The 288,358-nt window shown below is 39.0% G+C and overlaps 3 protein-coding genes, 1 long non-coding RNA gene and 1 pseudogene across 7 annotated transcripts; 2 read left to right on the top strand and 3 right to left on the bottom strand.

The window, feature by feature from the left end:
• Positions 1 to 63,652: 63,652 nt before the first annotated feature.
• RAD54B (RAD54 homolog B) lies at positions 63,653 to 177,031 on the bottom strand. 4 transcript variants are annotated; one of them, XM_003938759.3, is made up of 15 exons: positions 176,917 to 177,031; positions 170,012 to 170,162; positions 156,122 to 156,293; positions 110,149 to 110,343; positions 99,492 to 99,773; positions 95,831 to 95,993; positions 92,027 to 92,252; positions 91,210 to 91,417; positions 85,268 to 85,407; positions 83,480 to 83,770; positions 77,686 to 77,861; positions 71,105 to 71,366; positions 69,545 to 69,611; positions 69,159 to 69,356; positions 63,653 to 64,090 (listed from the first exon to the last, which is right to left on the bottom strand). In XM_003938759.3, the coding sequence occupies exons 2-15, from the start codon at positions 170,144 to 170,146 to the stop codon at positions 63,873 to 63,875; spliced, it is 2,733 nt and encodes a 910-aa protein (XP_003938808.1). In that variant the 5' UTR covers positions 170,147 to 170,162; positions 176,917 to 177,031; the 3' UTR covers positions 63,653 to 63,872. The 4 variants fall into 4 exon arrangements, with proteins under 4 accessions (XP_003938808.1, XP_074242953.1, XP_074242954.1 ...); XM_074386852.1 differs by lacking the exon at positions 99,492 to 99,773 and having other exon boundaries at positions 63,822 to 64,090; positions 176,917 to 177,007; XM_074386853.1 differs by lacking the exons at positions 99,492 to 99,773; positions 110,149 to 110,343 and having other exon boundaries at positions 63,822 to 64,090; positions 176,917 to 177,007.
• FSBP (fibrinogen silencer binding protein) lies at positions 122,162 to 137,555 on the bottom strand. Its single transcript, XM_003938760.3, has 2 exons — positions 133,497 to 137,555; positions 122,162 to 129,753 (listed from the first exon to the last, which is right to left on the bottom strand). Exons 1-2 carry the CDS (start codon positions 133,868 to 133,870, stop codon positions 129,228 to 129,230), a joined length of 900 nt encoding a protein of 299 aa, XP_003938809.1. The 5' UTR covers positions 133,871 to 137,555; the 3' UTR covers positions 122,162 to 129,227.
• A 95-nt stretch (positions 177,032 to 177,126) lies between the features above and the next one.
• LOC141581448 (uncharacterized) lies at positions 177,127 to 190,252 on the top strand. The gene is made up of 3 exons (XR_012514067.1): positions 177,127 to 177,266; positions 181,055 to 181,117; positions 187,798 to 190,252. It is a non-coding gene; the product is annotated as an uncharacterized LOC141581448 (long non-coding RNA).
• Positions 190,253 to 190,264: 12 nt separating this feature from the next.
• VIRMA (vir like m6A methyltransferase associated) lies at positions 190,265 to 264,887 on the bottom strand. Its single transcript, XM_039464637.2, has 24 exons — positions 264,690 to 264,887; positions 253,848 to 253,963; positions 245,998 to 246,084; positions 244,518 to 244,566; positions 240,857 to 241,025; positions 236,098 to 236,220; positions 233,869 to 234,141; positions 230,339 to 231,479; positions 222,291 to 222,782; positions 220,799 to 220,953; positions 218,604 to 218,686; positions 214,799 to 214,892; positions 213,980 to 214,524; positions 213,219 to 213,454; positions 212,490 to 212,742; positions 209,981 to 210,198; positions 201,822 to 201,954; positions 198,003 to 198,155; positions 197,423 to 197,583; positions 196,517 to 196,613; positions 194,329 to 194,495; positions 193,563 to 193,894; positions 191,660 to 191,803; positions 190,265 to 190,605 (listed from the first exon to the last, which is right to left on the bottom strand). The coding sequence occupies exons 1-24, from the start codon at positions 264,750 to 264,752 to the stop codon at positions 190,451 to 190,453; spliced, it is 5,439 nt and encodes a 1,812-aa protein (XP_039320571.2). The 5' UTR covers positions 264,753 to 264,887; the 3' UTR covers positions 190,265 to 190,450.
• Positions 264,888 to 269,490: 4,603 nt separating this feature from the next.
• On the top strand, positions 269,491 to 270,108 carry LOC120362265 (transcription elongation factor A protein-like 8; annotated as a pseudogene).
• The last annotated feature ends 18,250 nt before the right edge of the window (positions 270,109 to 288,358 follow it).

Here is a 288,358-nt window from a genome sequence, read left to right as displayed (position 1 = left end):
ACAACACTATATAAGTTATCTACTATTATCATCATTACATTGAGGTGAGACCACAACTTACATTTCATGATTCTACAATGGTTTAGTATTCAGTAAACTCAGTAAAACTTTAGTGAATTGAGTCAGCTGTAACTACTGTAGAGAAAAATAGGGGGTAGGGGCAGACCTAAGTAAAAACAGTCAAAATGTTTAAAAAGAAACAATTAAGGAAATAATTCCAGCTAATATGAAACAGCTACTAAGACTTGCAAAATACCTAAGAGTTTGCCAACAACTAGTCCTTTATGAAAAGTTTTTTGTTCCGTAGGAAGACTGTATTTAATTACTTTGATTTTGGTCCCAGGTCTTAGCAACATTCTTCTGGCATTCCATGAGGCTCTAGGGCAAGCAAGTTAAAACATAGCCCTCTAGGATTTTTGTTCTTCCCCCAAAGGAAATCGAGCAGTGGCCTCTCACTATTATTCAGAGGTTTTTAAAGAGGAGATTGTTAAAGGTATTATTCTTGGCTTTGTAAACAGCCTCCAAACAGTGGAAGCAGAGTCTGGCTTGTGTCCGGAGCCAGTTAAGTGAGGAATCAGCCCTAAGACTGGGAGAATTCCTGGGGTGGACTGGTCAAACTTTGCCTTCCAGAATGTCCAAGCTTTAACTCCTGGGAGAGATGATTGTCTCTGTAAACCCAGATGTTGACCAATCCAGACAAAAACACATGGGGCTTGAATTCAGGGGATGTAAATTTTAATCCTAATTCAAACACCCAAACTTTCTGAACATTTTCAATGAATCACTGTTCATTCATTCATTCATTCAATAATTGCTGCTCACCAAACATGCTAAGTACTAGAATACAGAGATGAATAAACATAGTTATCTGTAGATCCTATGAACATGTATGTATAAATATAGATGGAGAGGAAGGCAGTATCTGATCCCCGGCCACACAGGGAAGGTTATATGCCTGTCTTTCTCTCTGCAGACCCAAGGTGTTAATCTACCCCATTCTCTGCCCCTTGCTTCCAGCTGTGAGTTTTAACATATAATATATAGACGACAGCTTTCTCTAATATGTGAGAATTAAGTGGTACAAAAGATGTTGTTATAGTCCATTCAGGCTGCTATAGCAAAATACCACAAATCAGGTGGTGAACAACAGAAATATTCCTCACAGTTCTGGAGGCTGGGAATTCCAAGATCAAGGCACTGGCAAATTCAATGTTTAGTAAGAGATCACTTCCTGATTCACAGATGGCATCTTCTTGCTGTGTTCTCACATGGTGGAAGGTGGAAGGGGGCCTCTTTCAGAAGGACAGCAATTTCATTCATGAGGATTCTGCCTTCATAATCTCATCAATTCCCAAAGGCTCAGCTCCTAATATCATTACATTGGAGATTATATTTTAATGTATGAAGAGGGGGAAGGAGTGCAAAAACATTGAAACCATAGCAGATGTTTTAGGCTTTGCAATTCAAATGATTAAATGAAAATCAGAGAGAAAAGAAGAGGCTCTCTTTTCAGACCCCTATCAAACTTTCCAGCCAGGCATGGGGGCTCACACCTACAATCCTAGCATTTTGGGAGGCCATGGCAGGCCGATCACCTGAGATCAAGAGTTCGAGATCAGCCCGGCCAACATGGTAAAACCCCATGTCTACTAAAAATACAAAACTTAGCTGGGCATGGTGGCGCACACATGTAATCCCAGCTGGCTGCTTGGGAGGCTGAGGCAAGAGAATCGCTAGAACCCAGGAGGCAGAGGCTGCAGTGCCACTGTACTCCAGCCTGGGTGACAGAGTAAGACTCCATCTCAGGAAAAAAAAGAACATAACAAAGTCAATTTTACAATAATGAAGACACCATTCTACCTGTAAAATGGGTGAAGATTGATCAATGTGTGTAGGTATAGGGTAATGGGCACCTTAAGGGCTGCTTGTAAAAGTGTAATTTGGGTCAGTATTTTTGCAGGGCCATTTGAAAATAAATATCCTAAGCTTCAAAAGTTGTTTATATCCTCTGGCCTAATATACCTGCTTACAGGCATTTATCTCAAAGAAATTAAAACATGCAGAAAGATTTTATAATGTATAAGAATATTCATTAGAATGCTATTTCAAATGCTATAAAATTGAAAATAAACTAAATGCCCAACAATAGGGAATGATTAAATAAATTACAGTTTATTAATACAATGAAACAGGATGCAGCCTCCCGGAGATGCAAGGCTGGTTCAAAATACACAAGTCTATAAATGTAATCCACCACATAACCAAAACCAAAGACAAAAACCACATGATTATCTCAATAGATGCAGAGAAGGCCTTCAACAAAATTCAATAACCCTTTATGCTGAAAACTCTCAATAAACTAGGTATTGAAGGAACATATCTCAAAATAATAAAAGCTATTTACAACAAACCTACAGCCAGTATCAGAAAGCATTCCCTTTGAAATCTGGCACTAGACAAGGAAGCCCTCTCTCACTACTCCTATTCAATATAGTATTAGAAGTTCTAGCCAGAGCAATTAGGCAAGAAAAAGAAATAAAAGGTATTCAGTTAGGAAAGGAGGAAGTCAAATTGTCTCTATTTGCAGACGACATGATTGCATACTTAGAAGACCCTATCATCTCAGCCCAAAATCTCCTTAAACTGGTAAGCAACTTTAGCAAAGTCTCAGGATACAAAATCAACATGCAGAAATCACAAGCATTTCTATAGAACTATGAAAAGTCTGAGATTTTTCCCTACTTACAAATGAACAACTTAGATTTTGCCATACTTACAAACTAACATCCACTTCATGGATGCTGGCCAGAGACACAAGACTCCTGAGTCAGAAACAAAGGACTTTATTACTCATGACAGGCACAGCAAGCAGCATAAGTGTCACCATATTTGGCATTGGCTCCCCAAGCTTCAATTCCAGGCAATGTGAAGAGGGTCAGTTGACTCTTGCTCATGTAGTGGGGTTGCATTACAGAAGAGGACCCCAATGCTTAGGGAATATGAATCTTATACAGTGAGCAGTGAGCGTGCCTGTCCCTAGTTCTAGAAGGAAATGCTATTGCTATCTTCCAAGACTGTTCACAACACAAGCATCTTTGAAGAAATAGTACTTAAGAAATAGCAACCAGTGCCCACTCACAAGACATGAGAAACGCAGAGGCCTGTGGACTCTCAACTGCTTCCAGAAGATAAAAGTAAAAACTGGAGTTGAACTCACTTCTGTTCAAATTCCAGATCCTCTCTCTCTAACTGTATGATTTTGGACATGTTCTGAATTTCTCTGAACACGTTTTCTCATCTGTAATATAGGTATAGTATCATCCACCATAAAGTTAGTGTAGACTGAAATATTCATATAGTGGTAGCAGAGTACTTATGCCTTGCAAATTCTCACTACATGGCTGCTATCATTACTAGTAGTAGTATTCAGCTGTCCAAATTCTACAAGTCTTTAAAGCCCTAAATAGTTTACCCCCTTTGTGGAAACAGTTGCTTCCCTCCCTGTGCCACCTACCAACCACAGAAAGCTTGGCCTCTTTGCTAAAGTCTCCTGCCTCTCCTCTGACAGTTCAGTGAGTCCCAGCTGGGGATGGCTCTTGCTCTGTTGTTTTGTCTTGCCATTTCACCATAAATGTTTGTCATGTCTTCCTACCTGGAATATTCCCCTCTGGAGGGAAGGATTCTGTCTTCTACCTCTCAGTATCCCCACAGCATGCAGCATAAGACCTAGTACTCACCCCAATAAACACTAACGGGAGATTACCCAGCCCAAGACAAGCGAGAATAGTCATTCCTAGGCAACTAGGCCCCTCTTTGCTGCACAAAAGAAGTGTATCTATAAAGAGTAGGATGGAGGTCATTCCTGGCAGCATGAAGGGTGAAATCTGCCTGCAGCCTGGGAGCTGCCAGTCCAGCTCCCTTGCCCCCACACCCTAACTACCCACCCTGCAGCTGGATCCTCCACATGACTCATCACCAGCGCTTACACAAGGGGCCTGCAGGAACCCCAGGAAGAGTTGTTCCCTTGGCAAAGGGAGAGAAATCTTGGCCATGAGGAGAAACTTATTTGAAAAGAACCCATTGATTCAAAGTCAAAAAAAAAAAAATGTTATCCTCTGGAAAGCCAACTTCCAGCCAACCTCTGGAATGAAAAGAAAATCCCCTCTGATTAAATGCCATGCCTTGGGGTGGCAAAACACATGCACCTCTAACCCTGCTATAAACTGCAAGCCAAAGGCATCTTCTGTGAGTATTTTAGTATTTGGTAACCAACTGACAGCTGATTAAATCCAGAGGTGCACTGCAGCCTTCTCTGTCAGCAAAGAGCAAACAAGCCTTGCCAGCCATGCCCACCCCATCCCCACTCCCAGGGCTGGCCTCAGAGCCACCACACTCAGGCTACCACAGGATCTGGAACTCTGCGTCACAGGGTGCTCATCCTGTTGCTTTAAAGCAATCACCCCACACAGTCATGGGCATTTCTGAGAAGAGCTGGCTCAATGCACAATCCTGACAAATCTGCACTTTACGCTTGCCTGGAAAACTCTTTTTTCTTAAGCCATATTACTGAAACCCAGGGATAGCAAATGTATTGATGGGGGAGCTGCAGGGGCCTGAGGTTCTACACTTGAGATGCAGAGTTGGAGTCCTCATTCTACTCATTCTCTCTGAGGTTTGGCATAAGGGAAAGCCAGGTACACTCACAGGCAGAGGGAGTGCTGCAGGGAAGTGGGGAGTGTGCACCTCTCCCCCAGGTCCCCAAACAGGAAAGGCCTTGTACGACTCTCTTGGTTCTTTTGTGAAACAAGAGTGCTCCCACAGGTTGTCCTGTTTGTGCACATTTGTAAACAAATTCAGGAGAAACCACGCCATGGCTGTGGCCGTTTCAACTTGGAGGCTGAGGAAGCTGAGGAAGAGTGAGAGGCTACCGGGCTAGGGGCACAGGGCTCACATCATCCATCTGCTCATGGTTGGGAGGACCCTGGAGTCCAGTTCTAGCTCTGCCTCTAATGAGCCGAGTGACTGGGTCAGGTTGCCTACCTCATTTAGCTTTGAATATCCTCCTCACATAAAATCGGGGAATTGAATCTTGTTAATATCATCTCACAGGATCGTTGTGAGGATCAAGTGTGTGATGAGTGCTCAGTACAGGACTTTGGGTATGGGAAGGGCTCAGTAAAAGAGTGATTTTTAATCTCCCTCAGATGACCTCATCACAAGATGGCTCTCAGCCTTCAAGGCATGAGTCCTCTTCCCCAGAGGCTACAGGAGAGGAATCATCTCTGCTCCTCACGTAGGCAGACAGCAGGGTGCAGGGAGCAGGGGCAAGGGATGGTTGTTTACTGGTCACCACACCCCAGTCAAGAACAGGCAATGCCCATCACTCTCTCCATCTGATAAGTACTATGGCCCCATGACCACAGCTACCACCACCACCTCCATCCAAGGAACTTGGCACCTAAAATCTGGGTGTTCACAGCTTTCTGCTGGAGTATCTCCACTTTCAAAAATCTTTTCAGTGAATGCTGTGATGTATTTTAACCAACATTAATGGTGCACCTGCTCTGAGTTTCTATGCCACTGTCATGGGTGCTGCAGGCTACACTCTTCCCCAAGCATCTATTTCACTGGGCTGTATTAATTTAATATTTAGGCTGGTACAGAAGTAATTGCAGTTTTTGCCATTAAAAGTAATTGTGGTTTTCCCAGCACAAGACAAGGATAACTTCTCTCACCACTCCAATTCAACATAGTATTGCAAGTTCTGGCCAGGGCAATCAGGCAAGAGAAAGAAATAAAGAGTATTCAAATAGGAAGAAAGGAAGTCAAATGATCTCTGTTTGCAGATGACATGATTGTATACTTAGAAAATCCCATCATTTCAGCCCAAAAACTCCTTAAGCTGATAAACGATTATAGCAAAGTCTCAAGATACAAAATCAATGTGCAAAAATCACAAGCATTCCTATACACCAACAATAGACAAGGAAAGAGCCTTAAGTGAACTCCCATCCACAATTGCTACAAAGAGAATAAAATACCTAGGAATATAACTTACAAGGGACATGAAGGACCTCTTCAAGGAGAACTGTAAACCACTGCTCAAGGAAATAAGACAGGACACAAACAAATGGAAAAAATTCCATGCTCATGGATAGAATCAATATCATTAAAATGGCCATACTGCCCAAAGTAATTTATAGATTCAATGCTATTTCCATCAAGCTACCATTGACTTTTTTTTGCAGAATTAGAAAAACCTTTAAATTTTATATGGAACCAAAAAAGAGCCCACATAGCGAAGACAAACCTAAGCAAAAAGACAAAGCTGGAGGCATCACACTACCTGACTTGAAACTATACTACAAGGCTACAGTAATCAAAACAGCATGGTACTGGTACCAAAACAGATATGTAGACCAATAGAACAGAACAGAGACCTCAGAAATAACACCACACATCTACAACCATCTGATCTTTGACAAACCTGACAAAAACAAGCAATGGGGAAAGGATTCCCTGTTTAATAAATGGTGCTGAGAAAACTGGCTAGTCATGTGCAGAAAATAAACACTAGGCCCATTCCTTATACCTTGTACAAAAATTAACTCAGGATGGATTAAAGACTTAAATATAAAACCCAAAACCATAGAAACCTTAAAAGAAAACCTAGGCAATACCATTCAGGACATAGGCATCGGCAAAGACTTCATGACTAAAACACCAAAAGCAATTGCAAGGAAAGCCAAAATTCCAAATGGAATTTAATCTAACTAAAGAGCTTCAGCACAGCAAAAAATAAAAGTAAAAATAAAAAAAGCTATCATCAGAGTGAACAGGCAACCTACAGAATGGGAGAAAATTTTTGTAAGCTACATGTCTGACAAAGGTCTAATATCCAGAATCTATAAGAAACTTAAACAAATTTACAAGGAAAAAAAAACAAAAACAAACAACTCCATCAAAAAGTGGATGAAGGATATGAACACACACTTCTCAAAAGAAGACATTTATGCAGCCAGCAAACATATGAGAAAAGCTCATCACCACTGGTTATTAGAGAAATGCAAATCAAAACCACAGTGAGATACCATCTCATATCAATTAGAATGGTGACTATTAAAAAGTCAGGAAACAACAGATGCTGGCAAGGCTGTGGAGAAATAGAAACACTTTTACACTGTTAGTGGGAATGTAAGGTAGTTCAACCATTGTGGAAGATAGTGTGGCAATTCCTCAAGGATATAGAACCTGAAACACCATTTGACCCAGCAATCCCATTACTTGAGTACATACTCAAAGGATTGTAAATCATTCTACTATAAAGACACATGGATGCATATGTTTAATGCAGCACTATTTGCAATAGCAAAGTCTTGGAACCAACCCAAATGCCCATCAGTGATAGACTGGATAAAGGAAAGGTGGCACATATACACCATGGAATACTATGCAGCCATCAAAAAGAATGAGTTCATGTCCTTTGCAGGGACATGGATAAAGCTGGAAACCATCATTCTCAGCAAGCTAGCACAGGAACAGAAAATCAAACACCGCATGTTCTTACTCATAAGTGGGAGCTGAACAATGAGAACACATGAACACAAGGAGGGGAACATCACACATTGGGGCCTGTCATGGGGTGGGGGACAAGGGGAGGGATAGCATTAGGACAAATACCTAATGCATAAGGGACTTAAAATCTAGATGACAGGTTGATGGGTGCAGCAAACCACCATGGCACATGTGTACCTAATTAAAAGTAATGGCAAAAACTTCAATTACTTTTGCACCAACCTATATTTTTCAGTGAAAAGAAATATGGGCTTGCAGTGGAAGAGACATGGAAGGATGGAGTTGGAATGTTGATGTGAAAGAAGTCTGGACCAAGGCCACCCGAATGACAGCAAGGCAGACGAGGCTCATTGCTTGCACGAGTGATGCTCCTACCCCAGAGCAGCAGCTGAAGTGACCAGACACTATCACAGCCTCCTGGAGAGCAAGCACTGGCCTGGGACCTAATGCTGGCCAGAGGGCCCCAAGGGGAAGTCTGCTGGGGGAAGCAGAAGTCGAGAAGCTTCTGGATAGGGCATTTCCTTCCAAATAAAAAGAAATTGATGGGAGAAAAATGCCCTCTTCTTCATCCAGGTAAGCCCTCGGCACCTGATTCCTATGGCAGCAGCAGTCATCTTCTGACTCTAAAGAAACAGCCCTAAGAATAAGCCAATGTGTCAAACATCCCTGAGAAGGGCAGAAAAGATCAGATCATGGTTAAGATCATCCACCTCGAAATTAACCAAGCTTGAAACCACCAACTCCGAATATCTTTCTATGAGATATTAAACTTCCTTATTATGTAAGCCATTTTAAATTAGGCTTTCCAATACTTGCAGCTGAAGACAACATCTGCAACTGATAGACTCAGCATGGAAGTGACACCTTTAAACCCATTCTGTGTATCTCAGTCAAGGTTCAGGAGTCTTTCCTGGGTCTAGGCGACAGAAAAGCAGAAAAGCAACACATAAGGGCTGCTTTAATTTTGGTGGTCACTCATTGACTGAGCTCTTACTATGTGCCAGACTCCATGTTTCACTTTATTTAATTCTCCTAACAATCCTATAGGGCTTATTGGTAGTGTTGTTATCCTCAGTAATTTACAGATGGGAAAACAAGCACAGCAAGGTTAAATAATTTGCCCAAGATTATGGCAAGAGGCAGGCTTTGTATCCCAACAAGATAACACCAGAGCACACCCATCAGTGACTTCTCTATACCACCTCTCAACTCCTCAGATAATTGTAAGAGCCCTGGCAAAGCAGCTCCCAAGATACAGGAGTAGGTAAGAAGAGTCCACTTAAACATTTCCCTGGGGTTTATCCTTTAAGAGCCTCCAGTGCCCTTCGCGCTGCTGTAATGGTTAATGTCAATGCTCCACAAACATAGACAAATTCCCTGGTTTTCCCTGCCCTTGTGTCAAAATAAAAGTCATGAAACTCACCCGGTGTTCCCCAACATGAAGGGATTCCCCTGAAATGATTTGCAAAATGTTGTATGGCTTAAAGACATTTTTCTTGCGAGAAAGTCAACAATTTTCAAAGAGATCTGTTATTGAAAAAACATTAGAAATCAGCCTCCTAGAGAAACACATCATATGCAGGCATCCCCCAAGAAACTTTTTAGCACTGAAGGAAACTTAGAGGCCACCAAGACCACAGCCTTTGTTGTACTGGGAAGGAAAATGAGGTGAAGAGGCAAACTAACTTGAAGTCTCTCAGCTTGTTAGGAGCAAGGCTGAAGCTGGAAGAGCTCAGAGCACTAAGTGACCTCCCAAGATGGCCTGTCACATTGTCTGAGATTCCACCAAATGAATTTCCCTTTCTGAATTCATAAACCCTGACCCCACCTATAAATGATTGATTAGATATTCCTGCCCTATGCTCCAAGGCACACTGTCCTTCCTCTTTTATGCTGTCTTGTTCCTGCCTATGTGATTGTCCTGCCCTTTGATCAGAACCTCTTGTAAGCTTTATCAGAATAGAAAACAGGTATTAACTTTCTGCCATTGTATCCCAGAATCTAGTATATGGTGGGCTCTTAGTAAATATTTACTGTTTGAGAAAATGAATGAACCAATGAATGCATGAATAATAAACACCTCCTTAAGAACAGCCAGAATATGGCTACATGAGGCTTGGTATAACCAGCTGCTTTCCTTCTCAATGCTAGCTGAGATATGGCTCACAGAGGAAAGAGGGAAAGAGGACTGTTGTTAGTTTGGTGAGGAGGTGAGGGAACAAATCCACAACAGCATTTTAAGGCAGTCAGGTGAAGGGAAGGAGCCCAGCAAGTGCATAAAATTCTGGAGCACCTGGCTTAGATAAGGAGAAGCGAGTAAAAGAAGTGAAGGAGCACCTATGTATTAGGGTTCTCTAGAGGGACAGAACTAATAGGATAGATATATATGTAAAGGGGAGTTTTTTTAACTTAAGTATTAACTTTTGAGTATTAACTCACATGATCACAAGGTCCCACAATAGGCTGCCTGCAAGCTTAGGAGCAAGGAGAGCCAGTCCAAGTCCCAAGCTAAAGAACTTGGAGTCTGATATTCAAGGACAGGAAGCATCCAGCATTGGAGAAAGATGTAAGCTGGGAAGCTAAGCCAGTTTAGTCTTTTCATGTTTTTCTGCCTGCTTTATTCTAGCCATGCTGGCAGCTGATTAGATGGTGCCCACCCAGATTGAGGGTGGGGTCTGTCTTTCCCAGCCCACTGACTCAAATGTTAATCGCCTTTGGCAACACCCTCACAGACACACCCAGGATCAGTACTTTGCATCCTTCAATTCAATCAACTTGACAACTTAGTATTTATTAACCATCACAACCTGAGCTCATCATAAACTCTGTCTGGTCCACAATTCCCAGTTCTGCCAACCCAGGGTCTACCTCCTCATGGACCAGCAGGTGTTTTCCAACTAGGAACATTGCTGCCGTGGCCTGCGCTCTTCTCCTTCACCAGACACAACCGCTGAGCCATTAATTTTCTTTCAGCATGTAAGGCGCATGCCAAGAACTTTCTGTAGCTCATGAGTCATGATCTCTGAGCACAGAACATCTCCCCAGGGAAACAAGGGCTGTGAGGAGCCCCAAACCTCAAGGGAAGTTCTGCCAGAGGATGCACTGATTAGGCAGTAACACTCAGGAAAGGCCCTGCCCAAGATGCTGGGATGATGTTCAGGGTGCCATGGAAACCTCATGGGTGGCCAGGCCTGAAAGAACTCAGAGCAGGCAGAAAACAGGCACTGACCTGGGATCAGGCAGTCTGACGTTTGTTCCTGCAAGCCCAGGCTTGACGGAATTACTGAGGAAACTGAATAAGAAAATGTATGTGAGATAGTTCTGCAAGCTATAAAGCATTGTTACTACTAAACAAAAATTAGACCTCAGACCGCTGAGCTGTAACATTCCCTGCCTCTCCTTTCTGTTCCCTTTGAGCTCCATTTTCTAGGAAAGATTAAGGAGGAGGGAGCACTCAGAATGTCTTGATTGTGGAACTGAACTCAGCTGAATCTGCTGCAAGTGGACAGTCTCTTCACTAACCAGAAGCTTTAAAGACCATTACAAGGAGACCTGCAAACCAGCACCCAAGAGACCTGCAAGCCAAATGCAGGAACCATGGCCTGTTAATTTTGCACACACTATGGAGCATGTCTAGCTTTTGTCATCTTACTTGAATCAACCAACAAATATTTATTCAGCACCTTCAGTATCGCAGGGCCATGTTAGACATGTCACTTCCAGAAGGTATTCAGAATCTTTTTGTCTCTTAAAGCCATAACATATCACCCATGTACCTCTAGCACATTTAATATTCTAATATTCTCATCACGTCTCTGACCCAGACCATGGGTGGGAGAGAGACAGTTTGGGAATTTGCTTCCATTTCAAATGTGACTGTTTTCCAGCTTTTGCTATGTCACATTTTTCTCTTGGCTGTCTATAGAACCTGTTCTCTACTTTTCCCCTTCGTTTCTCCTACAACCTCACACACAAGCATAGCTAAAATGCTGACAATTGCAAGGCACTTCACCCCTGGGGGGCCTGGTTTCTTCACCTGAAAAATGAAGAGTGTTGAAGTGAAGCTCCAAGGACCCTTCCTCTGTCCTTCTGAGATCCTGAGGTTCCAAGTAGCCAGATCTTCATTTTAAAATAAGGAAAGGAAGCTCAAGGCAGGGAGAAGCAGCCAGGTCATGGACAAAGCAGAGATCAGAGAGACTCAAACTGTTGATGTGCCACAGTGCACTGTACCACACCCAACATGGAATGGCCCGAATTAATAATTAAGAATAATTAATAATAGTTGTTTTATTATTATATAATTTTAATTGTATAATTATATACTTGAATATCTTTATAATAAATTAATAACAAGAGATGCTATGAACAGATGCTTATCTGTGTCCAGAACAAGAGGAAAACTATTAGATTGGGGTGAGGTGAAAACTATGTCATTTTAAACAGGCCAAGTTTCCTTAAGTAATTATTTTTTACTAGGTGTTTGCCAAAAAGGTTAAGTCTAGCCTGATATTTGAGGGTAGCAGCCCTGGGACGGCAGCAAGCCAAGGAAGACCAGGCAAGAAAAGGGATGGATTCTATCCTCCCTTAGACTGGACTTCAGCCAGTCAGCATTCATGCCTGGCCCCTGGAAGCCCCTTCACAAGGCAGCTGTGGCAACCTGAAACGCAGCCTATCTCCAGCGCATGTGAACAGGACAGACAATGTCGAAAATTGGTCATGGACTTCTCTACCCCCATAAATTCTTGGAGTGCCACCCTGAGAAACGGACAAAGATACAAATGGAGAAGGGAAAGAATGCTGAGAAAGACTAAGGTGATTTTCATTAAGAGGGTCAGGAACTTCCAGACCAAAGAAAATCACAGCTCCCTCAAGGAGGTAGCACAGGACAAGCCAGCCAGCAGAAGCTAGAGTTTGAGGAAAACGGGCTAAGGAAGAGCGAAGACGGGAAGTATGGCCTGGAGGAGGAGATGGCTGCTAGACTTGGTACAATTTGGGGAAGAGGTGGCATGTACGATGGACTGTTGGTAATTGACTTAAATAAATGCACATGCCCTCATTTCCCTCCAATTTGATAGTCCTGGTGAGAAAAGAGGGGGATGTGTATTCTGAGAGAATTTCCTTCAGTTCTTATACATGCCTTCTCTGTTCCCGCTTAAGAACCATTGATACAAGCCCTTGTTCCTCGAAGAGTGGTCCATGGGCCAGGAGCATTAGCTGTCCCCTGGGAACTTACTGGAAATCCAGACTCTGCGGTCCCAGTGCAGAACTGTGCTTTGTGGGTTGGAGATGTTGAGCACATTAAAGTTTTGGAAGCACTGCTCTAGAACCTTCTGCAAACAGTGACAGACCCATTTTCCCAAGGTCTTTGCTCTTGTCATGCCCTCGTCCTTTAAGAATCCAACATTTGACAGGAGTCCTTTCTCTGAGAACATGCTTACCTTTCTGAAACCACATAACAGGGGAAAAATACCAAACAACTTCTTTCCAAACTAAGGTAGTTGGTTGTCATAAACACTAATCAGTGTTGACGGTGTGCCCCAAAGCCTTGCCCAAATGTTTATTTGTGGCTGAAACCAAGAGTGAAACACCAGACATCCAAGCCCTTACCCCACTTTCTAGATGGACATTGAAGAATCCAAATCCAAAACCCCATTTACTGTAGCTGAGAGGCCTCCCTGCAATCTGTCCTGTTGGTAAGCTGCCCTTACTACTATTTCTTTCAGTAATCACACAGCACAAATATCAGATGGTTGGCATTGAGCCCTGGAAAATAACCTAGACATGAGCAACACTTCCATAGTCTGATGTTTCAAACTGAATAACCCAGCAGACACCTTATATATAATTGGTCTAATTCTGGCCTCGTGGACAAGCAAAAACTGTGTTTTAGAAGCTGCTCTGGGACCTGTTAATTGCCAAAGCTAATGGCTGTTTCATCTCCAGAAGATACTGGCACTGAACATTAACCTCAAATACCTACATAACAGAGACTTTTCTTTGCAATTTTTACTCTAAAACTGTAAACAATGACTAAGCTGTTTGTATTGGAAGTGCTATTCACTGGACCATTGAAATCACCCTGTCCAGAAGGTAAAGGTCAGAGCCTTGTGGATCTCGCGAATTTGGCCCAGAGATGGAGTTCATGTTACCACTGTCAGAACCAGGTACACCTGCACTGCAGGTGTACAGTCCCCTTAACCAGATATGAAGGTGGGGGACAGGGACACATTGGCACGAATTGGCAATGAATGGCGGCATTTGGCAGGTCATGGGAGTCTCCTCTGAGAAACCCAGAAAAGAAATGAAATGTTTAACATTTTGTATTCTGAGGAGAGATCATAAATTAAATGTCAGTATGATGGAGGATGAAAAGGAGCCTTACTGGAGCAGGAAGGTGCTGATTGTAATTGAAGACCTGGAGAGAAAACAAATTGCATTTGGCAGCATAAAAAAATAAACGATCCTATGTGTCAGGGTTAAAAAAAAATCTCTTCTGTTGAAGTGGGTTCTGCTTTGGAACCTAAAGTGTTCTGCCTAGATAGGAGAGAGGGGAGAGGAACGCTATGAACTTATGGAGAATGAATGTGGTATGTTTAATCCTGGTTGAAGTATAGTTTACGTTAGAAATGATGAGAGACGCTAGGCACAGTGGCTCACACCTGTAATCCCAACACTTTGGGAGAACGAGGCAGGCGGATTGCCTGAGCTCAGGAGTTCAAGACCAGCCTGGCCAAAATGGCAAAACCCGATCTCTCCTAAAAAATAGAAAAATTAGCCAGGTGTGGTGGCAGGTACCCATAGGCCCAGCTACTGAGGAGGCTGAGGCAGGAGAATTGCTTGAACCTGGGAGGTGGAGGTTGCAGTGAGCCAATATTGTGCCCCTAGGCAACAGAGTGAGATCCTGTTTCAAAAAAAGAAAAGAAATAATGAGAGTCTCTGAGCAATGTGGGACCAGACTGAGCAGTTTGGTTTTTTATCTTCTGACTATAATGATGTGAAAAGTTTAATCTTGCAGTTCAGCTTCACTCAGCTGCCTTTAGTTGGCTGCGTGGAACACTGTGTCAAAGATTCTAAGGCTGTGTTTGGGCTTTTCAGAAAAGTTTAGCAATGTCTGCCTTGGGAGCTGAATAGCATCTGCATGCTTCATGTCTGTTGACTTAGGGTTATCACAGAGAAGAGCCACTAGAAGTTCAAAACCAAACTAACTCTATTAAATGGAAATAGTGTGGAAACCTATGTGCCTACTATGAGAGATACAATTTGCTCCTAAATTTTTAAATTTCAAAATTTGTGTTGGAAAATAGATCCAATAATTGTAGATTGAATTTAACTTGTTTAATGATTCATTCAAGTATTTTTGTGTGCCTACTAGAAAGAAGCACAGCACCAGGGATAAATGACAGGCAAGACAAATTGCTTCTGAGCTCCAGGAATTCACAGTCTAGTACAGGAGACAGGCAAATAAGCTGACCACAAGAGCTGCAGAGCTCTTGAGCATACAGCTGAGGATACTGGGGTAGGGTGAAAAATGCCCCCCAATCTTAGAATCTGTGATTATCTCATATGGCAAAAAAGGAGGGGGTCTCTGTGGGTGTGATTAAAGTTAAGGATCTTGAGATAGATTATCCTGGATTATCAGGGAAGACTCTTAATACAATCACATACGTCCTTACAAAAGGGAGGCAAGGGTTTGACACAGACAGATGATAAGGGAAAGTGGCCTCTGAGGCAGAAAATGGAGCGATGCAACCACAAAACATAAACCACCGAATTCTGGCAACCACCACAAAGTGGAAGCTGGAAGAGGCAAGGAACAAATTCTCCCTTAGAGTCTCTGGAGGAAACACAGTCTTGCCAATATGTGATTTCACCCCAGCAATACTGAATTCAGATTTCCAGCCTCTGGCAGTGTTACAGAATATATTTTTGTAATTTTTAATCCATAAAATGTGTGATAATTTGTTACAACAACCATCAGAAACTAATACGGATACATGGGAAAGTGGCTCATATTCAGGGTTCTTGGGTCAAGTTTGGGAAATGATTCTGGCTGATTTAGACAAAAGGTTACGGGGAGAGGGACTTCAATATGTGGCTCAGAGGCTCTAGAAGGACTTAGAAGAGCAACCTCAGAAGGTGAGAGTGTTACCAAAGAAAGGTCTCTGAGACACACGGCACCAAAATATGTTAACAGTGGTAGTTACCTGTATGGGTCTGCAGCAACCACAATTTTTGCCTCCTCAGAAGAAAGAATTTGAGGGGCATAAAGCAGGAGAGACCAAGGCAAGTTTTAGAGCAGGAGCGAGTTTATTAAAAACTTTAGAGCAGTAATGAAAGGAAGGAAAGTACACTTGGAAGAGGGCCAAGAGGGCAACTTGAGAGACCAAGTGCATGGCTTTACCGCTTGACTTGGGGTTTTACAGGCTGACATAACTCCAGGGTCTTCCATTACTTCTCCCCACTCCTGAGATCTTGTCAGGAAGCTGCTGATCACCAGTTTCAGGTGTGTTCTATCTATGAGGAGACTGCCTCTGCTTGGGGCCACTGTAACCAATTATTACTTAGAGGGACGATTAACAACCACCTGACCATCACCTGATGGCTGCTCGACATTCCTTGTGTGTGTTGGGGGAGCCCTCTCCTGCCCCACTCATACCTGACTAGCTACCTACTATGACAGGAGGACACCAGAAGGCTCCAAACACCAAGTGGAAAGAACAATTCTTCCATGAGGCAGCTGCCCCTGCCCCTGGAAACAGGAAATGAATTCTGGCCGTCCCTTTTGTCTTTGTGTTACTCACTTGTGATCTAAAATTCCAAAAAGTAGGATCAGATTGGATGATACCTAGATAGTTTGGGGTTGGAAGAGAAAGAATATCCCCCTCTACAGCTTCCTCAGTGGTATAAGGAGTAAAGGGTCCCACAAATAGGACTATAAGACAATTCCTCCCCAAACTTGGTAGGGGTTTAAATGTTAACAACAAGAAGCAACAATAATACAACCAAAGATAACAAATACCCACACCAGAAGACACCTAATCCTTTTGGGGTGGCTTTTGGAAAAAACTGATATGTAAGCTGGAACCTTAAAAATAAAACAGTAGAAGTCAGCTATGGGTGTTACAGGGTTGAATTATTTCACATGCCTGCACATAAATAAAGCCCCAAAATGTTAATGTCTCAGCTGACTGACCTACTCATCAGCCCCAGCTCCTATTTTCATATCTTATTATTTTACTTCTGATCACAAAGTATGAAATCATCCAAAGAGATTTGACAAGGAAAAAGAAGAATATGGGGTGAAACCAAAAGATAGCACATATGAATCCTTCTGGACCTCATTGTTCCTATGTCCTCAGGACTTAAACTTGGAATCCCCCATAATCAAAGGCATTGAGAGCAAAAGTGCCATTGTTATAATTCATGAAATGTGTATGACATTGCTTAGCAACCGCACTCTGTTTGTGTGACTAACTCCTTGCCTGAACACATATAACTTTGGTTCTCTGGTGAATATAACTGAGTCACAACTCTACTTTTATGAGATCAGAAAAGAATAAAATCTTTATTTACCTACATGGTTGCCTGCAGCTCCTAAAATGAAGCAGAGCTCTAAGACCTTCAGGTGAGATGACTCAGAAGACTAAAGGCGGATAATGAGAATGAATGGGAACAGCAAGTTTCAAGAACAGGCTGAAAATAAATTACATTATCATGATCCTCCCAATGAAGTGGAGAGATCCAGTCTGAGGGGTCTCTGTCAGCCTGGGCACCAGCATTAAGTCTGAGATGGTCAGTAAAATCAGTAGGATTTATATTAGACAGTCAATCCCTTGCCATTGTTCTTAAATTGGGCCTTTAAGTCTAGAAGTTTCCTGGGAAGGATGTAATGCTTATGCTCTATGAATGAGATTAAAAGCAAATTTACTAAACATTTAGCTAAAGCACACCCAATTATTTACAGATAGCCTATGCTATTATGGATATAAATGAGTCTATAAGCAAGTGATTCCCCTCTTTAGGCCACTGGAATCCACCATTGCTTCATAACTTCCCCCCACAGGCCACTCCTCAGAGTTGTGGTCTGTCTTTTCCTTGCCCTAACATTTCCTTTTCCTACCTTCAGGGGAAGCACAATCAAGGAAAGGAGTCAAACAACCTGCCACTTGGCAGCTGTGTACATTAGCAACTCTGTGTCCCAGATTCCTTATTTGTAATTTGCACAAAATAATGGTACTTCAGAGAGTTGTTCTTGAAATTAGTCACTATGAGATACCATCACTGCCTGGCATATAAGAAACACTCAGTCAATAGTAACCTCTTTTCATTGGGTTGGAATCTCAGCTAGACCACTTACCAGCTGTTGATTTTATACAAAGTACTTTACCTATCTGAGACTCCATTTCCTTCTATGTACAAGAGTGATAATACCTATCTTGGCCTTCCAAGCCTGTCCCAGAGCCTGGCAAGTCCCTTTCCCAGAAGACTAGACCCTCAGCCTGACAGGCCTGTGGCCCAGGTGGGATGTCCAGGACAGGCTAGTCACCAAGAAGCCAGATGACCAACTGCCCTTCTCTTTGTGCTAAAAGACAGGCTGGAGGAAAGATCCATGGTGGCCAAATAGGAACAGCTCTGGAGTGCAGTTCCCAGTGAGAACGCAGAGGATGAGTGATCACTGCATTTCCCAATGAGTTTTTACTGCCCACAGACTAGGAGATTCCTGGGCGGAGAAGTGCCACGAGTTTCCAGCATGGCTGTTTCAGCCTGCGCAGCGGGTCTCAGCACAAAAACTCACACAAATCTGGGTGGCCGTTTCAACTGGAGCGTGGAACGCCTGGGAGACAGAGTCACTCATTGTTTTTTTTTCTATTATGTGGTCTGCTCTTCCTTCTTTCCTTCATTCCTGTCTCCCTTTTAGTGAAGGTGATCTTCTCTTGTGATATGTTTTAACTTCTGGCTTTTTGCTTTTTGTGTGTATCTGTTTATACCTTTGTGGCTTGAGGTTATCAAGAACCTTGCAAATAATATCTTACAACCCATGATTTTAAACTGATGACAACTTGCTACTGGTTGCATAAACTAACAAGCAAAGAGGAAACTACGAAAAACTGTAAACTTTAACTCTGTCCCCTGCTTATTAACTTTTTGTTATTTCTATTTATATCTTATTGTACTGCATCTTGAAAAGTCGTTGTAGTTATTATTTTTGGTCTGTTCTCATTATTTAGTCTTTCCACTCAAGGTATGAGTAGTTTACACACCACAATTACAGTCTTATAATCCTCTGTGGTTTTCTGTGTTCTTACTATTGTCAGTGAGTTTTGTACCTCCAGATGATTTCTTATTATTCATTAACATCCTTTTCTTTCAGATTGAAGAATATCTGACAGCTACAGAATACACATTCTCCTCAGCAGATGGATTACTCTCAAAGACTGACCATATGTTAGGCCACAAAACAATTCTTAAAAAATTCAAAAACAAGTGAAATTATCTTAAATTCAGGTATCTTCTCAGACCATAATAAAATAAAATTAGAAATCAATAACAAGAGAAATTTGGAAACTACACAAACACATGTAAGTTAAACAATATGCTCCTGAATGACCAGTGGTCAATGAAGAAATGCATTCTTATAGGACACATACGGTGTTGATAAAACCCCTCAGCTTTTGCTCATCTGGGAAAGTATTTCTTCTTCATGTTTGAAGAATATTTTCACTGAATGTACTATCTTAGAATAAAAGTTTTTTTTTTTCTTTCATCACTTTAGATATGTCATGCCACTCTTTCCTGGCCTTAAGGTTTCCACTGAGAAGCCTGCTGCTGCCAGACTTATTGGAGCTCCATTGTATTTTATTTGTTTTTTTACCTTGCTGCTTTTAGAATCCTTTCTTATTCTTGACCTTTGGGAGTTTGATTATGAAATGTCTTGAAGTAGTCTTATTTGGGTTAAATCTGCTTGGTGTTTTATAACATTTTTGTATTTAAATATTGATCTTTTTCTCTGGGTTTGGGAAGCTTTCTGTTATTATCTCTTTCAATAAACTTTCTACTCTAGTCTCTCTCTACTGCCTCTTTAAAGCCAATAATTCTTAGATTGCCCTTTTGAGGGTATTTTCTAAATCTGGCAGGCATGCTTCATTATTTTTTATTTTTTATTTGGTCTCCTCTGACTGTATATGTTCACTGTGTCTTCAAGCTTACTCATTCTTCTATTTGATTTATTTTGCTGTTAAGAGACTCTGATGCATTCTTCAGTATGTCAATTGCATTTCCCAACTCCAGAATTTCTGCTTGATTATTTTTGATGATTTCAATCTCTTTGTTAAATGTACCTAATTTAATTCTGAATTCCTTCTCTGCATTATCTTTTCTTTGAGTTTCCTCAAGACAGCTATTTTGAATTTTCTGTCTGAAAGGTTACATATCTCTGTCTCTCCAGGATTGGTCCCTGGTGGCTTATTTGGTGAGGTCATGTTTTCTTGAATGATCTTGATGCCTATGGATGTCCATCAGCATCTGGGTATTAAAGAGTTAGGTGTTTATTGCAGTATTTGCCATCTAGGCTTGTTTGTACCCATCCTTCTTGGGAAGATTTTCCAGGTACTTAAAGGGACTTGAATGATGTAATATAAGTTTTTGGTCATTCCAATCATATCTGCATATGCTGTGGTACCAAACTCAGTAATGCTGTGGCTCTTGCAGACACATAGAGGTTCTGCCTTAGTGTTCTTGGATAAGATCTGGTAGAATTATTTGGATTACCAGGCAGAGTCTCTCTCTCTCTCTCTCTCTCTCTCTCTCTCTCTCTCTCTCTCGAACTAGCTGGAGGGTAGGAGAGGAGTGACACAAGCACCCTCATGGCCACCACAACTAGTAATGCACTGGGTCAGACCTGAAAGCAGTACAGCACTGAGTCTTGCCCAGGCCCACAGTAACCACTGCCTGGCTACTACCTATATTTGCTCAAGGCCCTAGGGCTCTATAATCAGCAGGTGGCAAAGCTAGGTAGGCTCTTGTCCTTCCCTCCAGGGAAGGTCCAGAGATGCTACCCAGGAGCCTGGGCCTGGAATCAGGCACTCCAGGAGCCTACTTGGTGCTCTACCCCACTGTACCCAAGCTAGTACCCAAGCAGCAAAAGTCCCCTTCACTCTTCCCTCTCCTTTTCTCAAACAGAGGAAGTCTCTTCCCATAGCCACCACAGCTGGGAATGTGCTGGCTCATAACTGAAACAAAGCATGTCTCTGAATCTCATCCAAGGTCCATGGTGAGTGCTGCCTAGCTACCACGCCAATTATTCAGGGCCCAAGGGCTCTTTAGTCTGCAGGTGATGAGTCTTTCCAGGACTGTGTCCTTCCCTTTGAGGCAATGCATTCACTTTTGGCCCAGGGTGTATCTAGAAATGCCATCTGGGCATTAGGGCCTGGAGTGGGGGCCTCAGGACTCTACTGCTGTCCTCTCCTATTGTGGCTAAGCTGGTATCCAAATTGTAATACAAAGTCCTCTTTACTCTGCCCTTTCCTTTCCTCACTGGCTGGGGTTGGTAGGGGTGAGGGAAAACACAAGCACTCTCTCGGTGTTCCAGCTGGTATCTCACTCAGTCGTGTGTCCCCTATATTTACCAACTTTAAGCCCAGCACAGCACCAGGGCTTGCCCAGGAACTGCAGCCCTTTTTTTTTTTTTTTTTTTAAATGCAACACCTTTTTTATTTTTCACAGTTACTGAAATCAGTCAAATATTAAATAATTTAATACAGAAGTATTATTTATGCACATAAACTATACTTGTAACAGCATGACCTTTTACTTGAAAAATAAAGGATGAAATATTATATTTACTTATTTACATATTGCTCATAACACGGATAGGCTTTTCCTTAATGCTTTGTTTTCTAAAAGTTTTATTGTTTTTAAACAAACAAAAATAGAGTTGAAAAGACTGAACCAAAACAGTGCTACCTAAAACTCACACCTTGTTATCAGACATCACTGTCCTTATAACAATTCAACTAATAAGATTTAAGATTGAACTTTTTCCTAAAATATCAGAACATTTTTTTAAAGTCTCAATGTACCTATTTAAATAAATCATGCTTCCATAATAAGAGAGTACCCTTTAAAAATGAAAAACAATAAAGAGCACAAATTTTTATCTACTTATAACACTGAATAATTAATGTAAACTTTCTGAATATTTCTTTTCCTTTAGACATTTTTCCTCATAAGTGACTTAAGCGTAGAGCGCCTTACAAGTTTATTTAGAACCCCAGAGCACTTTAGGCCACAGTGGTGAGGCTTGCCAGAACTACGATTCCAACTGCTGGGATGGGTGATTCCCCTCTGGCTAGGGCTGATCTTAATGCTCTTTCCATGGGTGCTGGCTGAGTTCTGCCCAATGCTGTTTTCTGCTGTGAGCGGGCGGCACTGAGTTCCAATGAAAAGACCTGCAATCATTGTCCTCTCTCCCTCCCCTGAGCACACAGAATCTCTCTCCATGCCACACAGACACTGCTGTGAAATGAGGAATGGGTGGCATCTCCAACTCAAGACTGTCTTTCTTACCACCTTTAGTGCTTCTTTCAGTGATATGAAGTTAAAACCAGAACTGTAATTCCTCACCTGATTTTTGGTTCTTATGAAAGTACCTTTTTGTGTGGATAGTTGTTCAATTTGGTGTTCCTGTGGAGAGGATCATTGATGAAGGCTTCTATTTGCCCATCTTGCTCTGCTTCCTCCTTGAGAATCTTATGTAGTGGTTTGATGAGATAGACGGTAAGTTCAGAAAGAACAATATTGACAACAAAGATTACATTTTGAAAATTACATATTGTTTCCTTTCCTGTGATTAGGATTATGAAAATATGAAAAACCCCTTTCTTTAAAATAATTATGGCTAGACACAATGGCTCACACCTATAATCCCAGTGCTTTGGGAGGCCAAGGTGGGAGGATCACTAGAACCCAGGAGTTTGAGACCAGCCTGGGTAACATAACAACATAATCTACAAAAAATAATAATAATAAAAATAGCCAGGTATGGTGGCATATGCCTGTAGTCCCAACTACTTAGGAAGCTGACGGAGGGGAGCTGGTTAAGCCAAGGAGTTTGAGGCTGCAGTGAGGTATGAACATGCCACTGCACCCCAGTCTGTGTGACAGATCAAGACCCTGTCTCTAAAAAAAACATAAAACAAAATCCAACAAAATAAAATAAGTAGCTATTTAAGTCATTATGTGAAGTTGTTGGAATTTAGAATGAGGGACAGGAGGCCAGGTACCAGGTGAGGCACCCATCAAGCCCATTGGGCTCACTATACTCTTGTTTGAAACTGGAAGTTATATGTGAGATTTCTCTCAGAGTTTGAGCTTTACTCATTTGTGTTCTGAGCTTTCTGAGTTTATTTGAGACATAATTAGACTGGATTGGGTCTAGGATCTAACTGGATTTCATAATTAACTGGATTTAGTTAGAGGCCTTGAGTAGGTACCTTTTTGTTAATGAGTTTGTTTCCATCCAAGAAGTCTGGGCCTCCACCTTCTGGGGCTCCACCCTTCTGGGATTCCAGCTAATTTTATGTATGAGAATTATGGGCCAGCCAGGCGCGGTGGCTCACACTTGTAATCCCAGCACTTTGGGAGGCCAAGGTGGGTGGATCAGAAGGTCAGGAGATCGAGACAATCCTGGCTAACACAGTGAAACCCTCTCTCTACTAAAAACACAAAAAAATAGCCAAACATGGTGGCACGTGCCTGTAGTCTCAGCTACTCAGGAGACTGAGGCAGGAGAATCACTTGAACCCAGGTGGCAGAGGTTGCAGTGAGCTGAGATCATACCACTGCACTCCAGCCTGGGTGACAGAGTGACACTCCATCTTAAAGATGGACAAAACATCTTAAAGAAAAACAAAATTATGGGCCTAGAACAGGTGCATTTTCAGAAAATGGATTATCCTAACTAGAGACAGCTTAGAATTAAGATGGTCACATGGGAAGATTTAATTTAGATAGAATTGTAAAGACAGGACTCAAGGACCCCACAAAAATAATGGAATGCATGTTTCAATTAGTATGCAGAGGCCTCTAAAATAGTAAATAAATTAAAAATTTCCTCCATAAAGGATTCCTTACAGAAGGCAAATGTAAAGCATATACAACAAACTGATAACATGACAAAAAAGGACTATATCTTGACTGATTTAACCCTGACTATTCCTTCTCTTTATCTGTTTCTACCTAAATACTCTTTATTTTATTTCATTTTTTGAGGCAGTCTCACTCTGTCACCCAGGCAGGAGTGAAGTGGTATGATCTCAGCTCATTGCAACCTCTACCTCCTGGGTCCAGGTGATTCTCCTCCCCCACTCAGCCTCCCAAGTAGCTGGGATTACAGGCATATGCCACCATGCTGAGCTAATTTTTGTATTTTTTGTAGAGATGGGGTTTCACCATGTTGGCCAGGCTAGTCTCATGCCTTTAACCTCAGCTGCTTCACCCACCTCGACCTCCCAATGTGCTGGGATTACAGGTATGAGCCATCATGCCCAACCTCTACCTACTCTGAGTCTTCTAACCTTTTTGCTAAATTTCCCTTTCACTCTGAAGATGATTTTTTAAAAAGAGAAGTTAGATTCCTTACAAAGTGAGTCCCTCTGATCAGCCAGGCTTGCCTGCTGTAACCACCTTTATACCATAGACTAAAACTGAGCTTAGAGACGTTGTAAAGGAATCCCATAACACAAGTGAAAATTCTCAAAAATTATGGAGGAATTTAGAATCCTCATAGGAGCATGCAATGCAGGAATCCCTGACCTTCACCAATTTATTCACATGATATTGGGGCTTGGTGAAGCTCACAAATGGATGGCAGAAGCAGAATGGGACAAACCTTGGAAAGATACTAAAGATTCCTCCAAAACCTCCCAATGAGATGAACCAAAAGGAGCTAGAAACATTTCTGAAAACATTTTAAGTTAAATTCTTAAGACTTTTCCACAAAAATTGATTGGTCCATTATACAATCTTACAGACACACACACAAAAAAGGAAGAAGCAGCTTCAGATTACAAAGCCCTTTTAGGAATACTATTTGTAAAATATTCTAGGCTTGAATTACAGTAAGAAGTATTTCTGGCAGGAACTGAAAATGCATTAACTGTTTTATTTAAAAAAAAAAAAAAAGGAAGAAGCAGCTTCAGATTACAAAGCCCTTTTAGTAATACTATTTGTAAAATATTCTAGGCTTGAATTACAATAGGGAGTATTTCCAGCAGGAACTGAAAATGCATTAACTATTTTATTAAAAACAACAACAACAACAACAACAACAACTTCATTTCAAACTTAGTAGCCTAATTTTAAAAATATACACCAGGATGGGAAGTTACAGATATGATTGAATTGGTGGCCTTAACTGAGCATTAGAGAAGATTCTATAGCAAGAAAAAAATCCCAGAAGGCTAACAAGCTTATGTTTCTCCAATTACAACAATTACAAGAACATAGACCAAAGGCACTGTCTTGTTTTTATTTTACGTCACAACCAAGAGGTCCTAAAACAAGAAATTCTTTACTCCAGGTGCTTGCCTTCATTGAAAACAACCAGGACACTGGAAAAGAGATTTCTGCTTTTATGTAAGTCCACCATAAACCTCCTCCCTTTAGGAGAGATTGGTTTCTCACTAGAAGGAGTTCAAGAGATTTTAGTTTTTGTCATATTAGTCAACATTAAGGAGACTCCAGTAGATACTAAAATAAATCATTCCTTCTAATACCCTTAAATAGACATGAAGAAACAAAACTTGGGCAAAAAAATGGGAAACCTTGTACAATCCTGGTAGATACCAGAGCTACCTTATCTATCTGCCATAAGCCCCACTTTACTAAGTAAAAAAGGTCATTTCCTGCAAATCAAAACCACAATGAGATACCATGTCAAGCCAGTCAGAATGACAATTATTAGAAAGTCAGGAAAAAATAGGTGCTGGTGAGGCTTTGGAGAAAGAGGAACACTTTTACACTGTTTGTGGAAATGTAAATTAGTTCAACCATTATGGAAGACAGTGTGGCGATTCCTCAAGAATCTAGAACCAGAAATACCATTTGACCCAGCAATCCCATTACTGGGTATATAACCCAAGGAACAGAAATCTACTATAAAAACACATGCACACATATGTTTCTTACAGCACTATTTACAATAGCAAAGAATGGAACCAACCCAAACACCCATCAATGATAGACTGGATAAAGAAAATGTGATCCATATACACAATGGAATACTATGCAGCCATAAAAAGGAGTGAGATTATGTCCTTTGCAGGGACATGGATGAAGCTAGAAGCCATTATCCTCAGCAAACTAACACAGGAACAACCAACCAAACACCTCATGTTTTCACGCTGAAGTGGGAGTTGAATAATGAGAATACATGGACACAGAGAGGGAAACAACACACACCAGAGCCTTTTGGAGGGTGGATAAGGGGAGGGAACTTAGAGAGTGGGTCAATAGATGCAGCAAACCACCATGTCACACGTATATCTATGTAACAAACCTGCATGTTCTGCCTATGTATCACTTTTTTTTTAAAGAAGAAATAAAGGAGAAAAAGGTCATTTCTGTGGTGGGGGTTTCAAATCAAGTTCAAAAGGTTCCCATAACTGAACCTATGCAATTGATGTTGGAGCCATTTTCAGAAAAACATACCTTTCAACCATGTGGTAGTGCTCCAGTAAACTTGCTAGGATGATACTTACTTTCAAAGCTAAAAGGGCATATAATTCTCTCTAGAGGGAGAAATAATCTTAAGAGTTTCCTGATTCCTGAACCAGAACTGTTATGCTGTCTGCAGGCCAAAACTGATAAGATTGTAACTCAGGCCTGTAATAACCCTGCACTTTCTAAAATACCTGAATGTTTATGAGTCTCTTCTTCAAGTGATATAGGAAGGATTAAAAGTGTGGAAGCTATACAAGTCCAAATGGATCAATCTAAACCTTTGCCTAAATTACCCCAATATCCACTAAAACCCCGAGCAATTCAAGAGCTCTCACTAATTGTAAATTTAAGTAAATAAGGACTTATAATTCCAGTCCTTGTAACACTCCAGTCCTACCAGTTAAAAAACCAAATGAATAATGGTGGAGATTTGTTCAAGATTTACGGGCAATTAAAATTGTAATACCAAGGTTTCCTATAATTCCAAACTCTAATACTTCATTATCTAACATGTCCACTGATTCAGAATGGTTCTCTGCTCAGTCTTCTTTAGCATTCCAGTTTGCAAAGAGTCAATACATTTTTTGCTTTTACTTGGAAAAATCAGCAGTACACCTGAACTGTAATGCTACAGGGCTTAATGAAGCCCCTTCCTATTTTTCCCAGGCATTACATCAAGACTTAATAACCCTCTAGCTTCCTCAGAATTCTACTCTTATTTGACATGTAGATGATCTGCTGTCATACTCTCCCACCAAAAAGTGTTTTGAAAGTGTCTCAATTTACCTTTTATAGCAACTCGCACAAAAAGGTTACAGCCTTCAATGGAAAAATTTCTGTTTTCAAGAGAAAGAGTCTACCATTTGGGACATGACTTGAGTATGTAAGGGATTTCCCTCTTGCCTGAGAGAATAAAAATTATTCCGTTTTCTTTGGCCTGCAACCAAAAGACAATTAAGAGGTTTTCTTGGACTTGCAGGATACTGAAGATCCTGGTCCTGAATGTTTTCTTAATGGCCTCGCATTTGTATGAGCTCACTAGAAAAGCAGGATCAGCAGATTGTCTGTTTTATGTCAGTCCACCATAAACCTCCTCCCTTTAGGCGAGGTTGGTTTCTCACTAGAGGGAGTCCAAGAGATTTTAGTTCTTGTGATATTAGTCAACATTAAGAAGACTCCAGTAGATTCTACAGTAAATCACTCCTCTTAATACCCTTAAATAGACATGAAGAAACAAAACTGGGGGAAAAAATGGGGAACCTTGTACAATCCTGGTGGATACCAGAGCTACCTTATCTATCTGCCGTAAGCTCCACTTTACTAAGTAAAAAAAGGTCATTTCTTGCAAATCAAAACCACAATGAGATACCATCTCATGCCTTGGGAAGACAGTCATAAGCAAGTTTTCAACCAAATAAAATTGACCTTACAACAGCTTCCGGCTTTAGAACTTCCAAATTACAATAAGCCTTTTACCTTGTTCATTCATGAATGTAATAATCAAGCATTAGGAGTTCTTACCCAAGAACATGGAAGAAAGTACAAGCCCTTTGCATATTATAGCTTGCACTTAGACCCAGTAGTAAGGCATATCCTAATCGTTTAAAAGCAGTAACAGCAGCAAACAACTTGGTAGAAGTTTCCTCTGAGCTAGTTTTAGGAAATGCAGTTAACTTCTAAGTCCCACATGCTGCGGAAAATCTATTAAATTCCAACAAAACTCAGCATTTTTCAGCAAATAAGCTAACATCTTAGTGAATTATTCTTCTGACTCCTAATCTTCATCTAAAATACTGCAACCTATTTAACCCTGCTACTATACCACCTCTGCCTGATGATGGTGAAGACCAAAATTGCATAAGTGTAATATCATAGAGTGGCCCCTCATGTTGATTTACAAAATACTCCATTGGTTAATCCTGAGTTAAACTTTTTGTTGATGGGTTCTATGCCAAAATCTTATAAGGGAAAACATATCAGGAAGGATATGTCATTACAACTCAAAATGAGCTAATGGAGAAGGGAACTCTTCCTCAATTAAGTCAGCTCAACCCACAGGGCTTTTTGCTCTCACTTAGGCTTGTCATACAGCTAAAGACAAGTTAATAAATATTTATACTATAAGCTTTTGGTGTAGTCCACAATTTTTTCATGTTAGAAAAACAATGATGGCTTTTCATTTCTAGTGGGACCCCCATCCAAAATATACTCCAAGTAGATGAACTTTCTGCTATTCTGTTACCATCACAGATTGCCCATTATTAAGATTGAAGCCCATATCTGTAAAACTAAACCTGAATACAAAGAGAAAGCCCTAGCAGATTTTTGTGCTAAATCAGCTAGTGCTGAAACTGTTAGGATATGAAATTTGAACAAACGTCATGAGGTTGAGCCAAGTCAACTGCCTTGTGATGGCCTATTTAATAAACAGTGCATTTTGGGAAAAACAAAATTGGTATCTAAAAGTACGTAAATTGAATCTTAAGTGTAAATCCGCAGAGGGCCTGGATGGCCACCTGGTTCTTCCTGAGTCTTTAAAGCCTTCATTGTTAAAAGCTCTCTACTCCACAGATCATTATGGAACAGAAAAATGATACAAATTATAAAAAGAATATTGGTGAGGTGACCGTTCCAAAATTGCTAAAATGGTTTATAACTAATGTTTGGTTTGTCAAACTCATAATTCTGGGAAAATAAAAACTTCAGACAGTGTATTTCCATTGCCTGGTGGACCATCTGAATACATACAGATGGACTTCTTTCAATTGCCACCCTCAATGGCGTATCAGTATTTTCTTGTAACCGTTCATATATTTTCTGGTTGGGTTTAAGCTTTCCCATGTAGGAAAGTTATTGCTGTGACAGCAGCTAAGAGATTATTAGAAAATATGTTTCCTTTATGGAGCATTGCTGGAGAACTCTCTAGTGATAGAACTCATTTTACTGGGAAAGTTATAAAGCAGTTAAATAAGGTGTTATGGGCACAATGACATTATCAGCCTCAACCATCTGAAAAGATTGAAAGAACAAATGGCATCTTAAACCTGAAACTGGCAAAGTTAACTGATTAAACTGGGCTGCCTTAGTCCAAGGCAATGAGACCCACTCTCACTGGAAAACGTAAGTTGACCCCTGGAAGACCTATGATCCTAATAGAACTTAATGCATCTCCTGCTATGACTAAATACAGCAAGGCTCTAATGCATTATGCCTGAGTGTATTTTCACCAGGTAAAGAAAGCTTTCTGTGATCACTGACTAAGGCCAATCAACTTTTCATGGTCTAGAAACCAGAGACTGGATCATCTGGAAACCACATCAAAGGAAGACTGCCTTTGAATCCCATTGGAAGGGATTATATCAAGTTATTCTCACTACTTACTTGAAGAAAGACTTCAAGGCCTCAAACTTTGGAACCACATCTCACAACTTAAAAAGGTACCTTCAGACTTTTAGATTTGTGTGTCTGTTGGAAAATTTAAGGTAAAGCTGCTCAGAAACATTTCCCAGAAGCAAATCGTATCTTCTATGTGTATAGCTTTCCCATCGTATCGTCTATGTATATAGACTATGGATCAAGATTTCTCTGTGATTAGAAAAGCTTTATCCTTTTTTCTTTTCTTTCTCATTTCCCGCTGTCCTAATCCTTTCCTTTTCCTTACAGGAAAATCCAAGGATCCATAATCAGTGAATGGCTTTAGCTATAGCTTATGCCATAGTACAAAATAAAGAGCAATCATTGGATTTGTGGGCTAATGTCAAAAACAAAAACAAAACAACAACAAAAAACAGGAAACAATTCCATTAGTGCCAGTGTCTCCCCATCTTCCCAATGAGAGTAATGCTAAAATTCCACAGGAAGTGTGGAAACCTATGTTTGATGTTCTAAACAGCACTGTTACGTGCTTTCCTACACCTCCCTAGAACCAACACTCTAACCTTTCCAATTAACCTGATGGTTACCAAATGCAGCAAACCTATCCAAGTGGTGCGTGCAAAAGATGTATTGTGCTTCCAGACATCAGGCACTCAAGACCTTGGAATCACCTATGTGGGTACGAGTAATTGTTTGTATAATGTCACTGGATTAAATTCAATAGGGTCTTTTTTCATTAAATGTGATTATACTCCCTTACAGTACGTTATAAAGGAGCCAACAAAAAGTAAATTTCTCACTGGACCTTGTTCAGAAGCTATCAAATTTAACTGACCCCTGCTCAAACACAATTAGGTGACCCTCTTTCCAAGCCCCCCAAAACCTATATTGGATCTTCAGAAAATCGGCTTATTCTGTTCTGTCTCCTTGTTTGTTTGGATCTTGCTAGTAGGCATGGTTCACTATTGCCTTTCAAATTCGTTCCCCTGGAAGTCTCCATAATAGCTCCTATAATCAGAGGCTTAAATGGTCAATAACCAAAATTATCGTCAACCTTCAAACAGACAAAATTAAGCTAGTTTTCATTGAAGAAAGATTCCAGTGGGGTTTCTGGGGGCTCACTCTTGGTGGTAGTGAATCACTAATTGTATGGAATTTGAAGCTAATCTATAAATTGAGGAAAATCTTCAATTCTGTAGTCAATCAGATCTGCCAGGATTTCAGACAAGTAGAAGCCATTCTCTAAAAGGTGAATAACAATATACACGTTCAATAAAAACTACTTAATAAAACATCATAAAGCTTTAAAACTCTTTTTTTTCCCCTCAATTTGAGGCCTATGTTTGGTATTGAATAAAAATGTATGTGTACCCATCTCTCTGATTTTGTTAGTACAGAAAGCTTAATTTAAAAGGTGGCTGATATTGCTGTTTCCTTAGACACTGCCACCAAATGCATTAAGAAAATTTTTCAAGAGAAAGGAACATAGGATGTGTTTACAAGAGCAACTAACATTTGGTTTGAAGGCATTCTAAATGGTGGATAATAAGCTTGGCTTTCCCAAGGTTTTCTAATCTTCTAATTTTTTCTAGTGAGTCTCCAAGTTCTTATGACTTGTGTTACCATGCTAACAACAAAAATCAATCCCTCTTTAAATCAGGCCATTTTACAGCAAACTGTGATCCTTAATCACCATTACATAGACCCCAAACAAGAACTATAATCAGTTAGACTCAAATACTGTAGAGCTGCCTGTATTGCCTGAACTTTGACGTGTTTGATTTGGTTTGATTCATTTCATAAGGACTCTTGTTAAGAAGCACACTTTGGTCTTTTGGTTTATCTTCATGATAGCCATCATATTAGTTCTGCTGGCATGCTATATCCTCTCAAGTCTTAAAAATTTTGTATGCAGCCATTCATTGAGTGTGGAATGGTCTCACTTTGATCCGTTCAGCAAGAACATAATTATTCAACTGCTGTGACATTACGAGTTACTAATTTTAGACTGTGAACAAATAAGACTTGAATTCCACACTGAGAACAAACAAGTCCACCTATGATAGTGACAGAGTGTGGCATCAGTGCCTAAAGTTTGGGCCAATCTCTCAAAATGGAGATGTTGACCAAAAGGAGAAAATTGTTAAATCAAACTAAACTTGGCCTGAGAAAGCCTCCGTACTTGCATGCTTGAGTCCTTACGTAACAAACTGCAACCTAACTTTGTATGTAAATAAAATGCAAACCTAATTTAGGAATATGCTTCTGTAACAAATAGCTGTGTCTCAGCCAATCACAGCAGCTTTTGGACGTTAGTTAATCACAGGTGGCCATCTTCTGTTCATGTTGTGTTTTTTTGTTTTTTGTTGTTCTGTATTTTGAGACTGTTCTGTGTTATTATCCCATGGATCTACATCTGTTGATTTTTCCCCAATAAAATTATAAAACCTTTGAGGGTTTATAATCATAACATTAATAATTATAATATAATAGCTACCACTTATTAAGTACTTACTGTGTGTCAGGTGTTATGCATAACATTTGAAATACTATTTAATTTCAGTTAATGCTCACATAATATGATGATTGAGGAAATATTTCCACTTTACAAATGAGAAAACTGAGGTACAAAGAGTTTAAATAGCTTGCCCAGGGTCATATAGATAAGACACGGCTTGAAACATACCCCTTCCCAAGGGCCTGGCACGATGTTCAGCACATATCAGGGAGCTATGCCCCATATGCTGTCCACCTGCTTCACTCTCTCTCATGCCATACAATTAATTTTCTTCCTAATGTCTAATATTACCTACAATTATCTTACTTGTATGTTTATTGTCTGTTTCTCACAAACTCCATGGGATCAGGAACCTTGTCCACCTTTGTTCCTCGTCATGTCCTCAATATTTAGAACAGTGCCTAAGTCTAATTCACAGTATCAGTGAATATCTACTGAATAAATGAAATAAATGTTGCCTAAAGGAATACATTAAAATGCTTTTGGTTTGAGATAAATCAAAACTTAGGGAATTCATAACAGAAAAAGCTTTAATAACAGACTTTATTTAATTGTTTGTTTGTTTGTTTTGAGGCAGAGTCTTACTCTGTCCCCCAGGCTGTAATGAAGTGGCAGGATGATAGCTCAGTGCAGCCTTGATCTCCTGGACACAAGTTATCCTCTCACCTCAGCCTGCAGCATAGCCAGGACTACATGGGCATGCCATCAGGCCCAGATAATTTTATTTTTTAACTTTTGTAGAGATGGGTTCTCACTATGTTTCCCAGGCTGGTCTAAAACTCTCGGCTTCAAGTGATCTTACTGCCTCAGCCTCTTAAAGTGCTAGGATTACAGGTGTGAGCCACCATGCCCACCCAGAGTTGATAGTATTAGAAACAATGAGCTCATGTAATCTTTTCATCATTATTGTTATTTTTATTTTCTGAGACAGAGTTTTACTCATTGCCCAGGCTAGAGTGCAATGGTGCAATCACAGCTCACAGCAACCTCCACCTACGAGGTTCAAGTGATTCTCCTGCCTCAGTCTCCCAAATAGCTGGATTACAGGTGTGTGCCAGCTAATTTTTTGTATTTAGTAGAGATGGGGTTTCAACTGTTGGTCAGGCTGGTCTTGAACTCCTGACCTCAGGTGATCTACCCACCTCGGCCTCCCAGTGTAATGTTCTTAAAAGCAAATTTATATTTTGTACAAACCATGCATTATATTTAGCTTGCTTTCTTATAAAAATGTTCCACATTTCAAACCCCCAGTACAATGAATGAATAGTTCTTCAGTAAGAGTTAACTTTTGCTTATAGCAACCATAATAAGGTTGCAATCTAAAAACAAATTTTCAAAAATTATCTTTATTAGCATGGTAATCAAAAAGTTACACCCCACATGCTTTGGGAATCAACAGTCATCTAAGAAAACAGTAACTTCTTTTTTCCAGTAGTAGTTTCTTTGTATATTTATAGAAATGTAAATTTTGTCCCTTCGTGGATTATTCATCTTAAGAACCCATTGGGAAATCAAAAAGGAGAAATGTTTGTTTCTAGGCCCAGAAACTGAAGCATAATATACAAAACTTGATAGTTGTCAGACATTGCACCAAATATCATGGGGAAAGACTCAACTAGTCAGTAAATTATATTGTAATAAGAGGTTATTTATAAGGAAAAAAGTAAAATTAGAATTCTATTAAACAGCATAAATAGAAATAAATTTCAGATTAAACAATCAAAAGAGAAAACCAAAACATTAAGTCCTTTAGACTAAAAGATAGAAAAATACATTTATGACTTTAGGGTAGGAAAGAAAGTTTTAACCAAAACATAAATGAAAACCATAAGGAAAGGCCACATTTTAAAACTCTGTACCAAAAGACACTATTAACAAAATGAAAATACTAGTCTTCTGAAAGAAGATACTTGCCATAAAACTAATAAAAGATTAGTATTCAGAAAATATTTTAAAATATACAAAAAACATAAGATGAGGAAAAGTCCAATGTTTAAAGTGAATAATTCTTATAGGAAAAAGTCTGAACGGTAAATAAAAAATGGCAATATATTCAGTTGCGCTTATAGTTAAGAGAATAAAAAAAAAATTAAGATAACATTTCACACTTATACAGATTGGCAAAAACCACTTTGGAGAGTAATCTTCCCATAAATATGGGCATACCTTATGGCCAGGCAATTCCACTTCTAGAGAAAGTTTTGCCCATGTGTACAGAGACCTGCACAAGAATAAATTTGGGAGCATTGTTTGTAAGAGCAAAAAAATGGAAAACAACCTAAATGTCCATCAACAGAAGAAAAAAAATGAATAAATTGTGATTTATACATTTTAATAATGTTCAATAAATGTTCATACTATTAAATAATATTTATACAATTGAATGAAAAATTAGAGATACAAGTGTCAGCATGGATAATTTTAAAAATATATATGTAGTGTAGGAATAGGTTGAATAGGGAATTATAACACTTACATAAAGCTTTACAGCCTGCAAAACAATATTATAAAAACTTAATGGACAAAAATATGTAATGTAATAGGATAAAAGCATGCATGGGGATGCTAAGTACCAAATTTGGAACATGAATGATTTCTGGGTGGAGAAATGAAATCAGAGTGGGGTTCACCATATTTGTTAGTTTTTATTTCTTAATGGAAGAAGATATGAAACAAACACAAGATATTATGATTTCGTAAAGTTGTATGATATGTACACAGGTAATATAGAGGAGGCAAAATTTAACCACTACTTGCAGGGTTTTCCTGCTGGGCCTGAGAATTAAGTTAACATAAGACAGATCAACAGAAGAAAGCATTCAAATTTTTTATTTCATTTAAATTTAATTTAGTTTTGAGACATGGTCTTGCTCTGTTGCCCAGGCTGGAGTGCAATGGCACGATCATAGCTTATTGCAGCCTCAGCCTCCCAACTTAGTGTGCCATCCCCCACCCCTAGGCCACCCAGTAGCTGTGACTACAGGCATGTGTCACCATGCCAAGCTCAAATTTATTTAATATAATTTTTACATGGCACAGGAGCCTTCATGAGGAATAAAGACCCATAGAAACAGTTAGAGTTGAATGAACACTTATATACTGAACTGGACAAAAAGCAGTAAATTATGAAACTGAGACAATGCAAAGGGGCTTGGGCAGGGTAGTTAATTGGGTAGAGAAGCCCATCCTTGATGATAAGAATATTTTCCGTCTTATGTTGAGAGAACATCTTTCACATGGGAACTGTATCTGTTCCTTTTAAGAAACAGAAGGAAAAGCTGGGTGTGATGGCTCATGCCTGTAATCTCAACAGTTTGGGAACCCAAGGCAGGAAGATCTCTTGAGGTCAGGTGTTTGAGACCAGCATGATCCATATAGCACAACCCCATCTCTACAAAAAAATAAAACTAAAAAAATTCCAGCTACGTGGGAGTCTGAGGTGGGAGGGTCACTTGGAATTTGAGGCTGCAGCGAGCTATGATTGCACTACTGCACTCCAGCCTTGGTGACAGAGCAGATCCCTTCTCTAAAGAAAAGTTGAATGGGGAAGGTCAGAGTGATCTCCTTATATCTGCTGCTTTTCATGTGCCTTTAACTCAAAATGGTCAATGTACCAGAGCAACATATTTTGGGGTGGCATGTTCTTAATTCCTTCAGTAGTTACTATGACATTGCACTATATACTTTTGCATGTTTAATGTATTTCATAATTTCAAAAAGAGAAAAACTTGAATAAACAGATACTGAATACCTGTCTGGCAACGAAGTAGTGTTGGGGAAATAGACAATGACCCAAATGATCAAGTCATGAGTGAATAAGGATGTATGAATGAATACTTAACTAGGAAGAGTGGAGGGCAGCAACAAAGAGAGCTATCTGGCACCATCATCTAATGGCATGTGCTTCACAGGGTGTGGATGGAAAAAGGAGCAGGCAACCTGGTATCAACATTACATTTAAACACCATTCTTTTCACTAACAGGAGAAGTCTCTGAAGTCCAGGAACTATCAAAAGTCTTTACATAGGCATAAGTTAATCAACTTTGCTAGCTTGGGGCCCAAATAGAAAGATCTGTGTTGATGTCGGTCTCTGCTAGTGGCCATGGGGCATGGCAGTGCTACTAAAATTGTGGTTGATGTTGCAGCAGCCTGAGATTTCCGACCTGAGTCAGTGGTGAAGGAGCACATTGTGGCAATGCTGCGAGGAGAAAACTGGATTCCGTTCTTCTGGATTTGTTCCAAGGGAGACACGGAAATCCTCTCAGAGGGAATGAACCTGAGCCAATCTGATTATCAGAACACTTAGCCTTTTCAGTAGAGGCAAGGGAAGCTCTGAGTCCCAGAAGGAGCGTTCATTTCCAGCACAGCAACCCCCAAAAATACAAAGTTGGTATTGGCTAGCAACATCTTGCCAGGACTTGTTTATATTTCTCGGCTTCTGCAGATTTTCTCCACATTATAAAGTGTGTTCCAAATATCAGCTAAAAAATTACATTTTTTATTTAATGGAGGTAGAAGATACCAACCTGACCGATACAGAAAACCCTAGAACACTTGACTTCTAAGAAGTAACTAAAAAATAGAAAAGAAAAGAAAGAAATCCTAAGACACAAGGTAACCTCATCGGCACTAGGAAGGAAAGTAGACGTTTTAAGCTTTTTTGTAGTATTTTATGAGTCTGTACAGCTAGCAGACCTACTAATAGCCAAAGAAACAATTATAGGGTAATTATAGGGTAAGACAATTACTCTGAGAATTATAGCATCTCAGGGTAAAAAGAAACCTCACTGTACAGAAAACAACACTCATCAAAGATATAATGACAGTCAGAATCAGTGATACTGTTTTACTCAAGATTTGGGAAAGATGTAGGCACAATATTAAGTCTAAAGATTATGTCAGATCAAAGGATCAAATAGAACATTATAACTATGATTTGGGAGAAAGGTTGATGTGGGTCATTTTTAGAAAATCTGTAATTAAATAGCTGCAAATAAAGATTCCTTGATATAATTCAGAACACCTGGTAGGGCTGAGCTGGTAAAAGATGTTCAAAGATTTACTGAAGCAGAAAGAAGATCAGGGACAACAGTGCAGGACAGAGAGGGACAGGAGTAAGAAACTGTCCTAGCCAGGAAGAGACAACCAGGCTTACTAGTAAAAATCAAAATTCAGTATGGAAAACAAAATCTAAAAAAATATACAAACACATAATGCCTTTTTGGAGTGATAAGATCGTCTTTTCAAACGTACTCTTAATATATTTTTATTACCATTAAAATGTACTAAAATAGAGAATAAGTTAGCCAAAAAAAACAATGTCAATGATCCTGTTAGCTTCACAGCTGAAATTAAAATCCATGTAAAAGCGCAAAAGACCAAGAACAAGTGAGTACAAATTATTATAAGTCAAACAAATAAGGCCATCCACTCATATACCAAGGCTTACTATAAATTTATGCTAATAAAAACAGTGTGGTATTTCATCAGAGTTAGACTAACAAACCCGTATTTTAAGAATACAAAATGCGAAACTTATCTGTCCAACTGTGAAAAACTGAAATATGACAGAGGTAGCACTGCATTCCAGTCTGGGTGAAGGGGTAAATTTATTCAATAAATATAATTAGGGCAATTCATTATTCAAGCAGGAAAAAAATCCAGATTCCCATTTTATGTCACTTGGAAAAATTAATTCCAGGTAAATTAAAGTACTAAGTATGAAATACAAAACTTAAAAGTTTTTGAAGAAACTGTAGAATAATCTCTTTGTGACTGCAGGGCAAGAAAAAATTTATTCAATAAATGAACAAATATATAAAGAAAAAATCCCATACTCTAAAAATATATACCCAATGACTGCATTAAAATTTAAGATTGTTTTACATAAAAAATAGACTTCTGGAAGAATATAAAATATCTGTATTAGTAACCAAATACAATGTATTAAATTAATATTAACATTTAATATTAAAATTAACATAAAAACTTTTAATTTATATATCAGAGAAAGAAAATAACAACAAGGAAATGGATGACATAAATGAACAGACAATTCACAGAAAAGGAAATCCAAATGACAAATAACACAGGAAAATATACTTATCCTGATCGGTAATCAGGAAAATTTAAAAATAAGGTTTCCTTTCACACCCCTCAGACTGCAAAGTCTATCAGTGGTAAGTGTCAGAAGCATGTGGAGCAGTGACAGTTCTCATACCTTTCTGGGATACACCTACTTCACAGAGCAATTTGGCAACATTTGATAAAAATGAAGATGCACAGTCAATTCACTTCTGATATGTACTAATATTTTCAGTGCTGCATTGTATTTAATAGCACAAGAATAAGAAACAATCTAAATGTCCACCAACAAGAGAACGAATAAATGAATCATGGTTTATTAAGCCCATGTTAAAATGAAAGAGCTACATGTATCAGCATGGGTAGATCCCAAAAATATAACATTGAGTGAAAAGAGGTGGAAAGAAACACAAGGAAAGGAAAGACATTGGTCAGTGCTTACAAAGTTACAGTTAGACAGGAGAAATACGTTCTGGTATGCTATTGTATGGCAAGAGGACTATAGTTAATAATAACGTACATTTCAAAATAGCTACAAGAGAGGATTTTAAATGTTCTTAACACAAAGAAGAGGTAAACATTTGAGGTAATGGATGTGTGTACTACCCTGATTTGATCCTTCCCTAATGTATCAAGATATCACATTATACCTTATAAGTATATACAATTATTATTTGTCTAATAAAAATTTCTTTAAAAGACAATTAGCAAACATAGATATGTATTACTTATTTTTATATACACATTTCCCATAAAATTTAAAAATAAAAGCAAATAGTTCTAGATGGTGATTATATTACATAAATGTGAAATGAATGTTTATAAAGCTGTTAAGCATTAAATCTCTGACAGGAATTGACTCAAAGCAGAAAAAAAGGGTAATAGGCTTGGAGATAAATACAGAGCAGACTTCAACTCTATCTGTATCATTTTCTTTTTCTTAAAACATCTATAGCAAATATGGCAAAATGTTAACATTTGAAAGCTATGAGTAGTGGATATAATTTATTCAACAAATACTCACTAGAATGTGCTGGGCACTGTTCCAGGCTGGGGATACAGCAATGACTAGGACATCAAAGTCTCCAACCACACAAAGCTCACATTGTATTGGGAAGACGAACCACATAAAAATAAAAACAAAACTTCTATGACAGCCAGTAAGTGCTGTGAAGAAAAATAAAGCAAAAAAAGTTACTGAAAGGGGAGGAGTCTTGGAAAATGGCAGAGTAGGGAGCACCAGAAATTTGTCTCCGCACCTAGACAACAGTTATACTGGCAGAATGTGTCTAGCTTAACCATAGCTGAGAGCTGTGAACATGCTTCTGGAGCAGCTTACACACAGCTTGCTGGAGCTACAATGGGTAAAAAAAGCCTTGTTCCCCAAATACTGGAAATCTGTGTTCAGATTACTGACAGCTACTTCTGATCATAGATGTGCAGACAAAGGGGCAGGTGACCATTGCTATTTCACCTCTCTTCATTGTTGCAAGCCCTTCCCCCTCCAGCTGAGGTGACTTTCAATGAATTTAAAAGGCCAGTACCATTTTTTTCTTCTTCCTTCACTTTGCTTTTCTGTCCTTTTTTTTTTTTGGATCCAGACTTGACTATGACATTCAAAAACAACTGCATGAGAAAAGTGAGAAAATTATAACACATATCCAAGGAAAGGTACAAGCTCAGAAAAGACCTGAGAAAACCTTAAGTTTAATATTCAGGATGATCCTTGGTAGAGACAACCTACCACAATGAAAAAATAAATAAACAGTAACAGAAACAGCAAACCCTGGAAAAAGGAGTTTTCAGAGTAGTGAGTACCAGCTCTGCTAGGAGACCCTCACCCAGGCAGCACTGAAGTTAATGAGAGGCAGACAACCACATAGAACAGCAAAGTGGATCCGGGGGGCCAGCAGCCCATCGAGCTGAAAGCCTCAGGGGCTGACATCATAACAGGCTGAAGGCCCCAAGCCGATTCTCATCCATGTATTTAGTCTCTGTTAAACAAGTGATTCTTATTAATAAACGGGTGTTCCATATTTACTCATAACTCAAAAATATTCCAAGTAGGCAGCTGTTACCTGCCCACCACTAAATACAAACTAAAAGGTATTCTCCACAAGGGAGCCATGGAGGCAGGGCAAACTTAATGTTTCTCAACACCAGAGAATCTGATTTCCAGAGTTACTGCATTATTAGATTCAAATGTCCAGTTGTATTATCTAAAATAATAGTTGGAATTTCAATACTCTACTTTTAATATTGAATAAAACAACCAGGCAGAAGTAAGGAAACAGAGGACTTAGACAACACAAAAAACAACCAATCTATTGAATATATGTATAATATTATATATAAATACACACTGTACTAGTCCATTCTCACATTGCTTTAAAGAACTACCTGAGACTGGCTAGTTTATGAAGAAAAGAGTTTTAATTGGTTCATGGTTTCATAGGCTGTACAGCAGGCGTCCCCAAACTTTTTACACAGGGGGCCAGTTCTCTGTCCCTCAGATTATTGGAGCACCGCCACATACTGTGCTCCTCTCAGTGACCACCAATGAAAGAGGTGCCCCTTCCTGAAGTGCGGTGGGGGTCGGATAAATGGCCTCAGGGGGCCGCATGCAGTCCATGGGCCATAGTTTGGGGACGCCTGCTGTACAGGAAGCATGGTTGGGGAGTCCTAGAAAATTTATAATCATGGTGGAAGGCAAAGGGCAAGCAGACATGTCTTACATGGCTGAAGTAGGAGGAAGAGTGAAGGGGAAGGTGTTACATACTTTTAAAAACAACCAGATCTCCTAAGAACTCATTTACTCTCATGAGAACAGTAAAGGGGATGTCAACACCATGATCCAATCACATCCCACCAGGCCCCGCCTCCAACATTGGTGATTACAATTCAACATGAGATTTGGGCAGGGAAATAAATCCAAACCAATAGATCTAACAGACATATGCAAAATACTCTATGTAACAACAGCATATGCATCAAGTGTGCACAGAACACTTTTCAGAATAGACCATATGTTAGGCCACAAATTAACTCTCACATTTAAAAAGACAGATATCATACAAAGTATCTACTCTGACTACAACGAGAAGAAGTTAGAAATCATTAACAAAAGTAGAACTGAAAAATTCATAAATTTGTGGAAATTAAACAACATACTCTTAAACAACCAATAGGTCAAAGAAGAAATAACAAGGGAAATCAGAAAATATTTACATTAGAAAGAAAAGAAAAACACATCATACTAAAATTTATGGAATGCAGTGACAGCAGTGCTAAGGGAGAAATTTATAGCTATAAACACTTACATTAAAAAACAAGAAACATCTCAAATCAACAACCTAACTTTACAAATTAAAGAACTAGAGGCAGGGCATGGTGGCTCACACCTGTAATTCCAGCATTTTAGGAGGCCAAGGTGGGTGAATCCCGAGGTCAGGAGTTCGAGACCAAAATTGTAGAAATATAGAACGTATCAAGACTAAATCATGAATAAATGAAAAATCTGAATAGATATAAAACTAGTAAGGAGAAAATCAATGATCAACAATCTCCAAAGTACAGCCCTGGACCTGATGGCCTTAGGGGTGTAGTCTGTCAAACATTTAAAAACTAAAACAAATTATTCTCAAATATTTAATTTTTAAAAATTTAAAATTTTTTTAATTAAAAAAAATGTTCTTTAACTTTTAAAGAAAGATTTGAGAAGGATCTTTAATTTTAGTCTCAAAATTAAAAAGAAAGGAACACGTCCTAATTCATTCTAAGGGTCAGCATTACTCTGATGCCAAAAACCAGACAAAGACACTGTAAGAAAAGAAAACTACAGACCAATATTTCTTATTAACACTGATATAAGAATATTCAACAAAATATTAGCAAACCAAATTCAGCAGCATCATAAAAGTATTATCCAACAGCACTAAGTGGAATTTATTCCTGGAATACAAGAAAGAATTATTCAACATACAAATACTGGTCAATGTAATACAACACATCAACAGAATGAAGGAAAAACAACACATGATTATCTCAGTTCATGCAGAAAAAGCATTTGACAAAATTCAGTACCCTTTCATGATTAAAAAAAAAAACACTTAAGAAATTAGGAATAGATGGAAACTATGTCAACATAATAAAAATCATATATGAAAAACCCACAGTAAATATCACATTCAATGATGAAAGACTAACATCTTTTACTCTAAGAAAACAAAGAGTCCAGGCAGATCACAAGGTCAGGAGATGGAGACCAGCCTGGACAACTGTAACACCCTGTCTCTACTAAAAATACAAAAATTACCTGGGAATGGTGGCAGGTGCCTGTAATTTCAGCTACTCAGGAGGCTGAGGCAGAAGAATTGCTTGAACCTGGGAGACGGAGGTTGTGCAGTGAGCCAAGATCACGCCACTGCACTCCAGGCTGGGTGACAAAGTGAGACTCCATCTCAAAAAAAAAAAAAAGAAAGAAAGAAAGAAAACAAAGAAAGGATGCCTGCTTTCACCACATTTATTCAACATAGTAACACAGTAACGGAGTGCTAGCCAGCCAATTAAGTGAAGAGAGATCAAAATTGGGAAAAAAAGAAGTAAAATGATCTCTGTTCCCAGATGATACGATCTTATCTGTAGAAAATCTTAAAGATTCCACACAAAAACACTGCTAGAACTAATAAATGAATTTAACAAAGTAGCAGGAAACAAAATCAACAGACAAAAATCAGTTGCATTTCTGCACACTAACAATGAAATTACAAAAACAATTCTATTTAAAACTGCATCAAAAAGAAAATACGAATTAACCAAGGAGGTAAAAAACTTATGTGACAAAAAATACAAAATATTGCTAAAATAAATTAAAGGAGACATAACAGAAACACACCTGATATTCATGTATTAGAAGACTTAATAAGATGTCACAATACTATCCAAGGTGATCTACAGATCCAGTACAATCCCTATTATCCAATGTCATTTTTGGCAGAAATAGAAAAACCCATCCAGGGACATATTTTCCTTTAGCCTCCCTAAGCTGAAGCTGTCTCAGGTCTTGGGACTCCGGCAGGGGACTGACGGGAAGAGGCAAAGGGATTGCAGCCTCTGTGGTTGGCCACACCAGGCTCCAGGGCAAAAAGGAAATGCTGGACTCGGGTGGGGGCTCGGTGGGAGCATATCTGGTGCCGCTGGCAGGAAGGACTCTACCTCTGACATGGCCAAATATCCTCCAACCCCAAGAGAAATGGCTTTTCCTCCCAGGCCAGAGCTACAGGTGGGCCAGAGACATAGACTGAGAGTCCAAGACAGGTGGACACCGGATCTGTCTGCCAGATAAAGGTTTTCTTCACCATTGCCTTTTTGGCTCAGCCTGACTTTACACTGTGTGGTCAGCTTGTGGTCCCAAGAAGCATCTGAAGCAAGCAGCAGCCCCAAAGTATTGGATCCTGAATGAATTAATGGGTGTGTCTGCTCCTTGTACATCCACTGGTCCCTACAAACTGAGAGTCTCTCCTCATTATTTTCCTAAGAAAGTGACTTAAGTATGCTCTGACAGGAGACCAAGAAAAGAAAATTGCATGCAGCAGTTCATGAAGATTAATGGCAAGGTCTGAACTGATATAACCTATCCTGCTGGTTTCATGAATGCCATCAGCATTGACAAGACCAGAGAGAATTTCCATCTAATCTGTGTCACTAAGGGTCACTTCGCTGTTCATCCTATTACACCCCAGGAGACACAGTACAAGTTGTGCAAAGTGAGAATAATCTTTGTGAGCACAAAAGGAATCCCTCATCTGGTGACATATGATGCTTTCACCATCTGCTACCCTGATTCCCTCATCAAAGCAAATGACCTCATTTAGATTGACATGGAGACTGGCAAGATTACTGATTTCATCAAGTTTGATGCTGATAATGTACGTATGGTTCCTGGAAGTGCTAATCTGAGACAAACTGGTGTGAGCACCAAGAGAGAAAAGGCATCTTGAATCTTTTGATGTGGTTCATGTGAAAGATGCCAAAGGCAACAACTTTATCACCAGGCTCACCAACATTTTTTATAACGATAAGGGTAGCCACTGCTGAAGATAGAGACAAGAGACTGGCAGCCGAATCAGTGGGTGAAATGATCTCTAAGTTACATGTTAGAAAGGTCTTTGTAGTTAATTAAATATAATACAGCATGAAAAAACAAAAGAAAGAAAACCCGGGACTTGGATGAGTCTGGAAACCATCATTCTCAGCAAACTGACACAAGAACAAAAAGCCAAATATCGCATGTTCTCACTCAAAGATGGGTGTTGAACAACGAGAACACGTGGACTCAGGGAGAGGAGCATCACACACTGGAGGCAGTTGGGGGTTGGTGGGGAGAGACAGTGGGGGGTGGGGAGGGAGGTGAGAGTGAGGACGGATAACATGGAGAGAAATGCCAGATATAGTATGCACCTAAAGTTAAATAAATAAATTTTTTTAAAAAAGAAAGAAAACCCTATCCTAAAATTCATATGGAAGCTCAAGGGTCCTGAATAGCCAAAACAATATCTAAAAAAAAAAAAAAGCTAAGAGACTCACACTTCCTGATTTCAACACTTACTACAAAGCTACAGTAATTATAACATGTGGTGATGACATAGAATAGATGTATAGATCAATGGACTAGAATTACGAGTCCAAAAATAAACTTTCATATATATAGTAAATTGATTTTTAATTGGGTACCATTCAGTGGCGGGTAAAGACCATTCAATGGGTGAAGAATAATCCCTTCAACAAATAATGCTGGGATAACTGGATATCCACAATCAAATGAAGGAAGTTGGACCCTTACCTTACATTACTTACAAAAAGTAATTCAAACTATATCAAATATCTAAGTGTAAGACCTAAGATTATAAAACTTTTAGAAGAAAACACAAAGCAAAACTTCATGACACTGGATTTCACAATGATTTCTTGGATATAACACCAGAGGCACAGGCAACAAAATAAAAAGATAGACAAATTGGACTTCAAGAAAAATTTTAAACTTCGTGCATGAAAATACAAAGAGTAAAAAGGCAACCTACAGAATGGGAGAAAATATTTGCAAACTACATATCTGACAAGGGATTAATATCCAGAATACATAAAGAACTCCTAAAGCCCAGCAACAAAAGATCCAATTTTAAAATGGCCAAGAACTTGAATAGATATTTCTCCAACAAATATATATAAATGGCCAATAAGCACATGAAAACATTCTCAGCATCACTAATCATTAGAGAAATGCACATCAAAACTACAATGAGATACTACTTCACTTCACACCCATTGAAATAGCTACTATTAAAAAAAAAAACACACAGTAAACAACAAGTGTTGGTGAAGGTGTAGAAAAACTGGAATCCTTGCACTGTTAGTAAGAATATAAAATGGTACCTCCACTGTGAAAAACAGCACAGCAGTTCCTTAAGAAATTAAAAATAGAACCATAATATGATCCAGCAATTCCACTTCTGGGTATATGCCCAAAAATATTAAAAACAGGGTCTTGAGATATCTGTAGACCCATATTCAGAGCAGTTATTCACAATAGTTACAACATGGAAGCAATCTAAGTGTCCATCAACAGATAAATGGATAAACAAAATGTGGCATATACTACAATGAAATAACATTTAGCCTTATAAAGGAAAGAAATTCTGACATAGGCTACAACAGAGATGAACCTTGACAACATTATACTAAGTGAAATAAGCCAGTCACAAAAAGACAAATACCATATAAGTCCACTTATATGAGGTACTTAGAGCAGTCAAAATTACAGAGACAGACAGTAGAGTGGTGATTTCCAGGAGCAGAGGGGCGGGAGAAATGGGGAGTTGTTATTTCATGGGTACAGTTTCAGGTTTACAAGATGAAAATAGCTATGGAAGCCAGGTGTGGTGCTGTGTGCCTGTAGTCTCCACAACTTGGGAGGCTGAAGCGGGAGGATCATTTGAGCTCAGGAGTTCGAGGATGTAGTACCCTATAATTGCACCTGCAAACAGCCACTACACTCCAGCCTAAGTAATATGAAACTCTCTTTTAAAAGTTTTAAATTTTTTAAATATATTTTAGGCTGGGTGTGGTGGCTCATGCCTATAATCCCAGCACTTTGGGAGGCTGAGGCAGGCAGATTGCTTCAGCCCAGTAGACCAGCCTGGGCAACAGGGCAAAACCATGTCTCTACAAAAAACACAATAATTAGCTGGACATAGTGGTGCATGCCTTTAATCCCAGCTACTCGGGAGGCTGAGATGGGAGGATCACTTGAGCCCAAGAGACTGTGGCTTCAGTGAGCCAAAATCATGCCATTGCACTCTGGCCTGGGTGACAAAGCAAGGCACTGTCTCAAAAAATAAATTTTAAAAAAAATTTTTTTAAGAATTATGGAAATGGATGGTGGTGATGGTTACACAGCATTATGGATGTATTTAATACCACAGAACTGTACACTTAAAATGGTTAAGATTGTAAATGTTATGTGTATTTTAACACAAAAACTGGAGGCATGTTATGTGTATTTTAATACAATAAAAAACTAACAGGTGTGGTGGCTCATGCCTGCAATCCCAGCACTCTGGGAGGGTCACTTGATCCCAGGAGTTCGAGACTGCAGTGAGCTATGATCATGCCACTGCACTCTAGCCTGAGCAACAAGAGTGAGACCTTGCCTTGAAGAAAAAATGGAGAAAAATATTTATGCAGGGGTGGACAGTATGCTATTCAAGTAGCATGGATTCAGCCCAGCACACTGGCTCACGCCTGTAATCTCAGTGCTTTGGGAGGCCGAGGTAGAAGGATTGCTTGAGATCAAAAACTGGAGACCAGTCTGGGCAACAAAGTGAGACCCCATTTCTTAAAAACAAACAAACAAAAAAACTCACTGAAAAAACAAATAGTGTGGTTAATGGTTAGGAGGGCTACCCTGAGGAGGTGATGACAGAGCACCTAGATATAAACTCATCAAGGAAGCCAGTGATGTTTAGGGATGTTTTCTTCTACATGAAAACAATGCAACATTTCCTAGAAACAAAAAAGAAGGCATGACTATCTAGAGAGACATTTTATATTCCCGGATGAATATCGTAAATTATCTCATTTTTTTCTCAAAATCAATTGAATAATATTTCTAAGATTCATCCAGAAAAATAACTGATATAGAGTAACCAATAAAATACTGAAAAAGAATGATACTACAGAGGAATTTGATCTCCTAAATAATAATAAATCTTGAAACCCATGTTAATTAAAATACTGTTCAAGAACAAAAAAATCAATAGGGAAATAATGGATTATTTAAGTGTTGTTATAATTGGGCAACCATTTTCTAAAATTTAGATTCCTAACTCATTCCTCTCACCAAAATTACAGATGATAGAATCTGCGGAAATGAAAATAAGGATCTCTGAAATTCAGTGTTTTTTTAAAAAAAAATCTAGAACATTTTAAGTTCTCAAACACTGTATGGCAAATGAACTAATAAATGAATAAGATGAGACATAGAGCTTCTTACTGAAGAAATGAAAGGAATTCTCTTTCATTTTATTATTTGTTTAATTCACTCGTTTATCCATTTAATTCACCTACATCAAGCACCCACTTGGTGCCATCAACATCTCAAGGTATAGGACTGACTGAAGTCCTAATATGTCCAGGGAAGTCGATCACATTTCTACCAATAAAGGGCTCCATCCAGGCCCAACTTTCAAGCAGATCCCCTTTTACCTAAAAGGTACTTAGCATTCTGAAAGCCTCAGTATTTGTTCCTTCCATTTGATTAGAGGAACCCAAATGTGGTCTGCTGACACAGTACTAACAAAAAGAGTGGGTCTTCTAACTCATCTTCCTCAGCAGCACAAACTCTTCTCAGTCTAGAATCAGAAACCAGGCTCAGATATCTGAAAGCCTCCAGTACTAAGCTACCCAGACAGTAACATCCAGGTCAAAGCATCACTGTTTGTCCACTTGACCTTTCTACACCTGGGCCCCCAAGACACTTTAGGAGTCAACAGCTCCACCTGGTGGCCAGAGGCTGGCCTTCATCAAAGGCTCAGGCACAGCAGCAGTTGAGAATTTATCTTTATGGGCATTTCCTCAGGCATGAATAAAGCAACTAAAACATACGTTTTCATTTTCTACTACTTACAGAATAAACATTAATGTGTTTTCAAAGCCATTTAAGTCAAAAAAATCCTTTAATAATGTTCATGGAGAACTGAAAAATTATTACTGGAGGTCTCGCAAAACATTCAGTGAAAAAACAAATAATTCTGTGCAAAAGTCTGTTTATTAAACCTATATTAATCTTACAACAGAATCAGAAGTTAATAACTAAGGTGTCACTGATTTCAACAGACTATTTCCATCAAGCTTTAAAGTTTGCCCATTTTTCATTTAATTAATAATTTAATACCCAACCCCCTCTACTGACACAATCCATAGGGAAAAAATAAATGTAAAACTCTGACAATATAAAATGCTGTGGAAAATAATCCTGTCAGTTCTATTGATAGCTAGAATGATTTGCCAGTTTTTATAGCCATCACAGCAGCAGCCTGTGATTTGAAATCTTATAAAAACAGGAAGCTGTGTGCTTAAAGACATGCCTGGAATTCCTGATGCCATGGGAGACAATTGTTGTGATCTGTTGCTGCCACCAGCAGGCCATTCTCACAACATGGTATTTTCCCCTTTGCTTTTTGTTTTGTTTCCAACTTATCTACCGATATTTCTTGATCACCACGTTCTTTAATCAGGACAAATAATTAGATAAAACAACAAATCTTTTTTGTGGGTAGCCTCAGTAACAATTACTTCTCTAAAATCTACTACATATAACCTTTTTAAAATTTATTAGCAAATAGACTTAATTTTTCTGCTTATCTTTTATCCCTTTTTTTTCCATAAGTTCCTAAATCCTTGCATTTTTGAGATCAGGTTCCTGGTAAATATATCTTAATATGAGACCAAGTCATCCTGGCATAAAAGGTAGAAGCCCACAGTCCATCACACTGATAACTGCTGTGAGATATTCCTTACATTTTCATTTAGCTTGTGCATCTAAGTCTGGTGCATACAAACAAGTTTTATGGCCACATCAACCTGGGATTAGATCCAGCTTCTTAGCATTGTGCTTTTGGGAAGCATTTAACCTTTCTGGGTGTCAGTATCCTCCCTGTAAAATGAGGATAATAATCATACCCATGTTTTAGGATTGACAAGAGAAATAAATGATACATATAAAGCTTTTAGCAAGCATCAATGAATCATTATTATTATTAAAGTGTAAAAATTAAGACTTCCATACAATTAGAAGCCAAATCAATAGAAGAGTTCTAACTTAGAACCCCCAGATCTGCTAATTCTAAGTCAAGGGCTTTGAACATCATATTGCAATGATGCTGACTTTCTACTTCTCTAATTAAGATGACAACTCTGGTTCTTTTGGGATAGGCCAAAATTGCTGCAAACATCACTTTTCAAATATGAAGTCCTTTTTAAGCCCAGAATTATACAAACCATTAGTCCACTGGACATCCCTCCTATATCTGAAAACAGCTTTCCCCCCTTTGATTGACAGAAGTGGTATTTTTATGGTAATATTTCTCATAAGAAGCAAGTACATAAGATTCCTCTCTAAGCTCTGAAATTTCCAGAGCTTTTGCAGATCTTTCAGATAAATAAAGCAGCTTTTCATTATTTGTTTTTGTTTGGCAACACCATTTAATATATTCATGGTGGAACGCTCCCCAGCACAGTTAGTGGAAACAATTTCTAGTCTAGTTCAAAGCAGTAACCGAAGCCAGATTTCTTTGATGTCTTACTGAGAAAGCTGCCATGCTTAGACAGGACAGTGTGAGTTCCCATCTAGCCTTGTTGCTGAAGTTTTGTGGATCAGGAGCTGGGGAAGACCAGAAATGCCAAAGGTCTACTTTGCTACAGAGAGAGTGAGTGAAGCGACCATGTCTCAATGGTAAGTCTCATATAGGTACTTTTAAAATATTATTCCATAATTAGATTCTTAGTATATCTCCCTTTCAACTTGAATAAGTAATCATTCTGGACTTGCTGTCTCATCAAATGTTAAATTATATATTAATTATTCCTATGTCTGCAATGCTTTCTAAACAAGGATTTCCAAAATCTTTTTTACCCTTTGGAGGTTAACTTACTACATGGAAAGTAAACACTGAAGGTTACTGAATTCCAAGATTAGATGGGGAATTTACAGTGTTTGTTTCCCAAATTAATTTTATTAAAGGGACTAGAAAGTTTTATAAAGGGTATGGATTGTTAGCAAGTGGTAGAAAAATTTGTTGATTTCAATCCCATCTCAATACACAGGCACCAGAGCCTTCTCTATTGCCCACTATGTTTTTTAAGTGTGTAATTCTGCACAGTCAATGGCAGTTCACAGTGTATGGAAAACAAATGCACAGCAATGTTCTTTGGCATTTAGTTAACCCTCTGAATCTTGTAGCTCTTTCCTATATTTTAAGGGTATAACCACTTCTAAGAATTTTATCTCTGAAAAAATATAACAATATATGTAACTGCTCTCAAGAGCCACGTTTTAGTGCCTCCACTACAGAGAAAGTGTTTGTACTTATCCAGCAGTCTTTTCCTGTCCCACATTTCCCTTTCTTTCTATAGAAAGGTTGGACACCACTTACCATTATTCAAGTCCTCAACAACTTGCTGAGCTGGTACTCGCCATGGGCTAGGCTCTAGGACACCATGGGAGAAACTGAGGCAGGAGCACACTCAGCATTTAAGGTACAGCAAGGAGGACAGTGGGAATGAAGCGTAGTTAGTGAGGGGAGGATGAGGTCAGAAAGATAATGGAACTAGATCATGTTAGGCCTGGAGGCCATTGTGAAATTTTTAACTTATATTCTGAGTGACAGAAGATTGAGGGGAAAAAATTAATAATTTTTTCCTGTGGTAATTAAAAGCAAAATTACCAAATGATCAGAAGTAGGTACCCTAGTATTAGGTGCCATGTTTCTATCACCCTAGGCATTGCCACGGGCCTTCCACAGACACACCCAGGCACCTCAGGATTGAGCCAGAGGTTTGAAGAGGCCCATAACCTGGTTTCATAAACTAGCCCAAGAACTGGGGTCTGAACAGGGTGTCTGGCCCCACGCCATTCGCCTCCCTCTTGCTTTCTTACATTTGCCCACTCCTAATTTCCCTAATCTCTGCCCCAGGAACTTCTCATCAATCATTAGACTAAGCAAGATAGTGGCTGCTCTGTGTGATAAACCAAGTCCCTTATTCCAGCTGGCATGCCCTTGACTTTGCCAGAGCTGTGGCTCCTCCTAACTGCCTCTGGACTCTGGAATAACACATGAGCTGGCTTAAGTTAGTTTAGCCACTGAGTAGAAGAGAACATAAAGGCCAGGAAAGAAAAAAAAAAAGGGCATTACTCACGGTTGCCTTAGAGCCACCCTGTTCGATGTCCCCTAAGTGAGAAACTGATTTCCAAGGCCAACACGGGGTGGGGGAGAAATCTGGCTACATTCCAACCTTATGTTTAATGAGCCCTCATGATGAAAACACAAGGCTCCTCCCTGATGGCTCCCTCCTATGGTAGAGGTCTGAATAAATAAATGAAGAAAGATTAGAGCAGCTGGTTCCAGATAATAAAACTAGCTGTGTACGCTTTGCGAGTGATTGAAATTTAAAATATGAATAGGATTCAGATAAAGGTTAACGTGACACACTATTGCCATGGTTATTGCTAACAGTAGAAAATAGTCATTACTTGTTAACATTTCTAAAGCGCTGATATAAGCCACAGGCCATCAGCATTACTGCTGCTCTCATTATGACAGATTAAATAACAATCATATAAATAATCACTCACTCTAAAACTTGATAACAAATTCTACAATGCCAAAAAAAAAATGGCCTATTATGTATACCAACCATCTTTGTGAAGCTCTCTTGCAAACTACTTTTTCAAAGCTTATTAGGTACCACACTCCCTATCATACTGTCTAGTAAATGGCTCTACATCCACTGGTGTCATTAAAATTGTGCTGATTGCCCATTGTCAGAGGGTAGTGCTCCTTCCCCACCTTTCTGGTAAAGGGAGCTCAGTTTATATAACTCCTGGCCTCCCTTTGCAGCCTTTGTTTCACCCTCACCCTTGGGAGGTAGAGTGACTTCTCTGGTAAATTTATCAAGAATATCTCCACCTTGGCATGTGGTTAGTTTGATCAATGAGATGTACATGAGAGTGTGGTAGGCAATTTTGAGAATGAGCCCTTAAGAGGAAGGCTTCTCCTTCTCTTTCCTGTTGGCTGAAATGCAAATATGATTGCTGGAGCCAGTGTATACCACAAGGTGGAAGCTGCATAATAGGGATTAGGGAGCCACAACAAGCTAGGAGCTGGGGTCCCCAGTGACTGAAATTACCACGTCAGCCCAGACTGCGGATCCAGACTTTCACCTGAGAAATAAACTTCTGCCTCACTTAAGCCCCTGTATTACAAGTTCTCTGACAATTACAGTCACATAATAGCAGCAGGGAGCCCAAGAATGCTGGGAGAACGGGCACAGTTCAGGAAAAAGCCATCAGAGGATACCCAGAGAAATAAGTCCAAATAAGAAGGTTTAGTGACTGAGATGAAGCATGAACAAAAGGTATATAAATAAGAGGAAAAAACAAGGATTTGGCGAACCATACTAACAAGTCATGAACTTACTAAGATTTGTACTAATGCACATATAATGGATCCTTGTTAATAAGCATAAATATATTAAATGAATTAATATTCATAAAGCATAAAAAAGTCCCTGGCACACAATGAGTACTACATAGCTGCTATAAATTTAACATAAAATAAATAAGAGTAAATGATGTGATAATTTTATGTCAACCTGGCTAGACTATGGTGTCCAGTTATTTGGTCAAACACTAGTCTAGAGGTTGCCATGCAGGTACTTGTGGATGTGGTTAACATTTACACTAAGTTGTCTTTAAGTAAAGCAGATTACCCTCTATAATGTGAGTAGGCCTCATTCAATCAGTTGAAAGCAATAAAAGCAAACACCGAGGTTCCCAGAAGGAATTCCTCTAAACTGCAACACGGAAATTCTGCCTGAGTTTCCAGTCTGCTGGCTTACTCTACAGATTTTCGACTTGCCAGCCCCTATAATCTCTTTAGCCAATTTCTTAAAACAAATAAATTTCTAAGTATGTATATATACTGAGAGATCTCATATTGTTTCTGTTTCTCTGAAGAACCCTGACTAATACAAATAAAAAGTTAAAATAGGCCTGGAGTAGAAGTCACTGGAACTCTTTGTTGACAACCAGCAGGTGGGATGAAGGATGGACTAGAACTTTGCCCAGTGCGCTGTCACTCCCATCTACTTTCGTGGCCCTGAGGAACAACCTCTGCAGAGCCTCAAAAGCTCCGTCACCCTCCTTCTCTTGCTACTGTTTTGGAGCAGAAGATGAAAGGGACCATGATGGTCACAGTTCATCCCGGAACTGAATAAATGCTTACAAGTATGGGGTTTCTTTTTCTTTTTCTTGTTTTTTTTTTTTTTAAAGACAGGGTTTCACCATGTTGGTCAGGCTGGTCTTGAACTCCCGACCTCAGGTGATCCGTCCGCCTTGGCCTCCAAAGTGCCTGGATTACAGGTGTGAGTCACCACGCCTGGCCTGGTATGGGGTTTCTTTTGGGGGTGATGAAAATGTTCTGGAATAAGGCAGTAGTGACGCTAAACAACATTGTGAATGTACTAAATTCTACTGAATTGTTCACTTCAATCAATGTTATGCTATATAAACTTCACCTCAATAAATTATTTTTAATGGTGATTTATGATATGTGAATTTTTCCTCATTTAAAAAAAAGGAGGGAAATAGCTCCCACCTTCTTCCTCCTGGAAATTAGTTTGCTTGTAGAAAACACAAGCTCTCAAGGCAGGGCGCAGTGACTCTTGCCTGTAATTCCAGCCAAGGCGGCCAGATTGCTTGAGGCCAGGAGTTCAAGATCAGCCCTAGAAACATAGTGAGACTCTGTCTCTACAAAAAAAAAAGAAATAAAATTAGGCACAGTGGTACATGCCTGTAGTCCCAGCTACTAAGGAGACTGAGGTGGGAAGATAGCTTGAGCCCAGATGTTCAAGGCTGCAGCAAGCTACAATAGTGCTTCTGAACTCAAGCCTGGGCAACAGAGCAAGATCCTATCTCAAAAACAACAACAACGAGAAAACAAAAAACACAAACTTCTTCTGTGCCTCCAAACCCTGAAGCTTACCTGGGAAACATTTCTTCATTGGCAGGACAGAGCTCAGTATTAACAACCCACTTGGGTAACAGATGTAAAGCCAAGCCAATCAAGTAAGCTATTAACAAAAATGAAAGGGATATTTTGATCTCCATTATATACTTTTTGTTTCCCACCTTAATAAACAATGAAAGTTAAAGGAATCCCAGAGCTGATGGCTCCCACTAATGGTGGTTTTCCACACACACTCAGTCTTGTCTCAGATGACCACATGTATCCTCAGTACAGAGTGACTGGGACATTTGGAAGCCTAGCCTGGACTCGTAAGAATTCCACTCTGCTTTTGCAATCCATGCTTTCTCATTGCCTGGTGTGTACGCTTTCTTAAAAATAAGTAAACCTAAAGCTGGATGCAGCCAACAGTGTTTTGTGACCTTGTATTTTGTCTTCTGAGTTTGAGCAATCTGAGCAGAAAGGATTCAGATCAGCTGCTTCAGTTGTAAAATACCATGTCTATTGTTCTGTGAAAGAATAAACATCTGTGTATACCAAATATTCTATCAAGATAAAAATTAACAACAAAGATGAGGGATAATATGTTGAGATAGTCTTCCACCTCCTTCCCATGCCATATTCCCACCCCCATCCTGTGAAATGACTCACCCTTTAGAGGAAGCTGGGTGTCACTGACTCAGACAAACTTTCCCAGAACCCCACAGTCATTGTTAGGTGCCCTTCCTGCTGTGATCTCAGAGAAGCCTGAGCACATTAAAATCATCTAAGTGTATATCCACCCCACTAAAACCAAAACTCTCTGATGGAAAAGGCTATGCCTCAGTCATTCCTGCATTCCTGCTCCCTAGTATCTTTTGCACAGAAAATAGTATTATTGAATAAATAAACAATTTCAGTAAAGTAAAATATGTGTCACAGTACGAATATTTCAGAAGACTTCTAAAGTTCACTGTTCATGTAACAAAATTACACTTGTACCCCCTTAAAAAATAAAAGTTCACTGTCATCATATTCCCAAGTCTAATAATTGATTTACATAAAGTCTTCTACCTTCATTCGTCAGGTTAGAACATGAAAGTTTATTTCCAGATCATAAGAGTTAGATCTCATTAAAACCACATGCTCTAATCCAAAACCCAATTCTTTGAATTAATTCACTTGAGAACGTGATATGAAACACTCACATTAGCTCATTTTTCTTCTCACATGTACATCTGTCTCAGTAGCCTGGCATGGTAAAATCACAGAGAAGGCAGGACAGCGCACTGGAAAGAGCTTCAGATTCTGAGTTAAAAGAGGGGCTGGTGTTCAAGCTTCAGCTGTCACTAAATGACCTTGAATAATTATTTCATCTCTATAAGCCTTAAATCTGTAAAACAGAGATAATAGGGTATTTGCTCTGTTCAGCTCTTAGCATTGTTGTGAAGAGCAAACCACTTAACTGTAAAGAGCTAAAGAAATGTAGGTTATCTAATGTTTTAAGCACTTGATTTTCACATATTCATTTTGGTCTGCTTCAGAAAACATTTGATCCTATCTTATCTCATTTATTTACATTAGTCCATAATGGCCATATTACATACATAATAAACAGAAGTTTGTAAGTACTAAACTTTTATTTAGCATCATTACATTTTTATGTAAGAGATGGAAGCATTAGATTGACATTCCTATAGGTTTTCTTTAAATAACTGTAGTGGTTGCAATTTTGTTCCACTCAGATGCTAAACAATGGTATACCTCTGTATTGGTCAGCATTGTCCAGAGAAACAGAACCAATAAATATATTGAAAATATATTTATATTATATATTTATAAAATATATAACAGAACCAGAAAACAAATATATTGCAGAACCAATAGGAGATATATAAGAAGAGTTATGTAGATATATATAGAGAGAGTTATTTTGGGAATTAGCTCACATAATTATGGAAGGCAAGAAGTTCCAAAGCCTGCTATCGCAGTCTGAGTCTGAAGGCCTGAGAAGGGAGTAAGGGATTGCCATAGTCTGAATCTTTGTGTCCTGTTGAAACCACATTACCATTGTGATGATATTAGGAGGTAGGGTCTTGGGGAGGTGATTAGGTCATGAAGGCAGAGTCCTCATGAATGGACTTTATAAAAGGGCCTGAGAGAGATTCCTTGCCCCTTCCACCATGTGAGGTCATAGCTACAGCTACATGGTGCTACTATGAAACAGAAAGCAGGCCCTCACCTGACACTGGCTCTGCTGGTGCCTTGCTTGTGGACTCCCCACCCTCCAGAACTGTAAGAAACAAATTTCTGTTGTTTATGAGCTACCTAGTTTTAGTATTTTGCTATAGCACCTCAAATGGACAAAGACACAGGTGACAGTATAAGTCCCAGTCCCAAGGCCCGAGAATTATGAGCTCCGGCACCAGAGGGTAAGAGAAGATGGATGTTCCAGCTAAAGCAGAGAACAAATGTACCTTCCCTGCCTTTTCTCTCAAAAGATTGGATGATACACACCAACGTTGGTAAAGCAATCTTCTTTACTCAGTAAAGAAGATTATGAGGCTAATCTCTTCCAGAAACACTCTCACAGACACATCCTGAAATAAATACTCAGGAAGGATTCTAACTCCCAATTTCAAATTCTGATTTCATCTATAATACTACATAAACTATGCATGCCTCCAGAGATGAAATTTTTAATAATAAAACAGGGAATGGGTACAGTGGCTCACATCTGTAATCCCAAGATTTTGGGAGGCAGAGGCAGGAAGACCACCTGAGCACTTGAGGCCAGGAGTTTGAAACAAATCTGGGCAACATAGCAAGATCCCATCTCTACTTAAAAAAAAGAAAAAGAAAAAGAAAGAAAAAAGAAATACATGAAAATAAATATATTGCAGGTACAAAGGAATTTTTTTTTTCTGAGATGGAGTCTCGCTCTGTCACCAGGCTGGAATGCAGTGGCATGATCTAGGCTCACTCAACTTCTGCCTCCAGGGTTCAAGTGATTCTCCTGCTTAAGCCTCCAAAGAGGCTGGGACGACAGTCACGTGCCACCACACCCAGCTCATTTTTGTATTTTTAGTAGAGACAAGATTTTACCATGTTGGCCAGGATGGTCTCGATCTCTTGACCTCATCATCTGCCTGCCTTGGCCTCCCAAAGGGCTGAGATTACAGGCATATGCCCCCATGCCCAGCCAGAATCTTTATGCTGTAGACATCTATGATGTTATATTTTTTTAAACTACTAAAAAAAAAAAGTCTTCGGTATTTTGCTGACATTTCCTCAAAAAATAAATAAAGTAATTAATTTTAGTCTGCTTTGGAATTTCGTTATCTTCCTACTAAAAAAATTTTTTTAACAAATCTAAAAAACAATTGTAAAGATTGAATTATACTGAACACTTTAGGTTTTCAAGCAAGTGTAACAAACTCTAACAATCTATTGTCTATCAACAAGGAACTTTTTTTTAAGTTTTTACATCATAAAAGCTGTATTCTGAATAGGTATTGGTTTTAAGAACAACAAAGTATCTTAAGGATAGAAGTTTGTAATGGTTTGAAGCAAAGAACACAGGCTAGCTATAGAAAAGTACCATAGGAAACTGGTCTAAATAAAAAACATTTATATTATACAAGGTAAGACAATATAATATCCCTTTCTACCAAGTCATATTGAAGCCTTCCTTGAATACCAAAATAACATATCTACAAATCCTTCTAGTATGCAATACATTAATTTAGGAACAATTTAGAAAAACAAAGCCATATGCTAATTACACATATTGTTTGCTATGAGTCACAGTCAAAATTTTAATCCTGCCAACATAATATTAGGATACAGTTGCTCAGGCAGTGTGACTGTAGGCCGTAACTGAACCACTCAAATGAAATGCCAGCCAGATTTTTTTCACTTGCTCCTCTGTCATACACCCTTTTAAATGGATGGATAGGCTGTCTAGAAGTTTAATTCTGCAGATCAGAGCTCCTCGTGTTTTAATTCACCTTTAGTAATTCAATCCTAATGAAAACGTGATTGAAATGTATTTACATTGTCGTTTAAAGCCAGAACATTATGACACAAAGCTCTGTAAAAGGTGTATTTGTGTAATTAGAAATGAATTATGCATGTAACTTAAATTATTACCCATTGCACTGACAGCTTCTGTCAGCTCATGTAGCAGATTGACAAATCATAGAAGCAAAAAGGGAAGTCTGGATCCTGTCAGAGGCAAGAAAAAACTGCTGGCTCTGCTTTCTTCAGTGCTGAGCACAGCTCCATGCTCAGCAATTGGCCGAAATAAATACTTGAAACAGATCTACGAGCAAGAAATATGATCAAGGTGGTTAAAGAAGTAAAGAGGTAAAGTACCTCATTCATTTATTAAATTACTAAACAGCTGTTCTATGCCAGGTCCCATACAAGGTCCTGAGAATATTAGGATAAGATTAAATCTCCATCCTCAAAGAATTCAGCCGAGAGAGAGAGAGAGAGAGAGCGAGCGAGTGCACTTGAGCATATGGACTGGGAGCATAGAGAAGGGGATTCTTATGAAAAGCATCTCTCACAGAAAAGCTGCATTATATATGCAAACCAGGTGTTAAGGTCCCTTAACATGCGGATAAAATGACTCTAAACCCCTACAAATCCCTGCCTTGTCAAAGTCCAAACTCTTTCTCAATTCCCAGAGGGCTGTCTTCTGTACTTCTCAGTCTCTGGGATCCCATGCCACATAATGCTCTTTATTCCATGTCACATGGGTTCTCCCATGAAGTTCAGTATCTCCTGAAATTTCTACTGCAAATCACTTTCATTCAGGATACTGGAAGATTTCAGAGTGGAGCAGAGAGATGGATGGAAGGTTACTTCCCACACTACTTGGCAAACAACTTTATAGAGAACAGCAAGTATCTACTATAAAAATAGGGCCCAGCACCCTTACCTACAGAGCTGAAGTGGTCCTTTGACAAATTTGTCTTGAATTGAGATAAGGTTATTAGCCCTTTCTACCCAGGATCCACCAGTCACCAAATGTTGGCCAACCAGGGAAGGAGCATAATCTTGGATAAGGCAGGTCCTCTCAGCTAAGGGCTAATCTTGGGTAAGAATTTGGCTATGAGTGGTCCATAGGTGATCCTTCTTGTAGCTGGGGAAACAAGCTCCTTGGTCCTGAAAGGTGCAATCTGGGCAATACACCCTTGCATCCACCACAGTTAAGACAGGCAGCAGTTGCAGAGTGGCTGGAACTGTGTGAATGTGAAAAATAAACAAATAATTTTTTTAAAAAATGACAGGCAGAATTACCTGTCCTCTATCGATTTTTTAAAGTACTTTATGCATGAAAAGAATATGATGCAAGATAGATATTGAAAGTTTTAGTTCAAGTCCAACCTGGGCAACATAGTGAGAACCTCTCTTTAAAAAAAGAAAAGTTGTATGTAAAGCCTCATGCATGGAGTCTACAATAAGGCCAAGAAACACCATTTTTATTTGTTATTAGTTGGCTACTTCCTCACTGACAAATTTGGTCCCAAACTGCCTGTTCATGAATCCTAGATATAGCTATCCAGGTATGGCACTATACATTAAAAGAATTCATCCTTGATTGTATGTAATTTAGTATTTAACACCTCAAGACAAAACAGGTATACCTCATTTTATTGTGCTTCCCAGATATTGTAATTTTTTTTTAATTGAAGGTTTCTGGCAACGCTGCATCAAGCAAATCAGTGACACTTTTCCCAAAAACATGCTCACTTCATGCCTGTATCACATTTTAGTAATTCTTGCAATATTTCAAACTTTTACATTATTATTATATCTGTCAGGTTATCTGTGATCTTTGATCTTATTATTGCCATTGTTTTGATGCACAGTAACTCATGCCCATCTAAGACAGCAATCTCAGTCAGTAAATGTGTGTTCTGACTGCTCTACCAACTGGTGGTTACCCTCTCCTTGGACCTCCCTATTCCCTGAGACATAACAATATTGAAATTACGTTAATTAATAATACTACAGTGGCCACTAAGTGGTTAAGCGAAATGAAAAGTCATATATTTCTCACCTTAAGTCAAAAGCTAGACAGGATTAAGCTTAGTGAGGAAGGCATGTTGAAAGCCAAGACAGCTCGAAGCTAGGACTCTTGCATTAGTTAGCGAAGTTCTGAATGCACAGAAAAAGCTCTTAAAGGAAATTACAAGTGCTACTCCAGTGAACACAAAAATGGTAAGTGAAGCAGCCTTACTGCTGATATGGAGAGTGCTGATGGCCTGGAAAGAACTTCAAACCAGCCACAATATTCCCAAAGCCTAATCCAGAGCAAGGCCCTAAATCTCTTCAGTTCCATAAAGGCTGAGAGAAGTGAGGAAGCTGCAGAAGAGGTTGAAGCTAGTGTAATATTTAGGGAAAGAAGATGTCTCCACATCATATAGGTGTAAGATGAACAGCAAGTGCTGATGGAGGAAGCTGCAGCAAGTTATCCAGAAGATCTAGCTAAGATCATTGATGAGGTGGCTACACTAAACAACAGATTTTCAATGTAGAAGAAACAGCCTGCTATTCAAAGACGATGCCAGCTAGGACTTCCATAACTAGAGAAGATAAGTGATGTCTGACATAAAAGCTTTAAAGGACAGACTGACTCTGTTTGGGACTAATGCAGCTGGTAACTTTAGGTTGACGTCGCCTTCCAAAATTCTCAGGGCCCTTAAGAATTATGCTAAATCTACTCTGCCTGTGCTCTAGAAATGGCACAACAAAGCCTGGGTGACAGTACATCTGTTTCAAGTCTGAGTTACTGAATAGTTCAAGCCCAAGTTGAAACCTACTGCTTAGAATGAAAGATTCCTTTAAAAATATTACTGTTCATTGACAAGACACCTAGTTATCCAATGGCTCTGCTGCAGATATACAAGGAGATCAACGTTGTTTCCATGCCTGTTAACACATATCCATTTTGCATTATGTGAGTTAAGCAGTAATTTCAACTTTCAAGTCATATTATGTAAGGATTGCATTGTGTAAAGCTAGCTATGACCATATAGACAGTGATTCCTCTGATGGATCTGAGCAAAGTCAATGGAAAATCTTCTAGAAAGGATCCACCATTTGCAATTCATGAGAGGATGTCAATAAACAATATTATGAGGAGTTTGGAAGAAGTTAATTCCAATTTTCATAATTGACTTTGAGGAGTTCAAGATTTCAGTAAAGGAAGTAACCGTAGATGTGGTGGAATCAGTAAGAGAACTAGAATTAGAAGTCGAACCTGAGGAGTTGAATGAATTGCTGCAATCTCATGACCAAATTTGAGCAGATCAGGAGCAAAGAACGTAGTTTCTTCAAATGGAATCTACTCCTGGTGAAGGTGCTGTGAACACTGTTGAAATAACCGCAAAGGATTCACAATACTCATAAACTTAGTTGATAAAGCAGCGGCAGGTCTTGAGAGGACTGCTCCAATTCTGAAAGACTTTTTACTATGGGAAAAATATTATCAAACAGCATCGCATGTTACAGAGAAAGCTTTTGTGAAAGGAAGAGTCAATTGATGTGGCAAACACAGCTGTCTTGTTTTCAGAAATTGCCACAGCCACCCCAGCAATCTGCACCAGGTTCCTGATCAGTCAGCAGTCACTGACATCATTGTAAGACCCTCTACCAGCAAAAAGATATCAGGTCGGGTGCGGTGGCTCATGCCTGTAATCCCAGCACTTTGGGAGACCGAGGCGGGTAGATCACCTGAGCTCAGGAGTTTGAGACCAGCCTAGCAAACATGGCGAAACCCATCTCCACTAAAAATACAAAAATTCCAGGCATTGGGGCGGGGCACCTGTAATCCCAGCTACTTGGGAGGCTGAGGCAGGGAGAATTGCTTGAACCCAGGAGGCAGAGGTTGTAGCGAGCCAAGACCACACCACTGCACTCCAGCCTGGGCTCTAGCAAGACCCCATCTCAAAAAAAAAAAAGAAAAGACATCAATTCACTAAAGTCTCAGATGACCATTAGCATTTTCTAGCTAATTATTTTTAAATTAAGCTAAATACATCATTTTTCAGACATAATGCTATTGCATACTTAATAGATTACAGTATAATATAAACATAACTTTCATATGCACTGGGAAACCAAAAAAAAATTTGTTTCTCGCTTTATTGTGATATTCATTTTATTGCAGTGATCTGTAGCCAAACCTGCAGTATCTCCAGGGTAGGCCTGTATTTTCAGTCTAAAAGAAATTTTCCTAAATGAAAACAAAAGCTGATTATAGAAGTCCCAATTGGAGATTAAATTAGTAACTCCTTTTTGTAGGCTTCAGTCTTCTAAAGCTTGCTTTGTACATTAAAACCTCTTTTTTTTTGAAGATGGGGTCCCAGGATGGACATTGGATCATATCCAATCATAGTTCACCATAAACTCAAACTACTAGGCTGAAGCAATCCTCCTGCCTCAGCCTCCCAAGTAGCTGGAACTACAGGCATGCACGTCCATACCTGGATAAGTTTATTTTTTAGAGGCAGGGTCTTACTATGTTGCTCAGGCTAGTCTCAAACTACTGGCCTCAAGCAATCCTCCTGCCTCTACCTACTAAGTAACTAGGATTACAAACAGGAGCCACTGCCCACAGCTACAACTCTCCTTTCAATGTCAAAAGTTACTCCAGATAACCCTTAAATGATGGTAGTTGAACCTTTATTCAGTGCATAAACAGTATTTGGTGGACATGGCTTTATAGACTGCATAAGTCTGAGCTCCCAAACTAGGAACTAGTGCTCTAAAGTGTTCCCAAATCTTTCATCTCCTGCACCAACCTACTGACTTTTCTCACTCAAACTGCCCTGCGGCAACTATTATATCCAACATCTTTAGCATTTGCAATCATAGCCTCTCATTCTCTTTCTCCTTTAAGCTACATTTTAAACTTACCAAGTTTTCAGTTGTTTCAAACATCTGTCTAATATTTCTAATCGGATTAGTGTTCCCAAAGACAGAGACTAAGAATTTTACCTTTTCATATTTCTTTGCTCCTCCTTATAAAAATTTCTCAGCAGATACTTAATAAAAGTGCACTACTCAAGGAATTATTAACAATTATATGATGATAGAAGCACATCTTTAATTTTTCATTTCAGTATTTAACAATATTTACAAAAAATTAAACCACTCAATTTTGACTACTGTATCAAAACTATGATGTATTTTGCAAAATACATTGTAATTTAAATAATTCTATTAATTTTCAAAAAGTACATTTAATTACCATATTAATTTTTAAAAGAAGAGCAAGAAAATGTTATGAAGTAATCGTTCATTATGTGGCAGTAGCTTGAGTGGTTATATTCTGAAAAATGAATGACACATTTTCTGTTATTCTTTCAAGAAAAGGATCTGTAAGATTTGAATGGTCTCCAGAAAAATGTTTCCATTGCTTCAGCTGGGACATAGAAAGAAGTTTCGGGGAGTTAGATTTCTGATGATGTGGATCAAGCTGACAGTCTCTAGAGACAATGAATTTTTCCAACGAATCACCTGCAATAAGTAAAACAATGAAAAAATTCTTAGGCAAGCCAATATCCTACTAAATACAATACATTTTTGTTTTATGACAATGAATTGATACAATTTATTACATTTGATCACCATGGTTCAAGTTAAAACAAATTCATTCTTTTTACAAATGTTTATAAATTATTTCTATGTGCTGATTTAAACACTAAAGGCAAAATGGTGAAGAAACACAGGCATGGTCTCTGACTTCAAGAACCTTACAGTCCAGTGGGAGAGATATACATTAAATAAACAATCATCCAAAAAGTGTATTACAAGTTCAAAACCCTTTCCTAAAGCCTATGATAGGGCGAAATATGTTTCCAAATTCAGAATATAATTCAAATAATCTGGGTCAGCATTCCATAATGAAACTCATTAACATTCTGTAGTAAGTCATAAACAGTCTTACAAAATGGGTTAAATAAAGACTATTGATAAACTCCTATCAGTTTAAGTAAGATTTTGCCACAAATAATTTTGTTGCAAAATTACGAAGAAAAAAAACCTTTTAAGCTTTCTAGATTTCAGAATTGAAGATAAGGGACTGCGGAGCTGAATTGCAAAGGTAAGGGTTATCAAGGAAAGATACAGGAGACTATCTTACACAGGACAAGAGAAGTTGACTTGGTCTGGAAGGTAAGTGAAGGATTCAATGAGGAACTGTTCTATTAAGATCTGAAGATGAGGAGGAAAGAACTAGATGGGGAAGAGAGATAAAGCATCCACCATAAGCACATTAAAAAGTTATGAAAAGGAAGGGATACTGGCATAGTTGAGCAATTGATGGCTGCCTATGCATTAGAGCCTATGGAGTAAAGGCAAAGAATAATGCAAGTGCAGTTGAGTAATGTAAGGTGAAGCAAGTATTCAAGGGCTGGATTATACAAAACATAATGGCAGAGGCCAGCTCGTTATTCACTAAATCCATTTCTCTTTCCTCCATGGCACTTAGTCACCTTTCCCAGCCTCCCTTATGGTTAGATATTGCCACTGAGTCTGGTCTGTGGAATGCAGCTATGTCACTTCCAGGTCTGAACTATAAACATCCTTCAAACTGAACAACTTTCTACATTATCTCTTCTCTCACTGCTGGCCAACAGATGTAGGGGAACCCAGCAGAGGACTCTATGGTCCAAAGGGATGGAGGAGCTCCAAGTAGAAGAAGCCTGGATCATGAAATTACCTTATGAAATGCTGTCCACTAAATGCCCACAATGACCTGTTACACGGTTACACACATGAGAAATATATTTCTATTGTTAGACCATTGTGCTTTTAAAATTTCTTGTGACAGTATTTAGCCTACCCTGACTAATTTACCAATTTAAAGATTTTGGTATCTATCCTAAGAACAATAGGAAGCTATTGGAGTTTTTTTTTTTTTTAACCTTTTAATTATGGGAAATTTCAAATAAATATAATAAATATATAGCATGTGTCATTTCACTTATAAATATTTTATTCTACATTTCTAAAAGATAAAGCCTTCTTTGAAATTTTATAACACCTAAAAGAAAAGCCTCAAGTCATTCCTTAATATCATCAAATTCCTATCAGTGTTCATAATCACTGAAGTTTTAAGAAAAGAGATGACAAGATTGCTTCAAAAATTAAAAGACAGATAAATTTAAAAAAAAGAAAAGAAAAGAAAAAAGAAAAAGAAAAAGAAAAAAAAAATTAAAAGACAATAGAATAATACCTGCAAAGTAGTGACCAAAAAATCTCTGGCTAACTAAGAGTTAGCCAGTATTAAGTTCTTGTTAAAAACAACAAAAAAATGAAAAGACAGTAGAAATGAATAAAAATATATCGATAACTTAAAATGCAAACAAACTAAATGTTCTCACTAAAACAAAATATCAGACTGGACAAAAAATAAAATCCAGCTTTATGCTGCTGACAAGAGATACCTAAAACATAAGAACACAGAGAGATTTAAGGTAAATGGATGGGAAAAGGTACATCAGACAAACCCTAACAATAAGAAAGCTAGTGTAATATGTTAACTTAAGAAAAATGAAAGCAAAAGACATTAGAGATAAGGCAATCACTACCTAACAATAAAACAGAGAAACCATAATGAAAAAAAAATTCACAAGAAAGATATAAAATACATGAAGCAGAAAATGATAAAATAATAATTTTGCCTAATCCACTATCATAGTTTCATATTTTAACATATTTCTTCGAATAATAGATACATCTAACAAAAAATTAGGTTGTTAATCTTTTATATGGTCAAACAATATAAAGAGATGGTTCACATAAAGGAACTACAGTTCTTAAACTTAGGAAAATGCTCAACCTCATTCGTAAGAAGAGAATAGCAAATTAAAACTATACCAATATATTATTTTCTTACTATCCAATTGGCAAAAATACAAACATTTGGTAATCCACTAAATGAGTAAGGCTATGGGAAAATAGGCATTCTAGTATATTTCTGGAGGTATATAAATTGACACAACATCCAACAAAGGGCATTTTGGCAACATCTATCAGAATTGCCAATGCACATATTCTCTGACCCAGCAATACTAAAAATTTACCTTATAGGTATACTTGAAGATATTTAAAAGAATATATGAATAAAATACATACTTACTGGAAAAAACCTAATTGTACACCTGTGGATGATACGGTTCGGCTCTGTGTCCCCACCCAAATCTCACCTTGTAGCTCCCATAATTCCCACATGTCGTGGGAGGGAACTGTTGGGAAATGATTGAATCATGGGGGCAAGTCCTTCCTGGGCTGGTCTCATGATAGCGAATGGGTCTCACAAGATCTGATGGTTTTAAAAATGGGAGCTGCCCTGCACAAGTTCTTTTTGCCTGCCACCATCCATGTAAGATGTGACTTGCTCCTCCTTGCCTTTCACCATGATTGTGAGGCCTACCAAGCTATGTGGAACTTTGAGGCCAATTAAACCTCCCTCTTTTGTAAATTGCCCAGTCTCAGGTATGTCTTCATCAGCAGTGTGAAAACAGACTAATACAGTGGGGAATAGATAAACAAATTATGATATATCTATACACTGGAAGATCATACAGTTGACAAAGAAAAAGAATGAGGAAACTGTAATGATAGGGAAAGATCTCTCAAGATATGCTGTTGAGTGAAAAAGGTAAAGAAATATACACATACTATGCTATCATTTATTGGGAGAAAAACTGGGCAAGAATAAATATCTAGAGTTGCTTACATATGCATACATAAAAATCTGGAAGGATACATAAAAAACTAATAGTGGTGGTTTCTTTTGATGTAGACGGCCAGAAATTAGGCAGATAAAGGTAGAATGGGAGGAAGAGTTTTCACCATGTACATTTTATATTTTTAAACAATTGAGTCATATATTACCAATTCAAAAGTTAAATTAGTAAATTTTGAAATCTATAAAATAAGAAAAAATTGATTACATAACAAAATCTGGCTAATATGACAGAATTCTACCCTAGGCAATTAAGAGGATATACCTAATTTCCATGCACAAAAGAAACACTTACAAAAAATGACTACATACTAAACCATACCCCAAGTCTCTATAATTAACGAAGAATCCATATTATGTAGATTTGACTACAGAGCATTAGCCAGAATTCAGTAACAAAAACTAAAATACATTTTAAAACATATTTTTAAATAACTCATGAGTCAAAGAGGACATCATAATGAAAAACAAATATTTAGAACTGAATAAAGACTGTATATCAAAATTATGGGCAGCTTAGAGGAAAATATATGGTCTTAAATATCCACTTCTTTGAAAAGAAGACTGAAAAATCATCACGCTAAGTATTAAGCTTAAATATTAGAAAAATAACATTAGAGTAAATATAAGGAAAAAGGAGAAGAGAAATTATTAAAATAGAAAATAATTTAATAGAATCAAGTGTTAATTAATTTTTTAATTACCAAAATGGCTATGAAGAGAGAGAAAATCTGAAAACATTCCTCTGAAGTTTAAATTCTACCCACTAAAAAATAAAAATATATACATAGTTTAACCACTATAAATATTATATAGTTATAATTATATATTATTGTGCATATTTATTATATGACATATAACATTTATAGAAAACATATTGTGTGTTTAATCTAAATTGTTCCATGTCAGTCTTATATAGTCTAACTTCTTCAACCTACCTTAATATACTTTATCAAGTAACTTTCAACTACTAGACATTGCTTGCTCAAGTCCTACTCCTGATCTAGTTCCTTTTTGAATAGAGTCTACTCTAGAGAGTGAATTTTCAGCTTTGCTTAAGCAGCACTAGCAGTTACATCAAGTATTGAGAAATTATGGTGACCCATGCTTCTGAGTGCCTCAGAAAATATGACCCCATTGTGAATAAATTCTGTACAACATAAACAGGATTATTCTGTCAAGTGTATGCTTTTTGTGAAAGAGAAACAGGAATTAAAACTATTTTTCTGGCTGGACGCGGTGGCTCACACTTGTAATCCCAGCAGTTGGGAGGCCAAGGTGAGCAGATCGCTTGAGCCCAGGAGTTCCAGACCAGTGTGGGCAACATGGAGAAATCTCATCTCTACAAAAAAACAAAAATTAGCCAGGTGTGGTGGTGCGCACCATTCGTCCCAGCTACTCAGAAGGCTGAAGCTGGAAGATCACTTGAACCCAGGAGACGGTGGTTGCAGTGAACCATGATTGCATCATTGCACTCCAGCCTGGGTGGGGCAGTAACAGAGCCAGACCCTGTCACCAAAAAAAAAAAAAAAAAAAAAAAAAAATTCTTTTTTCCTATCTCCAAAGCTGTTACACGAGGAATTGAAAGATTTTCCTAAATAAGTTCAATTTTTCACAAGTGATTCAGAAATAAAAAGCTAAAATTGAGAGAATAGATTCTATTGAATATTTTCTCAAATATCTCTATCTGGCAGCTGCCCTATGAGCTAAGAAAAAATGAAACTAACATATGCAACTGGTAAATATTATAAAGTTATTCTTTAAGTATTTTCAACTGCTAAAGAGAGGTAAATTAACTTCACTACATAATAACAGAATTAAAATACAACTAACCTGTATGAACTTCTCCTGTACACTCACAGTCAAGCAGGTCGTGAGTAACACAAGGTGAACTTTCATGCAATGTGAACAAATTTTTAAGTTCTTCTAGTGAAAACTGAATATGTTCAGATGTCTTAGTGAGGTCGACAACTGCCCCACAAAGACCTTGCTTACTGATCTGCCTTTGATAGATCTTTTCTTCTATTGTACCTAAAGAGAAAATATTCATTAGATTTCCTTCAGATCTTTATGTTCACTATTTTTGTTGGGTAAAATGTTTATTAACATACTAGTTAACAAAATAACAATATATTCCTGACACTGAAGCACAGACTAACAAAAAATAATTTTAATTATTCAAAGGGTATACATTTTTGGTCATACTGAAGGGTTGTTACCTGTGGTTAGGAGTCTGTAAATATGTACAGGATGTTTCTGACCATCTCTCCATACTCTGGACATTGCCTATAGAAAATAAGTGAGAATTCTGAGAGTACAGTAGAAACTGATGGCCCTTTCCACATATGCAATTTGCAGAAATATGTTTTAAAATTAGAAATTCTATATTTTACATATATAGGGTTACAGGTGCGCCAAGCATGTCCTACTGCATATCTTTTTCTTGGCAGAAAGAAAGGGTTGAGTGAACACTCAATATGGTAAAATAACTACAGGGGTATCATTCAACAGTGAGAGGATGTATCTTCATCAATGGTACAGCGAGTATGGACAGCAAGACACAAAGAACCAAGTGTAGCATGGGCATGGAGGTTCACTCTCAGTCCAAATAGCTAAAGATTTGCCCCTGAAAAGTACCTAGGATACATGTAATCAGCTAAGGCTCTAGGTGGATCCTTGCGGTTTAAAGATTTATCAATGATGCTGTGCAGTAAAGTGTTAATGTTCAAACCCTGCACATTTCAAACAAGAATCTGGTCTTCAACCTACCTCTAAGAGATCATCTTTAGGCTCCTGGAATGTCCTGCCTGATATGAGTGTCTGTTTACCAGAAGCCTTGGGCCAGACCAGAGAGTTAATGCTAACAATGTGATATGGTGGGGCCTTGGGCCATGTGGTTTGATTTCTGGAAGGCTGAAGACTGAGTAACTAAGATCAGTCATGCATACCTACAGGACTGACCCCAAAGAAAAATTCTGGACACCAAGACTTGGGTGAACTTCCCTGGTTGACAATATTCCATATGCATTGTCACTCACCAATGCTGAGAGAATTCAGTGTTGTCTATAAAACTCCACTGGGAGAGGACAACTGGAAGCTTGTGCCTGGTCTCTCTTGGACTCTGCCCTGAACCCAGCACATTGTCCTTACTGATTTGAGTATCTTTTACTATAATGCAACGTAACTGTGAGTATTGCTTCTTTTTCCAATTCTGTTGAGTCCTTCTAGTGAACCATTAAACCTGAGGGTTGTCTTGGGATCCCCTAATGCACATAACTGAGGTGCAAACCTACAGATAGAAAACTCAAGATACAAAAGGATGGATGGTATTCTAAAGAAAACCAAAGGCTTCTCAAGTATTTTCCTAAATATGTTATTTTTTATACCCTTACTGTAGCCTGCATAAACACTAATCACAGCATCCACAACACTTTATTGTCTTCACCTGATGGTCATGAACATCCTAAAGGCCTAAGTCTGCAGTAAACTAGAACCTGGAGACATACAGGTTTAGGTCTGAATCCTGGCTCTGCATCTTACAAGCTGTGGGATCTAGAACAAGCTTTCATATTTTCATCTGTAAAATGGGACTATTAATATCCACCCTTGTAGGCTTGTTAGGAATATTAAATAGATGAAAAGCACTTAGCAGAGTGCTTCATGCAAAATAAGGGCTCTTTATGCAGTGGTTATTATCTATCATCATCATTTTGTATCCTCAATAGGCACTGCATTCCCAGGCATTCAATAATATCTATTTAATGCATAAATATTCCTACCTGAATATCAGTGGCTGGATTCCAATCAATATCATAAAGAATTAAGTGAGATCCTCCAATAAGGTTAAGTCCTACACCACCAGCTTTTGAACTTAACAAAAAAATAAAAACAGAAGAGTGTTGACTATTAAAGCCATCAACAATCTGCTGCCTTTGAGAGATTGGTGTTTGTCCATCAAGTCTTGTATAAGCATATCCATGACGCTTACATACTTCTTGTAAAATGTTCAAGGTTTGTGTATAGTTGGATACCAACACCACCCTGTCAATCAAAAATAAAGATTCTTTAGATATAATTTAAAGACAGCTTTAGATTGTCACAGTTGAAAGAAAATACCACAATAATATTATCAGTGACATTTAGAGAGTATGCAACAATGACCTTGTACAATTAAAACACAGGTATTTCTACATATTCCATTTTAAAGTCAATATCTAAACTTCCGGTTTTAAGATAGTGAAGCAAAGACTTTTCTGCCTTCTTCATCTCTCTGAGGTCACTCTAAAAATATCAAGAGAATAAGCAAAATACAAAAATGAACAGAAACACTAACTCTGAAGATATCTGGAAACAGAAAGCATAGTGAAGTAGTCACCTGCTTAGGAGTATACAAAAAGTGACACCTAGGTGCCCAAAAAGGGAAATTCCAATAAGAAACAAATGAAAGTTCATTTGCATCACAGAATCTTGCTAAGGTACCTCAGAAGGAAGGAGTTTAGACTGAAGCTATTACAACACTGGTACATAGAACCCAGGCCCTGCTCCCATGTGATCAGCAGACTTTTCTTTCTCAAATAAAATATTTATTCTCTGGAGAAAATAAACCAAAGAAACTTAGACCAGGGAACTGACTGTAGAAGGCAGAAGAGCCAATGTAGTAGCATATAGCTTTAGCACCTGCTCATCAGGAGGCTGCAACAGGAAGATCGTTTAAATCCAGGAGTTTCAGTCCAGCCTGGACAATACAGCAAGACCCTGTCTTAAAAAAAATTGTTAATGAAAGTCTAGATACCAAATAAGATCTCTCTCCCCTTTGCCTGCCAACTACCAGAACAACAGCAGCCCAGCACCCCACATGCCAGCCCAAGGAAGATATTACGAAAGGATTCATCTATGGAAAGACTTAAAGGGTTCCACAGAAAAGATCCACAGATAGGGAGTCCTCAAATTAAAAAGCCACCTTGCCACCCAATTACCCAATGATGGTTACCAGTCAATGAGCCCTGCCTATGTATACAGTCTTCAATTAATGGTTTACTGCTTCACTCTTAACTGTGGACACCAAGGAACACCAGCTATTTGAAGTGAGCCTCAACATGAGAAGGAAAACTTAAAATAAACAAGAAAGAAACATGAATTAAACAGAGCAATTAAAAAAACAGAAGACAACTTTCAGAAAATAATTAATGGCCTCAAACGAGCTATTATTCAGTGGAAGAGAATGCAATTTTTCAAAAGGAACAATCAAGAATTAGAAAAATATCTTAGAAATTTAAAATGATAGACAAAGTAAAGCTTTAACAGGAAAGCTAGAAGATAGTAACAATAGAGATTGTCAGGAAATATATTAAGAAGAAAAAATGAGCTGGGTGCGATGGCTCATGCCTGTAGCCTAGCACTTTGGGAGGCCGAGGTGGGCAGAGCACCTGAAGTCAGGAGTTCAAGACCAATCTGACCAGCATGGAGAAACTCTGTCTTTACTAATTACACAAAATTAGCCAGGTGTGGTGGCACATGCCTGTAATCCGAGCTACTCCAGAGGCTGAGGCAGAAGAATCGCTTAAACCCAAGAGGCGAAGGTTGTGATGAGCTGAGATTGTGCCACTGCACTCCAGCCTGGTCAACAGGAAGAAAACTCTGTTGAAAAAAAAGAAAGAAAGAGAAGAAAGAAAGAAGAAAGAAAGAAGAAAGAAAGAAGAAAGAAGAAAGAAGAAAGAAGAAGAAGAAGAAGAAGAAGAAGAAGAAGAAATAATGATGACCAATAGGAGAGAATCAGAGAATCAATTCATGAGGTTCAACATCTCACAAGAATTCCAAAGAAAACAAGAAATTTTTGTAAGAGAGAGAAAGGATATTTACCAGACATGGAACCTTCAGATAAAAAGGACCTACTAAAAGGTTGCCAGCTCAATGAATAAAATAAGAACTCATATTAAGGCATATCAAGATTATAACTCAAAGGAGGAAGAATGAATTAAAGTGGCTCAAGTTTTGATGAAGAAAAAATAGGTTACATGCAAATGAATGGAAATTTGAAAATCATCAGACTTCTCAAAAGCAACTCTAAAAACTTGAAGACAACATATAAAGCAATGTCTTCAAAATTTTAGGGGAATACTGTTTTGATCTAGAAGTTTATAACCAGAGAAGTTGTCAGTCAAGTGGTAGGGTAGAATAAAGACAGTTTCAGATCCCCAAGAAGTCAAAAAAGATTAATCTCCCATCTTTCTTTCTTAGGAAACTACTATGAGATGTGCTCCAACAAAATGTGATATTCAGAAGACAGAAAATCTAACACAGAAGAGAAGAAAAACAAATTTATAAGTTAATATGGTTTGGCTCTGTGTTCCCACCCAAATCTCATCTCAAATTGTAATCTCCATAATCCCCACGTGTTCAAGGAGGGACCACGTTCGAGGTGACTGGATCATGGGGGTGGTTTCCCACATGCTGTTCTCATGAAGCAAAGGAGCTCTCACTATATCTGATGGTTTTATAAGGCAGTTTTTCCTGCTCTTGCTAGCTCGCTCTTTCCTACCGCCCTGTGAAAGGTCTTTGCTTCCCCTTTGTCTTCTGCGATGATTACAGTTTCGTGAGGCCTCCCAGCCAAGTGGAACTGTGAGTCGATTAAAACTTCTTTCCTTTATAAATTACCCAATGTCAGGTATTCCTTTATAGCAGTGTGAAAACAGACTAATGCATAGGCAATGGCTTTTTTTTTTTCCTTATTTTTTTCTTTTTTTCTCACTTTTTTCGGACTGTACCTAGCAATTTTCTTATTTTTTTTTTTTCACTAGGGGATGGCTTTTTAAAAGTCCCAGGGTGACCGCTATGCAGCAAGATTAGAGATCAGTTCAAACTGTAGCAGGAAGACAGAGGTCTCACAGAGGAGAGACAAAGAAAATATAGAGACACTTAGAGACCACAGTGGTACCCCATTATCTGCAGATCTGCTTTCCACTGTTTCAGTTACCTATGGTCAACCTTCGTTCAAAAATGTTACACACAGAAAAAACAAAACAAAATAAAACATTACACACAGTAAGAGATTTTCAGAGAGAGAGAGAGAATGCACATTCACATAACTTTCACTATACTATACTGTTATGATTGTCCTATTTTATTATTATTGTTGTTAATCTCTTACTGTGCCTAATTTATACAGTAAACTTTATTACTGGTATGTATGTATAAGAAAAAATAATCCATATAGGGTTTGGTACTATCTGTGGTTTCAGGCATCCACTCGGGGTCTTGGAATGTACTCCCAAGGATAAGATGGGGGGACAAACTGTAAACGGCCAAAGAGCACATTAAAAGGTGCTCAATATCACTAATCATTAGAGAAATGCAAATCAAAACTACAATGATATACCACCTCCCACCCACTAGGATGACTATTATCCAAAAAATAGAAAACAACAAAGTTGGGAAGGATATAGAGAAATTTGAACCCTTATACACTGTTGGTCGAAATGAAAATGGTGCAGTCCACTGTGAAAAACAGTGTGGCAGTACTTCAAAATATTAAAAATAGAATTACTATATGACCCAATAATTCCACTTCTGGATTTATATCCAAAAGAATTTATAGCAGGGTTTTGAAAAGTTATTTGTACACCCATGTTCACAGCAACATTACTCATAAGAGCCAAAAGGCGGAAGCAACCTAAGAGTTCATCAATAGATGACTGGATAAACAAAATGTGTATATACATACAATGGAATATTGTTTAGCCTTAAAAAAGGAAATTCTGACACATGCTACAAGATGGATAAACCTGGAAGACATGATGTTAAATGAAATCGGTCAGTATCATAAAGAAAAAAACTATGTGATTCCACTTATATGAGGTATCTAGAATAGTCAGAGACAGAGAGTAGAAGGGTAGTCCAGGTGCTAGGGGAGGGGAAAGTAAGGAGCTGGTATTTAATAGATACAGCATTTCAGTTTTGTTTATAAGATGCAAAGAGTTCTGAACATTGATTGCACCAGGATGTGAATGTACTTAACACGACAGAATTATACACACAAAAACGGTTAAGATGGTAACTCTATGTTATGTGTATTTTACCACAATTTTTTTTAAAGAAAAGGTCATCTCTTCAGATAATGTGAAGCAACAGAACAAAGACCCAGCCTGTGCCACTTATGAAAGTGTAGCTTCTCCTTCAATGAAACATGGCAGTGTTTAGGTTTCTTAGGGACCCACAAGCAGTCAAAATGACCATCACACCTATAATCCCAACACTTTGGGAGGCTGAGGTGGGCAGATGGCTTGAGCTCAGGAGTTAAGAGACCAGCTTGGGCAACATGGTGAAACCCCATCTCTACAAAAACACAAAAATTAGCAGGGCATGATGGCACATCCTGTAATCCCAGCTACTTGGGAAGCTGAAATGGGGAGATCACTTGGGCCCAGGAGGTCAAGGCTGCAGTGGGCCGAGATCGCACCACTACACTGCAGCCTGTGCCCCAGAGCGAGACCCTGTCTCAAGGAAAAGAAAAAGACCACCCCAACTTCAATCCCCAAATATTTTTATTTTTCTTAATCATTATATTTTTCTTCATTCCTTTCTTCTTTCTTGCCACAAGAGGGAAACTTTTCCCTATGACATCTTCAAAGATAAATTCTCACACCTATATTCAAACTGCATCTCTTCTCATTTCCCCTGAAACTCTTTTCACTCATTATCCTTTGTCCAATAACAACCACCTATCTTGCCCACCCTTCAGAGAAGAGAGAAAAAAAAGATCCAGTTAAAAAAAATAGTAAGAAGATAAGAGTAAGATATAAACAGAAGCTGAAGTGAAAATTTGCATGCTTGTACTCAAACTGGGTCACAATCTGCATATATACATCTCACATGCCCTTTTGAACACACCAAATATTATCTAATAAAACATGTGAGAAGCACTCCATTGGTACAGATGTTATGAGAGTACAGAGGAGGGGAATCAAACTCAATCCAAGAGAGGAGAAAGCATGTGAGCTAAGTCTTTTGTTGTTGCAGAAAAGGGGTCTCACTCTGTAACCTAGGCTGGACTCCAATGCCTGGCCTCAAGCAATCCTCCCACCTTAGCCACACAAAGCTCTGGGATTATAAGTATAAGTGACTGCACTTGGTCTGCTGAGACTTAACAAAGAGAAAAAGTTGGCCAGAAGAAAGAGAAGCGAAGGTAAGCCAGGCATAGAAACCTGCGACATGTAACAGCAGAGCAGAAGTGGGGCAAATTACAGGTTCTGCAGGTGGTTTGGTATGACTGGACCACATGGTATGTGTGAAGGAGTGATGAGAGATAAGGCTGGAAAGGAGGCATTAACCATATCACAAAGAGTCTTGCCTAATGTGCTAAAGAATTTAAAATTTCTGGAAGATAAATGGGAGTCTTCGAATGATTTTTTAAGAAAAGGAGTGAGATGCTCATATTTATATTTTAGAGATATAATTTAGGGCAATGTTGAGTATGTCAGGGGGCTGAAAGTAAGAGGAAAGTAGTTTACAAAAGACCAGCGTAACCCAAATCAGTAATTTTAAGAATCAAAATAAAAATCTTGGTACCAGAAAAAGAAGGATGGATTCTTGAAATTAAAAAACAAAATCAATAGAATTGAGTGACTGACAAAGTGAGATAAGTGAAGAGGAAAAGTGAGTCTATAGTAATTTCCAGGGTTTTTGCTTGCATTCTGGTACAAGGAATAATAGGACAAGCTCAGGCTTGCAATTACAAAATGATGGTTTTGTCACATGGTTTTGGTCATGGGAAGCTTACTACAGGACATCAAGATAGATTTAGATATCCATTCAACACTTAAAAATAAAGATGTATTAATTAGAAGAGAGAACTGGAGATATAAATTTGTTTCAATATCATATGGGTTTCGTATCCAAGAAGATATAAAATATATATAGTCATTTGATTAAAAAAAAATGTACACATACACACAGGACATGGTATGGTCCTGTGTGTGTGTGCACGCACTTAATAGTTGAAAGTACAGGGAGTAGAGCACTCAGGAAGTGTGTTACTAATGAGAAAGTTAAAGAGAAGATCCTAAGCTGTATCAATATTTAAGAAATAGTAAAAGAAGAAAGGACTCCAAAGAAAATTGAGAAACAAGCCTTATACATCAGAAAATATCACTAGGTTTTTAAAAGTATACATATGTTTAGTTTTTCTGAAAACTTACACATTGTTAATCACAAGTTTACGAAATACTGGGAGCTAATCATATTCCCAAAGAAGAAAACAACTTATTTTTAATGTTTTCTTTTTTTTAAAGGGAAGTAGAAAGTAAAGACATAGTGCAAACCAAAACTCCATGAGCACTTGCCAAGTTTGTTAAATTGATCTTACCTTTCAGTAGGTCGAAGTTCATGGATAACAGCTAAGAGCTTTGACAGCACCTGTAGTTTTCCTGACTCCTTTTCAGTAAACAGGAGAGGGTTGTAGTCGGCAGGAAACACACTTAGCAAGCCTTTGTATAGACTCTTTTCTTCATTTTTATCACAAGTTGAGCTACATTCTTTTTCCTATTCAAAAGGATGATTGTTAATGCTGGCTCATGTTTGTGTTTTTTAATTAGGAGGGGAAAATGCTAAAATTACGGAGGGAAAAAGGGAAAGATTAACAGCTGTCTGAAAAGCCCAAAAAACTGTTAGGTAAATCTTTATAGGTAATGATTTGATCATTTTTTTAAAAAGGTAACATGCATTCTACTGAGTTACTTTCAGAGCAGTTCTAATGCAGCTCATAATGCCTGCTACCTTCACTTTACAAGTGTAGTATTAATATTTCCCACATGTAACTACAGAAGGTAGAAGCAGACAAAGAAAGGAGAGAGAAATAAAGGGCAAATGATGATACAAAATCCATCCTCTCCAAAACCCTAATATTTTGCATCTTTGATACATCTTTTTCTCTGTTCCTCTCTTTCCTTCCCTCACTATAAGTTTTCTTTCCTGAACTGTGGGCTTCATACAACACCTCACAGGTTACATTCAAAAACAAGCACAATCATTTACTTAATCTTACCAGTTTATTCTGTAAAAAGGAAGAACTTCATCAATAAATTAACAGAGAAATTTATTCTTACAACAATGGTTTTTATTTCACCAATAGTTTTAGAATAAATTTATTCCAAGGTGATTATCAGCACCTCTGAAATTCCCCCTCCAAAACTGGCTAGCCTATATGTAAACATATAACTAGAGATCAGAGATATTCATGACTATACCAGTTTTTTGGTTAAATTACTAGAATTGGCAGATCTCTTCACTCTCTCCCATATTTACTAGATTTATCACTGTTTTTGAAACTTTGTTCAACCAATACCCTTTGTCTGGAATGCTTTTTCATTTTGTTCAATTACCCCAATCCTATAAATACTTGAGGACCCAGTGCAAATTCTACCTGATTTTTCATAGCCTGTTTGCACTGAGTCTTAACCCTTATGGTTACACAGTACACTTCAGCTTTGACCTTATCTAATTGAGCAGTTAATGATATGCAGTTGACCCCTGAACACATGAGTCTGAACTATGCAGGTCTACTTACATTCAGATTTTCTCCCACTTCTGCCACCACCCTTGAGACAGCAAGACCAACCCCTCCTCTGCCTCCTCTCCTCTTAGCCTACTCAATGTGAAGAGCTTTGTGAGGATCTCCTTGCACTTATTGAATAATAAATATATTTTCTCTTCTTTATGATTTTCTTAAAATTTTCTTTTTATAGCTTACTTTACTGTAAAAACACAGTATATAATATACAAAATATGAGTGAACTGACTTTATGTTACTGGTAAGGCTTCTGGTCAACAGTAGGCTATTCATAGTTTAGTTCTGGGGGAATCAAAAGTCATACATGTTATAAAGGGATTTTCAACAATGAATGCAGGGGTCAGCCCTAACCCCAGGGTTGTTCAAGACTGAATTACTTTTTTATACTTCACAAATGTTTTCCTGTGTGTTGCACTCCCTCTTAAGTAATACCAGAAACATCTTAAGGGCAGTGAATCTTATGTAAAATGTATAAAAATGCTGGGCACAAACTACTAATTTTAATTTGGCTTAATGTCAAACCATATCAATATTTAGGTATAGTCATTTGATTAAAACTAGGAACTCTAAGATATTTCTATCACTGGGACATATGAGTAGAAAGAAATAGTTGCTGGCTGCTTTGGGTTAGCTCTGCCTACACCTTGGAAAGATCATCAAAGGACCACAGGCCCAGGGTCTAGTATACAGTTTTTCATCTTCAGAAACTTGAATATGCTTAAGCTCTAAAGAAATTATTCATATTAACCAAATTAAGAGACTGAATAGGTCAGAATGAAAATTTATTGACCTATAAATGAGACCGGTCTATTTAAACCAATTGATCTATGCATATGCATTCTGTCCTATGAAAGAACATCCCCAGGGAAAGTCAAATCACTAGCAGAAGGTTGTCTGGTATAAATCAGAATACAGGGATATGGGTGATCTTTTGCTTTTAAGAGACCAGGTCCTCCCTATGTTGCCCAGATTGGTCTCAAACTCTTGGCTTCAAGCAATCCTCCCACCTTAGTCTCCCAAAGTGCTGAGATTATAGGCATGAGCCACTGCCCCTGGCCAGGATGGGCAATCTTAATGCACAAGTTCTTAACCAAGAACACATATTAGAATCACTTGAGAAGGCTTTTAAAAATTTTTCATGCCTGGTTCCTACTCTCACAAACTCTGAATTAATACATAAATGTTAAGACCTGGACTAGTATAATTTTAAGAGTTTCCCAGAGGGGAACATCACACACCGTGGCTTGGGGGCTAGGGGGATAGGGAAGGAATAGCAGGGGGTGGGGTGATTGAGGAGGGATAGCATTAGGAGAAATACCTAATGTAGATGATGGGGTGATGGCTGTAGCAAACCACCACCATGGCACATGTATACCTATGTAACAAACCTGCATGATCTGCACATGTACCCCAGAACTTAAAGTATAATAATAATTTTAAAAAGAGCTTCCCAGGGCATTATAATATGTACCACTAATTAATAATTGACAGATACTATCTTTATACTGTGACAGCCTGATGCAGCATCTTCATCATAGAGATTTACCAGTCTAACTTGCCATATCAAGCTAATCAGGATACTATTTCTTCTGACTCCATGTAACCCAATACATGAGTAAGGATACTGTTACTGGTTACATTCCATTCACATTTCTTAAAGAAAAACCCCACATCTTAATTGAACTTGGGAAACAATCTAGTTTCAGCAGAAACACAATTACAAGTCATTGCTTAAAGGTTAGTTATACATGGAGAAGGCTCATTTCAGCCCTTTTATATCAATCCTTATTTGCCATAAAGTTAGAGAAAAGGCTTTTCTGAATAAATGCCAGATTGTAAATTATGTACCCTATTTGAAGTATACTATGCCTGTTATTAGTGACTGCATGGCAACAGTGGAGAAACACTCAGAGCCCCCTGCTGCTTTCTTCAAGAAACATTCTTTTTTCTTTACAAGCATATTCTAAACTAACTGGTATACTCTGCACCATCAGAAGGTCTTCTTTTTAAGGAAGAAATTTTTGGCTTTTTTTTTTTTTTAATTTTTTATTTTTTTATTTTTATTTTTTTATTTTTTTTTTTTGAGACGGAGTTTCACTCTTGTTACCCAGGCTGGAGTGCAATGGCGCGATCTCGGCTCACCGCAACCTCCGCCTCCTGGGTTCAGGCAATTCTCCTGCCTCAGCCTCCTGAGTAGCTGGGATTACAGGCACATGCCACCATGCCCAGCTAATGTTTTGTATTTTTAGTAGAGACGGGGTTTCACCATGTTGACCAGGATGGTCTCGATCTTTTGACCTCGTGATCCACCCGCCACGGCCTCCCAAAGTGCTGGGATTACAGGCTTGAGCCACCGCGCCCGGCCAATTTTTGGCTATTTTTACTGGGCTTCATGCCCAAAGAGTTTAATTTTTATCACTGTATATAGAATCAATTTCTTTAGAAGTTGCTTAATAAATTGTTGCAACCCCACCTACTGCAGAGTTACACAACGCTGACTTCTCCTATGATAAACTAAGTAGATACAATCCATTGTAGGATAAAGTTGGAGAATTCTGGTAGAGCACTTCATTTTTAAGTATTAATCAATAACCTCAACCATAATGTAGCACCCATAGTTTTTGTTTAGAGGGTTATCTTTTGGCAAATTATGATTTTCTGCTTAAAGAAAAAAAATAAGAGTGTAAATTATTCACAGTGAGTTGAGAATAACAGGGTATTAACAGTTATTGTGGCTAGGTGCAGTGATTCATATCCATAATCCTAACACTTTGGGAGGCTGGGGTGGGCAGATCACTTGAGTTCAGGAGTTTGAGACCAGCATGGGCAACATGGCAAAACCCATCTCTACAAAAAATATAAAAATTAGCCAGGCATGATAGCATGTGCCTGTAGTCCCAGCTACTCAGGAGGCTGAGGTAGGAGCCCTGTGCCCAGGGAGGTCAAGGCTGCAGCGAGCTATGATCACACCACTATACTCCAGCCTGGGTCTCAAAAACAATCAAACAATCAATATTGTGCTACTTCTATAGCCAAACATCTTATCCAGCTCTTTCCATAATCTCTTATCAAATTATCACAATAACATTTTCAGGAAGCTACTATTGTTTCTGTTTTCTAGATAGGAAAACCAAGGCTGACAAAGGTAACTTGACTATGGTTAAACTTGTCCGTAACTACAGAACTAGTAAGTAGTAGAATGAGAACTGATTCTAACTACGGAACAAAAAACGATTACTACTTCAAGCTGCGTTGTGTTCATTAAATACCCAAACAGTCAACCTCAGCTATGTAGCCATTAAAAATCACACTTGTAGAAGCTGTCTAATTTAAGAAAACATTCACATTCAGTGGGTGGGGGGGGGGGGGAAGGAACAGATTTAAAAATAATGAGCATAGCCCAGGTGTGGTGGCTCAAGCCTGTAATCCTGGCACTTTGGGAAGCTGAGGTGGAAGGATCACTTGAGCTCAGGAGCTTGAGACCAGCCTGGACAATATAATGAGACTCCATTTCTACTTTTTTTAATAAATATTTTTTTAAAAATAAAATAATGAGCATAGCATCATTAAGTTTCTCTAGAATAAGTTTCTCTAGAATAAGAATAATATCTCTGAGCCCGTATTTCCTCACCAAAAAATGGAGATGGTAAAAATAGTACTTGATCCATAGACTTTGGTAAATAATAAATAAAATAACACTAATAAAGTACTTAGTGATTGGTACAGATTGACGATCCTTTATCCAAAATACTTGGGACCAGAAGTGGTTCAGATTTCAGATTTTTTCAGATTTTGTAATATTTGCACATATATATCTTGGGCATGGGACCCAAGTCTAAACATGAATTTCATTTATGTTTCATACATATACATAGCCTGAAGGTAATTTTACACAGTATTTTTAATAATTTTGTGCATGAAACAAAGTTTCTGTATACTTAACTTCAGAAAGCAAAGATGTCAGTTATGGAATTTCCCACCTGTGGTATCATGTTCGCACTCAGTTTTTAATTTTGGAACATTTTGAATTTCAAATGTCGATTAGGAATGCTCAACCTGTATATAATGAGTACTTAATAACTGTTAGCTAATATTATTAATACCAAAATGTGATTTTACATGATTTTAGTTTAAGATGATTTTTATTCTTTGTGATTTTCTGAATTTTCCAAATTTTATGCAACAATCATGTATCACTTTCAAAATGAGAAAAACAATAAATTATTTTTAATGGCAAATATTGTATTTGTTAGCACCAAACAAACAAACCTGACAGATGATATTAACACAAAATAGGATGGGAGGCCATGGCAAAGTATTACACAAGGTACCAAAGGAGATGGGGCACAAACTGTAGAAGGCAGTACCTCAAACCCATCTCTTCCCTACTTCAGCTCTAGGAATGTAGACATACTCTGAAGAACAAATAAAAAGCTGGATAAGCTCTATAGCAGAACCATACTAGAGTGCCTGCAGAGGTTTTTGAAAACCCACAGATGCAACCTCAAAAATTAGCCCTATCTGCCCTCCTAGATTCATATACCACAGAACCCTCATATCCCTGACACAGTTTCAGATACTATGCACTTACCTTTATAGAGTTGAACAAAAGGCAGGGATGATTGCACAGTTTTTTAAGAGCTCCTATACAAATTAGATGAGGACTATTTTCCAACAATCCTTGAAGACAGAACCTGACAACCTGAGAATTTAACAGCTTTCGATACAGTTCAATCTGGAGTGCTACTGGTCGGCAAAAGACTACATTCTCTATTTTAGGTGGGAGATATTTATTTATAATTTCTTGGGTTCTTCTAAGGATAAAGAGTCCAGTAAGGCAAGTAAGTTCAGCTGCTCTTCTCTCTCCCAACTCTTTTTCTTCCTATGGAAGAACAGAAGACTTAAATAAAAGTGTTATAGACAAAAATACACTTAAAATGAAAATTAAAGATTTCATGATAAATCATTTACTAATTGCTTACCAATAAATTTTAAAAGAAATAAAATATGAGTATAGAGATAGAAAAACCAACCATCTCTTTATATGTCTAGCATAACCATTTAATTAAGTGAAGTCAGTCTCCTAAATAACATAATGATATATCCTATAATTGGTAGAATCCTAGATTCAATGAATTTAACCATTTTCCTACTTTAAACCATAATTTAACCATTCTCCTACTTTAAAAAAGTTTGTTTCCCATTTGTGTTTCCCTCAGTTTGTTTTTTTTTCTTTTTGGACAGAATCTTGCTCTATCGCTTAGGCTAGAGTACAGTGGCACAATCTTGGCTCACTGCAACCTCCGCCTCCAGGGTTCAAGTGAACCTCCTGCCTCAGCCTCCTGAGTAGCTGGGATTACAGGCATGCACCACCACATCCGCTGATCTTTGTATTTTTAGTAGAGACGGGGTTTCACCATGTTGGCCAGGCTGATCTGGAACTCCTGACATCAAGTGATCCACCCACCTGCTGGGATTATAGGCATGAGCCACCACATATGGCCTGTTTCTAATTTTTTACCCTGGCAGCTAAGTTTTTATTGTATTTTTTTTTTTTTTGAGACAGAGTCTCACGCTGTCGCCCAGGACTGGATTGCAGTGATGTGATCTCAGCTCACTACAACCTCCACCTCCCAGGCTCAAGCAATCTTCCAACCTCAGCCTCCTGGTAGCTGGAACCACAGGTGCACCCAACCATGCCTGGCTAATTTTTTTTTTTTTTTGTAGACACAAGGTCACCCTATACCTTATAGCTAAGTTCTTAAATCTGCTATAATTTCTTTATAATAAATTCCTTAAAGAAGGATTGCCAGGCTACAAGATATACACAATTTTAATGCTTTTGATATAAATTGTCAAACTTTCCTCAACTTGTGCCAATGTACATTCCAACCAACAATTTATATTCCAAATAGCAGACTCTTGTTTATACTTGCTACCACTAGTAAATCCAAGTTGGGGAGGTGGTAGACTCAGCTACCCAGGAGGCTGAGGCAAAAGGATCATCTGAACCCCAGGAGTTCAAGACCAGCCTGGGCAACACAGAGTGACACCATCTCTAAATAAACAAACACACACCAATTTTAAAAAGTACAAAAGTTACTTTGGTTATTTCATATAACTTTTGTAAAAACTAGTAAGGATGAACAATTTTATATGTTGTCATTTATAATTCTCTGTCACGTGCCTATTCATGAATTTTAGACAAGTGGTAATGTCATATTCCAAAATAAGGAATGCAGGAAATGAAGGATTGTGGAGAAAAATAAAGAGTTCACTACATTGATTTAATTTTTCTAAATCAAAATAATATGAAGTTATGGATGATTTCCTCAGACATACAGCTTTTTAAAAATGTATTTATTAGAGTACATAATACCTCAGAAGCAGAAGGTTCTCTTGATAAAATAATGGGTTCTTCATATATTTTCCTATAAGATGACAAAGAGCCTAATATTCCTGGATTTACAAAATCAATTAATGCAAAAAATTCTTGCAGATCATTCTGAATTGGAGTACCTAAAAAGAGATAAAAATGAGGAAAAGGTCGTTTGTGTTTTACAATCACAATCACAGGTTTATAGCAGAACCATAATGGAAGTTTGGAGAAATTTTTCCCTAAAAGAAATAAATACAAGCAAATTGTCTAAAACTAAGAAAGAGCAGTCAAAGCAAGTTAAAAAAAAAAAAAATCAGTCACCACGTAACTTTTAACTCTGGTTTTAACTTCATGCTAAACCCTTACATAGTAGCATAAGCGACTTCATAGTGACTAAGTGCAGGCTCAGGGGAGTCTCACTGCTTAGGTTCAAACCCTACCTGCATAATTTACTGCCTGAGTGATCCTGAGAAAGTTATTTACACTAGTTTATTATCTGTAAAATGCAAATAATAGTGGTTCCTAGTGTTGTGAGGATCAAAGTAGTCAATCCATATAATATACTTTGGTGCCTAGAACACAATAAATGTTCTATAACTTTGGCAATTCTTACTGTTATTATAGGTGTGTGACTTTGGACAAACTGCTTAAGCCCTTTAAACTCAGGATTTTTTTTTTCATTTATAGAAGTTTGAAGATAATAACTTTCCAGAATAATTATAATGAAAAGTAGAGACAATGTATATGAAGTACCCAGTAAAATGTCTGACACTCAGTAAACATTCACTGAATGGCACCTAGTAGTAACTTTCAAAGTTGTCAGATCAAATTGAGATCTTCACTGCCCAAAGGGTTGATACAGACTGTAATGGATTCATATACCCTCTATATATTACATACAGTATGCAATAGCTTTTGGCTAATTTTCAAACATTAGCACATTTCAATAATTAAAATAGTACCAAAAGAACATACATATCAGCATAAACATGTAATTTCAGGTGGCTTTCAAATTACAGACTAGAAAATGTTGTCCAAAGATATACATATTATAATGTGAAAAGTAAATAAAAATGCATTTATTTAATTAAGATGAATGACATAAACTTTTTAATGTCAGGGAATTTAATGATCACCTCCCTAAAACTTAATGGGTCCCCGTCCCCACGGTTGGACCAGCAATTGCTAATTTTTTTAATTTAACACATCTAGTCAGTTTTAAATTTTTAGACACATCATCAAAAGGGTTGGAAAAAATACATTTATGTTGGTATGGATTCAGTTAAGCCTCTAAAAGAATATGCTCGATGATGACAAATAAAGATTGGGGAGTATCGGAAAGAAGAAAAAGAACAGTAGAAGGATCACTATTGTTGGCTTTCAGACATTCATCCAACCCCAAATGATTAATTAAGTCAATCATAGTAATTCTATCCCCTCCTTTGCCAATGACTGACATACAAACGCGTTTGTGTCTCATACTAGGTTCACTGGAAGCAGAGCCTAAGACAGTGATTTGGTTGCACGTGATTTAGAAAGGGAGAGCTCTCAGGAGAAAGGGAATAATGGAATCAGAAAATGGTAGGAGAAGAAACTATGCAAGAATGGCCTCAGCCATAATTTAGGTTGAGCTAAATTACAGGGAGCTGTAGAGCATAAACTGAACCATAACATTGGTCCTGAAATTACTGTGAGGCAAGGGAGCTCTTTACTCCTAAATCAGCCAATCATTGATTGCAAACTATAGAGGAGAATACAGCTCTCATTCAATCAAAGATAATTCTCCAGAAAAGGGCTCTGAGTTGTTTAATCAATAATACCAGCAGCTAAAAGATGGTTACAATAGCGCAGAAAAGGAGAGCTAGAAAGGGCACCAAGAGATTCCATCAATAGCATGCGACCCATCCTGGCCAATGAGACATAAGAAGTCATCACAGAGGGGCTTTGAGGGAAGTTTCCTCACTCTTAAACATAGAGAAACAAGAAGAGTAAGTCCTGTTCTCCTTTGTATATCATCACATCTATCTGTGATGTCTGGAACTGCTGCAGTCACTTGCTATCAGCCTGAAGATGAAGCTAACACCAAATATGGCAGGGCAGAGGATATAAAGAACCAGAATCCTTGATGATGATGTTAGATTGCTGTAGCCTGGATTACCTTTAGACTTCCAATTATATGGTGGAATAAACACATTTGATTCAGATTATCTGTTACTGGCATCTGAAATCCTCCCAACTGATATACAAGGGGAAGAGGCAAAAGCAAAACTGGAAAAAAGAAGAAAAGCAGAACACAATATGAGGACAGGAGAAAGGATTTAGGGCAGAAAAGAAGAAGAAAAAAAAGAGTAAGGAAGAGGGGGAAAAAGACGAGAAGGGGAATACAGCTACAAGAGAGGACCAATAGTATAGTATAGCATCATTATAAGGTTTTGTCACATTGATTTCTAGTAGTAATTTAGATCCCCATTTGCTATTTCATTGCTCTTCTCTAATTCTAAACTAGGTAAAACCTGTAGAAGAAAAAAAGAAAAAACTAAAGATTTTCAAATCAAGTTGGTGTATTTACTAAAACTATTTTCAATAGTACGGAAAAGAAACTTCTGGGAAAATGAAATAACTCTTTCTCTTCCCTATCTCCATCCTATCCCTAAAAAATAAATAAATAAATAAATAAATAAATAAATAAATAAATAAATAAAGTTTGTTTTTTTAAAAAAAAAAGAACTCTACCACCCAACACTGTCAATAACCTACACCTATAACTCCTGTAACCTCCACAGAAGCTCTGAAAGCTCTTTATACACACTTATGCTTATATTTTTCCTTTAAATCCTATAAGCCCACTTCCAGGAATCTATACGGAAAGAGTATATGCTTATAGATATTCGTCACCACATTATTTATGATAGTAATGAATTAAAAACAACCTAATGTTGAATTGTAAGAATAGTTTTTAAGATTATGCAATATTATAGGAAAATGTTTATAAGATATTTTCATGTACATATGTGTATGTGCAAAAAGATGTGTTTTGTATGTATGTGTAAAGAATTTTAAAATATGCATGTATGCTCTCTGTGTGTATGTACAAATAATAAAATATGTCAGGTGCTAACAATTAAGGAGGTGAGGTTGGAAGATGATTTCTGTTCTCCAGTTTCTAAGCATTCGATAGCAGTATATGTGTTGTTAACTTTTCAGTCTGTAATAAGAATTTTGCTTCAAATCTCAGATTTATCTTTTTTATGATATAATAAAAGGGCAGCTAAGATCTTGTAATAATCATTCAGCTCTTATTGTGGACTGAATTATGTCCCCCTAAAATTCCTATGTTGAAGCTCCAACTCCCAATGTGACTGTTTTTGGAGATAGGACCTTTAAGAAGGTAATTATGGTTAAATGGGGTCCTAAGGGTGGGGCTCTAATCCAATAAGACTGGTATCCTTATAAGAGGAGAGGGAGATATTCCACAGTTATAGTTACACAAAGAATAGAATACATGAGGACATAGGGAGAAGGCAGCTGTCTGCAAGCCAAGTTGGGAGACCTCAACAGAAACCACACCTGCTGACATCTTGATCTTGGACTTCCAGCATCTAGAACTGTGAGAAAATAAATTTTTGTTGTTTAGTCTACTCAGTCTGTGGTCTTTTGCTATGGCGGTGCTAGAAAACTAACACACCTCTATCAATCAAACTGAATCCTAACCATTTTCCAGTAAATATTAATTCCACAGCACTGGGCTAGATAATACCAGGAAACAAAATCAAAATCATTTTCATCTGATTCTCAGTTACTGAGGACCTATCAGGTATATAGCACTGTACATACTCCTATACAAACATATACTTTTTCATAGTAAGGAACAAATTATCTTGGGGATAAAATATCCTGCCCATAAAGGCAAAGACTGCGTTCAGGCAATTCTAAGTAAATAGAAACCAACTATGAGCATTTCTAAATTTAAAAGATCAGTTAGGGCTAGTTTTTACCTAAATTCATAGCTCAGGGGCTAAGTGTGATAAGGACAACAAAACAGAAAAAAGCTAAGATTGACAAAGGACACAGCGGACAATACTAAAGCCTCAAATGAAACTATCTCACCAGTTGCCATCAAGACATTCTTGTTGAAAGAAATCCTAGTTCAATTTTCTACTGCAGATTAAATTTAATTTGGAATGCCAGTTAAATTAGTATTTGTTTATCATTAAGAATATCAATATAATTATATATTTTTGCTACAGAAAATTATCTGATTTTTCAAGTGAAAAAGGGAACTTTTATTTCTTATCTTCAGTACTTTTCAGTAAATTTTATTTCTCACTCTTCTTTTTTATTTTTTTCTCCTCCCTTCTAGTGCTAACCATTTTTACTTTATATCTGCAACTAATCTTTAAATAAGCAATACAACCGCCATCTTGAGCAGTAAGAAGAAACAGTCTTTTTCTCTTCCAACTCAGTATTACTAAATTCAGCTAACTCATTTTTTCCCATTACTTCATTACTTTTCTAGCCCCAAGGATCTCAAGATCAAAGGCTAGTCAAGAAATCTGAACTGCAGCATTGGAAATCAAGTATAAAGAATCCACTCAGCTCCTCAAACAGCCCAAGGCATGAAAATCATTCAGATTATGGTTCCTATTTCCCTGACTTATTTTTTCCTTTAAAAATGGCATTTTATAAATATTCAACACCAGTTTTCCTATTCTTTGGTTTCTATATCACTATTATGGACAAACATTTGTTGGGCAAATAAATCTTGGGGGTAATAACTACGAGATGTGATCCTAGTCCTTTTGTCTTTATCTTTGTGATTAAATTTAAAAAATAAGGTCCTTTAACATTTACCAAAATCATTTTTTTTAAGTATAGATCATTTTAAAAATCACTTTTGATAACGGTTAATATAATCCTCCTATACAAATTGGAAGTCAAATGATGAAGAATTACTTAAAGGTGAGTAATCTTCCCCACCCCAACACAGTAAGAACAGAAGAGGAAGAGTTTCCTCCTCTCTGTTGTTCTGGTTTCCACCCTATAGGTATAGGAAGGCGGTACAAGTTGTTCGTCATACTTCTTCTCTTTCCTCATTTTAACTTCAGAGGATAGCTGTGACATGAATAAAGAACACATGAAGGACAAAATGATGATGACACAGTAAGAATCATATTCTGACCATTCCTTCTAAAAAGGGTTTGAGATGGTAGGGAAAATGAAGCCTTGAGTAGAAAATAGAGGAACTGTAAATATTAGTAATACAATTCTCTTCTTTATTCTGCTGCCATGATGGCAAATTGGAAGGGCCATACAGGACCAAGATGAAATATGGGAGAAAAGCTACACTGAGCAACTTAGATCTGACTCTAATTTAGCATAAAGTAAAAAGATAGAAGAAGATTCTTATATTTACCATCTATCTCACCTTTCCAGATAGTCAGATCCAGAAGCTTTGGCCAACAGTCAACCATGCATTATGTAGCATATACATATAAAAATAACTGATATTTATATTAAACACTTACCATGTGTCAGATAGTTTCCCAAGAACTTTGCATGGATTAACTCCTCTGATCCTCACAAGAACTCTACAAAGTTAGATAGTATTACCATCCCTATTTTATAGATTAAAAAACTGAGACACAGAAATGCTAAATAATTTGCTCCAAGTTGTACAGCTGTGTCAGACTCAGGAACCACGCACAAGCAATCCACTCTAATCTCCTAAATTCCTTATCATGATATAATTGTGTTTATTCCTAAAAACCCCAAAATCTGGACTACAGAAAATTATAGATCTGAAGATTCAGAATCCTACCAAGAGTCAATTAACACAGATTTATACTAATAAATCAGTTATCTGAATGTCAAGCATCATAGTACAAGTCTGTATATTCACTAGGTAAAAATTCCAAAATATCTTCCACAAACTGAATACTGACCAGTTAGAATTATTCTTTTATCACAAGAAAGGCTAATAAGGGCTGTAGTTGTCTTAATGGCACTGTTCTTCAAACGATGTCCCTCATCACAGATTAGAATATCAAATTTTATATCCTTAATTTGATCCAGGGAACGAAGTAACATTTCATAACTGATAACAAGAACAGAATAAAATACAGACTTGATGAAGTCTTCAACTTTGTGTTCCTGAGGAAAAAAGATAGTATTTCAAAAATCAGGGACAGAAACTATATGAAATCAAATTTAAGCAGCCTATTCATGATAGTCACTTGTCAAGAATTGGAACATGTTAACTCTTTGTGTCTTAGTCAACTGAGGCTGCTATAACAAAACACCATAGATCAGGTGCCTTAAACAACAGACATTTATTTCTCACAGTTCTGATGGAAAGTCTAAGATCAGGGTGCTAGTATGATTGCTTTCTGGTGAGAAACCTCTTCCTGGCTTGCAGAAAAATGCTTTCTTACTGTATCCTCACATAGTATAGAAAAGAAGCTCTGTTGTCTCTTCCTCTTGTTACAGAGGCACTAATCCCATCACATGGCTCTACCATCACGACCTCATCTAAACCTAATTACCTCCCTACCCCACCTCTTAATACCATTATATTGAAAGTTAGGGTTTTAACATATAAATCTGGGGGACACAAACATTCAGTCCACAACAACTCAAAACCAAAGCTAAGACTCCATTTTCGTGCAAAAGGGTTAGGGAGTTAACAAGTAAAAACTGAATTACTGATTTGAAAAGCTAGATTTTTTTAAATGACTAAGGCTAAACTTTTAAGTTTCTTACCTGATCAACAGTAAATATCTTAATCCTTTCACTTCCTAGCCATTTCTGAAATTCTTTCTTCCAATTATTCACCAAGCTTCCAGGTGTGACAATTAGTGTCTTCTTTATTACTGGCTTGCCTCCATAGGGTCCCTGACACTGCAGGGTCCAGATGAGTGAAATACATTGCAGTGTTTTCCCTAAACCCATTTCATCAGCAAGAATAGCTCCACATCTGCCATTCATTCTGTTAGAAATAATTTTACTTCTTTTAATCACAATAGGAAAATATTTTATGCCCCTAAAATAATCAAGAACCAAAAAGTGATATTTTGTAATGATACTGAAGACTCTTTTAGTACTTCATTCAGCTGATTTACAACACATTTTTTTGCATCTTTGATAATTATATCCATTACATATTGTCAACTAAATTACCAAAACATAAATCTGAAATTAGAAAGTTTAATCTAAATCATCTGCTACTATTATATGTACATATTTAGAGACTAGAAGTGATTTCCAATTTTATATCTGCATTTGGATAATTTAACTATAACTACGCTTCTCATCGCTGAGAGTTGAGCAATTTTTTTCAGTTTCAGATATCAAAACAGTTCAAAATGCATTGTTATATTATATTTAATCAGCAAGATCTACAGAGCTGTATTTTATGATTGTCAGTAAATGAAGTCCTCAACAAAAATAGCTCCCTGCACCATAAAAAAAAATTAAACACTAAATACTTGATCTAACACACATAATTTAGTAAAAATTGGCATACTACAGACCTACAGACCTACTCAGTTACGTAATTAAAAATTAAATGTTATTAGGACTATTATCAGTACGACCATGTATTTTTATGCCACTTTATATTTTTAAAGACTTTAGATGTGTGTTTTATATTTTTAAAGTTAACAATTCCAAGGGAATTAAGGATATTACAAAAATACATAAGTATACAGTTGACCACTGAACAAGGGTTTGAACTGTGAAAGTCCACTTGTATATGGATTTTTTTCAATAAATGTTACAAATGAGTGTGCCTGCCTCTCTTGCCGCCCTTCTATCCCCTTCAACTGTTCTGCCACTTGAGACAGCCAAACCAACCCTTCCTCTTCCTCAGCCTACTCAACATGAAGTTGATGAGGATGAAGACCCTCATGATGATCCATTTCTACTTAATAGTAAATACATTTTCTCTTCCTTATGATTTTCTTCGAGCTTTCTTTTCTCTGGCTTACTTTATTGTAAGAATACAGTATATAATACATATCATATATGAAATTATGTGTAAATTGAGCGTTTATGTTATCAGTAAGGCTTCCAGTCAACAGTAGTTTATTAAAGTTTCTGCAAAAGTTATATGCAGATTTTTGACTACACAGTGGGTCAGCAACCCTAATTCCTGAGTTGTTAAAGAGTCAACTGTGGTTTGTTAGTTAATTATATTTCTTCTTAGTAGAAATTAGGAACCAATATGCAATTTTATATATGTGTTACATTTCAAGATACAGAGAAAAAAATTACATAAATTACAGCTACCATCTAGGTGGCTGTTTTAGATCAATAACTTGGCAACAAAGGACCAAATGTCAGCCAAATGAGATACAGTGAATAGCAAAGAGAATAGGTTCATCCTTTCATGATAAAAAGAAGGGAGCAAACAGGAAGCCTTTATGGAGAAGATCTACCTTGAGCAAAATTGTAAAGGGTAAATAATTACTACACTAACTAGGCAGTTGAATATAGTTGGAGTTTGAACTGAAAAATATGAAGCTAGCAAAGTAGGCAGAAGACAAATGAGGATAGAGTTTAGACTGTATCTTGTAGATCAGCATCTCCCCAAAACCGGTATTTCATGACTACCATCACAATTTTTTGCCATATCTGTGACACTAGGTTATTTATTATTTTTCTTCAAATCAACTCATTTTAACTTAAATTTGAAAAAAAAAAAAAACTATAAGCATAATTTATCTGTAAAACCAAAAGTTTAATGTGCTATTATCTTTTTCTCGAGATGGGAGTCTTGCTCTGTTGACCAGGCTGGAGAGTGGTGGCACAATCTTGGCTCACTCCAACCTCTGCCTCCTGGGTTCAAGTGATTCTCCTGCCTCAGCCTCCTGAGTAGCTGGCATTATAGGTGCCTGACACCACACCCAACTAGTTATTGTATTTTTAGTAGAGACGTATTTCACCATGTTGGTCAGGCTGGTCTCAAACTCCTGACCTCAAGTGATCTGCCTGCCTTGGCCTCTGAAAGTGCTGGATTACAGGTATGAGCAACCGTGCCCAGCCTAGTTTTCTAATAATTAACTAAATATGCTACTATTCAAATTTTTTTAAAAGGCTTATCCATTTGCCACCTGGAAATGGTCCCATATACTGCCAGTGAAGTAGGGAATCACACTTTGGGAAACACTGCTCTAAGTTCTGAGAGTCTGAATGATTTTTAATAAGGGAATGCCATGTTCAGAACTGTTTTTCAGAAAACTCAAAAAGGTGACTTTAAGTAGAATACATTTGAGAGGCATCAGAAGCAAATATACAAGTTAGAAGCCATTGCAATAGTCTAGATAAAATATGATATTTTTATGACATTGGTTACTAGAGATGCTGCAGTAGAATGACAGAAAAGATTAGGAAACAAATGATATTTCGGTGGTTAAAATAATTAAAAGTTCAGATTCAACTAGATTCAGAATGTAAAAGAGAAGAAATCAAAGATGATTCCCAGACCAACTGAGGTAAGACCCTCAAAAGAAAAAGCAGATTTGGGAGAAAATATAAGTCTAGTTAACAGTTTCTGGAAGATAGTATTCCCTTAACTTGTCAACATTCAAGGAGTTCTTTGAGTTGGGGAGAATTTCAGTTCCAACTACCTTTAAACGACGAACTTTAAAATCAAGGGCCTTGGCATTTAAAAACAAGGCAAAAAAAAACAAAAAGGACTGAAAGAAACGCTAGCAGGGGCCTTTGATTCATTTTTTCTCCTGGTGTGTGTGTGTGTGTGTGTGTGAGTGTGTGTCCTCTAAAATATCTTTAAGAGAAGATACTACTATTCTTTAATCAGAAAACTCAATGCAAAAGGCAAGAAGAAACTTTTTTATCAGACGGACAGACAGAAGAAAATCTTTTTCCAAAATTCTCATAACCAGGCCAGGTGCAATGGCTTACACTTTGGGAGACTGAGGTAGACGGATCACTTGAGGTCAGGAGTTCAAGACCAGCTGGCCAACATGGTGAAACTCTATCTCTACTGAAAATACAAAAATTAGCCAGGCATAGTGGAGCACACCTACAGCCCCAGCTACTCAGAAAGCTGAGGCACAAGAATCACTTGAACTTGGGAGGCATAGGTTGCAGTCAGCCAAGACAGTGCCACTGCACTCCAGCCTGGGCAACATAGCAAGACTCCACCTCAAAAAAAAACAAAAAGTTCTCATAAACAGAATTAAAAACCTCTTTCGCTTGCTCTCATGACCCTTTGCCATACTAGCAGTGAGCTTTTATTATACCACATTAAGGTCAACTGCATTTATCTGTTTACTCAAATACTTTATGAGCTACTTAAAACTAAGGACCATGATCCTGATTCCTGTATGCACATCTCCTAGCAGTATGTCTGGCACATGACATCTATCAGGAACTACTTTTGGAATAAACACACACATTAAGCACTATTCACCTTTCCTACCAATTGAAATTCATAATGTACCCTCAAGACTCATTATATCACGATCTGCTTAGAAAACCATTATTGTTTTACAAGTTAAATCAAAATTCAGATTAGACTAAACAAATGATTTATTTTCCTACCTCATTCCCATCACACATTCATAAAGGAATATGATTCCTTCTTTCTGATGTGGCCGAAGATGATAAACAACGTAAGGATCAATCACTACATCCACAAGAGGTAAACCGTTCTTATTGAATACCCGCTGGTGATTCTTATCTGGTCGTGGCATAACAAGGGAATCTTAAAAAATGATAAAAGTACAAGTATAAATGTATTATAATTTCACTTTTTCAGCAACCAACATTATCTTGTTTTCATTATCCTAAGATAGAATTGTTTGCTATCATTTGTGGCCAAAAAAAATCCAAAATTTAGTGATAGTAATGTCACCCAAGGGCACAAAATTTAAAAAGAAAATCTCATGCCTTACTAATGTACAATTTCATGCAAATAATTACAAAGAGCCTTCCAAACTTCATAAACCCAAAAGTGCTTTGAAAGCACTGAAATTCACTATTGTCTAGTAAAGAATTCAATAAGCCACAACATTCAATAGCTCACTATTCAGAGCAGAGAACTATTTCCAACTGAAAGCACAGGTTGAAATTTTGCCAAGATGCATTTGCCAATGTGCACAGCTTCTCATTTGAAAAGGCTCCCCAAATTTAACATACAGGGTTTCTATCTGTTCAGTTCTATACACACTAACAACGACCATTACTCCTATTAAGTGGAACTGTGAAAAAATGATACATTTTTCATTGACTTAGCCACCATTATTTGCTTGAAGTTAATTACTATATTCATGAATGTCGAGTTTATAAACTTTTTTTTTTTTGAGACAGAGGTTCACTTTGTCGCCCAGGCTGGAGTGCAGTGGTGCAATCTTGGCTCACTGCCATCTCCGCCTCCCAGCTATTCTCGTGCCTCAGCCTCCCAACTAGCGGGGATTACAGGTTCACGCCACCACACCTGGCTAATTTTTGTATTTTTAGTAGAGGTAGGGTTTCACTATGTTGGCCAGGCTGGTCACGAACTCCTGTCCTCAAGTGATCTGCCCACCTCAGCCTCTCAAATTGCTAGGATTACAGGTGTGAGCCACCTCGCTTGGCCTCATGAACCTCTTTAAAGCAGCATAAAGTCATGATAGGATAACAATGTAATTCTTCAAAAATATGCTAACACAATTTAAAAGATTTTCTAAAATATCATCCAAAAAGGCAAAATCAAGTATCACTAGAAGGCAGGTCTCAATTGATAAATCTGAAATTAGATAATAAACCCACCAAAATTATTTGGGGGATATATTTGCATGTCTGTATCATGTTTATAAAAATTGAATTAGATTAAAAAAAAAAGAAGAAAGAAAGAAGAGAAAAATAAGTAGATGAGAAGAGGAGATAAAAAGAAATAGATTCCAGTAGATTGTGTAAATATTCATCAGTGTAGAGCTATATTGTCACAGGAATAAGAGTTCGGTCATGTTTACCATTAACAATTACCCCAAGGATAAGTTTTCTGTGGATCTTCCTAGGTTTCTGAGTAACTGAAAGGAACTTTCATCTTTGAGGTCAATTCTTGTTAGGTAGAGGACTATGAAGTAAAATTGGGAAATGTAGTCCTTGGCTTTCCTCTATATTACCATAATAAAGTAAGAGTATACTCCTTGGGGATTTCCAATCAAGAAATGGCCCCATTATTTTTCTATCTTTTAAAAAGGACAAGGAAAAAGAGAAGGTAAGAGGCGAAAAATCACATACTGCCCAAGCAAAAAGGATTGTAGGATTATAAATCACCTAATAAAAGGCCCATCTTCAAGAAAGAGAAAACTAAACAGTCAAAGTAATAGAACACTAGTTGAAACTTTAAGATGTTTCTTTATCTTTAAAGTGATGAAGATAATTGTTTAAAATTAACATCAGACATTAGGCTTTTTTTTTTTTGTTTTTGAGACAGAGTCTTACTCCGTAGCTCAGGCTGGAGTGCAGTGGCTCAGACTTGGCTCACTGCAACCTCTGCCTCCTGGGTCCCCGTACAAGCAATTCTCCTGCCTCAGCCTCCTGAGTAGCTGAGATTACATATGCCACCATGCCCAGCTAATTTTTGTATTTTTAGTAGAGACAGGGTTTCACCATGTTGGCCAGGCTGGTCTTAAACTCCTGACTTCGTGATTCACCCACCTCGGTCTCCCAAAGTGCTGGGATTACAGGCTTGAGCCACTGGGCCCGGCCTCAGGCATTCATTTTATGTCTACAAACCTTATTCTATCCTTGGCATGATAAGATAAATACATGAGCATAATTAACCATTTACTATTTACCCAAAGTGCTTTTATACACATACACACAAATATAATTCACATGTACACAGATATATATACATACACATATTTGCAACTCATAAATGCCACTAAAATGTTTCATTCACGCACTCAGCAAGTATTTACTGGAAAAGAGTATATGCTAGACACTCTAAATCTCTATGGTGGGTATTAGGATCCACATTTTACCCACAGTAGGCAAAACATTAGGAAGATCAGTGACTACCCCCAAGAGGTCCAAGAACCAGTTAGTTTAATGGCAAAACCATGATTCTAACTCAGATCTTTGAATAAGCACAGTATTCTTTTCAGTTCTTCACAGCCTTCTATTGTATAACAGTACAAGTGCAAAGAAAAAGGAGAATAAAGGGTAGAGAGATTGTTCAAAGAGCTGGTGCAACAGACAAAATATTTGGACAAAAAGAGAAAATTCAGCTGCATCAGCTTCCACTCCCTATATTTCAAGTAAGTCTTTGGGATAAGCTAATATAGAACTAGGAATTTTTAATTTTCAATTTTTAATCCCAATAATGCCATTGATTATTTATATTTAGGTAAGTTGGTTCACTTTCTTGGGCCTCAGTTTCCTCAAATGCAAAGTGAAGAGCCTAATCTAAATGATCTCAAAGCCCTCTTTACTTCAAAACTTATGTTTCCATATACTTGCAATGGGGAAAAATAAGTATTACTTTATATACTTTTATCTTGCTGTTGTTAGGAAAGAAATCACCTCTATCTCTCAACTTTCACATCTACTGTTTCATTCAGATTACTCGTCCTTCCCCTCATCAAATGAGAAGCTCTGTGATGACAGTTTTACCTTTAGGCCCAACACATAAAAGGCAATCAAGAAATATCTGCTGAATGAACAGTCAAATAAAAGAACAATCAGATACAAGCTACGTTTCTTTTTTTAATATAATTTTATAAATTGGATTCATCAGTGTGAAAATTAACTGATTGAGTGGAACTTTCAGCAGAAAAATATGGACTTTGTATGACATCTTACTATTATTTTGATACACTAATGCCTGTGATCAAGGCATACAGTCCTGAAACTAGTATAATCATAGTCCAGATTCACAAATTTATTTCTCTCCTTACTAAAAAGTCAGATTTTGTTCAAAATCATATACATGTATGTGTATGTATATACATATAATTTAGATATGTTTCCTTCAACACATGTACAGTATTTTTATTACTATAGTCTTGGGATTATTCATTTACATATGAAATAATTCCCAAACTATATTGTCATTTGATTTCAACATTATTCCTTATGTCAGATTACAGATCTCAAGAATAATGTATACTTTCACCTAAAACTTTTAAAGCAAAATTTAAACTTCAAATTCACACACACACAAAATCCTTTGACAGTAAAAACAAAATTCAAATTATTTTTAAAATCTTACTTGGCATATATGGGTCATGGCGTGGTTTGCAATTTTGGAAATCATTCTGTCTATTTTCCTTTGAACTTGGTTTACAAACACTTTTGAAAGGGTTAGAGAAACATTTCCTGGCAGCCAGAGAAGAACAAGAGGTAGCAGTACTTCCTCCTCCAAGCTGAAAACACCTGCCACTGCTGAAGTCATCTGGAGAGATGACACCCATGACTTCTATTTCTTTTCCACAAATCATCAGTGTTTGGCCCTCTTCAATCTTTTCAAGCTCTTTGAATTTATAACCAATGCCTTTAAGTTAAGAAAGAAAAAAATTAATTAACACTCTAAGTCACCTTCCCATAACTGTACAGGAAAACTGTGCTTTGAATGTAACTAGTCTTGTATAATGCAGTAGCTAAAATGAAAGCATAATTTAACATTCTGGTTAAAAAAAAAAAAACACACTAAAAATAAAAAGAAATAATACAGCTGTAAAATTAGCCACGCTTTGGAGAAAGCAAGAATTTTTTTACTACTGAAAATATAAATTATTGTACTCTATAGTTTTGTAATCTCTTGTCTGGAAAAATTGAGCCAAAAAAATAGTTTGATAGGTTATATGTATCCTCCTTTCTTGTAAATAAACTACAGAAACACCATGATACCTCTACTTTCACTTAGAAACAGCTAGAAATGTAAAGGATAACTAGCAAAAAAGCAACACCTACCGCAACTATTTCTGACTGTTTCACATGAGATAGCAAAGCTAAAATACAGCAAGAAGTCATAGATATTCCAAGTTCTAACTCTTTAACAAAACATGGGATATTTTGTAATATTAAGCTTGTTTGATAATTTGATGAACATATATTAAGTGTTGCTGTGTATAAGGTACTGATGAAATATAAATGTGAATAAGCCAGTCACAGTCTGTTTAAAATGAGTTCACTAACCACACAGATGGAATTTTAGACTTCTATACTTGTCTACTAAATGCATTAAGCTATTTATTAAGGGCAGGAGCTCTGTATACAAAAAACTTTTAAGTCTCTAAAAATAATAAAACACTGTCGGGCCGGGCGCGGTGGCCGAAGCCTGTAATCCCAGCACTTAGGGAGGCCGAGGCGGGTGGATCATGAGGTCAAGAGATCGAGACCATCCTGGCCAACATGGTGAAACCCCGTCTCTACTAAAAATACAAAAAAATTAGCTGGGCATGGTGGCGCATGCCTGTAATCCCAGCTACTCAGAAGGCTCAGGCAGGAGAATTGCCTGAACCCAGGAGGCGGAGGTTGCGGTGAGCCGAGGATGGCGCCATTGCACTCCAGCCTGGGTAACAAGAGTGAAACTCTGTCTCAAAAAAAAAAAAACAAAACAGTCACATTTCAGAAAGTATGACGACCCTTTTCAAGTAGTTGAAAATTACTGGAATGCTGGGAAGATGGCCGCCTAAGAACAGCTCAGGACTTCAGCTCCCAGTGAAAGTGCAGAGGGTGAGTGGACGCCGCATTTCCAGACGAACTCTTATTGCCCACAGACCAGGAGATACCCAGGCAGAAGGGTCCCCAGCGTCGCAGTCCCAGCCAGTGCGGCTGTTTTGGCCCCCGCGGGGCTGATTCCGCCCGCGCGGCTGCTGTGACCACGCCCTGTTGCTGCCGTTCTCCATACAAAAGCCACTGGTCTAGGAGCCCTCTTAGCTGGCGAGCAGAGCCCTGAGACGGCAGAGTTGCCCATAGCGAGTCAGGCCAGGAGATTCCTAGGCAAAAAATCCACCAGGAGCCGGCGCCGCAGTTCGAGCCGACTCCGTGAGTCTCAGCACGGGAGATCCCGGCGCCTTTTCAACAAGCGACCGGAAGGCGGGGTCGTTCAACTTAAAAGAAAAGACTCTGAGTCAGGGAGACAGGTGATCAGGCTCGGTAGGTCCCACCCCTCCACGCCCAACAACAACAAAAACAAAAACAGTAATTAGAAACCCTCTGGGTTGAGCCCTCCAAACCAAACACAGCTGAACCCGGACGGTCCGCCTCCGTGGGGGAGGGGCTTCCACCATTACTGAGACTCTCCACCGCTAGGAGGCAGGCTGCCCTTGCCGAGGCAACCCGCCGTTGCCGAGGCAACCTGCCACAACAGAGAGAATCCGCCATAACAGAGGCGGGGCCACCATTGCTGAGACAGTTCTAACTACGCCCATATAAAAAGGACTACAGGGAAGAGCTCAGGGCAGCTGGGCAGAGACCACAGCAGCTCAGCAAAGCCCCTGCGGGCAGGAAGTGGCTAGGCGTGCTGCTAGCTGGGCGGGTCAGACCTGAAAGAAAAATCAAAAAAAGGCAGTAGTGCAACTCATAAAGCTCCAAGTCCCTGGGACAGAGACAGACAACAGGTGGATAAACCCACAAAAATGGGAAGAAACCAGCGCAAAAAGGATGAAAACTCCCGAAACCAGAACACCTCTCCTCCTAAAACGGATCACAACTCCTCACCAACAAGGGAACCAGACCGGATGGAGAAGGAGGGTGATGAAATGACAGAATCAGACTTCAGAAGGTGGGTAGTAAGAAACTATAATGAGCTAAAAGAACATGTTCTAACCCAACGCAAAGAAAATAGGAACTTTGAAAAAAGATTGGACGAACTGCTGACGAGAATGGACAGCATAGAGAGGAGTATAAGTGAATTGATGGAGCTGAAAAACGCAACACGAGAACTTCGTGAAGCATGCACAAGCTTCAACAGCCGAATTGACCAAGCAGAAGAAAGGATATCAGAGGTCGAAGATCAACTCAATGAAATAAAAAGAGAAGGCAAGAACAGAGAAAAAAAGCACAAAAAGGAATGAACAAAATCTTCAAGAAATGTGGGACTATGTGAAAAGACCTAATCTACGTCTGATAGGTGTACCTAAATGTGATGAAGAGAATGAATCCAAGCTGGAAAATACTCTTCAGGATATTATCCAGGAAAACTTCCCCAACCTAGCAAGGCAGACCAATATTCAAATCCAGGAAATACAGAGAACACTACAAAGATATTCCTCAAGAAGAGCAACCCCAAGGCACATAATCGTCAGATTCACCAGGGTTGAAATGAAAGAGAAAATGCTAAGGTCAGCCAGAGAGAAGGGTCGGGTTACCCACAAAGGGAAGCCCATTAGACTCACAGCAGATCTCTCAGCAGAAACCCTACAAGCCAGAAGAGATTGGGGGCCAATATTCAACATCCTTAAAGAAAAGAACTTTCAACCCAGAATCTCCTATCCAGCCAAACTAAGCTTCATAAGTGAAGGAAAAATAAAATCCTTTGTGAACAAGCAAGCACTCAGAGATTTCATCACCACCAAACCTGCTCTACAAGAACTCCTGAAAGAGGCTCTACACATATAAAGGAACAACCAGTACCAGCCACACCAAAAACACACCAAATGGTAAAAGAGCATCAACACAATCAAGAATCTGCATCAACTGACCAACAAAACAGCCAGGTAGCATCAAAATGACAGTATCAAATTCACACATAACAATACTATCCCTAAATGTCAATGGACTAAATGCCCCAATCAAAAGACACAGACTGGCAAATTGGATAAAAAGCCAAAACCCATCAGTGTGCTGTATCCAGGAAACCCATCTTACATGCAAGGATACACAAAGGCTCAAAATAAAGAGATGGAGGAAGATCTACCAAGCAAATGGAGAGCAAAAAAAGGCAGGAGTTGCAATTCTCATCTCTGATACAATAGACTTTAAAGCAACAAAGATCAAAAGAGACAAAGAAGGACATTACATAATGGTAAAAGGATCACTGCAACAAGAAGAGCTAACGATCCTAAATATATACGCACCCAATACAGGAGCACCCAGATACATAAGGCAAGTTCTTAATGACTTACAAAGAGACTTAGACTCCCACACAATAATAGTGGGAGACTTTAACACCCCATTGTCAATATTAGACAGATCAACCAGACAGAAAATCAACAAGGATATCCAGGACCTGAATACAGACCTGGAACAAGCAAACTTAATAGACATTTACAGAACTCTCCACCCCAAATCCACAGAATATACATTCTTCTCAGCACCACATCACACCTACTCTAAAATTGACCACATAATTGGCAATAAATCACTTCAGCAAATGCAAAAGAACAGAAATCATAACAAACAGTCTCTCAGACCACAGTGCAATCGAGTTAGAACTCAGAATGCAGAAACTAACTCAGAACCGCACAGCTTCATGGAAACTGAACAACTTGCTCTTGAATGTTGACTGGATAAACAATGAAATGAAGGCAGAAATAAAGATGTTCTTCGAAACCAATGAGAACAAAGACACAACATACCAGAATCTCTGGGACACATTTAAAGCAGTCTCTAGAGGAAAATATATAGCAATGAGTGCCCACATGAGAAGAAAAGAGAGATCAAAAATTGACACCCTATCATCAAAATTGAAAGAGCTAGAGGAGCAAGATCAAAAAAACTCAAAACCTAGCAGAAGACAGGAAATAACTAAGATCAGAGCAGAACTGAAGGAAATAGAGACACAAAAAACTCTTCAAAAAATCAATAAATCCAGGAGCTGGTTTTTTGAAAAGATCAACAAAATAGACAGACCACTAGCCAGATTAATAAAAAAGAAAAGAGAGAATAACCAAATTGATGCAATAAAAAACGATAAAGGGGATATCACCACAGATTCCACAGAAATCCAAACCATCATCAGAGATTATTACAAACAACTCTATGCACATAAACTAGTAAACCTGGAAGAAATGGATAAATTCCTGGACACCTGCATCCTCCCAAGCCTAAACCTGGAAGAAGCCGAAACCCTGAATAGACCAATAACATGGTCTGAAGTCGAGGCAGCAATAAAGAGCCTACCACCCAAAAAAAGCCCAGGTCCAGATGGGTTCACAGCTGAATTCTACCAGACATACAAAGAGGAGCTGATACCATTCCTTCTGAAACTATTCCAGACAATCCAAAAAGAGGGAATCCTTCCCAAATCATTTTACGAGACAAACATCATCCTGATACCAAAACCCGGCAGAGACTCAACAAGAAAAGAAAATTTCAGGCCAATATCCATGATGAACATAGATGCAAAAATCTTCAATAAAATACTGGCAAACCGATTGCAACAGCATATCAAAAAGCTCATCCACCATGATCAAGTAGGATTCATCCCAGGGATGCAAGGCTGGTTCAACATACGCAAGTCCATAAACATAATTCACCACATAAACAGAACCAAAGACAAAAACCACATGATTATCTCAATTGATGCAGAGAAGGCTTTTGACAAAATTCAACAACGCTTTATGCTAAAAACCCTCAATAAACTAGGTATGGACGGAACGTATCTCAAAACAACAGAAGCTATTTACGACAAACCAACAGCCAATATCATACTGAATGGGCAAAAACTGGAAGCATTCCCTTTGAAATCTGGCACTAGACAAGGGTGCCCTCTCTCACCACTCCTATTCAATATAGTACTGGAAGTTCTAGCCGGAGCAATAAGGCAAGAAAAAGAAATAAAGGGTATCCAAATTGGAAAGGAGGAAATCAAATTGTCTCTATTTGCAGATGACATGATTGTATATCTGGAAGACCCCATCATCTCAGCCCAAAATCTCCTGAAACTGATAAACAACTTCAGCAAAGTCTCAGGATACAAAATCAACGTGCAAAAATCACAAGCATTCCTATACACCAGTAATAGACTTCAAGAGAGCCAAATCAAGAACGAACTGCCATTCACAATTGCTACAAAGAGAATAAAATACCTAGGAATACAACTAACAAGGAACGTAAAGGACCTCTTCAAGGAGAACTACAAGCCATTGCTCAACGAGATAAGAGAGGATATAAACAGATGGAGAAACATTCCATGTTCATGGTTAGGAAGAATCAACATCGTGAAAATGGCCATACTGCCCAAAGTAATTTACAGATTCAACGCTATTCCCATCAAGCTATCAATGACCTTCTTCACAGAACTGGAAAAAAACACATTAAACTTCATATGGAACCAAAAGAGAGCCCGCATAGCCAAGTCAATTCTAAGCAAAAAGAACAAAGCAGGAGGCATCACACTACTGGACTTCAAACTATACTACAAGGCTACAGTAATCAAAGCAGCATGGTACTGGTACCAAAACAGAGATATAGACCAATGGAACAGAACAGAGGCCTCAGAGGAAATACAACATACCCACAATCATCTGATCTTCGACAAACCTGACAAAAACAAGCAATGGGGAAAGGACTCCCTGTTTAATAAATGGTGTTGGGAAAACTGGCTAACCATGTGCAGAAAGCAGAAACAGGACTCCTTCCTGACACCTTACACCAAAATTAACTCCAGATGGATTAAAGACTTAAACATCAGACCTAATACCATAAAAACCTTAGAAGAAAATCTAGGAAAAACCATTCAGGACATAGGTGTAGGCAAGGACTTCATGACCAAAACGCCAAAAGCAATGGCAACAAAAGCCAAAATAGACAAATGGGACCTAATCAAACTCCACAGCTTCTGCACGGCAAAAGAAACAGTCAGTAGAGTGAATTGGCAACCAACAGAATGGGAAAAAATTTTTGCAGCCTACCCATCTGACAAGGGGCTGATATCCAGAATTTACAAAGAACTAAAGCAGATCTACAAGAAAAAAAACAAACAAGCCTATACAAAAATGGGCGAAGGATATGAACAGATACTTTACAAAGGAAGACATACAGGAGGCCAACAAACATATGAAAAAATGCTCATCATCACTGGTCATCAGAGAAATGCAAATCAAAACCACATTGAGATACCATCTCACACCAATTAGAATGGCGATCATTAAAAAATCGGGAAACAACAGATGCTGGAGAGGATGTGGAGAAATAGGAACACTTTTACACTGTTGGTGGGAATGTAAATTAATTCAACCACTGTGGAAGACAGTGTGGCGATTCCTCAAGGACCTAAAAATAGAAATCCCATTTGACCCAGCAATCCCATTACTGGGTATATATCCAAAGGATTATAAATCATTCTACTACAAGGACACGTGCACACGAATGTTCATTGCAGCACTGTTTACAATAGCAAAGACCTGGAACCAACCCAAATGCCCAACGATGATAGACTGGATAGGGAAAATGTGGTACATATACACCATGGAATATTACGCAGCCATCAAAAATGATGAGTTCACGTCCTTTGTAGGGACATGGATGAACCTGGAAACCACCATTCTCAGCAAACTGACACAAGAGCAGAAAATCAAACACCCTATATTCTCACTCATAGGCGGGTGTTGAACAATGAGAACACATGGACACACGGAGGGGAGCGCTACACACTGGGGTCCGTTGGAGGGAAATGGGGGAGGGGCGGGGGTTGGGGAGGTGGGAAGAGATAGCATGGGGAGAAATGACAGATACAGGTGAGGGGACAGAAGGCAGCAAACCACACTGCCATGTGTGTACCTATGCAACAATCTTGCATGTTCATCACATGTACCCCAAAACCTAAAATGCAATAAAAAAAAAAATTACTAAAATTTTCTCTACTGACACTGGCCTAAAATTTATAATCTCTACCAATCTGTATTTAATATATAGTCCTAAATTATTTATGGTGGAATACTTTTTAATTTTCATGCTCTGATAAAGGAAGAAATTACTTAGCTCAATGTCAAAGACCCATCACTCCATCTCAATTCAGTACTGGTCTTGACTTATCCAAATTAATAAAGATTATAGTTTTATCTTCACATAAAATCCAATTACTGTTGGCCAGGCGCAGTGGCTCACGCTTGCAATCCCATCACTTTGGGAGGCCGAGGCGGGCGGATCACGAGGTCAGGAGATCAGACCATCCTGGCCAACATGGTAAAATCCCATCTCTACTAAAATACAAAATATTAGCTGGGTGTGGTGGCACATGCCTGTAGTCCAAGCTACTGGGGAGGCTGATGCAGGGGAATAGCTTGAACCCACGAAGCGGAGGTTGCAGTGAGCCGATTTCGCATCACTGCACTCCAGCCTAGCGACAGAGCAAGACTCCGTCTAAAAAAAAAAAACTGCAATTACTGTTAATCTCAGTTTTACATAGAAACGGGAGACAAGAATAACCTTTTAACTCTGAGGCACCTTTAAAGTAGCTCTAATTCCAAGATCTCTCATTTCATTTAGATCCATAGATGATCTTGATCCAAAGATGACTCTTTCAAACATCTCAGTCGCTAGAAGATTTTCTTTTAACTCTTAAACTTTGTTTCTTATACTGTTTTTTGGTTTTTGTTTTTTGCTACGTATTATGCAATGAAGGCTAACTGAGCCTGATGCATTATCACAAGCTATGTTCCAACTTTCGGTTTTCTTAGCACCTCTATCTTTACATTAACAAATTTACATATTGTATATCCTACTTATTTAAAAGAAAAACTCCTTAAATTATAGGCAGTAACTTGCAAAATTAACTTCAGGTTAATACACTTATTAATATAATAATTAAGCAACCAAGTCCTATGTTTGGATATTTTCATTTTGAAAACCCTAAAATATACCTATGTTCAGTCCCTGTCCCTACCATTCAAGCAAAATAAATCAGAGCCTAAAAGAAAGATCACAGTCTGGGCATCAGCTTGTCTTTTCATCTTTTTTTTCACCAGAGGTGGGGTCTCTCCAGCCCAGGCTGGAGTGGGTGGCATGATCAAGGCTCACTGCAGCCTTGATCTCCTGGGTTCCAGCAGTCTTCCTGCCTCAGGCTCCTAAGTAGCTAGAATTATAGATGCATGCGACCACGTCCTGTTAATTTTTTTATTTTTTGTGTAGACAAGGTCTTGCTAGGTTGCCTCGAACTTTTGGCCTCAATCAGTCCTCCCCGCTCTGCTTCCAAAAGCGTTGAGATTACAAGTGTGAGCCACTACAGCCTTAAAAGCACCTCAGGTGATTCTACTGGCATGGTCAAGGTTAAAACCCACCAATTTAAGCTGAATTTTCATTTTTTGTTGCTTGCAACTGTAAGATCATTTTATTATAAACTACACATATGCAAAACCATGCATACTATACCTTAGGGGTAAAAGACATTCCAAAGTAATTGTGATAATTTTTCCTCTCTCATTGGCTTTAGAATTTCATTAAAGAGGCAATACCACTCCATGAACAAATTCTCCAAAAATCTAGCCCCAATCTACCTTAACCAACAACTATATGTGCACTATATATTTTTCTTTTTAATTCCTCTAATCACTATACACAGTTATTCCATATTTTTATAATTAGTCATTCTATTGTAGATAATTTAGTTTGCTTCAACTCTAATACTGTCACGGCCTTTCACACACTACATTCCTGAAACACTGAACTAGTTTGAATTCCCTCATGCTTTTGTGCCTTTGCATATGCTATTCTCTCTTGCACATGGTCCTTTCCTATAACTTCCAAAACTATTCATCCTTCAAATAGTACCTTAAACGGTAACTTCTATGAAGCTTACCCCTAGCCTCCTGGGCAGATTAAACGGTTCTTTTAGGCTCCCACTGCATTTGGTAAAAATTCTCATTGAAACTATATTATCGTTTCCTAGTCATAAATTACTTTGCTTTGTTTCCACTAAATTATAAATTATAATCATCTTTGAGTCTTTATTCCTGCATAGTGCCTGGCACATAATAGTTATTAAAAACTATAAACTATATTTTTAAGTAAACAAACATGTAGAACAGATTTTATAATTATAGGTCACACTTAATATTGAACTGAGAGGCAATGCAAAGACACTGTAGTTGGTGTTAGCCATTCTTAATTTGTAGGCTAACTTGTATTAGTACAAATTATGCTGGCAACATTTTGTAACAGAAATAATAGCAACCTCCAATTTCCACATTTGAATCTAGGTCAGGGCTAACCATTATCTCCTTGCTCTGTTTTTCAAAACAGTATTGAGTAGTGCTGAAATTACAGATCATTCAACTCCTAATATTGACATATTTTTCAACTTTAACCACTTAGCATTCTGCAACAACAACAAAAAAAGAGACAGAGAAAGTATACCAAGTCAAATTTAGTGTTTAATCTCAGAAAAGTACCAAAATAACTGTATATAGCTGGCTGACCATTTTTGGAGAAAATGAAACCATAGGATAGGATTTGCTTCAATGAACTAGCATAAGCTATAAGATTGTCAGGCTCACTAACCATTATGAGGTTTTTCTGTTTTTGTTTTTGTTTTTTGAGACAGAGTCTCACTCTGTTGTCAGGCACCAGGCTGGAGTGCAGTGGCACAAGCTCGGCTCACTGCAACCTCCGCCTCCCGTTTTAAGCAATGCTCCTGCCTCAGCCTCCCAGGTAGTTGGGACTACAGGTGCGTGCCACCATACCCAGCTGATTTTTACATTTTTAGTAGAGACAGGGTTTCATTATGTTGGCCAGTATGGTCTCAATCTCTTGACCTTGTGATCCGCCCACCTCAGCCTCCCAAAGTGCTGGGATTACAGACGTGAGCAACTGCACCCGGCCTCATGAGATTAGTTTATGTATCATACTTAGTTGAGGCATGAACATCCATTAAAGAATACTTTCTCTATATCTTTATAAAACCCAATTATATTTCAACTATGTAACCAGAGATACATACTAATTTTAGGCCAAATCATAAACATCAGGTAATATCACAATACCTCTTCCAATGTCTTTGCCTTCCAAATCCTTTAATGTAAATGACCTTCCTCTTACAATAAGAACAGCATCACCTTCCCACTTTTTATGTTTTTTCTTTGAAGGCTTACACCAAACAACATTGAAATATTTAACTAGGCTATCAGATTTTTCCTCTTGGTCCTTGGACACTGGTTTTTCTTTAGGAGCTGAATGAACTACAATAAAAAAATAAAATAAAAAACCACATTATTAAAAATGACTTTAATGTCTAAGTAGTAAGGTCATTCAAACAAAAAAGGCACAAGAAAATCAGATTATATTAAGAAATAGTATGAAAGAATATTTGATCATACCCATATTAGCACTGTCTAAACAAAAAAATCCAAATATTAGGTGTTAATATTACCACATGAGTACAACGACTGTTAATATCTTACTGTTCCAAAGTCAAATAAACTCCATTGAAACAGAATAACATAATAATCACTGTAAACATTTTAAAACTCTAAAAATTAAGACATTCTTTCAGTGTCCATAGCACAGAAAAATATCTAAAATCACATTTTGACAAAATTGATTTAATTAAGTGACATGACAAGCTGAGGAAAAGCAAAGATTGCAGAGTTGAAAGTAAAACCTGAAAATTTTTGTTCACTTATTTTAATTGATAAATAAAAATTATATATACGTAGGTGTACAACATTCTATTTTGATGTATGTATACACTGTGGGATGGCTAAATCAAACTAATTAACATTATCCATTACCTCACATAATTTTTGTGGTAAGAACATTTTTTTAAGTGCTACTTTCTTAGCATTTTTCATGTATACATTGACTATAGTCACCGTATTGTACAATGGATTTCTTCAACTTATTCCTCTGTAACTGAAATTTTGGATCCTTTGACCAATATCTCCTCAGTGCCCCACCCCTATCCAACTGTAGGTAACCATCATTCTACTTTAAAAGAGTTTGACTTTTTTTAATTCCACATATAAGTGAGATCACACAGTAATTGTCTTTCTGTGTCTGGCTTATTTCACTTAGCATAATGTCCTCCAGGTTACCATGTTGTCACAAGTGACAGGATTGCCTTCTTTTTTAAGGCTGAGTAGTGTTCCGCTGTGTATCTATACTAAGACGTTTTTAATCCATTCATCCATTGATGGACACTTAGGTTGACTTCGTATTTTGGTTACTGTAAAAAATACTGCAAGGAACATGGGAATGCAGATATCTCTTGAACATACCAATTTCATTTTCTTTGGCTATATACCCAGAAGTGAAAGTGCAGGTATAAAACACCAAAGCAGAAATGAGAATACATATTTATAAAATTATTTTGTCTCCTGCTTCTAACTAACTTGTACACTAGATTTTCAATGGCTGGATAAAAGGTGGTTTAGCTGACGACAGAAAAATCTCATTTTCCCCATCACTGAAGAACCCTTCACTATGTCTTTTATGTCATACACACTTGAACCATGGAAACTAGAATTTAAACAAAATGAAGTCATTTTTTTTCCTATTAAAATGTGCTATTTACTTAAATAGGAAAAAAGAAAGGAAATATCCTGATGTCAGGAATAAAACAAGAATGCCCACATCAATTCAACATCATCCTGGAAGTCTCATCTATTACAATAAGGCAATAAAAGTGTACAAAGTATAAAGCTCAGAAAGAAGTAAATAAAACAGTAGCATTAACAGATGACGTAACTATTTACGTAGAAATCCCCAGAGAATCTAAAAATAAAGAAAAATAATACATTTAGCAGAGTCACAAGATGCAAGGTTCATATCCAAAATCAACTGAATTCTTACAGACTAGCAAGAAATAATCAAAAATAAATTTTTAAATCCCATTCATAGTAGGTCAACAAAACAGACACATGAAATACTTGGGAAAATATCTAATAAAAGATAACCAAGATCTCTATACTAAAATTAAAAAGCTTTGTTAAAAAAAAATTAACAAAGCTCTTATAAATAAGCACAACTCCTAGTTCATGAATTGGAACATTCAATTTTGTTAACATAGCAATTTTTCCCAAAATGATCGATATATTCAACACAATACCAATCAAAATCCCAGGACGCTTTTAGTAAAATTACAAGTTGGTTTAAAAATTCATATGAAAATGACAATAACATAGAGTAACCAAAGCAGTTAAAAAAAAAAAAAAAGTTGGACATTTACAGTAATGCTGCAATAATCAAAATAGTTTGGTACTGCCCCTTCCTCCATAAAAGACATGTAGACATTCCAATTACTTGGAAGAGTAGCAAGAAATAGACCCACTCACACATGTATGTCAAAATGATTTTCAACAAAGGTGGGGAACCAAATTCAATAAGGAAAAGAGAGTCTTCTCAACAACATTGCTAAACCAACTGGATATCAATTTGGAAAAGATAAACATCAACCATTAAGTTACCCAATATACCAAATTCTTTTTTTTTTTTTTTGTCTTTTTAAATTTTTTTCTTTTGTCTTTTTTTTTTTTTGTACAAAATTCAATTCAAAATGGATGACAGACCTAAATGTAAAACCTAAAACAAAAAAATTCTAACAGAAAACACAGGATAAAATATTTGTAAACTCAAGATATGCAAAGCTTTCTTAGAACACGAAAGCACAAAACACAAAAATCAAAAATTATAAATCAAATTTTACCAGAATTTAAAACTTTTGCTTTTTGAAAGATGCCATTAATAAAACAAAAGGGAAGCCGACTGCAGTGGCTCACACCTGTAATCCCAGCACTTTGGGAGGCTGAGGCGGGCAGATCATGAGGTCAACAGATAGAGACCATCCTGGCCAACACGGGTGAAACCCTGTCTCTACCAAAAATACAAACATTAGCTGGGAGCGGTGGTGCAGGCCTGTAGTCCCAGCTACTTGGGAGGCTGAGGCAGGAGAGTCGCTTGAATCCAGGAGGCAGAGGTTGCAGTGAGCCGAGATCGCACCACTGCACTCCAGTCTGGCATCAGAGTGAGACTATACCTCAAAACAGAACAAAACAAAACTACAAAAGAAAATAAAAGGGAAGCCACTGGCTGGGGTAAAATATTCACAGCATATGTATACAACAAAGATCTTGTATCCGGAATAATTATTCTTTTTTTTTTCAGACAGAGTTTTGCTCTGTTGTCCAGACGCAAGTGCAGTGGTGCAATCTCAGCTCACTGAAACCTCTGCCTCCTGGGTTCAAGCGATTCACCCACCTCAACCTCCTGAGTAGCTGGAATTACAGGCGACGGACACCAGGCTCAGCTAATTTTTATATTTTTACAGAGATGAGGTTTCACCATGTTGGCCAGGCCGGACTCAAAATCCTGATCTCAAATGATCCATGCACCTTGGCCTCTGAAAGTGCTGAGATTACAGGCATGAGCCACCATGCCTGGCCTAATAATTCTTATAGTTTAAAAATAAGACAACAAACAAATCAATAGAAAATGGGCAAAAGTCTTAAACAGACAATTCAGAAAATGAAATATACAAACAGCCAATAAGCACATAAGAAGATATTTAGCATCAATAAGCATCCAGAAAATACATATTAAAAACCTGAAATATCACTTCACAACCATTATGATGGCTGGAATCATAAAGTCAGACAATAAACAAGTCTAATGAGGATATGGAGAAATCAAAGCCGTCATACCCTGCTGGTAGGAGTGTAAAATGGTGCAGTAGTTTGGTAACCAGCATGACAATTGCTCAAACAGTTAAACAAGAATTACCAAATGACACAGCAATTATACTCCTAAGTATATGCCCAAAAGAATAACAACGTATGTCACCAAAAAAAAACCTTGCCCATGAGCGTCCACAGGATTATTAATAATAGCCTAGAGGTAGGAACAACCCAAATGTGCATTCAACTGACAAATGAATAAACAAAATGTGGCATATGCATACAATGGAATATAATTCCATCATAGAAAAAGAATAAAGTGGCCAGACTCACTGGCTCATGCCTGCATTCCCAGCACTTTGGGAGGCCGAGGTGGGCAGATCATGAGGTCAAGAAACCGAGAACATCCTGGCTAACACAATGAAACCCCGTCTCTACTAAAAATACAAAAAATTAGCCAGCGTGGTAGCATATACCTGTACTCCCAGCTACCTGGGAGGCTGAGGCAGGAGAATACCTTGAACCCAAAAGGCGAAGGTTGCAGTCAGCCAAGATTGTGCCACTGCACTCTAGCCTGGGTAACAAAGAGAGACTCCATCTCAAAAAATCAAAAAACAAAAACAAAAAAAAAGGAAGAAAATGAATAAAGTACTGATATATGCAAAAACATGGATGAACCCTGAAAACATTTATGCTCAGTGAAAGAAGCCAGTCACAAAGACCATATATTTTAGGATTCCATTCATATAAAATGTCTAGAACAGGGAAATCTTACAGACACAGAAAATAGATTCGTGGCTGCTTAGGCTGGAGAGTAAGGATGGGGTGATCGGGTTAGGAAGCAGGGGGATGGTAGCTAAAAGTACAAAGTTTCTCAGGTATTGAAAATATTCTACAACTGGCTGTTCTGATGGTTGCACATTAACTGAATATATTAAAAAATAATGAATTGGACACTTTATATGACTGAATTATATGGTATGTTAACTGTATCTCCATAAAGCTGTTTAAAACACACACAGTGAAATAACATCACACACTGATTAGATTAACTTAAAAATTTTTTTTTAGGAAATGACCACTGTAAGTGCTGGTAAAGAGAGAGAGCAAGTGAAAATATCATACCCTGCTGGAAGGAATGTCAAACAGTACAACCAGTTTGGAAAACGTTTTGGCAGAAGAAAGAAAGAAAAGGAAGACATATGTCTGCAAAACAACAACAACAACAACAACAAAACTTGTATATCTCCAAGCCAGGTAAAGCAATCTCCCAAAAGCCTGAAAATCCATCATCACTACCAGAACTCAGATAAATGATATCTTCATTACTGGCATTCATGGATTTAGAAAGTCAGTCTTGGTTATCTTCAACTAGTAGGTTATACCCAGAACCACCAAGGTGTTTTTCTGAGAAAACAAGTGATTCATACCCAGCTTGAGTCAGCTCTGTCTGGCATGACCCAATGAACTTTAATCAGTCCCTGAAAAACTTCAGACTGCTGAAATTTTAGAACCCTGAGCAGGAACCAAGAAGACACAGGACTTAAGTGCAGCTCCTCCCATTTCCCAATCTTCCTTCCCTAATGAGGTTATATGGATCATTTTTCAGGTACTTTTTTGGGAGGAAAATGTGCCTCTAATGTCTCAGTAAATGTACTGGATAGTTTTTTACTCTCCTCTTTTCATACGTTATTGTGGATATATTTCTACATATTATTAGTCCCTTATTACTGGACCTTTTTTTTTAAAGCTATATTATACTCAATCTGAAAATCTCTGGTTATTTGTGGAAGACAAAGTCCAAGAAAAGAAATCACCAGTAGAATGGATTTAAAGATTTTCAGACTCTTGATTTAGACTGACAAATTTTTCTCCAGGAAAGTCTATATCAATGATATTCCCACCAACCAAGAGTGACCACTTCATTACACCTACATTAGCCAAATACACTGTTATCTATTTTAAACCATTATTTTTAATTTTCATACAGTAAAATAGACTATTTCTTTTGGTGTACAGTTCTACAAATTTTAACATATGTATGGATTCACAGAACCACCACCACCAAAATGATGATATAGAACTGTTCCATCACCCCAAAAGACTCCCTCAAGCTATTCCTTTATACTCACACCCTCGCCCTATCCAAAACCCCCAGCAATTACGGACCTGTTTTCTATGAATAGTTTTCTTTTTGAGAATGTCAAATAAATGGAATCATACAGAATACAACCTTTCCAAGAATGATTTCTCCCATTCAGCATAATGTCTTTGGGATTCATCCCAAATTGTTGCCTGTATCAACAATTGGTTCCTTATTATTATACAGGATAGTGACAGTTAGTTGAGTTTTCAGCTTAATTTTGATAGCTTTGACTATCATAAATAAAGCTTCTGTTAACTTTTTCTGTGAATTCGTCTTTATTAATTCAGTTGGTAGAAATCTAGGAACCATAGGCTATACCACATAGCCTAGGTGTCTAGGTTTAAGGAAGTACACTCCATGATGTTCACACAATGAAATGACCTAGCAATCCATTTCTCAGAACATATCCCTGTCATTAATCAACAAAATTATACTCTAAATCAATAGATCGACACACTGTAGTAAAAGGGCCAAACAAAACTTGATTTTTTTTTTTTTTAAGACAGGGTCTCACTCTTGTCACCCAGGTTGGAGTACAGTGGTATGATCTTGGTTCACCATAACCTCTGCCTCCCAGGCTCAAGTGATCCTCCCACCTCAGCATCCTGAGTAGCTGGGACTACAAACATGCACCACCAAGCTCAGCTAATTTTTTTTTTTTTTTTTTTTTTTTTTTTGGTATTTTTGGTAGAGACAGGGTTTCACCATGTTGCCCAGGCTGGTGTTGAACTCATGAACTTAAAAGACTCGTCTGCCTCAGACTCCCAAAGAGCTTTTAACAAGGTCACTTTTTTACTTCCTACTTAATAAATTCCTTTCTCCACAGTAAACCATGGGGAAAAAACCATAGCATGGAAAAATAAGGTCAAGATTATTATGTAATGTGTTATATTTCAGGGAGAAATATGTATTGCAGGAAGAAACACATACATAAAAAGAGAAGTTTTTGGCCATGTGTGGTGGTTCAGACCTGTAATCCCAGCAGTTTCGGAGGCCAAAGCAGGTGGATCACCTGAGGTCAGGAGTTCAAGACCAGCTTGGCCAACACAGTGAAACCCTCTCTACTAAAAATACAAAAATTAGGCCAGGCACGGTGGCTCACACCTGTAATCCCAGCACTTTGGGAGGCTGAGGCGGGCAGATCACAAGGTCAGGAGTTCAATATCAGCCTGATGAATATAGTTAAACCTCATCTCTACTAAAAATACAAAAGTTAGCTGGGCGTGGTGGCATGCGCCTGTAATCCCAGCTACTCAGGAGGCTGAGGCAGAAGAATTGCTTGAAACCGGGAGGCGAAAGCTGTAGTGAGCCGAGATTGCACCACAGCACTCCAGCCTCGGTGACAGAGTGACATTCCATCTCAAAAAAAAAACAAAAACAAAAATTAGCCGGGCGTGGTGGTCGGCGTCTGTAATTCCAGCTACTTGGGAGGCTGAAGCAAAAGAATCGCTTGAACCCTGGAGGCAGAGGTTGCATCGAGCTGAGACTCACACCACTCTACTCCAGCCTGGGCAATAAAGCAAGAGTCTGTCTCCAAAAAAAAAAGAGAGAGAGAGAGAGAGAGAGAGACTTTTCATACCATAAGAAGTTGTCTACCCCATTGTTTCCACTTCAAGTACCCAAATTATCCCAACCCCTCACCGCCTCTGCTGCTTCAAATTCCATCACTCCTTAACTACTCCAATCTGGCTTCCAGTACAGTCTTCCCTAAACTGCCCTGTTAAGGGACACTCGGAGCTCTTTGTCTATAAACCCACAGGTTGTGTTTTTAGCCCTAATCAAAGTTCTCAAAAGCATTAGACAATGTTGACTACTTCTCCTTGAAATACTGAACTATATTTTTGTAGCTTCTCTAACACCCTTCAAATTTCTGTCTTACTTCTTTGCTTGCTTCTTCTTAGACATCTTTGCCAGTTCATACTTCTACCTTTTATTTATTGGCATTCTTCAGAACTGACCCCTAGGCCCTGTTCTCTCACTGTGTACCACATCTTTAAGTAGCCCATCCACTTCAGTGGCTTCAATGGTACTAACAACCTTTTTTTCTGTAGCCCAGATTACACTCTTGATCTGTATATCCAATTGCCTCTCAGACATGTCCGCATGTCTCATAAACATCTCAACTCATCATGTCCACATATTTTCTCCAAAAACTGTTCGTCCTTTCGTTTCCCATGTTTCATCCTTATTCAAGCCAGAAAACTGGAAATCATCCTTCACACTCTCTACTTTGTCAGTCCCACAGACAATCAACCACAAAATCCAGACAATTCTTGCCCCCTACAAGGTTCTCAAAGCTATGTACTGTACCCTTCTCCATTGCCTCCACTTTTTCCAACTCATCTCTTATCTGGATTTCTGTATTGCTGCAGGAGCTTCCCAACAAATCTACTGAGATCTTCTTTCACCACCTCTATTCTCTAAAATCATTTTCCACATTTTTTATAGTTAGCCATTTTTAAATGTAAATCTGATAATGTATGCCTCTGGCTTAAAATCCATTAGTTTTAGTAATCTTCAAGGAAGCATGCTATTTCCAGTCATAGCTACTTTTACATGTCTTCTTCTAACGCACTTATCTAAATTAACTTCTACTCTCCATACAACTTAAATTTCCAATTGCCAAATTAGATCAACTCACCCTATTATCTCAACATTTATCTAAATAATTCATTATGTAACAAAGTATTCAATGTCTGCCTTCCCCACTAACTTATAAAGTCCTGAGAGGAAGAGTCTGTTTTGATTTGTTCATTATCATACTCACAGAACAAGATACTTTTCAAACACTGCTATTTTGATTCTAGGTACATTTTGACTTCATGTTTATAAAAATATTTAATTAAAATACAATTATCAACCCTGAACGGTGGCTCATGCCTATAACCCCAGCACTTTGGGAGGGAGGCTGAGGCAGGTGGATTACCTGAAGTCAGGAGTTTGAGACCACCCTGGCCAACATGGTGAAACCCCATCCATACTAAAAATACAAAAATTAGCCAGGCATGATTGTGCATGCCTGTAGTACCAGCTATTTTCACAGCTGAGACAGGAGAATCACTTGAATCCAGGAGGCGCAGGTTGCAGTGATCCAAGAATACACTACTGGCACTCCAGCCTGGGCGACAGAGTGAGACTTCATCTCAAAAAAAAAAATTTTATTTATATATAATTACCAGTGGTATAGCTCTTTTAGAATTTTCCAGTTTTGCCAATTCTAAATCCAGTTTTAGAATTTTCCAGAAAGGCTCTTCACACACAAAAATTATATATATATATATATATATATATATATATATATATATATATACACATACACATATATAACTACCCCTAACAATTGTTAGGGGTAGTTATTCTGGGAAATGGCAAATTAGTCAATATTTTCTATAATACAAATAGTTTGAGATACAGGACTATGTTCCATTATTCCATGTTGCCAATAATCTTGTTTCTACCTTTTGGAGTTTTCACTCTCTCCATATGGCCTACGTAATTTTAAAAATGGGACTAATTGTGAAAGAGAATATGTATAAATATACGTATACATATGTATTTATCTTAAAATTCATTTTCATTAAGAGTTGCTTTAGAATATAATTCTGTACTCATTTCCATTTATTTTTCATTGCTAAAGAAAATTTTTTAATTAAAATACAAATCAACAGTGGCTCAGTTGATTTATTTTCACTGCTAAAGACCTGTTTTCTTCAGCAATGAATTTTTATTTTCATTGCTAAAGAACTGTTACCTTCAGGATCAATCTTTTTCCAAGTAACTTTATAACAAAGATTCATTAGTCGCTTTTTTATGTACCATATTTCATTGATTAGTGAAAGCTTTTATGAACATGTTCTTTTATAACCATAATTTTTACCAAATATAGTTTTACTGAGTCAAATTTTACACAGTTAAATATTATCAGGATTGTATTAATCCACCAAGTTTTAGTAAAGAAAATTTACCAGTTTTTAGATAAATTTGTAGCTGTCATGGTTGATTATTTTTATTGTTTTATCAAGCCTGATCTTCCCAGATAAAGTTTTGAGTTTTTAGCATTAACAAAAGACAGAATGCTTCAATCAATTTTTGAATTCTAAAAAATTTTGCTGGCCAGGTGCAGTGGCTCACACCTGTAATCCCAGCACTTTGGGAAGCCAAGGCTGGCAGATCATGAGGGAGGTCAAGAGATGGAGCCATCCTGGCCAACATGGTGAAACCCCATCTCTACTAAAAATACAAACATTAGCTGGGCTTGGTGGTGCGCACCTGTTAGTCCCAGCTACTTGGGAGGTTGAGGCAGGAGAATTGCTTGAACTGGGGAGGTGGAGGTTGCAGTGAGCCAAGATTGCGCCACTGCACTCCAGCCTGGCACCTGGCGACAGAGCAAGAATCTGCCTCAAAAAAAAAAAAAAAAAAAAATTTTTTGCTGTGTGCAATTTTAGCCAATTTTAATTAGTTCTCTTTTTGTATTATTTCTACCAGTAGCAGTCACTGTGCATTGAATTAAAAACTGACAAAATCTTTCTGCACTGTTAAAATTTCTTTCTCTGTTTTATATTAGGTTATCCAAGAGGAACCCTAAAGAGTGGGTAAAAAGAATGTCTTCAACAAAAGGCTGGGAAAAACATCCTGGAGTAAAATACTCTATTTTATTTCCAGGGTCTAAGAGAATGGCTGTTAGACTCTTAAACCCTAAAATCCAAGACTCTCCCTGCCACCACCCTACCAGCTCCCAGAAAAAAACACTGAACAGGATCATTAAATTCTGATAATTCAGAAATTATTTATAATTAACTCTGAAATACCACAGGATTCTCAGACTTCGATATACCCTTTTCTTTTGCAGAACAGCAGAAAGGCATGAACTATGGAGACAGACTGGCTGGGTTTGATTCTTAAGTCAGCCTCTTCCTAGCTCTGTAACCCTGGATAAGTTACTTAACTCCTTTGTGTGTTTATAAATCTATAAAATGAATATACTACTAATACTTACTTCACAGACCTACTGTGAGCAAGGATTAGTGAATATACATAAAACACTTATAATAGTATTTGCCAGATAGTAAGTGCTTCCTTAATGTTTACTACCATCAACATTTGCCCTTGTCCCTTTCCCATTACTCCCATTTTTAAAATTATGTAGGCCATACAGCAGGGAATGGAGAGGGTGAATAATTCCAAAAGGTAAAAACAAGATCATGGGAACATGAGATACTGGAACATAACCTCCTATATCTAGACTACTAGTATTACAGAAAATATTGACTAATTTGCTATGTCCCAGAATAACCAGCCCTAACAATTCCATGCTATAATTTTTAACTGTAAACTGGGTTCTGATCTATTTTTCCTTGGCCCTGTAATGCGCTTGCCAAATCAATACCAAAACATGGTCAGCATAAACAAGAGACTTGAAGGCCTATCTGCAAGATTCATAAGGTGGCTGGGCACACTGGCTCATACCTCCCAGCACTTTGGAAGGTCAAGGTGAGAGAATCACTTGAGCCCAGGAGCTTAAGACCAGCCTGGACAACACGGCAAAACTCTCTCTCTATAAAAAATACAAAAACTAGCTGGGCGTGGTAGCAAACACCTGTGGTTCCAGCTGCTCAGAAAGTTAAGCAGGTAGATTGCTTGAACCCAGGAGGTTGAGACTGCAGTGGGCTGTGACTGTGCCACCGTACTCCTGCCCGGGTGACAAAGTAAGACCCCATCTCAAAAGAAAAAAAAAAAAAAAAATATATATATATATATATATATTCCTAAAAGCAGGATGCTTAAAACCATGTCTTGATAAAGGGAAATAATGTCATTTAATATTAATAGTGGGCATTACCATTTTAATGAACCTAAGCATAGTCATTCTGGAGTTGAACGACTTAATGGTATATCCAATAAACATAAAGCCTTTAATATTCTTTTTTTTTTTTTTTGAAGTGAGGTCTTCAGATTGGTCTCGAACTCCTGGACTCAAGCAATCCTTCCGCCTCAGCCTCACAGTGTTGAGACTACAGGCATGAGCTACTGCACCCAGCCTAATATTCTTTTGTTTAACAATTCTAAATATACACATTGTTTTCAATGGCACAAATGAAATTCAAAATATTTCATATAATCAAATTCAATAAAGAATGTAAATATTCTTGCAGATTATATGTTTTGAGTTTTAAAATTACCAAAACCTACCAAAATGCTTAAAATGTATTAACATATAACTTCAATATAAATTTGGTTGAAATAGTTTTTATTACACTAAAAAGCATATAAACATTAATATAGAAATCCCTTCAAACTGATAATCAGTTTTCCTTAACTAGTAAGAGAATGAATGTCAACTAAGTATAAAGCAAACCTAGAAAACATTTCTTTGCATTAAACATCATTTTCAGAATTATGTTTTATAAGCATAGCAGAGACTATACATTTCATATTTATTCAATACCTCCTGTCAGAGCATATATGGAACTAGTACTAAAGTGGAAAAAAAACAACAAACTGCAATATTCCCAGACATCTAAATTACCTGCCCAGCATTTTGAATGCACTTAAATATTACGAAAGTTAATGATCAATTTCAATTTTGACATTCCAATCACTGAACATGCAAAGTTTTTTGTTTGTTTTGAGACAAGATCTCGCTCTGTTGCCCAGGCTAGAGTACAGTGACACAATCAGGGCTCAAGAAAACCTCCACCTCCCGGGTTCAAGCAATTCTCCTGCCTCAGCCCTCCTGAGTAGCTGGGATTACAGATGCGCACCACCACACCCGGCTGATTCTGTATTTTTAGTAGAGACAGGGTTTCACCATGTTGGCCAAGCTAGTTTCACTTCTGGCCTCAAGTGATCCACCCCCCTAAGCTTCCCAAAGTGCTAGGATTACAGGTATGAGTCACTATGCTCGACCTTTTGCAAATATTAGAGAACAAATAAAAATCAAAATTTTCATACCTTGTTGACAGAAGTGTAAAACGATATAATCACGTTAGAAAATGAGGGCCGGGCGCGGTGGCTCAAGCCTGTAATCCCAGCACTTTGGGAGGCCGAGGCGGGTGGATCACGAGGTCGAGAGATTGAGACCATCCTGGTCAACATGGTGAAACCCCGTCTCTACTAAAAATACCAAAAATTAGCTGAGCGTGGTGGCACGTGCCTGTAATTCCAGATACTCAGGAGGCTGAGGCAGGAGAATTGCCTGAACCCAGGAGGCGGAGGTTGCGGTGAGCCGAGATCCGCCATTGCACTCCAGCCTGGGTAACAAGAGCGAAACTCCGTCTCAAAAAAAAAAAAAAAGAAAAAAGAAAAGAAAATGTCTGGCAGTTTCTTAAAGATTAAATCTATTATGGTTCCCTAATCTAGCATTATGTCCATGACAAAACTGCACAAGAATATTCATAGAATCTTTTATACATAATAGCCAAAGTCTGGAAAGTCCATCAAAAGATAATGGATAAATAGTGTGGTATATTTATATAATGGAATACTGCTCAGCAACAGAAAGCAATGAGTACTAATAGAAGGATGGATAAACATGGATAAAGATTAAAAACACTAAGATACGTTAAAAAAAACAAAGTGTCGGCCGGGTGCGGTGGCTCAAGCCTGTAATCCCAGCACTTTGGGAGGCCGAGGCGGGTGGATCACGAGGTCGAGAGATCGAGACCATCCTGGGTCAACGTGGTGAAACCCCGTCTCTACTAAAAATACAAAAAATCAGCTGGGCATGGTGGTGCGTGCCTGTAGTCCCAGCTACTCAGGAGGCTGAGGCAGGAGAATTGCTTGAACCCAGGAGGCGGAGGTTGCGGTGAGCCGAGATCGTGCCATTGCACTCCAGCCTGGGTAATAAGAGCAACACTCTGTCTCAAAAAAAAAAAAAAGTGTGCATATTATATGATTCCAATTATATGAAGTTCTAGAATGGGCAAAACTTAACCTATAATTTTTTTCAAATTAGGACAGTGATTGCCTGACATGCTAGAAGACTGATTAGAAGCAGGCAAGAGAAAACTTTCCGAAGTCATGTTTTAAATCTTGATAGAGGTTTGAGCTACATTCATAGATCAAAACTCACCAAATAGTATATTTTAAATTTGTGCATTTCACTGTATGCAAATCTTACCTAAAAAACAAACATGCACAAATAAATACTGAACTCTAGTAATACTCATGCTGAAATACTTAGACATAAATTATTCTAATTCTACAACTTGAAGTAACATTTTTCCCTTAAAGAAAAAAAAGAACTGGACAGATAAATATGTGATAAAACAAATATAGCAAAACATTAATTCCAGAATCTACATGATAGGTATATGAGTACTTACTATAACTGTCTTTTAACTTCTTCTGTATGTTTGAAGTGTTTCTTAATAAAATGTTAGGGGAAAAAAAAAAACTTTATAAAATAAAGGTGAATTCACACATACATTTTAAAACACAAAAGACCTGCTAGCAAAGTGTTATTATAATTATATATCCTTTTAGTTTAAGTTGTCTGGACTGATATGAGTGGTATTTTTTTTTTTTTTTTTTTAGACGGAGTCTCACTGTCACCAGGCTGGAGTGCAGTGGAGAGATCTTGGCTCACTGCAACCTCCACTTCCTGGGTTCAAGTGATTCTCCTGCATCAGCCTCCCGAGTAGCTGAGACTACAGGCACGCATCACCGTGCCTGGCTGATTTTTTGTATTTTAGTAACGACAGGGTTTCACCATGTTATCCAGGATGGTCTCGATCTCTTGACCTTATAATAAGCCCACCCTGGCTTCCCAAAGTGCTGGGATTACAGGCCTAAGCCTCCATGCCTGGTGGTATTTTTATTTTTATGTACTCATTTATTTTGCTTTCCACTATTACAAAGCAATTGGAAACTAAAAATAATATCCTCAAATTATAACTACTAGCTTTAATCAATATAAAAGATATATAAAAATATATTGAACAATTTCTCAAAATTGTATACAAAGATTTTGCATGACTGTTAATGTTTAATTAGGTTGCTTATTCTAAGAAGTTACTCTTTTGTTTAAGTATGCAACCGTATTTCATCTAATTATTTTAAAGTATTTACAATCAATTCACCATCAAATATTTGATTTTGAAAAGCTGTGGCTCTTAACATTTGAAAAAAAAAATGAAATGTGATATTTAAATATGGTACATTGGGCATCTATTATAATTGTCTAAATAAATGTATTTCAATTATGCCTCATCAAAAAATGTGATCGCTACAGTACTGAATTATTTGTCTTAACGGCACACAAAAGAAGTACACAAATCAGTACAAAGTATTATCTTGTATTTAAAAGAACATGTGTTAACAAAGCATTTAACCATCATTATCTACAGTAATTTATTACAATCTAAGTTATTTAAACATGTGTATTTAAAATCTGACATTACTGTAAAAGAAGGCACATGAAAAAAATTCATATTTTAAACATTTTCACGTAGGTAAAGATAGAACAGGATAGAGTGACTCCTTAAAAAAAATAACACCAAGTTGATATCACACAAAAAAGAAAAATACTTAATTTGACTATTTTAAGAAATATGGCATTTGTTAGAAATGAGTTTCACTGACTTTTCTCAGGATGTCATTACAAATCACAGCTAGTTTAGAAAATCATAAGTTATAACAACATATCCATTTACATTCATATGGATAACAGAAAGACAGGAAAGTGGCTATCCTCTATCTGAATTACTAATGTATTAGATGAAATAATCTATTTATTTAGTATATTCTCAAATGTAATATATTTCTACAGAATCAAGTCTACATTAAAAAAAAAAAAATCACTGTTCTCTGTGTTCACCCAGAATTACATTTTATAATTAAAGCTCATGGCCCCCAAACAAGTGTCTATGGTATGCAGGATGTCTGGTGGCTTAAGTTATAGTCATCCCTCAGTATCCAGGTGGGATTGGTTCTAGGACGTCCTCTACCCCATCAAGATCCACAGATACTCAAGTCCCTTATATAAAATGTTTGTATTCACATACAATTTACACACATCCTTCCATACACTTTAAGTCATCTCTAGATTACTTACAATGCCTAATACAACGTAAATGCTACATAAATAGTTACGATGCAGGATGGTGAGCCCCAAAATTGGGTGTTAGCCCAACTCCTACCTCAGTTATGCTGTATTTTTAAATTTTGTATTACTTTTTATTGTTGTATTGTTAATTTTTTTTTGCTTGAATATTTTCAATCCATAGTGGTTCAATCTACAGATGTGAAACCTGCAGATAGAGAGACAAGTGTATATTCCACTGGTAGTAGCAAAATTTCCCCTATATATTCCCCTTAATGAAACTTGTCCTCAACAAAAGCTGCTAATGTTAGTTGGTAAGTAATCCCCAAACTCAAAAAAGTCTCAATGTGAGAAAGAAGAAAAAAAAAGGTTTGGTTCCAAATTACCCTAAGATACTCTGTAAGACAATAAACAGCCTCTGAAAAGGATTATATGGTCAAATAAATAATTTTCTTTGTACAGGAATTCTCATAAACTATACTATGCTAAATATGGTTATAAAAGGGAAGGTACACAATAAGCAGAATTATATGCATTTAAACTTTTGCAAACTAAAATTAAACAAGATTGACTTGGAGAAAAAAAGACTGACTTGGAAAAATTGCTGCGTAAACTCAGAGTGTGATTCTGGTGTTTAAAATTATGTACAAATAGGTTTCTTACTGTATATAGCCCTTAAATGCTAATGAATTGTGTCATCTAACACACTAAAGAAAAAGCAATCTTAATGCTGGAGAAAAATGTGATTGTAGCAGACTGTGTTTATGCTATTTTATGATCAGCAAAGGAATTTTCAAGGGCAATTTTGTGTATACATAATTTTTACCTTTCACTATTATTTCAGAACTTAACGACCAAAAAAAAGATGTCTTTTCTAGAAACATCTCATAGAATTAGTGTTCCACAGAACACACTTGGGAAAACTCTGATTTGCTGTACAAAGCCAACATTCAAGTTGAACATTCCATTATCAATTCATGCTGAAACTATAAAGTGAATTAAATCTCATATATTTGCTTTCAACAATTTCAAAAAATAAAGCTTACTAATGCAAAGATGTATTTACTATAATTATACTGTGAAACATTACCTCAAATTAAGAATTACAAAATTCATTAGACTCAAAGAGATATCATAGCACAGATTAAAGAGAAAAGGTAACATTGTCAAAATGATATGCCATGTTATATATTCAGGACATCTTTATAATTAAAAAAGTTAACTCTACCAGGTATAAAACACCTTGTTTCAATCCAACCAATGACATTAAGCAGTCAACATGCTAAAATCGTACCTTAAGAGTTCATTTTATATTTTTTTCTATTTCTATAGCCATGATTTAAATTTCTGATTTAAGTTCCTCTCAATACCTGTCCCTAAATGCCACTCCTCCTAAATCACAACTATAATCAAATTAGTCCCCTAATACAAAGCCTTCAATGGCTTCCCATTGTATGATCAGTTAAGTCTGACTCATTGTAAATAGTATTTAATGTAATTCATAATCTGGTACCAACCATCATCCAAATTTATATCCCTCAGTTCACTTTCAACAAAAATTGTTGCTCTTCAACAAAAATTTTGAGACTAGTATGATTTAGGCACCAAGTGAGGTTCTAAAATACTCTGTTTCACTGGTTCCCAAACTTTAGCATGCATCAGAATCTCTAGAGGGTTTATTAAAGAGATTGCTGACCCCATTCTCAAGGTTTCTAATTCAGTTTGAATTGGAATTACATTTCTAACAAGTTCTCAAGTGATGCTGATACTGCTGGTCAGGACCCATATGTGGAAAACTACTGCTCTACTCCAAAGGCCACAAAGTAGAAGCCGAATGGTTCAATGAGGCCCACTCACATGTTGTCTGTATAATGTCTTGAAAGCATGAGTTATTTGCAAACATTTTAAAATTGGAAAATTCTGCATTAAACCAATGTAGATTTCTGGTTTTCTCCTGCATGTGAAAATTCTGCTGGAGCTAAACAGCAGCTGTCCTACATAGTCCAGGGAGATGTCCTTCCTAGTCCAGGATACCATAGTCCAAACTCTCTCTACACTCACTTAAAATCACTGGCTTAGCACTGCATTTGTGCTTATACACCCAATCCACTTTTTCCGATTTCCTTGTCTTTTTTCCAGTTTCTCACTCTGACTTCAAACACCCATGCTCCCCTTCACTGCTGAAATTCCACCAACCCCATTCTAAAACGTGGCTTAAAAATCCTTTCTCAACAGAACCCCAGCAAAAATAGAAATTCTTAAGTAAATACTTATTAGATATTTAATACAAATTTAATATATGTGCTTTAAGAATTGAGGTTTTATTTCCACAAATACTAAAAGGACGATACTTAAAAAACATAAAATTTTAATTTTGTTCTGATTTTTGCTGTGAAAGAAATTTTTTCCAGAACAGGACATTTAAAATGAATTAAAACATGTCTTTAATCACACAGCCAAATTATATAATAGCATCAATAGAATACCTTATCTATTTTGCTGGACCAAAAATAGAGAGAGAATGGGGTAATTGATACAATTTTCCTGATTTCACAACCTAACAATCTTAAAAAACAATTTTAATGAAACAACTACTTCTAGTATTTAAATCTAGAGAATATTTTCTATCGAATAGTGGGAGGAAAATTACACAAAGAAAAACTAAGTGCTGGTCCCTGCTCTGCCATAAATAGCTTTGTTACCCAAAATAAATCATTGAGTTCTCCCTGGACTTCTGTTTCATTACCTCTAAAAGTGCAGAGACAGAAAAAGTGTTCTCCAAATATCTTCCATCTCTAAAATCCTAGGATTTATTCCTTCAAAAGATAAAAGTATAAAACCAATATCATACAGACAAGCGTCTTGGTATTAGGTTACTATAGCTTCTAAATTAGACTGACTTAAAAATCTTTAACTACAGTTTTCAAAGTTCTAACTAAAAATGTTAAAGACTCAGAATTTTGAAAGAATATGTGTTTGTCGTATTTGTGTATATCTTAATGATCAGAATAAAATATCTTTTGTAAGGTCAACAAACTCAGGAAAAAAAAAGACAATAAAAACTATAACCATGCCAATCAATCAGTAAAGTTTAATATCTCAAAATAAAATAATTAGAAAATTATATCAAAAAAGTTTTTCCATAATAGAGATTAACAACATTTTTTAAGAACATGTATTCTGTTTCAGGATACTCCCAGATTAAAGTAACTTGGCCAAAATCAAAATTAGCCAATTGCAAGATTGACCAAAAAAAAAAAAATCTTAGAGACTGTTATATTCAGGTAGATCATGCCGTAAGCGAATTGCTTTCAGCTTCTCCACTTCGATTTTTGCTCTTAGTAGTTCTTCCTCTAGCTGCTGTCTTCTTTTCAATCCATCCCTCTTCTCCTGAACATACAATCCAAAATTTTTTTGGTTTTCTAAAATTATTTGATGCTCCTCTTTCAACATTTGCAGGATCTGAGGATCATACCCTAATAGTGACCTAAAGTGTTCGCCACTCTCATGCCGAAAAAAATCATCTCTCCTTGGAATAGAAGATGGAGACGATGTCATTCTCATATCAACAGAGGAAAGTGAAGGCGACAAGGATCTTTCCATAACATGTACTAATTCATGTTCTTCTCTTTGCTCTAAAGTATCACTTTGTTGAGAATTTAAAACCAGTGGAGGAGGTGGTTTAATGTCTTCTTCTTGCTTCACCTCCACTGTAATGGCAACAGGATGGTGATCCAACATTACCTGTAGTGAACTGGTACCAGCCTGTGCCTCCTCATCCAAGTTTGCACTATAGCACACAAAAAAGCATTATAATATGTAAATCAAATGAAGAAAAAGTATATTTATAGCATAATTTTATATTTAATATACATTAAATTATAAAGTTTTAAAACTATAAAGAAAGTTTTGAAACCAAAAAAAAATCTTAACACTTGAATACCCTAAGGTGACTAAGATTGGGATTTCAATAATATATACTTATAGGTCTCCCCCATCCTTAACTTTAAAATTGTGCTCTTAAAGAGGCAGGAAATTACAAATATTACACAAGGCCAATGAAGAAAATAAAAAAGAAAAGCCAGTTTTAATGTTGTCAAATAGACACCTATTTTCCCCACAACCCTGAGGTTCTCAAATGGCATAAAGAGCCATTTAATGCATTCTCAGTCTTGCTATCCCCAGACCTTAGCCCTAGACCTCCTATTTCTGCTTTCCTGGAGTGATCTTAAAACCACCAAGGCCCATAACTCATAGGAGGACAGTGAAAGGCCATCCATGGGAGATACTGATTTCTGCATTTGCCCAAAAAAGAAAACATAAAGACTATGTATATCCTAACTTTCTTATTTCAGATGCAATGGCACTTCCCTTTTACCTATCCTGAATCAGATGACTCAGGTGCTCTTTAAGTCTTTCAATCACTGTTCAGGTAAAGTTCACAAGAGCAACAGTTTTAATCCACCACTGCATACTGAGTATTTAGTAGGTACTGTACTTAGAACCTAGTAGATGCTCATTATATGTTGAATGACTGAAAAAAACAAATTAAATGATTTTTTAATAAAATATTTTTAATAGCCTATACACATATATTAAACGTTTATTACATTTACAGATGATTTCCAGCAAATATGCATTTTAATGGAGACAATTACAGCTTTAGCAGAAACTTCAACATACCAAGTTATATTATAAATGCAATAAACCTTAAAATTCTGTTTTTTAAACATAATTTTATGTATAACATGAAGCTGTGAATTAAGAATATCTGCTCCTTGAGGGTTTTTTTTTTAATTATGCTTCTGCCTAACTAAACATAAAAGTTACGGAGGGAAATGAGATTATTGAACATTAATGGAAATATTTTATTTAATATTATATGGAGATTTTACTAATGATAAACATAATTTAAAAATATTTTGTATATGGATAATTAAAATGCTGGAACAAGTTCAAGTAGAATGCATGGAGAAAGATTAAAACTACCCATATGTCACTTACTAATGGCATTAAATTGCCAGAAATATCAGATATTAGTATCTAAGAGACAAAATAAAACATATACGTAGTATATAATGAAAAATCTATTGGTAGATTACATAAATTCATTTTTGTTCTTGTCCCTATTTGTGTTATTTTATGATTTCCAAAAACAAAACAATTAATTATAAATGTAATTCAAAGTAGCAAAATCTGCTTCTATTAATAGCTCTGCTAAAACCTAGGATGGGAAGAGGTTAAAACTGCATATGAAAATTAAGTTTTTACAACCACCTAATTACTATTTCAAATTAGTATGTACAATAGGCTACAAACATAGACATTATACTCCCAATTAAAAACATGCCTTATATCTCGAACATTCCATTTCAGCTAACACATTACAACTAAGGCATAACAATGTAAAAAAGGAGGAAAAAAAGCTTTACAGCAGGTCACAAAAATGACAGAGAAGAACTTGAGAATCAGAACTTTGAAGATCAGTTTACAAAAACACAAAATATAAACTGATATTAGGGAAAGGTAAAAATAAAGACAAAAGGCAATGTGAGTTACAGAAATAAATAGCCTTACAAAACAGGTATATATTTTTAAGTATGTTAATGCAAACACTACTATTTTCCTTATTAAAAAGGGAGAGTTTGGTCAGATTAGCAGGCATATTTATATAGAAGTAGTCAAGATTATAGAATAATCATAAACTGAGATTAAGATTCAAGGATGATGTCAAATAAATATAAGCACATTAAAGAAATAAGCTAATATGTAGAAAATGTCAATGTAGACACACTAACATAAGAATTTAAGAGGCATGTTTCTTACATTCTTCCCTTTGAAATCTAACAAATGGGTATTATTTAAGCCATAGGTATAGAAATGCACAAATCAACTCATTTTTATCACAGAAACATTGATGTTCCAAAAGATTTTGTGTGTATGTGAATATTGTATATATATACACACAAATGGTCAAAATGTAATCAGATACTTGTATATTTATATACTCACTGTATGTAATTCTCTTCTATACTCACTGTATTTTTTAAATATGCAACTAAAACTAGTTTCTACATGTAGTTTTCAAATTATAAACATTTATAGCTACTAGCCAAAAGGTACAGTTTTATACCTGCAATGCAAAAAAACACTTTTCTCTATGGTTCAAGGGGGAGAAAATTCGCATAAGCAGCACAGCATAAAACAATTTTACTGTGTAGTTTTCTGGATATCCGGCTATTGGCATTTCATCATTTGTCATCACAGTGAACATTTTAACCAGTGGCCCCAAGAATTAATCCACTGTGTATTCATGTCCTGGATTCCCACTGGTGATATTTTTTTACTGTGCTATCAAGTAGAAATAAGCAGTATCTGGTAAGAAGCTAGGCTCAAAAATACTTTCCTAGTAAATTACCAAAATAATATATACACTTTGCTACAAAGTGTTTTGTTCTGTTTATCTCCTAATTTCAAAGGGATTTCACAATAATCAATCATTTGCTTATATAATGCCTCTCCCACCAATAGAAAAGCACATTGTGTAAAGCTTTGTTTCAAAGCCCCCTCAAACTAATAAGGAGTTTACAATTTGTTTAAATTACCCTAAATGGTTCAGAATAAGAATGTAGCTGCCATTTTTATATTCTGCCAGAGGTTACAATCCAAATTAGTGGCAAGATAACAGTTTTGAAAATTCCAAGGCAAATAATTACATAGAACACAAGTTTAACCAAAAAATTGCTTCTAACTCTAAAAAATCCAGTTGCTCTTAGGGGTATTTTAAAATTCATAATTTGATATCCTTGCAAAACAGTAAAAGAAAGCTTACTCTTTCCTATATGAACCAAGATCAAAGTGAAACTAGACCATTAAGGAATAAAAAGAACAAAAACCTTAAATTTTATTAAGTAAACTGAATCCCTAATTAGGCATTAGCTCCCTTTAGTTGTGTTCATCTTTATTTTAAATGTGTTAGAAAAATAATTTAAACTGTCTTTATATACACAATCATGCCATTAACAAGTTTACTTATTGATTTTAGTTCTATTTGTTAGTTAATGCATATTCATTAAGTGTAGACAATGACATTTCCTAAAAAAGCAAAGGTTCCATTTCTCTAGAAACTGCTAACTTTATATAAATTTTATATAAAATTTAAAATTCCAGTGAAATGTAATCTTAAATTTAAAAAAAGTATCTCTCAAAAGCAAACTAAATAATTTAATTTTAAAGCTTAAAAAGTTTATGAAGTGATGTCACAAATTTCATCCCACTTATTCCTCCCTAACCTTTACTTTTAGAAACTACAAGGGGGAAAGGGGAGGGGAAGACAGTTAAAAAGTAGCTTAAATGCAAAAGAAAAATTCCTCATAGCCTCACTTTTCTCTTTTTAAAAAATGCAAAACAAAGACACTATTCATTGCTCCCGTTGTGGGGATGCTTACTATGCATATCTCTGTCACAACTAAGCCAAAGCCCAATGGATAGGAGGCGCCATAATTTTCCATAACAAAATAAAATAAAGCTTACCTTTGTATGTGGTTCCTGTCTCTTACCAGGCAAAAACTGGAAATCTGGGGAATCATCTCCATAACTTTCTTGGTTGGCTCAGAAATATTGCTTTTAAAATCTGATTGGGTCTCTTTTTGCTGCAATAGCTCCTGTTTGGCATATTCTTTGAGCCTTTTGTAAAGGGTGCGTAGGCCTTGTGCTGTTCGAGGAGGGCGGTCTACTCCAATTGCATTATAGTTAACTGCTATGATATCCCAACATCTATTCTTTTCCACTATTACTGAATGTTTATTAGTGTGTTCTTCGAGAATTTTCACATATGGCTTCACAAGCTTTAGCAAATCAAGCTTTTCAGATAAGGTAAAATTGGAAGATCTAGCCTTTCCTACCATTGTTCTTTTCAAATTAAGTAGGCAGTTTCTGAAACCACCATGCAGCCTTCAGCTCTGCTCAGCTCTTTTCACAAACAGAAAAAGATCAGGCTTAACTAGGCTAGCCTCATTTAGGCCCACGCCTACAGGGGAGGGTTTATTAAAATTCCTCCAGCTTAAGCTGACGCAGGTTCAGGAAATCTGCTTAAGCCAAGCCTGACCTACATAAAGCTTCTCACTGAAGAAGACAGGAAGGCACAAGCAAAACACACTTGTGTATAAAGGGAACAGCTCGAGACAGGATTTAATACACAAAGGTCTAGAGATAAGCATGGAACACAGCTAAAAATTAGCTAATTTAGTGAGAATATCAAATTTCACACATGTATGCCTAGCTGACAGACTGAACTGCATTGCAGTATCACTTTAATAAAAACAAAAGAGGAACTGTTTTGTGCTATTTATTTACAAATCCAGTAGACAGAAAACTGAAAGATATGACTAGTGAATGTAGTAATTCCTAACAGGGCCTCTCATCACTGTTTCTGAGCTGAGTGTTCTCCCTTACAAAATCTGCATAATGCTGGACCTGCTGTCAATCAGGAATTGCATATCCTCTAGCTAGTTAGGTTACACCCAGACCCAGACTCCACAGTAAAGCTAAGCTTCTCCTTCATTTTACAGTCTACATTAGCCTCTGCATATTTTTTTCAGTTAAGAAGAAATTTTTATAGAACACTCAAACTAAAAAGCAGGTAAAAATCATATTTTTAAAGCAATGGATTATTCTAGCCGTAATGTATGTGAATATGCTAGCCTGCCTTATCATGTGTAAAAAATCACTATTCATGGTAAGAAACAGTATAATCACGCCTTAAGACTCTACACACAAAATCGAATTTGCTATTATAATAGAGCCAGATTTTTTGTTTAGCTATATTCACACAGTTTGGACTATGAAAGAAAACAGCTAGTCTAGCCATTTTCAAGGCCACCAGTTTCAGTGCTTAGAATGTATTTGTTAACCCCAGTATGAAAATACATGATACATAATATTGTAAGACAAGCCTATTTTCTCACAACATACATGTTTTTTCCAGATAGGGGAATAAATCAGAACATATTTGAACATAGCTCTATCCAATCAAACTATTACTGAACAACTGTGATAGTATTAAGAGGTGGGGAAATAAATTTTTTAATTACTGACCATGTATAAAAATGCTCCCAGGCACTGTGCAAGACCCAGTGAAATCAAAAGTCAATCTAGACACAGCACCTATCCAGGAAACTGTAGTTCCACAGAAATGCTATAAATTCTTAATAATCTTGTTTTTCATTCTTTTAACAATGGAGAAGCAAATTAAATTTATTGAGCTCTCACTTAGAGCCAGACAATGTGTTAGAGCTTTAAATGTATTATCTTTCAGAAAACCAGTGAAAGACTGCTGGATGTCCTATGGAATGCTAGATGTTGTCTGGTATACCCCACTGAGTAATTTGATTCTATAATAGTTCTTTCCTTTCATTGTCTTTGAGCAGTTTTACAGCTCTGTAAATTGTAGAAATCAGCAATGCAAATGATTCTTGTTCATAGAGATGCAAAAAGAAAATCGACCTGCCCCAACAACAACTGGACCACAGGTACTCAAAATCATTCTAGCATTTCTAGCATTTTCTGAGCTTTCACAACATCAAAAGAGAACCAAAGAAAGAACACAGGGTATGCATTTTTTTTTTTTTTACACGGAGTTTCACTCTTGTTGCCCAGGCCGGAGTGCAATGGCACAATCTCGGCTCATCGCAACCTCCGCCTCCTGGGTTCAGGCAATTCTCCTGCCTTAGCCTCCTGAGTAGCTCGGATTACGGGCACGCGCCACCATGCCCAGCTAATTTTTTGTATTTTTAGTAGAGACAGGGTTTCACCATGTTAACCAGTATGGTCTCGATCTCTTGACCTCGTGATCCACCCGCCTCGGCCTCCCTAAGTGCTGGGATTACAATGTATTTTATTTAGATAACTATTTTGTTATTTTCTGAAGAAATACAAGTATTATGTTAAGAATGAAATACTACTACTAAAATACGAAAAAATGTTCAATCTCATTAGTTATCAAGGAAATGGATACTAAAAATGATTTTCATTCATACATTGGCAAAATTTTTTAAGACTTAAAATGCCAAGAGTAAGGTCAGGCTCAGTGGCACATGGGCCTATAATCCCACAGTTTTGAGAGGCCAAGGATCATTTGAGCACAGGAGTTCAAAACCAGCCTGGGCAACATGGAGAAACCCTGTGTCTACTAAAAATAGAAAAATTAGCCAGGTATGGTGGCATGTGCCTGTAGTCCCAGCTACTCGGGAACCTGAGGTGGAAAGATCACTTGAGCCCAAGAGGTTGAGGCTGCAGTGAGCCATGATCATACAACTGCACTCCAGCCTGGATGACAGAGCCTAAAAAGAAAAAAAAGAAAAGAAAAGAAAAAAAATGCCAAGAGTGGATAAGGATACAAGGGAAGGAGTACTCTTCTGTACTGTTGAAGGGAGTGTAAAATGACGTTTTGGATAGTGATCAGGGAGTATCTACTAATATTTTACATGACTAAGAAATCTTCTAAAACTGTAGTAATTTTATGTCTCAGAATCTACCCTAGAAAAATACTCAAAATGCACACAGGAGCAATGAAGCATTCTACATAGATGCATAGTGTGGAAGCAATCTAAAAGCATAGCAGTTGCAGTTAAAATCATACAACACATCCATAATATGGTCTACTCCAAGCAGCATTAAATCAAAGACACAGATTATAATATATTTGAATATATCATGCTGTTGATGAGAAAAATCAAACTCTGTATAAAATATTTTCAGAGATTAATTCTGAGCCAAATAACCATGACCGTGGCCATGACACAGCCCTCAGGAAGCCTTGAGAACATGTGCCAAGGTGGTCAGGGTATAGCTTAGTTTTACATATTATATATATATTCATTTATTTTATATATATTATAGATTTATATATTTTAGGGAGGCATGAGACATCAACCAAATACATTTAAGAAATACATTGGTTTGGTTCAGAAAAGCAGGACAACTCAAAGTGGTAAAGGAGGCAGGGGGGTTCCAGGCTATCAACATTTTCTGGTTTACAATTAGTTGAGTTTTTCTGAAGACCTGGGATCAATAGAAAGGAAACGTATGTTCAGGTTAAGATAAAGGATTGTGGAGACCAAGTTTTATTGTGAAGAGGAAGCTCTCAGATAGCAGACCTCAGAGAGAACAGGTTGTAAAATGTTTCTTATCGGACCTAAAAAGGTGCCTGGATCTGGAAAGGAAGGAAGGAAAACAAGGGGAAAGTAGATTCTCTATAGAATGTGGATTTTTTCCCATAAGGGAAGGCTTTGCAGGGACATTTCAAAATACGGCAGAGAAACATGTTTTGGGGTAAAACATTTTTATTTTCTTCCATGTTATCCCAGAGTCAGACTGAAAAGTAAGTCATGATATACAGAGTTAAATAAAACCCATCTGATGTGAATTCATGGTTTATAAAGGCATGACTCCCCAGACTCCTTAGATAGGAATTTGAGCAAGATTAAAAAAAAAAAAATCAGAGCTTAGTCCTCAATGCAGACAGCACAAATTAGTGATAACCTATGTAAACTGTAATTGATGATGATTAATCTGAAATATTTATTAGTTTTGATTATATTATAATAAAATTATCTTTCTAGATTAACATAGAATGGACAAGTTTTTAATTTAAAAAGAAGGTATACTACTGATGCAGAATTGAGTGGGAAACACTGTGCAGGACTTTCTAAAATAGACTACGAGAAGTGTCATGGATATAGCTGTCAAAAACATTACAAATATGTGTGCAAATGCTATGAATCACTTCCAGTTTATGGAACTGGTAAAAGAAATTGAATAATTTTTTGTTCTTTGCCAATGCTCACTGGCGTAGTCACAGAGTTTTATGGAGCTGTCTGAGACTAAAAAACTCAAACTGTTTTTCCTCTGCTCTCACAACACAACAATCACCACGGAAGACTTGTGCAACCAAATGTGTGGCAGTTTCTCCCCACACATCAAGCAAGAAATAAGTTCTTCAATGGACAGTAGCTGGGTGTCCTCCAACTCAACTCCAACACAATCTACCAGGATATAGTGTTAGATCTCACAGGTTGAGGGCTCAGTACCACAAACCCCATGGCCCCACCAGTCACAAGTCTGGGCCTCCAGAATAGCTGATGGAAAAGCTTCAAGTTGGGGTTCTGACAATCGCCTCTGGGTTCTATGAGTTTGCTAGAGTGGCCACAGAACTCCAGAAACATGTTTACCAGTTTATTATAAAGGATATTACAAAGGATACAAATGAACAGCTGGATGTAAGAGATGCATAGGGTGAGTTATGGTGGAAGAAACACAGTTTCCATGCCCACTCCAGGCACAACCTTCCAGAAACCTCCACTTGTTCAGTCATCTAGAAGCTCTCCAAACACAGGGCTTTTGGGTTTTTTATGAAAGCCTCATTACACAGGCATGATTGATTAAATCATTGGCCACTGGTGATCAATTTAACCCTCAGCCTCTCTTCTCTCCCCGGGGATAGGGTGAGGCTGAAAGTTCCACCCCTCTAATGGTGCCTTGGTCTTTCAGGTAAACAACCCGCATCCTGAAACTACGTAGGGGCCGTCAGCCATCAGTCAATCACTAGCACACAAACAGGCATTACTTTGGAGATTCTAAGGATTTTAGGAGTTGCATGCCAAAGAAATGGGATCAAAGACCATATATTTCACAATATCATATTATTAACTTCAGTTGGAGATTTTTGTGAAACAAAATGCTTACAAAACAGTCAATTAAAAAAGGCAAAAAAAAAATCAACCTAATTGTATATCAACAGATGAACAGATAATAACTGCATATACACAATGGAATATTATTAATATTATTTAGTTATAAAAAATAAAATCCTGTCATTTGCAAAAACATGGATGGAACTGGAGGTCATTATGTTAAGTGAAATAAGGCAAGCACAAAAAGACAAATGCCGTATGTTCTCACTCATATGTGGGAGCTAAATGGGTGAATCTCATGGAAGTAGAGACTTGATTAGTGGTTACCAGAGGCTGGGAAGGAGAGGTGGGGATTAAGAGGTTGGTCAATGGGTACAAAACTACAGTTAAACAGAAAGAATAAGATCTAGTGTTCAATAACATAGTAGGGTGACTGTAGTTAACAACAATTTATTGTATAGTTTAAAACAGAAGAATTGGGATGTTCCCAACATAAAAAAATGTTTGAGGTGATGGCTGTCGCAATACCCTAGTCAAAGACAATAAAATCTTGGGATCCCCAAACTCATTATACCAAAGGGAACATTAAACCTAGAAAACGAGTCATGCAACACTGCCTTTCCTTCCTCCTCTTTCCCTCCATAGCTATAATTTCACAACCCTGTGTCATAGCATTACATGCTAAGTCAGGATCCCACAACGGCAAAAGGACATATACATCTCTCACAAATTTCTCACAAGAAAATGGCTTCCTAGTCACTAAAACCTTTCAGGATACATATCCCCCTATAAAACCAGCACATGCCAGTTGTAACCTTCGGTGTGCAACCTAAGTTTAATTCTTAAAACTGAGTTCTGTTAAATTTCACACTGACAATGTCAATTACAACCTTACCTTCCCAGGTACAGAATAGGGACAAGACCAAAAAATCACTCCTTCAATCGTGTGTTCTGCAGGGACATGGATAGAGTTGGCAGCCATTATCCTCAGCAAACTAATGCAGGAATAGAAGACTGAATACTGCATGTTCTCACAAGTGGGAGCTGAATGATAAGAACACATGGACACACTGTGGGGAACACACACTGGGGCCTATAGGGGTGCTGAGGAGAGCATCAGGAAGAACAGCTAATGGATGTTGGCTTAATACCTAGGTGATGGGATGATCTGTGCAGCAAACCACCATAGCACACATTTACCTACGTAACAAACCTGCATATCCTGCACATGTACCCCTGAACTTGAAATAAACATTGAAGAAAAATAATCATAGTAATGATCCAAGGGAATAAAATGAAATTTGTTAATTAAAAAAATTACTCCTTCCCCTACCCCAAGATAGATACATAACTGACTCTTTACTCTGTCTTTTCAAATGTTTACCTTACCTTATGTAAAACACAGATTTACTGAGCCTCACAAAAATGTAGCCATTTGTCTCACTGCCTCCCTTACCTTCCTTTGTCCCTTCTGCTTGCTCTTTACTCTTCAGTACTGAGTTCTAGAACCCTCTTTTGGAAAGCACAGGTAACAGATGCTCTTGTGACTTGTGTTTTTCCCAGGGGCATCCTTAAACACTGGCTTAATAAACCTCTACTGATAGAGTCACCTTTTTGGTTAATACACTGATTTGATCGTTACACATTGTATGCATATATCAAAGTATCATATACACTCTCAAAATATGTACAACTATTATGTATCAATAAATAATAAAAATAAAAATATATATGTTTACCCATTTCAGTGGTTTTCATTTACTTATGAAGGCGCCTGTATCATATAAAATTTATATTAAATAAATTTTATGATAGGCCGGACGCAGTGGCTCAAGCCTATAATCCCAGCACTTTGGGAGGCCGAGGCAGGCAGATCACCAGGTCAAGAGATTTGAGACCATCCTGGCCAACATGGTGAAACCCCATCTCTACTAAAAACACAAAAATTAGCTGGGTGTGGTAGCGTATGCCTGCAGTCCCAGCTACTCAGGAGGCTGAGGCAGGAGAATTGCTTGAACCCAGGAGGCGGAGGTTGCAGTGAGCCGAGATTGTGCCACTGCACTCCAGCCTGGCGCCTGGCAACAGAGTGAGACTCTGTCTCAAAAAAAATAATAATAAATAAATTTTATGCTTATGAAATACAATAGAAAAATGGATGCAGAATACAGATAATTTAATAAAACATAAATGTCCAACATATTAAAAACTCCACAAGTAAACGGGGAGATACAAATTAAAAGATAACAGTAGGTTTTCCTCACTCAATTGGCAAAAGTCAAAAAGTTTAGTAATGTGTTGAAGAAGATAGGAAAATAAATTCTCTCATACACTAATGATGGCAGTCATTTTGGAAGGCAACTTGGTAGACCATATTAAAGTCTAATGCAAACACATTATGATCTGACAACTCCTCAGAAATACATGCAAATGTTCACACGACCACATGCACAAGGATGTTCACTGCAATGTTTTTAATAGTAAAAAAATAAAAAAACTAAAAACAACCTAAATAAACTATGATTCCATTGTATAGTTTGCAGCTATTAAAAAGAATAAGGTGGACCTACATATTCTAAAATGAAAACAAAAAGCATCCAAGGCAAAATAATGAGAACCGTAAAGAATTCTTGGCAAACAACAACTCCATGCAAATTCTTGCTCTAAGAGCCTTGAGCAACACTAGCATGGCTTCTAGCAGCCTACCCCACCTCCACTCAGCCCTGGAATATGCAGCCTCCTTTTGACCTTCAGTCTGGAGAAGTTCAGGGATATCAAATATATATATATGCCCCTGACTTTCCTTTGAGTACTAACTAAGAAGGGTTTACAATTGTGAATTCCTCCTCTGTCCCTTTGAGATGTGTATATATCTCCTACAACTCAGCAGTGTCTTTCTCAAGAACCAGAAAGCCATTCCTTTGAAATGTAATCATCAGGAAAGTTAGGACTTGTGTGTCCCAGTCTCTGTGGGAAGACAGAATCCTAATTTTGGTAATTGTCAATTAGCAGGCACAGGTGACCCACTCACATTTACAATGACCAAGGATCTTCAACTGGAGCTGCTATAACAAAGTATCATAAACTGGGTGGCTTATAAACAACACAAGTTTATTTCTCATGGTTCTGGAAGCTAGGAAGTCCCAGTCAAAACATCGGCAGATTTGGTATCTGGTAAGGGCCCATGTTCTGGTTTTAGATGGTGCCATCTCAGTGTATCATCATATGGTAGGAGGAGCAAATGAGACCTCTTGGGCCTATTTTAAAGGGCACTAATCCCATTCATGAGGGCTCCACTCTCATGACCTAATCATCTCCCAAAAGGCCCTACCTCCTAATATCACCACCTTGGGGGGGTTAGGATTTCAACATATAAATGTGGGGGAAACACAAACATTCAAACCACAGCACTAGCCCTTTGTAATTTTCACCTCCCTGACTTTAATTGAGCCCTCAGTTGCTCCCCTTCCATACTCCCTCATTCTCCCTTTAAAAAGCCCAGTCACAACTGCACAAATCATGGAGCTCAGCTCTTTCCCCTATTGCCAGCAGTTACTGAATAAAATGTGTTTTTACCATTTTAATGTGTCTTGTTTTTTTTTATTTCCGAGTGTCAAAGATAAAGTTGTAGGTAGATATATACTGAATAACACCATTTATTTGAAGCATAACACCCACAATAACAGCTGAGTTGTATCTGCTGCAGGATTTTAGATATTTTTATGAAAAGAATGTATTTAGGTACATTAATATTTTTTCTTTCTAAGAGACAGGGCCTCACTACGTTGCCCAGGCTGGTCTTGAACTCCCAGCCCCAAGTGATCCTTCCACGTCAACCTTCCAAAGCTCTGGAATCACAGGCATGAGCCACCACCCTTAGCCTTAAGTACATTGATCTTAATGAACTGCAGAATTATTCTGAGGAAAATGTACTGATATCTGCAAAAGAACTCTTTTAAAATTAATATAGATTGATGGATAAATATATAATAAAGCACATAAAATTTTAATAAAATTTTAATTGCAGACTTGAGATGGTAGATTTATAGGAGTTCAATGTAAAATTCTTTCAACTTTTACATAAGAATTTTTAAAGTATCATAATAAAATGTTCACAAATTATCATTAAAAAGAAAACATAGCAAATAGTATATTTTAAACTCTAGCCATTAAAAATGTGCGGTTTAACTAGCTGGGCGTGGTGGCGCATGCCTGTAATCCCAGCTACTCAGGAGGCTGAGGCAGGAGAATTGCCTGAACCCAGGAGGCGGAGGTTGCGGTGAGCCGAGATCGCGCCATTGCACTCCAGCCTGGGTAACAAGAGCGAAACTCCGTCTCAAAAAAAAAAAAAAATGTGCGGTTTAACCAAAGATAAATTTCTAAAATAAAACTCAGATAATTAGATGCAATAGTAAAGAATAATTGTGGCATAGGGGTGATTTTTTTCCACAAACTTTTTTTTTAAAGCACAAAAAGTACGGGATTACAGAAATTATTTCTATATTTTAGGAGGTAGTCCAAAAAGACAAGCTAAGGATTATATGCTTTATTAATCTTTGTCTTGGCCCAGTTCTCTAGCAAACAGAGCCTGATTAAAATGCTGATGTTTCACTTGAGAGGTGCATACACAGGGCATCAAGGGTGAAGAGAAGGTAAACTGAGGCAAGAAAATACAAAAAAGGCAACGTGCTGGCTACCATTCTACAACAAGCTATGAAAAAATATAGTAGGTCACTTAACAAATGCATCCACTTGGTGTACTCTCTGTGGAATGTCTTCTGATAGACTACAAAAACAAACCATACCTCAGAGTAGTCCATGTGGAAAATAAAATTTATCTGACAGGTTCCCTCCCGTCTCCTATTTCCCATTGGTCAAAGTCCATCCCGAAGTACAGTGCATTTCCATTTTGTGCCATCTGGCCTTCACAGATGCTCAGGGTACTACCTACAAGGATGTGATGTGGTGTTATATGCAAGATTGGAAGTAACGGAGGAGCTAGACCCTCCCAGAGTATGTTTCATAAACTTAGCTAAATGGTGGCCACCAAGGTGTGGGGCCCTCATTGCTCAGATAAAGCAACTGGTTGGTTTCCAGTGGCAGTAGAAAATTCAATGAGGCAGATGGTGCCAAGGGACTCTGAAGAGGCACGTAAGATTAGGTTTGATATAATCACAATGCAAAATGAGAGGAAGATAAGATTTTTTTTTAAATCTGCCACATAAAAATAGGGCAAAAACTAGGGTAAATCCAAACTCTAAGAGTTATTCTCAGTTACAGCATTTAAATATCTCACACTTCATCACTGTGCTTTGGTGGTGATAGTCTGCGATGTTAAGCAGTCAAGACAATCAAAACCTTGGATTTAAGAACCTTGAAAACCCTCACAAAACCAAAGGAGTCAAATTATAAAATTTACTCCACCCATGCTGTATGAATCATAGACCTGCTCTATATAATCTAAATTTACATATATCTTCACAAAATAGCTCCCAGCTGTCTATTAAGGATCTGTTTGGCCAAGTCTTGTCATTGGTTTAAAAATATGTTGAGCTAAAGGAGCCTCTCTGCCTCAGAAGCTGGCTTGCCCTTCAGATAAATTTTGTATACTGAAAACATTGCTAAGCTACTCTTATTTATTTTAGCCATTGTTTCACTTAATAATTTTACCAGTATAATTAACATTACATTTGCTGGTGACATCCCACAATATTCATTACAGTGCTCACTCATTGTGTAGCAGCCAGAAAATATGAGTGAAATAACTCCCACTTCTAAGGAAGGAGATGAAAAGTATGTGTCTGGTACACTGAGAATTCTCAGAAACTGGTTAAGGATTCCTCCTCACAATGGCAAACTAAGACTGGGATTAGAAAACCCCCTGGTCACAGGAAAGTGGCCAGTATCAGCACAAAATTAGGAAATCTTATTTAGTGATTCTGAGTAGGAACCACCTGCCTGTCATCAGATAGATGAGGAAAAATATGTGGCCACAGTAGCTGCTGGGATCCATCATTTAACATGAGTGGAGCCAATCTAAGAATGTAACCAATCCTACAGATGAGAGATGGAATAAATAGAAAGAAGTTAGCCTCATAATGCTGTCCTTTAAACTGCTAAACCAGTCAGCCCTGAAGCCTGGAATTTCTAGTTACATATGCCAATAAAAACCTTCAATTATATAAGCTAATATTTTTATTGATATTTGAACCAAAAGCATATTCACTGACATAAAAATATATTCTTTTTGGTCATTTTTCTTTATTTCCCTTGTGTTTTCCTCTTTGCCTATGTAACTTTGCTCAAATTACCAGTTCTCTGACATTTTGTTTTTAAATGAGGATTCAAATAAAAGGCAACAGTTTATTCTCCAAAAAGTAGAAGCTGAACATCATTTAGTAGTTATTATTTACTATTATCATCAATAGTAGTTATTATTTCAACTACTCTATAGTTTTGGTTATTTTTCTGTCTTTCCATTGAGCTACGATTGTACCACTGCACTCTAGCCTGGATGACAAAGCAAGATGCTGTCTCCTCCGCCCCACTCTCCCACCAAAAAGGAACAGGAGATAACGAATGTTGGCAAGGATGTGGAGAACAGGGAACCCTTACATTGTTAGTGGGAATGTAGATTGGTGAAGCCATTATGGAGGTTCTTAAGGAAATTAAAAATAGAACCACTATATGACAAGCAATCCCTCTTCTGGGCACACAACCGAAGGAGATTAAATCACCATCTCAAAAGATCTGCACTCCCATGTTCACTGCATTATGGGAGTGTCCACTCCAGATAAATGCATCCACTGGTAGATAAACAGACTTAAAAATGTGAGATTGGGGTGTCTGTGTGTGTGTGTGTGTGTGTGTGTGTGTGTGTGTGTGTGTAAATAACATTCCACATATAAAGTGATAAAGTGAGATACAGTATTTTTCTTTCTGTGTCTGGCTTATTTCATTTAGCATAACATAATCCACATCCATCCATGTTGTGGCAAATGACACATTTTTAAATGAGGATTCATATTGTGTGTTGTGTGAATACACACACACACACACACACACTCTAGAATATCACTTTGAAGGCTGAGTGATATTCTCTTGTGTGTGTGTGTGTGTGTGTGTATTTTAAGGCTGAATATTCTATTGTGTATGTCTGTGTACACACACAAACACACACACACACACACACACACAAAGAATATCATTCAGCCTTAAAAAAGGAGACCCTGCATTTGCCACAGCATGGATGGATGTGGATGACATTATGCTAAACGAAATAAGCCAGACGCAGAAAGAAAAATATTGCATCTCACTGTGTACGTGGAATATTTTTTTTAAAAAGGCCAAACATACAGAGATAAAAACCAAAACAATGGTTACCAGAACAGGGGAATGAAGTGGTAGGGGAGGAGAAAGAGGAAATCAGGAGATACTCCTCAAAGGATACAAGGTAGTGGATATGCAGGATGAACAAGTCTAGGGATCTAACATACAACATGAAGGCTGTAGTAAATAAAATTGTATTAGGTGTTTTGTTAAATAACTAGATTTTAGGTCCTCTGGTCACACACAAAAAAACAGTGTATGTAGGCCGGGCGCAGTGGCTCACGCCTATAATCCCTGCTCTTTGGAAGGCCGAGGTGGATGGATCATGGGGTCAAGAGATGGAAATCATCCTGGTCAACATGATGAAACCCCATCTCTACTAAAAATACAAAAAAATTAGCTGGGCATGGTGGCGCACGCCTGTAGCCCCCGCCACTCGGGAGGCTGAGGCAGGAGAACTGCTTGAACCCAGAAGGCAGAGGCTGCGGTGAGCCGGGATCGCACCATTGCACTCCAACCTGGGTAACAAAAGTGAAACTCAGTCTCAAAAAACAAACAAACAGGCCGGGCGCGGTGGCTCAAGCCTGTAATCCCAGCACTTCGGGAGGCCGAGGCGGGTGGATCACGAGGTCAAGAGATCAAGACCATCCTGGTCAACATGGTGAAACCCCGTCTCTACTAAATACAAAAAAATCAGCTGGGCATGGTGGCACGTGCCTGTAATCCCAGCTACTCAGGAGGCTGAGGCGGGAGAATTGCCTGAACCCAGGAGGCGGAGATTGCAGTGAGCCGAGATCGCACCATTGCACTCCAGCCTGGGTAGCGAGAGTGAAACTCCGTCTCAAAAAACAAACAAACAAACAAACAAACAAAAACAGTATATGTGATGAGTCATGTTAATTTGCTTCACTTTAATTACCATTTTACTGTCTGTCTCTATCTGTCTCTCTCTCTCTCTCTCTCTCTCCCCACACACATACACAGATCTCCCATAACATCATCATATTGTAAACCTCAGATATGCACAATGAAATTTATTTTTAAAATGTTTTAAATTGAGCTTTAATATTAGGTCTTATATCACACCCTTCTCCCTCCACTCTCCCCCACACACAACCCTTTAGAGCCCATGTTAACTAACTACTGCCCAATATCCATATCATCTGGTTGTTGCTCTTCCCTTGAGTGAACCATCTAAAAAGTAAATGCTCTGTACTCTGGTGGCCAGGTGCAGTGGTTCATGCCTATAATCCCATCACTTTGGGAGGCCAAGGCAGGAGGATCACCTGAAGTCGGGAGTTTAAGACCAGCTGGCCAGCTGGCCAACATGGTGAAACCCTTTTTCTACTAAAAACACAAAAATTAGCCAGGTGTGGTGGTGAGCACCTGTAATTCCAGCTACTCAGGAGGCTGAGGCAGGAGAATCACTTGAGCCCAGAAGGTGGAGGTTTCAGTGAGCCAAGATCACATCACGGCTTTCCAGCCTGGGCCAAAGAGTGAGACTTTATGTCTCCGGAAAAAAAAAAAAAAAAAATGAAATCCTCTATATTCTGGAGAGAATTTGATAATCCAACCTCCTAGAAATAGTCGTGGATAACACCTCAGTAGTTTCAAACATCCTTCAGGACGATATGGAAAGATGTATATGAGAGAGTCAATATTCAAACCAAGACCTTTTTTTTTTACTATCCTGATTCTTATTCACTTCCATGCAAGACAGGAATTCAAAAAAAAGAGTCCCAGTGTATAGGTTTCCTCAAAAGCCCTTCTTCAGATGAAAACTAGAAGGCAAATTAGTTAGGGAAGAATTATCTTCAATGGCGTATTTTTGAAAGAAGAGACACATCTGTCATGTCTCCCCTACTTCAGCACAATGGACTATTAACTGACTGTTCAATACTGTGGATCAGAAACAATGTTCATACAGCCAAAAATCATAAAACCTATTTATTCCCTGACCCAAATCTTCACAAAAAAGCCCTAAAGAACAAAGGATGATCTCCTCAATACTCAACTGTCTGTGGAGAATTTTCTATGGAGAAAAAGATACAGTGGCTCTGAACATTCAATATCTGACTCCTTACAGTTATGTCTAGGTTGTTATATAAGGAAGTAAGAGTCACTAGAAAAGAAAACATATTCACCAATCAACTGGTCACAAATTTTTAAAAATCACTTTCCATTCAAATGTCCCTTAAACCTCAACCATAATATCAAAGACTTTCTGAGGACTGCATGACAATCAACTACAAAATAAAACAGCAAATTTTGCAGAAGATTGACATGATAGGTACTTGGAAAGAGAATGATTTGAATATCAAAGAATTTTAGGGCCCTAAGAAAAGTTAAGCAATCCACAAATATTTGCAAAAACCCTTTTTATGATGGTGCTAAAAGTCATACATAAACAAAAGAAGTTTCATCATGTCAAACTTTCTGTGAGAAAAAGTATAATCTAACTTTTAATAAGGATATAAAATCTCAGCCACACATCATGGCTCACACCTGTAATCCCAGCACTTTGGGAGGCTGAGGTGGGCTGATCACTTGAGGCCAGGAGTTATACAGTAACCTGGCCAACATGGCGAAACACAATCTCTACTAAAAATACAAAAATTAGTCGAATGTGATGGTGCACACCTGTAGTCCCAGCTAAATGGGAGGCTCAGAAACAAGAATTGCTTGACTCCAGAATGAGACTCTGTCTCAAAAAAAAAAAAAAAAAAAAAAAAAAAAAAATGTACTATTAAATTTGGTCCCTTTTTGATAGACCAGTTACACAGAAATGAAATTAAGAGGTAATATATTTAGGATAATAATAACCAAGTTTTTTGCTATGAACGTAGGGGCTGCAAACTAAAATGAATCCTGAGGTACTGAATTAGAATTAGAGGTATTGGTATGAGCTTGTGGTATTTAATATTTATAGATAAATACACATGTAATCATACATAGATTTCGTAGTTTTGATTGCTGGAACAGCTAAAAGCAATAACACTGCAGTATCAATGAGTACACCTAGTGCTCAGTTCTTGGTTTTTAAATATACTTCTCCACCAAAAAAGAACTAGGGCTCTTGAATGATTTCTAGAGCTGGGGCAGGAAAGATCTTATTGTGCCAGAAGCACAAAAACGCTCAAAAATTGATGGGGATTGTCAAAAGGACAAGGAGCCTTGGTAAAGGGACTCCCATTGGCTGAGGCAATCTAAGTATCATAATAAATGATAGTAACAGACTATAACCCACTGAATAAAATAGCCATTTATGAATCCATAAAAATTAATTAACAAATAAATGAGGGAGAAGGGAAAGCTCTTCCTTGCAACAGAAGGCCAACTAACAGAGATGGAATGAGAAAACCAATATTTGACAAACAATTATAGTAATAAATTTCAGGTAAGAATCAGCAGTTTCAAGGTAACTCCCCATAGATACTTACTAATTACAAAGGTAAAAAGAATTTTATAGGGAAGAAACCCTGCTGACACCAATATATTCAAATAATCAAACTTATTATCATCAGTAATGGGATAAAGTGACACCATGTGCCTTCTGATGATATACTAAGAACTATTTCTGTGATATTTCTGCCAAAAATGTGCAAACTAAATCCAATTATAAGGAAATATCAAACCCAAACTGATGAGCATTCAACAAATGATTGGCCTGTACTAGTCACAAAACATAAACAAAGACTAAGAAAATGTTCCAGATCGAAGGCAACTGAAAGACATGATGACTAAATATAAGACATATCCTGGTCTAGCAGAAAAAAAAAAAAGTTTATTCATTTTTAAATTTGTTTTTGTCATAAAGGACACTGTCTTAGTCCATTTCAGCCGGTATAACAAAATACCATAAACTGGGTAGCTTATAAACACTAGAAATGTATTTCTCACAGATCTTAAGGCTGGGAAGTCTAATGAGGGCTTCACCCTCAAGGCCCAGTCACCTCCCAAAGCCCTCAACTCTTAGTATTAATACCATCACATTAGTGCTTAGGTAACCACGTATGAATTTTGGGGAGACAAAAACATTCAGACCATAGTATTGTATCATTGTTAGTATCCTGATTTTGACTATTGTACTTGCATACTTTATCATACAGTAGCCTGTCCTTGTTTAGGAAATACATACTGAAGAATTTAAGGTGACGGAGCATTATGTCAGTATCTTATTCTCAACTGGTTCTGAAATATTACACATATACATACAATACAGAGAAAAATGTTAAATTAGTGAACGTTTTTTATATTATCCTTAAATTTTTCTGTAATTTTGAAATAATCTTTTGTATCAAAAAGTTTAAATTTAAAGCACAACAAATATAAACTATTAGACTGCCAAATATCAAAAATGTAAATATATATTTACATATAGATTGAGCATCACAATATATGATAAATGCATTCCTCATGCATTGCTGATGGGAGTATGAGCCTGTACTAACCTCTTTTGAAGGCAATTTATCATTATCCATCAAAATGCTAAATGCACATATCTTGTGATAAGTATCATACTCCAAGGTAATTATCTGTGAATACAGTCTCCTATAGAAATGTATATATTATATAGATATTTATTGCAGCTTTGTTTGTAATAACAAAAGATCCCAAACAAACTAAATATCCATTAATAAGACATTGGTTAAGTATATTTGACACACCTACACAATGGAATTTGTTTTTAAAAGTAACATAGGTCTGGCTGGGTGCAGTGGCTCATGCCTGTAATCCTAGCATTTTGAGAGGCTGAGGTGGGTGGATCACTTGAGGTCAGGGTTTCAAAACCAGCTGGCCAACATGGTGAAACCCTGTCTCTATTAAAAATACAAAAAAATTGTCTGAGAGTGGTAGTGGGCACCTGTAATCCCAGCTACACAGGAGGCTGAGGCAGGAGAATTGCTTGAAACCAGAGACAGAAGTTGCAGTGAGCCAAGATCACGCCACTGCACTCAAGCATGGGCAAAAGGGCAAGACTCCACTGTCCCAAATAAATAAATAAATAAATAAGTTGTAAATATATTGACAAAAAGATTTCAGTATATACTGTTGTAGTAAAAATGCAATGTATAGAACAAGGAAGCTAGTAAACAATTATTTAGATGGAGAAAAATATATATATATACAAATATGTTTCCAAATATGTAGAATACTTCAAAAAGACATACGAAAAACTAGGAACTGGTTACCTCTGGGGAAGGGAACTAGATAGCTAGATAACAGGGAAGGGAGACCTTTTACTATATCCTTTTTTATTTTTTTGAGACGGAGTTTTGCTCTTTTTTGCCCAGACTGGAGTGCAATGGTGCAATCTTGGCTCATTGCAACCTCCTCCTCCTAGGGTTCAAGCAATCCTCCGGCCCCAGCCTCCCAAGTAGCTGGGATTATAGGTGCGCACCACTATGCCCAGCTAATTTTGTATTTTTAGTAGAAACAGGTTTTCACCAGGTTTGCCAGGCTGGTCTCAAACTTCTGACCTCAGCTCATCCACCCGCCTCGGCCTCCCGAAGTGCTGGGATTACAGGTGTGAGCCACCACACCTGGCCAACTTTTTACTATATTATTAACACCTTCTGAATTTTTTTACCATGTGCATGCATTACCTTTTTTAAAAAAGTCACAAGGGACTGACTATATATTGTATGATTCTCTTTGCATGGCATATCTAGAACAGGTAAATCCGCAGAGACAGAAAGTAAATTAGTGGTTCCCAGGGACTGGAAAAAGAGGTGAGAAAGGAGAGTGACTGCTTAATTGATCTGAGGTTTCTTTTTAGAAACAGAAAAATGTTCTGAAACTAGATAGAAGTGACAATTATACAAGACTAAATATGCTAACTGCCACTTAATTGTATACTTTAAAATACTTATGAATTTTATGTTATGTATATTTTATCACAATAAAAAACATTTATGAATATAAATAAAACCAATAAAATATTTTAAAACATTAATTTCATGATAGAGATATTTTGCTGACATTAAACTGCTAATTACATACAAATACGATACCAACAGATTTGACACACATCTTTTGTGTTGTTGTTGTTGTTGTTTTAATTTTTTTTTTTTTCTTTTTTAAAGACGGGGTTTCACCATGTTGATCAGGCTGGCCTTGGCCTCCAAAGTGCTTGGAATACAGGCGCGAGCCACCACGCCGGGCCATCTTTTGTGTTTAACAAGCTTTTCTCCAACAAGGGATGTGATGGCTTAATTCATTCACCATCCCTATTGGAATATGGGAAACTTTCATTTGGCAACAGTATGCCACTTACACATTTGTCTACTTGTTCTCATCTGCAGGCATAAAATCTTGTAATGGCACTCAATTACAAGGAAAAGATCTAGCACAAGCATATACACTTTTATTCATATCATTTAAACAAAAGCACAAAAGTCTAACTTATCTGAGAATGTATAAACCCTTGAGAATACATCCAACCATCTCCAATGACCTAAGACGCACTTGAGAAACATTTAGCAAATCTCTCCACCAGAGAAAGACAGTTATATCTTCCACTCTTCACTACCTTTTTCCTCTCAGCCTACAACATACTACCTTAAAACAAAAACAAAACAAAAAAAACTCTCTGGTCCCCTACCATTCCTTGAGATACTACTTCCTTCACAACCGTATTTATTTATTTACTTACATACTTTATTTACATACTTTACTCACATTCACTTCCTCCACTGGCCTGTTTTCATTCATCACATATCCATTACAGCATGACTTTTGTTCCAAAACACTTTTGAAACTAATCTCTTAAATATTACTGCAAACTATAATGTTCCAGTAGCCTCTTTGTGGCTACTTGACTTCTCTGAAGCACTCTGAAGCCAAAAGACAACCAAGGGACTCAGCTACAGGAAACTGCAAGTTTCTCAGCATCTCTTCATTCAGTCTCAAAATGTTTTTGAATCCAAGTAGTTTGATTTAAAACCTCAACAAGGTTTGGCAGTTTGTATGTCACAGTTTTGTGAAGGAGATTCAAGTAAACAGGTAACAGAAGATAGCAGAGTCTCCTCTTATAGTTCTTCAGAATAAGAAAGAATCAGAAAGAATAAAAAAAAAGTTTCTCATTTTCTAAAGATACTATAGCTCTGAATATTCAAGAGGTCTGGGGTGTCCTATATTCATTTCTGAGATTCCTGTAACAGAGTACTACATACTGGCTGGCTTTAAACAACAGAATTTATTCTCTCACAGTCTGAAAACCAGAAGTCCAAAATCAAGGTGTCAACAGGGCCATGCTCTCTCTGAAGGCTCTAAGGGAGAATCTTTCCTTGCTTTTTTTTGAGACAGAGTCTTGCTCTGTCACCAGGGTGGAATGCAGTGGCACAATCTAGGCTCACTGCAACCTTTGACTCCTGGATTCAAGCAATTCTTCCACCTCAGCCTCCCGAGTAGCTGGGACCACAGGCGCGTGCCACTACGCCCGGCTAATATCTGTATTTTCAGTAGAGACGGGGTTTCACCATGGCCAGGATGGTCTCAATCTCTTGACCTTGTGATCTGCCCGCCTCGGCCTCCCAAAGTGCTGGGATTACAGGCGTGAGCCACGGCACCCAGCTTTCCTTGCTTCTTTCTAGCCTCTGGTGGTTGCCAGCAATCTTGGGTGGTTATTCCAATCTCTGTCTCCATCATCATATGGCCTTTTTCCCTCATGTTTCTATCACTCTCTTCATTAAAACACCAGTCATTAAATTTAAGGTCTACTGTAATCCAGTATGACTATCTTGATTACATCTGCAAAGACCCTATTTCCAAATGAAGTCACATTCATGGGCACCAAGGCTTAGGACTTTTAACATCTATCTTTAGGAGACACAATTCAAGCCACCACATTTCCCCTCTACCAGGATATGGTTTTTAAAAGCCCAGGCTCGAAAGTACTGAACTAGATTGTTCATGGAAAAAAAAAGAGAGAGACCTGTGGAGCTTGGACCAAAAAGATAGAAGTGGGCCCTTCTACCACAAACCCAGAAGAAACCACATTCCCTAAGCTTTGGGGGAAGTCATTAGTGATAGACCTGTATCTTCATTCTCACACAAAGAATATTATCTGCAGACTGGTAATGTTATGAAGAGACTCAAAGTTTCCAGTGAATTTAAGAAATGAAAATGTACTTATCAGGGCTCTTTCCGTTGAAAGAGAAACCAAACTTAAACTAGCTTAAGCAAAAATAATATTAACAATGAACTAAATATTATGAATTACTATTAATCTTGTTTGTTATAATAACAACGTGTGGTTATGCAGGAGAAAACATTTATTTCAAGAAATACAAAGGTAAGTGATTAGAAATAAAGTGGCATGATATATGCAACTTATTTTCAAAAGGTTGAGGGGAGTGCATATACACAGAGAGAAAGAGAGGAAGCACACAAATGAGGCAAAGTAACTGGTGAATTTAGGATGTTAATTGGATCATTCTTTCAACTTGAGAATATGTAGAAATTTTTCAGTAAAAAGGTGACAGGGGAAATGACATATTTTATTTGGGAATATGTAGGAATTTTTCAGTAAAAAGGTGACGGGGAAATGACATATTTTATTTGGGATATACAAGTTTGTAGCTCATTGCAAGGTAGATTAGATTTAGAATGAAAAGGATGTGAAAGGGTGAGTGGATACTAAATAGGTCTCCATCTCTATGCTTTTCTATACACTACATCCCTCTCCAACAATCCACCATAAAGAACAAAACACTTCTCACAAAGCTCTTTTCCCCAGTTTAACCTCTCTCTGAACAAGAGACAGGAGGGTATCAGGAGGCTGGTACAGGTTCCCCAGTCCAGTAAATGTACTAAATCAGAGAAAGGATTAAGGGATTAGGAGTTGAGTAAATTAACTCCCTCTTTATTTTATCTTAACTCTTAGCTCCCTTCTCAAATTTAGCAGGGAAGAGAATGAGAAACTGTAGTAGAACACAAATAAATCCCACGATCAGTAACATAGAAGGTATTATGTTCCAGAATCTAAATGTCATTTTGTGGTAAAGAAGTTAGAAAAGAACTGGGTATACATGGATCATTATCTACCTCAGGCTTAAAGTAGAAAAGAAAACCTGGGGAAACAGAATAGTCACCTAACAAAGATGGAAGGAAGGAAGGAAGAAGGGGGGAAATAGGAGAGAAAGAAGGGACAGCAAATCAGTAAGACAGAGCGGCAGGTAAACTGCCATGTCTAGAGCTGCTCCTAGGGATCTTCCTGTAATGAACTAGCTCAACAAGTCTTTCTAGACCTCGTTCTGACACTAGTCACAGCTTTTGAAAAGTTATGAGGAGCACATAAATGGCACTAAGATAATGGCCAGTTAGGTAAATACAAAATTCCTTTCTGCCCATGCAAGATACAAACCCATTCACAGGTAAAATTCATTAATCATCAGAAAGTCCAAGAACTTCCTTCAAAATGGTTAAGTGCTTAAGCACTTAGTTGATTTGCGCTGGTATCATAAGGATGGCAGCTACTATTCTGTAGCCCAACAGATGGGGCCGGCTGGCTGAATCTGTTCATTCAACCAAAAAATAAACAAAATGTAACAGTCTTAATGTAAATAACAGTCTTAATGATGGCTTTCACAAGGTCAAATAAACATCTATGAACCATCTTAATTATTTTTTTTTAGTTACCTAACAAATAGTGATCTCTTACAGATACAAAAAGAACCATAATCATTATTTCAATTCAGTTCAACAACAGAGGGATGGAGCATCTGTTAAATTCTTGATTTTCGTGCAAGTATATATCTTAATAATTCAACTCTGATTCAAACTACTCCAAACTGTAATGAATTAACAGTTAACTAATTTCAAGTTCAACTCTCCAATTTTAGTTCCTATTAACATGCTCTTTAGAAAACAAATTTTAAATCATATCTTTAAACACAATCTTGGTACTTGAGGAAAAGATCACATTTGACCAAGTTTATAATAAACTTTAAGCATACATCTACTATAAAGTACATTTTAATCACAGTATAAATTATGACAATAAAAAACCTGAACTGCCAACAATCTAGTATTAAATCAACAAGTTTCTAATATAATATATTCATTCTTAAATCGTAATTAAAAGAATACTATAATACCATTGGTCATATAAACCTTATCAATAAAAAACAATCTTACCTGTATGAGGTGGATCTAATGTTGCCATAGTAGGTGCTTCCAAACAGTATTTTCCACTGCAATTATCTCTGTAATTAATTTCTCTAGTACTTTCTTCAGTAGGCAGAAGATTTAAACTGCATATTCTAGGATCATTTTGTGACGGGAAAAAGGTGTTATTATTTGCAGCACCCTAAAAGAGCCAAATATATATTTAAATCAGAAATCAAATTTAATTTCCTGTATTTTTACGAAAAGTTTCTAATTTAAAATATGAGCTACCAGCACATATACATATTATATATATAAATTAGAACTAGATATTTTTAAATAAATTAAAATCTGCCAGGCATGGTGGCTCTCGCCTGTAATCCCAGCACTTTGGGAGGCGAGGCGGGTGGATCACTTGAGGTCAGGAGTTTGAGACCAGTCTGGCCAACATGGTGAAACCCTGTCTCTACTAAAAATATAAACATTAGCCAGGTGTGGTGGCAAGTGGCTATAATCCCAGTTACTTGGGAGGTTGAAACAGGAGATCCCTTGAACCCAGGAGGCAGAGGTTACAGTGAGCCAAGACTGTGAAGTCCAGCCTGGGCAATAGAGTGAGACTCCATCTCAAAAAAATTAATTAATTAAAATCTAATTTTTATTGCTTGTTCTTAGAACTATTTTAAATTATGCTCCTAAAACTGAAAGATATGAATGAAAAATTATGCTTATAATTATACTGTATTTTAAACAACATATCAAAAGAGTTTTTTTGTTTTGCTTTGTTTTGTTTTCAGAGTCACTATAATAGGTATACATAAGCACAGAAGAGTTTTCAAACAAATCATAACATGCCATTCTCATTGTAAAATACTTTTTCTTGTTAAATTTCTCAATAATAAAATCAACACTTAAATATTAATTTTTAGGTAAGATAATGGTAATGTAACTATGTTGGGTTTTTTAACAAGCCCCCACCTCTTTTTATAGAGATGGAGTCTCAGTCTGGTGCCCAGGCTGAAGAGTGCAGTGGCATGACCATAACTCATTGCAGCCTTCAACTCCTGGGCCCAAGGGATCCTCCCACCTCAGTCTTCCTAGTAGCTGCAACTACAAGCATGTGCCACCACACCCAGCTAATGTGTTTTATGTTTTGTAGAGATGGGGTCTCACTATGTTGCCCAAGCTGGTCTTGAACTCCTGGCCTCAAACAATCCTCCTGCCTCAGCCTCCCACCGGGCTGGGATTACAGGAATGAGCCACTGCACCCACTCTTAAAAAGCTCTTATATTTTAGAGACATATACTAAAAATTTACAAATAAAAATATATTCCTGGAATTTGTATCAAAGTAAGTGGGGAGGGACTCAAGCTGGAGTGGAAAAGTACAGATGAAACAAGAGGCCAGGTGCAGTGGCTCACACCTATAATCCCAGCACTTTGCAAAGCTGAGACAGGCACATTACTTGAGGTCGGGAGTTTAAGACCAGCCTGGCCAACATGGTGAAACCCCATCTCTACTAAAAATACAAAAATTAGCCAGGCACGGTGGTACTCAACAGTAATCCCAGCTACTTGGGAGGCTGAGGCAGGAGAATCGCTTGTGCCCAGGAAGCAGAGGTTCCAGTGAGCTGACAATGCACCAGTATACTCCAGCCTGGGTGACAGAATGAAAGCCTGTCTCAAAAAAAACTTTAAAAAAATTTTTTTAGGCTGGGCACAATGGCTCAAGCCTGTAATCCCAGCACTTTGGGAGGCCGAGGCGGGTGGATCACGAGGTCAAGAGATCGAGACCATCTTGGTCAACATGGTGCCCCGTCTCTACCAAAAATACAAAAAATTAGCTGGGCATGGTGGTGCGTGCCTGTAATCCCAGCTACTCAGGAGGTTGAGGCAAGAAAATTGCTTGAACCCAGGAGGCGGAGGTTGTGGTGAGCCGAGATTGCGCCATTGCACTCCAGCCTGGGTAACAAGAGTGAAACTCTAAAAAAAATTTTTTTTTTTAAAAAGATGAAAAAAGATTGGTCATGGCCAGGCATGGTGTCTCACACATGTAATCCCAGCACTTGGGAGACCAAGGCAAGCAGATTCCTTGGGCTCAGGAGTTTGAGACCAGCCTGAGCAACATAGTAAAACTCAGTCTTTACAAAAAAATACAAAAATTAGCCAGGCACACTAGTGTGTGCCTATAGTCCCAGCTACTTGGAATGCTCAGGTGGGAGGATGGCTTGAAGCCAGGAGGCCAAGGTTGCAGTGAGCTGAGATTGCACCACTGCTCTCCAGCCAAGAGTGCAAGAGAGCCAGACCCTATCTCAAAAAATACAAAATTTCAACTGTTGAAGTTAGGTAATACAGACAAAGAAGTTCATTATATGCTATTTTCTCTTTTTTTCGTATATGTATGAGTTTTCTATTACTGCTCTCTCAAATTACCACAAATTTGGTGGCACAGAACAACACAAATTTATCATTTTATAGTTTTGTAACTTAGAACTCAGGCTTAGGTCTTACTATGTTGTTACCACCGGGCTGCATTCCTTTCTGGATGCTCTAGGAGATAATATATTTCCTTGTCTTTTCAATATACTAGAAGCCACCCAAATTCTTTGGCTAAGCCCTCTTCCTCCATCTTCAAAATCACCTATGTTACATCTCTCTGCCCCGCTTCTCTAATCACCATCACTTTCTCTGACACTCTTCCCTTTCCCTCTTCTACTTCTAAGGACCCTTATTATATTGGGTCCACTCAGATAATCCAGGATAACCTCCCCATCTCAAGGTCCTTACATTAATCACTTCAGCAAAGTCTCTTTTGCCACATAAGGTAACACAGATTCCAGTGATTAGGACATGAACATGTTTAAAGTGCCGTTTTTTCTGTCTACCACAGTAGCACATGGTTGATTTTTTTTTTTTAATAATAGGAATTCACAATAATAGACAAAGTTGTCATGTTACTATAAATACTCATCTTAATACATTCCATGGTTAGTAAACAAACATTCAAAAAAACCCTATCTGGGCCAGGCAAGGTGGCTCATGCCTGTAATCCCAGCACTTCGGGTGGCTGAGGCAGGCAGATCACCTAAGGTTGGGAGTTCAAGACCAGCCTGACCAACGTGGTAAAACCCCATCTCTACCAAAACTACAAAATTAGCTGGGCGTAGTGGCACATTCCTGTAATCCCAGCTACTCGGGAGGCCAAGGCAGAAGAACTGCTTGAACCCGGGACGTGGAGGTTGCTGTGAGCCAAGATCGTGCCACTGCACTCCACTCCAGCCTGGGCAACAAGAGTGAAACTCTGTCTTTAAAAAAAAAAAAAAAAAAAAAAAAAACCTACCTGATAAAATTTTTATTTTGTATTTTTTATATCTAACCAGATTTTTAAGTAAGTCAACTAATGAAGGCCACGAATTTTATTTTTTGGAACACTTTATTTTGATATAAATTCAAATTCATGGAAACATTCTAAAAATGGTATTCCTATATACCTTTACCCACATTAACCATTTTTTTACATTTTCTTCTGTTTCCCCTATCTCCCCCTTTTCTCTTTCTGTGTATGTGTGTACACATACACAGGTGAGAGTAAGCTGCAGACACTAAGCTCCTTTGCCTCTAAACACTTCAAGGTGTGTTTCCAAAGACTATCTTCCATAATCACAGTAAAATTATCAAAACTGAGAATTTAACACAGGTATAATACTATTATCTAATCCATAGTCCATATTCAAATGTGGTCGCTTATCCCAATAATGTCTTTTATAGATTTTTCCCCAAATCGGGTTCCAATCCTAAATCACACATTACATCTAGTCAGTAAATTCCTTTAGTTTCCTTTAATCTCTAACTTTATTCATCATTTCTGGTCTTGAAATTTCAAAATTACAGGCCAGTTTTTTTTTTTTTAATTGTGCTTAACAATGGAGACAGGAAGGAATAAGGGAGGAAAATAACAAACAAGCAGACAGCCAATGTTTCATTTAAACCTGTGAAATGCTATGCAATTACTGAGGAGTGATTTACTTCCAATTATGTAGTCACTTTTAGAGTAGGTGTAATGTGGCAGTGAGAAGAATGTATGTTTTGTGGATTTGGGGTGGAGAGTTCTGTAAATGTTCATTAAGTTTACTTGTTCCAGGTCTGAGTTCGATCCTGGATATCCTTGTTAATTTTCTGCCTCGTTGATCTGTCTAATATTGACAATGTGATGTTAAAGTCTCCCACTATTATTGTGTGGGAATCCAAGTCTCTTTATAAGTTGTTAAGAACTTGCCTTATGTATCTGGATACTCCTGTATTGGGTGAGTATATATTTAGGATCGTTAGCTCTTCTTGTTGCGTTGATCCTTTTACCATTATGTAATGTCCTTCTTTGCCTCTTTTGATCTTTGTTGCTTTAAAGTCTATTTTAACAGAGGCGAAAATTGCAACTCCTGCTTTTTATTTATTTATTTATTTATTTTGCTCTCCATTTGGCTGGTAAATCTTCCTCCATCCCTTTGTTTTGAGTCTTTGTGTATCCTTGCAAGTGAGATAGGTCTGGACACAGCATACCAATTGGTTTTGGCTTTCTATTCAATTTGCCTGTCTGTGTCTTTTCAGTGGGGCATTTTGTCGATTTAAATTTAGGATTAATACTAATATATGTGAGTTTAATACCGCCATTTAATGCTGGCTGGCTGTTTTGCCCATTAGTTGATGCAGATTCTTCATTATGTTGATGCTCTTTACCTTTTGGTATATTTTTGGAATGACTGATAACTGGTTGTTCCTTTTTATGTGTAGTGCTTCTTTCAGAAGTCCTTGTAAAGCAGGCCTGGTGGTGATGAAATCTCTGAGTACTTGCTTGTTCACAAAAGATTTTATTTTTTCTTCACTTATGAAGCTTAGTTTGGCTGGATATGAAATTGTGAGTTGAAAGTTCTTTGGCTGGATATGAAATTCTGGGTTGAAAGTTCTTTTCTTTAAGGATGTTGAATATGGGCCCCCACTCTTTTCTGGCTTGTAGGGTTTCTGCTGAGAGATCTGCTGTGAGTCTGATAGGCTTCCCTTTGTGAGCAACCTGACTTTTCTCTCTAGCTGCCCTTAGCATTTTCTCCTTCATTTCAACCTTGGTGAATCTGACAATTATGTGTCTTAGGGTTGCTCTTCTTGAGGAACACCTTTGTGGTGTTCTCTGTATTACCTGGAGTTGAATATTGTCCTGCCTTGCTAGGTTGGGAAAGTTTTCCTGAATAATATCCTGAAGAATATTTTCCAGCTTGGATTCATTCTCTTCATCACATTCAGGTACACCTATCAAATGTAGATTAAGTCTTTGCACATAGTCCCATATGTCTTAGAGACTTTGCTCTTTCCTTTTTACCCTTTTTTCTCTAATCTTGTCTTCTCGTTTTATTTCATTGAGTTGGTCTTCGACCTCTGATATCCTTTCTTCTGCTTGGTCAATTCGGCTGTTGAAATTTGTGGATGCTTCACGAAGTTCTCATATTGTGTTTTTCAGCTCCATTAATTCACTTATATTCCCCTTTAAATTGTCTATTCTCGTTAGCATTTCCTCAAACCTTTTTTCAAGGTTCTTAGTTTCTTTGCATTGGGTTAAAACATGTTCTTTTAGCTCACAGAAGTTCCTTATTATCCACCTTCTGAAGCCTGATTCTGACAATTCATCACACTCATTCTCCATCAGGCCTTGTTCCCTTGCTGATGAGGAGCTGCAATCCTCTGAAGGAGAGGCATTCTGATTTCGGATGTTTTCAGCCTTTTTACGCTAGTTTCTTCCCATCTTTGGGGATTTATCCACCTGTCGTCTTTGTAATTGCTGACTTTCAGATCAGGTCTCTGAGTGGACGTCCAGCTTGTTGGTGATGATGTTATTTCTGTTTGTTTTCCTTCTGCGGACGCCCCTCCCCCACAGAGCCGGACCTTCCCGGGTTCAGCTGTGCTTGCTGTGAAACTCTCAACTGTCAGCTTTTCCAATTGCTGTTTTTTGTAGGGGTGGAACCAGCCAAGCCCGATCACCTGGCTCCCCGCCTCGGAGTCCCCTTTTTTTCTTTTCCTAATTGAACAGTCGATTCTCTCCCAGGTGCCCAGTTGCCCACGGAAAAGGCACTAGGATCTATGCAATTTCCTGTGCCGTGACCGTAAAGGCTGAAACAGCGCTGAGATTCGTGGTGCTTTTCTGTCTGGGAATCTCCCAGTCTGGCTCCCCGCTTCAGTCCCCCTTTCAATCAGCTGAATGGGCGACTCTGCCTTCCCAGAGCTCCAAATGCCAAATAACAGGGCACCCAGTCCCACATACTCTGCACTGAGAACCACTGCACCGGCCAAAAGAGTCCCGCTGGCGACCTGAGGGGCTTCTCCACTGGGGATCTACTGGTCCATGGGCAACAAAAATTCGTCTGAAAGTCTGGCATCCACTCACTCCCTGCACCTTCACTGGGAGCTGCAATCCTGAGGGGCTGCTAAACGGCCATCTTGGATCTCTCTCCTTAATTTAGTTTTTTGAGGCAGGGTCTTGCTCTGTCACCTAGGGCTGGAGTGCAGTGCCACAGTCACAGCTCACTGCAGCCTCAACCTCCTGGGCTCAGTTGATCCTCCTACCTCAGCCTCCCAAGCAGATGGCACCACAGGTACACACCAACACACCAAGCTAATTACAAAAAAAATTTTTTTTTAGAGATGGGGTCTTGCCCCATTGCCCAGGCTGGTCTGGAACTCCTGGGCTCAAGCAGCCCTCCCACCTTGGCTTCTCAACATGCTGTGATTACAGGCCCAGGCCAGATACGTTGCTGAATATCCCTCAATTTTGATTTTTCTGATCTTTCCCTATGATTAGTTTCAGATGGTGAATTTGAGGCAGGAATACCACAGTTCATCGTATTAAGAGGCACATACTATCAGTCTGTTGATCACTGATTAAGGTGGTGTCTGCCAAAGTATTTTTCCCTTTGAAATTTTTTAAAGTACGTTGTGAGAAGATACTTGAGTATATTCAAATATCCTATTTCTTCATCAAACATTCACCCACTAGTTCTGGCATCCATTGAGACTCTCTAACACCATCACTACTTCTATTTCTATGCTTTAGCATTCCAGTGTAAGGAAGAGTTTACTCTTCCTTTCTTTCTTTCTTTCTTTCTTTATTTATTTATTTATTTACATACATACATTAGTATGGATTCAGACTCCTGTATTATTCAGTGGGTTATAATCCATTAGTATATTTGTTTTGATGTTCCATTTGTCCCAGATTTTATATTTATCAGACCAATCAAGTAAAAACCACTGAAGTCACCAAAGCAATACTGTCTCACTACTGGTTAATTCAATCTAAGATAAGAAATAATTTAAGAACAAAAAGTTAAGAATGTAACAGACAAAGTGAAGAGAAGGCAGAATTGACTGCTAAGCCTAATACTTTTAGGTTTCTCAAGTTAACTTGCTTAAAATTCCTGTGTAACTTCAAAAATGCCCATTTTGTCAGTTTTATAAAGTAAAATAACTATATGTAGAATTTTTAAAAATAATAATAAATCAGTGTTTTTGTCTGAAATTAGTCCTCAGACACTACATCAAAAAATAAATCTTGGCCAGGTGGGGTAGCTCACGCCTGTAATCCCAGCACTTTGGGACGCTGAGGCAGGCAGATCACCTGAGGTCAGGAGTTCATAACCAGCCTGGCCAACATGTAAAACGCCAACTCTACTGAAAAATACAAAAATTAGCTGGGTGTGGTGGCATATGCCTATAATCCCTGCTACTTGCGAGGCTGAGGCAGGAGAATCATGCAGCAGAGTTTGCAGTGAGGCAAGATGATGCCACTGCACTCCAGCCTAGGTGACAGAGCAAGATTCTGTCTCAAAAATAAAAAAATAAATAAATCTTGGTGGGGCACAGTGGTTCATGTCTGTAATCCCAGCACTTTGGGAGGTAGAGGTGGGAGAACTGCTTGAGCCCAGGAGTTCAAGACCCGCCTGGCCAACATAAGGAGACCCTCATCTCTACAAAAATTTAAAATTAGCCAGGTGTGGTGGTACATGCCTGTGGTCTCAGCTACTGAGGAGGCTGAGGTAGGAGGATCACTTGAGCCTGGGAGATTGGGGCTACAGTGAGCTATGATCATGCCACTGCACTCCAGCCTGGGTAATAGAGTGAGACCCTGTCTCAAAAGAATAAAGTAAACCTTAAGACAAAGGTGTCAAAACAATTCAAAGGGAAAAAAAAATAGTCTTTTATCCACATGAAAAGAATAAAGCTAGCTACCTAACATTATACATGAAAATTAACTTAAAATGGATCACAGACTGAAATGTAAGAAGTAGAACTATAGGCCGGGCGCGGTGGCTCAAGCCTGTAATCCCAGCACTTTGGGAAGCCGAGGTGGGTGGATCACGAGGTCAAGAGATCGAGACCATCCTGGTCAACATGGTGAAACCCCGTCTCTACTGAAAATACAAAAAAATAAAATAAAAAAAAATTAGCTGGGCGTGGTGGCACGTGCCTGTAATCCCAGCTACTCGGGAGGCTGAGGCAGGAGAATTGCCTGAACTCAGGAGGCGGAGGTTGCAGTGAGCCGAGATCGCGCCATTGCACTTCAGTCTGGGTAACAAGAGCGAAACTCCATCTCGGGAAAAAAAAAAAAAGTAGAACTATAAAAATTATAGAACTCTTAAAAGAAAATATAGTCATAAATATTCACAACCTTCTTATACATGACACCAAAGCACAAGTGCCACCAACGACAAAACAATAGGTAAACTGGACTTCATCAAAATTAAAAACTTTTGTACTGCAAATGAGATCAAGAAAGTGAAAACAGGCCAGGCATGATGGCTCATGCCTGTAATCCCAGCACTTTGGGAGGCCGAGGTGGATGAATCACGTGAGGTCAGGAGTTTAAGACCAGTCTGGATAACATGGTGAAATCCTGTCTCTACTAAAAATACAAAAATTAGCTGGGAATGGCAGCGGGCACCTTTAGTCCCAGCTACTCTGGAGGCTGAGGCAGAAGAATCGCTTGAACCCGGGAGGCAGAGGTTGCAATGAGCTAGGATCATGCCACTGTACTCCAGCCTGGGTGACAGAGCAAGACTCCATCTCAAAAATCAATCAATCCGTCAATCTTGGCTGGGCACAATGGCTCACTCCAGCCTGGGTGACAGAGCGAGACTTCGTCTCAAAAAAAAAAAAAAAAGTTCTCCAAAGAGATACACAAATGAGCAATAAGCACACATAAAAGTGCTCCATATCAGCTATCAGAGAAATGCAAATCAAAACCACAATAAGGTACTACACTTCACCCACTAGTATGGCCATAATCAAAAAGACAGTAAGTGTTGGTAGGAATATGGAGAAATTAAAACCTTCATACATTGATGGTAAGAATGAAAGTGGTACAGTCATCTTGGAAAAGAGTTTGTCAGTTCCCTAAGAGGCTAAACATAGAATTACCATATGATCCAGCAATTCTACTCCTCAGAATATACCCAAGGGAAATAAAAACATAGCCAAGTATGGTGGGTCACATCTGTAATCTCAACACTTCGGAAGGTTGAGGAGAGGACGTTTGAGCTCTGGGCAACGTCCGTTTGAGACTCCAGCCTGGGCAACATAGGCAGACACCCCATCTCTATAAAAAATTTAAAAATTAGCCCGGTATGATGGCACACGCCTGTGGTCCTAGCTGCTTGGAAGACAGAGGTAGGAGGATCACTTGAGCCCAGGTGGTAGAGGCTGCGATGAGCCATGATGGTGCCATCACAACCCAGCCTAGGCAACAGGGTAAGACCTTATCTCAAAAAAAAAAAAGAGAGACAAATGAAAACATATATCCACACAAAAATCTGTACACATTCATAAGCATTATTCATAATAATCAAAAAGTGGAAACAACCCAAATGACCATTAACTAATGAATGGATAAATAAAATGTGGTATATTAAAACAACAGATTATTCAGTGTGGCAGGCAGAATAATGGCTCCCAAAGATATCCACACCCTAATCCCCAGAATCTATGAGTATTGTTATGTAGTAAAAAGGACTTTGCAGATGTGATTAAGGAACAGAACCTTGAAATTGAGAGATGATCCTGGATTACCTAGGTGGGCCTTATCTAATCAAACAAGTCCTAGCCACCAAGAACCAAAGAGAAGGAAACTTGAGAACTCAAACTTGCATCCCTGACTGGGAAGACGGAAGGAGGAGGCCATGAGCCAAGGAATGTGGTGACCTGCAGAAGCTAGAAAAGGCCAGGGAACAGATTTCCTCCTAAAATCTCCAGAAATGAATGTAGCCTTGCCAACACCTTGATTTTAGTTAGATCTGTGTTGGACTTCGGACTACAGAACTATAAGATAATTCATTTGTGTTATTTTAAGCAATTAAATTTGTAGTAATTTGTTTCAGCAGCAAGAGAAAACTGTTATTTTGGCAATAAGAAATAAATTACTGATAAAACGTTTCTTTTTAGTGTCATGAAAATGTTCCAAAATTGATTGTGGAGATGGCTGCACAATTCTGTGAATGTACTAAAAACCACTGAGTTATAGTAAGTAGACTGTAGGGTATTTAAATTATATCTGTATTAGTCTATTTGCATTGCTATAAAAGAATACCTGAGACTTGGTAATTTATAAGGAAAAGAGGTTTATTTTGGCTTACAGTTCTGCAGGCTGTACAGGAAGTATGATGCCAGCTTCTGCTTCTGATAAGGGCCTCCAGAAGCTTATAATCAGAGCAGAAGGTGAGGGGGAACCTGTGTCTCAATGGCAAGAGAGAGAGCAAGAGAGTGAGGAGGTGCCACACTATTTTTTTTTTTTTTTTTTTTTTGAGACGGAGTTTCACTCTTGTTACCCAGGCTGAAGTGCAATGGCGCGATCTCGGCTCACCACAACCTCCGCCTCCTGGGTTCAGGCAATTCTCCTGCCTCAGCCTCCTGAGTAGCTGGGATTACAGGCACATGCCACCATGCCCAGCTAATTTTTTGTATTTTTAGTAGAGACGGGGTTTCACCTTGTTGACCAGGATGGTCTCGATCTCTTGACCTTGTGATCCACCTGCCTCGGCCTCCCAAAGTGCTGGGATTACAGGCTTGAGCCACCGGGCCCGGCAGCACTATTTTTAAACAACCAGATCTCACATGGACTCAAGAGTGAGAACTCTTTCATTACCATGAAGACAGCATGAAGCCATTCATGAAGGATCCCCGCTACATGACCCAAACATCTCCCATTAGGCCCAACTCAAACACTGGAGGTCGCATTTCAACATGAGATTCTAAAGGGACAAATATCCAAACTCTATCAACACCTAAATAAAGCCGCATTTTAAAAAAGAAAGGAAGAAACCTTATTAAGAAAACAAAAGCCTATGTTTTCTCCTTACAGTGTGCCAGAATTTTTACATTGGTAAGTGCTGACAACCTACGAGGGAAAGAAGCATAGGATAAAACAAACACATGCAGACAGAAAAAAGCAGAGTCAAGGATTAGCAGGTTTTTTCAACAACGAAAAAAGACAACCATTAAAAACCAGGCAAAGGGCTTCAACAGACATTTTTCCAAAGATAGACAAATGGCCAATAAGCACATGAAAAGATGCTTAGCCTCGCCGGTCATTAAGGAAATACAAATCAGAACCACAATGAAATTGTTGTTTTACTTCACATCTATTGAGATGGCAATAACGAGAATTTTTTTTAACAAAAAAATAACAAGTGTTTCTGAGGATGAAGATACTACAACCATCACACATTCCTGGTGAAGATGTAAAATAGTACAGCTATGAAAAAATAGTTTGATAGTTCCTCAGAAAGCTAATCACAGAATTACCACATTACCTAACAATTCCATTTCTAGTTATAACCCAAAAGAACTAAAACAGGAACACAGAAACTTGGATGCCAATGTTCACGGCAGCATTATTCACATTAGCCAAAAGATGGAAACTGCCAAAGTGTGCATCAAATAGATGAACGATGGTTAAACAAAATGTGGTAAAACCATATAAGATTACTCAACTATACAAAAAGTTTAAGCTGTGATAGATGCTACAACATGGATGAACCTTGAAAACATTATGTTAAGTGAAATAAGCCAGACACGAAAGGACAAATATGAAATATGATTTCACTTCCATGAGGTATTTGGGCAGTCAGACTTATACAGACAGAAAGTAGAATAGTGGTTATCAGGAGCTGAGTGGACAGAACAGGGAGTTAATGTTTAATAGGTACAGAGTTTCTGTTTGGGGTAATGAAAAAGTTTTGGAAACGGATTGTAGTGATGGTAGCACAACAGTGTGAAAGTCATTAATGCCACTTAACTGTACACTTAAAAATGCTAAGATGGCAAATTTTGTGTTATATATGTTTTACTACAATAAAAAAGAGGGAAAAAATTAACAGACTTTAATCCCTATAGCATAAAAGAATCCGGGAATTGCAGGGTAGTAGAAAGTATGAATTCTCCATGTTTTATGCCTTCTCTATACTTTATACACCTTTACATACCTTTCATACGTATTAAGACCTTTGATCTTAGACCTAAGCCCAAAACAATCCTTTTTCTTAATAGTAAACAAGACATACTAAGACTGCCTTCAGTCTTCACTTTTTGTTTGTTTGTTTAGAACAGAGTCTTGCTCTGCCACCCAGGCTGGAGTGCAGTTGCTCAATCTCAGCTCACTGCAACCTCCACCTCTCGGGTTCCAGCAATTCTCCTGCCTTAGCCTCCAGAGCAACCGGGACTACAGGCGCACACCATAGAGAGGGGGTTTCACCATGTTGACCAGGCTGGTCTCAAACTCCTGACCTCAGGTGATCCGCCCATCTTAGCCTCCAAAAGTGCTGGGATTACAGGCGTGAGCCACTGCACCCGACCAGTATTCACTTTTGTGTGTGTGTGTGTGTGTGTGTGTGTGTGTGTGTGTGTGTGTGTCTGTGTGTGTGATGGAGTCTCTTCCTGTCGCCCAGGCTAGAATGCAATGGGGTGATCTCAGCTCACTGCAACCTCTACTTCCATGGTTCAAATGATTCTCCTACCTCAGCCTCCCAGGTAGCTGGTACTACAGGCACCCGCCACCATACCTAGCTAATTTTTGTATTTTTGGTAGAGACAGGGTTTCACCATGTTGGCCAGGCTGGTCTCGAACTCCTGACCTCATGATCCACCTGCCTCAGTCTCCTACAATGCTGGAATTACAGGCGTGTACCACTGCGCCCGGCCACTATTCACTTTTTATAGATAAAAATGAGAAGAAACGCCAGAAATAGTGATACAAATCATTATGTATTTTTTCTCTTTAAATCACCTTATTTAAATAAGTTTTCACTTATTTATGTGGTAACTTTAAAAACAACACTGATTAGACTCTCCACCCATTGTCTCAAAGAGGCATTTAGTTATCATTACCCAAAGTTTATTTTATAGACCTAAGTTCATGTTATTCCATTGATTGATTGATTGAGACAGGGTCTTGCTCTGTTGCCCAGGCTGGAGTGCAGAGGCATAATCACAGGTCACTGCAGCCTTGACTTCTGAGGCTCAAGTGATTCTCCCACTTCAGCCTCCCAAGTAGCTGATACCACAGGCACAGACCAACACATCTTGCTAAATTTTTATTTTTTGTGGAGACGGCGTCTCACTATGTTACTCAGGCAGGTCTTGAACTCCTTAACTCAAGTGATCCTCCCGCCTCTGCCCACCAAGGTGCTAGGATTACAGGCATGAGCCACTGAGCCCAGCCTGTTATTCCTTTAAAAAAAATGTATGTAATCTTCATTTCCAAGGTTTTTGAAAGATGTTTTCAGAGATACTGATATAGTATCTCTGAAAACATCTCTTTAACTCTTTAAACGGCATTTTTAAAGCACAGATGCTTCTCCATATTATCTATATTTTGAGTCCTTTTTTGTCTTACCTCAAATAATTTTATATCTGGATTCAGTTTTGTAATCTCTTCATTCAGACCTGGATTACTTCTTCCTGGAGGCATAAATTTTGGTTTTTTGAAGGAATTCCCCTGCAATTGACTTGGTGCCACAGATCGTCTCATATTCAGCAGTGGTGACCTGAAAAATACCCAAAACAGTAACCACCCATGAATCTAATTATAATCACCCTCAAATACAAAAATGGATCAAAATTACAACTGAGATGGAGCAAGAACCCCTCTTAGGGTCCTGCCTGGCCCCCCAAACATAGAAACAAAGGAAAATCTTCAGTTCCTTCAAAGGAAATTCCAGGCACCTGGCTAGCCCTGAGAAGTATAGGAGCAATATGATTAGCAAGAAGGTAACAGCTTAAAATAATGATGAGGGAAGTTAGAGTGACAAAATGTTTGGTGCCCTATAGAAACTAAAGGTAACATCTTAACATACGTCCTTGAGTTTTCAGAAATCCAGACCCCACCAAATGAAAATACTGTCTACTGGCACACAGACCTCAAATTAGGGGAAACAGGACTGAAGTCTGCTATTCTTTGTTCTAAATTTCTTCTTCAGGGGCTTGGAAGAAGTCATACCCATAGGCCAGAGCTCAACATTTCTTACTGTCGATCCAAGTTTTTAGACAAAGCTTCACTTCCTTAACCAATTCCAAATCAGAGAATCTTTTAATCCATCTTACTCGTTTAAGCCCCCACTTCAAGATGTTTTGCCTTTTTAGGCCAAATCAATGATGCATTGATTTATGGCTCTGCCTGTAACCTCTGCCTCCCCATCTTTAAAAATGCTTACAGGTAAGCCATCAGAGTTTGGGTCTTAAGCTTTAGCTGTTCAATTTTCATCGCTTGGCACCCTGAAATAGATGCCTCACTTTCTCTTGCTGCAAATCCAAATGTCTGTGGACAGCTTTGCTATGCCAGGCAGGCATACTCAAGTTTGGTTTGGTAATACAATCATTGTAAAAAGGTAAAAGGGGCCAGGCGTGGTGGCTCATGCCTGTAATCCCAGTACTTTGGGAGGCTGAGGCAGAAGCTTCCCTTGAACCCAGGAGTTCGAGATCAGCCTAGGCAACATAGGGAGACCCTGCCTCTATTAAAAAGATAAGAGGAGCTTGGTGGTGCGTGCCTGTAGTCTGAGCTACTCAGGAGGCTGAGGTGAGGGAATCCCTTGAGGTTGGGAGTTCAAAACCAGCCTGGGCAACACAGTAGCAAGACCTCAGAAAACAAGTTCAATAGCTAGTAAGATTTTATTTTTTATCAAGGGCTATTGAAAAGAATTTAAGATTTTAATTGAATGGTGATGTGGTTTGGCTGTGTCACTATCCAAATCTCACACCTTGAATTGTAATAGTCCCTATGTGTCAACGGCAAGGCCAGGTGGAGATAACTGAATCATGGTGGCAGTTTCCTCCATACTTTTCTCACAGTAGTGAATGTCACAAGATCTGATGCTTTTTTTTTTGAGACGGAGTTTCGCTCTTGTTACCCAGGCTGGAGTACAATGGTGCGATCTCGGCTCACTGCAACCTCCGCCTCCTAGGTTCAGGCAATTCTCCTGCCTCAGCCTCCTGAGTAGCTGGGATTACAGGCACGTGCCACCATGCCCAGCTAATTTTTTGTATCTTTAGTAGAGACGGGGTTTCACCATGTTGACCAGGATGGTCTCGATCTCTTGACCTCGTGATCCACCCGCCTCGGCCTCCCAAAGTGCTGGGATTACAAGCTTGAGCCACCGCGCCCGGCCAGGATCTGATGCTTTTATAAATGGGAGCTCCCTGCACAAGCATTCTTGCCTGCTGCCATGTAAGACGTCCCTTTGCTCTTCCTTTTGACATGATTGTGAGGCCTCCTCATCCATGTGGAACTGTGAGTCCATTAAACCTCTTTCCTTTATAAATTACTCAGTCTCGAGGATGTCTTTATTTATTTACTTATTTATTTTTTGCTGTGAGAATGCTTTATTAGGCAAACCGCATACTATAAAAATGCTTTGGGCCGGGCGCGGTGGCTCAAGCCTGTAATCCCAGCACTTTGGGAGGCCGAGGCGGGTGGATCACGAGGTCAAGAGATCGAGACCATCCTGGTCAACATGGTGAAACCCCGTCTCTACTAAAAAAAATACAAAAAGTTAGCTGAGCATGGTGGTGCGTGCCTGTAATCCTAGCTACTCAGGAAGCTGAGACAGGAGAATTGCCTGAACCCAGGAGGCGGAGGTTGCTGTGAGCCGAGATCGCGCCATTGCACTCCAGCCTGGGTAACAAGAGCGAAACTCCGTCTCAAAAAAAAAAAAAAAAAAAAAAATGCTTTAAAATGTAACAAGAAGAGATGTGAAGGCACAAAGAAGAAATGCATAGTGACACATGGCAAGTACGTCTTTATTAGCAGTGAGAACAGACTAATACAAATGGTGTAAATGTAAGTATATATAATGCCAATTTTGATAACATTATAGATTCATCATGATATCATCTTTAAAGTAATTTAAATAGAAATTTCAGGCCAGGCAAGGTGGCTCACACCTGTAATCCCAGCACTTTGGGAGGCCAAGACAGGTGAATCCCGAGGTCAAGAGATGGAGATCATCTTGGCCAACATGGTGAAACTCTGCCTCTACTAAAAATACTAAAATTAGCTGGGCGTGATGGCACACACCTGCAGTCCCGGCTACTCAGGAGACCAAAGCAGGAGAATCGCTTGAACCCAGGAAGCGGAGGTTGCAGTGAGGCGAGATTGTGCCACTGCACTCCAGCCTGGCAACAGAGCGAGACTTCATTTCAAAAAACAAATAAATAAATAAATAAAAATTTCAAAATGTAAGGAAATACAATTTACATAAAAATATCAAAAATGTTGCTTTTCTATTCCTCATGCCTGTAATCCATAAACCACATGAGGGTAGCAATCTCATGCTTGTTTTCTCCACCACTAATGACTATAATGTGTCTGGCAACAATGACAGATACATTACAATCACTAACAAATATTTGAAATGAATGAAATCTGGCAATTTAAAAGACATTTTTATAATTCAATTTGTTTTTACTATCCTATTTCATTTGAAAACAGTGGAATTTTTTAAAATATAAATCAAGAGACTAGAACCAGGTTTCCCAACTTTCGCTCAACCCTATTTCCACTAGGAACTCAATAGGGGTTCAGATGGAAAACAAGAACATTACATACATACATCACGTTTCTGCAATAGATAGTAGCAAGCACTCCAATTCAAAACAACACCACAAAACGCTATTTAATATAAGCCATCAGCAAGGATGAACATGACACTATTTAACATAAGCCATCAGCAAGGATCAACATGACTACAAACGTTATCTGTTTAACCCAGAAATTCCAATTCTGGCAATTTAACCTAAGGTCAAAGATAATACACAAGTAACTATGTATGAGAATAACCATGCTGGGCAGGATGAGGTGGCTCACGCATGTAATCCCAGTACTTTAGAAGGCCAAGGCAGTTGGATCACCTGAGGTCGGGAGTTTGAGACTAGCCTGGCCAACATGGTGAAACCTCATCTCTACTAAAAATATAAAAATACGAGGCCTTGCGCAGTGGCTCATGCCTGTAATCCCAGCACTTTGGGAGGCCGAGGCGGTCAGATCACCTGAGGTCGGGAGTTTGAGACCAGCCTGATCAACAGAGAGAAACCCCATCTCTACTAAAAATAACAAATTAGCTGGTGTGGTGGTGCATGCCTGTGATACCAGCTACTCGGGAGGCTAAGGCAGGAGAATTGCTTGAACCCAGGAGGTAGAGTTGCGGTGAGCCGAGATCGTGCCATCCTGCACTATACCCTTGGTAACAAGAGAGAAACTCCATCTAAAAAAAAAAAAAAAAAAAAAAAAGCCAGGCGTGGCAGTAGATGCCTGTAATTGCAGCTACTAGGGAGGCTGAAGCATGAGAATCACTTGAACCCAGGAGGTAGAGGTTGCAGTGAGCAGAGATTGTGCTATCGCATTCCAGCCTGGGCAACAGAGTGAGACTGTCTCAGAAAAATAAATAAATAAAAATAATCATGCTAGTATTACTTACAGTAGGGGGAGAAAAGGAAACGAGTATGTCCATAATGAAGTACTAGATAAATTATGGTACAGCCACAGAACTGAACACACTCTCTTCATATACCACCAAAACTGAGTCAGTACTGTTCCCCATGCTAGCCATGTTCTCTTTTTCTCTAGGCTTTGAACAAACTTTCCCTTATACAAAGTTGGGAATGCTTTTTCCCACTTTTCTTTGCCTGAATAATTCTACCTTATCCTTTAGGAGTCTTAACCATGAGCCCTCTTCATCTCTTCCCAAAGACTGGACTGGAGGACCTTCCTGTATGTGTACTACCGAAGTACTTTTCACACTGCAATGATATTTGCCCTATCATTCTCGCTCAGCTATTAACTCAGGTATGAAATCTTATGTACAATTCATCACTATATCACTAGTACCAAATACACAGAAGGAGTTCAGTATTTGTTATGTGAATGATACCATTAATGGGGAGGACCACATTTTTTAAAAACGTTTAATGACATGAGAAATATTTTTTGATAAATCAAAGGAAAAATGGCCACAAAACATGTTTGGCCTCATTCTAATTTTTAAAAAGGAAAAGAAAAAGGATAACGTGTTTATGTACATTTAAAAGACTAGAACACAAAGAAGCATGAGGGAACTTATTTGAGGTGATAGAATAATCTATATAAGATTGTAGTGTGGTTACGGGAGTGTATATACAGCTGTATATCAAAACATCAAAATGTACATATCTAATGGCACACCGTAAATTACACTGCTATAAAGTGGATATGTTATATATTAAAATACAATCATTCTTAAAATCCAGAAAAATACATGCCACAACATTAACCCTAATTATTTCTAGGTCTGGTTAGAATAACCAGTAATTTTTATTCTCTTGAGTTATTTTCTATATATCTCAAATTTTTTACAATGAAAATGTTACCTTTGTAACAGGGAAAGTATCATTAATTCGATTTTTTAAATTACCATATTTCATCAGATCTAAAATGCCATCAACTGTAGGATATACTCTTGATTGTTAGTCCATATAAAAGACATTTTTAAAATAAAAATGTTAAAAATAATAAAAGTTTTTATGGTAAGATGTACCATTATTTTACCTATCCAAGAAAAAAAGCGTAGCCAATTAAACCATGATACACTATCACTGATGGTTAGACATTTCCCAATTTCATCAATGTTAAAATGATGAAACATGTAAATATTTTATATATAACCAGCCTTTGCCTAGTTTGAGGAATGAGTAGCAGAGATCACTCTCTCTCATTTCTTGTTCAAGGACAAGAACCAGCAACAGACTCTCTCTGATGTTTCTGCTTTTCGACTTCCAACTACATTAGGTAGCAATTATTTCACGTCATGCCTTAAATTGCTCCTTTGAGACTCAGGCTATACAGGTGGTTCCCAATTTAGGATGGTTTCACTTAGACTTCTTCGACTTTTAAGAAAGCCATAAGCATTCAGTAGAAGCTGTACAAGTAACCACACAACCTTCTGTGTTCATGATTTTGCCCAACTGTAGATTCACTTAAGTGTTCTGAGCATGTTTAAGCTAGGCTAGCGAAGCCATAAAAAGGAACGTGGGTGCAGCTGGAAGCTATTATCCTAAGCGAATTAAAGCAGGAAGAGAAAATCAAATATTGCATATTCTCACTTATAAATGGGAGCTAAACATTGGTATTCACGAACATAAAAGATGGCAACAATAGACAATGGAGACAACCAGAGAGGGGAGGAGATGAGGAGCAAGGGTTCAAAAACCATCGGGTATTACGTTCAGTACCTGGGTGACAGGATCACTCATACCCAAACCTCAGCATCAGGTAATACACCGATGCAACAAACCTGCCCATGTACCCCCAAATCTAAAATAAAACGGTGATATTATTTTTTTTATATAACAAAGGTAAGCTAGCAGTTTTAAATACATTTTCGACTTAGGATATTTTCAACTTTGGGTGGGTTTATCGGAAGGTCACCCCGTAGTAAGCCGAGAAGCATCTGTACCTACGTAGGAAATCTTTCATAAGGTAACTGATTAAAAGGTTTTAAGAAACTAAAAGAGGGCCGGGCGCGGTGGCTCAAGCCTGTAATCCCAGCACTCTGGGAGGCCGAGGCGGGTGGATCACGAGGTCAAGACATCGAGACCATCCTGGTCAACATGGTGAAACCCCGTCTCTACTAAAAATACAAAAAATTAGCTGGGCATGGTGGCGCGTGCCTGTAATCCCAGCTACTCAGGAGGCTGAGGCAGGAGAATTGCCTGAACCCAGGAGGCGGAGGTTGCGGTGAGCCGAGATCGCGCCATTGCACTCCAGCCTGGGTAACAAGAGCGAAACTCTGTCTCAAAAAAAAAAAAAAAAAAGAAACGAAAAGAAAAGCCTGACCAGTGAAGAGATAAAAGCCCCTAAAGAAGGCGCACCGACCACCTCCAGGGCGCTCGCGGAGCATTCACCGCCTGGCCCTGGGGAAGGAGCTTCTTCTCAGTACAAGAGTGAGAGAGAAACCCAAACGCGACAAGAGCCTCCGCGCAACGACTGCAGGGGCGACCCCAAGGGCCTCTACCCAGAACCACCCCTCGCACACAAACCCACACCCCCATTCCCCCACAGCCCGCCAGTCACTCCGGGACCCCCCGGGGCCAGCTGCCCGGGCGTCCCTCGCACTTAACCAAAGCGGCAGGCCTGCAGGAGGCTACCTCGGTCGCTCCTGCCGCCTTCCTTCCCTCCTCCCTTGGAGGCCTGCTCCCGCACCACTCGCTGCATTGTCCCGCACGAGCCTACAGGCTGTCACAACCTCCCGAGCTTCCCCGTCCAGGACGCACCGGCCAAAATCTGACAGAAACCACTGGCTCTGCAAAGAGTAACTTCTGGCAACCAGCGCACCCCTCGCCGCCGGAAAAGCTCAAGGCTCCCGCCTCGGCGCAGCCAATCGCAGACGAGCCCACTGCGCGTGCGCACTACCTAGCCGCGGTGTCTCCCGGTCCCGCCTGACTCCGATTGGACGACCTTACTGCAACACTGCGCATGTACTTTTGCGTTTCCCTTTGCGTGCTCCCAAGTTTGATTCTAGATTACGGTTCAATTAAAAAATACTGGTTAATGCCTACTGTCAGACACGGTGTACGGCTGAGGCTACAGACCTCACCATCCGCGTGGACAAGTAATAAATAAGGTATGATTCGGTGTGTGCGGTAATAGAAATGCGTGCATCGCAGAGGTACAGGTTATCCTACTGGTTATTCATGCATCCGAAAAAGCATTGATTTACTGTTGCCTGCAGGATATTTTTCAAACTCTTTGTTAGGTTCTGGATATATAGAAATGAATACGTGATTACTAGGCCCTCAGAAAAGGGGAGCCGCCTCCGGATTTAGAAAAGCATTAAAGTTAAGTAGGAAAGTGACATCATTCAATCAATATTTACTGAGCAACTTCCAAGTGCTAGGCGATGACCGAGTCAACTATCCCTGAAAAATGGTGTTAGAAAGGCTAATCTGAGATAGAATGGTTAAAGGTTGTTTATTTTTATCCAGCAGTTTGACAAGTAAAAGCTAAAAAATATCAAGTGTTAAATGGAGATGCGAAACAATGGAAACTTGGGCTGCTGGTAGGAGTGTAAATAGGTATAGCCATTTAAAAGTGTAATTTGAGGCAGGGCGCGGTGGCTCACGCCTGTAATCCCAGTACTTTGGGAGGCTAAGCGGGCGGATCACTTGAGGTTAGGAGTTCGAGACCATGTTGGCCAACATGGTGAAACCCTGTCTCTACTAAAAATACAAAAATTAGCTGGGTGTGGTGATGGGCGACTGTAATCCCAGCCACTCAGGAGGCTAAAGCGGGAGAATAGCTTGAACCCGGGAGATAGAGGTTGCAGTGAGCGGAGATGGCGCCACTGCACGCCAGCCTGTGCAGCAGAGCGCTTATGAAGCTTTTTTTTTTTTTTTTTAATTTGACGGGGTTTCACCATGTTGGTCAAGCTGGTCTTGAACTCCCGACCTCAGATAATCCTGCCTTGGCCTCCAAAGTGCTTGGATTACAGGCGTGAGCCACCACGCCCGGCCATGCTTATGGAGCTTTTATCCTGGAGACTTTTTCCAGCAATAAAGAGCACCTCATAAGTTGAGTTGTGCTTTTAGCCGCTCCTGGAGCGAGGGTTACAAGAATTTGAATTGGGGGCCTGCCAAGGTTGGGCACCCTAGTAAACCACACCTCCCTCTTCTTTGGACTGGGACAGATAAACAGTAAGGGTAACCAGAAAACAAACTATCTCTCATAGTGTCTGCAGCCTACCTTAATGTAATCTGGGAAGTTCAGAAAATCTAAAACAGATTGGCTACAGGTGGCCTGGGACATGCCTCTTGCAGATTTGCACCTGGTTTGCTCCTTCACCTCGGATCATTACATGTTAACTCGTCAAAGGGCCTTATGTGACAGTCCATTACTTTTTTTTTTTTTTTTTTGAGACTGAGTCTGGCTGTTGCCGGCCTGGGCTGGAGTGCAGTGGTGCAATCTCAGCTCACTGCAACCTCTGCCTCCCAGGTCCCAGCAGTTCTACTGCCTCAGTTTCCTGAGTAGCTGGGATTAGGCGTGAGCCACCACAACCAGCTGCTCTTGTCTCATTCTCTGTCTCCCTTACCCTGCTTTATAGATTTTCATCACACTTCCACTCCCTAACATATACTTATTTTTTTAGTGTTTTCTATTACTCTAGAATATAAGCTATATGGGGGCAGGATCTTTGCTTTATTCTCTGCTGTGCCCATGTGTTTAGAACAGTACTAGTCTAAAAGACTGCACTCAATAAATATTTGTTGATGCTTATTTGGGAGGCCAAGGCAGGAGGATCAGTTGAGGCCAGGAATTTGAGACAAGACCAACCTGGGCAACATAGTGAGGCACTGTATCTTAAAAAAAGAAGAAGAAGGTCAGGCGAGGTGGTTCAGGCCTGTAATCTTAGCACTTTGGGAGCCTGAGGCAGGCAGATCGTGAGGTCAGGAGTTTGAGACCAGCCTGGCCAACATGGTGAAACCCTGTCTCTACTAAAAATACAAAAAATTAGCCTGGCATCGTGGCAGGTGCCTGTAATCCCAGATACTCGGGAGGCTGAGGCAGGAGAACCGCTTGAACCCAGGAGATGGAGGTTTCAGTGAGCCGAGACCACACCACTGCACTCCAGCCTGGACAACAGAGCAAGACTGTCTCAAAAGAAAAACAAAAGAAAAGAAAGAAAGCTGGAGGAAGTGTATACATGAACTCCCTGTTCTGTTTTTGCAAGTGTTCTGTAAGTCAAACATTAGTTCAAATAAAATGTTTAAAAAACAGATTTCTATTATTCAACAAATATTAAATATGAAGTACCTGGTAATGCAAAGGATACTATAATGTGTAGTTCAAAAGTACTTTTCTGCAGAAGTGTATAGTCTGATTTTGGATTATCTTTAAGGAAACTAATAAAATGCAATGTAGGCCCAGTGTGGTGGCTCATGCCTATAATGCTGCACTTGGGAGGCTGAGTGGGGAGAACATGTGAGTCTAGAAGTCCAAAACCAGCCTGGGCAACATGAATGAAACCCTGTCTCAAAAGAAAAAAAATCTAAGCATTTGTGGCCGGGTGTGGTGGCTCATGCCTGTAATCTCAGCACTTTGGGAGGCCGAGATAGGCGAATCAGCTGAGGTCAGGAGTTCAAGACCAGCCTGGCCAACATGGTGAAACTCTGTCTTTAATTTTTAATGTTTTTTAAATTTTTATTAAAAAAAAGAAAAAAGAGAAAAAAATCTAAGCATTTGTCCAATTATGTGGATACATATATCTTTGAAAATGAACGTATTTGTATATACCAATATATTGGTATTCATTTCATTTCCTTCTTTAATCATTAAATGCCAAGTATATTACCCCTAAATATTTATACAGATATTATACTATCCTGGGGTTAACAGTAAACAAATATTGGAGGTAAAAGTCTATAACTATAATGTTGAATTAACACATTAATTGGTTATTAGTTATTGGTAATGTTAGTTAATTGGTTAAGCAGCATCAACATTACAGCTAGGATGGGAAGAGTAGAGAAGAGAAAAATAATTTGCACACTTCCTTTTAGTCTGATTACCCTTCTTTTTTCAGTTGTGATCCCACTTGTCTCCTAGCCACTACATTTGATCAATTCTGGAATGTTATTTATTTATTTTATTTTTTTATTTTTTTGAGATGGAGTCTTGCTCTATTACCCAGGTTGGAGTGCAGTGGTGCTCTCTCAGCTCACCACAACCTCTGCCTCACAGTTTCAAGCAATTCTCCTGCCTCAGCCTCCCAAGTAGCTGGGATTACAGGTGTGCGCCACCATGCCTGGCTAATTTTTGTATTTTTAAGTAGAGATGGGGTTTCACCATGTTGGTCAAGCTGGCCTCGAACCCCTGACCTGGTGATCTGCCCACCTCAGCCTCCCAAAACGCTGGGATTACAGGCACGAGCTACTGTGCCCACCTTCTGGTCTGTTATTTTTTACCTTAACTCTGTAATAAATATCTGTAATACATTTTTCTTTTGATTCATATTTACCTCCCCACAACACATTCCTACTTCTATTTTATGTTTAACAATATGAGAAAGTAACAGCCCACTAGTGATTTGTTCACATCACAAAGAAGTTAATGAATGGCAAAGGCAGGATTAGTACCTAATTTTTTAATTTTTTCATCAAAATAAGTTTCAGAGGGAAAATTTTTTAAGTTTTTTAAAGTTTCACTTGCTAGCTGGGCATGCTTGTGTGTGCCTGTAAACCCAGGTACTTGGTAGGCTAAGGCAATAGGATAGCTTGAGTTCAAGACCAGCCTGAGCAACAAAGTGAGACTTCACTTCAATAAAAAATAAACTAATAAGTTTCACATGGTTATAGAGCAGTTTTGGATACTTTGGCTTTCAGGTTAATTATATTTTATTCCTTTTTTAACTTAAAGAGAGCAATGATTCCAGTGGACCCCAACTTGTTCTGGAACAGCCAGGTGAACTGTTTTGTCCGAGTAAGTAGCAATTGTACCATTCCAGGGTTACCAGAATGTCTCAAAGCATCCTTCCTAGAGGAAACAACTGAAAGCAGCTGCAGATTTGAGGACCAAAGCTTTACCAAAATACACCCAAATCCATCTCTTAGCAACCCAAGAGACCTTCAGTGGGGAATACTACACGGTTTGTCAACTCAAATAATTTGTCAAGATTTATTAAGTTGAAAAAAAGTTTAAACATTTTTATTTAACTTTTAATCTGTTGCTTTAAAATGAAAGTCATGTAACTCAGCATTTTTTTTTTCCTAAATGAATACCTCAAAACCTTATTCCATTTAAAACACATGAATATGTGACTGGGTGCTACAGCTCACGCCTATAATCCCAGCACTTTGGGAGGCCGAGGCAGGCAGATTACCTGAGGTCATGAGTTTTAGACCAGCCCAGCCAACATGGTAAAACCTCATCTCTACTAAAAATACAAAAATTAGCTGGGCATGGGGACAGGCACCTGTAATCCCAGCTACTCGGGAGGCTGAGGCAGGAGAATTGCTGGTTAATTTTTTAATATATAATTTGTAAAGACAGGATCTTGTTATGTTGCCCAGGCTGGAGGAATATGCATTTCTAACAAATCCTCACCTGAGCTGCTGGTGTACAGACTACTCTTGGAGAATTGCTCACAGAGTAACTTTGCTGTAACTTCTTTATTGGTCTGCCTTCAGGCTTTTCCCTCTCTAATCCTTCCTCTCTGCACCAAAGGAGTTATCTTTTAATCTTTTTATTTTATTTTTCAATTTTTATTTATTTATTTTTTGATACAGGGTCTTGCTGTGTCACCCAGGCTGGAGTTGGAGTGGCACAATCACAGCTCACTGCAGCCTTGACCTCCCAGGCCCAAGCATTCCTCCTACCTCAGCCTCCTGAGTAGCTGGTGGTACAGATGTGTACCACCACACCTGGGTTAAAAAACATTTAAAAAGTGTTGCTAAACTAAAGTCTCCCTAAAACTACATCGACATTGTTCAGTAGCGCTATTAAACATTAGTATAATTTCACTTGTATAATTTCCACTTACTTATCAAGCAAGCACTAATTTCTTGCTTCAGAAATAACTTAGCAAGTAAGGTATATGAAGTATATTTTTGTCTAAGCAGCAGAGGATGTAATTTAAAGTAACAATGCTCTACATGTTAAAAAAGAAAATTCAAATACAAACCTTATTTAATCCCGGTAACCTATTGATGTAGGCAGAGGAGATAAAGAAATTTAGGAAAGGCCAGTCACAGTGGCTCATGCCTATAATCCCAGCACTTTCGGAGACCAAAGGAGGGTGGATCACCTGAGGTCAGGAGTTCAAGACCAGCCTGGCCAACATGGTGAAACCCCGTCTCTATTAAAAATACAAAAATTAGCAGGGTGTCGTGGCAGGCACCTGTAATCCCAGCTACTCAGGAGGCTGGGGCAGGAGAATTGCCTGTACCCAGGAGGTGGAAGTTGGAGTGAGCTGAGATCACGCTACTGCATGCTAGCCTAGGTGGCAGAGGGAGACTCTGTCTCAAAAAAAAAAAATTAGGATAAAAAGAGCATGTAAAGTTGCACAGCTAATTAGTAGAGTACAGAGCTGGCTCTCAAAACAAGGATTTTTGGTCACAAAGAACTTCTTCACAACATCATGTCCCATCACAAATTTACCTGGTAGATTTCACCTCCCCAAATGAAAATAACTCTTTTTTTTTTTTTTTTTTTTTTTTTGAGACGGAGTTTCGCCCTTGTTACCCAGGCTGGAGTGCAATGGCGCGATCTCGGCTCACCGCAACCTCCGCCTCCTGGGCTCAGGCAATTCTCCTGCCTCAGCCTCCTGAGTAGCTGGGATTACAGGCACGTGCCACCATGCCCAGCTAATTTTTTTTTGCACTTTTAGTAGAGACGGGGTTTCACCATGTTGACCAGGATGGTCTCGATCTCTTGACCTCGTGATCCACCTGCCTCGGCCTCCCAAAGTGCTGGGATTACAGGCTTGAGCCACCGCGCCCGGCTGAAAATAACTCTTTATAGAAATTCCATTCTGATTGCTAAAACAGATGCTATCATCAAATTCTTCAAGTTGAAACTCTCTGGACATTTTTTGTGCTGCATAATTTTTTTTTTGTTTTCCTCATGTTTTTAATTTTTAAATTAATTGCATATTTGAAAACTGATTACACAATAATCCAGATTTTTGGCTTCTCCCTAAAAGTCAAAAGCACAACCATTAAGAGGGCTATTATTAAAAACAAAACAGAAAATAATAAGCATTGGCAAGGATGTGAAAAAACTGGAACCCCTTTGCACTGTTGATGGGAATGTAAAATGCTACAGCTACTGTAGAAAGCAGTATGGTGGTTCTTCAAAAATCAAAAATAACAGAATTACCATATCATTAGGCAATTCCACTTCTGGATATATAACCCCAAAAATTAAAAGTAGGGTCTTGAAAAGATATTTGTACACTCATGTTCATAGCAGCATTATTCACAATAGCCAAAATGTGTAAACAACCCATATGTCATCAACCGATGATGAATAAACAAAATGTGGCATATCCAGACAATGGAATATTATTCAGTCTTTTAAAAAAAAATCTGACACATGCTACAACATGAATAAATCTTGAGGATATTATGCTAAGTGAAAAAAGCCAGCCACAGAAAGACAAATTTTATATGGTTCTACTTATATGTGGTATTTAGATTACTCAAATTTACAGAGACAGAAAAGGAGAATGGCGGTTGCCACAGGTTGGAGGGACAGGGAAATGAGAGTTGTTTAATGGGTATAGAATTTCAGTTTTGCAGGATGAAAAAGTTCTGGCCAGGCACAGTGGCTTACACCTGTAATCCCAGCACTGTGGGAAGCCAAGGCAGGCAGATCACTTGAGGTCATGAGTTCAAGACCAGCCTCATCAACATGGCGAAACCTCATCTCTACTAAAAGTACAAAAATTAGCCACGCATGGTGGCACGTGCCTGTAATCCCAGTTATTCGGGAGGCTGAGGCAGGAAAATGGCTCAAACCCAGGAGGTAGAGGTTGCAGTGAACCCAGATGGTGCCACTGCACTCCAGCCTGGACAACAGTGCAAGACTGGCTCCAAAAAAAAAAAGAAAGAAAAGATCCTACCTATTAGCTCCTAATCTGTCCTATTAATTTAAAATAATAAAAGTAAAAATTAAATTTATAATATTTTCTGCTTAACTAGAGTTTAGACTGGGCACAGTGGCTCACACCTGAAATCCCAGCACTTTAGGAGGCCAAGGAGAGCAGAACACTTGAGCCCAGGAGTTTGAGACCAGCTTGGCCAACATGGCAAAACCTTGTCTCTACCAAAAATACAATAAACTAGCCAGGCTTGGTGGCTTGTGCCTGTAGTTCCATTTACTTGGGAGGCTGAGGGACGAGAATCGCTTGAACCTAGGGGGTGGAGGTTGCAGAGAGCCGATCATGCCACTGTACTCCAGCCTGGGTGACAGAGACTCTGTGTCAAAAAAAAAAAAAAAAACTAGTCTTTATACAAAAGCAATTCCAAAAGGTTGTTATACAATTGTAATGTCAAGTTTTTTTTTCCCCCCAAGGAAAATAAAACAGTTTGCTTTATTTTAAAACAGTAACTTCCTTATATGGGGACACTGTTCAAAATTCAATACTGATACAAAAATCTGTTTCTTAGGAAGTCAAAGTATGTGTCAGGTGAATTTTCTGAATTCTGTTAAAGAGAATTTCAAACCATATAAAACAAACAGTGAGCCGGGCGCGGTGGCTCAAGCCTGTAATCCCAGCACTTTGGGAGGCCAAGGCGGGTGGATCACAAGGTCAAGAGATCGAGACCATCCTGGTCAACATGGTGAAACCCCATCTCTACTAAAAATACAAAAAAATTAGCTGGGCATGGCGGCGCGTGCCTGTAATCCCAGCTACTCAGGAGGCTGAGGCAGGAGAATTGCCTGAACCCAGGAGGCGGAGGTTACGGTGAGCCGAGATTGCGCCATTGCACTCCAGCCTGGGCAACAAGAGCGAAACTCCGTCTCAAAAGAAAAAAAAAAAAAAAAAAAAGGCCGGGCGCGGTGGCTCAAGTCTGTAATCCCAGCACTTTGGGAGGCCGAGGCGGGTGGATCACGAGGTCGAGAGATCGAGACCATCCTGGTCAACATGGTGAAACCCCGTGTCTACTAAAAATACAAAAAACTAGCTGGGCGTGGTGGCGCGTGCCTGTAATTCCCGCTACTTAGGAGGCTGAGACAGGAGAATTGCCTGAGCCCAGGAGGCGGAGGTTGCGGTGAGCCGAGATCGCGCCATTGCACTCCAGCCTGGGTAACAAGAGCGAAACTCCGTCTCAAAAAAAAAAAAAAAAACAGGTGAAATGAGACGTGAACATCAACATGTGTGACGTAAGTCATAGTACAAATTTAAACAGAATTCATAAAACCATGTCATTACCCCAAATCATTTTTGTTAATATTTAGGAGAATGTACATAGTTTCAAGAACTTAGAAGTGAATCTCTACTTCTATCTCTTAATACTCCCAGGAAGTATAACTTTCTTCTATTACTAGATTCAAATAATCCAAATATTTACTCCTGGTAGGATATTCTGGGATTAACTATAGCTGAGTGTATCAGAAACAGAAAAATCATGAAGATTTATAAAGCATTTAAAAAATAATCCTTTACAGCAAGTCCTTAAAAGCCCTAGATGAAAAAGGCAATTCTCCACTTCTAAATAACACCCACGGTTTAAATTGCATAATATAAACAAAACAGCATTCTGACTGGTGATAATTTAGATGAAATTCATTTGCCAAGTCAATTTTCCATTAAAGTTAATTTTTGGCCAATATTAAAAAAAATGTTAAACTCATTCTGACATTCCCAGAAGTATTAACTTAGCAGTGATGTTCACTGAAATTCCATAATGCTTCCCATGGAAGGGAAGTTGAAAACGAGGAAAGCTGCTTTCACCTCATTGCCATCCAGTACTGAGGAAGAAAGATGTAGTTTTCCAGTAGTGACTAATCAAATTATTGAATTAAATTTCTTAAGTAAAAAATTCAGAATGTACCATCTTGTTTTCTTTCAGTTTATTAAATGGCATCATAAAGATGACTTTGCTAAGTTAATGTCAAGGTTTTCTTTCTTAAAATACTATTTATAAAACACAGTTTCTTTTAAAAAACCTACAATAGGGCCGGGCGCGGTGGCTCAAGCCTGTAATCCCAGCACTTTGGGAGGCTGAGGCGGGTGGATCACAAGGTCTAGAGATCGAGACCATCTTGGTCAACAAGGTGAAACCCCGTCTCTATTAAAAATACAAAAAATTAGCTGGGCATGGTGGCTCGTGCCTGTAATCCCAGCTACTCAGGAGGCTGAGACAGGAGAATTGCCTGAACCTAGGAGGCAGAGGTTGCGGTGAGCCGAGATCGTGTCATTGCACTCCAGCCTGGGTAACAAGAGCGAAACTCTGTCTCAAAAAAAAAAAAAAAAAAAAAAAAAACCTACAATAGAATCAATTGGAAATGTAATGGTTGGATTATTCAAGAATTCTGAATTGTTCCATATACACTTCATACACTTAATATTTCATTAACTTTTCTTTTAAAAAATGATGTTTACATAATTGTTTTCTTTATTAGATTGTAAGTTTCCTGAGGGCAGAAAATACATTTTATTCACCCTTATATTCCCCACCCTGTACTAGGGTATAGGGAACACAGAAGATGCTTAGGAGATATACTTGAGTTCCTACATTCTCATCCTGCAGGTTTTTGCAATTACTTTAAAAAAAAAAAAAAGCAATAAAGCTAATCTAACTGTGCGTACTACTCCTTCACAGAGATTACTATGCAACATTGTTTTTAAATAAAGCATAACAATATTTCATAGTTTTTCTTTCTTATTCTTAGGAAATAAACACAAAAATCATTCTATCAACTCCTCTTCTACAGATTAAACTTTGTCCTCAAAGAAATTCTGCATCTTTTATTAATTTCTAAATGTCACTCAAAACTTTCCCTGAAATAGGCTGGGCGCAGTGACTCATGAGGCTCATGCCTGTAATCCCAGCACTTTGGGAGGCCAAGGCAGGTGGATCACTTGAGGTCAGTTCAAGACCAGCCTAGCTGACACGGGGAAACCCGGTCTGTACTAAAAATACAAAAATTAGCCAGACGTGGTGGTGGGGATGTGTAATCCCTACTACTCAGGAGGCTGAGGCAGGAGAATCACTTGAACCCAGGAGGCAGAGGTTGCAGTGAGCTGGGAAAGTACCACTGAACTCCAGTCTGGCAACAGAGTGAGACTCCGTCTCAAAAAAATAGAAAAAAGAAAAAAAGAAACGAAAAATCTTTCCCTGAAATATCCTGTATGAGGCTCACTTCTGAAATAATTAAAATACAGTGTTGGGTCTCTGGAACTCCACTGCCTTATGATGAATTACTGATTTTTGTCTCTAACACACCTAACCTGAAAAGTAACTCCTTCTCCAAGACAGAGAGAGAAAAGGAATTAGGAGCTAGCCAACCTGATTTTATTATTATTTCTTAGAGATAGAGGTCTTGCTCTTGTTGCCCAGGACTTGAACTCCTGGGCCTAAGCAATCCTCTCACCTCGGCCTCCTGAGTAGCTGCCCTGCTCCTGATTTTTTTTCCCCATTCTGTCACCGTAGGCTGGAGTACAGTGGCGCAATCATGGCTCATGGCTTAAGTAATCCTCCTGCCTGAGGCTCAGCTGGGACTACAGGTATGCACCTCCACGCTCAGCTAATTTTGTTTTTTTTTTCGTTTTTTGTTTTTGACATTTTTGTTCTGTCCCCTAAGCCGAAGTGCAGTGGCTTGATCCCTGCTCACTGCAACCTCCACCTCCTGGGTTCAAGCAATTCTCCTGTCTCAGCCTCCTAAGTAGCTGGAATTACAGGTGCACACCACCATACCCAGCTAAGTTTTTTATTTTTAGTAGCGACAGGGTTTCACCATTTTGGTCAGGCTGGTCTCAAACTCCTGACCTCAGGTGATCTGCCTGCCTTGGCCTCCCAAAGTGCTGGGATTAAACAGCATTATATTCCTTTCTAACATAACAGGCATGACTGGCCTCACCCAGCTAATTTTTAAATTTTCTGTAGAGACAGGGTCTCTCTATATTGCTAGGGCTGGTCTCAAACTCCTGGGCTCAAGTGATCATTTTGCCTTAGCCTCCCAAAATGCTGGGATTACAGGCATGAGCCACCCAATCCCATTTTAAATCCTGTTTCTACCATGCTTGAGTCAAGCTCTTCAGCTTTCTCCATCTGTAAAATTACAATAATACCATCTATGTTGGATTGTTATAAGGACTAAGTGATTTTTGCGTGAAAGGGCTGGTCAATGTGGTGGATTCCTTCCCTTCTCATTTATCTAGGACTTTTAGTTACTCAAGACATTTTAAATTTGCCTGGCATTAATTTATTTCTACATTAATAATTTATTACCTTCACTGGCCTGAATTAACAGGTATTAACTTAAATAGCAAAACAGCTTTCTGATACTTCTCAAAGATTATATCCAGCTTAATGCTAAAAAACAAACCAAGAAATTACGTTTCTACATATGGCCATGTTCTTATTTAAGAAACATAGTTACTTAAGAAACATTAACTATTTTTTACATGTATTTATGTCAGATATTGGGGGCAAATTTCAAATTTGACCTAATATATAAAATATATCTTCGGGGAAAATAAGCCTATTAGGTTTCAGGACCAAAGAGCATTTAAGTTATCTTGGTGCAATGAGCTGAATGTCTTTTGTTGCCCAAATTTATATGTTGAGCTCGTAACCCTCAATGTAATAGTACTAGAATGTGGGACCTTTGGGAGGTACTGTGATTTAGATTAGATCATGAGGATGAGACTTTCATGCTGGAATAGTGCCTTTATAAGAAGAAAAATACACAAGAGCTCTCTCTCTCCTCAAGCAAGCCAAAGAGAGACCATGTGAGCACTTAAGAAGGCAGCTGCATACAAGCCAGGAAGAGGGCCCTCAGTGGAACCCAACCATGCTGGCACCCTGATCTTGGACTTCCAAGCCTCCAGACCTGTAATTTAAAAAGTTCTGTTGTTTAAGCCACTATAGTATTTTCTTACAGCAGCTCAAGACACTTGGATTTTTCAAGGCCACTAGTTATGAAAAGATTGCCATAGCCTTTCACTTAAACATCAGATTCTTTACAAGCTAAGCTTTTCTTTAAGGTGTTTTCTTAATGAAGAGAATGTATTCACTCACGAATAGTTCCCCAAAACAGAGACTGATAAAAGGATGAAATGAGACTCATACACTCCTTTTCTGATTAAGAGAACTCTGTATTTTATGCCAGTTATATAGGCTCAGTGTGTTAAGACATATCTTGGGGGAAATATGGCTACTTTCTCAAAGCTATAAGCTTCATTTCTATATGTAAAGTCTAGCTTTTTTTAGCTGTTTCTGATTCCCAAAATAATAGTATTAGGATACACCTCATTTTAGGCTTTAAATTATTTGTATAATAAAATAGTGTCAGTAGGTCCAAAGCTGAAATGCAAAGTTCAGATTTATAAAACAAAGGAGAGGAATATTTTGTTTCTTTTGGTACAGCCATGGTTCCCAAACTGTGTACCAGGGCACCTTAGCAAATTAACATGAGTGCCACACAATATTTTTAAATTTTTGAGAAAAACATAGCAACACCTGTTGAACATGACATAAACTACTAGTTCGAGGTAGTTTACATTTTCAACATTACATAGCCTTATATTCCTTTCTATAACAGTGTATCTTTGTAAAACTGGGTTTTCAACAGTTTGATAGAAAGTATTGTGCAAAAACCAGAGAGGAAAAGAAAACGATACTGAGTCCAAGGTTTGAGATGTGCAGTGTCCACAGTTATATTCTTATTAAGCTGTTGGACCTAACTGCTTAATAAACACAAGTATTTAGATATTTCTTTTGGACCAGGTATGCTGTGAAAAAAGTACTCAGACACTAAATAGTGTCAAGAGCTGAGAAAGTTTGAGAACGCTTGTGCTACAGGCAAGAAAAATACAAAACAAATCATTTTGTTTTTCTACCTAGAAATTTTCTAAATAAATAGTCATACAAAAAAAAGGAAAAATATATACAAACGTACATAAAAAGTTTGGATTTTTATTGAAATCTTGTTAGGTATCAAACAAAATCTGCTTTCTTCAGATAAAAATATTCTCTCAGATGTCTCCAGATAATTGCTAAGCCTAAATTGGTCCTTCAATGTCTTATTTTTATTGTCCTCATGAAATGTTCATATACACTTAGGATGTTCCTAAAAGCATTTTTATCGTGTAAAGGAGCGTACGTGACGACCTCTACCACTGCCTCCACTAACAAACTTTCCTCTTGAGCCTCCACTGCCGCTATTTGCACTAGCCCAGGAAGGTCCGAGTCCCCCACGACCTCTGGAAGCACGGTCCCGAGGACTTGGGCGGTAACCTGTAAAAGAAAGAATATACTTTTTAGTTCCAATTGTCCTTTTCTTTCCCATCATATAAATACTAATCTATGACACTGAGCTCAAACCAAGAATTACACTTTTCTCTTTTAAAACTCATGTGCAAGCTCTGTAAATGGGCTGAAGGCTCTTGAATTGTACACTAACAGGTAAACTATATGGTTTATGGTAATTATATCCCAAATAAACTTGTGCATTTGAAAGTAAAAACTACTTCTGATGAGGAAAAATTCCAGACTAGATGTTTCAGGAAAAAAAAGGTTATATGCTTATATACGTACGACAAAACTATAAGCAAAAAAAGTATGCTATATAAAGCTATCTCTGTTATTAAAAGACTTTGTGTTCAGAAAGTTACCTTAAGCATTGGCTTTCATTACTGAAATATAAAAACAAAAGCACATCACCATGAAACTGTTTGGTTTACATAAACAGTTCAGAAACTAAAAATTTGATTATTTTTATAGAATGTGTATATTGGGCGTTCATTCAAGGAAATAAACTTTAGAACTTAAGTCTATACTCTAAAATATTCTCTCCCAGAATGAGAGTACAGTTGACTTCAACAACATGGGTTTGAACTGCCTGGGTCCACTTATATGTGGATTTTCTTCCACCTCTGCTACTCCTAAGAAAGTAAGACCTCTCCTCCTCTACCTCAGCCTATGGAAATGTAATGACCTTTAATGATGATCCACTTCCACTTAACAGTAAATGTTTTTCCTTATGATTTTCTTAATAACATTTTCTTTTCTCCAGCTTAACTGTAATACATTATATAACATACAAAATATGTGTCAATCAACTGTTTATATTATCTGTAAGGCTTCCAGTCAAAAGCAGACTATCAGTAGTTAAGTTTTGGGAAAATCAAAGTTATACTTAGATTTTTGACTGTGTGGGGCAAGGAGATGGGGATTTTAGCACCCCTAATCCCCTCACTGTTCAAGGAACAACTGTATGTGATATCAACAATTGGAAAAGGAAGAATTAACTTCCCTTCTCTCGGCAATATCAAGTAGCAAGGATGTATACCTGTAGAACTAAGGGGTCGTAATGGTGGAAGAGGGCCTCTGTTAAAATTGCTCTGGCCTCCACGACTTTCATTGTAATTTCCTCGAGGAGTATTCTGAGCACTCCAACTGGAGCCTCTTGTTCCTTCCCGACGACTGTAGTTTCCTAAACACACACAGCACGATCAAAATCACTTTTTTCACAACTTCAATTGGATTCTTTTAAATGACAGATTTTTCTTAATCTTCAAAAGAATGGAAAAGAAACTGAAATTCTGTAAACTGACTGTACTACATAGAGGCAGCCTAACAGTGGTTAAGAGGAGAGGCTCTAGGAGGGCCAAACTGCCAGGGATCAAATACTGATTCTACCACTTGTATTTATGTGCCCTGGTCAGCTGACTGACAATTTTCTCTTCTGCAAAGTGGGGGTAAGAGAACTTGCCTCATGGGGTTGATGTGAGGTTATAATACGTAAAGTGCTTATAACAGTTCCTATACACCTAAGTGTTTGTTATTACTATAAATGCATATACTCTTTCACCCTCCTAACTCGGCAAGTATGAAAACATGTTTGTCAATCCATTAGTAAAGTGTAATTTCTATAAGTATACCTAGTTTCTAAAATCTTGTAAGGCCAGGTGCAGTGGCTCATGCCTGTAATCCCAGTACTGTGTGAGGCCGAGGTGGGTGAAACACCTAAGGTCAGGAGTTCAAGACCAGCCCGGCCAACGTGGTGAAACCCCATCTCTATTAATAATACAAAAATTAGCCGGGTGTGGTGGTGCATGCCTGTAATCCCAGCTACTCAGGAAGCTGAGGCAGGAGAATCACTTGAACCCAGGAGGCAGAGGTTGCAGTGAGTCAAGACTGCACCACTGCACTCCAGCCTGGGTGTCAAGAGCGAAACTCTGTCTCCAAAAATAAAAATCTTGTAATAATTTCAAGCAGACACAGAACTATCTTAATAAAACTGTTAAGTAAAATTGTGAAAATAATGTAAGGGTATTACTCAGAAAATGTACAATTCTCAGTGTAAAAAGGAAAATAAGGCCGAGCACGGTGGCTCACACCTGTAATTCCAGCACTTTGGGAAGCCAACGTTGAGTGGAACACTTGAGGTCAGGAGACTGAGACTAGCCTGGCAAACATGGCAAAACCCTGTCTCTACTAAAAATATAAAAATTAGTTGGGCATGGTGGCATGTGCCTGTAGTCCAAACTACTTGGGAGTCTGAGGCAGGAGACTCACTTGAACTAGGGAAGCAGAATTTGTAGTGAGCTGAGATCACACCACTGCACTCCAGCCTGGGCAACAGAGCAAGACTCTTGTCTCAAAAAAAAAGCAGAGGCGGGAGGTTGGGGGGAATAATTAGCCAAGACTTCTGAACTCATTATTAAAAGTACATTGTATCGGCCGGGCGTGGTGGCTCAAGCCTGTAATCCCAGCACTTTGGGAGGCCGAGACGGGTGGATCACAAGATCAAGAGATCGAGACCATCCTGGTCAACATGGTGAAACCCCATCTCTACTAAAAATACAAAAAATTAGCTGGGCATGGTGGCGCGTGCCTGTAATCCCAGCTACTCGGGAGGCTGAGGCAGGAGAATTGCTTGAACCCAGGAGGCGGAGGTTGCGGTGAGCCGAGATCGCGCCATTGCACTCCAGCCTGGGTAACAAGAGCGAAACGCCGTCTCAAAAAAAAAAAAAAAAAAAAAAGTACATTGTATCAAAGGTCCATTGATAAAAAGTTTCTTCCTTCTATCCAATAGAGTACTCTGCTAACAGTACCATTAGTCCAGAGGTGGCTCAACTACAGCAACAGGGAAACAGTTTATCTGAATCTCTTCCATCTAAATCACTTTCATTCATTATTTTAACATTCCAATATTCTAACCCATTAGAAAATATACACTAATTAGTTACCTTTTGAAGCAGGTGGTGTGAAAAACCTATTCTGACTGTGGAAAGCACCCCGTCCTCCTCTATTGCCTGAAAACCCACCACGGGAAGAAATCTTCTGTGACACTTTGAGTGGCCGTTTTGGTGGAGGTATTCCATCTTGAGGAACCACTTCTTTACTTTCAGCAGCAACAAAGTCATCCACATGCATAGATGGTGGTCTACTTGTGTTCTGTTTTCGCTGACGAAAAATATCATGAGGTCGTATACCCTGTCCAAATCCTCCCCTGCCCCTTCCTCTTGGTGGTGGCACAACATGAGCTCGTTTGGCAGGTTCAATGTATTCAGATTTTCCACTATTAAAACAAAAACATGCATAAAACATTTTTTTTCCAGATTTCTAGCAAAAATAATCTTTATAATACTCAAAATTATTTTTCAAATTTTTTGTACTCTAATTCTGTTACCTTTGCAAGTATCTATCGTACTTCTGAGATAAAACAACAAACTAGGTAAGAAAGGTACTCACATTTCACTGATATGAGTAACAATGTTTTAAAATAATCCAGTTCACTTCTTATTCAAACTTTCCAAAATCTCATAAAAAACAGTATAACAAATGTACTGGGTCCTGGCCAAAGTATTATCTTTAAATTAAAAAATTTAAACAACGATTCAAATGCTATGTTAACTTCCTTTCTAGTATAATAGCATGTGTCTATCTTAAAATACACTAAAATAAATAAGCTTATATGACCACAATTGAGATCTTCAGTGGAATAAATTTTACCTTGAAGTTATAAAGGTCTCATGCTTGTGCTTCCCAAGTTTGAATCCTTTCGTAGTCTTGGTTCTTCCTGGAGATGATGGTTCTGACAAAAATGAGCGCTCTAATTCTGAGTGCAAATCAAAGTCACTACAGCATTTTTCAGAGAGCTCAATTAAGTCAACCTTTACCTGCAGTGATAATAATAAAACAAAATATATCTTTTTTTTTTTTTTTTTTTTGAGACGGAGTTTCGCTCTTGTTACCCAGGCTGGAGTGCAATGGCGCCATCTCGGCTCACCGCAACCTCCGCCTCCTGGGTTCAGGCAATTCTCCTGCCTCAGCCTCCTGAGTAGCTGGGATTACAGGCATGCACCACCATGCCCAGCTAATTTTTTGTATTTTTAGTAGAGACGGGGTTTCACCATGTTGACCAGGATGGTCTCGATCTCTTGACCTCGTGATCCACCCGCCTCGGCCTCCCAAAGTGCTGGGATTACAAGCTTGAGCCACCGCGCCCGGCAACAAAATATATCTTAAACATAATTATTAGCATAACATTTGACTACAGAAATTCTTGTAATTATAAATTATATTTGCCCCTCCTAAGAAATAAATTAAAGATCTAACTCTTTCCCTCATCTTTTCAAAAATCAAATGGTATTGGTAGTTTAAACACACACACATATATCTTAGTAATGCTACTTTTTTTGTGTGTGGCATTCTTCAAAGCAGGGTTATTAATGTAGGAGACCTTTGATGCCTGAGCAGGAAATTCAGTATTTGTCTATATAAATTAACACTGTAATAGCTCCTAAATTTTTCCAAAAAAAAAAAAAAAATTTGAAAATAACATACTCTGCTAGCCTTATACAGTCAACAGTTCTATTACAAAAAAAATTCTGTGCCACAGATTCCCAAAAGCTCTATGCATTTAATAAAGTTCCAATGTAAGTTTAATTTCAGGAAAATCAAAATTCAGTTCACTTAGGTTTTATTCAAATTTATCGAATGAAAGATACCTAAAATTTCTCTAATCCAGAGGGTTACAATTATCATCACAAGACGGTTGTGATTCAACTTAAAGTTATAAAATTAGTAACTCGTAACAGAAATATTTTATACCTGTGCTGCCCAACATGGTAGCCACTAACCACATGTGCCTATCTAAATTTAATCAAAATTAAATCAACATAAAATTCAGTTCCCTCATCATCCACATTTCAGTTGTACAACAGGCACACAAGGCTACTGTATTGGACAGGGCAGACTACAAAATATTTGCATTACTGCATAGAATTCTACTGGAGAAGACAGTTTTAAAGAATCACTGAACTGCTTGCACTAAAAAGAAACTAATTTTTAATGTACTTTTAATTGAATTGCAGGTGGTTTTTTTAAAAAAAGGAAAAGCAGCCCTCAATACACTAAGTACAAATGTGAAGCAAATCATTATTTTAGCTTTACTGCACATGATGAATACCAGTATGTTTCTTGGATTAAAAAAAAAACATATACATTATAATAAGATGTGGCTATAATAATTCTCCCTACTATATCTCTGAGAAGGGTAAAAGAGACTGCATTAAATTTTAAATAGCTAATTATACTTTTATCTATTCAGCATTATGTTTAACAATGTCAATTTCCATTCATACTATATTATAACAAATATATTCTTTATAAGTTTCTAAACTGAGAACCACACCATAGCACAACCACTCCTCTCCTTAAACCCAAATGCAAGAATAAACTGTTGTTTTGTGGGATAGTTTTCTCTATTCTATACCCTAAGAAAACAAAGTGCTTCACAGAACTTAGGCAAAAATGTGATTTTGCCCTTTAAAAAGTCACATTTTCTGGCCAAATGTGCTGGCTCATGCCTGTAATCCCATCACTTCGGGAAGCCAAAGAGAGAGAATTATTTGAGACTAGGAGTTTGAGACCAGCTGGGTAACATAGTAAGACCTTATCTATTAACAATCTCAAAATACAGATTGCTAACTAGAAAGAAGCAAAAAAGAAGCAGAAGAAAATTTTCTGGATGCCATAAAGTGGGCAAGTGGCATAAAAATTACATAGGACTGGCCTCCAAGTCCGTAACAGTCCTCCAACAGCCATAAAATATGGAAACTATTATAATGCTAACAATATACAAAGAAACAGAAAAAACAACATTTTTCTAAATATTTAGTAATAAAATAATTTATACCAAATCCAGATCTGTATCAATCTCTTCAGCCTGAAATGGAGTGAACCACATAGATTTCAACTGATCATCCATGACATCAGCAAGCACATAAGCAGTCCTGGAACAAAAAAAGTATATGGTGAAAAGCAGAATTCCAAAATCAAATATTCTTTCTTTCTTTCTTCTTTTTTTTTGAGACAGAGTCTTGCTCTATTACCCAGCTGGAGTGCAGTGGCACAATCACAGCCCACTGCAGCTTGGATCTCCTGGGCTCAAGCCATCCTCCCACCTTAGCCTCCCTAGTAGCTGGAACCACAGGTGTGCACCACCACACCCAGATAACTTAAAAAAAAAAAAAAAAAATTGTAGAGATAGGGTCTCCCTTTGTTTCTCAGACTAGTCTCAAACTCTTGAGCTCAAGCTATCTTCCTACCTCAGCCTTCCCAAGTGCTGGGATTACAGTCTTGAACATGCTCAGTCTTTTAGCTTATCTTCAAGTAAAATCTATGGAAGGTATAATTGAATTACTTTCTGAAGTATTACTAAAAGTAGCACCAAAAAAACAAAAAACAAAAACAGAAACAAAAAAAACTTCAAAAAGCAACTGAAGAATTAAGTATCCTTAAAAACAAATAACTTGAAACTAATCCTGCTACAAGTTTTGACCTTTCACTAAAATAAAACAAAGCCCTGATTTTATTTGCTAGGCTGTTTCTGTACAGCCTGCAAGTTAGCATGGTTTGTATAAATTAAAAAACAAACAAACAAACTACAGAAGAATACACAACAGAGGCTGTATGTGGTCTGCAAAGCCTAGAATTCTTACTATCTGGCCTTTATAGAAAAAAAAAAGTTTGCTGCCCACCCCCAGACTACAGCCATCATAAAAACAGTATCTACTGAATCATAAAACATTGTGTATTTTACCTATTGTTAAACAGATTCTGAAGAGATTCTGGAGCTGAAAGTACTGGTTCTACATCCTGGTCACTGAGAGGTAATGGGTCACCTGATGACTCCAGCATCTGCTTAAGTCCAACTACATTATCCAACAAAGAATCCAGATTGTCATCATCTTTTGAATGTTCCTAGATACAAATAAAAGCAGAATAAGAAGGTGCAGGTAAAACTTACATCTGTAAACCCACTGACTCTTTAGTAGAAAAGGATGTATATTTTATTACTAAGAAATTTGGAACACTGTCCAGAAATTAACTTAACATTAAACATTAAAATAAAACAAATACCAAAACACTTGTCATTTTATTTCTAAACAATAGCAGCAGAGGGTACCCTGCATCCAAGGAACAGACAATTCAAAAAGTACTGTCTACATTTACTCCTTAAAATTCCTAACAGGATAGAGGACTTCACTTCAAATTATTAATTCAAACAGTTATTTGAAATGGCAAAAATACCCAAATAAAGGCTCACTGTTTTTTAAACTAGTCAAACTGAGAGGAAAATAAGCCTCAGGAATGCTCTGTTTTTTGTTTTTCTTTTTTACCAAAACAAGCTTCTCTAGTTCAAGGAACAAATTTTCTGGACTTTCTTCTTTGCTTTGTAGAAGCTGTTTTAACTCTGCAGCATTAATACTCATTGTCCGTGATGGATGAGCTCCCTCTACTTCCATGAGACCATTATCATCTCCACAACATCCCTGTAAATGTTACACATAAGTTAAATTTGAGAGCAGAGAAATTTAGAAAGATGCATCACACTCATTCATAATATCTAAGCCATATGCTGCAATCTTTCCTTCATTTTTTGATTTTTACATCAGTACAAATGGCTAGATTTAAGAAGGATTTAGTCATATCAAAGGTCAAGAATGTTTTCTTCAAGTAAGACTCACAAAATATTTAAACAGGTAAAGATATATTTTACTGGCACCAAGATTTCTCAACAAAATACCCAATGGCAAATACACTGGCACTTGTAGAACATGTGACATACTGGTTGATGCTCAAGTTAATAAAATGCTTGCTATAACAAAGAACTGATGAAACCTGAAATTATCTTTCTGCAGATAACACAAACAACTACAGAAAACAGTAACTATCATATTTAAGACTACATTCTGTCAATACAAAAGTTACTATTTTCGCCGGGCGCGGTGGCTCAAGCCTGTAATCCCAGCACTTTGGGAGGCCGAGGCAGGTGGATCACAAGGTCAAGAGATCGAGACCATCCTGGTCAACATGGTGAAACCCCGTCTCTACTAAAAATACAAAAAAATTAGCTGGGCATGGCGGCGCGTGCCTGTAATCCCAGCTACTCAGGAGGCTGAGGCAGGAGAATTGCCTGAACCCAGGAGATGGAGGTTGCGGTGAGCCGAGATCGCGCCATTGCACTCCAGCCTGGGTAACAAGAGCGAAACTCCGTCTCAAAAAAAAAAAAAAAAAGTTACTATTTTCTGCTTTAAAAAAGTATGCTACATAATAAAGTGAATTCTGGAGTGACAACATTTCAATAACAGAAAATCCTTCTAATAAAATATATCCTGCTTCCTGACAAGAAAACCATCCATATTGTTCCATATACTTACGGTAGAAAGCCATATACCTACCTAAATATTGTATAAAATCTTTAGCCTTGTTTTTCTGTTGTTGTTGAGACGGTCTCGCTATGTCTCCCAGGCTGTAGTGCAGTGGCACAACCATAGCTCACTGCAGCCTTGACATCCCCAGGTTCAAGTGATCCTCTCATCTCTTCCTCTCAAGTACCTGGGAGTGACTACAAGCATGTGCCACCATGCCCAGCTACTTTTAAAATTTTTCACACATTTGGGGGTTTCACAATGTTACCTAGGCTGATCTCAAATCCTGGGCTCAAGCAATCCTCCCACCACCTCAAGCTCCCAAAATGCTGAGATTACAGGTGTGAGCCACCTCCCCAGACTTCTTTTTTTTTTTTGAGACAGAGTCTTGCTGTGTTGCCCAGGCTGGAGTGCAATGGCGCAATCTCAGTTCACTGCAACCTCCGCCTCCTGGGTTCAAGCAATTCTCCTGTCCCAGCCTCCCAAATAGCTGGAATTACAGACTTCCACCACCATGCTTGACCAATTTTTTGTATTTTTAGTAGAGACGAAGTTTCACTATGTTGGCCAAGCTGGTTTTGAACTCCCAACCTCAAGTTTAGTTTAATTTTGTAAAAAAAGTACAAAAATTAGCCGGGTGTGGTAGTGCACATCTACAGTCCCTCCTGAGTAGCCAGGACTGTAGATATGCACCACCACACCCAGCTAACTTTTAATTTTAGTAGAGACGGTATTTCGCTATGTTGCCGAGGCTGGTCTTGAACTCCTGGGCTCAAGCAATCCACCTGCCTCAGCCTCCAAAAGTTCTGAGATTACAGGAGTGAGCCACCACACCTAGCCCGTTTTTCTTATTTTAAAGGACAGAGTTGGCCAGGCATGGTGACTCATTCCTGTAATCTTTTTTGGAAGATTACAGGAATTTTGCCAGCCTGGGCAACATGGCAAAATCCCATCTCTACTAAAAATACAAAAATTAGCTGAGTGTGGTGGTGCACATCTAGAGTCCCAGCTACTCAAGAGCCCGAGGTGGAAGGATCACCTGAGCCTGAGGAAGTCATGGCTGCAGTGAGTCATGATCACACCACTGCACTCCAGCCTGAGGGACAGAATGAGACCTCGTCTCAAAGAGAAAGACAGAGAGAGTCTCACTCTTTCATCGAGGCTGAAATATACTGGCACAGTCATAGCTCATTGCAACCTTAAACTCATAGGTTCAAGCGATTTCCCCGCCTCAGCCTCCTGAGTAGCTGGGACTAGAGGTGCAGGCCACCAAACCAAGTAGGGGCAGGCATATTAATGGCTTCTGGAATTGTGCTCATAATACTCCATGACTTTGGAAAATACTAATGAGAGAAATCTTTTTTTTTTTTTTTTTTTTGAGATGGAGTGTATCTCTGTTGCCCAGGCTGGAATGTAACAATCTTGGCTCACCACAACCTCCGTTTCTCCGGTTCAAACAATTCTCCTATCTCAGCCTCCAGAGTGGCTGGGATTACAGGCGCCTGCCACCACACCCAGCTAATTTTTTATATTTTTAGTAGAGATGAAGCTTCACTATGTTGGCCAGGCTGGTCTTAAACTCCTGAACTCAAGTAGTCCACCCACCTCAGCCTCCCAAAGTGCTGGGATTACAGGAATGAGTCATTGCACCCAGCGAGAAATCTTAATTAAATTTTAACGATTAAGATTTTAGAGTGTGGAAAATAATCTTTAATTCACATATATATGATAGATCAAAACTACCAAAGCATAATAAACTTTATAGCTACCCCAAAATCACAACATCTAAAACAATCAGTAAATTAAGTAACAAAAATAAGTAAATACTTAAGGGTCTAATAAAACTTCACTATTCTGAGTTACCCTAGCAAGGTAACTCAATGTCATGAATTTTTTTTTCCAGGGTCTTGCTCTATTACCCAGACTAGAGTACAGTGACACAATCATACTTCACTGCAGCCCTGAATTCCTGGGCTCAAGCTATCCTCCAATCTCAGCCTCTCAAGTAGATGTGACTACTGGTGGGCACAACACATCGGGCTAATTTTTGTTGTTTCTAGAGACAGGGTTTTGCTGTGTTGTACAGGTTGATCTCAAACTCTTGGGCTCAACGATCCTCCTACCACACCCTCCCAATGTGATGGGATTAGAGGCATGAGCCAGCACACTCATCTAAAAATTATTTTTAAATGAAGGCACTTGGCCAGGTGCAGTAGCTCATGCCTATAATCCCAGCACTTTGGGGGGCTAAGGTGGGCAGATCACCTAAGGTCAGGAGTTCAAGACCAGCCTGGCCAGCATGGTGTAACCCTGTCTCTACATCTCTACTAAAAAAAATACAAAAAATTAGCCAGTCATGGTGACGGATACCTGTAATCCCAGCTACTCAGGAGGTTGAGGCAGGAGAATCACTTGAACCCAGTACATGGAGGTTGCAGTGAGCCAAGACTGCACTACTACACTCCAGTCTGGGTGAGAGAGTGAGATTCCATCTAAAAAATAAAAATAAAAAAATAAGATAAAATAAAGTGATCTTTTTTATGTTGGATATTTGATATATAAAGTGATTTAACTTATGGCAAAGTATTTATCTTTTTTTCAAGACAGGGTCTCACTATTTTGCCCAGACTGATCTCAAACTCCTAGCCCCAAGAGATCCTCCCACCTCAGCCCACCAAAGTGCTGAGATTACAGGTGTGAGTCACTGTAACTGGCCAAAGATTTCAAATTTAAGAAACACCAAATACATACATACATACATATATACACAAACACACACATACTTACAATTGTGTCAGAGTTAAGAATTTGTCTCATAAATTCTAAAAAGGAAGATGCAAGCTCTCCTGTGTCCTTACTAAATGTGCTGACCACTCGTTTCAGTAAGCTGTGCAGAGCACTACTGTTTTTCCTTAAAGAACTGTAAATAAAGAAAATAGAAGATATTATCTTAAAATATGAGTGCATAAAACTGGTATGAGAAATGAACTATCTCAGTTCAGACAGAATAAAACTTACTCCATCATTTTAAAAAATGTAAGAAGTACTTTGGTGTGTCTTTGTATACCAATATAACAAAGAAGTGTCAATAGTTACCAACTCCTTTAAAAGCTAAGCTTCAAGATCTTAAAAAAAAATTTCCCCCAAATAATACACTTATAAAACTTAACACAAAAGGCCAGGTGTGGTGGCTCACGCCTGTAATCCCCGTGCTTTGGGAGGCCAAGGCGGGGTGGATCACTTGAGGTCAGGAGTTCGAGAGCAGCCTGGCCAAGATAGCAAAATCCAGTCTCTACTAAAAAAAAAAAAAAAAAAAAAAAAAAAAAAAAAAAAATTAGCTGGGCATGGTGGCACATATCTACAATCTCAACTACTCCAAAGGCTGAGGCAGGAGAATCGCTTGACGAACTGGGAGGCAGAGGTTGCAGTAAGCCAAGATCACACCACTGCACTCTAGCCTGTGGGATAGAGCAAAGCTTCATCTAAAACAAACAAACAAACAAACATTTAACACAGGAAACTTGCCAGTTCCTTATTCATAAACCTTTTAGAGCCTAACGATTTCTCTAACATAAGGTTATAGCTGTCTCAGAAGCATACCCAAAAAGCCTAACTTACAAGATAATAATAAAGAATCATATAATAAATATTTTAGGCAGGCCAGGCGCAGTGGCTCATATGTGTAATCCCAGCACTTTGGGAGGCCGAGGTGGACGATTCATGAGGTCAGGCATTCAAGACCAGCCTGGCCAACATGGTAAAATCCCATCTCCACTAAAAATTTAAAAATTAGCCAGGCATGGTGGTGCATGCCTGTAATCCCAGCTACTGGAGATGCTGAGACAAAAGAATCGCTTGAACCCAGGAGACCAATGGAGGTTGCAATGAGCAGAAATCGTGCCACTGCACTCCAGCCTGGGCAACAACAAAGAGAAACAGATTAAATTCAAAAAGTAAAATGTTAATAAAAAAAGCATGGGTTCAAAGTTGGACTATACCAATTACTAAGCACTACACACAACCTTAAGTGAGTCATACTTCCATGGTCTACCAAAAACTGGGGCTCTAGTAGAATGTCTAAAATTTTAAAACTTCCAATACCAAGTTCTGATGAGGATGAGGAACAACTGGAGCTCTAACACACTGCTAGTGGGAATGAAAAAGGGTATATGTACTTTGGAAAACAATCTGATATCTTCTTTTAAGGTTAAACGTATACCTATCATACAACCCAGCAACCCCACTCCTAAGTGTCTACCCCACAGAAATGAAAACTGAGATTAACACAAAAACCTGTATGCAAAGGTTTATTCATAAACACCAATATCTGGAAACAACCCAGATTACTAGAAAATCAGTCACCAATAAGAACAAACTATTAATTCATGCAACAAAATTAATGAATCTTAAAAACATTTTGCTAAATGAAAGAAACCAGGCCCAAAAGAATACATGTTGTATGATTTCATTTACATGGCATTGTAGAAAAGACACAAGTATATGGGGAGAACCAAATAAGTGGTTGCTAGTGTTGGACAGAGGAGTCATTTACTAAAGGGTAGCATGCCAGGAGCTTGAGATGATGTAACTGCTCTGAATTGAACAGTGGTAATAAACACACGACTCTAAGCATCTGTCAAAATACACAGAACTGTACACCCCAAAACATAAATTTGATTAAATTTTTTTTTAAATCAATGAGGATATGAGGAAAAAAATAATAATGCAGACTATGACCAATGAATCTAACTGTATTACAAATGAACCATATAACCAAACTGAAGGAGACAGGGAAGAAAGAAGCTGGCCTAAATAACTTTGAAAAACAGTGTTTTGACTGGATACACTAAGGCTAAAGACAAAAAGAACTGTATACAAACACTGTACTCCAGTTGCTCAATTTGTTTCTCACAGGAGTATGGGTTAGTAATGAGTTTGAGACTACAACTTCATTTGTAAACTAGGGCTAAACAAATAAGTAAATATAGATAATGAGAGGTGAATTTCTCACTGTTAGAGAATAAAATAATCAAGTAAGGGAAAAGGCTAGAATTCACTTCTGGTACTGAAGTAAAGTCAAAGTATTAGTATGGGCCAGGTGTGGGGGCTCACACCTGTAATCCCAGCACTTTGGAAGGTTGAGACAGGTGAATCACTTGAGCCCAGGAGTTCAAGACCAGCCTGGGTAATAGGTGAAAGCTCAGCTCTACCAAAAATACAAAAATTAACCAGGTATGGTGGCTCATGCCTGTTGTAGTACTCAGAAGGCTGAGGTGGGAGGATCAGGAGGACTGCTTCAGCCCAGGAGGCGGAGGTTGCAGTGAGCCGAGATCATGCCACTGCACTCCAGCCTAGGCAACAGAGTTAGACACTATCTCAAAACAAACAAGCAAACAGACCAAAAAACCCACCAAAGATTAATGAATTCATTTTTCAAAAACACATATAAAATTAACAAATTTCTTATTTTAAAATAAATTTCATAATTAACAAAACTTTTAATATTTAAATAAATTTTAAAATATGTATCTGTTTTATGTAGATAAAATATAAAAGAAAATGTAGATGTGTATGCATGAATCAGGATACATACAATGTATTCCCAGGTCTATCCAATGAGAGACTCCAAAATCCGTGACACTCTAAGAGCAGAAAACACACCTAGTTTCTAAATATTCTCCAATAAAAGGAACCAGGGGTTCCTTGGAGAAAAGTCCATTTCGCTGAAAGAGGGAAAATACAAGCTGATCCTGGAACGCCTTGTAGTACTAGAAATAGAAAGCACTTTAAAAAAAATAACACTTAAAAAGTCAGAGCTATGTAACACACATCTGCATGTTCTGCACATGTATCCAGGAACTTAAAGCAAATTTTTAAAAAATAAAATAATTGCCGGGCGCGGTGGCTCAAGCCTGTAATCCCAGCACTTTGGAAGGCCGAGGCAGGTGGATCACGAGGTCAAGAGATCAAGACCATCCTGGTCAACATGGTGAAACTCCGTCTCTACTAAAAATACAAAAAATTAGCTGGGTATGGTGGCGCATGCCTGTAATCCCAGCTACTCAGGAGGCTGAGGCGGGAGAATTGCCTGAACCCAGGAGGCGGAGGTTGCGGTGAGCCGAGATGGCGCCATTGCACTCCAGCCTGGGTAACAAGAGCAAAACTCCGTCTCAAAAAAAAAAATTAAAATAAAATAATTTTTTTTTAAAAGTCAAGAGTATATGAAAAGAGCACAGAAGCCAACCTGAAGAATCCCTGGTGGCCAGAGTTGGAATAAGCTAAACAATATAAAGATAGTACTGGCTTATATACAATGAAAAAAATTAATGTCTATGAATTCACATTGATATATCTGTATAAACCAATGAAGGAGAAGCAACAACTCTTCCTTATGGAAGGAAAATTAGTAAGTGAAAAAGGAATGAGAGAAATAGAAAATCAACATTTTACCACCACAGTAATAAATGCCATTATCTTGCCAAGATCCACACTGACAGATACTACAAATGGTGGATGAAAGTTTTTGGCATGTGGCATATGCAGGGTATGTGGATATTATAACATCTCAAAATATATTCTCCAAAATATTTAGTAATTAAAAATGGAAAATTGGTAAGTTTTCAGTGTGAAATCCTAGCAAATAGCACTTTAGCCAAGTGATCAAGGTTAGTATCATCAGTAATACATATAAATAACATGCTTTTCCTGATATAATGCACTGAAAAAAGCATACTGCCTCTGTAATATCCCTGTTAACGAAACATAATCTCAATCTAATTATGAGTAAATATCAGACAAACTCAAATTGAGGGACAGTCTACGAAACAAGTGAGCCATACTCTCCAAAAATGTCTTGAAAGATAAAGGGAAACAAAGAATGCAATGCAATGTACGATCCTATATTGAATCCAGCAACAGAAACAAATATAATAATAGAAAAACTGGTGAGATTCCAATTAGTTCTGTATTTTAGTTAATAGTATTATGACAAGCTTAATTTCTTAGTTTTGATAAGTATCATATGGTTACATAAGAGGTTAATACAAGGGTAAGGTGGTGAAGGGTACACCTGAACACTACATTATTATTTCTGCAATTCTTTTTAAAGTCTAAAATTATCTCCAAAAAACCTTTTTTAAACAGTGTAACCTGCCATAGGACTATATAAGAAAAAGTATACGGTGACCTGCTAAGAAAAAAAAAAAAAAAAAACAGGTAGGGCATGGTGGCTCACGCAAGTTAATTCCAGCACTTTGGGAGGCTGAGGCAGGAGGATCACCTGAGGTCAGGAGTTCGAGACCAGCCTGGCCAACATGGTGAAATCACCTTTCTATTCAAAATACAAAAAATTAACCAGGTATAGTAGCATACGCTTGTAATCCCAGCTACCAGGGAGGCTGAGGCAGGAGAATCACATTAACCTAGGTGGTGGAGGTTGCAGTGAGCTGAGATTGCAACACTGTACTCCAGCTTGGGCAATAGAGCGAGACTGTCTCAAAAAAAAAATAAAATTTTAAAATTTAAAAAAAAACAAAACAAAACAGATCATGCTGTATGTACCTCTGCTCAAAACCTGAAAATGGCCCTTATCATAATCCTAAAGACCCTTGATAATCTTTCCCCCAACCTGTAACCCCATTACTTCCATAACCAGACATCCCATCATTTTTCTCCTTGCTCACTCTGAAGGCTGTCACTGTGGCCTCAGAGCTGTTTCTCAGACATAGGCATGCTTTTTGCAATTGTTCTCCCCAGGATATTAGCATGTTTTGTTCCTCACCTCCTTCAGGTCTTCATCTTTGTTCAAGGGTCACCTTTTTCAGCAAGAGCAAGGACTTCCTTGATTGAGTTTCCATATTTCAAATGGCAACTGCCATCCCAATCTCTGGCCCTTACGATCCTTCTTCCCTATTCTACGTTTTTTTCTGTAACATACTATGTATTTTACTTATTTATTGTCTGTCCACCCCTAGTAGAGTGGAAGCACCAAGAAGGCATGGATTTTTTTTTTTTTTTTTTAAACTGAATCCCCAGCACCTAAAATCAGTGCCTGGTCCAGAGAAGGCATTCAATACATGACTAGACAAATTTAGTGTTCATTTCCATTCCTTCATAGTGCCTACTATGTACCAGGTTTCTCGGTGCTGAGAGTGTGGTCAATGGAGCTTATACTCTAGTGAGGGAGACAACCAAATAAGCAATGAATCCATAAAATGTGATGTATAAATCCATAAAATACAGTAAAAAATATGATCGGGGACACAAAGGGCAGGCTATTTAGATAGGAAATGTATTTATACAGATACCAGAAAGAAATGATAAAATAAGTCATCAAAGAATCTAGGGGAAAACCTTTTTGGGAAAAAACAGGCCTGGAGATAGGAATGAGCCTGACAAGAGAACAAAAAGTGAGGATAAAAGGCTGTAAGATAACTCAAAGAGACGAGCAAGGGCCAGACTGTATAAAGCCTTACAGATCATAATAGAGTCTAGATTTTAATTGATGTTCAACAGGAAAACATTAGAAGAATTTCAGCAGAAATCCTGTTTTAAGTTTTAAAAGATACTCTGGCTGCTGGGAGAATGAATTTTAGAGAGCCAATGGTGGAAGCAAGTAGACCAATTAGGAGGTTACTGCAATGGGCCATGCAAGAAATAAAATAGTGGCCTGGATATAGGTAGTAGCTATGGAGGTAGAGAAGAGGGATCCAATTCAGGATGTATTTTGGAGAAATAATCCACAGGACTTAAATGAGATGCCATCAGACAGCCAAGTCGAAATGTCAAGGTAATTAATGGGTTACTTGGAGCTTAGCAAAGAGATGAGGGCTAAAAGGGAAAAGGGGAATAGGTTAAGAGGACTTAGGACAAGGTTACAGATAACAGAAGAGGACCGGAAACATTAAGTCTAGGAAACCCAACAAAATCATAGATAATACGATAGCAGAGGTATACAAAGAATATTTGTGGGAGCACCTAACCCAACTAGGAAAGCTTTTTGGCTTTTTTGGAAGTATAGTGTATGAGTCTCAAAGGACAATGGAATAAATATCCAGGCAATAGGAAAAATGTTAAAAGACTTTGGTGAGAGACTGATGGGGACAGGGGATGAGGAATGATGTGAAGCAGATGCCATCAGCTGAGACTGAATACAGAAGACGCAGATATGTCAGGACAAGGAGATGGAGAAAGGAAGAGCCAGCACCAAACACAGTACCTGCAATGTAAGTTTGCAACCAATGCTGCAAGAATTAATGAGAAAGAAAGAAATGTATGTTTCCTCCTCCTTACTATCTCATAATCCCATGTAGTTTAATAAATTTAAGTACTAGCCAGGTACCTTCCCTCTTCCTTCTCCTAGCAAAGAAAAAGATCAGGGCAGAGACAGAAAGACTAGAGTAGAAGTTATACTTGAGACACTGAACAGCCTGAGGTTTATATCATTTCTGTCTTGCTTTCCTTTCCTTCCCTCCCTTCCTCCCTCCCTTTTTTTTTTGAAGACAAGGTCTCGCTCTGTTTCCCCAACTGAAATGCAGTGGCATTATCACTGCAGCCTTGATCTCCCAGGCTTAAGCGATCCTCTTACCTCAGCTTCCCAAGTAGCTTGGACTACAGGTGTGTGCTACAATGCTCAACTAACTAATCTTTTTTTGTAGAGACAGGGTCTCCCTGTGTTGCCCAGGCTAGTCTCGAACTACTGGGCCCAAGCGATCCCCCCAGCTCAGTCTCCTGAAGTGCTGAAATTACAGATGTGAGCCACCATGCTCAGCTATTTATATAGTTTCAGATTAACTTAATCTCAGCCATTCCTCTAGTAAACAAAATACGGTCAGCTCTCCATACCCATGGATTCTGCATCCATGGATTCCACCAACCATGGAATGAAAATATTATAAATACAAATTAAAAATAATACATTTTAAGATATAGTAAAAGCCGGGCGCGGTGGCTCAAGCCTGTAATCCCAGCACTTTGGGAGGCTGAGGCGGGTGGATCACGAGGTCAAGAGATCGAGACCATCCTGGTCAACATGGTGAAACCCCGTCTCTACTAAAAATACAAAAAAATTAGCTGGGCATGGTGGCGTGTGCCTGTAATCCCAGCTACTCAGGAGGCTGAGGCAGGAGAATTGCCTGAACCCAGGAGGCGGAGGTTGCGGTGAGCCGAGATCGCGCCATTGCACTCCAGCCTGGGTAACAAGAGCGAAACTCCGTCTCAAAAAAAAAAAAAAAAAAAAAGATATAGTAAAACGATTATTTATATAACATTCACACTTTATAGGTATTATAAGTAATCTAGAATACTTTTAAGTATACAAGAGAATGTGCATAGGTTATATGCAAATACTATACCATTTTATGTAAGGGACATGAGCATCTATAGATTTTGGTATTCGGTTCCCCATAGATACTGAGGAACTATACACAGAATCTGCATTTTACTTTTAAAGTCTATAAAATCCCTCTCACATCCATCACCTCTGAGGATACAACAAAACAAAGACCTCAAGGCATGAATTACCATCCCTGGAACAGTGAGATTTCCTTCTAGATAATGTACCATACCCACAGTAATTTGTGTGTATCATTTTATATCTTTAATCCCAAATATTCTATTATTAGCATGACATTTTATTGCTAATAAATCTTTTCCATATACACAAAATTTTCCCATGAAAGAAATCATTTCTTCCAAATTTTTGTTTTCTTCTTATTTTTTTTTTTTTTTAGAGATGGGGTTTCGCCATGTTGGCCAGGCTGGTCTTGAACTCCTGACTGCAGGTGATCCGCCCACCTCAGCCTCCCAAAGTGCTGGGATTACAGACGTGAGCCACGGCGCCCAGCCCTCATTTCTTCAACTTTCTACAATAGGTATGAATTAATGTGGGGTAAGGGACAGTGACAGAATGAAAAAATTAAATCTGAGACTATACTACAAATCATTACCTTTTTAAATGAAATAATCCATAATCATGCTCTGCAAGAAACATCATTGTTCTGACACATGTCAGTAAACAGTTGTAACTGCTCTCAGAGTTAGCTAGCGTAGCCAACAGACAGTCACAGATTGAGGCCATCAATTCTTTATTTGGTAGAGAATTGGAGAGTTGCTCCAGTTCAGAAATGGAACCTTCAGAAGAGCTTGGTAAAATAAGTGCAATGTCCTGTAGGGAGCAGGGGAAAAAGTCAATTTTTTAAATGATTATCACCATCACTTAGCACTTTTGAGAAATAGGTAACAGTTAATATTCAGTAACTATCTCATTAAAATATTGTTGCTACTGTCCTATCCCAAACATATACTTAAACACATTAAGAATAAAGAAATCATTTTTCCCCTTTAAAAAAGTTAATACAAGGACACATACCTAAAGGAGTATTTAAATATTTTACTTTACTTTTACTTTAAAACATCTTTAACAATTTTTTCTTTCTGTATTGCAGTAAGTATATTTTCTGTTTTCAAAAAGTTAAATTTAAAAAGTATTGTGTACTAAAATATTTAACTTACTGTACTATTGATTCCTCTGCATCTTTTTTGGTTAATAAAGAAACTTTCAAGAGAAATAAAGTTTAATATACATTAATGCTGCATTTAAGGATCAGCACAGTGGCTCACACCTGTAATCCCAGCACTTTCAGAGGCCAAGGCCAGTGGGTCATTTGAGGCCAAGAGTTCAAGATGAGCCTGGCCAACATAGTAAAAACCCCCTCTCTACCAAAACTACAAAAATTGGTCAGACATGGGTGGCATATGCCTGTAATCCCAGCTACTGGGAGGCTGAGGCAGAAGAATCACTTGAACCCAGGAGGTGGGGGTGGTGCTGCACCGAGATTGTGTCACTGCACTCCAGCCTGGGCAACAGGGCAGACTCCATCTCAAAAAGAAAAAGAAAAAACAAGAAAAGCCCCCTGCAATTTAAAATATCAGAAAGTGGGATGGATAGAGGAAATAGACATTTAACCACAGTCTTCCAATCAAATATTTCCCTCTACTTTACATACATACTTCTAAATTCAATGTTAAGTTTAGCTAATGATAATTCTAAAAACTCCCACTATTCTTTAGAGAAGTAAACTGAATTTTATAAGAGCATTTTTTATTATGTTTTATCACCTTTAATTACTATAAAACAAGGCTCAAATCAGGACAACATAGCAAAGTGAGACCATCAATGAGATTTGTGTGACCCAAGGCAGCTAGGATGTCACAGTGCTATTCAATGTGGGTTGCATGACTACATTGAATAGCACTGTGACATCCTAGCTGCCTTGGTCAAACAAATCTCATTGATGGCCTCACTTTGCTATGTTGTCCTGATTTCAGCCTTGTTTTATAGTAATTAAAGGTGATAAAACATAATCAAAAATACCAATCAAATGGACACTTTGAGGTACACAAGGATTTAAAATATCCTTTCTACCAAGTCCCCTTTTTTGTGAAAATAAGTCATACAAGAAAAATGTTCTTTCTTGACCTGAGTCTTAAATGTAACCAAACTGAGTATTTGTTAAGATAGAAAAAGTTAGTCTTCCAACATGGGACTCTATTCTGTCTGAAAAAAATCACATTTGATGACCATTCAGCAAGAGCATGCTGACAAGCTAAAACGCAATTAGGCATAGAAATCTCCAAAGACCTCAATCATAATGGGCTTTAAAAGTTAAAACGATTCTCATTAACCCATGAAACCATAAACTGGAAGTCAATAATATAGACAACAGGAAAAAATACTACTACTGTTAGCCAACATCTACAAGCAAAGTAGTCTGAAACACACTAAAAGTGTAGTAAACTTCAAAAGTCGCCCTAACAGCGAACATATTAATTCAACCAATCACAAAGCTACGAAATTTAAGAATGACTTGGTGTAACCAGGCGCAGTGGCTCACACCTGTAATCTCAGCACTCCGGGAGGCCAAGACAGGTGGATCACCTGAGGTCAGGAGTTCGAGACCAGCCTGACCAACATGGTGAAACACCATCTCTACTAAAAAATACAAAAATTCACCAGGAATGGTGTTGTATGCCTGTAATCTCAGCTACTTGGGAAGCTGAGGCAGGAGAATCACTTAAACCCAGGGGATGGCGGTTGCAGTGGGCTGAGATCCCGCCATTGCACTCCAGCCTGGGCGACAGAACAAGACTCCATCTCAAAAAAAAAAGGAAAAGAATGACTTGGTATATAATGTAATTGGAAGGAAAATGAATTAGACCCTAAAAAATACAGAAACAGTGGAACATAAAGCAATTACCCAAGGTTACGATTTTATAAAGGAAAAAAATAAAGTTCTTCAGAGACACCCATGAACAATAGCAGGAATAATAAAACACAGATGACAGCCAAGACTTACATTAAGATGCTTAAATACACACACACACACACACACACACAGACACACACACACACACACACACACACACACAGAGATACTATAAAATAAGTATAAATACCTGATCACAGAGAGACTGCAAAATGGATGTGATATATTCAACACACTGTTGGCGAATAACACTGTCTCCAGGAGACCGCACCAAAGCTAAAAGATCCTGGAATATCTCTGCGTATCTTTCATCACCTTTAATAGTTCCATTAATTAGATGCAAAATAGCTAATTTACAAGCTTTGTGTGAAGCCAGAGCATCAAGAAGAGCAAGCAACCTGGTGGTTTGGCTAGTATACTGTTTTTCTTTATCTTCTGAAGTGCTGAAATAAAATCAATACATTTAGTAAACAATGTTTTTGATCTTAAGGCATTTTTAACTAAGATTTATTTCTCAAAACACATCAACTTACACAAATTTTGCATAAAACATTTAATTCCTTGGATATAATGACAACTTCTCTGGAATTTTACAATTACTGCAAAACTTTTATAAATTCAGATTTCCAATAATATATTTTCTTAAATCAGAGTACTTCTTTAGAATTCACCATTTAAAAACCCAAAAAACAAGATCGTCAAGATAGCTTGCACATGAAATGATGAAATAAAGGTTTCTAATTTAAAAAGTCTACAAGTATTCATATATAAATATGTGTGTATATGTATGTATATGTGTATATTTACATATATATATATGTTATCTGGGCAAACCCTAGTTTCCGAATTATAAGGGAAAAAAATATATCTGTGTCAAAAATAACTTGAGGAAAAAATTTTTAATGCAAAATGAAAATACCTTTGCAAGTCTTCTACAATCAAATCCAACACAGTTCTCATAATCAGAAGTGCAGTTGGTGAGGCAAGGTCACACAATTGAACACAAATACGCCGTAACATATGTTGAATGGGCTGGCAGGTTGTGCCAGAGAAAGAGCGAACTATTTCTTGGAGCAACTTTGCTTGAACATGAAGGTGCATGCTCCACAATTTTCGGGTGTTGAGTGCCACTGATATATCATGTGGCTCAATAACCTGTTAAAAAAGTATAATGTGTGTGTACGTAGATTTTTTAATATTTATTTATAGTCACACAAACTGTTCAGGAAGAACTGTTACGAAAAGAACATCTTTACTGCATGCTTAAAACATTCATTTTTCTATTATACAGTTAAACATTTGCTTGAATTCAATGAGTCTAAAAAATCTTATTGTTCTCAGGTGAGCAGTTAGTTGAGTAGAGTCCATTGATGAAGGAACCCAGTTATTGGCAAATTCTAACACAAAAAGGGGGGAAAGGATTTAAAATAACAGAAATATGTAAGTACAAACATACATAACAGCATAATAAAACTCACTTTAACAAAAATTCATTTAAAATGTTACCCCCATATTTCCTCAACGACCAACTTGCTTCAGTTTTATCTCCCCCTCATCCAGTTATTTTATGTCTTTTTGGGAGGAAGGGAGATGAGGGTTTTTGTTTTTTAACAAAATCACTGGCTTTTAAAAAAGTGTTACGCAGTCATTTATAAGATGCATGTTATATTGAAGTGATACCTGAGTTGTTTGCATGGGCAATGGAAGAGGCAGCAGCTCTGAAAGGAGTATGAGTCCAGAAAAAAATCCTTCAGGAACCTTCAAGATTGAAGAAAGAACTTCTTTTAACATTAAAGACCAAGTATTATTGGCCAGAGTCTCTTCTGAGATTGTGAGTTTTTCATTAACTCCTTGTGTAAAAGTCAGTAAAATATCAATGATATCATTCTGAATTTTCTGTTCATCACTATCCAAACGACCTGAGAGGGGGATAGAGCACAGGAGCATATGTAAAGTAACAAGCGCTGAAGGAACACGCATGTCCTTAAACTCAAAGGATCCACCTCTCAGGAGTTCCGTTAACATAGTTTTAAGAAGCGTGAGGGTGCAGCGAGCCATTGAAATAGTAGTAACTCTGTGAAGGGTAGTCCCCATGTTGACATGGAGCCTCCAAGGCTGAGTCAGAATACTGTTCAATTTTTGCAGAACTCGAATAAATGTGTCCATTCCTTCAGCAGAAAAAAGCTGAATAACGGCAAGATTCCATTTCAGATCTTTCTGTTGACCTTTATATAGGATAAGGAAAAGAAACAAAACTAATTATTTATATGTTAAGATTAAGAATTATTAATTATTAAACTGAATATTTAAATATTTATTTATGAAGATTTTTATATTTATAATGAATGACTTTTATAAATATTTATGACAAATGTTTATATTTAATTATCACTTAAATATTATAAATTACATTTAATGATTATTAAACTAAATATTTAATAAATGATATTTATTCTAGCCTTAAGAATAGTAGTTTTTAAAATATAGTAGTCACATTACCTTCAACAGGAGGTGGTGGGCATGCAACATTACAGAGAACACGTAAGGCAGTGGTAAGCCCAACTCCTTCTGGCGTCATCAAGTTATCAATATTCTTTGAAAATAAAAATAAACAGAATGTTTCATTTCTTAGTACCCACCAGATCAACAGAAAATTCCAGACAAGGAATTAGTTAAAATATGAGCTCCAAGTTAAGAACATACAATATTTTATATTTATTAAGTAAATTTAAAACATGAATAAGGCCCTAGAGCTAAATGAATTTATCAAAATTATTTATCTCTGGCATATGTTGTACTATATGCAATATTATGTAAATAAAAAGAATCGAAATGTACACACTCATTGAAAGAACCAACTAGAACAAAGATAAAGAAATTTAAGAGTTTAAAATGGCTACTTTCTATATACTCTTTTCATACACCTTCTCTGCCAAAAATGAAGCAATGACTACATTTTAAAAATCCTGTCGGGGCTGGGGTGCAGTGGCTCAGACCTATAATGTCAACACTCCGGGAGGTGGGAGGATCACTTGAGCCCAGGAGTATGAGACCAGCCTGTGCAACATAATGAGATCCTACCTCTACAAAATATTAAAAACACAGCCAGGCATCATGGTGCATGCCTATAGTTCCAGCCAGCCACTCAAGAGGCTGGGGTGGAAGGATCACTTTAGCTTGGGAGGTTAAGACTAGAGTAAACCAGCCGGGCGCGGTGGCTCAAGCCTGTAATCCCAGCACTTTGGGAGGCCGAGGTGGGTGGATCACGAGGTCAAGAGATCGAGACCATCCTGGTCCATATGGTGAAACCTCGTCTCTACTAAAAAAATACAAAAAATTAGCTGGGCATGGTGGCGTGTGCCTGTAATCCCAGCTACTCAGGAGGCTGAGGCAGGAGAATTGCCTGAACCCAGGACGCGGAGGTTGCGGTGAGCCGAAATCGCGCCATTGCACTCCAGCCTGGGTAACGAGAGCGAAACTCCGTCTCAAAAAATAAAACAAAATAAAATAAAAGACTAGAGTAAACCATCATCATGCCATTGCACTCCAGCCTGGGCAACACAGTGAAACCCTGTTCGGAAAAAAATAAAGCCCTGTGAGTGCTAAACTTCCTTCAAAACTGAGGAAGCAACAGGGAATGTTTTTGGCCTACATGACATAAATTTTTTTAAATACAGATATCAAGGGAGTCTAGTTTATTGTAGCCAGGTGGGGCATAGATTAGGGGAAAAACAAATAAAATTTCCTATGCCCTTAGCACTTGCCTATGCTATGTTTCTAGGTAATGAATAGTTTTGTTTCAGTTTTCTTAGCTCTCACAGAACAGCATTATCAATGGTTTAAAAACTTGGGGCCAGGCATGATGGCTCACGGCTGTAATCCCAGCACTTTGGGAGGCTGAGGCGGGTGGATCACCTGAGATTGGGAGTTCAAGACCAGCCTGACCAACACAGTGAAACCCCGTCTCTACTAAAAATACAAAAATTAGCCAGATGTGGTAGCACACACCTGTAATCTCAGCTACTCAGGAGGCTAAGGCAGGAGAATTGCTTGAACCTGGGAAGCAGAGGTTGCAGTGAGCCAGCATCAAACCACTGCACTCCAGCCTGGGCGACAGACCAAGACTCCATCCCAAATAAAAAAAAAAAAAAAAAGAAAAAACTTGGGAGAAATAACATTTAAAAAAGTCACTACCTCTTAGCTCATGGTAGACTCTAGACAAAACAAAAAGTTATTATCTCAGTTTCTAAGCCACAGTATGTAAACTTAAAAGATAAAAAAAAGTCCCTTTCTCACATATATTCCCCACTTTAGCTTCTCTCTTATTCTAATATTTTTCCTTGTAATTCCAGAAATTACATAAGGCAGCAGGGAGACAGAGAGTAAAGTTTCAGTCTTGGATCAACTTTTTATAGTCCATGTTGGGATGAGAGCCACTTATAATAATCATAATTAATGGGATGAAGATTTACGTAAAAATCAACTGTTTTTTGTTTTTTTTTTTTTGAGATGGGAGTCTTGCTCTGTTGACCAGGCTGGAGTATAGTGGCACGATCTCAGTTCATTTCAAACTCCGCCTCCCAGGTTCAAGTGATTCTCCTGCCTCAGTCTCCTAAGTAGCTGGGACTACAGGCTCCTGCCACCATGACTGGCTAATTTTTGTATTTTTAGTACAGATGAGGTTTCACCATGTTGGTCAGGCTGATCTTGAATTCCTAGCCTCGGGATCCGCCCTCTTCGGCCTCCCAAAGTGCTGGGATTACAGGCTCCCACCACCATGCCCGGCCAAAAATCAACTCTTTTAAATACAGCATGTAATTCAAATTTCTAGAATTAAATTTCTTACTGATTAAATAGTTTTACTCAAACCGTTGCTATTTATTGAACATGTTAATACTCACTTAACCATGCACAAGTACACCAGAATACATGACCATCTAAATTTACAGGATATTAATTGTACTTCTCCTAAATAAAAGAAAATGTAATGAAAAGCTCTAGATGTCATTTGAGGCTCATAGTAAGAACTCAGAAGAATATGATGGCACCATAGGAAGTAAAAGTACTCTTTTTTTTTTTTTTTTTTGATACGGAGTTTCGCTCTTGTTACCCAGGCTGGAGTGCAATGGCACGATCTCGGCTCACCGCAACCTCCACCTCCTGGGTTCAGGCAATTCTCCTGCCTCAGCCTCCTGAGTAGCTGGGATTACAGGCACGCACCACACCATGCCCAGCTAATTTTTTGTATTTTTAGTAGAGACGGGGTTTCACCATGTTGACCAGGATGGTCTCGATCTCTTGACCTAGTGATCCACCAGCCTCTGCCTCCCAAAGTGCTGGGATTACAGGCTTGAGCCACCGCGCCCGGCCCCAAAAGTACTCTTAAGAGAGTTAGAGTCAAAGAAGACAAAGGCAGAGAAATCAGTAAAGAAAAATCTGAAGCAGATAAACCCAAACAACACTTTGCTGTGAGTCACAACAGCAACAGATTAAACAATATACATAAATTATTTTAATAACATACACTGCGATTCCAAAACCAAGATGGCTTACATACTCTCTCTCTCTCACACACACACACACAGAGATTTCACCTGCTAAATTAGAGAGAGAATTCAAGATCCGTTCTGCCCTTCTAACTTGAAACTTTATATATATATATGAGTACTTTTAGTTCTTCCTATGCTACACAATGGCTCAATTAAGGAACAGAGAAGAAAAAACAACTTCCAAGACTAACAAACAATGCTGTAATTTTTTCCATTATCAATTACTTGAACTGAATATAAAATTTTAAAACTGCATTATGGGTCTTATGAATTTTAACTGTTATGAATTATTTCAACCGCAGATTTAACCATCCGAAATTAACAAAGAGAACCAGCCCCTACTGCAAAATGATCTGAAATTGGCCCTATCAATTTTCACCTAAATATTTTGAATGAAATTCTTTTTCAAATATTAAAGTTAAGCTGAAACAATTTTATTAAATACAGCATTTAAAATACTTATTAATGTCATCAAGATGGTAGGTGATACTATTTCCATTTCAGAGGGAAAAACAGGACAGAATCCAGTAGTAAAAGTAGTACAGTACACAGGGATATGTGCATGTGTGTGTTCACATATGCATATAATCACATATCCATCTACATGCATATACTAATCTGTACCCAAAGTCTAATAAATCAATCAAGGATACTTAACAATGTCTACATTATCTACACAAGTGATTCAATGCAGTATCACCATATACTAACACACGGTTTCAAAAAGTCAAAGCACTTTTAAGTTTTACACTTACCTGCTTAACATATTCAATTAAGTTTGGGATGCAGTTAATTTCAAATCTAAGGTTTTTCAGAGGTTCAAGCCACTTGCCAAGTTCTTAAAAAGAAAAATAGTAATTTATAATATTTAAAAACAGAAGGCTTTATAACAAAGAAAGTATTTTTTCCAAACAAAAGCATTATTAGATTCATGTTGATTTCAATCATCTACACTTCATACTGGAATGAACTTGTATCTAATTCTTTAAACAAGTTTTTCATTCTGTTGCTCAGTCTGAAGTGCAGCAGCGTGATCATGGCTCACTGCAGCCTCAGTCTCCTGGGCCCAATCAATCCTCCTCCCTCAGCCTCTGAAGTAGCCAGGACTACAGGCGTGCACCACCACACCCGGCTAATTTCTGTATTTTTTTGTAGAGATGGAGTTTCACCATGTTGCCCAGACTGGTCTCAAACTCTGGGGTTCAAGTGATCCAACTACCCCAGCCTCTTAAGTGTTGGAATTACAAGCATGAGCCACCACACCCAGCTTAAACAATTTAGTTTTAAAATAAAATGTAAATACACCCTACTATACTGGCTCAGAAATAAGAAGTGCCTACTCTTAGTTATCTGGTTTCTGAACATTTCGATCCTTAAATGCTTAAATAGTCTATATATAACTAACACATTTTTGCAACAATTTACAACATTAAAAATTATAAAAGACTGCTTATAAATTAATATAACATCGTGTTTATTCACCTATCTTTGCCACTGCCTCTCACATCCCCCCAAAAAAAGTATAAACAAAATTTATTAATTTCAAAAGGAATCAAATCCAAGGGGAGATATTTTGCTGACTGCCTTTTCCTCTAACAGAATTTTTAATTTTGTCAACTTCCTAATTTGCCTTTATAAAATTATCATCTCAAAAGAATGACAGCGAACTTTGTTTATAGAATAAACACAAATAAAATCTACCATTTGCTGCAAACAAACTCAAAATTTTTCCAGACGGTAAGACATAACCCTATATTCTATCGCCAAAAATGTTTCTAGAAAAGCACTCTAATGTAAAAAGTGATACACTAGTTCCAGATGCCATATGGGAAATAGAAAATAGGAGCCAGGTCTTTCCTTGGTTCTACACTCCTCCACAGGAATTACAGCTGTACAGAAGTTACTTTCCCCATGCATTTTTAAATTAACTATTTCTTATATACAGAATACATATAACTGAAAGATATAAGAAATAATAAAACAGGCCGGGCGCGGAGGCTCAAGCCTGTAATCCCAGCACTTTGGGAGGCCAAGGCGGGTGGCTCACAAGGTCAAGAGATTGAGACCATCCTGGTCAACATGGTGAAACCCCGTCTCTACTAAAAATACAAAAAAAAAAAGTAGCTGGGCATGGTGGCACATGCCTGTAATCCAAGCTACTCAGGAGGCTGAGGCAGGAGAATTGCCTGAACCCAGGAGGCGGAGGTTGCAGAGAGCCGAGATCACGCCATTGCACTCCAGCCTGGATAACGAGAGCAAAACTCCGTCTCAAAAAAATAATAATAATAAATAATAAAACAAAAACCAGAATACCCAACACCCAGAAAAAGTACTAAAGCACTAATAATACAGAAGGTATATTAAATATTATTATTAGCCGTACAGAAAATAACTTCTGTAGAGCTGTAATAAGATACCTAATTATAATTAAGTATCTTAAACTTTCCAAAGCTGCCCACTCTGCCATAAACATCATTCAATACACATTTATATACTTTAAAAAATAATATTCATATTTACTATTCTTTACTTTGGGGAATAGCACAAATTAGATTTCTAAGTTGTAATTTTAACAACTAGATTTCTAAGCTGTAGTTTGTGTTTTACGTAGAAATACATATACAGCAAAACACACAGAAGCACAACTGCACCCAAAACTAAACTTTTGAATTTGTCTTTAAACCTCTTCCATTTTGATTAGAAATTTCAACAAACCACCAATTTTCATGACTTTCCAAAAAAGATGCTTGTAAAAACTATTTCATCTATACACTAAAACATTTTGTCAACCTATAGTTTTTATAAACCATCTTCATAAAAGGTAATTTCAGAAAGTTAAAAACAGTATTACTAGGTATATTATCAAAACATGATGAAGCACTAATTACAGATATTCAAAGGTTTGTTCCTTCACATATCACAAACGCTTAAAATAAATTAAGTACCATACCTTGCAATTTAGCATTATTTTCATCTGCTTTACAAAGCTTCAAGAGAGACGCTGCATGTTGTTCTAGCATTTGAACATCACTGGAAGACTGAACCACCACCAAAATAAGTATGCATGCATAATTATAAGCTACCGACTTCTTAGATTTGGAATCACTGAAACAAAATAAGGTTTTTAAGTTTTGGATTAAAAAACCATGTTTTAGGAACAATTATTAAAATATTTTCTTCTACTTGGCTTTAAAGATATCAATGAAATTTACAATAAAACATTTAATTGTCTGAATACAAGAAATCAGATTTTACAGTTCATATCAAATTCACCTGAAACCATTACTTAAAAGTATACAAAAAGACTACATGGCCGGGCGCGGTGGCTCAAGCCTGTAATCCCAGCACTTTGGGAGGCTGAGGCGGGAGGATCACGAGGTCGAGAGATCGAGACCATCCTGGTCAACATGGTGAAACCCCGTCTCTACTAAAAATACAAAAAATTAGCTGGGCATGGTGGCACATGCCTGTAATCCCAGCTACTCAGGAGGCTGAGGCAGGAGAATTGCTTGAACCCAGGAGGCAGAGGTTGCGGTGAGCCGAGATCGCGCCATTGCACTCCAGCCTGGGTAACAAGAGCGAAACTCCGTCTCAAAAAAAAAAAAAAAAAAAAGACTATATGTCACTATGGAAAGTAAAATTCTATTAAGGAAAAAAATTAGAAAAACAATGAAATATTAACAAGTATACTTCATTAGCAATGAAAGATTAGGAAGTATACGTTATTAGTCTCCTTTAAAATATTGTCCAATCTGGATAAATAGCGATGAGTATGATCACCTGCTTTCAGCACTCAGTATTCCACTATAAACCTGTTAGGACATAGCTAGACATGGAAGCCATTGCTGTTTGCTTTTCGTAAGCACCCTACAAAAGATCTGTCACTCAAGTAGTCACATACCAAGTCCCCACTGTGAGGGCAGTTATCTGGATGCCATTTTCTTTGTGTGACATGAACCAGAAATAAGGCATGTATCTCTTGTTATACACCAAAACCCTCTGCCCTACCAAGAAGGTGCTTCAAACCATTATGATTCTCAATTTACTCATCCAGTCAAAGCAATTTTGAATCCAGAGCATGGTTTAGAAAAGGGCAGGAACCAGCAAGAGTATAAGAGACATAAAAGGAATATATACCATAAGGTACATATTCCTGTGCCTTAGAATTCCCCTCTACATAAAACAGCAGGGGGTACTACAAATGCAATCTTTAACACCATGCATTAACTGAAGAAAGGTGCTAAAGAATCCATTTGATTGCTTTATAGCCACATCTTTTATTTTAGCAATTTCTGTCACTTTAACCTTTAACAATTTATGTATTACATCAAAACTATAGCTTTTTTCCTCTCAAAACAATACCTTCTTTTAAGAAAGTAGACAATTAGTTCATCTGATTTTCTAACATCATAGGAAATTTAAGGAGTTAAGCAGGAAATTACCCTAAGGCTTCTTTGGAATAGTACTCCATTAGAGTAATAAGACTTTGGAGATTTTTCTCTAGACTAAAAACATGGCCAACAGCTGATCTTCCCACAGGATTAAAAGTAATCAAATAAAGATTGTGCAGGGTTCCCAAGAGATCTGAATGATCAGTTTCTTCACTGGCTGTACAACGCTGAAAATGGCTGAACAGTTCTGTAATACATTGCAATGTCTGTGTTGAGTCCTGTAGCCACAAGGCAAATGCATCATCAATAACACCATCAGATTGGAGACCTTCCTCCTCATCTTGATCATAAAGGTGACACAGAGCTCGGATCAATAAATTTGTTGCTTCATATTCCGACATAAAAAAAAGAAGACCCTTCTGTGACTGTGCAAGAAACTTTAAAACATCTTTTGTGGCTTGAAGCACACCAGGGTGGGCACTTGTTACTGGAATTGACAGAAGCAAGGTAACCAACTCCAAGAAGTGATGACTGTGAAGATATCTGTGGAAGAGTTAATTGATATATGTCAAGTCAGTGCAAAGCTTTCTTCATTTACTCAATATTCAGACAAGACACTGGTAAAAAATTTTAATGACCATAATCCTTATCCTCAGTAACATAGTGCTTTAACTGAAAACATAATGTGAATGGCAAGTCTTCTCTAGCCGAGGCCAAATAAAAGTGAAAGTTCTGTGAAGCTTTCTCCTACTTAGCATTCAACAGATGTTAAATAAATAAATATTGACAAGTTTTTTCTTTAAATTCCAAGCCTTCTTTCCAGGACACTTATCAAATGCTTCTTTTTCACCATGGTCCTACTTTATTCATGGCATACTGGTGTATGTAAATTCGTGTATCTAGGAAAAATATAGTAATACACAGTCAGCACTCTGTATCTGTATTTGTGGATTAAGCCAACTGCAAATTGAAAATACTTTTTAAAAGTGCATCTGGGGCCGGGTGTAGTTGCTCATGCTTATAATCCCAAGCACTTTGGGAGGCCGAGGCGGGCAGACCACTTGAGTCCAGGAGCCCAGGACCAGCCTGGACAACATAGCAAACAAAACCCTATCTCTACAAAAAATATAAAAATTAACCAGGCGTGGTGGCACATGTCTGTAATCCCAGCTAGTGGGGACACTGAGCCCAGATAATTCAATGCTGCCACTGCATTCCAGCCTGAGTGAGACCCTGCCTCAAAAAAAAAAAAAAAAAGTCTGAGCTAGGCGTGGTGGCTCACACCTGTGATCCCAGCATTTTGGAAGGCTGAGGCAGGAGATCACTTGAGCCCAGAAATTTCACACCAGCCTGAGCAACATAATGAGATCCTGTCTCCACCAAAAAAAATTTTTTTAATTAGCTGGCCGTGGAGGCCCATGCCTATAGTCCCAGCTACTTGGGAGGCTGAGGTGGGAGGATCACTTATGCCCAGGAGATTGAGGCTGCAGAAAGCCAAGATCATGCCACTGCACTCCAGCCTGGGCTAGGTAACAGAGCAACGTTCTGTCTCAAAAAAAAAAAAGAAAGAAAAGAAAAGAAAAGAAAAAATGTATCTGTAGTGAACATGTACAGACTTTTTTCTTACATCATTCCCTATACAATAATAGTATAACAACTATTTACAGAACATTTATATTGTACTATGTATTTTAAGTAATCTACAGATGACTTCCAAGTATACAAGAGGATATGCATAGGTTATATGCAAATACTACATTTTATATTTTATATCAGACTGGAACATTCTTGGATTTTGGTAACCAAGGGAGGTCTGAGAACCAATCTCACAGACACTGAGGGATGCTGTACTATAGAAAAATACAGTATACTCAGATTTACTACAGTAGATCTGAATTCATATCTCTAGAAAAAAAAAAACTTTCGAATTGTCAATTTTTAGCATTTAAATAGTTAACATTACCACACATAGCACTCTTTTATCAAATCTAAGAATTACTCCTTAATATACATAGTCTTAATGGGGAAAAGACCGCATTTACTTAACATTTCAAAATAGACACAAATGCTACTGACAACTTCTTTGGGCATCAGTTTCCTTATCTATATGGATTTCCTTCCTTACCTATAGGCCACGCCAAATGTAAACTCTCTAATTTTTTTACGGGTTCTAGCTACGTTGCCCAGGCTAGACTCAAACTCTTGGCCTTAAGTGATTCTCTGGACTCAAGTGTCCTTTTGCCTCACCCTCCCTAAGCTCTTTTCCAAAATCATCTTTTTCCTTTTTTAAAATTTTTATTTTTCGTTGTGGAGTACATGTGCAGGTTTGTTACATAGGTAAACGTGTACCACGGTGGTTTGTTGCACCTATCAACCCATCACCTAGGTATTAAGCCCAGCATGTATTAGCTATTTTTCCTGATGTTCTCCACCAACCCCCTGTCATCCCACCACAGGCCCCAGTGTGTGTTGTTCCCCTCTCTGTGTCCATGTGTTCTCATTGTTCAGCTCCCACTCGTGAGAACATGCAGTATTTGGTTTTCTGTTCCTGAGTTAGTTTGCTGAGGATAATAGCTTATAGCTTCATCCATGTCGCTGAAAAGAACATGATCTCATTCCTCAACTTTTTAAAAATGAAACGTAACTGGATTTTAAAGAAAAAAGAACTAAAACACCGTATTTTTCCAAATATTAAAAAATGTAAAAGTCTGTCAAAAACATTTCTTGACTACAAAATAGAACCAGTTTAATGACAATTTCTTAATTTTTAACTAGTAAGAATATAATTTTTTGAATGTTAAAAAGAATAAAAATTATTTATAATTGATTCATTCTCTTCCATTTTAGTCACTGCAAATGGTAACACAACAGCTTTCATAAACCCCTACCAAAATACTACTAAAAAGTAAATGAGAGGCCAAAACTTAATTTTGTCAAAAGCTGAAACCACCTCTTCAGTCCTATTACTATTTAAATCCAGGCATCTACTTCACCATAATAAACACCTACCAGTAACTGCTTACCACAAAGGCAAACAGAACACTCAGGAAGACAAAATTCCAGAATTACTATGTTCTGACAGCATCCTCCTTATGGACCATTCGGAGAATAGTTAAAATAGCAGGCCTTAGACTACACATCCTTAGAGGCCTGTTTGCAAGGCTGGCCACTAGCTAACTTCTGGGAACTTAGATTTTGAGAGGGTTCCTGTGCCTGTAACTGATAAGAATGGTTCCTTGTGCCTAATTTTTTTGTGCAAACAATATAATTATGTTGAATACCTGCTTTCCTTCCAGGAGTCTGGAATTCTGATTATAAGATAGGCAGTGAGTGCCTATATGGCTACCCACAATAAAAAAAATTGCATGCCAATTAGATTGATATAATTATTCCACAATGTATACATGTATCAAAACATCACATTGTTGCTACTTAAAAATAAAAACTAGGCTGGGCGCAGTGGCTCATGCCTGTAATCCCAGCACTTTGGGAGGCCAAAGTAGGTGGATCACAAGGTCAGGAGATTGAGACCATCCTGGCTAACATGGTGAAACCCATCTCACTAAAAATACAAAAAATAGCGTGGTGGCACATGCCTGTAGTCCCAGCTACTTGGGAGGCTGAGGCAGGAGAATCTCTTGAACCCAGGAGGCAGAGGTTGCAGTGAGCCGCGATCAAGCCACTGCACTCCAGCCTGGGCAACAGAGCAAGACTCTGTCTCAAAAATAACAATAATAATAAAATAAATAAAATAAAAAATAAAATGAAAAGGCCTGGGTGCCAAGTTTCTAAAGAGCTTCCTCAAGAGGCAAGACTTCACACATATTGTCACAACCTGTTACTATGAGAATTAGGCAGGTACTATGTGACTCCACTGAGAACGGATTCTGGCAGCTTGCAATTGGTTTCCCCAGACTTCTTCCTATGTACCGTTTTCCTTTGCTGAGTGTAACTATATGCTATGCTGGGCACGGTGGCTCACGCCTGTAATCCCAGCACTTTGGGAGGCCGAGGCGGGTGGATCACTAGGTCAAGAGATCGAGACCATCCTGGTCAACAAGGTGAAACCCCGTCTCTACTAAAAATACAAAAATTAGCTGGGCATGGTGGTACATGCCGGTAGTCCCAGCTACTCGGGAGGCTGAGGCAGGAGAATTGCTTGAACCCAGGAGGCGGAGGTTGCAATCGCGCCATTGCACTTCAGCCTGGGTAACAAGAGCGAAACTTCGTCTCAAAAAAACAAAACAAAACAAAACAAAAACTATATGCTGAGTTTTGTGGGTCCTCCTAGAGAATCTTGGTGCTCTTGGGGACCTTGACGTAGGACAATAGAGCCTTGGCACCACTTCAAAAGAAACCCTCCAAAGTACAATTATTTTTCCTTTCAAAATTTTCTCCTTCCTAATTTATCAGTTTCTGTCAATAAAACCACAGTTCCAATTGTTACCCTGGCTAGAAATCTCTAGCTCCTTCTCACTTTCCTTCACCTACTAGGTCCTGTTGCCAAGTCCTAGTACTAATATATAATGGCTACTTCACAATCTCTCTCAACATAAGCACAATATTTGTCTTTCCATTACCTGCTAAGGGCCAAGTACTTAAAACCTAGTACCTAGAAATCTCAGACTATTTTATCTTCCTAATAGCTCTAATTTCTTTTCCACTGCAATGTATCTTGCAACATAAAACCTGAGAATATTACTCTAATCATATCAGATCTGCTACTCCAAAATATTCAATACCTTTCAATATTCTAAAAATAAAATCCAAATTCCTTACCACAACCATTCTGGGCCCTTTATTTCCTCATCTGATACTCAAATATACCTCCTCCATATGGTGGGGAAAAAAATACCTAGTAAGTATTTAATTACTAGCTTCCTCTCAGTGACTGAAAGCATCACCTATTCAACTAAAAATAAAGTTATTAATAAGAAGTACCCCAATTCCTTTACAATCTCCAAGACTACAAATGTATCTATGTTGCACACTTAGAAGATTTCCTTTCTCCTGCCCAAAACCAAACTCCTACGCTTGTACTCTTGTTCTCATCTCCCACCAAGCCTTGCTCCAGCAATTAAGGTTTACTTCTACATTATAAACATCTCCCTCTCCAGTGACTTTGTAAATGAGTTGCTTTTCCCAGCCTACAAATGTGTTCAAGCCTCTTCTACTCGTGAAAAATAAAAACCTTTCTCTTTGACCCCAACATCTCCTTCTAGCTGCTGTCTTGTTTCTTACTTTTTCTCTTAGCCAAATGTCTTGTTTTGAAACATGGTCTCACTCTGCTACCCAGACTGGAGTGCAGTGGCACAATCACAGCCCACTGCACCCTTAATCTCTCGGGCTCAAGCAGTCCTCTCACCTCAGCCTCCTGAGCATCTGGGACCGCAGGTGCACACCACCATGACCAGCTAATTTTTTTTTAATTTTTTATTTTCTGTAGATGAGGTCTCCCCATGTTGCCCGGGCTAGCCAAATTTTTTTCTTTCTTTCTTTCTTTCTTTTTTTTGAGACAGTTTCCCTCTTGTTGCCCAGGCAGGAGTGCAGTAAAGCTAACTTGGCTCACTGTAACCACTTACTTCCTCCTGAGTAATTCTCCCGCCTCAGCCTCTCTAGTAGCTGGGATTACAGACACATGCCGCCATACCTGGCTAGTTTTTTTCTTTTTTTTTGTTTTTGTTTTTGTTTTTGTTTCTGTTTCAAGGTGGAGTCTCACTCTGTCACCCAGGCTGGAGTGCAGTGGCCCAATCTCGGCTCACCACAACCTCCAACCTCCTGGGTTGAAATGATTCTCCTGCCTCAGCCTTCCGAGTAGCTGAGTTTACAGACATGTGCCACCATGCCTCGCTACTTTTTGTGGGGGCTTTTTGCTTTTTTTTTTTTTTGAGACAGAGTCTCACTCTGTCACCCGGGCTGGAGTGCAATGGCCTGATCTCAGCTCACTGCAATCTCCAACCTCCCAGGTTCAAACGATTCTCCTGCCTGAGTCTCCCTCCCAAGTATCTGGGATTACAGGCGCCCACCTCCATGCCCAGCTAATTCTTATATTTTTAGTAGAGACAGGGTTTCGCCATGTTGGCCAGGCTGGTCTTGAACTCCTGACCTCAGGTGATCCGCCCACCTCAGCCTTCCAAAGTACTGGGATTGCAGGTGTAAGCCACTATACCCAGCTCTAGTTTTTGTATTTTTAGTAGAGATGGGTTTTGCCATGTTGGCCAGGCTGATCTCAAACTCCTGACCTCTGGTGATCCATCCAAATATTTTTTTGAAAAGTAGCCTATACTGTTTCAAATCCTCATTGGCCAGTGACTTATCACTCACACTTCCTCTCCCACTGCTACATTAAACTACTTTTGCCAGAGCCCCAGTTGCAATCTATGTAACAAAATACATGATTTCCTGTCCTTATCTTCTGAATGTCTGCACAGTATCAAAACAAACCATTCACTGCTTCCTAACACTATTTTTTTTCCTTGGTTTCTACTCTTTCCTGCTTCTCATTTTGTCTTTCTACTCCTAATTATCTTGCCTAAATGTATACTCTGCTCGTCTCTTACATTTTACTGCTCCCCAATCTTCCATCACTAACCCATTGATTTCCCAGTACACAATTTGTGTGGGTTGCCAGTATCTGGCCTCAAGTGTTCACTTAGGGCCTCCCTACCTTTCTTTCTCAGGGTTCCCCACAAAGCCATTAAAGGGTGTTCAGGCCGGGCGCAGTGGCTCAAGCCTGTAATCCCAGCACTTTGGGAGGCCGAGACGGGTGGATCACGAGGTCAAGAGATCGAGACCATCCTGGTCAACATGGTGAAACCCCGTCTCTACTAAAAATACAAAAAACTAGCTGGGCATGGTGGCGTGTGCCTGTAATCCCAGCTACTCAGGAGGCTGAGGCAGGAGAATTGCCTGAACCCAGGAGGCGGAGGTTGCGGTGAGCCAAGATCGCGCCATTGCACTCCAGCCTGGGTAACAAGAGCGAAACTCCGTCTCAAAAAAAAAAAAAAAGGGTGTTCAGACCACAAGCAGGAATAGCTCAGAAGATAAAAAACTTAATTCTTGTGGATATCCTTGAACCAAAGGGGACAGTTGGTAGACAAATGCCCCAGCCTGAATGTGTTAGGGAGATAAGCAGGAGACACACTTTAACCAGTTCTTCGGAGGGTCCCCAGTAGGATGAGCCCCAGCTGTCTCCAGCAATAATAAGTCTAATAACACTTCCTTTACTGGTTTTTCTCCTCTTCTTATCTTACTCTCTGCATGCATTTCTGCTTCCTAGGATAATCTTTCAAACCAAAAAACTGCACCCAAAACTTTGACTCAAGTTATCCTTTTAGGGAACTCAAACTAAGACAAGGTCTGATAGTTTCAGCTAAAAACAGGAACTTGGATAAGGTAAGTAGAGGTGTTAGAGTGGACACATATCCCAACTCCTGGTAATGCACTATACTCTAAATCAATGAAAATATTAATCACAAAAATAAGTAATAAAATAACTAAAATGCCATTTTTCCATTTTTACGTTAGGAAATTATTCACAGGCAAATGCCAAAAGAGAAAGTCTCAAAACAAAATTAAAAACCCACTATGCATGTTAGTCCTAACAATGGCAAAACTGTATAAACAGATAACAACAGAGGTAGATGGCAGATAGTAATGGAACCTTAAAGACATCTTTAACCAGGACTGTAAAATTAAGTTAGTAAAATATAATTTTAACTTACAATTTATTAAGAGTAATAGGTACAGACAGGTTTACATAGAAAAGCTCTCCTTCCTACACTATCCCTTTGTACCACCTTCCCAGAAGCAAGTTAGCAATTTCTCATTTATTCTTGCTCATATGCTTATACAAACATCGTTAATCATGACAATCTTTTACCAAAGTTCCCCGATTTTGCTTTAAGAGCTAACATAATATAAGCTAACCCACAGTAACATATTTCTCAGTTCCAGTACTGAATGACTTGTTTTTGAAATATCAAGCATCCTTACACATAAATAAGTTACCTACAATCAGATAAAAAGCAAAATCAACCACATAAAATTGCCTCCAATGATTTGTGAAATTTATTTCCCAAAAGAAAAACATGTCTTACCTAAAAAGAACAGGGTATGGATCATCCCTCTCTGGAGGTCCAGTAATTCGTGCCATCGTTGGGAAAGACTTAACAGGAGGTTGGATCATTGTATGAGGTGCAGTTTCCATTAAATGGAAAACTTCTTCTAGGAGGTTAATAAGCCTTTCTATTTCCCCTTCACTTATATTTGAGGATTCCAAAAGATCCATATCCATAGAAGCTTCCACCTCATTTTCATATTCTGGGTTTGTTCTTTCAAGTCCAGCATCTGTGTCGTGATCAGGTTCACTGTGGTTAGGAACAGATGAAGTCTTCTCTGCTAAATGGTCACCAAGTCTTTTAATCTCTGACAAGATTTCATAGAAATGGCATTTTTGGAGAATAGCTGAACCAGCAGTAACAACCCTCACAGTCTGATCTAAAAGTATGAGTTCCAGAAGCTTTTGATAACCACTTTTTTCATTCTGCCTACCTCTTAAAAAAGCTTCCATTCCTTCTGTCATACTAATGACACTGTCCAAAGCTTTAAAAGCATTTAACTTAAGAGAAGATGATACATGATCAGCAAACAGAAGCTCAAATAATCCACTGATGACTCCTGCTTGCAGCAGTCCCGTAACTCCTTGAGCCCCACATTCTACTAGTGAGGACACTAATTTGGTCCCAGCTTTGAGCTGTCGGACATTTAAGGCGATAGGCTGGCGAAGTGCTACTTGTAAATTTAAAGCTTGCATGGTCCAGTCTACCAACTGGCCAAGGGAGTCTTGTTTTGTGTTTTTTAACTGTAAGTAGCTTAACCCTTTTATTATTAAACTTGGAATTTCTTCTAAAGCTGTTACCCATTTTGCACCTCTATCTTCTCTATACAAATCTAAGAGTTCTGTTAACTTCACTGAGGCTTCGACTGCCCCTGAATTTTCTTTATCTGGACCTTGATCCTTCATTCTACTGATTTCAATTTCAAAAGTAGTCTTGTATGGACAGCTGAAGTATAACAGTGGTACAAGCTCCCTGTCATATGGATCATATGTCATAGGAGGAACTGAAGCTAAGTCTTCAGCAGTATATTCAACATCAAAGTTTGGATACTTAAATGTTTCACGTTCCAAGTCAGCAATTCCATCTTCATCACTGGAAATTTGTTCATAACCATCATCCCCTGAAAATTAGTATGAATAATATTTAAGTATTACATCATCTTGTATAATGCATACACTCTGATTGATCAAAAAATAGTTTAAAAAACAAAAAACAAATGAAAAAAAAAAGTTTAATAAAACATTAACAAAATTTTCCTCAACAATATTTCCTCAACAAAATTAACTTCTGCCCCAACATACTATCCACAATTTTACAACACTTTATACTTTCTTTTTTTTTTTTTGAGACGGAGTTTCACTCTTGTTACCCAGGCTGGAGTGCAATGGCACGATCTCGGCTCACTGCAACCTCCGCCTCCTGGGTTCAGGCAATTCTCCTGCCTCAGCCTCCTGCGTAGCTGGGATTACAGGCACGCGCCACCATGCCCAGCTAATTTTTTGTATTTTTAGTAGAGACGGGGTTTCACCTTGTTGACCAGGATGGTCTCGATCTCCTGACCTCGTGATCCACCCGCCTCAGCCTCCCAAAGTGCTGGGATTACAGGCTTGAGCCACCGCGCCCGGCTTTAACACTTTATACTTTCTAACAGAATAATTATAGACAAACTTCTTTTTTTCCTGGGTGAAACCTGAAAAATGGACAAACATTTTAAGCAAATTCCTCTGTATCTGTTTAGTTTTACAACTAACAGAAGTAACATGCAGTTACTCTGTAACTAACTCTATAAATCAGAAATACCTCAAAGTAACAAAAATATTTGTCTCAGGAGGAAAGAAATTAAGCTTGTCCTCCTGAGATTATTTTAAGATGTTAAAAAAAAAACTGGTTATATTAAAGTTAAATAAGAACTAATATCATAATTACAAGGTTAAACCAAATATTTTCAGCAAAACCATTATAGATTATTTTTATAACATTAATTTCACATTCTTGAACTTTTATTTCTCTGTATTTACCTATCACACAGTTTTGTAGGTCTCTATTATATTTTGATGGAAAATTTGTTCATTTAAAATACAGCTGGGCATGGTGGCTCATGCCTGTAATCCCAGCACTTTGGGAGGCCAAGGCAGGCGGATCACTTGAAGTCAAGGTCCAGGAGTCTGAGACCAGCCTGGCCAACATGGTAAAACCCCGATTTCTACCAAAAATACAAAAATCAGCCAGGCATGGTGGCGGGTGCCTATAAACCCAGCTACCTGGGAAGCTGACGGACGAGGATCACTTGAACTCTGGAGGTGGAGGTTGCAGTGAACCAAGACCGCACCACTGCACTCCAGTCTGGGTGACAGAATGAGACTTTGTCTCAAACAAAAAAAAGAAAAAAGAAAAAGAAAGCTTCCTGCCTAAAATTTAACTACTTTTGCCAGTTAAATATGATAAATCTAAAAAGAATTATTTGGTAATCTGGGCATGGGGGAAGCTAAAAAATGTATCATATGATAATCTAGCTATTTGTTATTTTGTAAAAGAATCACTGTGACCAGGTGCGGTGGCTCACACCTGCAATCCCAGCACTTTGGGAGGCCGAGGTGGGCGGATCAGAGGTCAAGAGATCGAGACCATCCTGGTCAACATGGTGAAACCCCGTCTCTACTAAAAATACAAAAAATTGGCTGGGCATGGTAGCAGGTGCCTGTAATCCCAGCTACTCAGGAGGCTGAGGCAGGAGAATTGCCTGAATCCAGGAGGCGGAGGTTGCAGTGAGCCGAGATCGCGTCATCACACTCCAGCCTGGGTAATAAAAGCAAAACTCCGTCTCAAAAAAAAGAGTCATGTGATTCTCAAACGACTCTCATTTTCACTGTCTGTAGAAAAAAGTAAAGGCAGATTATCTGTTATTTTTCATAAATGCTTTAACATTATAAGCCATTTCTTGGGCAAATTAAAAGCCAATCAGCTTGAGTATCTCTTACTTTCTGCTTTCAAAAGAAAAATAAAGCCTAATTAAAGGACTGTATCATACTACCACATGTACCTGTGTAATTGAGATTTTTTTCCCTTGAATTTCTAAAAATAATGTAGCATTTGCTAAAATACCTAGATGGCAGACATCTTTAGGAATTCCACCCAGCTTTACGACTCCTTACTCTGAAAATGGCCCACCAAATCCCTAACCAACATGTATTTGCTACATGACCCTGTTTTCCTGGTGAAAGCTGATGCTGTCGAGGTGAAACGCACATTTTGACTAGTCAAACAGAAAACTGAGATACAGTCAGGCAGTTTAGGCTAGTTGGTTAAACACAGACGATTAAAGTAGACACACAAAGCAAAGACAAGATGGAAATCTCATTTCTAGTTATGCCTTGAGGCCTACCTACATTCTGACCAGTGGGTTTCTTGTAACCCATTTATCTTTGCTAGAAATTCTTTTGCATCGTTCAAAGCTACATCGAGTTAGTTTCTAGTATTTAAACACAAAAATCCTAGCTAACATAACCCACCTTCACCTTCTTCATCCTCTTCACCTTCCTCCTCTTCATCTTCCTCTTCCTCCTCAGGGATACTGTCTACAGTATGTCTATCATCCTCATCCTCATCTTCTTCTTCTTCTACATCCACATCATCTTCATCATCTTCTCCTTCTTCTTGCTGTTCCTCTTCTACTTCTCCTTCATCAGAATACTGACCTTCCTGGGGAACAGAATTCCGATCAGGAGAAATGGGCTCAAAGTAATCTTCTCTATGAGGAGCATCCTCTTCCTTGTCACCAGACACTGAAAAATTGAGATTTAAGGTACAGATTATTGTAATGGTTTAAATGATACAAGGTAGCAAGACTGGATATGGCAACTACTTAATGATATTTTGGATGATGTAGCTCATAAATACCCTTTAAAAAAAAGTAGTAGAATTACTTGCTTTTAAAAATAAATATTGAGTATACACTGAGTGTGGTGGCTCATGCCTGTAATCCCAGCACTTTGGGAGGCTAAGGCAGGCAGATCACTTGAGGTCAGGAGTTCGAGACCAGCCTGACCAACATGGTGAAACCCTGTCTCTACTAAAAATACAAAAAATTAGCTGTGGTGGCGCGCACCTGTAATCCCAGCTACTCAGGAGGCTGAGGCAGGAGAATCACTTGAACCTGGGAGGTGACGATTGCAGTGAGCCAAAATCAGGCCACTGCACTCCCAACTGGCAACAGAGCAAGACACCATCTCCAAAAAAAAAAGCAAACAAAAATAACTGACTATACATGGTGCAACTTCTACAGTGAGAAATAATAAAGTATACTATTAAGACATTCCTTTTCTTTTTAGCTTTTAAGTTACTATACAGATTTTTATCTTTTCCAAAACAAACCACTTATTTTTATTTTTTTATTATTATTTTTTAATAGAAAACAGGGTCTCCCTTGGCCAGGCGCGGTGGCTCAAAGCCTGTAATCCCAGCACTTTGGGAGGCCGAGGCGGGTAGATCACAAGGTCGAGAGATCGAGACCATCCTGGTCAACATGGTGAAACCCCATCTCTACTAAAAATACAAAAAACTAGCTGGGCGTGGTGGCGCGTGCCTGTAATCCCAGCTACTTAGGAGGCTGAGGCAGGAGAATTGCCTGAACCCAGGAGGCGGAGGTTGCGGTGAGCCGAGATCGCGCCATTGCACTCCAGCCTGGGTAACAAGAGCAAAACTCCGTCTCAAAAAAAAAAAAGAAAAAGAAAAAGAAAACAGGGTCTCCCTATGTTGTCCAGGCTGGTCTCAAACTCCTTGGCTCAAGAGATCCTCCTGCCTGAGGCTCCCAAAGTGCTAGGATTACAGGCATGAGCCACCACATCCAGCCCAATACTGCTGATTTTTAATTGGGACTCTTTTTGTACACACACTACAGCAAACTAACACTTTATTTTGACACAGCTTCAAATGAATTAACTTTCTTTTTTTTAACAAGTTCACTGGCCAACAAAAAGAAAAACACAAGAAGCGGCCAGGCACTGTGGCTCAAGCCTATAAATCCCAGCACTGTCGGAGGCCAAGGTGGGAGGATCACTTGAGTTCAAGACCAGCCTGGGCAACATAGGAAATTCCTTCTCTATGAAAACTAAAAAAATTAATCAGGCATGGTGGCATACAACTGTAGTCCTAGCTATTGAGGAGGATGAGGTGGGAAGGTTTCTTGAAACGGGGAGGTCAAGGCTGCAGTAAGGTGGGACGGTGCCAGCCACTGCACTCTAGTCTGGGTCACAGAGCAAAACCTGTCTCAAAAAAAAAAAAAAAAAAAAAAAAAAAAAAAAAAAATTGCATAGCATGGGAGAGAATGCATCAAGATTTGATTACTAGCACCTAATTTCTTTAGTCAAAAAGCACTATCAGACAGGGCGGTGGCTTATGCCTGTAATCCTAACACTTTATGAAGATGAGGCAGATAGACCACTTTAGCTCAGGAGTTCCAGCCTGGGCAGAATAGTGAGACCCCCATCTCTACGGATATTTTAAAAATTAGCCAGGCATGTTGATGCACACCTGTAGTCCCAGCTACTTAGGAGGCTGAGGTGAGAAGATCACTTAAGCCTGAGTGGTCAAGACTGCAGTGAGCCATGATCACAGCAAAACTGCAGTGAGCCAATGCACTCCAGCCTGAGCAACAGAGTGAGACCATCTCAAAACAAAAACAAAAACAAAAATGTACTATTAACTGAGAGGGAAAACCTTTGCACTGGTTTTATTTATACCTGGCAGAGGCACAGGATCATCTTCATCATCATCAGGAGGAGGGGGTCCTGGAGGAGTTCTTGGTCCCCTTGGCTGCGGTCTTGGAGGGCTTCCATTAAACTGATCTTCTTTCTCCCCATCAGCTAGTGTTTTACGGGAGACAGAAATAGAACTTTGAAATTACAGATGACCCCCAAACAACATGGCCTTGAACTATGTGGGTCCACTTACATGTCATTTTTTTTTAAAGCATACAGAGATCTAAAATATGGTATTTGAGGGATGCAAAATCTGCATATGTATGAAGGGCTAACTTTGTATATACTGGTTCCTCAGGGCGAGCTTCAGGACTTGCATATGCACAGATTTGTGTATATACAGGCAGTCCTGGAACAAATCCATCCTCCGAATAGAACAAAGATAATCATGCTGAAGTATAGGGAAATGAATGGGTAAAAAAATACTTTTCATCATTTGAGATTTTCATCTTCAGAATTAGCTGATAATAAACTTTTCTGGCTGGGCGCAATGACTCACTATAATCCCAGCACTTTGGGAGGCCAAGGCGAGTGGATCACCTGAGGTCGGGAATTCAAGACCAGCCTGACCAACATGGAGAAACCCCATCTCTACTAAAAATACAAAATTAGCCAAGCATGGTGGCCCATGCCTGTAATCCCAGTACTCAGGAGGCTGAGGCAAGAGAATCTTAAACCTGGGAGGCTGAAGTTGCAATGAGCCAAGATCGTGCCATTCCACTCCAGCCTGGGCAACAAGAGCGAAACTCCGTCTCAAAAAAAAAAAAAAAAAAAAAAAGGCAAAAACTTTTCCTTCCTGGCATCTTAGAAATTTTACTAATTAATTTATATTAATGGTATTACAATTTCTGACTTCCCACATACTGAAAAAATACTTCTCATCATTTGAGATTTTTATCTTCAGAATTAACTGATGATAAACTTTTCCTCCTTGGCATCTTAACAGAAATTTTGCTAATTAATGTATATTGGTAACATTAGAATTTCTGACTTCCCACATACCAAAATATAATGTATACACTCTTAGGCTTGGGCATAATCCCAGAGAATGAAGATTTGTTTTCATGCAAAAGAAGTACAAGAATGTTCAGCTTTATTTGTGACAGTCAATGTCCTTCAACAGGTGAGCAGTTAAATAAATTTTGGTACATCCATATTTTGTAATACCACTCAGCAATAAAAAAGAACTATTTCTATACAATACGTTAAACTTCAAGGAAATTATGCTGAATGAAAAAAGTCAATTTCACAAAGATATTGCATGATTCCATTGATGTAACATGTGTAAAAAAATATAATTATGACTGGGTGTGGTGGTTCACACTTGTAATCCCAGCACTTCGGGAGGCTGAGGCTGGGGATCACAAGGTCAGGAATTCGAGACCAGCCTGGTCAATATGGTGAAACCCTGTCTCTACTAAAGATACAAAAAATTAGCTGGGTATGATGGCACATGCCTGTAATCCCAGCTACTGGGGAGGCAGAGGCAGGAGAATCACTTGAACCCAGGAGGTAGAGGTTGCAGAGAGCTGAGATCGTGCCACGGCACTCCAGCTTGGGCAACAAAAGTGAAACTCCGTCTCAGAAAAAAATATGTATATCTAAGTGTGTGAGTGTGTGTGTGTGTGTGTGTGTGTGTGTGTGTGTGTGTGTGTCTATAAAGGGGAGATAGGGAATCTTGGGGCAATGGCATAGTTAAGCATTTTGGGTTTGTTTGTTTTTTTTTTGAGACAAAGTCTTGCTCTGTCACTCAGGCTGGAGTGCAGTAGCACGATCTCGGCTTACTGCAGCCTCCAGCTCCAGGATTCAAGTGATTCTCCTGCCTCAGCCTCCCAAGTAGCTGGGACTACAGGCGTGCACCACCACGTCTGGCAAATTTTTGAGTTTTTAGTAGAGATGGGGTTTACCATGTTGGCCAGGCCGGTCTCAAACTCCTGACTTCAAGTAATCTGCCCATCTTGGCCTCCCAAAGCACTGGGATTATAGGCATGAGCCACGGCACCCAGCCCAGTTAAGTATTTTGATCATGGTGTTAGTTAAGCAATGCTGTACACATAACATAAAAATGCACAGTTATACACAAACACACAAACAAGTACATGTCTAACTAGTGAAATCTGAATAAGCTCCACAAACTGCACCAACACCAATTTTCTGGTTTTGATATTGTACATTTATAAAAGATGTTATCACTAGGGGAGGCTAAAGAGTGCACAGGACTTCCCTGTACATTTCTTTGCAACCTCTTGTCAATCTATAATTTTCAGAAAGTAAAAAGTTAAAGGGCCAACTGTGGTGGCTCACACCGATCAACCCAGCATTTTGAAGGGCTGAGGTGGGAGGATCACTTGAGGCTTAGAGTTTGAGACCAGTTTGGGCAACACAGTGAAACCCTCAACTCTACAAAAAACTGAGTGGGAGTGGAGGGTAGCAGACACCTATAGTCCTAGCTACTCCACAGGCTGACGTGGAAGGACTGTGTGAGTCCACGCTTTCGAGCTTACAGTGAGCTATGATCAGGCCACTGCACTCCAGCCTGGGTGACAGAACAACATCCTGTCTCTAGAAAAAAAAAATTAAATTAAAAAAATTTTTTAATAAAAAGTCAAAAACATTATATATAATGTATGTGCTTAAGTGTTAATTTTTAAACAAATCAGTAAATTGAACAAATTTTTAGAGTAACCACTATCTATGTCAGACACTATAGTAAGACTGAAAACAAAAAGGTATGTAAAACATACTTTCTATCCACAAAAAGCTCACAGTTTGGTCAAAAAAAAAAAAAAAAAAAACAAGCACAGAAGAATTAAGGACTAAAAGAAAAAGAAAACTGAAAGAATAACTGTGCTTAGCAGGTTAAGATACAAGAAAAGCACAGTGTATGACCACCATCAGAAAAAAAACCCTCACACCACACTACCATATCAGGACTCAGAGAAACAAAGGTCATTTATAGTCACAAAAATGCTAACTATGAAGCAAAATATTTTTCCTTAGTGACTTTAATCACAATTTCAAAATGGATTCTTGAAAATCCTTTATTTATTTTGTGTGTATGTTTTTGTTTTTGAGATAGGGTTTTGCTCTGTTGCCTAGGCAGGAGTATAGTAGCACGATCATGACTCACTGCAGCCTCAACTTCCCAGGCTCAAGTGATCCTCTCACCTCAGCCTCCAGAGTAGCTGGACCACAGGCACATGCCATCATGCCCAGCTAATTCTTTTTTTGGTAGGAGCAGGTTCTCTCTGTGTTGCCCAGGCTGGTCTCACACTCCTGTGCTCAAGCAATCCTCCTACCTCAGCCTCTCAAAGTGTGGGGATTACAGGCATAAGCTACCATGCCCAGCCTATTTATTTTTAGAGATGGGAGTCTCACTATGTTGCCTGGAATGGACTCAAACTCCTGGGCTCAGTCAACCCTTTTACCTCAGCTTCTTGAGTAGCTGGGACCACAGATGAGTACCACTGCAGCCAGCTCTGAATCTCACTATGTCAACTTCTGTTTAATAGAAATGGGGTCTTGCCATGTTGGCCAGGCTGGTCTTGAACTCCTGGGCCCATGCGATCCTCCCACTTCAGCCTTCCCAAAGTGCTAGGATTACAGCCATGAGTCACTGCACCCAGCCTTGTGGTCAGCTTCTTACAGTGATTAACACTGGAGTGAGAAGAGATTCTGAGAAACATGAGTCCAGCTGCCTGCCTTCCGAAAGAAAGCCGCTGAAGTTCTTATTTTTCTTGTTTCCAGTTAATGAGCAAAAGGTTCTCAAAAGTAGAAAAAATCTACATTAGTTAAGATGTATACACTTAACCAAATTTTAAATGCATTCTTGAAAAGTATTTCAGGAGTATCTAAGAAACTCCCTGCCTGTTTTTCAATTCATTTACAGATAATTTTAACAGTAAACCATAAATAGTCACTGGATTGTACTATCATTAAGATATTTTAAATGGGAAAAAAATTCCCTCAGATCAATTTTAAAAGCTCTTTAAGAAAATAGAGGAAGAGCCGGGCGCGGTGGCTCAAGCCTGTAATCCCAGCACTTTGGGAGGCCGAGGCGGGTGGATCACGAGGTCGAAAGATCGAGACCATCCTGGTCAACATGGTGAAACCCCGTCTCTACTAAAAATACAAAAAAAAAAACTAGCTGGGCGTGGTGGTGCATGCCTGTAATCCCAGCTACTTAGGAGGCTGAGGCAGGAGAATTGCCTGAGCCCAGGAGGCGGAGGTTGCGGTGAGCCGAGATCGCGCCATTGCACTCCAGCCTGGGCAACAAGAGCGAAACTCCGTCTCAAAAAAAAAAAAAAAAAGAAAGAAAATAGAGGAAGAAAATAAAATGTTAACACTTCAACATAAAAAGAAATTTTTATAGACAAGAATGGGAGACTAACAGAGAGCTTTAAGCAAGGTTCAAGAGTAGAAGAGGTGTGCCTGCTCACTCTCTCCCTCCCTACTCCCTCGCTTTTCCTCCCTCTCTTTCTCTCTCTCCCTCCCCTTCACTCTCTTGCCTCCTCTTCTTTCCTTCTCTTCCTATCTCTTCCTCTCCCTCCCTCTCTCCCTTTGCCCCTCTGCTTCCTCTCACCTCCTCTCTCTCTCTCTCTCCCCCTCTTCTTCCTCTCTCCCTCTCAAAAAATAAAACAAAACCAAAAGGTAGAAAAGTGCTCTTCGAATTATTATTATTATTATTATTTTACATCATGGATATAAGTTTCACAGGCAAAAGCAAATTTAAAATTCTCACCATGCTTTGGATTCCTTTTCAAACTTGGCTGTGGCTGGGGAGGTGGTGGAGGTGGAGGTGGTGGTGGTGGAGAGTCTCTGTCATGACTTATCACTCTATCCACTGATCCGTATATTGCCAGTGTCAGACAGTTGTACCAGCCTCTTAGCACCAGACCATCAGTATTCACCTGATTTTTAGGGAAGGAAAAAAACTTTCAAAGTCATTTTAAAATACTAGAAGTTAACTGACAACAAATTAGATTGTGGTTCAACTGAAGTCTCTAAAAGTATGCTGAAAATGCAAAGTCAACACAAAAGTGAAGGCATAGCTTTTACATTGGCTCTCCAGAGTTACCATAACTATACCTGCACCTGTCCTAAGATTACATCTCCCAGTTCTTTACTTTATGTCAATCTTGTTCAAAAAGTATAATCAGATTCCCATCCAAGAGAAAAGAAATGAGAATAAAATTAAGTAGGAGTTATTGCTAATTAATAAATTAAACCCCAATAGGCACAGGGGTGGTAGAAGGCACCAAAAGCACAAATGATGCTCAGTTTCAAGAATGAGAAAATCCAGCCGGGCGCGGTGGCTCAAGCCTGTAATCCCAGCACTTTGGGAGGCTGAGGCGGGTGGATCACGAGGTCAAGAGATCGAGACCATCCTGGTCAACATGGTGAAACCCCGTCTCTACTAAAAATACAAAAAACTAGCTGGGCGTGGTGGCGCGTGCCTGTAATCCCAGCTACTTAGGAGGCTGAGGCAGGAGAATTGCCTGAACCCAGGAGGCAGAGGTTGCGGTGAGCCGAGATCGCGCCATCGCACTCCAGCCTGGGTAACAAGAGCGAAACTCTGTCTCAAAAAAAAAAAAAAAAAAGAATGAGAAAACCCATAAAACCACATAGCATTCTTCTCACAAGCCAAGTTCACACATATAGGTATATTTTATGTGCCCACATTGTACCTTAAAAAGTGAATGGCCAGGCACAGTGGCTCACATCTGTAATCTCAGCAGTTTGGGAGGCTGAGGTGGGTGGATCACAAGGTCAGGAGATCAAGACCAGCATGGCCAAGATGGCAAAACCCCACTTCTACTAAAAATACAAAAATTAGCCAGGCGTGGTGATGCGCGCCTGTAATCCCAGCTATTCAGGAGCCTAAGGCAGAGAACTTCTTGAACCCAGGAGGCAGAGGCTGCAGTGAACCAAGATTGCACCATTGCACCCCACTTTGCCTCAAAAAAAAAAAAAGATAAGGGAACCCTGAGGCATCAAACAAATGGCTTTTGCAAAGAAACTTTCTCCTAAAAAGATTAAAGACTTTTGCCAATGCCACTAACCCTCAATATTTCTCTATAAGATAAAAATATCTACGCTTTTCAGAGCTTATCTACAGGAATAGCTAGATCTTCAAATCTAGGAGAGGTGGATGGGGTAGATATTGTCATTCCCTTTTAAGAAATAAGAAAATTGCCGGGCGTGGTGGCTCACGCTTGTAATCCCAGCGCTTTGGGAGTCCGAGGCGGGTGGATCACGAGGTCAAGAGATCGAGACCATCCTGGTCAACATGGTGAAACCCCGTCTCTACTAAAAATACAAAACATTAGCTGGGCATGGTGGCGTGTGCCTGTAATCCCAGCTACTCAGGAGGCTGAGACAGGAGAATTGCCTGAACCCAGGAGGCGGAGGTTGAGGTGAGCCGAGATCACGCCACTGCACTCCAGCCTGGGTAACAAGAGCAAAACTCGGTCTCAAAAAAAAAAAAAAAAAAGAAAGAAGAAAATTGAGATCGTGCCATTGCACTCCAGCCTGGGTGGCAGAGTGAGACTCCGTTTCAAAAAAAAAGGAGAAAGAAATAAGAAAATCAGAGCATGTGACCTTTTAAGAAATAAAAAATTGTTTACTATGACCCATGTAAAGGAGAAAAAAAAGAAAGAAGAAAATCAGAGCACGTGAAGAAGAGCCTGCACTAGAAACGAAAGGCCCTGACTTCCGAGTTCTCTTTCCACTCCACCATATTGGGAAAAGATAAAGTTATAAGTGTTACTGGGGCCCCTTCTGGAGACACAATAAGGAAAGAAGAAATTAATGTTGCCTTGCTAGACTATACAGGAAACTGGGGACCAGAAGAAGGGCTCAAAGACTATGCCCAAGATATGTTGATAGACTGAACAGAAATCCCACTGGAAGGAAGATAAACAGATAACAATGATAATTTTTAGTCTAAACAGGATGCAAAGATTAAATACCCATCCTCCCCAAAACCAAACAGCAAGCTGAGTAGTCCTAAACCAGGTCATAATTATTTTTGCATTTCAAATCTGTCACTAAATGCTTCCAGCATGGCATCTGCCATATCAAGAAAAAAGGCGTATTTTTGAATAGGAAAGGAGAAATATGCACTTTTTTTTTTTTTTTTGAGATCGAGTCTTGTTCTGTCACCCAGGCAGGAGTGCACTGTCTTTTTTTTTTTTTTTGAGACGGAGTTTCGCTCTTGTTACCCAGGCTGGAGTGCAATGGCGCAATCTCGGCTCACCGTAACCTCCGCCTCCTGGGCTCAGGCAATTCTCCTGCCTCAGCCTCCTAAGTAGCTGGGATTACAGGCACGCGCCACCACGCCCAGCTAGTTTTTTGTATTTTTAGTAGAGACGGGGTTTCACCATGTTTTTTTTTTTTTTTTTTGAGACGGAGTTTCACTCTTGTTACCCAGGCTGGAGTGCAATGGCTTGATCTCGGCTCACCGCAACCTCCGCTTCCTGGGCTCAGGCAATTCTCCTGCCTCAGCCTCCTAAGTAGCTGGGATTACAGGCACGCGCCACCATGCCCAGCTAGTTTTTTGTATTTTTAGTAGAGATGGGGTTTCACCATGTTGACCAGGATGGTCTCGATCTCTTGACCTCGTGATCCACCCGCCTCAGCCTCCCAAAGTGCTGGGATTACAGGCTTGAGCCACCGCGCCCGGCCAGGATTTCACCATGTTGACCAAGATGGTCTTGATCTCTCGACCTCGTGATCCACCCACCTCAGCCTCCCAAAGTGCTGGGATTACAGGCTTGAGCCACCGCGCCCGGCCAGGAGTGCACTGTCATACTGTCAGCTCACTGCAACCTCTACGTCCTGGGTTCAAGTGATTCTCCTGCCTCAGTCTCCTAAGTAGCTGGGATTACAGGCACGCAACACAATATCCGGCTAATTTTTATATTTTTTAGTAGAGATGGGATTTCAACCACGTTGGTCAGGCTGGTCTCAAACTTCTGGCCTCATGATCCCCCTGCCTAGGACTCCCAAGGTACTGGGATTACAGGTGTGAACCAACCTGCCTGGCCCTGAAACATGCACTTTCAAAAGAAACTTTAATTAAGGCACAGTAGTGTCTAATAACAATTTGCCTGCTTGTTGTCTTCTTGAACTTGTCTATCTAAATGAAATAAGATAAAGCACAAATGCTGGCCTCTTCTTGACTCAAAAAGAGGAAGAAAGAGCTTTATAGTGTCTTTACTGCACTATCTGTAGTGTTTTAACATTACAGTGTCTTTACTGCATTATAAAATAGCATCTAGATGCAGGAAGAATCAGATAAGAAATGACATTCTGCAACACTGATTTATATGGATCAAAAACTTTAAATGGAGTTGAGAAGAAACAGTAATGACGAGTTGAAAACTGACTTCCACAATTACCTTTGAGTTTGGTCTAAAGATGATGGACGTATTCTCATCATATTCCAGACTGTCAAGAGAGTAGAAATAAATATATAAGCTCAAACACTGAACATCAGAGTTCATGAAGATGTCTTTCTAGATTCAAATATTTTAATATAATCAAATGCTAGATTTTTGTTTTCATTCAATATACCACAAAGGTTGAGTTTAATGTACTGCCCCAAAATGTGATAAAGAAAAAAATACTGGCCGGGCGCGGTGGCTCAAGCCTGTAATCCCAGCACTTTGGGAGGCCGAGGCGGGTGGATCACGAGATCGAGAGATCGAGACCATCCTGGTCAACATGGTGAAACCCCGTCTCTACTAAAAATACAAAAAACTAGCTGGGCGTGGTGGTGTGTGCCTGTAATCCCAGCTACTCAGGAAGCTGAGGCAGGAGAATTGCCTGAGCCCAGGAGGCGGAGGTTGCGGTGAGCCGAGATCGCGCCATTGCACTCCAGCCTGGGTAACAAGAGCGAAACTCCGTCTCAAAAAAAAAAAAAAAAAAAAAAAAAAAAAGAGAAAAAAATACATAAATCCCAGATTCTGAATTAATTGCTTTGGGGTGAGTATGGACATCAGTAATTTTTTAAAAGTATACCAGGTAATTCTAATGTACAGCCAGAGTAGAGAACCATCACATTACAGTCATACAAAAATGTTGAGTACAACCAAAATTTAAGAAAAGCACCTAGTTTTGAGTAGGTACTGACATAAAAACACCTCCAAATACTAAAAATTACATGTTTCAAATTGTCTAAGGTTTTCCTTCATTAAAAAATTTAAATTATTGACATAATTTAATAATAAATAAGGGAAGGGTCAATAACAGAATGAGTGATGTCTAAGAAACTGCTAATTCCTGATAGGAACAGACATTTTCCCGTTTTTAAGCTGCCTTTAAATTTTCTTATTTTATGAGTTCTAAGTAAACCCATCAAATGATCATTTGTTTGCAGACATCATAACAACAGGTTTAATAATTCCTAACTTGAAAAAAAATACCTAGCATGTATAAATAATCAAAAAGGGGGCATCTACTAACAAAAGTTTCGTTTTACAAAATGTGGCTATGGAATTATAAATTGCACAGTACCGTGATATGAAAGACATGCATAAATTAGTTCTCAATGTGTCCATATATTTTTTAAGAATCAAAAAGCAGTATTTCCCAAATTAGAAGGTTACTATCATGTGTGAATGTATCATGTATATAAGAAATGCATGCACAAGTAAAAAGATAACAAACAATGGCTGTTTCACACACTTAAATTTTTATTTTATAAAAACTCAACATCTCCTTAGGAGTTTGACATTTCTTTAATACTGCCTTGATACAATTAAACCCAGTGCTATTGGATCTATCACAGATACATCTGTTTCTTCTATCTAAAGAATCAAAAGATATTGCTTACTAACACTCATGAGTTTCTTGTGAAATTGCCTAGCAGGTACATACCTTCCCAACCTATCAAAAACTGGGGCACTTGGTTTGCTTACGTTGTTGAAGAATAAGTCTAATTGAAATGTATGTGGAGATGTCTCTCTGTGAATGAAAGAAAGTTGAACCATCAGCCTTTGTTAACAAACACTTCCTAAATTAAAACAAATAACATAGTAAGTACAAAGTTAAGAGCAACTCTCAAATTAGAATATAACATCCCTAAGATTTAAATAACAAAAATATAGTTAACTATGATATTGTATGTAATTTTATTCACATCCAATCTCAAGCAGCCAAGAGCTCACTTTAAGTATTACTGAATATCAAATTTTAATCATCAAGTACTTTTTACATCCTATAACTATTTCCTTTCTTTTTTTTTTTTTTTTTTCAGATGAAGTTTTGCTCTTGTTGCCCAAGTACAATGGCACAATTTCGGCTAACTGCAACCTCCACCTCCTGGGTTCAAGCGATTCTCCTGCCTCAGCCTCCTGCGTAGCCGGGATTAAAAGTGCACGCCACCACACCAGCTACTTTTTGTATTTTTCGTAGAAAGAGGGTTTCACCATGTTAGCCAGGCTGGTCTCAAACCCCTAACCTCAGGTGATCCACCCGCCTCGGCCTCCCAAAGTGCCGGGACTACAGGCGTGAGCCACTGCACGCAGCTTCCCTTTCTTTTTTGAGACAGAGTCTTGCTTTCTTGCCCAGGCTGGAGTACAGTGGTGTGATTATAGCTCACTATAACCTCAAGCTTCCAGACTCAAACAATCCTCCACCTTCAGCTTCCCAAATAGCTGCAACTACAGGTGTATGCCAGCCACTACATTGGGCTATTTTTCTTCTTTTTTTCAGTAGACACAAAGTATCACTATGTTACCCAGGCTGGTCTCCAGCTCCTGAGCTCAAGTGATCCTCCCAAGTCAGCCTCCCAAAGCAGTGGCATTCAGGCATGAGCTGCTGCACCATGCTTGTTCCCTTTCATTATCAAAAGAATCAGGAATTAACTAACTTCAAGTTGTATAAGTACAATTTAATTTCAACTTAATCCACATTAATACAAGACTATAACAGTAATTTTAGCATCAGAGCCCTAAGTTGTGACTTAAAGCCAACTGATATTTGTACAGCAGCAATTTACAAAAATATTTTGGGGTTTCTAAAAATAGATTATTTGGTTAAGATCAGAGCCTATGGGCCCGGCACAGTGGCTCACGCCTGTAATCCCAGCACTTTGGGAGGCCGAGGCGGGTGGATCACGAGGTCAAGAGATCGAGACCATCCTGGTCAACATGGTGAAACCCCGTCTCTACCAAAAATACAAAAAATTAGCTGGGCATGGTGGTGTGTGCCTGTAATCCCAGCTACTCAGGAGGCTGAGGCAGGAGAATTGCCTGAACCCGGGAGGCGGAGGTTGCAGTGAGCCGAGATCGCACCATTGCACTCCAGCCTGGGCAACAAGAGTGAAACTCTGTCTCAAAAAAAAAAAAAAAAAGATGAGAGCCTATTTAATTTGCATTAGTCTGAAATCTTGCTACACTTTATGTAAAAGATACTATACCACAGCACACTCGATCGAAATTCCTTAAATTCAACTAAAATTTTCACTTTGAACACAACATGCTTTATTCTTGTTCATTTACATAAAAACATAAATGTTAGCCGGGCGCGGTGGCTCAAGCCTGTAATCCCAGCACTTTGGGAGGCCGAGGCGGGTGGATCACGAGGTCAAGAGATCAAGACCATCCTGGTCAACATGGTGAAACCCCGTCTCTACTAAAAATACAAAAAATTAGCTGGGCGTGGTGGCGCGTGCCTGTAATCCCAGCTACTCAGGAGGCTGAGGCAGGAGAATTGCCTGAACCCAGGAGGCGGAGGTTGCGGTGAGCCGAGATCGCGCCATTGCACTCCAGCCTGGGTAACAAGAGTGAAACTCCGTCTCAGAAAAAAAAAAAAAAAAAAAACATAAATGTTAATAACTATAATGTCTAGAGTACTATCAAAGAGATTCCTGCGTGTACTTCTGGTACAAGCACAAACAGGCATAATCAGTCTGAAAAACAATGTGGCACTAAAATTCAGGATACTAAGAAAACGTTTATATCAAGCCACTGCTTGAACGTATTCCCCAAAGTTCATGTGCCGGAAACTCAATCACCAATGCAACAGTGTTGGGAGGCAAGCCTAATAAGAGGTGACTGGGTCATGAGGACTCTGCCCTCATGAATGAATGAGTGTTGCCATCTGGGGAATGGGTTAGTTAACAGTGTAGTGTACTTGTTAACAATGCAAGTTCAGCCCCCTTTTGCTCTCTTGGGCTCTCTGGCTCTTTTGCTTTCCATTATGGGATGAAGCAACAAAATCGTTCTTGCCAGACTGCTGGCACCTTGATACTGGACTTTGCAGTCTCCAGAACTGTGAGATATAAATTTCTTTATAAATTATCCAGTCTGTTGTATTCTGTTAAAGTAACACAAAATGGATAAAGACACATCATTTGATTCACTTTTTTCTAGAAAGTGTTTCTACAGAAACACTGACATACGAACAGATTTTTTTCAAGAGGATATTCATCATACTATTACTTGTAATTTGAAAACTAAAAAACATCTAATGCTCTCCACATAGGAGACCAATCAAATATATTACAGTATAGTCACCCATTAGACTATATAGCTATTAGAGAGCATAAAATCAAATAATATTTTATGATTAAAAGGGCTCCTGATATATTATTAAATGAAATAATACATAAAACAATAAAAATTAACAGCAACATAACCAGCATATATTTGCCTTATCCAATTCAATCACATGAGGCCAACAACTCTAGTCTCTTCCTCTTGCCCTTCATTAGTTCTTTTTCTTTCCTTTTCTTTTTTGAGATGGAGTTTTGCTCTTGTCACCCAGGCTGGAGTGCAGTGGTATGATCTTGGCTTACTGCAACCTCTGCCTCCCATGTTCAAGTGATCTTCCCACCTCAGCAACCCAAGTAGCTGAGACTACAGGCACATGCCACCAGACCCAGCTAATTTTTGTATTTTTAATAGAGAAGGGGTTTCAACCATGTTGACCAGGTTGGTCTCAAACTCTTGACCTCAGTTGATCCACCTGCCTTAGCCTCCCAAAGTGTTGGGATTACAGGCGTGAGCCACTGCACCTGACCCCTCTTTGCCCTCCTTTAAACTAGACCCTGGACTTCAGTACCTCAAGAAAAGAAAAAAAAGCTAAAATACAAACTCTTTACTTTTGAGACCCTAAAGGCTCAGGTCCCGATCAGTGAAAAGCAGTTTAAAGAATCAAAGGAAACCTGACTGCACTAGACAGTTATCTTACAACTTGGAGACTCTAAAAAAAAAAAACCCAACCTCACATAAGGTATCAAATTTACAAAAAGTAATAATGAAATACATATACAAGCACACATATATACATATGTACCCACATATAAAAACACACACGCATTAAAAAATACAAACACACACACACACAGACACACAAACACACACACAGACACACACAGACACACACACATACATACATACATATCTTGGCCCAGTGCAGTGGCTCATGCCTGTAATCACAGCATTTTGGGAGGCCAAGGTGGGTAGATCACAAGATCAGGAGTTCAAGACCAGCTTGGCCAACATAGCATAACCCTGTCTCTACTAAACCTACAAAAATTAGCTGGGCATGGTAGTGGGTGCCTGTAGTCCCAGCTACTTAGGAGGCAGTGGCAGGACAATCACTTGAACCCAGGAGGTGGAGGTTGCAGTGAGCTGAGATCACGCCACTGCCCTCCAGCCTGGGCAACAGAGTTAGATTCTGTCTCGAAAAAAAAGAAAAAAAAAAAACCATATATATATATACACACACACACATGTATGTATGTATACCAAATGTTAAGATGTTCTTGAAACAGGAATTATAATTATTATTATTTTTTTTTTTTTTGAAATACAGTCTTGCCCTGTTGCCGAAGCTGGAGGACAATGGCACAATCACAGCTCACGGCAACTTCGAGCTCCTGGGCTCAAGCAATCCTCCCGCCTCAGCCTCCCAAGTAGCAAGGACTATGAGCCACCATGCCCAACTAATTTTTACATTTTTTTTGTAGAGATGGAGTCTTCCTATGTTGCCCAGACTCGTCTCAAACTCTTGGTCTCAAGTGATCTGCCTGCCTTGGCCTCCCAAAGTGCTAGGATTAGAGGCATAAACCACCACACCCTGCCAGAATAAAGGGATTAAAGAAATTTTAATTTTATCTAAGCATTTATAAGTTTTATAATGAGAAAAAACACTACTGTAAAGTATGCCTACAAATATCACTTGATCTCTAACACTGCTTTCCACTTTGAGACTCTGGTCTTCCTCTTTTTTCTTTCTTTCTTTCTTTCTTTTTTTTAAGATGGAGTCTCACTCTGCTGCCCAGGCTGGAGTGTAGTGGTGCCATCTTAGCTCACTGCAACCTTAGCCTCACAAGTTCAAGCAATTCTCCTGCCTCAGCCTCCCGAGTAGCTGGAATTACAGGCGCATGCCACCACACCTGGCTAATTTTTGTATTTTAGTAGAGACAGGGTTTCACCATGTGGGCTAGCCTGGTCTCAAACTCCTGACTTCAAATAATCTACCTGTCTCAGCCTCCCAAAGTGATCGGATTACAGGCATAAGCCACTGTGCCCGGTCCTCACTCTTACGTTTGTTTTACTGCGTTAATACTTCACTTCGCTGTTCTGTGGCATACTAATCATGCATAAATTTGTTTCTGATACTTTATATTTGGAGTTATTAAAACATGAACAGCCACACATCTCCAGCTAAGAAAAAGGAAGAGGGTTAAGATAACAGAAATGCAATAAATACTCCTACCAATGGCATCTAATGGTAGAAATCCAATTTGCCTGCTATGGAAGCCAGCCCCTAAGATGGCCCCAATGACCCTTTCTTCCTGGTATTCACACCCTATATGGTAAGATGTACACTCTATGCAGGGCTCTCCCACACTATACCAACAGAATATGTTACCTACAGAATACGGTAAAGATAATAATGTCACCTTCTAATATTAAGTTATAAAACACACTGACTGTGGCTTCTTTCTTGGGCATGCTCTCTCACTCTTAGATCACTCACTTATGAACAAGCCCATGGAGAGGATCTCCTGGAAAAGAACTGAAGCCTTCTGCCAGCAGCCCCACGAGTGAGCTACCAAGCAAATTCTTCAGCCCCCTCTGTATCTTGACTACAACTTCATGAGAGAACCTCAGCTACTCCCAGATTCCTGACCCTCAGAAACAGTGTGAGATAATGTTTTTAGTTTTAGGTTGCTAAATTTGCTATGGAACAATAAACGACAAACTTTTTTTTGACCAAAAGCAGTAAAATTAGAGAAGACTGTTGGATATACCACCATTGATCCAATCTTTCCCATTCTACACAAAGCTCCCTTTATAGGAAAATCAAGACGACACAGGAAAACATGAGTTAATTTTCTTAAAACACAGAAAAAAAGGTATGAAGTCAATTATAACAATCCCTCGTTATAAACATTAAAGATGTGTCTTGTTGTATATCTTTTAATTTTTGAATGGTACCTATGAAGACTTTATGCTTATTTCTACAAATAATGTACTATTTTCCACAATTAGGAAGAAATGAGCCTTTAACTTTGAATATGTCCCATAACACTCACCACAAAGTAGCTAGTTTGACTTTTTTTTTTTTTTTTTTACTTTTTTCCTTTTTTCTTCTTTCTATTTTCCATGTATACACGCGCAACTGGTGACTTTTTTTCTTTTTTTTTTGAGACAGCGTTTTGCTCTTGTTGCCCAGGCTGGAGTATAATGGTGCAATCTCGGCTCACCACAACCTCCGCCTCCCAAGTTCAAGCGATTCTCCTGCCTCAGCCTCCTACATAATTGAGATTACAGGCATTCGTCATCACGCCTAGCTAATTTTATATTTTTAGTAGCGATGGGGTCTTTTTATGTTAGTCAGGCTGGTCTCAAACTTCTGACCTCAGGTGATCCACCTGCCTCAGTCTCCCAAAGTGCAGGGATTACAGGTGTGAGCCACCATGCCCCAGCCTAGTTTGATTCTTTTATACAATAGAAATTGAGTTATCTACAGCATACATAGAATGAAATGTGGTATTGCTACATAAAACTAACGACTAAGCTAAAGGCTAAAAAACTCATGTAAGACATATTATACATATTCATGTTTCCATAGCCAAAATTTGGCTTATATTTCCAACCTATGTAATTAAAATCAGAAGAAAATTATTATTCATGTTACAACAAATATCAAATTCTTCTGCTTTATGTCAGTTGTTAAAATTACCTACAACCCCATGTCAGGGACCTTTTCTTTTCTTTTGAGACAGCATTTTGCTCTTATTGCCCAGGATGGAGTGCAATGGTGCAATCTCCGCTCACCACAATCTCCACCTCCCGGGTTCAAGCAATTCTTCCTGCCTCAGCCTCCCGAGGAGCTGTAATTACAGGCATTCACCACTATGCCCGACTGATTTTGTATTTTTAGTAGAGACAGGGTTTCTCCATGTTGGTCAGGCTGTTCTGGAACTCCTGACCTCAGATGATTCGATGGCCTCAGCCTCCCAAAGTGCTGGGATTACAGGCGTGAGCCACTGTGCCCAGCCACACCATTTCTTATATTTTATTTCCCACAGGCCCTAAGGAAGACAAAGTATCAAATAAATACTTGCTAATTACAACTAATGGCTAATTTGAAGTTACAAAATTAATAAAAGACACATGTATCAGGCCAAGAAGATCACCATTAAGTCATGAACAGATACCATTAAGATAACAAAAATGTAGGCTAGGCACGGTGGCTCACACCTGTAATCCCAGCACTTTTGGAGGCTGAGGCAGGCAGATCACCCGAGATCAGGAGTTCGAGACCAGCCTGGGCAATATGGTGAAACCCCGACTCTACTGAAAATACAAAATTAGCCAGGCATAGCGGCACATGCCTGTGATCCCAGCTACTCGGGAGGCTGAGGCAAGGGAATTGCTTGAACTCAGGAGGCAGAGGTTGCAGTGAGCCAAGATCATGCCACTGCACTCCAGCTTGGGCGACAAGAGCGAAACCTCCTCTCAAAAAAAAAAAAGTGGCTGGGCAAGGTGGCTGACACATGTAATCCCAGCACTTTGGGAGGCCAAGGCAGGTGGATCACAAGGTCAAGAGATCAAGACCACCCAGGCCAACATGGTGAAACCCTCTCTCAACTAAAAATACAAAAATTAGCTGGTCATGGTGTCATGCACCTGCAATCCCAGCTATTCGGGAGGCTGAGGCAGGAGAATCGCTTGAAGCCGGGAGTCGGAGGTTGCATTTAATTATAATGCAGCATAACCATAATTGAATAGTTTCAGGATTCTATTACTTGTAAAATATTACCTTACATTTTTGCATTTAAGAATATGTTTCTAGGCTGGGCGTGGTGGCTCATGCCTGTAATCCCAGCACTTTGGGAGGCTGAGGCAGGTGGATCACAAGGTCAAGAGATCAAGACCATCCTGGCCAACATGGTGAAACCCTGTCTCTACTAAAATTACAAAAAAATAGCCAGGCATGGTGGCACGTGTCTGTGGTCCCAGCTACTCGGAAGGCTGAGGCGGAAGAATCGCTTGAACCCAGGAGGCAGAGGTTGCAGTGAGCCGAGATTGCACCACTGCACTCTAGCCTGGTGACAGAGCAAGACTCAGTCTCAAAAAAAAAGAAAAAAAAAGAAAAAAAAAAAAAAAAAAAAAAAAAAAAAAAATATATATATATATATATATATATATGTTTTTGGACAATCTTTAGCCAAAAAAATACTTTTAAAAAGAGAATTGACTTACCCATATGCTCTGTTGTCTGGCAGACTGCTATGGGCTCTTACTCCTGGGGGTATGACTCGGACTTCATTGATGTAAACCACACATGGAAAACGAACCACATCTATATGAGAACTTTGCTGTAACAACAACAAAATAAAGGCCAGGGGAGTGCTTCAGAACATTCTATAAAATAGTTTCTCTATTCAAATTTTATTCATTCACAATGTCACATATAACCTTCACATTCCGTATCACTAAATATATATTATTTACGGCCAGGCGCAGTGGCTCAAGCCTGTAATCCCAGCACTTTGGGAAGCCGAGGCGGGTGGATCACGAGGTCAAGAGATCGAGACCATCCTGGTCAACATGGTGAAACCCCGTCTCTACTAAAAATACAAAAAATTAGCTGGGCATGGTGGTGCGTGCCTGTAATCCCAGCTACTCAGGAGGCTGAGGCAGGAGAATTGCCTGAACCCAGGAGGCGGAGGTTGCGGTGAGCCGAGATAGTGCCATTGCACTCCAGCCTGGGAAACAAGAGCGAAACTCCGTCTCAAAAAAAAAAAAAAATATATATATATATATATATATATATACATACATATATATATATATATTATTTACAATGTTGCATAAATAGATGATGAACATACCAAGCACCTAGCTAAGTTTCTCGATTTGTGTAACATTTTCTGCCATGCATTACCTCTACCTGCTGATGTTTTGCTTAGACTATACATAGAGTCCCTTATCTGAAAACTGTGGAACCAAATGCCTTTCAGAATCCTGACTTTTTGATTTCTAGGAAGATAATATAATCCAAATACTGCATATTACTTTAGACCCCCCAGTGGCTTTTGCGGCAGCACCCTGTAATCAAACCATTAATATTTCTGCAGCCACACATCAACATTCACACTAAATAAAGATTATAACAAGCACCGTATCAGCTAAGATTAGACCAAATGGCCAAATTAATTCAGGGCATTTTTTTTTTTTTTTTTTGGTGGGTTTTTGGTTTTTTTTTTTTTTTCCATTTTTGAGTTCTGAACTAAGAGACTGCAAATCTGTACTTAGATCAGCTTACTTTATAAACTTACATATCAACTAATATCAAGGGATCAGGGAAAGCATTTAGGTACTTAACAGTTGAGACAAACCTGTCCTAATTTTTTTTTTAAATCACAAACTAAGAGTTTATTTAAAAAAAAAAAAAAAAAAAAAAAAAAAAAAAAACCAGAAGCAGAGGTGCATGTCTGTAACCCTAACTGCTCAAGAAACTGAGGTAGGAGGATCACTTGAGCCTAGGAGTTTGAGACTATAGTTGAGCTACAATATGATTGCCTCATGGCACTCCAGCCTGGGTGACAAAGTGAGACTCCATCTCCGGAGAAAAAAGAAAAACAAACAAAAAAAAGAAACAACATAAATTATATCCCGTATACGCTTATCTCTATCATTTGACAAAGGATTAGACAAATATAATTCTCATTTTCAATAATTAAAAAGAGAATTTTTCACATTGTTTTTGGACAACTATATGTCAACTTTTCCTAATAGTTCAGTAAACTGTCATCACTCTAGCAGTCAAAGTTCATCATGAGAAGAATGGCTGACATTATCTGCATGTAGAAAGACTGAGTCTCTCTATAAAGAATATCATGCTTAACAACAAGAAATTTAAGGATTAGGCCGGGCGCGGTGGCTCAAGCCTGTAATCCCAGCACTTTGGGAGGCCGAGGCGGGTGGATCACGAGGTCAAGAGATCGAGACCAACCTGGTCAACATGGTGAAACCCCGTCTCTACTAAAAATACAAAAAATTAGCTGGGCATGGTGGTGCGTGCCTATAATCCCAGCTACTCAGGAGGCTGAGGCAGGAGAATTGCCTGAACCCAGGAGGCGGAGGTTGCGGTGAGCCGAGATCGCGCCATTGCACTCCAGCCTGGGTAACAAGAGCGAAACTCTGTCTCAAAAAAAAAAAAAAAAAGAAATTTAAGGATTTACAAATAGCCTTTCAAAATCTATTTTGTTGGTATGTAAAAGAGTTTCTGTGTTTGTTGCTACCAGTTCTATTAAATATTTATTTCTAAAAACCTATTAAACGTCAACTATATTCCAAAGTATGCTAGTTCTGAGGCTACAAAGACAAGACATTATCTCAGACATTAAAAAACAGATGATCTACTGTGGTAGACAAGGAGATAAATTGCCATAATACAGACTCACAAAGGATGCTATGAAAACTCAGAGGGGTATTTAGGTCCCCAGCTCAGACTGTAGGGAAACAAGAACTTGGAAGGTTCAAAAAATTGCAAGCCAGACGCCATGGCTCACACTGTAATCCCAGCACTCTGGGAAGCTGAGGCAGGAGGATCACTTGAGGACAGGATTCGAGAAGACCAGCCTGAGCAACATAGGAAGATCCTGTGTTTACAAAAACGAAAATCTCGGCTGGGCATGGTTCCACATGCCTGTAGTCCCAGCTACCCAGGAGGCTGAGGTGGGAGGATCACTTATGTCCAGGAGGCTGCAGTGAGTCACAATCACATCACTACACCCTACCCAAAGCAACAATGCAAGATTCTGTCTTAAAAAAAAAAGGAAAGATATTGCAAACACTGATCATCATAGCTATAGGGCAAAACAGGAGAGGAAAGGAAGAAGAGTAGCTAAGCACAACCAACAGAATTACAAAAAATAAGATTTTCATCCACAGCCAGAAGACAATTCCAAATCTGTATCTCCATCTAGGACCTCTCTTCTGAGCCCCAGACTGCTATATCCAACTGCCCATCAGGCATCTCCACGTCAATGTCCCTTGTGCACTAAATTCAACAAATACAAACTGAATTCTCCTACATCTGTGATGGCATTACCAACCACATAATGCCCAAGACATTATCATCCTTGACTTCTCATTCTCTGTCATCTTATATCCTGTAATCTATCCAAACACCTAGTCCTACTGATTAAACCTCTCCTGCATTCTGGTTGTCACTCCTTTAGTTCTATATACTATACCACTCCAACATGAATTACAGCAATGGGATCCTAACTGATTTTGTGCTTCTTTTTTAATTTTTGTTTTTCAAATTTTTATTTCAATCGTTTTTGGGGTACAGGTGGTTGTTTACACGGATAAATTCTTTCATAGTGATTTCTGAGATTTTAGTGCACCCGTATCCCAAGGAGTGTGTACTGTACCCAATATGCACTTTTATCCCTCATTCCCATCCCAACCATCCCCCTCCATGTCCCCGAAGTCCATTATATCATCCTCATGCCTCTGCATCCTGCGCTTCTTTCTTGCTTCCCATTGACCCATTCTCCTATTGCAATATGGTCTTTCTAAACTATAAATGTACCACTCCCCTGATCCTTACTGCTGCCAAGCCAAATTCCTAAGTCTTGTAAACAAGACTAGCTTCTTTATCACTCCAAACTTATATCCCTAGCTTGCTATGCTTTTTCCCATCTTCATACCCTCACTAATGACGTTCTCTCTGCTTGAAGGCTGTCATATCCCTCTGCCCCAACTCATTTTGCAAGTAAACTTTCTCTTGAAAGCTGAGCCAGATCAAACCTATAGGTGCCTCTCCCTTAAGTGTCTAAAGTCCTTTATCTAGCTTAATTGTAATAGCCTCTTATCTCTCCCATTAGACAATGTGTTTAAAGAAGACCGACCTATGTCTTAGTTTACAGTATATTCACAGTGCCTAGCATATGCATTTAATAAATGAATTTTTAATAAGCACTTGATTAATGGTTATTAAACTGTGTTCTCAGAGAATTAAAAACAAAGCCTAGAAAAACAGGTTGACAATGGGAAATCATGGAAGGCTCACAATCAGGAAAGTAACAGGAATATGAAGAAGACTGGTCAAATTCCACAATTCTGTGCCACATTTATCTTTGGAAGAAGTCATTTTACCTGCATGTTTACAGGTCACAGCATAACTGTTTCCCTTCCTTATTCTTCTATCCCTGCAATTACCTTCTCTTTCTATTCTCTCTTTTAGCTATCACATCTACTGCTACCACTTCCTTTTTCACTTCTGCAGATAAGTTCCTAACTGGTTTCCTACAGTAATTTTTAAATGACCTTTAAAATAGAGGACTTTCCAGTATCAACCTACTCTCCTAGGGCTGTATTTTAACCCAGCAATTCCATACTGGAAAGTAATATTAAAGAAATAACTAAAATTGTATAAAACAATTTAGCTTCAAGAATATTACCACTGTAAAGTCAGAAATCTAAGTATATGAGAATTTAATACATAAATAATAGCATTATTATCCTAGCACTTTGGGAGGCCAAGGCAGGAGGATCACCTGAGGCCAAGAGTATGAGACCAGCCTGGCAACATGGCAAGACCCTATCTCTTAAAAAAAAAAAAAAAAAAAAAAAAAAAAAAAAAAAAATTAAAATTAGATGGGGTCGGGTGCAGTGGCTCACACCTGTAATCCTAACTTTGGGTGGCCAAGGCAGGTGGATCACAAGGTCAGGAAATCAAGAACATCCTGGCCAACACAGTGAAACCCCGTCTCTGCTGGGTGTGGTGGCTCATGCCTGTAAGCCCCAGGCAGATCACCTGAGGTCGGGAGCTCAAGACCAGCCTGGCCAGCATGGTGAAACCCCATCTCTATAAATAAATAAAAATTAGACGGGCGTGATGGTGGGCGCCTATAGTCCTAGCTACTCAGGAGGCTAGGCAGGAGGATCGCTTACGCCCAGGTCGAAGTTGTAGTAAGCACACCACTGCACTCCAACCTGGGCAACAGAGTAAGACCCTGTCTCAACAAATATATATAGCATTACCACTTAAATAATATTACACAGCCAATAAAAAAGGGTATTATATAGAATATCTAAGGAGAGAAACAATATGGTTAGGCAACAATGATGAAAGAGAGACTTACTTCTGACCATATACTCTTTTGTACCTTTTGTATCTGTACCTCATATATGTATTACTAGTCAAAAAAAAAGGAAGAAATTTTTTTTAAAAAGCTTACTTTTTTTTTTTTTTTTGAGACGGAGTTTCGCTCTTGTTACCCAGGCTGGAGTGCAATGGCGGGATCTCGGCTCACCGCAGCCTCCGCCTCCTGGGTTCAGGCAATTCTCCTGCCTCAGCCTCCCGAGTAGCTGGGATTACAGGCATGCGCCACCATGCCCAGCTAATTTTTTGTATTTTTAGTAGAGACTGTGTTTCTCCATGTTGACCAGGATGGTCTGGATCTCTTGACCTCGTGATCCACCCACCTCGGCCTCCCAAAGTGCTGGGATTACAGGCTTAAGCCACCGCACCTGGTCTTTTTTTTTTTTTTTTTTTTTTTTTGAGACGGAGTTTCGCTCTTGTTACCCAAGCTGGAGTGGAATGGCGTGATCTCGGCTCACCGCAACCTCCGCCTCCTAGGTTCAGGCAATTCTCCTGCCTCAGCCTCCCGAGTATCTGGGATTACAGGCACGTGCCACCATGCCCAGCTAATTTTTTGTATTTTTAGTAGAGACGGGTTTTCACCATGTTGACCAGGTTGGTCTCGATCTCTTGACCTCGTGATCCACCCGCCTCAGCCTCCCAAAGTGCTGGGATTACAGGCTTGAGCCACCGCGCCCGGCAAAAAAGCTTACTTACATTATTTCATGATTCATAAATATGTACAACACATTGTTAGGTGAAAAAAGAAACCACAAAACAGTATTACAGTATTGGAGTTTTGTTTTTTTTTTTTTTTTTTTTTAAGATCGAGTTTCGCTCGTTACCCAGGCTAGAGTGCAATGGCGCGATCTCGGCTCACCGCAACCTCCGCCTCCTGGGTTCAGGCAATTCTCCTACCTCAGCCTCCTGAGAAGCTGGGATTACAGGCACACGCCACCATGCCCAGGTAATTTTTAGTATTTTTAGTAGAGACGGGGTTTCACCATGTTGACCAGGATGGTCTCGATCTCTTGACCTCGTGATCCACCCGCCTCGGCCTCCCAAAGTGCTGGGATTACAGACTTGAGCCACCGCGCCCGGCCTCAGTATTGGAGTATTAATGCTGTCAATGGGTGTATACATTTAAGCATAATATTTACTACAGGATTTGGAAAATGTTAATATAAAAAGAACTGTTAATTATAGCCACAAAATACAAAGTAAAAACTGATTACCGGACGGGCGCGGTGGCTCAAGCCTGTAATCCCAGCACTTTGGGAGGCCGAGGCGGGTGGATCACGAGGTCAAGAGATCGAGACCAACCTGGTCAAATGGCGAAACCCCGTCTCTACTAAAAATACAAAAAATTAGCTGGGCATGGTGGCGCGTGCCTGTAATCCCAGCTACTCAGGAGGCTGAGGCAGGAAAATTGCCTGAACCCAGGAGGCGGAGGTTGCGGTGAGCCGAGATCGCGCCATTGCACTCCAGCCTGGGTAACAAGAGCGAAACTTCGTCTCAAAAAAAAAAAAAAAAAAAAAAAAAAAACTGATTACAATAGGGAGAGATACAGAAAGGAAATTAATTCACTCAAGAGGAATATCAAAATACAACAGCTTTTCACTCATGCTTGTTTACCAAATAATGTTGCTTCAATCCAATTTTAATTTAAACAATTTTTTTCTAATATTGTATATGTTAATATTAGAGATTTATTTTGCTTTTTTTTTTTTTTTTTTTTTTAACATGGGGTTTTGCTGTGTTGCCCAGCCTGTTCTCCAACTCCTGGGATCAAGCAATTCTCCCACTTCAGCCTCCCAGGCTGGGGATACAGGCACACATGCCACCATGCCTGGCTTATCTTGCATCCTTGGTTTGTAATGTTAAGTGTTTCATCATTCACAGGAACAGTATTCCCTCACCATCAAATTGTCTTTTAGTAAGTTTAACTGTTAGCCGGGCGCGGTGGCTCAAGCCTGTAATCCCAGCACTTTGGGAGGCTGAGGCGGGTGGATCACGAGGTCAAGAGATCGAGACCATCCTGGCCACCATGGTGAAACCCCGTCTCTACTAAAAATACAAAACATTAGCTGGGCATGGTGGCACATGCCTGTAATCCCAGCTACTCAGGAGGCTGAGGCAGGAGAATTGCCGGAACCCAGGAGGCGGAGGTTGCGGTGAGCTGAGATTGCGCCATTGCACTCCAGCCTGGGTAACAAGAACGAAACTCTGTCTCAAAAAAAAAAAAAAAAAAAAGTAAGTTTAACTGTTTATCTTCTGAAATCAGTGGATTGGTCTTATAAACGTGTATCATTTCTTTATGTGGAGAAGAGAAGATTACTGGTAAAATAAACATAATACCAAAAAAAGAACTGCTAAAGGTAGCTGGCAATAAGGATTCCCTGCGTGAAACTAATAAATGTCTCTTTTCCACTATATTAAGGTAGCTGGCAATAAGGATTCCCTGTGTGAAACTAATAAATGTCTCTTTTCCACTATATTACAAATTTCTTTGAAATCAAGGGCAGTGAGTTTTGTTCTGACTTGTATTGCCCCTCCTAAAGCTATACACTCACCTTTGAAAGTGTTTTTCATAAATAACTGTTAAACAGATTCTCAACTTTCTACGGGGCAAATTAATCTGGCTAATTATTCCGTTCCCATCAAACTCACTTCCACACTCTTACCATCATTAGTCCCACTAGTTTCTCCTGTCTCTAAATCTAGACATCCATCATTTTTAATTACCCTATCTCCCTCACACAATCAGCCGCCATCCTGTCAATTCTATACTTGAAATTTGTACACATCTAAAACTGTATAAATCCTCTCCTACGTATTTCCACTGGGACATAGCATGGCACTGCTTTAGAGCCAGAAAAAAATGTGTAACGGTGGATCTTAATCTAGCTATGCTATTTTAGTAAAGATACCTAATCTCTCAGGCTCAGTTTTCATATCTATAAAATGCATTTGACTACCTTTGAAAACTCAGTCAGGCACTGCAGTGGCTCATGCCTGTAATCTTAGCACTTTGGGAGGCTGAGGTGGGAGGATCACTTGAGCTCAGAAATTCAAGAATAGCCTGGGCAACGTGGCAAAACTCCGTCTCTACAAAAAAATATAAAAATGAGCCAGGCATGGTGGCACACAATTGCAGTCCCAGCTACTCGGGAGGCTGAGATGAGAAGATCAATTGAGCCCTGATGGGAGAAATTGCAGTGAGCTGTGACTACACCACTGCACTCCAGCTTGGATAACAAAAGAAGACCTAGACTAAAAAACAAAACAAAACAAAACAAAACAAAACAAAATTGATAGAAGGACCAGAGATGATTTACTTAAGTTATCAAAGCACTGTGTCTGGCACAAATTAACCATTCAATAAACATGGAGAAGCAATGATTACTGTCCATCTGCTAACTCAGGTTTTCATAACATCTCACTTTTTCTCCCTGATTTTGTCACCTCACCCCTATTTTCTCTGAACCATTTTAAGTATTATTGATGAAGTAATCTACCTAACGTATCTTACTAATTGCATAATTTGCCTGCTCAAAAACTACCCATTTCCTACAAAATAAAGTTCATAATTATTCATTGAGCATTCAAGGAGCTCCATGATCTGCCTTTGAACTAACTGCCTTGGGTGCCACGTCATACTGCTACTTTAAGCATATCCTAACAGATGACTGACTACTCTAGTAGAATGCCCTCCTTTCCTAACTACAACCATGAAATATTACCCCTTCCACCAAAGACCAAGTTCATAAGCCAAACATCTTTATGAAACCTTTCCTGATACACTCAGATGAAAAGTTATTTATCTCTGCCTCTTCTGAAATCATGTATCCTTTATTTATACCCACAAAGAGAGCTAATTCTAATATGTCAGATACTGATGGGCATTTTGTAAACAAAGGTGATGAACCCCAAGGAATTCACACTGTGCTTCTTTATGTGATCATCGCATTCTAACTCAAATCACAATTTTGTGGATCTAATCTCCAATACTAAGTTATAACTTCTTGAAAACAAACATTCCAATATTTCATATCACCCACAAACCCCTCCTTCCTCCTTCAAGACTTGATTTAAATGTGATCTCTACTAAGCCTTCCCCATCACCCCAAAAGAAGGCATTTACCATCTGCCTTATCCTCTCAAGGTACTCAATGTTTACCTAGAAATGAATAAAAGAATAGATTAAATATGTGATAAACCAATGAATGCCAATTTTCCTAAACTAGAAAAGTACTAAACTAATTCATCATATGCTTCTTTCTCTCTTTTTCTTTTTCTTTTTCTTTCAAGACAGGGTCTCATTCTGTTGCTCAGGCTGGAGCGCAGTGGTGTAATCTTAGCTCACTGCAGCCTTGACCTCCCAGGTTCGAGCAATCCTCCCACTTCAGCCTCCCGAGTCGCTGGGACAACAGGAGCAAGCCACCACAACTAGTTAATTTTCTTTTGTAGACACGGGGTTCCACTATGTTGCCCAGGCTGGTCTCAAACCCCTGGACTCAAGCAGTCCTTCTACTTCAGCCACCCAAAGTGCTGGATTACAGGCATGAGCCACTGTGTCAGTCTCTTTCAGTTTTAACTGTTCTCTATTTCTATATCCATGATAGGTTTGTTCTGATACTGCCTGCATTGTGGGTTTTCTAAATCTTGGCTGGAACGTCAGAGAGGTATAGTAATTAAACAAATAGTGCTAACTGACCCACATGAAATGTGAGACCATGAATTAATCGTCAGTAAGAAATGCTATCTCCAAGTTCTCCAACTTCTGACTTTTACAGACCTATAAACCGTTAGTTCAGTTAGATCACAGCTGTCAAATTTTTATTTTGCCAAATAAAGCATTACGATACAACCACTACCCACTATCAACACTATCTCATAAAAGAATGAACATTTTAAACATATTCCATTCAAATATTTACTGAGCACCTATATTGCTAACTCTGTACTAGGCACTGGAGATACAGCTGAGAAAAAGAGAAATTATACCCGTCCTCAAAAAGCATGATACAAGAACACACTTGATAAAAATAGAAGGCAAAAAATATCTCCAAAGAAAGTTCTCTAATTTGATTAAGCTAACATTAAGATAGAGAAATGTGAAGTTTTTTTTTTTTTTTCAATTTCTCCGTGGACTTCAAGTTCACTTTTGATCTGCTTTCGTGAATCTTAAGTTAACCAGCTATGTTTAATTTACATATTGCAGGGCCAATTCAGGGGCACTCAAGCAATTTTGTACAGAAATATTACTCCACAACATTCCACCCCCGACCTCAAAAGACATTATCTGATGATGAGTTTGACTATAATTCTCTCAACTCTCCCCTCTTCGCAGTACTCTCCGTGAATGCATCTCATTCCTAACGTGTGAAATCTCTCCACGAGACAAGTATTAAAAGTTTCGGACCAAACTGGAAAGCACCGTAATCCTAAACCGAATGAGTGTCACAACTGGGGAACATAACTCCTGACAGAAAAGGAGCCAAAAAGAAAGGATTTAGAAACATCGTGATTAGGAAACCACGAAGCAACGCAAGTTGCTCGGAGTCTGGCACTACTGTCAAACACTTCTGTCAAATCCAAGACGCGCCCCCCCCCCCCAAACGCCGCCAGAGGTAAACCTGAGAACCCCGATCCTTCTCAAGGCCCAAACCTGACAGAAAAAAAATAAAAAATGAAGCCATGCAAGCAGTGAAGCCAATTCGACCAAAGACACCGAGGGCCCAAGTTAAAGCAAGGAAATGAAGGGGCTGCTGCAGCTCTCCCTCAGAGGCGATGCTCACACCGCTCGTGGGAGGGTGTGTGTGTGAGAGAGAGAAATTAAAGCAGTAATCTGCAGAAGAAAAAGTCGAGGACGCCTAACGGTTTTTTTGTAAAGGTCCAAAATAGAGAAGCAGGGTCGGAATCAAGTCGCCAAGCCTTACCTCAGCGCTCGGGTGTTTGAAAGTATCTAAAAATAGCAGCTCCATCGCCGAGTCCACCGCCATGTTCGCCGCGGGCGGGGAGCAGGGGGAGAACTTCCGGGGCAGCGCTCCAGCCTCAGCTACAGCGGCCCTGAAGAGGGAGAAACCGAGGCACTTCCGGCGACCAGAGAACCAGCGCCGCAATCGTCGGCCTATCCCAACGCATCTTGTTGCCCGAAGCTGCCGGCCCCGCCTTTTCCAGCGCGGCGGAGGGCGCCCCCAGAAAGCAGAGTGGGGCGGAGGGAAAGCGACAGAAGACTACGGAGTCTCCAGTGGTTCAAACCCTGTCGTTCCGCCCCGTTACGGAGCCACGGCGGCCCCGGTGGCGAAGTGCGGTGCCGGAGATTTGGAGAGGGCGGAGGAGGGGGAGGGAAAGCCGCCAACTTTGGATACCAACCCTGCACATCCACCCAAGAGGGTGTCCCACTTTTTCCAGCGCTGGGAGCAAAAAGATACAGTGAGCGAGGTTGAAAAATAAGACATTGATTTAAATAGAAGAAAAGAAACTTGTCTCAACAAAGGAAGAGATTCTTTGATTTCTTATCTGTAAAATGTGAAAAATCTCACCTAACCCACAGGCTGATTGTGAGGAGTAATTGAAATAAAATTCGAGGAATTGTATAATGTGAAGTACCAGGAAGGATAAAACAGGAGGCGGAATGAAAAGTGAGTCTGTCGGGTGTTAATGAGCACAAGATAAACACAGCGGGTTTGGTAGTCCAAATGGCACAAACCCTTAGCAGAGCAACTAGGAAATAGCTTGTAGAATTGCACGTGCCTACCCCTCTTCTAGGAAAATTCTTGCGCACGTATCTGCAATTACAAAAATATTAATGGCAAACTTTATAAGTTGCAAAAGAGCAGGAAACATAAGTGCCATTGACAGAAGTAATAAGTAAACGGTGGCGTATTTATATAATAGAATATAGCAGGTAGGAAGAATGACTAGTGCTATATGTACCAGCATGAAAAATCAAAAAAACAGGGTTGCCAGGCACGTTGGCTCACGCCTATAATCCCAGCACTTAGGAGGATGAGGTGTGAGGATCGCTGGAGCCCAGAAGTTGGAGACCTGCCTGGGCAGTATAGCAAGACCCCGTTCTTCACAAAAACGAAATAAAAAAAAAAGAGAGAGAGACAAAAATCAAAACAAACAAGTTTAACTCCCCTCATCGCAACAACCCTCCACCTTTAAAAAATAAATAAATAAATAAATAAATAAATAAAAACGGGTTAAGCAAACAGGTTTAGAAATAGATATTGAAGCCCCCTGCAGTGGCGTGTTCCTGTGGTCCCAGCTTCTCTGGAAGCTGAGACAGGAGGATCTCTTAAGCCCAGGATTTGAAGGACAGTGGGGACACCCATCTCTTAGAAAAGAAAAAAAATTTTTTAATAGTGTAAAATAACATTTATATGGTTAAAAACGTGCAAAAGAATATAAATATTTAGGAGTGTACATAATGTCATGAAATTATAAAGACATGCATTGGAATGATAACTAAAATTTCAAGATAGTGGTGAACTGGAGGGAGATGTAATGGAGAAGAACAGAAAGGCTTCAAATTGGTAATGTTTTATTATTTAGGTTAGTGTTAGTTTCACAAGCATGCCTTACATTATTGTTCGTACCTTCTGGTATGTCTGAAATATTTAATAATAAATGAATTTTTAAAGTAAATCTATACACACCCTTCCTTGGCCATCCAGTTTCCTCTATTATTAGCTAGCTATAGTTTATCTTCTATTATTTGTTCTTGCACTGGTATTTATTGTTTCTAATATGTTTCCGTTTTCTGATTCTTGCCTTTTTTAAACCAACAGAATGAAGACACAACTTACTAGAATCTCTGGGACACCTTTAAAGCAGTTTCGAGAGGGAAATTTATAGCAATAAATGCCCACCAGAGAAGAGAGGAAAGATCTAAAATTGACACCCTATTGTTAAAATTGAAAGAGCTAGAGAAGCAAGATCAAAAAAACTCAAAACCTAGCAGAAGACAAGAAATAACTAAGATCAGAGCAGAACTGAAGGAGATAGAGACACAAAAAAACCCTTCAAAAAATCAATAAATCCAGGAGCTGGTTTTTTGAAAAGATCAACAAAATAGACCGCTAGCCAGATTAATAAAAAAGAAAAGGGAGAAGAATCAAATAGAAGCAATAAAAAATGATAAAGGGGATATCACCACTGATCCCACAGATATACAAATTACCATCAGGTGATTACTACAAACAGCTCTATTCACATAAACCAGTAAACCAGGAAGAAATGGATAAATTCCTAGACACTTGTACTCTACCAAGATAAACCAGAAGGAAGTTGAAACCCTGAATAGACCAATAACAAGGGCTGAAGTAGAGGCAGCAATCAATAGCCTACCAACAAAAAAAAAGTCCAGGTCCAGACGGTTTCACAACCAAATTCTACCAGACATACGAAGAAGAGCTGGTTCCATTCCTTCTGAAACTGTATCAAACAATACAAAAGGAGGGAATCCTCCCTAACTCATTTTATGAGACCAACATCATCCTGATACCAAAACCAGGCAGAGATTCAACTAAAAGAGAAAACTTCAGGCCAATATCCGTGATGAACATCGACGCAAAAATCTTCAATAAAATACTGGCAAACAGATTGCAACAGCACATCAAAAAGCTTATCCATCACGACCAAGTAAGCTTCATCCCAGGGATGCAAGGCTGGTTCAACATATGCAAATCCATAAATGTAATCCATCACATAAACGGAACCAAAGACAAAAACCACATGATTATCTCAATAGATGCAGAGAAGGCCTTTGATAAAATTCAACAGCCCTTCATGCTAAAAACTCTCAATAAACTAGATATTGATGGAACATATCATAAAATGATAAAAGCTATATATGACAAACCTACAGCCAATGTCATACTGAATGGGCAAAAAAAAAGTCTCTTTTTTTCTGATGAGAATAGCTATTCCTGCTTGCTTTTGGTTTCTATTTGCATGGAATATCTTTTTCCACCACTTTACCTTAAGTTTATGTGAGTCCTTATGGGTTAGATGAGTCTCCTGAAGACAGCAGATACTCAGTTGCTGGATTTTTATCCATTTCACAGTTCTGTATCTTTTAAGTGGAGCATTTAGGCTATTTATTTATATTCAATGTTAGTATTGAGCTGTGAGGTACTGTTCTAATTCAGCATGCTAGAGGAATAGAATAGGGCCAATGGGCTTATGTTCCAGAGGGGATTATGGCTGCCTCTGTCACCAGGGAAGTGGAAAAAAACCAGTAGTGATAGGCCTCATCCAGCTCCCAAGCAGTTGACCAGGCAGTCTCCTTCCTGCTGAGTCCCAGCTAACAGCACTGATTTAATCTCCAGGCAGCCTGCAGGCAAGAGTCAGACCTAGCCCCAGGCTATAAGTTTCCCCACTGGGAAAGCAAGTATGGCTTTCAAGCCATTCCCTGCCTATACTGTCCACCACGACTCCTGCTCTCCTATCTGCAGCAGTTTTTGTTTGCCCCTGGCTTCTGCTCAGGAGAGTGTGCGCCCAGTCAAAATTATTACAGAGTTCAGTTGGAAGCTTCTTTCACTCTGTGACCCCTCCGGAATTCCAGCAGGCTCCTATGAGATATAATCAGGGATGGCTTCCTTGGGCTTGAGGTGGAGAATGGGAGTGCCTACAAGGCTCTTCCCACTGCTGCTTCTGCTTTTATATTTCATGCGAAATCTGTTTCAGCTCTAGGTAAGGTTCAATCCCTCTTCCGTAATCTGGATTTTGGGGTTCCCCAGTGGGGATATGTGTTTGGAGGCAGGTTTTCCACCTCTCACACTTTGGGAACTCACAGTTTTTCACCTGTCTTGAAGAATTAGCAGCAGCCTACCACTTCTTTCAAAGCATCTGTGATTTCTTTTGGTTTTTCTGGCATGCTTCTGCAGTGGTTCCTGGAGCAAAAGTCCATGGTGTGAGTCTCCACATGCTGTTCTGACCATCCAAGTGGGAGCTGCACGTCAGCCCTGTCTCCTATCTGGCATCTTCCTTGGTCTTCCTGATATCCTTTTTGACCCAAGAGTAGTGTGAGTTAGCTATTTAAAATTAATAGACTATTTTTAGAGCAGTTTTGTTACCAGAAAGTGGTCCTGATCCAGACCACTTAATATTGTTAAGAGGGCAATACTATCCCAAATGTTCTACAGAGTCATTGCTATCTCTCTAAGGATTTCAAAGTCTTTTTTTTTTTTAAAGATAGAAAAGCGCCAGGCGCAGTGGCTCAAGCCTGTAATCCCAGCACTTTGGGAGGCTGAGGCGGGTGGATCACGAGGTCAAGAGATCGAGACCATCCTGGTCAACATGGTGAAACCCTGTCTCTACTAAAAATACAAAAAATTAGCTGGGCATGGTGGTGCGTACCTGTAATCCCAGCTACTCAGGAGGCTGAGGCAGGAGAATTGCCCGAACCCAGGAGGTGGAGGTTGTGGTGAGCCGAGATCGCGCCATTGCACTCCAGCCTTGGCAACAAGAGCGAAACTCCGTCTCAAAAAAAAAAAAAAAGATAGAAAAGCTGGTCCTCAAATTCATATGGAATTTTAAGCGGCCTCAAGTACCCAAAACTATGTTGAAAATGAAGAACAAGATTGGAGGATTCACACTTCCTGATTTCAAAATTTACTACATTTGGGAGGCTGAAGTGGGAGGATCATTTGAATCCAGGAGTTGGAGACCAGCTTGGGCAACATACCAAGACCTTGTCTCTGCAAATGTTAAATAAACAAATAAATAAAGATATAGTCCAGGGCCTGCTTCCTGTAGCAGCTCCCTATTGCTGGAGAAGAAGAAAAGTGCCCAAGATCCTTTCAGGATGTTTGGTTTTTTGGGCGTGACACAAATCGAGGTGAGGGAAGAGAGGAAAATCTCCTGAGTCCCTGCAGGATTACTTTATTCAAAAACGAAATAAAAAATACTCAATATGCAAAAGTCTTGTGAAGAAAATGACATGCCAAAGGCCGAGGAAGACCACCTTTTGGAAGATGTACCACAGGAGACAAAAAGGAAATCCTCAACCTTCTGAAGAAGGTGTAAGCCAGGAAGCAGAAGGAAACCCCAGAGGAGGGCCGACTCAGCCTGGCCAGGGATTTAAAGAGGACACACCCGTTAGGCATTTGGACCCTGAAGAAATGATAAGAGGAGTAGATGAGCTTGAAAGGCTTAGGGAAGAGATAAGAAGAGTGAGAAACAAGTTTGTGATGATGCATTGGAAGCAAAGACATTCAGGCAGCTGTCCTTATCCTGTGTGCTTTAGGCCTTGAATTCATTTTTGCCTAATATTAAAATCTGGCCCCAGCTTTCTTTCTGTTAGCATTTTTTGATATATCTTTGACCTCCATCTTACTTTTAATCATCTGATGAAACTTTATTTTGGGTAGTTTCCTTAGTTCCAGCATCTCCTTGGATTTTGGATTTTGACCCATTTTCCAGGTCTATTTTTCAATTAAAAACTTTCACATATTTGCATGGAAATATGTTCATTCCATATTGTTAAAGTAAAGCATAACAGATTATGGCAAAGCAGCATATTTAATATCAGCTCACATATGTAGGATAAAATTCCAAACTTTGTGTGTGTGCATGTGTGTATGCATACATCCATATAACATATATCAAAAACTTAACCTTAAGTTTATTTCTGTGTGGTGTGAAGTTTTATTGGTTTTCTTTTTTTTCTTTTTGCTTATATGTATTTTTTAATGAACATGTGTCTCGCACAAGAAGAATTAAGGATTTTTTTTTTTTTTGCAAGTAAGGGTCAATCAGATAATTTACAACCAGCTTATGAGGGCAATAGGGGCACCTAAACTCTTGATGATAAAAGAAATGTAAACCTCACATTACCTCTGGATCTCTTAGCCAGAGGAATAAACTGACAATTATTACAGATTAAAAAAAGAGACAAAGAAAGAAAGACCAGGTGCAGTGGCTTGTACCTGTAATGCTAACACTTTGGAAGGCTGAAGTGGGCAGATTGCTTGAGGCCAGGAGTTTGAGACTAGCCTGCCTCACCAACATGACGAAACCCTGTCTCTACTAAAAATACAAAAATTAGCCAGGCATGGTGGCACATGCCTGTAATCCTAGCTTCTTGAGAGGCTGAGGCACAAGAATTGCTTGAACTCAGGAGGTGGAGGTTGCAGTAAGCCGAGATTGCACCAGTGCACCCTAGCCTGGGTGACAGAGCAACACCACTGTCTCAAAGGAAAGAAAAAAAGAAGAAAGAAAAAAAATTAGCAGGGTGTGGTGACACACACCTGGAGTCCTAGATACTCAGGAGACTGAGAGGGAAAAATATTACAAAGCTACAGTACACATACACATTGTATGCATGTATCAAAATATCACATGTAACCCATAAATATGTACAATTATTATATACCAATAAAAAAATTATGTACCAATAAAAGGCCAGACCCAGTGGCTCATGCCTATAATCCCATCACTTTGGGAGGCCAAGGCAGGCAGATCACTTGAGCTCAGGAATTCAAGACTCACCTGGGCAACGTGGCAAAACCCTGTCTCTACAAAAATTACAAAAAGTAGCTGGGCATAGTCCTGTGTGCCTGTAGTCCTGATTACCTGGCAGAGTGAGACAGGAAGACGACAAGTGAGATCCCGTCTCAAAAAAAAAATTGTTTAAAGTTTGTGCATCAAATGACACTATCAAGACAGCAAAAATATGATAATTTGATATGGTTTGAATGCTTGTCCCCTACAAAACTCATGCTGAAATTTGGTAGCTGTCATAGCAGTATTAGGAGATGGGACCTTTGGGAGGTGATAGGGCCATGCGCTCTGCTCTGATGGGTAGGATTCATTTTGGTGTAAAGGGGTGCGGTTGTCCCCTTCTGCTTGTTTGCCCTTTAGCCTTCCACCACATGATGATGCAGAAAGAAGGCCCTCACCAGATGCTAGTGCCTTGATCTCGGACTTCCTGGGCTCTGGAACTGTGAGCCAATAAATTTATGTTTGTTATAAATGAATCATTCTTAGATATTCTGTTACAGCAGCACAAACAGACTAAAATGACAACCTACAGAATGAGAGAAAATATTTACCAATTATATACCTGATTAGGATCTACTCTGCAGAATATAGAAAGAAGTCTTACAACTCAACAACAAAAAGACAAACCCCCCAATTTAAAAATAGGCAAAGGACTTGAACAGATATTTTCCAAAGAGGATGTACAAATGACCAACAAGCACATGAAAAGATGTTCAATCTCTTTAGTCATTAGGGAAAGACAAATCAAAACCACAATGAAGCCAAGCACAGTGGCTCGTACCTGTAATTTTAGCACTTTGGGAGGCCGAGGCAGGCAGATCACTTGATGTCAGGAGTTTGAGACCAACCTGGCCAACATGGTGAAATCCTGTCTCCACTGAAAATACAAAAATTAGTCGGGCTTGGTGATGTATGCCTTTTATCTCAGCTACTCAGGAGGCTAAGGCAGGAGAATCACTTGAACCCAGAAAGTGAAGTTTGCAGTGAGCCAAGATCATGCCTCTGCACTTCAGCCTCGGCAACAGAACAAGACTCTGTCTCAAAAAACAAAAAACAAAAAACAAAAAACCACAAGCAAGGTACCACTTCATATCCGTTAGGATGGCTACAGTTTTTTTTTTTTTTTTGAGACGGAGTTTCACTCTTGTTACCCAGGCTGGAGTGCAATGGCGCGATCTCAGCTCACTGCAACCTCCGCCTCCTGGGTTCAGGCAATTCTCCTGCCTCAGCCTCCTGAGTAGCTGGGATTACAGGCACGTGCCACCACGCCCAGCTGATTTTTTGTATTTTTAGTAGAGACGGGGTTTCACCATATTGACCAGGATGGTCTCGATCTCTTGACCTCGTGATCCACCCGCCTCGGCCTCCCAAAGTGCTGGGATTACAGGCTTGAGCCACCGTGCCCGGCCTACTTTTTTTTTTTTTTTTTTTTAAGATAGAGACATAGAGTCTCATTCTGTTGCTCAGGCTGGAGTGCAGTGGCACAATCATAGCTCACTGTAACCTTGAATTCCTAGTCTCAACTAATCCTCCTGCCTCAGCCTCCCTAATAACTAGGACTACAGGCAGATATCACCACATCTGGCTTGTGTGTGTGTGTGTGTGTGTGTGTGTGTGTGTGTGTAAAGACAGGGGTCTCACTAGGTTACCCAGGTTGGTCTTGAACTCCCTGGGCTCAACCAATCCTCCCACCTCAACCTCCCAAAACTTTGGGATTACAGGCATGAGCCACTATGCCAGGCTGGATTATTCTTTCTTTACAACTTTTTTTAAAAGCGTAAATACAAAGGTTAGGTAGATTTGAAGATGGCCAGTAGCATGAAGGGAGCTGTCTAAAAGCTTGCTTACATAGTAACTTTGTTACTTGATGAGCAAATATTAATTGGGCTCTTCTCTCTGTCTCTTCTTCTTTCTCCTTCTTTTTCTCTCTTTCTCTAAATCCACTTTCTCTTCAGCATCAGGGAGTCTACTCGTCTGTAAATCTTCTGCAGGTTGTGCAGTGGCCTTCACCTGGTCTCACCTCTCCAGCTAGTTTGGCCAAAGCTAGTCACCTGGCACAAGGTGGGGAGGGAGCTCTCAATTGGCCAGCAACCCAGCAACTTCTGACGTGCGGCCTGACTGAACAACGAGAGGCTTGAGTGAAATTACCAGCTGGTAGCAGGACAGAGGATATAGATAATGGAATGGAGCTGAGCCAAATTAATGGCAAAGGACCGGACAAGAATGGCTGTTGATGATCACCTATGCTGAGCTCACAAAGCTGCCCTGAGTGCAGAAGCAGGTTCACTGAGGGAGGCTCAGCGATGTTATAGCTCTTGTTTGAGATAAATGTTTCCTATTGTAAACCTCAAGTCTCTGTTTATTACAATCAAACCATTCTAAATTGAAACAACTACTTACAAAGTGTTCCTATGAGCTCAGTGGAACATTTCAACCAAATGAAATATAATGATCTTTAGTGAGTGTTCTCCAACAACAGTGTTGTAGAAATAAGATAGAAATATAAGAAAGATGGCCAGGCACAGTGGCTCATGCCTGTAATCCCAGCACCTTGAGGGGCCCAGGCAGGAGGATGTCTTGAGACCAGGAGTTGGAGACCAGCCGTGGCAACATAGCAAACTCCTGTCTCTATAAAATGTAACAGTTTAAAAATTAGCCATGTGCCGGGCGCGGTGGCTCACGCCTGTAATCCCAGCACTTTGGGAGACCGAGGCGGGTGGATCACGAGGTCAAGAGATCGAGACCATCCTGGTCAACATGGTGAAACCCCGTTTCTACTAAAAATACAAAAATTAGCTGGGTGTGGTGGCGCCTGCCTGTAATCCCAGCTTGGGAGGCTGAGGCAGGAGAATTGCTTGAACCCAGGAAGCAGAGGTTGCGGTGAGCCGAGATCGCGCCATTGCACTCCAGCCTGGGTAACAAGAGCGAAACTCCGTCTCAAAAAAAAAAAAAAAAAAAAAAAAAAAATTAGCCATGTACCGTGGTGTGCACCTGTAGTCCCAACTACTCCGGAGGCTAAGGAGGGAGGATCACTTGACCCCAAGAGTTCAAGGCTGCTATGAGCCATGATCACACCACTACACTACAGCCTGGGCAACAGAGTGAGACCTTGTCTCTAAAAGAAAAAATACAGACCACAAAATACAGATTTAACCAACTCATTGCCCAGCTTAAGTATAGAGTTTAAGAGTGTGCATTTAAGAAACTTCTTACGTGTTTAGAATCCTTGAGTGTTTTATTTTGCTTTAATTTTGGTCTTCAGATTCAAAGTGCTTTCTTATGCTTCTATGCTTTTAATCATGTTTTTTTCCTCTCTTTGAAATGCCCTTGTCTCCTCTTTGACAGCTAACTCTCTATTCATCTTTCAAGACTTGGAAAAACTTTCCTGTTGACCACACCCAATACTAGACAGAGGTTCCTGTATGCTATGACTATATGTTTTATCTGTCACTTCTTTTTGTATTATAATTAACCTTTCCTCCAGAAACTGCAAACCCTTTGAAGCAAGAGACTACATCATTTTCATGGTTGTATTCCCTTGCCTAATAATAGCTGGATATGAAATGCTCTCTCTTCATGTATTTGTCGAATGAGTGAATAAATGATAATTGGGATAGCAGTGACTCTTTATGGAAATGGAATTTGTTGTTTTTGTGTGTGTGGCGGGGGGGTTTTTTGTGGTTCCTTAGTTGGTTGTTTTTTGAGACCAGGTCTCCCTCTGTTGCCTAGGCTGGAGAGCAGTGTGTGATCCTGTCTCACTGCAGCCTTGATCTCCCAGGTTCAAGTAATCCTCCCATGTCAGCCTTCCAAGTAGCTGAGACTACTGGTACAGCCACACACCTGGATAATTTTTGTATTTTTTGTAGCGATAGAGTCTCATCATGTTGCCTAGGCTGGTCTCATACTACTGAATTCAAGCAATCCACCCGCCTCAGCCTCCCAAAGTGCTGGGATTATATGCATGAGCCGCCTTGCCCAGCCTGGAAAGGAATTTGAACTAAATAGTTTCTGAAGGATACATAAGAATTGCTGGGCGCGGTGGCGTGGCTCACGCCTGTAATCCCAGCACTTTGGGAGGCCGAGGCGGGTGGATCACGAGGTCAAGAGATCGAGACCATCCTGGTCAACATGGTGAAACCCCGTCTCTACTAAAAATACAAAAATTAGCTGGGCATGGTGGCGTGTGCCTGTAATCCCAGCTACTCAGGAGGCTGAGGCAGGAGAATTGCCTGAACCAAGGAGGTGGAGGTTGCGGTGAGCCGAGATCGCGCCATTGCACTCCAGCCTGGGCAACAAGAGCGGAACCCCATCTCAAAAAAAAAAAAAAAAAAAAAAAATAGTGATCCCTAATGATTAGCTTGAGCATGTAGAACTTGGTGTTCACTGATTATTTGACACTCTAAAATTCTGGTTCATACCCATGACAGAAATAAAGGGTGAACAAGATAATGAATTTTAAAATTCAGCCATTTTAATAAAGTTCATTGTTAACTTTTTTAAGAAATGAGGCTTTCGGCCGGGCACAGTGGCCCACACCTGTAATCTGAGCACTTTGGGAGGCCAAGGCAGGCGGATTGCCTGAGGTCAGGAGTTTAAGACTAGCCTAGCCAACATGGCAAAACTCTGTCTCTACTAAAAAAAAAAAAAAAAAAAGAAAAAAAAAAAAAACCAGGCATGGTAGTGCAGGCCTGTAGTCCCAGCTACTCAGGAGGCTGAGGCAGGAGAATCACTTGAACCCAGGTGGTAGAGGTTGCAGTAAACTGAGATCATACCACTGTACTCCAGCCTGGGCAACAGAGCAAGACTTCCATCTTAAAAAAAAAAAAAAAAGGAAATGAGGCTTTCAAAAGTCATGTTGAAACTTTACAGTGAGACCCAATTTCTCAAAAAAATTAGCCAGGTGCAGTGATGTGCACCTGTAGTCCCAGCTACTTAGGAGGCTGAGCTGGGAGGATTACTTGAGCTGCAGTGAACTATGATCTCACCACTGCACTCCAGCCTGGGCAAAAGAGGGAGACTTTGTTTTAAACAAACAAACAAAAAAAGGAAAATCAAAGAACATTTAGATGCTTTATTAGTACAAGGCCAGAAATAAAATGCTCAGGCAATTTCAAGGCTCAGTTGCAATCTACTGCCACCTGCTGGGCAGTCCATTGGAAGCAGGAGGGAAAGCGTATACTTTATTAAATTGTTGATTGGTAAACCTATTATAGAAACTTATAGTTAGTTTTAAAAGGTCATCTCTTCTTTCTGATCTTTACTGTCAACTGGAATTGCTGTATCACTACCAGATCATGGGCCCTGTAGCTTTATTACTGACTGATCAAGCTTGATGCCTTATCCCATTTTAATTCTACTACTGAGTGGTTTTAGAATTTCCTTAGGTGAGAATTTCTTCACTTCTTAGGTTAAAACAGCAGCCAGGTCTCATGCCTGTAATCCCAGAACTTTGAGGGACTGAGGTGGGAGGATCACTGGAGCCCAGAAGTTTGAGACCAGCCTGGACAACAAAGCAAGACCCCGTCTCTACCAAAAAAAAAAAAAAAATGCTCTGGGCATGGAGGCTCACGCCTATAATCCCAGCACTTTGGGAGGCCGAGGCAGGTGGATCATGTCAAGTTAGGTGTTCAAGACAAGCCTGGCCAATATGGTGACACCCCCGCCTCCTAAAAATACAAAATTAGCTGGGCATGGTAGTGCATACCTGTAATCCCAGCTACTCAGGAGGCTGAGCCAGGAGAATCACTTGAACCTGGGAGGCAGAGGTTGCAGTGAGTGAGATCATACCATTGCATTCCAGCCTGCGTGACAGAGCAAGACTCTGATTTTAAAAAAGAAAGAAAGAAAAAAGAAAAAAAAAAGCCAGACATGGTGGCATGCACCTGTGGTGGCAGAGCGAGACTCTGTAAAAATAAAAAATAAAAAAAACCCACAGCAAAACTTTGCTAGTTGCTTTTACAAGGACGTTGTAAGAAACACTGGCAACACCAAATGCTCATGAGGATGTGGGGCAACAGGCACTCTCATTAATTGCTGGTGGAAACACAAAATGGTACAATCATTTTGGAAGACAATTTGGAAGTTTCTTACAAAATTAAACATACTCTTTCTGTACAATCCAATATTCATGCTCCTTAGTATTCAACCAAAGGAGTTAAAAATTCATGTCCACATAAACCCTGCAGATGAATGTTTATAGCAGCTTTATTCATAATTGCCAAAACTTGGAAGCAACAGATATTCTTCAGTAGGCAAATGGAAAATAAACTGTTATATCTAAATAATAGAATATTACTCAAAACTAAAAAGAAAGATAGTATTAAGCCATAAAAAGACGTGGGAAAACTTTGATTCATATATATTTTTTTCTTTTTTTGGAGACAGAGATTCGCTCTTGTCACCCAGGCTGGAGTGCAATAGCGCGATCTCAGCTCACTGTAACCTCTGGCCTCCCAGGTTCGAGTGATTCTCCTGCCTCAGCCTCCTGAGTAGCTGCGATTACAGGCACCCACCACCATGCCCAGCTAAGTTTTATATTTTTAGTAGAGACAGGATTTCATCACGTTGGCCAGGCTGGTCCCAAACTCCTGACCTCAGCCTCCCAAAGTGCTCAGATTACAGGCATGAACTACCGCGCCCAGTCTTGATTCATATTTCTTTTTTTTTTTTTTTTTTTTGAGACGGAGTTTCGCCCTTGTTACCCAGGCTGGAGTGCAATGGCGCGATCTCGGCTCACCGCAACCTCCGCCTCCTGGGCTCAGGCAATTCTCCTGCCTCGGCCTCCTGAGTAGCTGGGATTACAGGCACGCGCCACCATGCCCAGCTAATTTTTTGCACTTTTAGTAGAGACGGGTTTTCACCATGTTGACCAGGATGGTCTCGATCTCTCAACCTCGTGATCCACCCGCCTCAGCCTCCCAAAGTGCTGGGATTACAGGCTTGAGCCACCGCGCCCGGCCTTGATTCATATTTCTAAGTAAAATAAACCAATCTGTAAAGGCCACATATAGTATGAGTCCAATTACATGACATCTTGAGACACTAATGGCCCTCCTATACAGGAGGCTCAAGAGAGTGATAGGGCTAACGCCTGAAACCATGCAATGTCTGGGGTTTCCTCTGCTTTTTCAACTCATAATCTTGTTCAGCCTTTTTTTTCTGTGATTGATGTGGACTAGAAGACCTTATAGTGACTCTCACTCAGAGCATTTTAGCAACAAAGTGAATATCTCTGTCCTCAGATTCCCATTTCCCATGTTCTTTAAGTAGACAAGAAGCCTGTTTTTCAGCTAACTGACAAAGGGTGCTGGACTTCCTACTCCCTTCAAATATGACCTTGAAGGTCTTGACGCATGTTGGGAAGGGCATGGAAAGGACTAGAGAAATTGAGCCTACAGGAGGAAATGGGAGGAAGCAAGAGGAATACTCACGGAAAAACTTTATAAAATGAAAATAAATCTTGGGGCCCCAAAATCACTAAGCTAAAGTGAAGAGTCAAGCTGGGAACTGTTCAGGGCAAGCCTGCCTCCCATTCTATTCAAAAAATCACTCCTCTGCTTACTGAGATAAATGCATATCCAATTGCCTCCTTTAGAAAGGCTAATCAGAAACTTTAAAAGGGTGGGTGAAATGGCTCACACCTGTAATCCCAGCACTTTAGGAGGACAAGGCAGGTGGATCACTTGAGGTCAGGAGTTCATGACCAGCCTAGCCCATCTCTACTAAAATTGGCCAATATTGGCCCATCTGTACCTAAATATACAAAAATTAGGCTGGCATGATGGTGCACACCTGTAATCCCAGTTACTTGGGGGGCTGAGACAGGAGAATCACTTGAACCTGGGAGGCGGAGGTTCTGTGAGCCAAGATCTCACCACTACACTCTAGATTGAGGGAAATAGAGTGACACCCTGTCTAAAACAAACAAACAAACAAAAAAGAAACCCAAAAGAATTCAGCCGTTTGTCTCTGACCACCTATGACCTGGAAGCCCCCTCCTTGCTTCGAGTTGTCCTGTCTTTTCTGGACAGAACCACTGTTCATCTTACGTATGTTGGTTGGTGTCTTATGTCTCCCTCAGACTGTGCTCCGACCACCTTGGACACATGTCGTCGGGACCTTCTGAGGCTGTGTCACATCCGCATCCTCAACCCTGGCAAAATTAACTTTCTAAACTGAGACCTGTCTCAGATTTTCGGGGTTCACAATAGTACTCTAACCTGTTATAGGACTGCATATAATCCTTTGTTCTTTTCCTGACTTCACACCCTAGCTTTCTCCTAATTCTCCCCATTTTGACACCTTGGTCTTAGTTGTACTTTCATATGAAACTCTAATTTCACACTAAACTGGTTTCATGAACTCTTCAAAACATATTGCAACAGATCAATCGACAAGTATTTATTGTGTACATACCATGTGCCCCGCAAGGTATATAATCTTTTATAGGCGATGATAGCTGCAGATTTTCTTATTTCCTGTACTGAGTGTTACTTAGTTGATAGGCCATCTGGCTTCAGTTTTCAAAAAATTATTTTAGTTGCAATGATTGAAAACAATGCTTTAAAAATCTTTATTTCTGCTGGGCACGGTGGCTCAAGCCTGTAATCCCAGCACTTTGGGAGGCCGAGGCGGGTGGATCACGAGGTCAAGAAATCGAGACCATCCTGGTCAACATGGTGAAAACCCGTCTCTACTAAAAATACAAAAAATTAGCTGGGCATCGTGGCGCATGCCTGTAATCCCAGCTACTCAGGAGGCTGAGGCAGGAGAATTGCCTGAACCCAAGAGGCAGAGGTTGCGGTGAGCCAAGATCGTGCCATTGCACTCCAGCCTGGGTAACAAGAGCGAAACTCCATCTCAAAAAAAAAAAAAATCTTTATTTCATTGAGATACTATCTCATGTCAATTAGAATGGCAATCATTAAAAAATCCAGAGACAAGAGATGATCCAAGATGGCTGAATAGGAACAGCTCTGAGTGCAGTTCCCAGCGTGAATCAGCTCGCCTGGCCCCTTCTCACCTTTTCATCAGATTATTTCATTAGCCTCCTGACTACACTGCCTCCCTCCAGTCTTGTCCCTCTTTAGGCCATCCACCACCTCACCACAGAAGAGTACCTAAAATCTAGTACTTTTTACCTTTTTCTTTTTTTTTCAGAGACAAGGTCTGTCTCTGTTGCCTAGACTGGAGTACGGTGGCACAATCACAGCTCCCTGCAGCTCCAACCTCCTGGACTCCAGCCACCCTCCCACCTCAGCCTCTGAGAGTACCCAGGACTACAGGCATGCACTACCACGCCTGGCTAATTTTTTGTTGTTGTTGTTGAGATGAAGTTTTGCTCTTGCTTCCCAGGCAGAAGTGCAGTAGCATAATCTGGGCTCACTGCAACCTCTGCCTCCCAGGTTTAAGCGATTCTCTCCCTTCAACCTCCAGAGTAGCTGGGATTTCAGATCTGAGCCACCATGCCCAGCTAATTTTTGTATTTTTAGTAGAGATGGGGTTTTGCCATGTTGGCCAGGCTAGTTTCGAACTCCTGACCTCAGGTGATCCACCTGCCTCGTATTCCCAAAGTGCTGAGATTACAGGCGTGAGCCACCACAACTGGCCTCCTATTTCACTTTTAAATTTTAAACACAAATTAAAAACTCGTGGTCGTACAGAATGTCAGAAATGAAGTAATTCCAGTTCACTTCTTCTTTTTTTTTCTTTTTGAGACAGAGTTTCGCTCTTGTTACCCAGGCTGGAGTGCAATGGCGCGATCTTGGCTCATCGCAACCTCCGCCTCCTGGGCTCAGGCAATTCTCCTGCCTCAGCCTCCAGAGTAGCTGGGATTACAGGCACGCGCCACCATGCCCAGCTAATTTTTTGTATTTTTAGTAGAGACGGGGTTTCACTATGTTGACCCGGATGGTCTCGATCTCTTGACCTTGTGATCCACCCGCCTCGGCCTCCCAAAGTGCTGGGATTACACGCTTGAGCCACCGCACCCGGCCACTTCTTCTATACAAGAAACATTACTGGCCAGGCATGGTGGCTCACACCTATAATTCCAGCACTTTGGGAGGCCAAGGTGGTTGGATCACGAGGTCAAAAGATCAAGACCATCCTGGTCAACATGGTGAAACCCCGTCTCTACTAAAAATACAAAAACTAGCTGGACATGGTGGCGCACACCTGTAGTCCCAGCTACTTGGGAGGCTGAGGCAGAAGAATTGCTTGAACCCAGGAGGTGGAGGTTTCAGTGAGCAGAGATTGTGCCATTGTACTCCAGCCTGGGTAATAAGAACGAAACTCCATCTCAAAAAAAAAAAAAAAAGAAAAAGAAAAAGAAACATTACTACGGTATCCTATCATATTACATATTACTATGCTTATCATTGTTTATATCAGATCTACTGCTAAAATACAAACAGATGTAATAAGCAAGGGTTAGAGACATGAACTATGCCCTAAATGAGCTTGAATCATTCTGAATCTTCATGAACTTACTCCTAAAATGAATGTGTAAAGCTGAGTTCATGTGTGACAGGAGCCAAGTGTTTACATTGGAAGTCTGCCAATTAACTTCCAATTAGAATGCCATGTTTATTAAAGGATAACTAATAAAAGTGTGTCAATCTGAAAATATTAAAACTCTCAACAATCCCGGCACAGTGTTATGTACCTGTAGTCTCCAGCTACTCAGGAGGCTGAGGTAGGAGAATTGCTTGAGCCCAGGAAGTTGAATCCAAACTGGGCAATATAGTAAGCCCTCATCTCTGAAAAATAAACATTTTTTTACAAAAATACCTCTTAAGACCTGGAGCAGTTGCTCAGGCCTGTAATCCCAGAACTTTGGGAGGTTGAGGTGAACGGTCAAGGTGGGCAGATCACTTGAGTCCAGGAGTTCAAGACTAGCCTAGGCAACATAGTGAGACCTGGTCTCTAAAAAAAAAAAAAAATTAACTGGGCACGTTGGTGTTGTGCCTGTAGTCTCAAATACTCAGGAGGCTGAGATTGCTTGAACCCAGGATGCAAAGGTTACAGTAAGCTGAGATGGTGCCACTGCACTCCAGCCTAGGCAAGAGCAAGATCCTGTCTCAAACAAACAAACAAAACATCTCTCAAAAGTAAGAGCAGAGGGATTCTTTAGGCTCGATTTTTTATAAAATCATAGCTAAAAGGCTGAGAAGTGATTAGCAATTCTTTACAACTTAAAGCAACATTTTTCTAGATTAAAAAACTTCTTTTTTTTTTTTTTTGAGAGGGAGTTTCACTCTTATTACCCAGGCTGGAGTGCAATGGCGGGATCTTGGCTCACCGCAACCTCCGCCTCCTGGGTTCAGGCAATTCTCCTGCCTCAGCCTCCTGAGTAGCTGGGATTACCGGCACGTGCCACCATGCCCAGGTAATTTTTGCATTTTTAGTAGAGACGGGGTTTCACCATGTTGACCAGGATGGTCTTGATCTTTTGACCTCGTGATCCACCCACCTCGGCCTCCCAAAGTGCTGGGATTACAGGCTTGAGCCACCGCGCCCGGCCCTAAAAAACTTCTTAAAGCAAGATTTTTTTCTAGAAGAGGAGGTTATTGCTCACAGTGGTGTATTAATCCATTTTGTGTTGCTATCTAGGAATACCTGAGGCTGAGTACTTTATAAAGAGAAGAGGTTTGGGGCAGGTGCGGTGGCTGTAATCTTTTGAAAAGTGTCTGTTCATATCCTTTGCCCACTTTTGAATGGGTGTGTTTTTTTCTTGTAAATCTGTTTTAGTTCTTTGCAGATTCTGGGTAAATAAAAATACAAATACAAATTTTAAATTAACTGTAAAACAGCCTAAGGCAGGCCCTTCAGGAGTTTCTCCAGAAGAAGGCATGGTTATCACAGGAGATGACAGTTCCATGTGTATTATTTCCCTTGGAGATTGTGCAGTGGGACAAGACGTGTAGGAGAAAGACAGTGATTTTGATGATTCAGACTTTACGTAGGTCTAGGCTAATGTGCGTATTGTCTTAGTTTTTAACAAAAAAAGTTTTAAAAGTAAAAAATAAAAATAAATAATGTAAAAACAGAAAAAAGGATAATAAGAATATAAAGAATAAGGTAAGAAGGATATAAAGAAAGAAAACATGGCCGGGCACAGAGGCTCAAGCCTGTAATCCCAGCACTTTGGGAGGCCGAGGCGGGTGGATCACGAGGTCAAGACATCAAGACGATTCTGGTCAACATGGTGAAACCCTGTCTCTACTAAAAATACAAAAAATTAGCTGGGCATGGTAGTGCATGCCGGTAATCCCAGCTACTCAGGAGGCTGAGGCAGGAGAATTGCCTGAACCCAGGAGGCGGAGGTTGCAGTGAACCGAGATCGTGCCATTGCACTCCAGCCTGGGTAACAAGAGCGAAACTCCGTCTCAAAAAAAAAAAAAGAAAGGAAGCTTTTTAGACAGTTGTATAATGTGTTTATGTTTTAAGCTAAGAGTTGTTAAAAATCACCAAATAGTTTTGTTGGACAGGTGCAGTGGCTCATGCCTGTAATCCCAGGACTTTGCAAGGCTGAGGTGGGTGGATCATTTGAGTTCAGGAGTTTTACATTAGCCTGGCCAACATGGTAAAACAATGTCTCTACTAAAAATGCAAAAATTAGCTGGGAAGTACTGGTATGCACCTATAATCCTAGCTATTCGGGAAGCTCAGGCAGGAGAACTGCTTGAACCGGGAGGGGGAGGTTGCAGTGAGCCGAGATCACACCACTGCATTCCAGCCCGGGCAACAGAGTGGGACTCCATCTTAAAAGTTTTTTTAAAAGTTAAAAACTTTATAAAGTAAAAAAGTTATAGTAAGCTAAGATTAATTTATTATTGAAGAAAGAAAAATATTATTTAATAAATTTAGTGTAAACTAAGTGTACAATGTGTATAAAGTCTACAGGAGTGTAATGTCCTAGGCCTTCATACTCATCCGCCACTTACTCACTGACTCACCCAGAGCAACTTCCAGTCCTGCAAGCTCCATTCATGGTAAGTGCCCTATACAGGGGTACTCTATTTTATCTTTTTTTTTTTTTTTTTTTTGAGACAGAGTTTCGCTCTTGTTACCCAGGCTGGAGTGCAATGGCGCGATCTCGGCTCACCGCAACCTCTGCCTCCTGGGTTCAGGCAATTCTCCTGCCTCAGCCTCCTGAGTAGCTGGAATTACAGGCAGGTGCCACCATGCCCAGCTAATTTTTTGTATTTTTAGTAGAGACGGGGTTTCACCATGTTGACCAGGATGGTCTCGATCTCTCGACCTCGTGATCCTCCCGCCTCAGCCTCCCAAAGTGCTGGGATTACAGGCTTGAGCCACCGCGCCCGGCCCTATTTTATCTTTTTATTTTTTAAGTCGGGGTTTCACCATGTTGGCCAGGATGGTCTCAATCTCCTGACCTCGTGATCCACCCACCTCAGCCTCCCAAAGTGCTAGGATTACAGGTGTGAGTTACTGCACCCGGCCCCCTATTTTATTTTATTTTATTTTATTTATTTATTTATTTTTGAGACGGAGTTTCGCTCTTGTTACCCAGGCTGGAGTGCAATGGCGCGATCTTGGCTCACCGCAACCTCCGCCTCCTGGGTTCAGGCAATTCTCCTGCCTCAGCCTCCTGAGTAGCTGAGATTACAGGCATGCGCCACAATGCCCAGCTAATTTTTTGTATTTTTAGTAGAGACAGGGTTTCACCATGTTGACCAGGATGGTCTCGATCTCTTGACCTCGTGATCCACCCGCCTCGGCCTCCCAAAGTGCTGGGATTACAGGCTTGAGCCACCGCGCCCGGTAATTTTATTTTTTATACTGTATCTGTTCTGTACCTTTTCTATGTTTAGCTATGTTTAGGGCCACGTGTGGTGGGTCACTCTTGTAATCCCAACACTTTGGGAGTTTAAGGCGAGCAGATCACTTGAGCTCAGGAGTTCAAGATAAGCCTGGGCAACATGGTGAAACCCCAACTCTACAAAAAGTACAAAAATCAGCTGGGCATGGTAGCCCAGGGAGGTTGAGATGGGAGGATCGCTTGAGCCCAGGAGGCAGAGGTTGCAGTGAGTCGAGATCAACCACGACACTCCAGCCTGGGTGACAGAGCAAGACTTGTCTTAAAAATAAAAATAGATCTGGCCGGGCGCGGTGGCTCATGCCTGTAATCCCAGCACTTTGGGAGGCCAAGGCAGGTGGATCACGAGGTCAAGAGATCGAGACCATCCTGGTCAACATGGTGAAACCCCGTCTCTACTAAAAATACAAAAAATTAGCTGGGCATGGTGGTGCGTGACTGTAATCCCAGCTACTTAGGAGGCTGAGGCAGGAGAATTGCCTGAACCCAGGAGGCGGAGGTTGCGGTGAGCCGAGATCGTGCCATTGCACTCCAGCCTGGGTAACGAGTGAAACTCCGTCTCAAAAAAAAAAAAAAAAATAGATCTATTAGGTACACAAATGCTTCCCTTTGTGTCACAGTTGCCTGCAGTATTCAGTACAGCAACATGCTGCACAGGTTTGTAGCCTAGGAGCCATAGGCTTTGTGTAAATATGATGTTTGCACAAGGGCAAAATCACCTAACAACACATTTCTCAGAAATTATCCCCATCGTTAAGCAAAGAATGACTGCATTTCTTTTCTTTCAGAATTGCCGTTTCTGTTTTGGTTCATATTTCTCTATTTATTGATCAACATTAGCATTATTTGTAAATGCCCCAACTATTAACTATGTTTTATTCACTGGAACCTATCATTTGTCTTTTATTCTTTTTTTTTTTTTTTTTTTGAGGCGGAGTTTCGCTCTTGTTGCCCAGGCTGGAGTGCAATGGCGCGATCTCGGCTCACCGCAACCTCCGCCTCCTGGGTTCAGGCAATTCTCCTGCCTCAGCCTCCTAAGTAGCTGGGATTACAGGCACACGCCACCATGCCCAGGTAATTTTTTTGTATTTTTAGTAGAGACGGGGTTTCACCATGTTGACCAGGATGGTCTCGATCTCTTGACCTCGTGATCCACCCGCCTCGGCCTCCCAAAGTGCTGGGATTACAGGCTTGAGCCACTGTGCCCGGCCGTCTTTTATTCTTGTTCATTTTGCTTTCAAATTAAGGTGTCAACATTATTCCCACTTTTAGGATGGAATTCTTGAACAAAAAACAACAGTCTTAAAGTTCTGTACTCTAGTGGTATAAAGAACTCAAGAAGCTGTCTGTGTGAAGAGCAGGGAGGGAGGACAGAATTGTAATTTCCAAATTACTCTCCTGACTGCATGTGGCCGCCAGGGGGAGGTTGAACTGTGAGGCTCTATGTTATAGGTGGAGCTCCCTGCAACTCTTTTCTTCCGGTGTAATCTTTGCCTTTGACCTGCTCCAAACCCAAATATGTATCCCAGTTAGGGGACCAAATTGGTTAGACAGCTCAGTGCTGTTTCCTTGTATAATACAATGTAAAGGCCTGGGGCTTTTTTTTTGTTGATTCAGTGCTTCACCAAAGTGGTTAAGAGGCCAGTGTGACAAAGCAGTTGTTCTAAGCAGAAGTGAGGTCCTGAGGATCCCAATTCAAACCATTACCTTTGTGCCAAGGAGCTCCAGTAGATCACGTAGCAAAAAACCAAAGTGAACGCAGCTTTTCACAGAGATGTGTGCTTCTATTACAATTCCAATAGATCACTCTCAGCTGGGCACAGTGACTCACACCTATAATCCTAGCACCTTGGGAGGCTGAGCTGGGCAGATCACTTGAGGTCAGGAGTTGGAGACCAGCTTGGCCAACATGGTAAAACCCCATCTCTACTAAAAAATACAAAAATTAGTCAGGTGTGGTGACGGGTGCCTGTAATCCCAGCTACTAGGGAGGCTGAGGCAGGAGAATTGCTTTAACCCGGGAGGCGGAGGTTGCAGTGAGCCAAGATCATGCTACTGCACTCCAGCCTGGGCAACAGAGTGAGACTTCTTTTCTGAAACAAAAAGAAAAACGTAGATCACTCTCAAAGGTGGCTGTAAAAAATAATTTAGGGATCCTGGATACTGAAAAGATAACAGGATCTCTGCCATGACACAAGCTATAGTACAACCATGAAGTAAGAAGTCCAACACAATTTGAGCGCTATTCGCCCATTTCACAGATGAGAAATTGATAGATTAATCTCAAACAAAAGATCCAGTCAATATTGCAATCATTTGTTACCAATAGGCAACAGGAGTATTCCAGCATTTATAATTTATAAGATACAGAAGTGATAGGTCCTTTTTTAATGAGCATGCAACCAATTTCATGGAAATTGCCTCTACTTCATATCTCTGTTGCTAAAATTACTCAAAGAAATATGCCCAAATTTCTCCACCAATTTAAAGACTCAATTTGATTTAGTGATACTCTGTTTTTATTTGTATTGAGGTCTTTTGAATTCTCCTGTAATGCTTCAAGGGAGAAGTAAAATTGTTTGGACATGGAAATTACTTAATAAATTCAGTTTATTACCCTTTGTGTGCTATAAAAAAATTTGGTCCTTTCAGTCTAAAAGGGACTCCATGAAAATATAGTTCTATAGAGTCAATTAAAATATAGTTGTTTAGTAAGCAAGGTTGTCCAAAAGCTATTCCATCCTTCCTATCCTCTAACTTATCTTCACTCAGGATAAAACTCTGAAGAGTTCCATCCATTTTATTACTGGTCTGCTCCCTCTACTTAACAATACCACATACCTGTTAGGCCAGGCACAGTGGCACATGCATGTAATCCCAGCACTTTGGGAGGCCGAGGCGGGTGGACTGCTTGAGCCCAGAAGTTTGAGATGAGCCTGGGAAACATGGCAAAACCTCATCTCTACAAGGAATACAAAAATCCGTCATGTATGGTGGCACTCACCTGTAGTCCCAGGTACTTGGGAGGCTGAGGTGGGAGGATCACTTGAACCCAGGAGGCTGACGCTGAGCCATGATCATGCCACTGTATATATAAATACTATGTTCCTGCTGTTGACCTGACTTTTCTATAGCATTGCTCTCAACTTCATTCATTCATTTAGGAAAGATTACTTTAAGATGTCCTAATTTTGTGAAAGTGACAGATATAAAACAGAAGGCTATTTTTGTGAGTAAACACATAGAAAT

Source organism: Saimiri boliviensis, chromosome 15 (assembly GCF_048565385.1).
Source record: "Saimiri boliviensis isolate mSaiBol1 chromosome 15, mSaiBol1.pri, whole genome shotgun sequence".
Lineage (NCBI taxonomy): Eukaryota > Metazoa > Chordata > Mammalia > Primates > Cebidae > Saimiri > Saimiri boliviensis.
Note: the sequence above shows the minus strand (reverse complement) of the source record. Positions and strands in the feature narration are given on the sequence as shown.

What these genes read in the sequence shown, in the direction of transcription:
- RAD54B (XM_003938759.3), bottom strand. Translation starts at nt 170,146, where the DNA reads ATGAGACGATCTGTGGCACCAAGTCAATTGCAGGGGAATTCCTTCAAA. An exon ending in CAGATATAAAATTATTTGAG is followed by an intron (nt 156,294 to 170,011) that starts GTAAGACAAAAA and finishes TGGCTCTTTTAG; the next exon opens with GGTGCTGCAAATAATAACAC. An exon ending in TTACAGACTCCTAACCACAG is followed by an intron (nt 69,357 to 69,544) that starts GTAACAACCCTT and finishes TTTTCTCTTTAG; the next exon opens with GTACAATAGAAGAAAAGATC.
- VIRMA (XM_039464637.2), bottom strand. Translation starts at nt 264,752, where the DNA reads ATGGCGGTGGACTCGGCGATGGAGCTGCTATTTTTAGATACTTTCAAA. An exon ending in CCAGACAACAGAGCATATGG is followed by an intron (nt 246,085 to 253,847) that starts GTAAGTCAATTC and finishes TTTCATTCACAG; the next exon opens with AGAGACATCTCCACATACAT. An exon ending in TGCAGTCTCTCTGTGATCAG is followed by an intron (nt 210,199 to 212,489) that starts GTATTTATACTT and finishes TGCTCCCTACAG; the next exon opens with GACATTGCACTTATTTTACC.
- FSBP (XM_003938760.3), bottom strand. Translation starts at nt 133,870, where the DNA reads ATGGTAGGAAAGGCTAGATCTTCCAATTTTACCTTATCTGAAAAGCTT. An exon ending in GACAGGAACCACATACAAAG is followed by an intron (nt 129,754 to 133,496) that starts GTAAGCTTTATT and finishes TGTGTGCTATAG; the next exon opens with TGCAAACTTGGATGAGGAGG.